The following is a 214,159-nucleotide window of genomic DNA, read 5'->3' on the forward strand; positions in this document are numbered from 1 at the left end:
CACTATACTGTGTGACACTCTGTATCTAAATACTAACTATACTGTACTGTGTGTCACTGTGTGTCTAAATACTAACTATACTGTACTATGTGATACTGTGTATCTAAATACTAACTATACTGTACTGTGTGACACTGTGTATCTAAATACTAACCATACTGTGTGACACTCTGTATCTAAATACTAACTATACTGTACTGTGTGACACTGTGTGTCTAAATACTAACTATACTGTGTGACACTGTGTATCTAAATACTAACTATACTGTGTGTCACTCTGTATCTAAATACTAACTATACTGTACTGTGTGACACTGTGTATCTAAATACTAACCATACTGTGTGACACTCTGTATCTAAATACTAACTATACTGTACTGTGTGACACTGTGTATCTAAATACTAACCATACTGTGTGACACTCTGTATCTAAATACTAACTATACTGTACTGTGTGACACTGTGTGTCTAAATACTCACTATACTGTACTATGTGATACTGTGTATCTAAATACTAACTATACTGTACTGTGTGACACTGTGTGTCTAAATACTAACTATACTGTGTGACACTGTGTATCTAAATACTAACTATACTGTGTGTCACTCTGTATCTAAATACTAACTATACTGTACTGTGTGACACTGTGTATCTAAATACTAACTATACTGTACTGTGTGACACTGTGTATCTAAATACTAACTATACTGTGTGACACTCTGTATCTAATTACTAACTATACTGTACTGTGTGACACTGTGTATCTAAATACTAACTATACTGTACTGTGTGACACTGTGTGTCTAAATACTCACTATACTGTACTATGTGATACTGTGTATCTAAATACTAACTATACTGTACTGTGTGACACTGTGTATCTAAATACTATCCATACTGTACTGTGTGATACTGTGTATCTAAATACTAACTATACTGTACTGTGTGACACTGTGTATCTAAATACTAACTATACTGTGTGACACTGTGTATCTAAATACTAACTATACTGTACTGTGTGACACTGTGTATCTAAATACTAACTATACTGTGTGACACTGTGTATCTAAATACTAACTATACTGTACTGTGTGACACTGTGTATCTAAATACTAACTATACTGTACTGTGTGATACTGTGTATCTAAATACTAACTATACTGTGTGACACTGTGTATCTAAATACTAACTATACTGTACTGTGTGACACTGTGTATCTAAATACTAACTATACTGTGTGATACTGTGTATCTAAATACTAACTATACTGTGTGATACTGTGTATCTAAATACTAACTATACTGTACTGTGTGACACTGTGTATCTAAATACTAACTATACTGTGTGACACTGTGTATCTAAATACTAACTATACTGTGTGACACTGTGTATCTAAATACTAACTATACTGTACTGTGTGTCACTCTGTATCTAAATACTAACTATACTGTGTGATACTGTGTATCTAAATACTAACTATACTGTGTGACACTGTGTATCTAAATACTAACTATACTGTACTGTGTGACACTGTGTATCTAAATACTAACTATAACGTGTGACAATGTGTATCTAAATACTAACTATACTGTACTGTGTGACACTGTATCTAAATACTAACTATACTGTACTGTGTGATACTGTGTATCTAAATACTAACTATACTGTACTGTGTGACACTGTGTATCTAATTACTAACTATACTGTACTGTGTGACACTGTGTATCTAAATACTAACTATACTGTGTGACACTGTGTATCTAAATACTAACTATACTGTGTGACACTCTGTATCTAAATACTAACTATACTGTGTGGCACTGTGTATCTAAATACTAACTATACTGTACTGTGTGACACTGTGTATCTAATTACTAACTATACTGTACTGTGTGACACTGTGTATCTAAATACTAACTATACTGTGTGACACTCTGTATCTAAATACTAACTATACTGTGTGGCACTGTGTATCTAAATACTAACTATACTGTACTGTGTGACACTGTGTATCTAATTACTAACTATATTGTACTGTGTGATACTGTGTATCTAAATACTAACTATACTGTGTGACACTGTGTATCTAAATACTAAATACTAGAGTTTTGGATAAACTTTTTATTTGATCTGTCAGCGAGAATTCCCATAGACTTTATTGATAAAGTCTCTAGATAATAGTTAGAAAATTGATTTAAAATATTGAATGGAGGCCTTAGTGTCACACAGTAGAGAGGGTTTTGTATTTACACCACACGTTAATGTATCACAATGCTTTTTAAGGTTTGTACATTGCCAGCATATTATTCTGTGTTTTTTCCAGCTCTATATTGGGGATATAAAATAAAATAATGTCGATAGAGTATAAAGTTGAATATAAAGTGTCCTGCTCATATTGTAATCTGAGCTTAATATCCAATATTAATTAGTGTCCACATCACATTTTCTCATTATTCTTTCTCTTTCGATCCCGACTAACAGACCCCTAAAATCCAGAGTTTGTCTCTAAACACAACTCAGCAAGCCCCATCCTGAATCTGTTTCCAAAAAGCAGGGATTGTGTTCCTACGTTCATGGAGTCCCTGTGGTTTTTAAAGAGTTAAATGGCAAATCCCCAGTATCTAGATAATACACCCCCCTCCCTTCCTCCTCCCTCCCCACTTCCAGATGTTCAGATCAAATAAGAGGGAGAGAGACTGGGAGAGGGAGAAAGGGGTTTCCTAAAAGGTATTTGTATGGGGGGGGGGGGGGGGGGGGGGGAGAGGGGAGGAGAGGAGTGAGACTTTTGTAACTGATCCCATTCCAGTATAGGAGGAGTCCTGGCTTACAGTGCCTCCCTCTGCTCTCAGTCTAAGTGGAGCTTTAAACCCAGCACTGGGGATCTCCCAGACAGAGTTACTTAGTATAAGGGAGTCTTCCATGCATTGACATCCTGTTATTAGGGATCTGATTGTTTGACGGGTTCATAATCTGATTTATTGACACCGCCTGTCCTGCTCGTGTCACCTCTGCTGGCTTCTCCACCATCACCACTGGATCCGGCGTTGGACGGACACTTACCTGGGAGTCCACTTCGCTTGGCCTCGTAGTATAAACCTGACCGGCGAGAGGGGCTGTTATTTAGAGGGAGGGGGACCAGGATGTCCGAATTATCTGTCAATGACCATCTGGAGGGGATCCTATCAGACTTTGAAGGTACGTGCTTCTTTACGTCATTTAGTGTACATAACACCAAAGATAAATTAAATATGAAAATGCTTATAATAGCACTATTAATGCACAATTTTATATATTTATACTGTGTTTAGAAGAACAAATACATTGAGATTTCTCTCGTTTTCCAGTATGACCTGGAGATGGCAGACAGGTCAATGTTACCCATGTACACACAGATATGATATTATTACACCTTAACTGTAATGGCAGCCGCATGTTGATTTGTATTTATCCTATTAATCACTTTATACCTTTTATTTTAACTTAGTTCCTACAAACCCATTACTATTATCCCCCATGCCTGCCAATTCACATTGCTCTTTTATTATTCTCAATGCCCCCTCCATTAGATTCACCCTTTAAACTAGTTTTATACACTTCCAAAGCTAATCATTCACACACACGCTCTCTATTAAATACACACACACAAACACACACTTTATAACACACTTTCTCACTCACTCTCTGTATAACACAATCTCTCACCCTCTCTGTATAACACACACTCTCACTCTCTTTGTATAACACACTCTCTCACCCTCCCTGTATAACACACACTCTCACTCTCTCTGTATAACACACTCTCTCACCCTCCTTGTATAACACACACTCTCACACCCTCCCTGTATAACACACACTTTCACTCTCTCTGTATAACACTCTCTCACCCTCCTTGTATAACACACACTCTCACGCCCTCTCTGTATAACACACACTCTCACTCTCTCTGTATAGCTCACACTTTTTCCTTTCTCTATAGCACACACTCACACCCTCTCTGTATAACACCCTCTCTTACCCTCTCTGTATAACATTCACTCTCTCTATATAACTCACACTCTTACCCTGTCTCTTTCACTCCCTCTCTGTATAACACACACTCTCACTAATTCTGTATAACACTTAATCTCACTCGCTCTCTGTATAACACACTGTCACGGTGTCACCCCATCTGTGTATAACACACTCTCTCACTCTCTCTCTCTAGCACACACTCTTACCCTGTCTCTATAGCACACACTCACACACACTCTGTATAACAAACACTCTCACTCTCTCTGTATAACACACACTCTCACTCTCTATGTTTAACACACACTCACACCCTCTCTGTATAACACCCACTCACACCCACTCTGTATGTCACACACTCTCATTCTCTCTAAATAACACACGCTCACTCTCTCTATATAACACACACTCTCACTCTCTCTGTATAACTCACACTCTTACCCTGGCTCTGTAGCACACACTCACACCCTCTCTGTATAACACACACTCACACCCAGTCTCTGTAACACAAACTCTCACCCTCTCTGTATAACACACTCACATCCTGTCTCTGTAACACACACTCTTGTGCTCTCTGTATAACACCCTCTCACCCTCTCTGTATAACACACACTCTCATACTCTCTCTATAACACACACTCACACACTCTTTGCATAACACACACTCAGACCCTGTCTCTGTAACACACACTCACACCCTCTCTGTATAACACACTCTCATACTCTCTCTATAGCACACACTCTCAAATGCACTCAAACACTATTTCACACAATGACTGTCGAACACTCAGTCACTCTCTCTTTTTCACAATGACACTCTCTTTCACACACATAGACACTCTCTTTTTTTCACACACTGCACTCTCTCTCATTCTGTCCGTGCCCAGACTTTCCATACTCAGGGCTAGTAGGAATTGCATCTCAAGCCAATATAGATCACCCCTAGCCATAATTAATAATTGCCAGCAATATCTGATAATTCCCAGCCATTCTGATATAGATTGCCATTTCTGATCATTCTCAGCCATTCTGATATGGATAGCCATTTCTGATCATTCTCAGCCATTCTGATATGGATAGCCATTTCTGATAATTCCCAGCCATTCTGATATAGATAGCCATTTCTGATCATTCTCAGCCATTCTGATATGGATAGCCATTTCTGATAATTCCCAGCCATTCTGATATAGATTGCCATTTCTGATCATTCTCAGCCATTCTGATATGGATAGCCATTTCTGATAATTCCCAGCCATTCTGATATAGATAGCCATTTCTGATCATTCTCAGCCATTCTGATATGGATAGCCATTTCTGATAATCCCCAGCCATTCTGATATGGATAGCCATTTCTGATAATTCCCAGCCATTCTGATATGGATAGCCATTTCTGATAATTCCCAGCCATTCTGACATGGATAGCCATTTCTGACAATTCCCAGCCATTTCTGATATTGAAAGCCATTTCTGATAATTCCCAGCCATTCTGATATGGATAGCCATTTCTGATAATTCCCAGCCATTCTGATATGGATAGCCATTTCTGATAATTCCCAGCCATTTCTGATATGGATAGCCATTTCTGATAATTCCCAGCCATTCTGATATGGATAGCCATTTCTGATAATTCCCAGCCATTCTGATATGGATAGCCATTTCTGATAATTCCCAGCCATTTCTGATATGGATAGCCATTTCTGATAATTCCCAGCCATTCTGATATAGATAGCCATTTCTGATCATTCTCAGCCATTCTGATATGGATAGCCATTTCTGATAATTCCCAGCCATTCTGATATAGATTGCCATTTCTGATCATTCTCAGCCATTCTGATATGGATAGCCATTTCTGATAATTCCCAGCCATTCTGATATAGATAGCCATTTCTGATCATTCTCAGCCATTCTGATATGGATAGCCATTTCTGATAATCCCCAGCCATTCTGATATGGATAGCCATTTCTGATAATTCCCAGCCATTCTGATATGGATAGCCATTTCTGATAATTCCCAGCCATTCTGACATGGATAGCCATTTCTGACAATTCCCAGCCATTTCTGATATTGAAAGCCATTTCTGATAATTCCCAGCCATTCTGATATGGATAGCCATTTCTGATAATTCCCAGCCATTCTGATATGGATAGCCATTTCTGATAATTCCCAGCCATTTCTGATATGGATAGCCATTTCTGATAATTCCCAGCCATTCTGATATGGATAGCCATTTCTGATAATTCCCAGCCATTCTGATATGGATAGCCATTTCTGATAATTCCCAGCCATTCTGATATGGATAGCCATTTCTGATAATTCCCAGCCATTCTGATATGGATAGCCATTTCTGATAGTTCCCAGCCATTTCCGATAGGGTAATCCCATATTCTCTTGTAATTCATTCAGTGTGGAGCATTGACAATACATATTGCAGACTGTGAGCATGCACTGTATATGGGAGAGATTAACTACAGTGTTACGGACAGTAAAACGGGGAAAAGTTATTAAAGTTGAACAATCGAAATAGAAACCAACCTATCGAATCAGCAGGATCATATCGTACAGCGCTGCGGCATTAGTTGGCGCTATATAAATCCCCAAAATAATGAAAATAATATTAAATCACACTGGTTTCCATGGTGACTGCACCTCCTTTACAATGTTGCTGAGAGTTCAGTTAGCGGCAGTTTTGTAAAACTCACCCCAAAGTTATTTTGTATCCTTTATTCATGTCCCTCTATGCTTTTATTTCCAGATATCCCCCTGATCCTTCTCCTTGATTTTGTCTGCCCACCCCTGCATATTGTCTGCATATTGAATGAGTCACTTGGCATTAAAGGGAATGAACCCTCTGTCTGTCAGTGGGGTGCCCAGCAAACCCCTAGCACTGTACAGACCCAGACTGAATCTCTTTACTTTAAAAATCGTTACTCTGCTCTCTGTGTGATTAGGAAATGACTTGCTTCCATAGATCGCTTGCAATGTTGGAGCTTACTGGACAGTCCCCAGTGTCATTTCGCTGTTTCCTTTAACCCCTTAAGGACCAAACTTCTGGAATAAAAGGGAATCATGACATGTCACACATGGCATGTGTCCTTAAGGAGAGGAGTTAAAGGGATATTTACAAAAGTGACAATTCAAAGGGAATTTAATTTAAGGCCAAAGTAGCCGAACTTAAATCATAGCGGACTTGGAAACGTTTTCCACTTGGACTATTTTGACCTTAAATCGGAAATCCCCTTCAAAATCACTTTGTATTCTCACATTGGTGTAAAACCCTACACAGAGCTTATTTAAAGCGCGGATTGCGAGCCGGTTATCCGCATTCGTAGCTGAATCCACAATAGCCGAGTTGGGAAGATGTCACGCTGGCAGGAAGACTAACCCTTCTTGCCTCTTCCCCTCACTCTGCATCTATTCTTCTAGAAGGACAGTTTGCCGGATGCAGGACACGTGACTGACAAATGGCCCCTGTTTTAAAGACCATTTGTATCCGTCCGGCTCCTGGAAGCTGTGAAGGCCACAGTAATGACATGCTGAGATGTGTTTAGTAAACTAAGGCTCTTAGAGAGTCCATGTCCTCATTACAGGGACAGACTGAATGGGTTCGTGTGTGGATGAATAGCGAACAGCTGGAGAGAGGTTACTGGCTTCTGCCCAATGCTCTGTACAGTATTTATCATGGGGGGGGAGATTTAAAGGGACAGTCCAGCCTGGAGGTGCATTACAGGGGTAGTGCGTTAAAGTAGATATGCCTTATTATTATTAATCAATAATAATAATAACTAAAAATAATCAAAAAAGATACATTTGAAATTAATTTTGCTGTAAATTCATTAAATTCATAAACTTTGCAACTTATGCTGTGAGCTTAGCCGGGAATTAATTCCGCCAATCAAAGGTGTAACTAGAAACCACTGGGCCTCGGTGCAAACATTGCCCTGGGCCCCCTGATTTGTCTCATCCCCACCCAGTCTCTCCATGTGTCTCCTTATCTCCCCCCCCATCCCCTCCATGGATCTCATTCTCCCCCCGCAGCCCCTCCATGTGTCTCAATCTCCACCCGAGCTACTTTATGTGTCTCAATCCCCTCCCAGGCCCTCATTGTGTCTCATTCTCCCCCCAGCCCCTCTATGTCTCATTCTCCCCCCAGCTCCTCTATGTGTCTCATTATCCCCCCAGTCCCTCTGTCTCATTCCCCCCCCTTGAGTCCCTCCATGTGTCTCATTATCCCCCCAGTCCCTCTGTCTCATTCCCCCCCCTTGAGTCCCTCCATGTGTCTCATTCTCCCCCTTGAGTCCCTCCATGTGTCAAGTTTCCCCCTGCCCCCAGCCCCTCCATGTGTCTTATCATATTTATTGCTACATCCAGAAACTGTCCACAATAAGTCATTTACTGAAATGGCATTGTCTTTCCCAGATTTAAGAAAAGAGGGACAGAGGGATTTAGGCCAAAAATAGGGACTGTCCCTCCTAAATAGGGACACCTGGGAGGTATGCAGGTGTAGTGAAGGGTTATTAGCAGTGGGTAGGAGCAGTAAAGAGGAATACAATGGGGTGCAGTTAGGGGCAGTTAGTGCTTACATTTTAAGGTTCCAATTTAAGACCAACTTCATGGTTAATGTGATGTATGAATGTATTCACTAAACTATTTGGAAAAGTTGGAAAATTCTTCTGGATCAGCTATTTTTGGTTGAATTTTACAATTTGTTTTTTAATTTATTACAAGTTTCGTGAATAAGCCCCGATAAGTAATTGTGACGAGCTATTTTATGGCAATGTTGCCAATTTGGGGAGAGAGAAGGTTTTGCAGGTCACTTGTCAAACCGCAGTTTAGTACATACAGTGTACTGTGTGTACAGTATCTCGATATGAAGACGGCTAATGAGCCAAGCCTTCCCCCTGCAGGGACAGAGTGAGTGATCACTCATTTTCCGAGAGGTTAAAGATGAAAGATGCAGGGTGATCTTTGCCATGGGAGCGGTTTATACCCAAGCGTGGGAGACTAACATTTCATCTTTCATCTTAACAGGACAATACATGGTTTGTGTTTACCGAGGGTGACAATAAGAGGCACCAATACCGTACATAGATCAAAAATCTATATCGCTTTGATATCCTGCCTTCCAATTACTTCTGTTTGTCTTTCAATCTAGTGCCAGGGGCTGCCAGTCTAGAAATGCTAGCAGATGGACAGCTATTATTTAAACACAAAAAACTAAAATGACAGATGGGAAGGGCTTTAAGGGACACTGCAAACTGGATTCGATCCATTCTTTTCTTTAATGTTTTTTATTGAGAGTTCATCATTAAATATGTATATCAATAAATAAAAAATAATGATTAAATAAAGAAAATGATGCATTTGAATTTCATGCATTTCTTGCGAAATTCCTGGCTGTGTCGGCTTTACAATACGCTCCCACCAAACCAGGAATTGACTAAGCTGGGCATTGGTTCAGTAGCCAACAATCAGGGCTGTATCGCTGAATCTTGGGATGTTTCCGCTCACTTTGTACTTTTTTTTGCACTGCTGAGCATTTCCCACAACGGAGACAACATTACGGGCACAGCAATGGTTTCTGGGAGTTGTAGTTCAATGATTATATCACAGCGCTACAGAATTTGCTGGTGCTATATAAATAATAAAATAATAATATTCATATTTACCAAATGTGCATGCGCGAGGCTACAGCTCCTATCTCCCTATCTCCAGGATCGAACAGTGCCACATGTGCCCACTACACATTCATGTTAGGATTAAACTGATTCAGCCCCCCCAGAACCGAGATTCTAGGGATGCAGCAGTGACCGCTCTGGGGGCTGTCTGATAGCTGTGTGACTTTTACTAATCACTGCAGTACTAAGACACTTTCAGAGCTGAGCGTGGGGGTGGGGTGCTCTCTGCAGTGTCAATATGGCCTGGGCGTCCTTTTATGTTTATTTAATGAAGTCGTATTTTAGGTAGAAATACAATAGACGCACTGTGTACACATGGGTAGAGGTATGACGGTATACCTCTGCTTTTACACAGCTTGCTACTGAGCATTACTGAGCATTACATACAGGGTTTACTTACTAAATAGTGAATTGCGGGGAATAAAAAAAACAAAAAACACAAAATTCTCATTAAGACCTCAATGTAATATTATTATTTTTTTCGGATATGTTTCTCAAATTATGTAGCATATTAGATAAAGTTGTAAAATGATTTAACATTCTGAAAAAAAATTCAATAAATATATATATATTAATAGTTTCTTATAACTATAATAATATATTTTATATATGATAGATTTTGGATATTTAGGAAAAAAAATTACTTTAAAAGTTTATCCAAAAATCTAAAAACCATTTTAAGAGCTTACCGGTATTTAAAACAATTAAAATGAGGCCAAAAATAGCTAGTTTTACCAAAATTAGGTAATTTGCATTTTTTTATGTCACCAGAATTCAGTTTTTAGAATTAACCCCAAAGTGGCGACTTTGAGACAACTACACGTTGCTGTTCTGTTTATTATACTTCCATCAGTCGTGCAAACGCCTCACTGATATTCTCTACCAACTTGTGTGTACATGGCTTCCCTCTTGCTGCCTCAGGATGGCTTATCGTTGTAGGAGTTATCATTCAAAGGCAGCCTAATTCCAAGTTTTACGAGCCATCATCTATTGCGAGACCGTCAAAATAGCGTATTACATATATTACAATTTGTTAAATGTTTAAAATAATTGAAAAGAATTAAAGGAAAAAAAAATAAAGATTAAAAAAAAAAATAGCGTATTACAGAGATAGGAGCCTGCAGCACTCCAACTGCTGGGGAATGTTACCCATGACTCTCAGCCAGCAGACTGTTCCAGTATGTCAGTCATGTTTTTTTAGAATATGGTGTCGGCCATGTTTACCTATTGTACGCCGCTGCCGAGTATGTTGGCGCTATATCGTTAATTGTAATTGTTTCTCACACTGCATATTGCTTTATTATATAGCTCCCTTTCCTCTTTAACCCGAGAGCTCTTTCAATCTGTAAGTATAACACGTTTTCTAATTAGAAGGCAGGAAGCCAATAGCTGGTGAGTTAGTTAATTAGTTGTGGTTTCGGGAAGCGTTTGATAAAAACAGAAGTCTCGGCAATTAGAGGTTTGGATAATGGTGCATCTCCAACCAACCATTATCATTTCATTCAGTTCCAAGTATAGATGGCAATGTACTACGCGCATGTATGGAGTATTGCTCATTTTCTAATCATATCTAATAGACCATTCCTTTCAATGGAAACAATGTATAAAGTTATGTGGGCGCGGCTTCTGTGAAAAATAGGTGGGGCTTAATAACAAAATAACCTGTGTATGGCGCAAAGTGGGTGGGGTTTTACTAGAAATGGGTGGGATTAACATGCAAGTAGCCTACTTTCATGATAACCCCGCCCACTTCCAGTAAAGCAATCATTAAGACTCATGCCTTCATTTTCCATGCTATGGCCCCCCCCTTAAAATTTACTCGAATCTGGTTATGGAAAATCTTACAATATGTCTGTATTTAAAGGGGTAGCATGGTCCCGCTACAATAACCCTCATTAGCTGTTTGAAAAAACTCTGGATCACAGCTGGGTTTCTCCACACCTGGTCATTTGGACTAGAATTTGGGTTCCTATATCCTTAGTGCCTGTGGAAACACTGAAAAAAGAACGATGAGTATAGTTTTCCATCAGCAAGCTTCCTGTTGACTCCGCTGTTTATAAATTAAAGTCCTTTCTATTACGTTCCGTCCATTTCTGCTTTATATCATGACCATATGCCCAGTCGTTCCCCCAAATCTCCACGCCGGCCACCAGAGATATAATCTCTCAATATGTGGCTCCGTCCCACCTGCTGGGCATTCAGGAAAATTCTCTTTTACAAAATCAGTAACTATACAGAATTCTTCTCTAATAATTATACAGAAATATTCTTCTTACGTATTCACTATACGAAGACTTGTAGTGAATTGAAAACCACACTGCAACGTTTAGGAAAAATATCTGATTTGGAAAAAACTCCAATTCAGCTGTAGTCATACCATGGCCGCTTTGCCGTACTTTATGCAAACGGTTTTCATTTCACCACAATCTGCTGTTTCGTTGATTATCGCCTGTATGTGTACACACCCATTTACATCACTTTGTGTTTGTGTACATATACACATTAATGCACATATTTATGGAATACACACAGATTAAAGTTCCACAAGTTAAGGGGGAAAAAAAATAAAACATTTTGAGTTAAAGGGTTAAATAGATAAAAATCTCAATGAATGTCATTTGACTATAAGGCAGACAGAAAAACTTAAAAGTTAAACCATTGATTTAAAGCCCGATACGGCTAAAGTGGTGTGCTCAGAGACATGTTATATCAACATTCTAGACGTGTGCGAGCATGTGTGTTTGTGTATTGTCAAAATAGCGTCACCTAAATATGTAACAGTTTGTGTTTGTGCTGCCCTCGGTGTAATAATAAGAGACCAGACAATATCTGAACACAGAGTTTTTACGCAACCTTTAATTAGATATCTTTATAAAAGATCAGAAAAAAAGATCAGACGTGGTTTTCAATCCAGTTGCACAGCCTGAATTTTTAATTATTTTACCTGGTTAAGCATCAGATTTTTTGGTGTGTGGGTAATTTTTATATATATATATAGTGGGAGGGCTACTTTAAGAGGCCAATATAAAAAGACATTAAAAAACATTAATAATGTACTTTGGATAAAATTGTAAATTGAAAGAGGGTACTGAAGGCGACAAAATAGCTTTGAATGGTGTGAATATGGACTGGTGACTTATTACTTGTAATTTCTGCATGAGATGAAAATGATATCACCTTTAATTTCTATGTTTTGTTAGGTTTGTGGTAACGCTCTGAAGGCTGTATTTTTTTAAATGTCCCCTCAATGCGTTCTTAATGGGGGTTGTGTGTAAGTGGCGTCTCTGAGCTTCCGCCAGCACAAGATGGCACTTGTCTTGTCTTTAGTGGGGCAGCGATAGGTCTGAATCCATCGTGGATGGAGAAAGCAGCGTTCTATAAACGGCTCGTCTTTTTGTCACGCTTATTTCTCAGCTGGAATGCGGACAGGAAAAACAATCCGTTTTCACAATTTCATGTATATCGCTAATTTATAAACAGGAAATATTGTCACATTACTTTTTAGAAAACCTATAGAATGGAATGCCCCACTCATTTAGTGTTAGCCCGGCTCTATACAATGGAATGCCCCACTCATTTAGCGTTAGCTGGACACTATAGAATGGAATGCCCCACTCATTTAGTGTTAGCTGGACACTATAGAATGGAATGCCCCACTCATTTAGCGTTAGCTGGACACTATAGAATGGAATGCCCCACTCATTTAGCGTTAGCTGGACACTATAGAATGGAATGCCCCACTCATTTAGTGTTAGCGGACACTATAGAATGGAATGCCCCACTCATTTAGTGTTAGCGGACACTATAGAATGGAATGTCCCACTCATTTAGCATTAGATAGTCTATAGAATGGAATGTCCTACTCAATTAGAGTTAACCGGGCTCTATACAATGGAATGTCCTACACATATAGCGTTAGTCGGCCTATAGAATGGAATGTCCCACTCATTTAGTGTTAGCGGACACTATAGAATGGAATGTCCTACACATTTAGCATTAGATAGTCTATAGAATGGAATGTCCTACTCAATTAGGGTTAACCGGGCTCTATACAAGGGAATGTCCTACACATATAGCGTTAGCTGGCCTATAGAATGGAATGTCCTACACATATAGCATTAGCCGGCCTATAGAATGGAATGTCCTACACATATAGCGTTAGTCGGCCTATAGAATGGAATGTCCTACACATATAGCGTTAGTCGGCCTATAGAATGGAATGTCCTACACATATAGCGTTAGTCGGTCTACAGAATGGTATGTCCTACACATATAGCGTTAGTCGGTCTATATAATGGATTGTCCTACTAATTTACAATTAGCCGGGCTCCATAGAATGGAATGTCCTACTCATTTAGCGTTAACTGAGCTCTATAGAATGGAATGTCCTACTCATTTAGCATTAACCTGGCTCTATAGAATGGAATGTCCTACTCATTTAGCGTTAACCTTGCTCTACAGAATGGTATGTCCTACTCATTTAGCGTTAACCTGGCTCTATAGAATGGTATGTCCTATTCATTAAGCGTTAACTGAGCTCTATAGAATGAAATGTATCACTCATTTACCGTTAACCGGGCTCTATAGAATGGAATGTCCTATTCATATAGCGTTAGCTGGCCTTTATACTGTTGTGAACTAGGATGTGACCAGGATTAATGGATTCAGATTGTGGCTGATGGCAAACGTGAAACGTGCATTATGGGTCTTATCACAGAGTTACTTCAATAACCATGCATTATATGGACCTCCAACAAGACAAAGCTGCGCATGCGTCATCAGGCATATGGGTTTTATAAGGGGGGCTGTTACTATTTTGGCTGTTATTCAGCATTACACATGTTTCAGGGCTTATGATGAACATATGGACTCTGTACATGTGATTTTTTTTTTTTTTTTACATGATATTTAGGATTGCTCTAAATCATAGGTAGCAAGATTCTGACAGGAGATGTGTAATATTTCAAAAAGTTCCATGAAGCCGGATTGGTGGGATCCCAGAATTATACAGTCAGAAGGGTTAAACAAAAAAGAAAATGGTGTAGTTTAGCTGAGCCAGTTAGTGGCAATAACATCAGAGGATGTGATTCATTTCTACGGACCATCTGATCTGATGAAGACACATCTGCAAGCCCAAATAGTTTTGTTTACAAGAAGTCTCCACAAGGACCATGTGTTGGGTTAATTGTTCCCAAATCTCACCCCTGGGGACTTCTCATTGTCCACATCCCTTAGTTAAGCTTTGTTCACAACCGATCTTGTCTTAAACCCTACAAAGTAAGTAACCAATTACCAGATAGACAAAACAACCACCAGACTTCTCACCGTAGCGTATAACCGTTAGCCGCAGTCCAGATTAAAGAAACATTGTTAAACACTAGAAAGTATTTTTCTGACAGGGGAGACATAACCACGTCTGAAACTTGATCCAGTGCTTCTCTGTGTGGGATTCTTGACGGGAATTTATTCCTATAGCTTTTTATTATTGTTTTATAACCCAAACTCTCCCCCCAACCCACAAAATAGACGCAGCCTAGCTAGCCTGCATTAAAATGGCCACTAATCCTTCCTAATTGAGTGACATTAGTAGACTTTACACAAATCTGATCCGAGATTAAGATAAAGATTTTAGTGGTTACGAAGACAGAGCGACCAAGATAGGTGTCAGTTACGCTTTGTGCTAACACCTGACCGTGGAATTTTAACGAATAGGCAGGCAAAAGGAAACACGCAAATAGGGATCTAGTGACTAAACAGCAAACTGTAGAAAATTCTATGCAAAATTGAAAATTTCAGGCTCAAATAGCCGAGCTGTAACTATAGCTGAATTGGAACATTTTTCCAAAAGAGCTCTTTGGCCCCAAATTGTGTTTTCGATTGCTGAAATTGCCATATATATGCAGATTAAAAGCTAAATTGTCCTGTGCGCGCATGCTATGGGCGGGCGCCATGGTTACATGTTTAAGGCCACAGATCAGCATAGTGATAAACAGTGAGCAGGGCCGGATTAACATAGGGGCTGATGGAGCTGCAGCTCCAGGCCCAGGCCCATGGAATAGGCCCATTGGTTTAAAAAAAAAAAAAATCTCATACATTTTTTTTTTTTTTTTTTTTTACACACTACTCTTAGGGTTGCCAGGTATTTCTCATGTATTTCTTAGGGTTGCCAGGTATTTCTCAGAAGTATTTCTCAGGTATTTGAGGCTGCCTAGCCGGTGCCGGTATTGCAGTAATACCGGCAATACAAATGTCTGTCTCAGTATAAACATAGTTTATTCTGCAATACCAGCGCCGGCCAGTAGGGGTCGCTGTTTGTGTGGAGAGAGGCAGTGATAAGAAGTTACGGCATCTCCCTCCCTGCCTCTCTCTACTCACTGATCCGCGGGGACCAGTTCTGCACAGAGAGTCCAGACAGCAGCTCCGAGACATGGGGACGCTGAGACATTGGGACACTGGGTAACATGGGGACCCTGAGCATGGACGTCCGCAGGAATTTTTCCCGGGGGGGAGGGGGGACATAATTGTAATGACATCCATGCTTGGCCCCTTTTTGACAGTGTCATGAAAGGGAAGGAGCATAGTCATTTTCACATAAAGCCAGGGTGAATAGCATTTCACAACTATGGTGTCAGGAATATATGTTTGTATTCCTTACACTATAGTGTTCCTTTCATCAAATTACAGGAACATTCTGGTCACCATAACAACTTTATCTAAATGAAAATGATGTGATGCAAGGAGGCCCCTGGTCGCTCTTTCTTTGAAGGGGTTAAACCGCTCTCAAATGGTTTACCCCCAAAGGCTTCCTTCACCTCCAGATCTCCAGGTCGCTCAGTGGTATTCAACTTCTGAAACAGAGTGTCAGGAAGTGCAGATTGACGTCAGGCATGGGTGCTGCAGATTGGCTAGAGTGGTCAGCTGACCCTCTAAGCCAATCGCTAGTTCCCGATTCATAAAAATGTTTTACGTTTTTATGAATGGGGAGCTACTGATTGGCTTAGAGTGCTAGCTGACCCATCTAGCCAATCAGCGGCACCCCTACCCAGCGGCCCTCTGTGTTTCCTGACACTCAGTAAATAAAAGTGAACACATTAACACTGATATTGTTTGTTTTTACCTGGGGAGATGAGAAGATCCAAAGTTTCCCTGCCAGGCCCAGGTACCAATGCCTAATGATGTGGTGTCCAGAATGAAGTGCTCCAATCTCATTTTCTTCTCCTTCATTTGACACAGTCTTCTTTGCCTTCTGAGGCTCCTTCTGCTCCTTTACCTTTCTGCTACTTTCTGCTTATTTTGCGCCCTTCTGCTCTCTTTCTGATCCCTTTCTGCTCCTTGATGGCCCTTCCTGCTTCTTGCATACCCTTCCTGCTTCTTACTGCCCTTCCTGCTTCTTTCTGCCCCTTCCAGCTTCTTGCAGCCCCTTGCTGATCCTTTCTGTTCCTTCTGATTCTTCCTGCCCCTTCCTGCTCCTTGCTGCCCCTTCCTGCTCCTTGCAGACCCTCCCTGCTCCCTCTTCCTACTCCTTGCTGCCTCTTCCTACTCCTTGCTGCCCCTTCCTGCTCCTTGCTGCCCCTTCCTGCTCCTTGCTGCCCCTTCCTGCTCCTTGCTGTCCCTTCCTGCTCCTTGCTGCCCCTTCCTGCTCCTTGCTGCCTCTTCCTACTCCTTGCTGCCTCTTCCTACTCCTTGCTGACCCCTCTTGCTCCTTGCAGACCCTTCCTACTCCTTGCAGACCGTCCCTACCCCTTCCTGCTGCCCCTTCCTATTCCTTGCTGACCCCTCCTGCCTCTTGCAGACCCTTTCTGCTCCTTGCTGACCCCTCCTGCTCCTTGCTGCTCCTTCTACTTTACCCTCCTGCTCCTTGAAAACCTTTCGACCCCTTCCTGCTTCTTGCTGCCCCTTTCTATTCCTTGCTGGCCCCTCCTGCCCCTTGCAGAACCTTTCTGCTTTACCTTCCTCTATGCGGTCTCCCCCACCCCCCATCCCTCACTTACCTGCTCTGTAGACTGCCTCTGTGCTGCTCCCCTGCGGTTTCAGTCATGATAGAGAGGCAGGGATAAGCTGTAGCTTCCTGCCTTTCTCCATTCACAGCGCCACCTACTGGCCAGCGCTGGTATTGCACTGTATTCTCACACTAAAACGAAAAATAGCAGCACAAGCTGAAAAATCCGGGGGGGCCAAGTACCCCCTTTACCCCCCCATTCGGATGCCCATGACCCTGAGACACTAGGGACACAGTGGCCCCATGTCTCCCAGTGGCCCCTAGTCTGTGTCCCCATGTCTCCCAGCCACTGTCCCCAGTGTCTCAGTGTCCCCATGTCTCCCAGTGTCCCCATGTCTCTAAGTGTCCCCTAGTGTCCTAGTGACATCAGGACACATGGAGGCATGAGGACACAGACTCTAAGGGACACTGGGAGACATGGGGATACAAACACTAGGGGACACTGGGCGACATGGGGACACTGAGAGGCATGGAGACACAGGGAGACATGGGGACACTGGGCGACTGAGACATAGGAGACATGGCAGTGTTCCCATGTCTCCCAGCCAGTGTCCCTAGTATCTCAGTATCGCCATGTGTCCCTGGTGTCTCTCTGTGTCTGTAGTGTGCCAGTGTCCCTAGTGTCTCAGTGTTCCCTAGACTCCCAAAGTCCCCTAGTCTCCCAATGTCTCTGTGTCCCCATGTCTCCTAGTGTCTCAGTGTCCCCTAGTATAAAAGAAAAAATCTCAGGCACTCAATGTGATAGATTTAGGCAGGTTTATTGGACACCGCAACGTTTCGACCTGTACCCAGGTCTTTATCAAGTCTCCAATGTACCCTATGTATCAGTGTCCCCTATGTATCAGTGTCTCAGTGCCCATAGTGTCTCTGTGCCCGTAGTGTCTCTGTGCCCGTAGTGTCTCTGTGCCCGTAGTGTCTCTGTGCCCGTAGTGTCTCAGTGTCCCCTAGTATAAAAGAAAAAAATCTCAGGCACTCACTGTGATAGCTTTAAGCAGGTTTATTGAACACCACAACATTTTGACCTGTACCCAGGTTTTTATCAAGTCTCCAGTGTCCCCTATATATCACAGTATCTCAGTGCCCCATGTCTCCCTGTGTCCCCTCGTGTCTGTCACCCAGTGTCCCCAAGAGTCTCAGATTTCCCAGGTCTCCCAGTGTTCCCTAGTATCTGTGTCCCCATGTCTCCCAGTGTCCCAATGTCTCTCAATGTCCCCTAGTGACATGGGGACACTGGGAGACATGAGGACACAAACACTAAGGGACTGGGAGACATAGGGACACAGACATTCCCCCTTTTTGTGTATGTTCGCCCTTTCGGACGTTCTGGTTATGTGATTTGTGTCAGTAGCCCACCCTTTTACCGCATCCATAGACTTCCTGCTTTACTGGACACTGCTGTTAGGGGGTATGGGTTTACTTGAAAGATGAGAGCATGAGATTAGCAAAGGGTATGTGTTTTCTCATAGTTGCATCCTATGAGTTTCCCTACAGCATCATCTCCATCAGATACATGACGCTTAGGAGGTAGGGCTGTTTTAGTGTTTTTGGTCAATAAGATTTTGTAATTAGGCCCATCATAATTATCAGCACCAGGCCCACTGGGCTCTTAATCCGGCCCTGACAGTGAGGACTTCAAGACAAAAATCACATAAATAACTTGTACGTATAGATTTATTTTTCTGCTCGATAAAGAGGCGCCATGTCATATTTGTCATGACAGGTGCACTTCAACTTCCGAAATGTAACTTCTATTGACGTACCCTCCGGGCCTACACATTCCTCAGGTTAAGAGACTGCCTTAGGGTGATCACATTGTCCTTGTATTTTAGGAACGCTCTGAAATTGTTTTATTTTTTTTTCCAGGCTGCAGTTATCATTATGTGGGATGTTTATAATCTCTGCATTCTGTTAGGCAGAGTTTGGTAAGAAACCTTTGGGTACGGTCCGCAGCCATTTTTATGGCTCAGTTTTTAATATGTCACGGTGTCAATCTTACCGGGACGCAGAAAGACATGGGGGGGGGGGGGGGGGTAGAATGGGGATGTAGACATATGAAAGAGGGGAGGAGTAAAGTGAGTTGTAATATTATTATTAATTATAGAGTGCCAAAATTCTCCTTGGAATAGAGAGTTGTGGATGAGATCAGGCGCATGGAGTGAGGAGAGGGGGGACATGATGAGAATTTAAAATTAATTTCACATTTAAGGCCAGAGTAGCTGCTTTACATCATTTTTCTGGTTCGGCTACTTTGACCTTAAATTTTAAATCCACGTTGCATTCTCACTTTCGCGAATAACCGTGATGGTAATAAATATTAATCTATGCATTTGGTAATGAGGAATGCCAAAGGAGTTGTCTTGATGACAGTCCCTCCACCCGCAGCATGTGAATACTGTATTCTGCAGGGCAGCACTTTTCTTGTACTGCCCATCAGTATGAAGAAGTGATGAAACATGGTGCATCTGACAGCTCGGAGTGCAGGTCAGAGACTGGGTGTCCCCTGCAGGCTGCGTGTTGTGTTGGACTGTGGTGGGTGGAACCTGCAGGTAAATAGATGGTGAAACCTGACCAGGAAAAGGAGACACAACACAAAGACTTGCCTGGCTTCTCTCAGAATTACAGACTAACCCCTTCTACGCCGGATTAGGGAGGAGGTGCAACCCATTGCTTTTAAAGGAGTGAAAAGGGTAACTCAGGGTCTTAACTGCATTCTGCGGAGCAGACAGGTGTGTGATTATTTGTGTAAATGGAATATCTGGTCACACTGATTAAACAGCTAGCGTGAATGCAGAGTACGCATTCCATCACATATAGACAAAGGGCCATTCTTGGGGTTTATTTAACCTGTGCAATGGCAGAGGAAGAGCTGGAGATAAATGTATATTGTTAGTAAAAGACTATACCGTGCGAGGATCACCTGTTGATACTGTGCATTAATGCAGTCAAAAGGGTTAAATAAAAAAGAATATTGTGTTGTTTACCACATCGGGGTTCTGGGTAATCAACCAATTAATGTGTAATCCATAGCATGGCGCAAGGTGGGCAGCCATTATACCAGATTCATGTAGGGCCTGTTAACCCTGAGATTCCTCAATACTGACATTTCATCATACTCGATACAGCAGGGGTAAGCAACCTTCGGCACTCCAGGTGTTATGGACTACATCTCCCATGATGCTTTGCCAGCATTGTGGTTGTAAGAGCATTATGGGACATGTAGTCCACAATATCTATTATAGTGCTATAACCTGCTGTACATAATTCGTCACAAAAACCTTAATGGGGATACGTTGACATTATCCATTTTCTGCCCTCGGAGACAAACACAGAGAAGGGTTAAAAGGAATTGTACTTATAAAAATAATATTAACACCATTGTCTGGAGTCGTCTTCCCAGACCTTCGTACAGAAAAAAGGTGAATCTGAATTGAATTTAAAAGAGTCGAGCTGCGACTAAAGACGAGTTGTAAAAACACGCCCATATCAGCGGTTTTTTTTTGTCTAACTTTTTCCAATTTAATTTTCCTTTCACGACAATTCACTGGTTAGCGAGTATGCCCCATTTAGCGTAATTATCTTCCAATCCTGTCATTGAACATAGCGTGTAAAATCAACACACAGCACTTACTGGGATCAGCCATCTCATTCTGCAGCAGGATACTTGAGTGCCATTAGCTTTAATTAGAAGTTAATTACTTCTTTGTTTTGGGTTACATTGTATGTAAATTGGGAGAACAGCATTTTGCTGATTACATCAGTTTGATCTTAGATTTCTACAAGCTGAAGGTGACCTTATAAAACTGGTTAAAAAAAAATCAAGATGGCTTCTGCGCAGGGTGATCAATATTAATTTATTACCACCTAAAACTGTGATAGAGTTACCTCACCAAAACTGGGATAAACAAGGAACTCAGCGTAAAAACAAGAAACAGAGAAAGAAATAGTGTAGTATTTTAATGACATCAAGTTAAAAACATTAGAATGTATACATTCTCAAGTAAAAAGCACAAAGAGTGTGTGTCCCAAAGGCTGTAAACCTCCCACTACCCCCTGTCCCCTTTAAGACCAGGAAATTCATTGTCTGCACCATATAAATGATACTCTACACTGGGAAGCACTTTTCATGCCCTGTCTATGAGCATGACAAAGTAATGGGTCCTGTGAATATATGGTAGAAATTTAATATTTCCATCACCTCTTCGACAGAAATTCTGTATCAAAATTTACTCTTTGAGAACCCTGACATGGCTCTCTTTTACACCAAAACCCATCCTTTAAATAAACAGACTGCATTGTCGCCATCACCCCACAAACGCTGGAGGCAAGTCTAGCACTAGGTTTATAAGCAATTACTTTTATCCCCTGATAGGCATGTGAGGACAATGTGCTAGATTTGGGATACATGGAAGTGGGAGATCTCCCCACGTCAGGGAGTCTGTTCCTCCATAAATAGGGATACTTGGCATATCTGAAGAGGCGTCAACAGCAGAGGCTCATGGGAGCTTCTGGACAGGACTGAACGCCACCCCGCTGGAGGGTCAGGAGAAATGGAAAGTTGTTCCCCCAGGGCAGGATTTGACAAGATTCTGACTGGTGCCCCAGAGTCGACCTACTGACATCCATCCTAACTCTACATCAGGCATGAGGCATGGGAATGCGAGACTGACAGCCGTCCCCTATCTCATTTAACCTGTTCCCTGCCGCAGGGCAGAAGATCGATAGGTTTACGGTCTCTTTTGCCAAGCATAGGGGAATACCATAAATTATCATTCATGTTCAGATAGAAAATTAAAGTTTATAATCAGGTATATTAATTTCTAACTTCAGGGATATCTCCTACTGCAGCCTCAAAACTTTATCACTATACAATATGTCTTCATCATTTATTTAATATTTGTACTTATTTTTTTTATTTATATATTATAAACGTAATCGCTTACAAAATTAATTTTAGATTGTAAGCTTGTTTGGGCAGGGCCCTCTTCACCGACTGTTCTCATATGTCAAACCGTGTTTTGTTAGAAGTATTTGTCTTGGTTTATCTATTATAACGCGCTACAGATTATACTAGTGCTATATAAATCATTGCAATTGTTATTAATAAACGTAAAGAATCTCCATTAGAGCAGTTCGCACGGGCAATAATGACTGATAGAGTTATTCACGAAGGTGAGAATTGCTGGGAAATCTAAGTGATTTTCAAAATTTAGACTAAAATTAATTCTAACTAAATCAATTCTGTCTCTGTTTGACTACATTAGTCTTAAAATGTGAAATTCACTTTGGGTTCACTCCGAATCCTCACTGTTGTAAATGACCTTGCGAGTGATTATAGGGTTTCTCTATAGCTTTTTGCCCTTTGAAAACACATTTTGTGAAGCCTCGCTCCAAAAAATAAGGTTATGACGGCTTGTTTAACTCGGTTATGACATGTCTAAACTTGCGAGTGCTAATTTTTGTTAGCACACCAGAGGAAGCACCTTTGCACTTTACCTCTCTGCGAGTACATTCCTTCCAGAGATCTATTAGAAGAAGGAACTAATCACAGGCTATTTAATGCATGGTTTGTTGAGCAAAGTTATGGAAACACTTACACATATATTCCTGAATTCTACCGACTATAGGAGAATCACACACAGTGTTTTTATTATGACAGATCAGGGCCTAACGAAACATCTGATTCCGGTCGTCACACAAAGGGACAAAATATATTTAAAGTCCTGACACTCGCTGTAAAATTAGGTTTATCACTAAAATGGGAATATTGAAGAGCAGCCGAGTTGGGACAATAACTAACCCGGAGACATGTTTGCATCCTGGCAGTTATGGCCCAAAGCATGCAATTCACAGACAGCGTCCCACAATTCCTACTTTAGTAAATCATAACTCCTAATATTTCAAATAGACAAAGAGGGGCACTTTCATTCTGGGGGCGTGAGGGGGGGGGTGGGGCTGTTCGAGAAAAGTTTAGGCAACTTCATGACTTACAAAAAACAATGTTATTTGCTAATAGCAATGTATGTATCCTAAAATGTAATTTATAACAAGAACAATGTATCTTATTTACACAGACAGATTTCTAAAGACATTTATTGTAGTTTAAAGACACATTACTGGCAGTATTATTGCTGTGGGGCTCTGTTATACACTCAGACACATTACTGGGAGTAGTATTGCTGTGGAGCTCTGTTATACACTCAGACACATTACTGGGAGTATTATTACTGTGGAGCTCTGTTATACACTCAGACACATTACTGGGAGTATTATTACTGTGGAGCTCTGTTATACACTCAGACACATTACTGGGAGTATTATTGCTGTGGAGCTCTGTTATACACTCAGACACATTACTGGGAGTATTATTGCTGTGGAGCTCTGTTATACACTCAGACACATTACTGGGAGTATTATTGCTGTGGAGCTCTGTTATACACTCAGACACATTACTGGGAGTATTATTACTGTGGAGCTCTGTTATACATTCAGACACATTACTGGGAGTATTATTGCTGTGGGGCTCTGTTATACACTCAGACACATTACTGGGAGTATTATTGCTGTGGAGCTCTGTTATACACACAGACACATTACTGGGAGTATTACTGCTGTGGAGCTCTGTTATACACTCAGACACATTACTGGGAGTATTATTGCTGTGGGGCTCTGTTATACACTCAGACACATTACTGGGAGTATTATTGCTGTGAGGCTCTGTTATACACTCAGACACATTACTGGGAGTATTATTGTTGTGGGGCTCTGTTATACACTCAGACACATTACTGGGAGTGTTATTGCTGTGGGGCTCTGTTATACACTCAGACACATTACTGGGAGTATTATTGCTGTGGGGCTCTGTTATACACTCAGACACATTACTGGGAGTATTATTGCTGTGGAGCTCTGTTATACACTCAGACACATTACTGGGAGTATTATTGCTGTGGGGCTCTGTTATACACTCAGACACATTACTGGGAGTATTATTGCTGTGGGGCTCTGTTATACACTCAGACACATTACTGGGAGTATTATTGCTGTGGAGCTCTGTTATACACTCAGACACATTACTGGGAGTATTATTGCTGTGGGGCTCTGTTATACACTCAGACACATTACTGGGAGTATTATTGCTGTGGGGCTCTGTTATACACTCAGACACATTACTGGGAGTATTATTGTTGTGGGGCTCTGTTATACACTCAGACACATTACTGGGAGTATTATTGCTGTGGAGCTCTGTTATACACTCAGACACATTACTGGGAGTATTATTGCTGTGGAGCTCTGTTATACACTCAGACACATTACTGGGAGTATTATTGCTGTGGGGCTCTGTTATACACTCAGACAGATTACTGGGAGTATTATTGCTGTGGGGCTCTGTTATACACTCAGACACATTACTGGGAGTATTATTGCTGTGAGGCTCTGTTATACACTCAGACACATTACTGGGAGTATTATTGTTGTGGGGCTCTGTTATACACTCAGACACATTACTGGGAGTGTTATTGCTGTGGGGCTCTGTTATACACTCAGAAACAGTAACAATGTGGAGCTCCTAGAAATGAGGGACATTAGAATAAAAAGAGAGACAGAGGAATTTGGGCCCAAAATATGGACTATCCCTCCTAAATAGGGACACTTGGGACGTATAGTAAATGAGCCTCTGTATACACAACTTACACCCACACTTAGCAGTTTCTTTGCCAGCTAACTATAAACACCAGTAATCCCTTTGGGCGGGTTCACAAGGGCGTACACTGGTTACCAAGTTTTCTGGAGCTGAAACTGTTAAATCCGTCATTGTGATGGTACGCAGATCAGATGACTGCTTTGTTGTTTTGCTTTTTTTGTGGGAAAATCTGCGTGATTAGATCTGGCGGATCGTGAAGATAAAATACATAATGTCCTGAGGATGGCGGAGGTTTGGGGTATGGAGACCACACACTCTGATCGCTGGCACATGTAATCATTTCTACGTGCAGAGGTCTGAACGCATCTCCCACTGCGCCTACGCGGTTGGTTAAAACAGCTGATTTGGAAGAATTCACAGTGCACAAATGTTGCATCGCTTGGGAAATGAGTATTTAGTTAGCTAAAATCAAGTGAGCCCAAATACACATTCTCTTATGGGCTGCTTTATATAACACTGTGTTTATCAGCTGATATTTCTGGAGGGAAAGCTCTCTTATTTATCGCACATAACGCCCTCCCCCATACACACCTTTACCATCTCTCTTTTATTAACATTGGGGTCTTTTTTATTTTTCTCTCTTTTTATTTGTCTCCTTCACCATATTTTCTTTGCACTTTGTACCTCGCTACGGCGTATGATGGTGCTATTTAAGCAATGTTATTCATATTACTATCCTGTCACTTGGCTCTGTGCTGGTGTGATAGGATTTTGTTGGGACTTTAGCTGATATACAGAAATATCCTAATTTCAACTGCTGGTGGGACCCTTATGGCTGCAATATCTGCCCACTGCTAGGCTTAACTGGAATTCGGATAACATTTGCCCCCTTGTCTCTCTCTGGAGGGCTGTCTCCTCAGCTTGAAAGGAGCTGTCTCTTTCCTGTTTCAGTGTGTCTGGGAAGGCTATAATTGTTTTTGTTTTTTTGTGATAGTGTTGTCTGTAATCTTGCAGCTGTCTGATCTCTCTGGGTCCTCTGGCCACCATATTTTGTAATATCTTTCTCCCGTCTCATCGTCCCTTTCCTTTAAACCTCTGATCTCTCGCCTCTGATCTTAATTCTGCCTCGAATTTGTCTCAGTTTCCCACACATTGGCCTGTAGGCTCCTGGTCTCATTTCTTCCTTTTGCAAAAAAAAAAAAAGTTTCCATTTTACAAATTTGCAAAAGCTCCGACCTGTGTGCATATAGAATGGTAAACATTAAGGTTTGACGTTAAATCCTTGAGAAGGAGCTGGCTACTAAAGCTTATGAAGCTTTTTAAGTCTGTAATTGCCTTCTCTTTTTAAGCCAAGAATGAGCAGTCAGTTGGCACCCAGACCACTCCAATGAGCAGAAGTGGTCTGGGTGCCTGGAGTGTCCCTTTAACTGTCCGTGCCCAGTGCCAGCACCGAGATGGCAGAGACCAGATGTATCACTCTGCTAGGGGCACAAAGTACCGGAAATGGTGAAACTTGGCTAATAAATCAGGACTGTACTGCCAATCCCGGGCATTTGGTAGGTTTATGCATTAAAGGGATGCCATTCCAACGCTTATTGTTCACTTGCTGTCTAGTCTATATTCCCACTCAACAGCCCTGAGGTTGGAGGACATATATGTGAATTCTTCAATGCTCTGCTGATGTATAGGAATGAGTTCATTGAGTGTAAACTAAGGACCCTTAAAGCGCTTTCCCTTAGAGCGTTTTCTCTTTTTATTATTTTACAAAATGTGCAGATTTCCATAACAAATTGGTACTTTTATAAACTAACCTTTTTAGACCACCTGGCTGTCAATCAGATAACCAACTCTGTTACTTCCTGGTTTGGTTAGCTTAGTAAAGCTAAACTCTAGAGGTAGCACTTGCCCAGATCTCCTGCTTTGCAAAGACTTCTCGTTGAGAAGTCTGTGAGGGTACAGACACAGACAGTCTGGGCAGGTTTAGAAGGGGAGGGCTTGCAAATGCTACAGACAAGAGATCTGCAGCTATTGCAAGCCATTTTTAGATATACTCACAGTGATTTTTAAAAGTGTATATTAGCAGTGCAATGTCCCTTTATGTAGCGGTTCACAATGACTTGAAAAAAAGATGACAGCCTCAGGGATTCCACAAAACCACTTAGTTAAGGACACCTAATGAAGTCTCACCTTTACACAGGTGCTCGTTTACCTAAAAATCTAGCCTTCTCCACACCAAGCTGTTTGTCTTGTTTATACGTACCCACAATGACTTGAAAACTGGCTTGTGATGTGGGATAAAAAAAATATTTGGGGAAAAAAATGAATCTCCATTTCAGCATAATTTAAGTTTTTTTTATTTCTCCCAACTCTGTTTTGATTTTCCAACTGGCTATTTCCCTGTTCCCTCTGTTTACTGCATAGATACCTTAGAGTTGAAATCTAAGATCAAATAAAAAGCGTTGGAATAAAATGAGCAGGATGGAAGATTTGTTTAGAACACAATGTTGCTTTAACGATGTGTGATTTCATTCTACATTTTACAAGTCAGTTTTCATCTTGCACAATTCACAGTTTAGTGAACAGACCCCTTAGTGTTACTGTATGACTTACTCTGGACACCTGCTAATATTAGTGGGATGTCGTGGCCAGCCCAGGACATGTGCCTGCTTACCCCCCTTGTAGCCTCTCGAGTTCCCAATCCCCTCTCCATCTGTTTCATTCCCCTTTCCAGTCCTCGTTCTGTCTCATTACATTTTAATTTAACTTCCTCTCTCTTTCTCTCTCATCATCCAATCACTTTGTTTGATCTACGAGAGAGCATTATTAAGCCGCAGACTAAATAAACCGCGCTCATATCGCTGGGCCTTTCGTGTGATGCCATGTTCTGGGTCCGGATACAATTTGTAACACATCAAACCTTGCTTATAACACGGCATCTTTTTCAAACCCTAATGACAAACTACAATGGTATTTTGTGTAATTTGCTAAAATGCCAAGCTGTGTGAAATAAACGGATTATTTGGAGATGAACAGACATATTTAGTAACGTGTAGTAATGCGCTACAATTGCAGTTATCCCCATGGGTTGAAGCGGCATTTATCTACAATGACTGTCTAGTTACTGAACCCATAGGCATACCTCATAACACTGGGTGGTATGGAACCGGGACGGGTAGCTTGGGCAGACAGAGGGTATACCGGTGACATGGCTTGTGTCACAGGAGATAGACCAGCCTTAATGGGAGGTGGGCCTGTCTGAAAAAGGAGCAGGCCCACGCTGGACTGCCAACGGCACACTGACTAGCCCAACTGAGGGTAGTACTGGTAGAGCATGCTGCCCATGAGCTAACAGTTCAGGTTGTGCTGCGCTACCCCAACTTGATCTCTGGTGTCCTCACATTCAGAAGCTCAAATTCAAGACTGTCCCATTGAACCTGGGAGGGCTGTGAGCATTAATTAATATGCTCAGAGAATTATCTTCACAGAATAAATCACCCTTTTGAGCCATGCTTGCCCTGTGGCCCTATATTTCAGATTATGCAGGTCCCGATTTTCACAGCTAGGAGTGAATAACACAGAATGGTGGGGGTTTGAGAGAACATGAAGTCAAAATTCCCAAATTAATTCCCCAAAACAAACATTTTTAGAGTACGGATATTTCACCCAGATTTGTAATTAAAGCCCACATTTTGCAGATTGACTTTCAATTGTACAAATTACGTGGTAATAGTCCGTGGCAAATGGTGAGATTAGTGGGTTCCTTGATGTGTTCGTTTGCCATTATCGTTACGGTCCACTATCCACTAAACTGGGGCTTTTTGGGGACTAAAAAGACAATTGCATCTTTTACGCCAAAAATAGCTCAATTGGAAAAATATTTCAGTTCATCTGGCTTTACAAATGATCTGTTTTGGCCTGAAATTTGCAATGCGCTGGTCTACTTGCCACAAGTCTCAGTTTATTGAATAAACACGTTTCTCATTGTGCATGGCCGATTATTCAAATTGCAAAGGGAAAAGTATTAGAAATCCGCAAAGTGAAAAAAAAAGATGGAATATTGTTTCATTTACACTGCGCTAAGCCCTAATCGTGTGTCTGCCTACAGGCTACGCATTGAGCCGAGTTCACACTGTAAAACCGTTTGATGTTACATCCAGGTTAAACCACGCTTAACAGCACTGCAAGTTTAGGCAAATATATACATAATATACATTCACAAATAACTTCGCCTTCCTTAGTTAACCATTTCGGTCCTGGGGGACAAGGTGACAGGGAAGCTCAGGAAATGAATTTCTAAAATTGATTTTGGAGCCACAAGGAATGGGTGCGTGTGCCTGTAACGATAACTGTCGAGGGCAGACAGTGGGCAGGAGACTACCCATGGATTCATTTTTATTTGTGTCCATTGCAGACACTCTTCCCTCTTCATATATATCCACCATCTGACCCTTCTTCATTTCAAATTTTACTTATTTTTTTTCCCATCCCTTGAGTTCTGACCCTCCATGAGTTCAATCAGTTCAGACTCTGGACAGTAATTAGCCGTGAGCCATAATTAGGAGCCATAACTCAGGTCCTTCGTATTTGATCAGTAACATCCCACTCCTGCTACCAATTCATTTGCACCAAAAACTCATCCATTATGTCAGCGAGCTATTTATGAAGTGTTTAGGAGACAGAGGTTAATGGAGTTACATATTACGAAGGGTCAGTTCACCACCTGCTGACAATCCACGTGCAAAATATAGGGGGAAATGCCTACTTCAAAATATTCACCCCCTCGGCCTACCTGTCTGCGCTACTTCACTTTAAATTGAGCAAACAGCTTGTCAGATCACTAGAACTCACTTAGTTGATAAACCTCTAAATCTGCTTTCTGTTACATCATCTCTCCAGTTATTGATAAACTACAGCTCCCATAATCCTTATCCTCAATGGTTGAGACTAATGGGAGTTGTAGATTGCATATATCTGATTTTTGTAAATTGATTACTGATCCTGTTACAGAGTTAGCCAGTCCATCCCATTTGCTATATGCAGGCAGTCTGCTAGCCCATCGCCATAATACAGTAGCCACACTCTTTTTAGCTGGCCGCCGCCTTTCGTTGCCCCTGCGAATTACTCTTGCTGGGTTTTTTTCACATGCATGCTTTGCCCATAAGGCTAGGTCGAACCCCACGGCCAGGTGACTGGTGAGGTCAAAGGTGACTAATCTGGTCCCAGGCCTAGAGGCCATCATTATTATAATTTTTATAATAACTCTCCTCCGCGGCCCCAAGCAATTCCATGGCTAGATATCATGAATAGAATGTAAAGAATATGACAAGACTTTATTCACGGACGCCTTGACTTTCCAAATTATTTAAATTTGGGGGGGATACATTTTTAAAATGACTCAACATAATTTAAAAAAAAAATCATAGCTTTATAATATTTCGATATTTTTGCTATACTGATATTTTAATAAATATCTATATAAATCTTACCCAGCAATATTAAATCGAGGTCTTAAAGAATTGCGGAGAATGCACAAGAGAAATTAGTTAGGCCAAACTAGCCGACTCGGAAGAATGCTGGAGAATGACTTGGAGAATCTTCCTAAATAGACTATTTTGGCCTAGAGTTTGCTGACTTCACATATGTATATTGCAACTTTTAGGCCATAGTAAAGGACCTGGAAAAATTCACCAATTCAACTGTATTATTGTTCTGCTATTATAGTCTAACATTTCCATATCACATGCCGAGTCTAACAATCTCCAGTCTAACAAATAAACTGTTCTGTGCACAAAGCTTACAATTTAAATAATCTATTTTGTAAAAGATGGGGCACTGTGCTTGATTAACCATTTCAGGAAGGCGTTAATAATTTAACGGCGTAGTTTATAGGCCGTCAGATCATTATGTGAGATGTAATGCCAAGCTTAGCTATCCACAGCATATTAATATGTATCTTTACTCTCCTGAAATGACAGTTCATGGGAGCTGGCTAATTATATAAGGCTGCCCCTTCAGTCAATCATTTAAACCATCAATTCTATTTTCCTGTATCCCCCCAGCAATAGCCCTTTTGCCCTAACCCCCCCACCCTTTCTCCACAGTAACCCCTGACCTCCCCCCCAGTCTTTCCGAGGTGAGAGGGAGAGGTGGGCTTTGGAATTTCAGGGAATTATTTAGCTGTCTTACAGCCGCACCATCTGAGCATGTAGTAACAGGTAGAATGCCTGCCCGCCTCTCCACACAGACCCAAACCCACCCTACACACAGCTCTTTCTCATGGAAATATCTCGCCGTGTGTCGCACCTTTGAGAATCGATGTTGATGTTTTGCATTCCTCTTTTACAGCGAGTATTTATACCGCTTCTATCTTTAAATAAAGAAAACCAATGTATTGTTCTGGGATAAGTTTACATGTGTGAAGTATCACATAAAATGGACAATTGTGGGGCACCATTTTTAGTAATTTAGTTATTATGTACATTTATCAAGGTTTATTATACCAAAGCAGAGCTTTCAAAATGATAGTTTTAAAAATGACCTAGTGGTGCGGGATTCATAACAGCGCATCGTCCTTACAGAGTGCAGTATTAATGGTGTGGGGATAAGACGGTACCCAAAGTTTATACAATGTGCACATTTAGGGAAAAGCCCCCCATTCCATATAATAAGATGGTATGCACTACCGCCTCTGTGGGTTTTTCCAAAGCCTGGAATGAGAGTGTTGGGAATATTAGACGGACTTGTATAAAAACTGGGCATTGCGGAGAATTTACAATTTAAGCCAAAACATAAATGGACAAAATAAATGATTAGGAAATCATCTCTGTTTGTAATTTCATCTTTCTAACGCAATAATATAGCGCTTTTTAAAAAAGTATCAGTGTAGCGTGCGTAGTCGATAAGATTTATCAGAAGCGTAGAGCACCTTAAAGAAGTGAAAATTGATATATGTTTATATATGTATGTTATTCTTTTTAGACACTTGATAAACTAATAGAAGCTTGTTGGTACTCCCACCAGCAGCAAATGGGGTTTAATTAGAATCCTTATGAGTGCTAATTTGTCTATAATCAAGTGGGATCAAATGACTTTCCCTTTATGCTTACAGTTTATCAGGGGACTTCCATGTGGCTAAAATAATAATAATGGTTTTATAAAACTATCATTCCAATTCAACCCAAATGAGACAATTAACAATATTAACACATTTTAGTTAGGAATTCTGTATTACCAAACGCGTATTTCCTTTACCGAATGTCCATGACATATTGAAGTAAAAATAGAGAAAATGCGATTTTAGAATTCATCGACAGTGACATCAATGGAGCCGCATATTTGGACCCTTAACGTGTCATGGTCCCATTTTATTTTTGTCTTTATTCCTGAATGGCGCGTGCAAAGGTAACCAAATGGACTTTGTACATCAACAAAAATGTGTGTGTGATTTTTTTTTTTTATTATTATTATTATTTCTGTGACTTTTATATACCCTGATAGCAACAAAATAGCCTAAAATGAACTCACAAGATTTTACCCAGAGGCTTTTTTTCTGGTGCCAGACTCATTCACATATTATTTTTCCTGTGCATTTTGTTGGCAGTAGGATGATTTTTTTTATACGTATTAAGGAGTAACTTGTGGGTTAGGTATGCTTCAATAATTTTTTTACTCTAATTTTGTATCCCTGTATATGCTTCCCATATACATAGACTGCAGATGTTACATACGAAATCCAATTCTGGTTAAAAATTTTAACTCTCGGGGCATTCAGCATCGACATTCCTTTAATTCCGCTTCTAGAACTTTGCCCCAAAATCCATCTTCATCATCGGCCCTCTAAGACAATCCTTATTCTGTCCAATTGGCAGCCCAATGATACTCTCAGAATCTCGGGCAAGCCCTAAAACCAATCACAAGGAACCCAGCTGACCTTATTCACTAAAGTGCTAAGCTTCACCATGCAGAATTCTGGGGCAAAACATTATAGTTGAGTTCTGCTACTGATATGCTGATAGCAAATACCTGAGTTAGAATTTTTAAGAATATTTTAAAGCAGGCAGATTTTGTCCATCAGTGTTCCGATGGTTATATTGAGACAAAAGCTCTGGAATGAACCTCGAAGAATTAGTGAAAGCCTTCCTTGTGTTCTCACTCTTTTTTCTTAGAGTCCCTTAGAGAGGACTGTATAACTGCAAAGCTGAATTCTCCATATATGATGCTACAAACAATTGATATTTTTCTGCACAAAAATTGAATTTTCATTTACATTGATGGAGAAGTCACCACAATGGAGTGGTTTCCTGGTTATGGCATCGATTATATCGATTTCAAAATATTAAATCATTTTAAAGGTTATCCAAAAATATTGAATCATTTGAAAAGTGTATCCAAAAATATGAAATCAAGGCCTACTGCTGAATGCCAGGGGATTCATTCTTCATTTTGAAGAGGCCCATCTTGGATAAAAACGATGTAAATAAAGTTACATGATACAATTTCACTGGGTGTCTCAAACATTAATGTTCATAGTGGGCTTTTCTTCCATTGATAACCACATTGTATCTCAAAGTGATGGACTATCCATTGATGACCACATTGTATCTCAAAGTGATGGACTATCCATTGATGACCACATTGTATCTCAAAGTGATGGACTATCCATTGATGACCACATTGTATCCCAAAGTGATGGACTATCCATTGATGACCACATTGTATAATGATTGACTATATAAAATATAAAACACTAACATTCTGAAAGGATTGAGGTCTTTGAGGGCTTGTTTAGACTCTCAAGGACAACTTGAGGATCTGTTCACTAAATCGAGGAAGGTGGAGACATTACTAAGGAATTGCACTTTCTATTATACACCTTCGTACTCAGATATTTTGGATAAAAATTAGCTTTCCCAAGTTAATTCTCTGCAATTCTAGGTTTAGGAAATAAACCTCCTTCATATTCCCATAGAGTGTGGGTTAGTAAATAGGTGGGTTAGTTTTACAATTCAATTTTCTATACTTATACCGTAGTAGCTCACTCCAATCTTACAATCTGAATAACCATTGCAAAGCTCTCGATGAAAGCGCTAGGTGAGATCTACATAATGTTGTATTTCCACTGAGATCCGGATATTGGTGTAATGCCAGTGAGATAACATCTCTTCACGGTATATAATCCCATCAGTTGAATTCAGTTAATCAAAGTGTCTGAAATTGCTTACATCCCGATGAATGATCTTTCCCGAGTACAATGGTGTGAAGTGATGTATCTAACATCAGATAAAATCACACATTTAATGAAGACAAATTCTTGATTCGGAGAGATTCTGCTCCGTGGTCTGTGTCAACGTGGCTGCCTTGATTACCCCACCTCGTAGTAACTGCTGAACATCTTGTTTCAGCTTGGGATTGAACTAAGCATACTTCGGTCTGATCCCTTCGAATGGTCCGCATGTGGCCCTTGTTTTTCGGTATTCGGAGAGCGCCAGACAATGCTGCTCAGGAATTTCTCCGGCATTCCTTTACCAGTCCCATCAAATCTCCAAACAAAAGCACTAATGTGCTTAGTATCGAGCAGTGATTTCTCCTGTCGTTTCTAGATATGCCAACATAAATTCCAAAGAATATTAATGTTTTACAGTTAGTATTAACCCTACTGTTGACACAAGTATGCCAGAAGGTGATCCCCACCTTTTTTTAACTGCAACCCCTATGGCGCTTTGCTAGCTTTGAGAGTAATTCTGCGAAAATACTGAAGTAGGAGAGATGATTCATGGAGAACTTCATTTTGACTGTGGCTTACCTACCAACTGTCCTGAATCTGGCAGGACAGTACTGATTTAGGACTCTTGTAATACCATGATAGGATTTTTGACTCTTATCTCGCTTCTGGGGAGACAGTAGAAAAGTATTTAAACATCACAGATTTTAAAACCTATAGGTGAAATATTATATTCCCCCATCCACATCTGTTTATAAGCTTTCAAGAAGGACATGCACTAAATCAATAAAGAAAGAATGAGAACTCGGAGGATGGACAAACGCTTAGAGATACTCAGTAGCTCCCTCTTCGGGAAAACATCCCTGTTCAGGTATCAGAATAGTTTTTGCTCACTTGTGCCATTACAGAGAGAACATATTATTATGTTATTGTGTTTATTATTTATATAGCGTCATCAAATTGCGCAGCGCTTTACAATGGGTGGACGAACAGACATTTAACATATCTGAAGCATACCAGACTGGTCCCACCCGTAAGGGCAGTCCAGATCCGAAATGCCAGCAAGTTCCCTCTGCACAAGAGATACAGCAAACCCAGACGATCGTTTCAGCCTTCTTTTGGGTCTCGTCAGTGAGATGTAGCTGATATCCCTCTAGGAGCACGGGTTTCGCGTCTGGATTACCCTTTTAATTTGGGGTGAGCCAAGTTAACGCATTAAAGCAAAAAAGAAAGAATGAGAACTCAAAAAGCTTAGCGTAAACTCAATAACTTGCCCTTTGGGAAAACATCTTCGCTCAGGTCTCAGCAATGTTTAGATCTACAATTCCCATGATGCTCAGCCAGCCATAAATCAATTATCCTGATTCTCTGTGCCTTTCTGTTTGTGTCCAGTGGTAGTATCCGATGCTATGTGAATTGACGGTGCTATATAAATACCTCTGTCACAGTGTGTCTGTAACTTACATGGGGTGGCTGTATCCCTGCCAAGTGTTGTAGCTACCGCACACTAGCAGGAGTCTGACAGATTTATTACACAGATGCCCAATAAAAATATTTCAGCTTCAGGATGTGTCTGCAGAGCTAAACGATCCCAAATAAGCAGCTCAAATGATACTTTTATATAAATATACCTTTCAGCTAGCCACGGAGGGAGCTGCCCCCATATAACCTCATCGTCCCAGTGCAGCGCGAGATCCTTGGATTCCACTTTTACGATACAGATCTGGCGAGGTCACGTTTGGCCTTCCAGCTGTTCGTATTATTTTGATCATTTTTATTTATAGAGCCCCGACATACTCTGCTGCACGGATACAGTTAGGTGGGCATAGTCGTATAGCCCTACTATAATTATTGAAGGTGCAAGTGTCTGATATTTAAAGTAATGCAGGACAGGAAAGATGGCGGGAAATGCAGAATTAAACACCCACATTCGCGCCAGTCGTATTACGTCTAATTTTCTTTATTCATGCCCCATCCAAAATCAAGATAGCAAAAATTACTGCGCTACTCTGATAGTGAATAAGAATGTGCATAGTAAATACAGATTGTTTGAAGGGTTAATCCAGGCACCATAATCACTTCATATCTGTGAAGTAGTTAAGGTCCCCGGCTTCCCCTGCAAAGGGCAGCAGTGATAAGTTGAGTGTGTTCAATCATTGGTATGAATTGGTATGGCTAATAGCCTCCAAATTTGCCATGCCACAAGCGCTCAGGGACCCCCATCCAATATCAAATTTACAGATATCGGTTTAACACTGAGCAGTGGGGATCCAGGTACCATAACCATACTCTTTGATGGAATCCAGTGGGTCAAAGCCAGTTCTTCACTCCTGGGCGTGAACGTGCAAAGCAGCATATACTGCTGTCATCTAAACCTACATGATTGTGGCCCCGCAGCTAGGTATTGACAGCGCATTAGCCAAAACCGCTATTACATACATGACCCAATAAATCAGATTTGCTTTGTAAAATGCCAAATGTGGCCAAAAAAAGGCCTAAAGGAAAAAAAAAAGTTCAGATTACATGTTTACTGTACAAGACATGGCTTCACAACAGGCGAATTCAAGTAGGCATCTGGCGTTGATTGATTGTGAAGTGAGGATAAGTTTCTCTTGCACTTTACTTGTCCCTAGAGGGAACTTGTCATAGACTGTCTCCGATTCAATGTTTGGCTGTCAGGTAACTGCTTTGCCCTGTAGTGCATCCTTTGAAGACTCCAGCAAAGACGTGTGGTGAGCTGCAGTATGCGTGCGTTGACAACCGACGATATCAAACCATATCCCTCGCTCGCTAACAAGATAAGAAGAAAGAATACAAAATATTTTAAACATTTACAAAAAACGTTAGCTTTTTCCTCATCTCCATGCACTAGAAAAAACACATGTAACTTTCTGACTCCTTGCAGATTTTCAAAAGTAGCTCCTGCACTTACTATTGGTTGGAGATTCCAAGCCAACCAATCAGAAACTGGAAAGAATGCTCACTTAAAAATCCCATGCATCGTCCGCAGGTGGCGGAGGCCACGATTGGTTCTATAATGGAAACGTGTTGAGTTTTCACATGTGGTATTACATTCTAACTCGTGAATTAGAGGGTCTCTTGTGTGCCGAACATGATAGTCATGATCTGCGTCCTTACTGTGAATGTTTACTGGCCAGAATAGAATATAGGTTGCTAACTAATCAGCTATTTCTTACCAAGAAATTGCAATCACGTACGGAATATTGACCTCCTGCGCATGGATTTTGGTTGTCATTATATGATTGCTTGGATCTAGGACCTCAAAATACAATAGCCTCAAATAAATGTGACTCCGATGTCTGTGGGTAACGGCTTTGGACATAGCTTCATTGAATAGTCTGTAAATAGCATAATTCTTAAAGTCTTACTACTTTTTAAAACAATATACTTTTTAATTTAAAAAGAAAATACTAATAGTTCCTCAGCCCCTAGAACCCTGTTAAAAGCTTTAAAATGTGCTGGACACCCCAGAATAAACACTACACATCTAGTGTCTTACCACCATAACTACTTCAAATCAGTGACGTGGTCATGCTGGTCGGAGTGACCCTTTTATTTTACCAGCTGCTGAATGTTGCCACTTTTTGCCTTGGAAAGGGGAATACGATGGAGGATCTGGGATTCGTTAAGAAAAGTCTGATACTCGGAGAAAATGGGGCTGAATCTTAAACCCCTGCACGTTACAGTTATTAAATAATAACACATGCTCTATTCACTGATAATGTAACAATCTGTCTACCTGGCAAGGTTCAGCCATTACATATCCCTTCCCTGATTGGTCCAAGGATTTTCCTGATACAGTCACGCTACCGATGTTAAATAAGTGATAATGTATTGTGACCATACAGCCTGTCCTTTCTCCATGTACAGAAATACACTTAACTTAGATGGGGGTGGAGGGGATTGACCTTTTCTTATAAACAATTAGCTGGAGAAATTCAACCCCCTTCTGAGAAACAAACTGATAGCATCAGTACAGCATGAGGGAACAGATGGTGAGGGGGAATGTAATGAGTCTGAGAGGGGTGAACTCAAAAACACCAAATGGTCAGGCAAACTGTGAGCCTCTAGGCATGTTTTCTATCATCCCACCAAACTCCGAGCCAGGACTAACGGCAAGGAGAGGCCCCTCTGTTCTATGTCTCAGCAATGGGACACAACTAGGACACAATGTAAACCCAGATCGTGTCCTTCGAAGCTTTATTCAAAACAGTTACAGACTGATGTCAGACTAGATATACTGCATTAAACATCCATTACTGCAGCAAGCCCAGGGCTGGATTGTATAATCCGAGACGTGTTTATCGTTGGTAACAAACCAGTACTTTAAAACTTCTGTCATTATTGCGATATTTATGTTTATGTAAAAGCGCTTTTTGCGCTCCCTGAACATGCGCAGGCCTGCATGACTGACTGACACATCCTCTACGGGCAGGTTTTCTTTGCCAAATAATATTGTTTTATAGTATATATCATTTTATCATTCCTATCGCCATCCCTCCGGCCTAGTCCTGTTACAAGAGATTTGACCAAAGCTGTTGTAATTAGGACTCTCGGACACTATGTAACAAAGTGCTCCTTCAGAAGGTGTGTGCATTTCTAGCATTTCATTTGGACAAATGCAGGCAATTGAACGTCCATTTGCGTTTCATTCCCTTCGTTAAAGGACCCGGGACAGACTCACCTTCTTTTCCCATAATGCACACGGAGCTTGTGCACAAAACTTATAAATAGCTTGCTCCACTTCCTTCGCCAAATGACATAATAGTGGTTAAAAGGGTCAAAGTAAACCTGCCATTTCCTATTGACATGTGATTATCCCACATATGGAAGTGGGGGATAGAGGGGGAGTACTGACATATGTCTCAAATCCTCGAGTCTTTGCATTACGGGATAAAAGTCTTCAGACTGATCTGTGTTCATCCTTTTACTGTCCCAGAAACTCACTGTGTGTTCCGTTCATTCAGTATTCTTGTTTGTCACAAGTTTTTTGTCCAAGAAATGGAACATTATTTAAAAAGATATTTGTCTCAGTTACATGAGCAATGCGTAGAGGACCCCCCAGTACTAAACCCTTTTTGATCTCACAATATAATGCTTAGGGCTTTTGCATTTCTATGAATCAATCAAGTGTTCAGTGATATACATAAATTACCTAGGAAAATATTTTATTATCGAGATAAAAGGTACAGCGTGTCTATTAGAATGTTGGGCACATTCTTTCCTTGGCAATCCCAGGGCATCATTTCTGACAAGGTTGGCAGGAATCAATATTCGGAATTTCAAAATATGTCTCTGGCTCAGTTGCCTGGGAAAACACCAGTTTTAGAAAAACCTCACCAAAATGTATTTTGAAAAGAAAAAAAAAAATAGAGACTCACTAGCATATTTGAGCAGCCTACCAACATAGCCAGAATTTCATTACAGGGGTCCATTGGTACAGGGTTGTTAAGTGCCTCTTATTCTTTCCCCTCGATAAGTAAATGTTAGTGAATGCTGAGAGTAGTATACATTCATTGTTTGTGAATGCTGTGATTAGGGCGTAGATGTAGAGTGCAGAGGTTTAATGCAGTATACAGTATACCTCCCAAGTGTCTCTTTCCTATCCTAATGTCCCTCATTTCTAGGAGCTCCATGTTGTTGCTGTGTCTGAATGTATAACCGAGCTCCAATAATACTCCCAGTGATGTGTCTGAGTGTATAACAGAGCTCCACAGTAATAATACTCCCAGTAATGTGTCTGAGTGTATAACAGAGCTCCACAGTAATAATACTCCCAGTAATGTGTCTGAGTGTATAACAGAGCTCCACGGTAATAATACTCCCAGTAATGTGTCTGAGTGTATAACAGAGCTCCACAGTAATAATACTCCCAGTAATGTGTCTGAGTGTATAACAGAGCTCCACAGCAATAATACTCCCAGTAATGTGTCTGAGTGTATAACAAAGCCCCACAGCAATAATACTCCCAGTAATGTGTCTGAGTGTATAACAGAGCTCCACAGTAATAATACTCCCAGTAATATGTCTGAGTATAACCGAGCCCCACAGTAATAATACTCCCAGTAATGTGTCTGAGTGTATAACAGAGCTCCACAGCAATAATACTCCCAGTAATGTGTCTGGGTGTATAACAGATCTCCACAGTAATAATACTCCCAGTAATGTGTCTGAGTGTATAACAGAGCTCCACAGTAATAATACTCCCAGTAATGTGTCTGAGTGTATAACAGAGCTCCACAGCAATAATACTCCCAGTAATGTGTCTGAGTGTATAACAGATCTCCACAGTAATAATACTCCCAGTAATGTGTCTGAGTGTATAACAGAGCTCCACAGTAATAATACTCCCAGTAATGTGTCTGAGTGTATAACAGAGCTCCACAGCAATAATACTCCCAGTAATGTGTCTGAGTGTATAACAGAGCTCCACAGTAATAATACTCCCAGTAATGTGTCTGAGCGTATAACAGAGCTCCACAGCAATAATACTCCCAGTAATGTGTCTGAGTGTATAACAGAGCCCCACAGCAATAACACTCCCAGTAATGTGTCTGAGTGTATAACAGAGCTCCACAGCAATAATACTCCCAGTAATGTGTCTGAGTGTATAACAGAGCTCCACAGCAATAATACTCCCAGTAATGTGTCTGAGTGTATAACAGAACTCCACAGCAATAATACTCCCAGTAATATGTCTGTGTATAACAGAGCTCCACAGCAATAATACTCCCAGTAATGTGTCTGTGTATAACAGAACTCCACAGCAATAATACTCCCAGTAATGTGTCTGAGTGTATAACAGAGCTCCACAGTAATAATACTCCCAGTAATGTGTCTGAGTGTATAACAGAGCTCCACAGCAATAATACTCCCAGTAATGTGTCTGAGTCTATAACAGAGCTCCACAGCAATAATACTCCCAGTAATGTGTCTGAGTGTATAACAGAGCCCCACAGCAATAATACTCCCAGTAATGTGTCTGAGTGTATAACAGAGCTCCATAGCAATAATACTCCCAGTAATGTGACTGAGTGTATAACAGAGCCCCACAGCAATAATACTCCCAGTAATGTGTCTGTGTATAACAGAGCTCCACAGCAATAATACTCCCAGTAATGTGACTGAGTGTATAACAGAGCTCCACAGTAATAATACTCCCAGTAATGTGACTGGGTGTATAACAGAGCCCCACAGCAATAATACTCCCAGTAATGTGTCTGAGTGTATAACAGAGCTCCACATCAATAATACTCCCAGTAATGTGTCTGAGTGTATAACAGAGCTCCACAGTAATAATACTCCCAGTAATGTGTCTGAGTGTATAACAGAGCTCCACAGCAATAATACTCCCAGTAATGTGTCTGAGTGTATAACAGAGCTCCACAGTAATAATACTCCCAGTAATGTGACTGGGTGTATAACAGAGCCCCACAGCAATAATACTCCCAGTAATGTGTCTGTGTGTATAACAGAGCCCCACAGCAATAACACTCCCAGTAATGTGTCTGAGTGTATAACAGAGCTCCACAGCAATAATACTCCCAGTAATGTGTCTGAGTGTATAACAGAGCTCCACAGCAATAATACTCCCAGTAATGTGTCTGAGTGTATAACAGAACTCCACAGCAATAATACTCCCAGTAATATGTCTGTGTATAACAGAGCTCCACAGCAATAATACTCCCAGTAATGTGTCTGTGTATAACAGAACTCCACAGCAATAATACTCCCAGTAATGTGTCTGAGTGTATAACAGAGCTCCACAGTAATAATACTCCCAGTAATGTGTCTGAGTGTATAACAGAGCTCCACAGCAATAATACTCCCAGTAATGTGTCTGAGTCTATAACAGAGCTCCACAGCAATAATACTCCCAGTAATGTGTCTGAGTGTATAACAGAGCCCCACAGCAATAATACTCCCAGTAATGTGTCTGAGTGTATAACAGAGCTCCATAGCAATAATACTCCCAGTAATGTGACTGAGTGTATAACAGAGCCCCACAGCAATAATACTCCCAGTAATGTGTCTGTGTATAACAGAGCTCCACAGCAATAATACTCCCAGTAATGTGACTGAGTGTATAACAGAGCCCCACAGCAATAATACTCCCAGTAATGTGTCTGAGTGTATAACAGAGCTCCACAGTAATAATACTCTCAGTAATGTGTCTGAGTGTATAACAGAGCTCCACGGCAATAATACTCCCAGTAATGTGTCTGAGTGTATAACAGAGCTCCACAGCAATAATACTCCCAGTAATGTGTCTGAGTGTATAACAGAGCTCCACAGTAATAATACTCCCAGTAATGTGTCTTAGTGTATAACAGAGCTCCACAGCAATAATACTCCCAGTAATGTGACTGAGTGTATAACAGAGCTCCACAGCAATAATACTCCCAGTAATGTATCTAAGTGTATAACAGATCTCAACAGCAATAATACTCCCAGTAATGTGTCTGAGTGTATAACAGAACTCCACAGCAATAATACCCCCAGTAATGTGTATTTAAACTGCAATAAATGTGTTTAGAAATCAGTCTGTGTAAATAAGATACATTGTTCTGATTATAAATGATGTTTTAGTTTTATTAATTGCCATTATTGTTATTATTTACAAAGTGCCAATAAATCCCGCAGCATTAATAAGTCAGCCTGACTGTCTCAGAATGCCCCACTCACAGATACCATGATATTCTGATCAGTCCTGACGTCCATGTTAACCAGTGTTAGAATGGTTTGTCTGGCCACACGAGATACAGAGATACTTCATTCACGAAGCTTCTCAATGACAAGTGAATTTCAAATCCTAGGCTACATTAGCGGAAAATGCTTCTCTGGAAAATACTCTCTTCAATTCACCCAGTTACGTCTATAATAAGCAATTCCCTTGAATGGCAGTAGATATTCTACATTTGTCAGAATTTACCATTATTTTTTTTCATATTTTGAGCAGAAGTGACCCATTTTATATTATTCATTTCTCCATTGATACACTGAGAGGTAGCAAAGAAGGGGTTAAGCCCCCATGTAAATTCTTTCATGTACCTAACAAGGGGGAGGGGGCCGACCTGGCAGCCATATGTCCCCATATCCCGAGGGCAGGCATATTTGGGTACAATTGTTCAAATCCTTCCTCTTCTAATCCCTTTGAGTCCGGAGGGCCCTACAAGGAGGTCCAAGGTAATTTTTGTGCCTTGGCTCCTTCTGCCATAGAATAAGATCCCCTACAATATAAATCTCAACATTTCATTTAACCTCTTCATTGCCAGGAATCTGTCAGTGTCTGGTTCCAAGTGCCCTGGGCATGGCATAGAAGAGGGATTGTGAAATATCTTACAGGTTGGTGATTGTCATTGTGATGAGTTCTGTACTTGGCAATCTCAGCAGATTTTCTTTAAAATTAAAAATACAGAAAAACACTCATTATAACTTTGGTTATTTACTGTCGAACAGATATATTAAAGCGAGTTATAATGGAGAGATTTCTAAGTCTGAAGAATGTTGTTTCATCTTACAGCGGAAGATTCCGCTAGCAGATACATATTTATAATAACGATATATTGTATGCAATGATTAATATATCATTTACAGAAAAAAGGAAAACGGTCTTTAACGTGTATAATGTATAACCTCTTATGGCATACACCCCAACAGTCTTTGATCTAGCATAACAGTCCCTACCTGGAATATTTGCCCTGCCGTGCTTCCCACCGCAGGGCACTTCCTGCCAATGTAAGGGAGCTTGCACAGTTCTCTCTGCATTGGGTAGTCCTAGTGGAATGTTGGCAGAGGCGGTTGACCTATACCAGCTGTCATGCTCCCTGGGGGGACCCACCCCCTCTCCAGGCATGCTTGCTGCCACTTGGCACCATTGAGACATTTTACGTCATCACTGGCAATGTTAAAGGGAAACTCTGGGCACCATAACAACTTCATCTCAATTAAGTTGTTATAGTGGCTGCAGTGCTACTTTACAATGTTGCTAATCATTTATCAGGGAAACATCTCACACTTTTTATATAAATTTCAACACATGGTACAGGCCAGAGTTATGACCATCAACCCAATTGACCAGCAGCCTTCCAGCATTCCCCTGGCATCCCACCAGTATCCCCCGAACAGAGCAGGGTTTCAGGGTGTTTTAAGATAAACTCCAGTGGATCAATCAGTGGCTGTGTCCATCTGACAGGTCCACTGGTCAGGCTCTGTTGGGGGTAACTGAGAACAGGCATTGAGTACCCCATTCTTTGGCATGTGTCGATAAAGGATGCCGTGGGTGTCTTCTTCATCTTAGACAAGAATGTAATTATGTTAAGACTTTGGCTCACCCACCCCCTTTCACAATAAAACCTTATTTGGAGATATTTATTGAGGAACAGTGGGGGGTTTATATTGTGCTATAAATATAGGAATCACGCTGGTTTAATTAGCTGACAAATTCCAGGCATGGTACATTTTATTCCTGTTTCACCCTAATTGTTGATATTCTTAATTGAACCCAAAATGTTAAAAGATACACAACACAGAGGACATTTAATTATACTTAGAGTTTAGAAATATTTCTGCCCTCAAAGTTAGCCCACGAACTCAAAACTTACCCCAGCCACATGATCCTAACTCTCAACCCCCACCCAGTGATCCTACACACTCTCACATTTACTGCCCCCCCACCCCCTCCCCAGGTGATCCTACAAATTCTCACATTAATCCCCCTTCAGGGATCCTACAATTTGTCACGTGTAACCCCCCCCCCCCCCACTCTCCCCTCCCCCAGGTGAATCTACAGACTCTCACATTTATCTCCCTCCTCCCCCCAGGTGATCCTACAAATTTTCACATTTACCCCCCAAGGTGATACAATAATCTCTCACATTTCCCCCCCAGATGATCCTACAAGCTCACATTTACCCCCCCCCCCCCCCAGGTGATCCTCTATTTAACCCCCTAAGTTATCCTACATCCCTCATTTCAATTTACTGCCCGGGTGATTGTAGAAGCTCTTACTATAGTAACCCCAAAATTAGCTTACAAAATTTAACTTGCCTCCTGAATAGTTTTGCCAGATCTCAAAATAGCAGAATAGTTACCCATTAGTTACCCATTATGTCTTCTGTTGGTCATATTTAAATTACAGAGATCTATATACTGTCACTTTAACAACACATATTATTAGAAGTTCAATCTTTCCATATAATACAGGTGACTGTTTGTGCAGTTTTGAGATATTAATCCTGTTGCTGATGTGTTTTCTCTTTTCATAGCTCTGAAGAGGTCCTTTGACATAGAGGATGTAGATGATACTCCTGTGTTCTCGCCAACTTCTTCACTCAGCTCTCCTTACAGCCCCAGCCAATCTAATGTCATTCGAGCAAGCAATGGAGAGAGACGAACCTCTTCTGGGTCCCACCAGCCTCTCTACCAGTCCCGCATCAGCATTAGTTCAAGCTGCAGTCCCGCACAAAGTCCTGTCCTCAGAACTCGAATCACCAGTAGTTTATCATTCAACCGTGGGACAATGCAAATGGCCAAAAGCAATGGAAACGCTAACCAAAGTCTTACCCGCGTCTCTTCTTTCCAAACACGACTCAATCCCAGTGGTTTTTCTTCTTCTGGGCATGGCAGTGACAGCGAGAGCCTACACAGTTCCACCTCCAGTTTAGAGTGCCCACCTGCCACTAAACCTTTTCACCAGCTGCGTCCAACACCAACCACAGTAGGCCAACATGGATCTGGAATTACGGTATCCAATACATCCAGCCCTGTACTGAAGAAGTTCTCTTCTCATGGTAGTGCATTCCACTCGGAGATTGAACGCCCAGGGGTCCGTCTGGTTCCTGTAACAACCAATAACCACAGCTCTCTACCATCCTTGGACTTGCATATTGCGGAGGACAATGTTCCAGATCTGGTTCCTTCTCCAGATGCCGGATATCCCCCCTCAGAGGGCTGGAGTTCTCCTACCGACGCATATAAGAGGCCACTTTCCAGAAGCAGCAAGTCTGTTAGCAGGGAACCTTCATTTTCCTCATCATCAGCCTCCTCCTCGCCACCAGCTGATACTCCCATCAATTGTACACCTTCCCCACCCCCCGTTTTTGGGCCTCTACAACCAGCCACACTCCAGAAATTCCCTGTCAGTTTCCAAGGCCCAGTAGGAAAATCTAATGGTCCCAGCTCTGAACAAATTAGTAGACCATTACCAAGGACACAGCTAAGAGTCAACCTCAATGCAACACCTGGCCAAGCCCCTCCAGCCAACAGGGAGAAAGCTGAAGTACCATCCAGGGGTCACTTGCAAGTGGCATCTCTAGGTAGAGCCCCAACTGGTCCAGATTTTGCCTCTCAAATACCATCTTTTACTGGTAACCGTATGAGGTCTCAATCACTCCAACAAGAGTCTCTTCCAGAGCCAAACCTTGACCAACCTGCCAAACAAACAGACACATCATCTTCCACCGATAGGCTTCGATCTATGATGCAGAGGGCCAACTCTTTCAATAAGACAGATAGTTCTTCCTTCCAAAGCCCATTCCTCCGAGAGAGTCTACCAAGTCAGAAGCCACTTGGTCACATAGCTGACTCAGCAAAAAACGGCCAAGAAACCCATGCCTATGGAAAGCCAACCCTCTTAGCTAGGATGCATGGACATGGACCTTCAACACCTGTGTCCTGTAATCAGAACGTCCAACTCAACAAGAAGGTCTTGGATGAATTCAGAAATGGTATTTCTCCGCTTAACCACTCAATACAGAAAGAACCCCAGAATGAAAGGTTAATGGGGATACAAGGAGGTAAATCCAACCAAGAGGCTCTTGTTTCGTCAAGGTGTACGGAAGACCTGGGTGAAGTAAAGGCACACATTACAGATGTCCTTACTGAAGGTAAGAAATTGTATTTGTTTTTTGTTTCTCTAGCAGAGTCTGGCAGGTGTGGACATTTTATGCAGTTTACTAACCAGACAGTAAACTGTTCTGTGAGCAAACTGGACATCCTGGAGATATCTGGGCATAAAAAGCAGAAACAGCAGTCTATTAATCACTTCAGATATTTCCTACAAAATTGATTCCGTACCTCCTGCCTGGTCTACAAGAAACTGTGGATGTGCATTATTTTAACACATATATGGAGCGATTATCATCTTGCAGAGGGGGGTGTAAAACAAAGTTAAGAAGTGATAAAGGGCAAGCTATATTTTATCAGAATAAATGAAATAAATGTGATGCGTTTCCTGTAATTAGCTTCTCAGTTAGAAACATGGAACCTAGAATGACCCAGTAGAGTATATACAGGTTTACAAATAGGTTTAATTCTCTAAATGAGAATTAAGGAGAACTGATAAAGGAATTGCACGTGATATGCCAAAATAGACAAATGTTGAAAAGAAATCTGTTACTTACCTATTACGCGACCTTGGCTACTTTTACCTAAAAAAAAGTTTTCTTATTACAAACATACGTTTTTTGCTTAATAAATAGACCCCATTAGATTTTAAGATAAGGTTCATTCACTAAACAGTCAAATATGGGAGATCAATCTGCTTAATTTGTCCAACAAGTTCCAACATTTAGACCTCAACTTTCTCTTCACTGTTTAGTAGTAGATAAACCAACATGCTTTTTAATTTTGTAAAACATTGTACTGTACTTTCTTATTTTGTCCACGGTAGGTGATCAGCCACAACATTAACACCACTGACAGGCGAAATGAATAACATTGCTTATATCGTTACAATGGTCAAGAGGTGGGATATATTAGGCAGCAAGTGATCAGTCAGTTCTTGAATTTCATTTGTTGGGAGCAGGAAAAATAGACCCAAATAGTGATGGCTAGATGACTGGGTCTGAGCATCTCCAAAATGGCATAACCAAAATTAGTGCCAGGAAGGACTACTGGTAAACCAGCATTTGGTTCATGGGCGTCCAAGGCTTATTGATGCACGTGGGTGTGAAGGCTAGTCCCTTTGGTCTCATTATAGACAAGAACTAATTTATCTCATATTGCTCAAAAACTTAATACTGGCCATGATAGAAATGTGTTAGAAAACAAAGTTCATCACTGTTTGCTGTGTATCGGGCTGGGCAGCTGCAGACCGGTCAAAGTGCCCATGATGACCAAAAGTGCCATCAATGGTGACATGAGCGTCAGAATTCGACCATGGAGCAATGGAAGATGGTTGCCAGGTCTAATCAATCACGTTTTCTTTTAGATCAGGTAGATGGCCAGGTGCATGTGCATTAGGAAAATATGGCAGCAGGATGCACTATGGGAAGAAGGCAGGCTGGGGGAGGCATCGTTATGCTCATGGGAATGTTCTGCTGGGAAACCTTGGGTCCTGACATTTATGTGGATGTTACTTTGACACGTACCACCTACCTAGAGATTGTTGCAGACCATGCACACCCCTTTCAAGGCAATGGTGTTCCCTGATGGCAGTGGCTTCTTTCAGTAGGATAATGCACCCCGACACACTGCAGAAATAGTTCAGGAATGGTTTGAGGAACATTACAACGAGTTCAAGGTGTTGCCTTGGACTCCAAATTCCCCAGATCTCAATCCAATTGAGCTACAGTTGGATGTGTTCGAGCAACAAATCCGATCCATGGACATCCCACCTGGCAACTTGCAGGACTTGAAGGATCATTGTCAGATATCAGGACACATTCAGAGGTCTTGAGGAGTCCATGCCTCAACGCACTAGAGCTGTTTTAACAGTACAAGGGGGACCTACACCATATTAGGCAGGGGTTTTTAATGTAGTGGCTGATCATGTGCTGATGTCTTCTGGTGTAAAGAATCCTATAAAGGTGTACGTTTAGAGATGTGAATATCATTTTATATTTTTAAAAGGACCAATACATATTCTTCAGTGCTGTACAAACAATGCACGTTTCCTGGAATTCTCGGATACCCAGCATTCTATAAACCATTACTGGTCTGTGGCCCCTGGATTTGCCAACTTTGGGAGACCTCTTCTCGTTGGATTTTAGTCAAGGTTGTTTGCCGCTGGGATTTTAAGTATTTATTTTTGGCGTCTTTCGCTAGATTTACTGGAAAGCTCAGATTTCCTTTGCATTTCTGGAGTTCACATAACCTCAAAATGTGTCTCAGATTTACGGTCTGTCACTAGTGACCTCACCTCCCCTTTAATTTTGGGGTTTTATCCCCGATGTAGTTTTTAAATGAAGTCTAAGCGTGTGTTCACAGAGACTTTGCCAGAAATTGGGTGGCCCAGGAGATCAGGGCAGAGGGACCAGTTAGCGTTATTTAAATATTACAGATCAATGTATTCAGAGGAGCAGGGGGCTATAGACTGTTGGTGGGGAGATAATGCCGTCTAAACCTGTCTGTTTAGAAAACAAGAGTTGGACGTTCTCCCAGTATTGGGGAATAAAGTCACAGAAGGAGGGTAAGGTATTTATCAACTCCTCTGTCACCCCCTCCCTCCTTCTATGCTTGGCACAAGAAGGCACCCCCTGCTTCACAGTGTCTTCTAGGGAACAATGGGGAAAACGTTCTGGGAGGAGGGGAACGGGGCTTAGTGCCAAGGTGATTTTAAACTTATTTAGCTGAACTTCTACATTTTCATTTACCTGTAAAACAGATGTGTGCAGACAGGGAGGCAGGGAGACGTGAGGCTTTATGAGACACTAGTGCACAACAGTGAATTCTGGCAGTAAGTAGGCCATTTTCACTGCTCGAGTGTTACAGGAGACAGGCGTCACTGGGGCTTACTCCCAAAATCGGGAATTGTGGAGTATTGCCAAGGAGGTTGGAGATGTAGGCCAAAGAAATCTGAGCAAGAAATAGAGCTGAATAGTTGGACAATATTTGCAGTTAAGTTATTTTGACTTGAAATAGCTCTTTGCCCTCTCTAAGGATAAAAAAAATAAATATTTAACATACGTTGGATTTCTGCACACTTACTTTGGCAATTGCAGTAAGTGTTTAAGTCAGAGTGTTAAATGGTTTGTATTCACTAATCAGCAAACTGTAACAAACTAAAAAAACATGCATAAACCAAAGTGTGTTTACAATGCCAATCGTACACGAGCCTGTAGGATTCATTTATAAAGAGTTACTGTAGGGCACTCTTCTACAAGTGGAGCAGTGGGTATAAACGTTCCATTAGTTTCCACGGTGACTGCCCAAAAATTAGCACTAAGTTTTGCACCAAAGTGGTTCTTTATAAGTAGCCCACTTAGTCCTGTTGTCACACTTCAGCGTCTTATGAAATGCAAAGATTGTAAAATGATCCCAACATAAAATGCTAGAAAATTAATGGTTTAACTCAGGACTTTTTTACAGCCGCCCCTGGGGTAGGAGGTGTTGGGATAATTAATTACCTCTCCAGGACGGTTTACAAATGGGCACCTGTTATAACCAGAGGCTTCTTATCTGTTGTGAGTGATGGGTGTTTAATGGAATTCATTCGGCTTAGCTATTTTAGCTTCAGTTCTGCAATTCAGATCTAAGTTTGCTTCAATTAGCAGATTAATTCCCTATACTGCAGATTTTAGGAAAGCCCACGATACTAAATGGCACAGAAACGATTTTTTTTTTCCGAATACCTAATTTTTTCCTAGTTTTGCCTTAATTCTCAAACATTTAACGTTTTTTTTTGTTTTTTGTTTTTTAAATCTCCTATTTGTGTGATTTCCTGTTCCACAATGATGGGCAGTTTATAAAATAAAGTGCTGCCCCGTAGTATTCATCATTAAGAGACAGCAGGGTTTCTTGTTCATTACTGATTTCCAACTTGCAGCATTTGAATGCTTCATACTACAGGATAGCATCTCCCGTGTGTTGTTCATCAATATGTATCTGATGCATTTGTCACAAATTTAAGTAAAAATTAATTTTATTGATGAAGTATGTCTGTTGCGAAACGCGTAGATCGCGCAGACATTGCCAGATTTGATTAGGCAAGCGCTGGGGAATGCACATTCATATGGAATTAGACCTAGCTCTTTGTTTTTAATTCCCGAGTAAATAAAAGGATTTTTTTATGATCAAATAAAGAATCGTATTTGGCTACATGATAAATGCCATATTTTATTTTGTTTTGCTTACTAAACCCAGAAAGAGGGACTGACTGCCCGTGGTGGTAATCCCCATAAAAAGAGAGGGAATGAAGATGTAACAACATTTGTAATAACTTCTTGCAGCATTGTGTAACGATGGACAGAGAGTCGCAACGTCGGTTGCTGGGCGACACTTTGTACAATGGATTGCAAGAAAGATCGATCGCGGTTTACTGGATAGGAAGTTTGAACTTGACGGACACATGTCTCTTTTCAGCTTATTTAACTATGTAACTATTCATCTCATCCATGCTGCTTGAAAGCACATGAAAAGTGTTGCCTTGCTGTATATAGCAACACATTAAAATCATTTCTGATAAACTATCCCAAACAAAAACTACATTAAATGCCTGCCTTCCTGCAACATATGAATTCCACATACAGCAAGGAGCCACTTTTCATGCCTTGCTCGTCACACGAAGAGATCTGTGTCTCGGAAAACACAATCGGGTTTTATTTGAGGCCCTTCCTCTTTGAAGGGTGTCACACTGCTGTGTGCTTTTAGGCTAAGTGAGCCATGCCTTGTTGTGTAGCAAATAGCATACAGGTCTGATTTTAAGTTTCCTCTCTTTCTGAACGCTAGGGATTTGGGGACTGGTTTATTTAAGTAAAGGCCCCATCAGTCTATGCAGCTGTATAAACAATCTGCGTTGCCTATTGTATGTCACACAGCATACAATCACACGGCGCAGGTATTGTTCTGCCACCACACAAAGCATTCTGGGGAATACCCAACACTCTTTGAACGTTAAAACTAAGCAAACGTCCCCTTTGACCCCTCTCATTCCTGCCATTCCACCTACCCAGCGAGAATAAATAAAATGAATATGATTACGCCAATTAGCAGGTTAAAGGTGATAGGTGCACTTTCCATAGGAAAGACGAAAAGTGAAAGCCAACCCTTACCTGAACGCCAACGCCAGCTGTTTCCAGGTGTATATTCAGCTTTCATTATTCTCAGTACTTCAAAAAGTCTCTGCCAAAGGAACAATAAAGTTAAAATATACAAAACCCTTTTTGCTTTGTAAATGCATTTCCTGATCACTCCACAGCATTGCACGTTTTTCCTAATCACACCTTAAACTGTAGGCGTGGAGTAGTATCCCATGTTGCTGAGTCCCAACAGATTTTCCAAGATATTTTTTCACTTGAAAAGTACAGCCCTGCCCTGCCCCGCACTGTAATCAATTAATATCCTACAAGATGGAAACAATTAATTAATCAAGGAAAAACTGGAACTGAATTGTGTTGGTTATTTCAGATCTCTCATGCAGCATATGAATACTGTATACTATAGGGCAATGCTATTTAGGTGCAGCCCATTGGTGTGTTGGGGTAATGCCTATCCAGAAAAACAAAAATATTGAATAAGAGTGAATGGAAAATATAAATATTTGAGATTTAGGTCAAAGCTTCTGAAATCCAGCATTCCCATGTTTACCATACTGCCTAAAGGTTGGTAACTCTGCAATATTTAGTGAATATTCCCCATCCTCAGGGCTACCAGATGTACCGTGGCTTTCTGGACTCCTATTGCTTTTCTATATTGATGGTCATCACATGAAAAGTGCTGCCTGGCAGTAAATGGCATTCAAATCAACTCATGGATCAGTGATGAAAAATGCAGCATAGGAACACTACCTACTGCAGGGAGGCACTTTTCATGCACTGGCCATCAACACAAAGACATGGAATCGGGTAAACACGGGGGAGCTGACATTTCTATGTATTCTGTGATCACAGTATTACTTGCTGCCGGCCCTAATGACTGTAGGTCCAAATGTATTTGGGGGCCGCAAGATCCTCAGCTACACAGACTGTTGTAGCTCGGGCGATATTTCTGTAATATTATTAAATGGATGGTGCGATCACTCTCATTTATCACACTCCCGTCTTTATCTTCTGTTAAGTGTGTGATAGATGAGGTGAGAAAACCACAAGCGGTAATGTGGAATTTAGGGAGTAGAACCAACAGAAATGTGAGAGAAAAATAGGAGTGGTGGAGTGAAGGTTAGAGGATCCACCATTTATCCACGTATCTACTTTTCTATATCTCTGCTATCATTTACTGCTTTCACCGGAAGGCTATTCCAGGTATCTACTACCCTTTCTATATTATTATTAGTATTTTATTATTTATATAGCACCATCAGATTCCGTAGCGCTGTACAATAGGTGGACTAACAGACATGTAATCACGGTTAGCCTTTACCGCTTCCACTGGAAGGCTATTACAAGTATCTACTACCCTTTCTATATCACTGTTAGCCTTTACTGCTCCCACTGGAAGGCTATTCCAGGTATCTACTACCCTTTCTATATCACTGTTACTGCTCCCACTGGAAGGCTATTCCAGGTATCTACTACCCTTTCTATATCACTGTTAGCCTTTACTGCTTCCACTGGAAGGCTATTCCAAGTATCTACTACCCTTTCTATATCACTGTTAGCCTTTACTGCTTCCACTGGAAGGCTATTCCAAGTATCTACTACCCTTTCTATATCATTGTTAGCCATTACTGCTCCCACTGGAAGGTAATCCAGGTATCTACTACCCTTTGTATATCACTGTTACTGCTCCCACTGGAAGGCTATTCCAGGTATCTACTACCCTTTCTATATCACTGTTAGCCTTTACTGCTCCCACTGGAAGGCTATTCCAGGTATCTACTACCCTTTCTATATCACTGTTACTGCTCCCACTGGAAGGCTATTCCAGGTATCTACTACCCTTTCTATATCACTGTTAGCCTTTACTGCTTCCACTGGAAGGCTATTCCAAGTATCTACTACCCTTTCTATATCATTGTTAGCCATTACTGCTCCCACTGGAAGGCAATCCAGGTATCTACTACCCTTTGTATATCACTGTTACTGCTTCCACTGGAAGGCTATTCCATGTATCTACTACCCTTTCTATATCACTGTTAGCCTGTACTGCTCCCACTGGAAGGCTATTCCAGGTATCTACTACCCTTTCTATATCATTGTTATCCTTTACTGCTTCCACTGGAAGGCTATTCCAAGTATCTACTACCCTTTCTATATCATTGTTAGCCATTACTGCTCCCACTGGAAGGCTATTCCAGGTATCTACTACTCATTATGTCAATTAGGAAAGGAGCTGTTAAGACTAATTTGAGGAATGACGCCTAAGCAGACCGGTCAGACGGGTGACAGACAGCTCAGGAAATAGTCAGACAGGTGAGAAAATGAGACGTCAGATGTGGCTTGTGGAAGCAGTGACAGCAGGTGTGCAGATTGGACAGACAGGCCCTGAGTAATGGACAATGAAATCATTCCAAAACCTGACGACAGGAAAAGTCCAGAAAAAGGTGATGTTTTACTGTAAACGCAACGATTGTGATATAAAGGAAAAACGTAAGGCACCTCTACCCTGGGATACCGCCAAAAAAGATAAAACGCAGGATCAGGTGCTTTCACTGACACCGAAGGACTCTTGATGATTAATTCCACCTTGATCGAGACGGATTTCATTTAAACTGCAGATTAGTAATTTGGATGCAGAATGAAATCACTGGAATTCCCGAAGCATTGCCAGCTGGGAGGGTTAACCTTCGAGCAGCCAAAGGCAGAGCGGTAGCCGACAGCGTGCAAGCGAAACTGGCCGTGAAACTGCAGCTTCTATGAATCCATCCACTGGCTGGCTGAGAGTCATGGTACGTGCAGAGATACCCGACTGGCTACCGGGTTTAATAATTATATTCATAATACGTAACAGTCCCAAACACTCGTACATTAAAATATTTACACTTAACGTTAACCCTTGCAAGCCCAGTACTTATAATAAAGAGAGAATATCCAAATATCCACTTTGTTTTCTATAACTAGTGATTTTAGGTAACACTTAAATACCCATAAAAAGTGGGAGTTTTATTTTAACCCTTATTTGTCCATAACATTGGAATCTTTCCCCAGTAAGCCGCCTAAATCAGGACTGGCCCACTTGATCTGGGACACTTTGGTGGTATGCATCTTTCAGTACAAGCTGCAATTAAATTGTTATTGACGCCATTTATATAGCTCCAACATATTCCGTAGCGCTTTATAATTATAGAAAGGGGATTTAAAGAAGGCCCTGCTCAAATGAGCTTCCAATCGATGAGGATTTCGGGTAAATCGATGTACAACGTTCGGTGTCTTGTAATTCCTCCCAAAATGCTTCTGCACAGACGATGTCGCAAAAGCTGTAAAACATGTGTAATTTGTAAATGGCTCATAAAATATACATTGACTGTTTAATCATGAACACAATGCACATATTCATGAAAAAAACAATAAGATCTTTATAATATGCTAATACTGATCTAGTTAGAACTGGATTTAAGTTTCAAAAGCAACCAGTGATTTTCTAATACAAACAGGGCTATTCACATAACTGAGAATTCAGAGTGAATTTCAAATTTAAGGTCAAAATATTCAAACTGGAAACGTTCTATAAGTCAGCAATGCTTTCCATTTGACTCCTCTGACCTTAAAGGAACACTATAGTCACCTAAATGACTTTAGCTAAATAAAGCAGTTTTAGTGTATAGATCATTCCCCTGCAATTTCACTGCTCAATTCACTGTCATTTAGGAGTTAAATCACTTTGTTTCTGTTTATGCAGCCCTAGCCACACCTCTCCTGGCTATGATTGACAGAGCCTGCATGAAAAAAAAACTGGTTTCACTGTCAATCAGATGTAATTTACCTTAAATAATTGTATCTCAATCTCTAAATTGAACTTTAATCACATACAGGAGGCTCTTGCAGGGTCTAGCAAGCTATTAACATAGCAGGGGATAAGAAAATCTTAATTAAACAGAACTTGCAATAAAGAAAGCCTAAATAGGGCTCTCTTTACAGGAAGTGTTTATGGAAGGCTGTGCATGTCACATGCAGGGAGGTGTGACTAGGGTTCATAAACAAAGGGATGTAACTCCTAAATAGCAGAGAATTGAGCAGTGAGGCTGCAGGGGCATGTTCTATACACCAAAACTGCTTCATTAAACTAAAGTTGTTTTGGTGACTATAGTGTCCCTTTAAATTTGAAATTTACTTTGAATAACCCTCAAAGTACTTTGTAAATTTAGTGAATAACCCTCAAAGTACTTTGTCTCATGGTCAACTACGCGGTTGAGAGATCTTGAGAAAAGCTGGAGCTTCTGCCGTCAGATTTTGTCAATTCCTACAGCCTTCGCTAGCCGCCATCTTCTTGTCCATCGTGAGAGTTGGATCTGGAGGATGTTGGAGTCTCACGGAATCCTCAGAGAAAGATGGTGGCACCGTGAGACAGAGCATTGAGTGAGTATATCTTCCCTAAGCTGCACCCCTGGGTGCCAAAACCAAGCGGAGATAACACCATCCAGAGTCTTGGCAAAATATGTAGAGATCCCTTAAGGGGACAGAGCCGCTTTAATTCAGCCATTTTAACTTAAATTGTACAATTACTTTGTCCATTCACAACAGTTCCCTCTGTTTATGGGACAAAAAATACGGAAGCAACATCCAACATCCAACATCCAACATCCAACTCCAATATTTCTTTACAGTGTTTACCTAAAGTTTAAATTGTTGTAAATTTAAAACCTGTTTCAATTTAGCTAATAAGGCCTACAATTTTACGAACTCCTGACAATTCCCACGTTACTAAGTAACGCTGATTGTGTTTCTGGCTGCGACTGCTTTTCGAGTGAGTTTTTTTTCCGTAGTTTCTGGATACCCGCTATTTGAATAACTGACTCCTGATTTTAAGAATTAACTCTCCATTTCGTCCTTTTTGATTCATGCTAATAAAAAAGTCTGCAGTGAACTTAAGCCTTGGAAACCTAGTGTGTTCAGAGGCTCCAAATAAATGGATCTCGGTCTCTTCCCAAACAGTTTGAAGTCATTCACGTGTCATTAGGACACTCACGAAGCTTTTCGAGCGCCCAATTAGGCTGTTAAAGGTCTGTTAATATATTGGTTTTAAGCGTATCCCTGTTAAAAAAGGATGTACCTTAACAGTAATAGCACCTTATCTAATTCACTCCTACGGTCTAATGTCTGCAGTCTTTTAGGCCGTTTTACAGACGATAGACGCTGGGAGAAGAAAAGAGCTACGGGAGCCACAGAGGGAAACCTATAAAGATCAGTTAATAATCATTAACAGAAAATCCATAAACGCGTGTATACGGCCTGGCCGTCCCCCTTGATGCAATAGTGAGAGCATTATGTCAGCGACCCATAGCTGGACACATACCTGGGAGCCACTGATCCACAGAATTCCCACACGTTATTATTCCAGTCATGTTATTAAAATTTTATCTGGGAAGAACCTATCTTCCCTTGGCTATTTTTTTTTTTTATTATTTATTTTTTAAGGATCTATTGCCTTTCCCTCTGGCAATGAAATGGTTGAAGATAAATTATACTTTCAGTAAAAGAGGAATTTTCCGGGCTGTTATAGTCTGTCCCCCTATCTCATGTCTACCCCCCTCCCCTCCACACCACCCCAAAAATAATTTTACTTTTTTTTTTTTTTTTTTTTTAAGGGTTCTTTATATTTATATTTGCATTTCCGTGTGTGACAGACATTACGGTGAGCCTTTTATGTTAAAAGTGCTTTGTTTAACTTCTTTAACTATTAGACCAACAGTGTAGCGCTAAATATAAAGTAACACAAACGTATAAAAAAATTAAATACTTACATAATTTAAAAAAAAATTTTTTTTGAAGTAATCTATCAATTTTAAAAAGTCGAAAAGCGGATGAAAAGACATTAAGGGGGTTTACACAAAACAAAATGAGACGATTAGCTTGTAACAATGTATACATGAGATAAAATAGAGAAATATTTTATCTAAATATAGTCATCTTCTTATAGAGGTGCTTAAAGCTATGAAATTACTTCTTTGACACTTGAAACGAGGATGTAAATTGGTTCTATCACTTTCTAGCATTTTATTAATATTTATTAAATACTGATACTAATTGCATTTAAATTTCACTGAAAAAAGTTACCATAAGGCAAAGTAGGAGCCATTTTGTCTTATGCTAAATCTGAGGTTGACAAGAGACGGAGCTTCGCCCTAAACTGTTGTCCAATCCCAGCAGCCATCAAAATTGCCGGCTGTGGGATTCAGACATCTATCTATGGTCTCACGGGCTCCTCTGTAGAGCTCAGTGTTACACTTCGTGCATGCGCGAGATTACAGCAATGACTAAGCTACTGGCAAATGAAGCACCTCAGGAGCCTAAGAGGACAGCAGGATGAAGGTGGCGGCGGCCCTGAAGGACAGCCTAAGTAGAACTAACCTCCCTTGCACCCCGCGACCACCGTACCCCCAACGAATCTGTCACTTTCGTTTGTTTTTTTTACAAAGACCCCCAAAAGTGAGAGATCGGCTTTAAATCACAACCATGAGAATTGTATTATTTTGACTGTCTAGAAATTTATTACATTTGTTACGCAAAGAATCTTTCTAAATATTTCCATGTGTTTAACATAAAACGCACTCTATTCTTAGTCGTGGGCTAATTTACAAATCCCTCTGCTGTAGTCCGCTATAAAACCAAGATGGCTGCTCACTGAACCATTTTATTCTGACATATACAAATTCTACCCACATCAAAAAGTCCTGAGGCTGGAGAAATACTACAGTAATGTAATTATACTCTGAATAGTCAGTCTTCTAACGATGCATTTAAAAAATATATATAATTATACATTTTAATGATAGTATTTTCTAAGAACTACATTAGTTTTTTTTTTTTATTTTAAATCGCTTGCCTCAAATTAAATCGTTTGCCTCAGATGACCTTACTTCAGTATAGCAGAACTACAACACAATTTCCAACTCAGCTACTGGTATGACTCTGCTGTTTTTGGGGGGGTCATAGTTTGTCTGTTTAAGCCAGAATTCTGCTATTAAATTAACACTCCAAACACCATAACCACTACAGCTTGCAGTAGTTTTAGAACAGTATGGCTTCTTACCTGGGTCTGCTGGATACCACTCCCTGCCTCCACTACAGGAGCACTGGACGTTCCTGCTTAGGGCTCTCCTAAACTGAGCTCGACATTACAAGGCCAGCCCATTGGCTGATAGTCAGCTTGGCACCATAACCACTGCATAGCACTTGGAGTGTTCCTTAAAGGTTTAGTTCCTCTTAACTCACTGCTTAGTGAATAAGTCCTTTTGAAGAGGATATTAAAATGATTCACTACTTACATACTGTGGGGGGGGGGGGGGGGGAGGGGGGTTATTCAGTGACCAGTGAATAATAGCCGTGTTTGGACAGCTGGCTAGTAAACCTACGTCAAGTAAAAAAATCCCCCAATTGTGCACTAAATTATTAATCATTGTAAACTGTAACTGTGAGGGGTATATTCAATAAACCAGAGATTGAGAGAAACTGACCAGGCCAGAATAGCCAAAACTGGAATAATTCACCCACTCTGTACAACTGCTAAAACAAACCCCATCTCTTATTACCAAATGAATAAACAGTCTGGCTCAGTCTTTGAATGACATGTAGTGCCATACTGCCCCCTAGTGTTTAGAGAGAGGCATCTGTTCAGTCACTGTCACTCTAGATGTTTGGTCCCTTATTGTCCTATAAGACACTCGTAGTGGTCTACGGACTCTGTTTCTAAGATTCGCTGGGCCTAAAAACAGACGTTTTGGGAATCAAGCCAAGACTGAGATAGACAGCTGCGGGAAGAACATCTGGAACTCAGTGAGAGACCCATCTTAGATGAGATGAGACATCTTCTGGAATGCCCCCAATAGGCTCCCTCCCCCCTCCTTACAGTACGGAGTGACGGGACAGACAGAGCTCAGCTGCATATTATGACCTCTCGATTTCGTTTGGTGTCATTCTCCGCATTATATCATTTTCACTCAGAGAAACCGTATTTTTGCTAGTTTTAGAAACCCACATACACAACACAAACCCGCTATCTGATTGCATCCTAACTTACATGATATTTGGAAACACCCTACCTACTTACCTGTACTTACCTAAGTGATGTCATCTGAGACTCTTATTCTACATTCTTTGTACCCCTCTAATTTCTACAATATAATATACCGTTTTATATATGTATCTTTCTTTATCTGTAGTGTATCACCAAAAGGTTTGAGAACACTGGTGTGATCCAAGTTTTATATAATTTTTTTAAGGGACAAATTAGGCACCATAATCACTACAGCTCATGGTAAGGGTTAAGGACTAAAAGATCGCTTTTAAAATATTTTAAAAATTGGGTCTGCTGTGGCTCCGAGAAACATTTAGCATTACCCCAGCCACGGCAGGGGGACAGGCTTTAGGATATAAATGGATATATATACGTCATATGCTAATTTAAGTAGCTAATGACATGCACTCAAAAATTCGATTTGAAATAAAGCAGAAACTGCTACTCATGGCAATGGGTTCCATTATGAAACCCAAATCCACTAAAAGTCTGGAACGTGTAAAACACAATGTAAGAACACTAACCACAGTCTGACAGTGTGCTAGATGTTCTCAGAGTCCATTTGTATGGCATCTAATTAACCAATATCTTGTAACGTTTGTGTCCAAGACAAGCAAGTAATTTGAAGGAACATTGCCATCAAAACCTCAAAATTAAAGACCTTGTTCATTTGAGACACAGATCTGCAAAACCAGTGATTAACTGCCCTAAAATAGAAGGTCGGCTAAGTGCTACAAACTAAATGCTCTATCTTTATCTGTCGGGAGAAGATTACGTAAAGCTAACCTATGCAGAATAATTGCATTGTTTAGGGTGAAATAAGACAAAACTGCTTGGCTAGATTAATGTGCTCAGAACTTGGGCGAATTGAAAGTTGGAAAATATTTGATCTCCGTCTCCAAGTATTTTTTAAATTAAAGGGGAGCTCCTGACGCCTGTAAGTGTATCTCCGTACGGCCGAACACTGGAGTTAAGAAATTGAGACGGGCGAGAGTGCCATGCATACGTCACCTTACATCTTTTAGATTGTCAGCTCTTCATCTACAGTTCCAGTATGTTTTATTAGAATTCAATATTTGTCTTGTTTACCCATTGTACAGTGCTGTGGAATATGTTGGCGCTATGTAAACAATTGTAATTGTACATGTGCGTCAGATTGACAGACAGCCCTGACAACCAACCGCGGCTGTCCATGCGCGCCCAGCTGCGAACGCACTGTGAAATGAGTTGAAGTACCCTGCCGCGGCCTTGTGTAGGGGTCCCAAATTAAAACCGTCACTCTGGATCCAGGAAATGTAGGAGCTGTGATCGTGCCGTGCTTGAACTTCTGTGCCGTCTCGCATTTCTCGAATACTTTGCTGGTATTTATATAATTGCGTGCACATGATGTCAGACTATGTCATTAGATGGGTGAAATGACAACCACTCTCATTTTTCACCAGAACGCTGCCTGTCATTCTTCTTGTTGAAGCAAGTCAACACACACCATGTGATATTTCACATATCCCAAGAGTATGGCTTGCAAGCATCTTGGGAGCAGTATTTTTGAAACAGCTGGGGGTTTCTGATCTAACGTGATTGAAAGCGAATTTTCGTAGTTATTCACTTATAATGAGTCTATGGTAAGGTAACGTCATATTGTGTGCTTGATCTGTTAATTGGCCAGAGCTAAAATTTTCCATTAGGCAGAACATCTGGAAGCTGAATTTGTACACCCCTTTCCCCCCAAAACCCAGTCTTGGCTGCTCTGTTAATCTGTCTGTCAGTTCCAGGTTAAGGTCTGATCATCCTCTAATTAAGGAGTGGGGGGGGGGGGGGGGGCTTGCAGATGTATAGGCAGTAAACGAAAACAGTCTTGGCTACTTCATCTAACGCTCAGCAAAACCCTGAGTCCTGCACTACTAGGATAGGCCTGAGCTCCCAATTATTGTGCTGTTACTGCACTCCCTGTTACTGGCCTGAAAGTACTGCACTCCCAGCGTACCTCCCAAGTGTAGTGTCCTGATTTAGTACTATTTTGACCCAAATCTGTCTGTCCCTCTTTCCTATCCTAATGTCCCTATTTTCTTTGCTGTGTCTGAGTGTATAACAGAGCCCCACAGCAATAATACTCCCAGTAATGTCTCAGTGTATAACAGATCTCCACAGCAATAATACTCCAAGTAATGTGACTGAGTGTATAACAGAGCTCCACAGCAATAATACTCCCAGTAATGGGTCTGAGTGTATAACAGAGCTCCACAGCAATAATACTCCCAGTAATGTGTCTGAATTTATAACATAGCCCCACAGCAATAATACTCCAAGTAATGTGTCTGAGTGTATAACAGAGCTCCACAGTAATAATACTCCCAGTAATGTGTCTGAGTGTATAACAGAGCTCCACAGCAATAATACTCCCAGTAATGTATCTGAGTTTATAACAGAGCTCCACAGCAATAATACTCCCAGTAATGTGTCTGAGTGTATAACAGAGCTCCACAGTAATAATACTCCCAGTAATGTGTCTGAGTGTATAACAGAGCCCCACAGCAATAATACTCCTAGTAATGTGTCTGAGTGTATAACAGAGCTCCACAGCAATAATACTCCCAGTAATGTATCTGAGTGTATAACAGAGCCCCACAGAAATAATACTCCAAGTAATATGTCAGTGTATAACAGAGCTCCACAGCAATAATACTCCCAGTAATATGTCAGTGTATAACAGAGCTCCACAGCAATAATACTCCCAGTAATGTATCTGAGTGTATAACAGAGCTCCACAGCAATAATACTCCCAGTAATATGTCAGTGTATAACAGAGCTCCACAGCAATAATACTCCTAGTAATATGTCAGTGTATAACAGAGCTCCACAACAATAATACTCCCAGTAATGTGCCTGAGTGTATAACAGAGCTCCACAGCAATAATACTCCCAGTAATGTGTCTGGGTGTATAACAGAGCTCCACAGCAATAATACTCCCAGTAATGTGTCTGAGTGTATAACAGAGCTCAACAGTAATAATACTCCCAGTAATGTGTCTGGGTGTATAACAGAGCCCCACAGTAATAATACTCCCAGTAATGTATCTGAGTGTATAACAGAGCTCCACAGCAATAATACTCCCAGTAATGTGTCTGAGTGTATAACAGAGCTCCACAGCAATAATACTCCCAGTAATGTGTCTGAGTGTATAACAGAGCTCAACAGTAATAATACTCACAGTAATGTGTCTGGGTGTATAACAGAGCCCCACAGTAATAATACTCCCAGTAATGTATCTGAGTGTATAACAGAGCTCCACAGCAATACTACTCCCAGTAATGTGTCTGAGTGTATAACAGAGCTCCACAGCAATACTACTCCCAGTAATGTGTCTGAGTGTATAACAGAGCTCCACAGCAATAATACTCCCAGTAATGTGTCTGAGTGTATAACAGAGCTCCACAGCAATACTACTCCCAGTAATGTGTCTGAGTGTATAACAGAGCTCCACAGCAATACTACTCCCAGTAATGTGTCTTTAAACTACAGTAAATGTGTTTAGAAATGACATTGTTTAGAAGACACATTGTTCTTGTTTTAAATTACATTTTAGTTTCATAAATTGTTATTAGTAAGTCACCTAAATTTTCTCAGAACAGCTCCACCTCTGGCAATACCCCCACCCCTAGAATAAAAGCGTCCCTTTTTGTCCATGAAATATTGAAAGGTATGCTGTTAGTACTGACGCCTAGTGACTAACCAGTTAATTCTATTAGAGCTAGTGATACAACCAAACCTTCCACCAAGCTCCCCCAAGTGTCCCCTTTTAGGAAGGACAGTCCCAATATTCCCTTGTCCTTGCCTGGTGTTTCTCTTTTGCAGGTACTCACAACTTTGGTGTGTAAGTTTTTCAATTACAATAATATATATAGCGCCAACATATTCTGCAGCGCTGTAACAAAAGGTAAACAAAACAAACCGTAAATTCGAACAAAACATGATTGACATAAAACAGTAGGTAATGAGGGCCCTGCCCAAACTCCCCTACAATCTGTACGTTTTAAAGAAAAGAAATATCTCTCGGTAACATGAGTCTGATTGGCATACACGCCAGGCTGAGCTGCCAATCTTTGGGCAGATCCAATATCTCTATATGCAAATATTGGAGCATGTATAAAGAACATGCTACACACAACGCGTATACATCAGCCCGACCGTGGCTTGGAGTCAAAGTGTCATTTGTTAATTCTGGACAAAAATTATGGAAATAGGGCTTCAATAAACACAACGTTTGTAGTCTATAAATGGTGGGTGAATTTCTCTCCAACAAATCTCAGCCAGCCCAGACGTTTTGGGAAGCTGCCTGAGATTTGTGGGAGGGTTTGGTGATATGGATTACAAATGTCGCCATCGAGTTCCCAGTATTTAAGAAGCTCTGAGGTGGCAATGCATTTAAAAAAAATAAATAAATAACAGCGACATTGCCGTGCCATTACTGGCACATTTTATATTATAATTACAAGTATTTATACAGCGCCAACATATTCTGCAGCGCTGTACAATATGTGAACAAGATAAAAATTGAAATCTAACAAAACTCGTTTGACATACAGAAACAGTAGGTAAAGAAGACACTGCACCAAAAGAGCTTACAATCTTATTTGACGCTGTTAGGGTTTAACTAGAGTTATAGGGGACACAGGGTTTGGGGGGGTTTGGGGTTAGTGTCAGGGGTGTTTAGCATTCTGTAGGTCTGTTGTTTATATACGGTAGATCAATGCTGGTCAGACTAGGCATCACCTTATTTAACTCTGCGACTGGTGACACAGCCCTGGTGCAGAGCTCTAAGGAAGCTCTGCAAACCATCAAAGGCTGTGCTGCGTTTTTCATGAATGGGGGGAGAGGTCAGAGGTCAAGGAGGGTGTGAGGACCAACTTCCTGGAACAAGAGTATGGGTGTGAGTGGGATAATGAGACAGAACTGGAGAGAAGTAAACAGAGAGAAAGGGAGGAGGGGAACCAGCTCCGGGGCAAGGGAAAATAAAATACTGTAAAATATTAAGAAGGAGTGGTGTTAACCCTTTCTGGGAGATGTAGTTATTTATTAACTCAGAAAATACCAGCGACACCTGCACTGTGAAATGTGGCCCCGAACCTCTTTTTTGTCTCTTTTGGCCCAAGATTTAGAATTTCCTTATCAAATCTTAGTCTTAATTTGGCAAAGTTTCAGTTTATTGCAATTCATAGAATCAGAATATTTAAGGGTTAAATTATGTAACAAATAGAATTCCCTCCCCTTTAAAAAAATCTTAACTTTTAATAAAATGCCACTTTGTATTTGAATAAAAAAAAAAAAACATTCTAAAAAAATATCGATGAAAATATCCAACATTCGAATATAAAAGGGTCGGGAATCTTTTCTAATACAGCTATTCTGGCTAAGATTTAGTAACCTTGTTTTTCATATTCACCACAATTTACAGTTTAATTATTAATCTCCAAAATGGATAACTTTATAAGCAACTGAGGTTAGTTTTAAAGAGACTGCTAAAACATAATTTATAATTACAATCTATTTCAGACTGCGTGTCTTAGTTTGTTTTTGTTCCGTTTATGCTGGTAAAATATTTTATAAGTAAATAAATAAATAAAATAGTCCTTTTATTACGTCTCTTGGTCATAAAAGAGGAATGTAGAAAAAAACAAAACCTTGAGCCAGATTGAATGCAGAATAATTACCCCTAGAAAGCAGTGGCGGTATGGTGCGTCTGGACAAATTAAATATTAGCGCAGCGGCGAGCAGACAGGACCGTACTATTGTTTTGCAGACTCTGTGTTTGCTCAAGCCTGTGGGAAAATGGGATGAAACGTTTCTTAGAGAAGAGAAGCAGTTGTACGTCTCTCACCCGTCCTCTGGAAAACAGACTGAGTGTATATTTTTTTGACAGAGAAATTTAAACATGGCTGTCATCTGGTTTTCTAAAGAATACTGCGTGCCAATACGCACCATCGCTACTTTGAAGAAAAAAAAAATAGTATGCTTTATTTTCAGATACAATCTTATAGACCGCTATGGGTTGACCGGGCTCCAAGTGATTTTAGAACCTCCGTTGTGTATGAGTTAGGACTCTTTCAGGTCAGCATCTTTCCTGTACTGACCAGCAGCATGAAAAATTTGGATTTGAACCACCCCATTAATATAATATTTTTTTTTATTTTTTTTTAAATGTCACCTTTAAAATGTTGGTATAATAATATCTTCCTCTCAAAATTAGCGATATTTTTAATTTTGCAAACAGTTACAAACTAATAGACAACCATAGACACAATAACACACATGCATAGACACAAAAACACAGTTGTGAAGCCACTACCCTGTTTATTTCGTTAAATTGGATTTTTCTCGTTCGGTAGATAAAACTACCGAACACCGACCACCCCCCTGGCACATTTACTACAAAGGAAACCTCAAGTTTAAGTGCTCTCCCTGTGTGGCCACCATTCGTATAGTCGAACGCCACGTGCAGGAGAAAACGGCGGCCATCTTTTTCGCACGAAAGGAGGCAGCAGCACTTGGTTGTCGAGTGTCTGGAACTAAAATCGGACAATCGACTTCACGAACGCCGGTCAAACTTTGCGAACGCCTACTTCCTTTCACCGACCAGCCAGGAGAGCGCTATTCAGTAGTTTTGTTCCCACGAAATAGGGGAACAAACACTACCTATGAGCCAGTTCGTGGATTTGTTTGGTTTTTAGACTTTTCAAAATAGACCAACCGCACAACCTAATCTCATGGAACTATTTCTGGGCAGGAGCCTCGTGTGAGGTCGGTCAAAATGAGACTTCCATGAAACTCTTGAACCCCTGATCCGATCTGGGTGATTTTTTTATATGTTGGTCCCCCAGATCAGGGCTATCAGGGGACATAACTTGTGTGGGGTTTCTAGGGAGTTTGGGGTACTTTCTGAGTTCTGTGAAAATGTGCATCTAACGTGTGTGGGAGCCTGGAGTGCCCCTTTAATGTTTCAAATTTGGCAGACTAGATGGAACAAATGATTTAATGTGGCCTTTATAATACATGTTCTGTACAGCTACGTAAGACAAACACCATACACTGTGCAGTTAATTTTCCAAGGAAACAGGAAGCTAACATGCTGTGTGTTTTACATTTAATACAACTGTTTTCAAACCATACACCCTCTGCAGAACACAGACAACGAGCGCGACTTCCATCATTATTCTTCATTATACATCGATAAAACGTGGTACCCTGCCCTGCATTCTCTTATTACACCTGTAGGTGTCACTATATTTCCAGTTTTCCAGACTTTATTAGCATTGCAATGACAAAGGGACATTATCGTGAAAATAGTAAAATAAAATACTGTAATTGTTATTTTTTATTTTTTTGTAAAGTTAGTAAGAAGTTGTTTTATTATAGGATCCTTTTTAGTGTTGATTTGTACAAAGTTAAAACAATATGTTCTGATGTGGGTTGGTTGGTTTATGCACATATCTAAATACGTAGAGTTAAAAAAAAATGGCATAAAATGGCATTCAATAAGTTATGCAAATATCTATATTGTTATAAAAACATGGTCATGCCATTTCGGGGGTCATTCACTAGAAAAGCTTTTTTCTTCACAATTGTCCAGAGAATTTTAAAGGAAGTTTAGGCCACAATAGTCAACCTTCTACAACTCATCTATAATTCCAGCTCAGAAATATAGACCAAAAATATGCAATTCTTTGAATAAACCCCTATAGATGCATCACTTATATTTAATTGACTGAAAAGGGAGCTGTTTTGAACCAACAACACCATGCATAATTAAAGGGACACTATAGGCACCCAGCCCTCATCAGCTCATTAAAGCGGTCTGGGTGCAGTGCCCCGGGTCCATTAACCTCGCAATTGTAATTATTGCAGTTTTTGATAAACGAGGGAGACTTTGTTTTCCTGGCAATATACACTGAACAAAATTATAAACACAACACTTTTGTTTTTGCCCCCATAAAGTGTTTTTGCCCCCATTTTTCATGAGCTGAAGTCAAAGATTTAAAACTTTTTCTATGTACACAAAAAGCCCTTTTCTCCCAAATATTGTTCACAAATCTCTCTAAATCTGCGCTAGTGAGCACTTCTCTTTAGATCCTCCTTAGAAAGTCTTAGATCTTTGAGTTCAGCTCATGAAAAATGGGGGCAAAAACAAAAGTGTTGCATTTATAATTTTGTTCAGTGCAGTTTCCCTTTAAGGCTAAAGAGCAAAAAAGTTTGTACAATGTTATTTGGTCCTACAGTTGGTACTTAATGGGGTTATACAAATAACTGGAATTTGAGCAGAATTGAGAAATAAACTCTGAACTCGGCTCAAATTGGAAGAATTAATTGTTACTTACTTTTAGCTGCTATTATATGTGTTGTATATATTATAACACGCATTTATAAAGCACCAACATATTCCGCAGCGCTGTACAGTTGGGGAAAAAGACAGTACAATATAGCAAGACCAATACAAAGTGTAAAGTATACCCTACCCGTTGGCTGAGATCCAGCAATTAAAGCTGTTTATACAGAGTGCTTTGCTAGATATCCAGTGAGCTTACAATCTAGAGGTTAAAATAGGGGGTGAAATTTCGACGATATAGCATGCAAGAATTAAAGGATAATATGGCCTTCCAATGTGCAGTTTGTGATTCCCAGTCTAGTGTTCAGATTTTGGGTGGCCAGAGACAACTTTAATCGGGTTATCTGTGTTAATGCTGCCATAATAGTTTGTCTTTTCTTACTTTAAAACTTTGAAAAGGAATGAAATCGGAAATGTTTAATGGTAGTGCTTGCTGTTTAATCTCACTGGGTCCGCTCCCCCTGGGAGCTTAGAGCTATCACCCACTCCAAAGGATGTTTGTCTTAAAATATGTCTTATCTTAATCTCCCGATAACGCTCTCTGAAGTCTTCTCAGATCACTAAGTGAGAGCATTGAATAAGCTGTTATTTTAGGTCATATTGTTTGTGGAGGAATTACAGCCTTTACTGTAAATCCAAATGTTACCCCTTTTATCCGACAGACAAAGTTAGCAGATTAGAGGGAGTAAAACGTGCTTTTCGGAGGTACACCTGGTTTATTCAATAAATGATGAATCGCAGTAAATTGAAGAGTGAATTGCAAGATGTAGGAAAAAATATCCAATTTGGTTCATTTAGCCTGAGCTTAGTAATTCCATTTTAAGGTCCCTTCAATCAGTGTTTAGTAAATAAACCGTTATAGGACATTTAAGAATTGTGGGGATTTGCATGATTTTAGGTCAAATGAGCAAATGATAACAAAACTGTTATCAACGTTGATTATTTTAGCCTTAAATTCACAATTTCCTCTTCAATTAGCCACAATTTCTGTTTTGGGGAATAAAAAGAATTCCTCTTTTTCCTCAGTCCCCGTGTCACCTATCTTACTCGTGCAGTCCCTAATTTTCAGAAAAGAATGTTATTTAAATAGTAGAAAGCACCCACATGTTATAATAAGGGGTTTTGGCAGCTTATCTCGGTCCAGGAAGTCAAGAAAGTTTGGAGTCAAGAAATATTCACTTGTTTTTTGTGGCCAAAGTAGAAATCAATTCGAGTTGAGTCGTTTTATTTGTTTTGCAATAAAAGCAGATATCAGAATGGTTGAACTTGACGGACCCGAGTTAGTTATTTTCAGAGTATATTAATATGTGATTATGTAATTATTCTGACATACCTAATTCATAGTTAATAAAATGGGCCGAAGACTGGAGACCGTTTGCCTGATTTCTCTTAGTCTCAGATACACTATCATGAAATCCATCATACATTGACAGTGCCCAGTTCTCCACGACAGAAATGCAGTTATACAGTCACAGATACATTTCTGCCTTTCCTCCAGAATCCGATATTTTCCCAAACCAAGTCTGTCCTCCCCCGCACTACTTATTTATACAAGAGAAGGCCTCTGTAACGTGTTAGTGCTTTCTGAGTCAATAAATCTTCCTTCAATTCAAGATGTCCCCAGCCGAAGCCAACTGGTTTCGGGGGGGATTTGAAACAATTTGACCATCTAAGGAATCGTTTGCTCTGTCAAATGTCTGCACTAAAGCAATTATGTCATTTCTGGAGATTCTCGAGGTCCCATACTATTTTTAGGAAGATGTGCCATGGTTGTGAGCTTCTGTGATGTTCTATGTCACAACTGGCACACAGCGGTTAGATGCACTGCCTTGTTATTAAGTGTGAAACCTGTGTTTCCCAGTGTTTTTCATGTGCCAATTGTCACCCCGTTATACCCCATTGATCGGTGGAGCTTGGCATATTCACATTGCCCTCCTTTTGTAATTCTTAAAGTCCTTAAACTCGTCTTTATTCCAGCACAGAGGCAGACTCCTTGTGGCTGACGATCCTCCTCCAGTGAAGTCATCAGTCATGATGCCTTTTGTCCAATCAGATGCTGATTTGTCAAATCACATGGTGCATGCCCAGCAATCTAATACTCCTCTTTGACGCACACATACGTCTTTATGGACATCAAACAATTACGGAACTGTTAGTCCGACAGCCTCAAGTAGGCAAGAAAACAACAAAATTTATTCTTTTCTATTATTTTTTTAACTTGAAGATTTATTGAAGATTTCCAATAATTATATTAATAGAAATAAATCAAGAAAAGTACATATTATTACTCGTGTTAACACAATCTGTGTAATATATACAGTCCAGACTCCCGAGAGCTAAACATAGCCAAGGTTTTATTTCACATGTGAGCCCAGTAAAGACTATTTTAAAACCAGCTAAAGCGTTGCAGATGTCACCCCAGTAGCTGTTACCTCGCCCTGAATTCATTAAATATCTGTGAAGTGTTCGACATGGAGGCCGCGCTGGCAAAGCAAAAATTATTTGGAACAGGTAGGATGGAACAATGATCATGGCATTATTCGCTAAAACCAAAATTATACAGAACTGAAATCTGAGTGGCAAAATTTATCCTGAAATAGCCAAGCTGTGCTGAGCTGGAGAATTTTAGCGTTTTGATTTCAGTTTGTTATAAGAAATAACATACATCCCAAGTGTCCCTATTTAGCAGTGACAGTCCCTATTTTGAGCCCAAATCCCTCTGTCCCTCTCTCCCATCCTAATGTCCCCCTTTTCTAAGAGCTTCATGCTGTTAGTGTGTCTTAGTGTATAACAGAGCTCCACGGCAATAACACTCCCAGTAATGTGTCTGAGTATATAACAGAGCCCCACAGCAATAATACTCCCAGTAATGTGTCTGAGTGTGTAACAGAGCTCCACAGTAATAATACTCCCAGTAATGTGTTATAACAGAGTTCCACAGCAATAATACTCCCAGTAATGTGTCTGAGTGTATAACAGAGCTCCACAGCAATAATACTCCCAGTAATGTGTCTGAGTGTATAACAGAGCCCCACAGTGATAATACTCCCAGTAATGTGTCTGAGTGTATAACAGAGCCCCACAGCAATAATACTCCCAGTAATGTGTCTGAGTAATGTGTCTGAGTGTATAACAGAGCTCCACAGCAATAATACTCCCAGTAATGTGTCTGAGTGTATGACAGAGCTCCACAGCAATAATACTCCCAGTAATGTGTCTGAGTGTATAACAGAGCTCCACAGCAATAATACTCTCAGTAATGTGTCTGTGTGTATAACAGAGCTCCACAGCAATAATACTCCCAGTAATGTGTCTGAGTGTATAACAGAGCTCCACAGCAATAATACTCCCAGTAATGTGTCTGAGTGTATAACAGAGCTCCCCTGCAATAATACTCCCAGTAATGTGTCTGAGTGTATAACGGAGCCCCACAGCAATAATACTCCCAGTAATGTGTCTGAGTGTATAACAGAGCTCCACAGCAATAATACTCCCAGTAATGTGTCTGAGTGTATAACAGAGCTCCCCTGCAATAATACTCCCAGTAATGTGTCTGAGTGTATAACGGAGCCCCACAGCAATAATACTCCCAGTAATGTGTCTGAGTGTATGACAGAGCTCCACAGCAATAATACTCCCAGTAATGTGTCTGAGTGTATAACAGAGCTCCACAGCAATAATACTCTCAGTAATGTGTCTGTGTGTATAACAGAGCTCCACAGCAATAATACTCCCAGTAATGTGACTGAGTGTATAACAGAGCTCCACAGCAATAATACTGCCAGTAATGTGTCTGAGTGTATAACAGAGCCCCACAGCAATAATACTCCCAGTAATGTGTCTGAGTGTATGACAGAGCTCCACAGCAATAATACTCCCAGTAATGTGTCTGAGTGTGTAACAGAGCTCCACAGCAATAATACTCCCAGTAATGTGCCTGAGTGTATAACAGAGTTCCACAGTAATAATACTCCCAGTAATGTGTCTGAGTGTATAACAGAGTTCCACAGCAATAATACTCCCAGTAATGTGCCTGAGTGTATAACAGAGTTCCACAGCAATAATACTCCCAGTAATGTGTCTGAGTGTATAACAGAGCTCCACAGCAACAATACTCCCAGTAATGTGTCTGAGTGTATAACAGAGCTCCCCTGCAATAATACTCCCAGTAACGTGTCTTTAAAGTGTTTCTTCATTAGGAATATACGATATGCTGGTATATTTTGCGTCTGGCAGCCAAACAGCCAGCCGCCTCTGCGGGCAGGGGATGAGAGATGGCAATGAGAGACAGCGGGCAGAAAGGTCACAGAAAGGCTAGTGGCAGAGAGATGGCACTGACATGTTGTTTGCAGCCACAGTTGGCACTGGAGGCTTTTTGGACGCACACATGGTGTATTGGCATTAAATAAAAGGTTTATGCATGCGGTGCAGTAATAGCATTCCCTGGCTGGGAAGTCATTCAGAACTCTTTTTACTAAATGCTTGCCTGGTTGGGGAGATCTCCTTTATGTATTAATGATATCCAAGTGTCAAGTGGGCAATTACTCCCCTACTCTCTAAACAATTTTCACATCTAAATGCTAAATTGCATACCACTTTAATTCTTTCTATTCAATTATCTTATGTGTCTATCAACACACCTATATTGTTTGTGTACTTGTCTTTCACTGATGTTAACGGGATGGTTGGTAAAAATGTACTCTCCCCCCTGCCGAGGCCACAAGATGCCAGTCCTTCCCTGTACCACAATGACTACTTCAAAAAGCAGAAGTGGTTATGGTGGTTGGAGTAACTCTTTAAACTACAATCAATGTGTTTAGAAATCAGTCTGTGTAAATAAGAGACATTGTTCTTGCTCTGGGTTAATTTTTTGTATAAATTGTTATTAGTATTTTCTCATAACAGCCCCGCCAATGGCCACACACCCGGCTTACACCCCTAAAATTAAAGTTTCCCTCTTTGTCCATTTGAAATGTTGGGAGATATGGATGCATTTTTATTGATACCTTAAAGAGCAACATATTTGGGAGATGTGATATTACCCATCCTGTCTGGAATTTGTAGGACATTATCCATTGTACATCGCTATGGAATCTGATGGCGCTATATAAATAATATTAATACTAATTATTTTTCCATGGACTGAGCTCTGACTGTATATTTTCAAATTAATCATTTTGTCATAGCACTAGTAATTCAGTTTTCAATTGGCTAACATTTGTTGTTTAGTAAAAGACCCCAAACTTGTTTTCTGTTAAAGCCAATACTGAGAAAAAAGGATATGTTTTGTATTAATACGGGAAATGAGAGGTGAAACAGAAACCATTCTCAGTGAAAGTGAAAGCCACCAGACTTCATGTTTCGAAGAGATTACTATTACTTGGGATGTATTCATAAAACCAGGAGATTATGGGAAATCAGACCAGAAACTGCAACATTTAGGAAAAAAATTGCTGAGCTGAGATGGAGATTTCTCAGGTTTTGCTACTTATACCTAAAATGTTCAATTCAGGGGCGGGGCCGGGCCGCCGAGCTGAGCGGTCGCAGGACAGCTCAGCTCCTGCAAACTGGGTCATACATAGCCTGTAAAATAATCTTTTGGGATGAAACATCGGCAACTTACCGCGACCCTCAACGGAACCGGGCTGCCTGAGCTGAGGAGAGGCTTGCTATTGAAGTTTTAGTCCCTCGGAGGATGGGGCCTGTTGCAACAGACGGGACCTATGTTGGCGGTGAGTGCAGCGGACGGCCGCCGCAGCGCTATCCCGCCCGAAGGAGCCCGACAAACATGAAAAGCCCGCGGACCCGGTCCCGTACCCCCCCCCCACCGGACCGGGGGGGTGATCCCGGTCCAAGCTGAGTCAAGCAAGGCCTCACAGCTCTCTAAGAAACCGCCGACATGCGACCTGAGACCCACTCACAAGATGGCGGGGACCACGCGCGCAGTACAGGCCTACTAGCAGACATCACTAACTCCGGCACACAGGGTAACACCAAGCAGAGGCCCTCATACCCGGTGATACCCCTGGCATCTGACGCACTCCAAGCACCACACCAGTGGATACCGATGCCGAGAGACCCGCTCACTCTTCTTCTGAGCTGGGCGCTCACAGGGAGGGAATCCCCCCCCACAGCCTGCCATACACCCAGGGAGAAGCTTGGGGCCCACGGACCTGATGATGGGCCCAATGGCATTAGGCGCGAGCACCTACACAGGCCTCAGGCCGAAGATAAGCGGCCCTCGGATGCAGAGGAGCCACCACTGGGAACATGATGCCGGAACACCCGCCCACAGCGACAGCCAGAGGAACCGGGGCACAACAATAATCCCAACATGGGCGCGTTCAAACAGATGGTTACTGATTGTACAAATATGTCTACTATACTAGCACTGTTATCCAACCAGTATCCTCCTTGTATTAACATGACTCACTACTGTTATCACTCCTGTATTCCTATGTTACTCATATGACGCTTTAAAACAAAAAATTGGCAATCTTTCTTTGGAGCGCACTACGTGTCTTCCTGTTGTAATTACCTTATGTTACCCCACAATGCCTCCTCTTTCTATTCTGTACCCCATAAAGCATGTGCCATAATAAAAGAAAGATTTACAAAAATAAAATGTTCAATTCTTTTTTATGTCACCAAATTTTGTGATTTTGTGGTCTGGTAAATAAAAGTTTGCTTTTATTTACCTTTAAAAAAAGTCAGATGCATATTAAGAATTAAAGGAACACCCCAATACAAAAATTCCTTTTAAAAAATCAGTTTCGTAGATTGACCCACATTAATAACATGCTTGCATTTAATTATTTATGTTTTCATTAGGGATAGATCTAAAATCACCTTGCGAAAGTTACAGTTCTCTTGTCTGCACCCTTTGCAAGCCCTCCCCTTCTAACCCCACCCACACTGTCTGTGGCTGTCCAATCACAGACTTCCCAATGCAGCTCAATGAGAAGTATTTACAAGGCAGGTGCTCTGAGCAATTGCTGCCTCTCGAGTTCATCTCCACCGAGCTAAACAAACCAGGAACTAACAGCACCAGCTGTCTGATTGACAGCCAGCCGGTGTAAATAAGGTTACTTTTTGTAAAATGAAAAAATGAGGACACACACCCCGCAAGCTAGAGATGCTTTAGGGATCCAGAGTTTCCCTTTAACTACAATATTAAGAAAAAAATTACTGAACTATTTCACAATACCTTTTTACTCAGCCAATAGAAAGATAAGATATTTAGAGTGGGTATTAATTAATTAGCAGTAACCTAATGAAAAGCTCCAACGTGGAGCCAGCATCATACAATACAATGGTATTTATACCAGTATACACCTTTTATTTCAATCCCTTCTACTTAAATGTCTCAAAGAGGATGTCAGGTCACCACAAATCATGGTTTAGTGAATAAGCCCCTCTGTCTCCATAAATGCTGCTTCTGTTCTAAGCTCATATGCCCCCCCACCCCCCACCCCCTTTTTCTTTTTTGCCTCCTGTTAGGATTATGGACTAGGGGGTAGCCATTGTATTGAGAGTTTATACAAAGTGCGGCCTCCAGACTCCTCTCGGTCTTTTGTCTTGCCAGAGAAGGTCCTTCCAGCTTTTGAATACACTCTTTTCTGTGAGGGCAGGAGGACTCTGGGAGTGTCCGATCCTATGTATTCACATGGGCATCATCAGCCGTTCCTAAGCCATATCCCTGGGGAATAAGTTTAAACGGTTGTTTAAGTTTTAAAGAGACACAACCCCTTACGAAAAAGAATAATATGAAAATTTGGGTATTTACAATTTGTCTTTTTAAGTCAAGTTTTAGATTTTATAAATCTAGTCATTATGTCAGTTTTAAAGGTAAAGTATAGAATAAATACATGCCCTTTCTTTTTAATACATTGTATTGTAGGTATTAGGTAATGTAAAATAATGAACAAAATTATTATTATTATTTTTTTTTTTTTAGCTTTTTATGTTTTCTGCTAGACTTGGACACTCGTCTTTGGCCAAACTGCAATTTGGGCCAATCGGGTACTCTGTCTAATTCCTGAACTCCGAGCCCAAATGTACAAGAATTATGAACCAACCAAAACATGCAACGCCCAGCATGTTTGTTTTGGTTTGTGATTTTGGATTCCGCCCATCGCGCCCCAAAAAAAAAAAAAAAAAAAAAAAAAAAAGAATCACACCGCCATTGCGATCGGGAATGAGAGACAGCTCAGATTAGGCGTTAGGTAGCCAGGACCTGAGGGTGTCGTCTGCTGGACTGACAGCTCTGGAGGGCTGTCTCATACTTAGAGCGATTTTCATACGTTTTTTTTTTTGTTCTACGCCACTCTCGTTTTTGAGCTTAACTGTAGGGTACTCTCTCTGCACAGTCAATTTTGCAGCTTTGCAAAGTTGTTATGGTGTTTAAAGCGACCCTTTAATTGACACCGTAGGTTATTTACTAAGCTGGGAATTATGGAGAGCTGGCCACGGAGTTGCACATTTTACACTAAAATAGCCACATTTGAAATGATTCCCTTACAGATCGGCCATTTTGGTTTAAAACTTGCAGTTGGCATGACACTTGTCCACCGTTCTCTGCTCTGTAAATAAACGCCACTGATCTGACATCCCTGCCTTGTAGCATATTTAACACGTTGAACTTGAACCTCAACGTTTTGTCCCTGAGTCTGGCACCAGTTGCTTAAACACATATAAAAAAAAATGCACAAAAATGCGACCAGCAAAAAATGATGTGACAGATGCATGCTGGTAAATATATCGTGCATGGTTAATGTACCACATCTAGGTAATAATATCAGTGGGCATATATTATTATATAAGCAAAATATTAAACAGATTCATTGTTGAATATATTAATACATTGTATATATAATATTTATGATCACGATGCTGTGAAACGAAACGTACAATTGTGATAACACACATCGCATCCCAGTTAACGAATTAGGGGTTTATTTACTAAACAGTGACACGAAAATTATCTGATCAGTGCATTTAGGGGATTATTTACTAAATGGTGACTAAATGGCCACTAAACTAGTGACGAAATAATTTACTGTTTAGTGGATTCCATCATTTGTCTCGTCATCCACCTGCGCAGCCCACGTTCTATTTATATGGCGAGCAGGTAAACGGGAAAAAACAAGGACCTGCGTTTTGTGTTTGTAGCACACCGCTATTTATTTAGCTTTACTGTAACTTATAGACCATTATTCCCCATCTGTGTGATATCATCAGAAATTACCTCCTCATCATCTCTCGAACGCCTTAACAAATCACAAAGAATATTATCTGGGATATTCGGCACACAGCTTTCAGCTTCATTGTCTGTGCCATCCAGTTTCTCAGTTTGATTGTAAGCTCAATGGCCAGGTAGAACGCGAGATTCAGTTTTGTGTGAAAGAAATTTGCTGTTGTTTTTATATATTATTTTTTTTTTTATTTAAAGCTGAACGAATTACCTCAATAATAAAATACAACCAAAATCGAACAGAAATCAATTTACCGAACTATAAAACAAGCTAACTTCCTGGTAATTAAACACACCCAGAACGGCACATTTTACAAGTTTCCCACTGAATATAAGTAAATAATATTCTACGTAAAACCACTTTTTCAAACTGCAGATTGTGTAGATACAGTTCTAGAACAAACTTGGAAAAAAAGCGCCTCACCCTTTTTAACTCACCTGTCACAACACAATATGTTACCGAATGTCACAATGTGTGCTAACAAAACTTTCTGTCAGACCGTTAATTCTCTGGAGAATTCTATGAGATCTTTGGATCTATATCTGTAGAAAGTTAGATCATCTCTTGGGGCAGATTGTGTCATTTTGGAGCTGATGCTTTTTCCTTTGATCTCCGTCGTACGAATGGGTCGTACGAATTCAGCCCCATTTTAGAAAATTGTAGGTTTCTCTCAGAAAGCAAAAGTAATCTCTGTCTATCTCAGACTTGAATTCAACGTGAAGTGTAGTATGAGATGTGGAAGAAGTCAGGATGTCTGTTGTTATGGTTAAGAAGATGTCCTGGCGGTACCCATTGATGAAGGATCTTTATTTGTCTTTAGAGTGGGTCTTCTCTTTTCAAACATCTGATCGGGGGATGATAGGAGCTAAAAAGGGGGGGGGATGGATGCTCTGGGCAGGGGACGCTCTGAAAAGATTACGATTCCCAATTCTGGTCACGTGTTCGTATAACGTAGGGGTCTTTGTTGTCTTATCCCAGTGGGGCGTCTTCTGTAGAGTGAGAGAATGGGAGAGAGAGACCAGCTTGCTAACCGTAAGGTGTAGACACTTTGTGTCTTCATCTAAAAAAACCTCTGGATATTTTCCTGGAAATTTCTGATTATTCGGAGGCCGTAAAGAAAGACAGTCGGGGCTTCTATTAGCAGAAGAGGGGTTCTAAACCCCCCACCGCTTTATCACGATTAAGAAAGAGGTATGTGTTTGAGAGACTGTGGCGAAGGTTTGATAAGGGGTGACTGATCAGTATCTCCTGAGCTGAATGATATCAGAATAAATTATGAAATCTATCTCATCCGTTATGTTAACCTGGCCCACAAATGCTGCCGGATACTTCATGGATTTATCATCCTGCAAAATAACATTTAATAGCCTAATTGCCTCTAAACTCAAATGACTTCACGGAATGCTAGGGAACAATTATCGGCACGGTATACAATTTAACAGTCTGTAACATTCAGCCAAGGAGGATTACAATAATTAATATCCTGGGACACTGGAAAGAGGCAAAGCCGGATAAAATGATACAGCCTTCGATAGCCGGCTAATCATTAAAGAGAATCCGATCAGAATCCGTGAATACATAATGTTCAATGATCAATCTTTGTGTTTGGTGGGGAACCTTTAGGAAAGCATTATGAGATGGTAGAATTGGAGAGATAGCAGTTTGTGTGACTTATTTACCTGCCGGAAGTTCCAGTGGATTTGTTAATTTATTTACAGTGGAGCTATGCTGTTTTACAATAATTATTTCCTTAAGCAAATTGTTCTTAGAAAAAGTGGCACTTCGCTTGTTGTGAACCCCCAATATCCGTTCTGCTTTAATAGCAAAATGTGTCTGATCTTGTTATAGATTAGAATAAGTGTGATGCTTTGTGATGACTTACTAACTGTATGAGACAGCAAGCAACATGCAGGAGGCTATTCAATATGACAGATTAATCATGGTCGACTTCTTGTGAATACACCATCTTTTAAAGGGACCAATCATCTGACACTAAAGGTCAAAGGTTAATGTGCAGCCACTTTCATTGATATCACCAGGGCCCTGCTGGCTGCCAGTTAAAGCTGTGGCTTATTAATTCTATATTCTACTAGCCACTAGTATTCTTTGTATAATTATATTCACATATGATTTAAGTCGTGGTCCAGTATATGGTTCCTCTGTATTCAATATCTGACGGTTGTTATATATATATATTACAGGATATTTATTGTCGGTGTAGCACTAATTAACACAAACTTGCATGATATAGTTGTAGTTATTATTATTATTATTATGAATGAAGCGCCAACATTTGCCGCAGCGCTGTACAATGGATGGACAATACACACAAGTAAATTCAAAAATGTGTTTTATCTACAGGCCAATATGGGTCAAACAAGCTAGACAGTTTAAAGGTATATTTGTTTCCGTAGGATGTAACATATAATGTAGCGTACTTACTGTGCCCAGTGTATGCAGTGCACCCAGTGTATGCAGTATATGTAACATACTCAGGGTTTCGGATGCCCAAACTTTGCACAGTTTTTTCCCCTCTGGTTTTGCATTCCGACAGGTCGTTTATTGATCTCCTGCTTACATTATTAGTGCCAATGAGTTATTAGTTGGCATTTAGTTTTATTCATTTTATGTCTGTTATCTGTCTGTCTTTGTGTCTGTCTGGTATCTGTCTCTGTAGCTATACATCAGTCTTTCTCACTGACTGTCTCTCTAGTGATGACTGCCTCTCTAGCGATGCCTGTGTATCTATCTTTCTAGCGATTAGTCTGTCTAGGTGTCTGTCTGCCGAACAATCAGTCTGTCCAGCTGTCTCTCTAATATTCTGTCTGTCTTGCTGTCTGGCTCTCATCCTATCTAGAAGTCTGTCTCCTTTGCTGTCTGTATATTTACCTGTATGTCTGTCCAGGTATCTGTCTGTTTAGATGCCTGTCTATCAGCAGTCTGTCTAGCTATTTGTCTATATGTCTCTCTGTCTAGCGGTCTGTCTTGCTGTCTGCCTATTTAGGTAGTCTCGCTATCAGTCTGTTACCTGATTGTCTAGCCACCTGTGTTGCTGTCTAACTATTAGTTTTTCTAGCGTTCTGTTTGTCTGTCTATGTTTATTCACTGTCTATATTGTCCATTAAACAAACATTGCAAACAGCACATGATAGTCCCCCCATTGTATGGAATAATGGGGAAAAAAAGGGAAAAAAAGAGAATGTGTGGAGAACATTTACAAAAACAATTCCCAATGGCTAATTCAAGCTTTCTAAATACTTACAGAAGTTTGTATATAATGTATCACATCCTACTATAAAGTGGGCCCAATGGCATCTATAGATGAGAGAACTTAAAGCAACACTGTAATCACTCACTATAACAATTTAATTTCATTTCAGTATGATAGTGCTTGGAGTCCCTTGTCGCTGTCCCTCCTTTCAGTTTTAAACCATTTTCGAGCAGTTTAAAGGGATTCTCCAGTGTCAGGAAAACATTTGTTTTCCTGGCACTGCAGGACCCTCTAGTGCCCCTCTGCCTCCCACCCACCATCCCAAGTTGCTGAAGGGGTTAAAACCCCTTCAGTGATTTACCGGAGTCCAACGCCGATGTCCCTCGCTGCTGGGTCAGGCTCCGCCTCCGCTCCTACGCCTACGCTCTCTTCTTACGGAGACCTAATGCGCACCTAATGTCGCCTAACACTGACATATACACACACACACATATTGACAGACACACGCACACTGAGAGACGCACACACACTGACAGATACACCCGATGGGCCTCCTAAGAGTGCGGGCCCGCGGTGCAGCGTAGCCTGGAATCCCGCTGGACGTACCTTGTGCAGATCTGCTGTAGGTGATAGTGTGATGCAGTGGTTATGGTGCGTAGTGTCACTTTTTAAAGAAAATATAAAATAAAGCAGGTTTCATATCATTTTCCTTCTTGCACCTCACGTCTATATTTATTTTTTTCATCCACCCTCTTCCTGTTCACAGGCAGAAGATGGGGTTTAGTGTTGAGGACAATTGTACTGGCAAGACTACAAAAATGGGGTCTATGGAAGATCGAGCCTTGGTGTATGTTCCCATCACTCGTTCCCAACAGATGGGAAGTGATGGGGTGCAGCAGGCTGAACATTTTTGAATCTCCACCTTTTGCGACATTTTGCTAATAATAGTATGTTACATAAGACAAAGTGCTCCCTAATTTATCTTACGCTGTCTATTAATTGTGTTGGAATTTTATAATGCATTCTACGTGCATTTCTTACAAAAAAACTCAAATGTAAGAGTATAGCTTTAACTTAAAACAAAAAAGAAAACCAACCAAATATTTTTTATAAAGATACCAGTGTACTGGATAATATAAAGTTTCCCTAGTAACAAGATAACATATTTAAAGTAATAACGAACTCTCCCAGAATGCTCTGGGCAAGTCTCCAAATTGTACATTACTTTTTATTAAGCAATGATCTTACTTCTAGTCTTTATTCGGCTGAGATGTTGGACCCAGTGATTAGTGTATTATGTAGGGGCTGTTTGAGAATAAAATGCAGATTATAACATATTAACCCCTGCACGGATTATTCCAAGCACTGTGAACTCTGTGGTCATTTGAAGTGGTCATGGTGCCTGGCGTCCCTATGTGCAGCGTTTTACAATGAAACGTTGCATATACTGAGGGTAACTCCTTTGCTGCCAGAGATGTAACTCCACCTTTAACCCCTTAAGGACCAAACTTCTGGAATAAAAGGGTATCATGACAGATCACACATGTCATGTGTCCTTAAGGGGTTAAAGGGGCACTCCAGGCACTCAGACCACTTCTGCCCATTGGAGTGGTCTGGGTGCCAACTCCCACTATCTTTAACCCTGCAAGTGTAATTATTGCAGTTTTTATAAACTGCAATAATTACCTTGCAGGGTTAACTCCTCCTCTAGTGGCTGTCTACTAGACAGCCACTAGAGGGCACTTCCGGGTTTATAGCACAGATTTTCTGTGCTATAGCGTCGCTGGACGTCCTCACGCCATGTGAGGACCTCCAGCTTCGCTGAAATCCCCATACGAAAGCATTTTCAATGCTTTCCAATGGGGAGGTCTAATGCGCATGTTTTAACCCCTTCAGCATCCTGGGATGGGGGGGAGGGAGAGGGGACCTGCAGTGCCAGGAAAACAGTTTGTTTTCCTGGCACTGGAGAGTCCCTTTAACAGCGCCTTTAGGGTGTCACCAGCCAGCCTGGACTGGTTAATGTAAATTCTGTGCAAATTTCATTGTGCAGAACGTCAGTCACTGGCTGAGATTGGTCAGCTGACAGTCTCAGCGAGTAAATGGCCACTGCTGTGGCTTCCAGAAGTGCATCACCAGACTGCCAGGGAGCCTCGGAAGCCATAGGGACCCAATGCTAACCGGGACAAGTTACTCCTAACACCATAACCACTATAGAGGGCTGTGGGACATTCCAGATATATCCTGATATAAGTGTATTTGCATGTTAATCCTTATAGGGTTAAATTAAACACAAATGTTGTAATCATTCATTTTTCACTTAGGCCCTGCACAGTGTCTGGAGGGGATAAAATGTGTATATGTTTTATATCAAAATAGTGAGATTATTATTATAGCTCACCCTGCACCTGTTATCGATCTGTCCCTTAGCTGACATAATTAGTAGAATTGTGAAACAAGTCTGCTGTTATGCTGTGTGTAGATAGAAATGTACTTTTTTTTTTTTAATGAGTGAATAAAAACATTTAGCATTTTGTGATTTGGAGAATTGCTACAAATGATGCAAAGAATAGAGTTCACGATTAGATACACACCTGGTAGATTACAAGCACATGTTATATTATTGACATTAATGGCTGCCAATGAGACATGAATGATTTTGAAGTAGTTATAGTCTCCGCATTACCATACCTTTCAACAACATGTTGACTGTAATCATTACATGAAGAAGGCTCCATACCTCGCAATAAACCCTCAAGGTTTGGCGATCACAATCCTTCCTGATGCAGAGGAAATTGAACCATCGGACTTCAACATCTAAAAAGACTACAGAAGTCACTGGCCAGACTTTTATAATAATTAACCAATGCCTTGATATATATCAAGCAAAGTTATTTACTGAACTGAACATGATCTGGATTTTAAATATAGGACAAAAGTAGACAAAAAAAAAAAAGGAAGCATAGATGTTTTCTCAACCTTGGATTTTTTTGGCCTTAAATGGACACTCTGGACCCCTACAGTAATTAACCTTGCTGAAATGCTTTTACAAAGAGTAAAGATTTCAATAGAAATTGTCACTTTTATAAAGTTACCCCCCCCCCCCCTATCAATCAGTCAGCCAGTCCCGTTACTTCCTGCTTTGATTATCTCAGTGGAGCAATTACCCAGAGCACCTGCTTTGCTGAGACTTCTCATTGAACTGCATTGGGAAGTCTGTTATAGGACAGCCACAGAAAGTCTGGGCGGGGTTAAAAGGGGACGTTTTGCAAAGGCTGCAGACAACAGATCTGTAGCTTTTGCAAACTGTTTTTAGATATAACCCAAAGTAAAAAAAAAAAAAAAAAATTGCAAAATTAAAAGCATGCAGGGAGTAGATCTACCAAATAGTGATTTTTTTTTTTTTTTTTTTACGTGGCTAGTGGTGTGTTCCTTTAACAGCCCAGTGGACACTGAACGCCATATTGAAAGTGTCATTCTAATGGTGGTGTGCAGACAATAGTAATTCTGGGATATCCAAATCCAAGTTTTTATGTCTTGTGTTTAATATTGATTTGGTAAGTTCCTGCCACCTATATCTTCGACCATTAGTCAGGGCGGATAATGGCGGCAAACGCAAAAGTACATTTAAATTATTAACCGTTATTGAAATATTATGAATTCCTCTTGCATTTAGATGGATCTCTATAAAATCACACGTTTGTGCAGTTTTTTTTCACCTCGTTTTTATTTTTATCCTGCGATCTACATTCGTTATGTGCCAATAAGTCAGGCGATACCTTGTTAGCGGTAGCTGAGAATGTTCGTCACACTCCATCTCGTTAGGCCCTTAACCCTTTACCTGCTGGAGGAGGAAGAGTGAGCAAGATATGGGGGTGATCCACAAAGTCGGGGACTTTGGACAATTGACAGGAGAATAGCAAAATGTTTGGCCAAATATAGCTGAATGTTAAAAAAATAGCCGAGTTTGAGAATTGTCCAATTTAGTTAATTTGGCTTACAATTTGCCATCTCCTACAATTTCTGGATTAGTGAATAAGCCAGTATGTTTCTGGTGCCTTATAATACATGTGATGAGGTTGACATATTAGATGAGTAACGTTATCCCATGGATGTTGGGCTCCCTGCGGGCACAGATGTTTATTTATAGAGCGGACTATATGACTGTATTGGAATAACATGAATTCCAGTTGTGTAGAAAGACTGGTATGGCGTCCTACTGGGGATCAGTATGACAAACTGGGCTGTGATGTGACACATTAGTGATTGAACACCCCCCCCCTTCTCCCGCATTCTCAGTCTGCACACAGATTAGCTCCAGCAAGACCAGCTCATGATTGCATTAGCAGTGAAAGGGTTAAACATTGATAGCCTTAGTCATTCCTACTGTTGAGGACAGCATTTCCCAAGAAGCTCAGCCATCCATTTCAGCGAGTAGATTTGTTTGTCCGACCAGTGTGGTGGTCAATAGCAATGTGGTTCTTCCGTAGTGAATACCGTAGGGCCCAATCTCTTAGGAAAAGCCTAGGTTCAAAAGCCATAGCCGGCAGTCAATCTAACCCTGTACAATGCATTAATAATAATTCAGGGCTTTTCACCTTAGAGGGAACATTGCTTCCACCAAGTCGCATACTCCTGTTTCTCTGAGAGGGTTAATGCTCATGCGAAGACATTTCTTCTTCTTTTTTTTCTGCTGAGGGTTTCATTCCTGTCCTTACACTGCCTTCCTCTTTCTCTCAGTCTCCGATCAAAGCCACGAGGCTCCCAGCGACAAGATGGAAGAGCAGACCCTGACGCCAGCCGAAGAGATGACGAAGGTGGAGACGTGCGAAGATCCAGGCCGGGAGCCTTTCGGTTACGTGGGCATCGATTCGGTGCTGGATCAGATGAGACGCAAAGCAATGAAACACGGCTTTGAGTTTAACATCATGGTGGTAGGTGTGTGTCGCTGCCCTGGAGTTAACAATAGCAATGGGAGCTTAACAAAGGCTCAGGTGCAGCGTGACAGATGGTCTCACAGCGGCTTTTAACCCCTTAAGAACCATTGATATATCATGCCGTCATCACAATCTGCTCCCTACAGACTCTGTGCCAGAACAGAGCGTCCTGTATGTATTCCTATTGGCAGCTCTATACAGGGCAGCTGTCACTGAACGCGTGGGTCTTGCCGTCTTCATATTGAATCTGATTGCCATGATGTCATTATCCTCTCATTGGCTATTAAGGGGTTAAAAGAGTGCCTGATATGAGCAATATATTGATTTATTGACTGGCTTACTTATTCATTTTAATGGAAATAGACCGTGAGATGTATTCATTAGACAGTGAATTCTGGTAAGAAGAAAAGTGAAACTTGCAAGATTAAGATCAAAATAGCTGAACTGATATTATTTATATATATAAACAACTTAACTATGTTTCTAACTTGCCATTTGTTAATCCAATTATTATTTTTAAAGTGTTCATAGCACCTTTACCTGTTTAGGGAATAAAGCCCCCCTCCCCCATTTTTGCCCTCAAAATATACAGTAAATTCCAACATCCAATGCATGCACCTGTTTTGGTCTTATTTATTTTTATAAGTTTATAATGTGTGGACACATGGCCTCCATTATATTATTAAAGCAATGAATCTTAATAATGAAGCCAGTGGGTTATACCCTATACCTGATCCACTCCCAATTAAACTCGCTCTAACACTCTGCTTATACGGTTGTTTCGGATATTTACAAATTTGCACAAGTACATACCTTCCAAGTGTCCCTATTTAGGAGGGACAGTCCCTATTTTGGGTCCAAATCCCCCTGTCTGTTTTCTCTGCCCTAATGTCCCTCTTTTCTAGGAGTTCCATGTTGTTGGTGTGTCTGAGTGTACAACAGAGCTCCACAGCAATAATACTCCCAGTAATGTGTCTGAGTGTATAACAGAGCTCCACAGCAATAATACTCCCAGTAATGTGTCTGAGTGTATAACAGAGCTCCACAGCAATAATACTCCCAGTAATGTGTCTGAGTGTATAACAGAGCCCCACAGCAATAATACTCTCAGTAATGTGTCTGGGTGTATAACAGAGCTCCACAGCAATAATACTCCCAGTAATGTGTCTGACTGTATAACAGAGCTCCACAGCAATAATACTCCCAGTAATGTGTCTGAGTGTATAACAGAGCTCCACAGCAATAATACTCCCAGTAATGTGTCTGAGTGTATCACAGAGCTCCACAGCAATAATACTCCCAGTAATGTGTCTGAGTGTATAACAGAGCTCCACAGCAATAATACTCCCAGTAATGTGTCTGAGTGTATAACAGAGCCCCACAGCAATAATACTCCCAGTAATGTGTCTGGGTGTATAACAGATCTCCCCAACAATAATACTCCCAGTAATGTGTCTGAGTGTATAACAGAGCCCCACAGCAATAATACTCCCAGTAATGTGTCTGGGTGTATAACAGAGCTCCCCAACAATAATACTCCCAGTAATGTGCCTGAGTGTATAACAGAGCTCCACAGCAATAATACTCCCAGTAATGTGTCTGAATGTATAACAGAGCTCCCCAACAATAATACTCCCAGTAATGTGCCTGAGTGTATAACAGAGCTCCACAGCAATAATACTCCCAGTAATGTGTCTGGGTGTATAACAGAGCTCCCCAACAATAATACTCCCAGTAATGTGTCTGAGTGTATAACAGAGCTCCACAGCAATAATACTCCCAATAATGTGTCTGAATGTATAACAGAGCTCCCCAACAATAATACTCCCAGTAATGTGTCTGAGTGTATAACAGAGCCCCACAGCAATAATACTCCCAGTAATGTGTCTGAGTGTATAACAGAGCTCCACAGCAATAATACTCCCAGTAATGTGTCTGAGTGTATAACAGAGCTCCACAGCAATAATACTCCCAGTAATGTGTGTGAGTGTATAACAGAGCCCCACAGCAATAATACTCCCAGTAATGTGGCTGTGTGTATAACAGAGCTCCACAGCAATAATACTCCCAGTAATGTGTCTGAGTGTATAACAGAGCTCCCCAACAATAATACTCCCAGTAATGTGTCTGAGTGTGTAACAGAGCTCCACAGCAATAATACTCCCAGTAATGTGTCTGAGTGTATAACAGAGCTCCACAGTAATAATACTCCCAGTAATGTGTCTGAGTGTATAACAGAGCTCCACAGTAATAATACTCCCAGTAATGTGACTGAGTGTATAACAGAGCCCCACAGCAATAATACTCCCAGTAATGTGTCTGAGTGTATAACAGAGCTCCCCAACAATAATACTCCCAGTAATGTGTCTGAGTGTGTAACAGAGCTCCACAGCCATATAGCCGAATAGTTTTAAATAAAAAATAAATAAATCAAAGAAAGGCTTGGTGGGAATCCCACTGGCACACAGTCTGATAAATCTGTGTCACTTGGGAGGTATGCATCTTGTTTTCCAGCTTGGCTATATTAGCCTTGAGTCTGCGATTCTTTCTTCAGCGGTGAGCAATTCCCAGTTTAGTAAATGAGAACTGATAGAAGGGAACTGCTACAATTGCTCTATTCTAGTCTTACCCTGTAAAAAGAACAGATATTTTCAGTATTTCCCCAATATTTGTTTTAATTAATTAGCTCTTGGTACTTAAAGGGACACTGTAGTCTCCAAAAGAATGAAGTTTAATGAAGCAGTTTTGGTGCATAGATCATTCCCCTGCAGTCTCACTGCTCAATTCACTGCCATTTAGGAGTTAAATCACTTTTGTTTCTGTTTATGCAGCCCTAGCCACGCCTCCCCTGGCTATGACTCACACAGCCAGCATGAAAAAAAAATGCTTTCATTTTCAATCAGATGTAACTTACTTTAACCCCTTAAGGACACATGACATTTGTAACATGTCATGATTCCCTTTTATTACAGAAGTTTGGTCCTTAAGGGGTTTAAAGTGTTTATCTCCTGCTCTGTAAGTTGGACTGTAATTACACACAGGTCGCTTCTGTGGGGTATTGCAAGCTATTAACAGAGCAGGAGATAAGAATTTCTAAATTAACCCCTTAAGGACCAAACTTCTGGAATAAAAGGGAATCATGACATGTCACACATGTCATGTGTCCTTAAGGGGTTAAACAGAATTTGCAATAAAGGTAGTGTAAACATTAGATGACTCTTTACAGGAAGTATTTTAGGAAGACCGTGTAAGTCACGTGCAGGGAGGTGTGACTAGGGTGCATAACTCCAAAACGGCAGATAATTGAGCAGTAAGAATGCTGGGGCATGGTCTATATACCAAAACTGCTTCATTAAGTTAAAGTTGTTTTGGACAATAGAGTGTCAATTTAAATCCTCTTCAGTCCAGGAGAACGCATATTTTTAGATTTGAGACGGGGAATTATTTTCCATAATACTGTTACAGTTTTTAGAATGTGCAAGATGATGGGGTGGGAGGTGCCAAAGTCTTGATTGAGAATGTCCCCAAACTGCAGTTTATTTTTCCTGTTTGTGTTAATTGACGATGTGTAAACATGGACAAGGTCTCTATAAAATATTTATTAAGATAGTGCTTCTAACACCTATCCTTTGACAAACACCAACGGACTGGTTTTTAAATTTCTACATGGAACCAGACTGGTGTAAAAAAATAATAATCTTATCTTGTGTACTTAAATAATCATAAAGAGTATGAAAACATTTTTTTTTACATTTTTTTTTATTATCTGTAGGTCAGAGCGGTTTGGGAAAGTCAACCTTGGTCAATACACTCTTCAAGTCAAAAGTGATCCGTAAAGCGCCTGGATCGGGGATTCCCAAAACATTGGAACTCAATGCGGTCAGCCAAGGTGAGCTAGTCCTTCATTCATTCTGGTCAATTAGTCATGTCCACCGCTGTATGACATGGGTGGGGTGGCGTAACAATTATATATTATTCTTTCAACAGTGATCGAAGAACGAGGCATGGAGATGAGGCTCACAGTGATTGACACACCAGGATTTGGAGATCAGATCAACAACCAGAACTGGTAAAAACACAAAATACCGGCTATTTCATCAGAACCTATTGTTTCTGACACCCAGCATGGATTGCCCCCTACCACCAAAATAAAACACACAACATCATCAATTACTAGAAAGGCCACTGCTTCACATGTATTCAATTTATATATTTAACAACCAGATATGTAATAAACAGTGGTGTAAACTCATTTGTACATATGTCATTTAAACAACTTTAACAGTTCGAAAAATACTACAGTGATGCAAGAAAATCCACCTGTGTAGACGGGTCCAGAAATTAGGATCCGTCACACTGGTGGAGGTACACCTAGTTGGAGACTCCAGAGGCGTCCTGGGGCATAACCCCTATCCAAAGAGAAGAAGGCAAAATACTCAAATAGTTGGGAAAAAATCCGAACTTACAGAGTATGAACTGGAGTATAGGGTAGATAAATAAAAGTTCTTGAATCAATTAAGTAAATAGTTAGATAGCATAGGTATGAAATAGAATAGTCTATATGGTGCAATCAAGCCTAAATGGCTCACCTCTAAAGTATCCTAGTAATTACTAAAACTCTTGAGTAGCGACAGACTAGAGACTTTAATTTTTTCCCAACTATTTGAGTATTTTGCCGAAAAATACTACAGCCTGATCCAACTCATTCAATGATATTTCCAAACCCATTATAAACTCTAAAAAGATGATTATATAGCTCCCAACAGCTATTGTTCCCATTCACTAAGATTTGTGGTTACTGCTACACTAAAAAACAAACAAAAACTGTTAATTTAATTCCATTTGTTCTTTCTTTGGAAGTTTCGAAGTTGCTTTCCAAATACTGCTTAAGAAGGCTTTAATTAGAAAGTTGTGAATACATTATATTTCAAAGGGATTTTAATGTTACTGCTAAGAGACAAAGAGGCTCAGGGGATGTCTATCAGTGCTGTCTGTGTAGCTTTAAGAAGTGACCTGCGAGAGAATATTATGTTTTTAAGTTCGAAACAGCCAGCCATTGTGTTTCGACCACATGAGTTATGGGCAGAGTAGATGAATAGGGACCATTGAATGCAGACCTCAGAATCCTTGTCTCCCTGATTGTCCTAGCTGGGAACCAATCATCAAATACATTCATGAGCAATACGAGAAGTATCTGAGAGAGGAGATCCTGGTCACCCGCAAGCGTCGCATCCCGGACTCTCGTATTCATAGCTGCATCTACTTCATCCCCCCAACAGGGCACTGGTGAGTAATAGTCACATTTGGGAAACTCATTGACAATAATCTTGATGACGATAATATCATATTAATGGCTCCATTAATGCCCCAACACATGGCATCTGGCCAAACATGTTCCATGCCAAATGCTTGCTACACCAGAGACATTGTCTATGGTAACAATGTAACATAACGGCCAAAGGCGACTGTTGGTGGAAAGTCCATTCAACATTATTCGACAGTTCCTTAAAGGCTTTTGACTTTCGTTCCTCTGCACCCAGGCTACGACCTCTGGACCTTGAGTTCATGAAACGGTTGGGCCAGATTGTAAACGTTGTTCCCGTGATCGCAAAGGCTGACACTCTTACCCTGGAAGAGCGAGAAGAATTTAAACAGAGAGTAAGTAGTCCGAGAATGAGAATCTAACAGTTTACGGGAAAACAATGACCTATGATTAAGTGCTCACTGTATGTTAATGTCCCATACCCTCTCTGAATGCCTGCAAGATATCAGGGTATAGTAAACGTTTTATATGTATTTTTATCTCCTGAATTCATATAACAAGTTAACAAATCCATGAAAAAAATACATTGACATTTCAATATTTCATAATTTACATAATTAATGATTGTGCTATTTCCAAACATCGATCTATGCAAAAAGTTGCAATAATATCTTATATTTTCATCCTATCTGTGCAGCCCATATTTCAAGTAACTGTTATACTATTCCATTTTCTATTTTATAATGAGAACTATCTCTTGCTGTTTCTCTGATTAGATAAGGAAGGACCTGCAAGCTCATGGGATCAGTGTGTATCCACAGCTGGAACTGGACGAAGATCCGGGAGAGGCATTACTCAACGACAAAATCCGGGTGAGTGTCTCCCAGCGTTTATATATCCCTGCTGTATGTTATTGGTTATAGTCTATAAAGATATCTCTTATATGGATGATCAATGAAAACATGAAAAAAAATGTAAAATCACTATTTTTTTTTTATTAAGAATAAGCATTTCCTGTATAGTTATTACGTTGATGTATCGGCCTATGTTTATCGACTAAATTTTCATCCAAGTTTGATATAATAGGGATTGTTAAGGAGTGGCTTTGGGGGCTGGAGTTCCAGATGTGGATCTCTTCAGGTGGCAGAATACAAGGGATGTTATGGAAACTGGTTAGGGGAGATTGGGAGAAACACAAAGGGAACGGGAATACGGAAGGATAGAGAGAGACATGGCGTCTCTGGGAAAACAGAGAGAGAGAGAGTTACTTAAATGGGGGTAAGGCAAGTTGAGACAAAATACTGAGGGTTTGGGGAACATGATTGCAGGGGTTAAAGGCTGGTGTTGAGCCTTGGGTACATCTGAGAGAAGTACAGCATGGTATTGATGGTTTGGGCTAAAGCCCTAGGTGGGTTTGGAACTTAGCAACTACCTTGTTTGGAAGACAAACGAGGGTCTTGAAGAGGGTGGAATCAGAAAATTGTCTTTTGTTTAATGATATCGTAACTGTTTAGCCCCTTAAAGGACCTATCTTTTATTGCATGATTAGGAGACATTTTGTTAGTAAATAATCTTATATGAATATAAAACGGCTCATTCTTTATGTCCTGACCATTTTATTAAAATTTTTCAGGAAAAGATTCCGTTTGCCGTGGTGGGAACAGACGAAGAACATCAGATTAACGGGAGGAAGATCTTAGGTCGTAAAACCAAGTGGGGGATCATAGAAGGTGAGGTTACCAGGATTGCGTTTATACTTTGGGGCTTATTCACTCAATATTATTTGTTGGAGTTTTTGTAACCAATTTGCAAAGCAGAGGCCGAAATAACCAAGTTGGCAAAACAATCTACTACTATCGAGTGAAGATTCCTGTCCCCAAATTAAGATTATGGCCTTCCTTTGTCAATAAACTAGCTTTCAGTAAGTTATTTAGTATATAAGCCGCGTTATCTGTGTTTGGAATTCTCTCACGCCTCTACATCCAACCCTCCATCCATTCCAGAGTTAATCTGCGCGTTAGCTATTATCTGCAGAATTTTCCTGCACACATTATTTAGGAATTTGGATTTTTACCATAAGTAAAAGGCTTTTCGCGTGCGCTGCACACATTACGTTTCTGTTTTTTATCATGACACCTGCGGATTAATGTTTAGGAGGATCTTCTGCCATTCCATCTTCCAAACCGCCTCACACACCTTTTTCCCATTTGTTAGCCGGTCCCTGGTCTCGCTGTCTCATTCTTGACTATATTAAGGAGGGGAAGCACGCTGCATCTGTTCTCGATCACCGAGAGCTCTCAGTAGGCAGGTCAGGGCTGGAGCAGGCACTAATGGACGCATCCCAGCTGTGTTCTGACTTGGCTGCTGTGTGCTGGAAAGAGATATCACCTTGTACTGACCGAGACAGGATCCCAGTTATTCGAATTATCCCTCCCTTCCCAATCCAAGTCCAATCCACCTTAAAGGAACACTCCACACTGCAATTTATCCATCAGCCTTTTATTGCATTAAATATACAGATATAGACTGTGATTATAAGTAGGGCCTCCGTTTATTATTTTTCCATACGCTTTTTAAATGAGTTAAGGTTTTTGGATAAACCTAAAATGATTTAATGTTTTGAAGAATGTGTTAATCTTTTGATATGTTTTGTATACTATTTTTTTTATATGCATGATATTTATTTTTGTTGATATTTTAATAACTTTAAAAAAAAAATGATTTTGAAAGTTTTTTCCCAAAAATATAAAATATTTTTAAAAGCTTATGCAAAAATAGAAAAATAAAAAATAAAAAAATTAACACTATAGTGTATATAGTACAAAACTTTATTCCTAATACTACAGTGTCCCTCTGGCCCGTGGCCCTCCTAAAGTTTAAAAAAAACAAAACTTTTACCTGAATCCAGCATTGAGGTCATGGTGAGTGTTGCGCACATTAGGCCCCTATAGAAAAGAACTGAATCAATACTTTCCTACTGAGAATTTCAAGACGCTGGTTGTCATCACGCACAGAAATCGCCAATTTCTAAACGCTCTTTGAGAATGATTTGTTGATGTATTTATTTTTTTTTTTTTACATTTTAATTACTGTTTACATTTAATTTTGGCTGCTCCTTGTATTTTAGAGATCCTTTTATATTTAAATGGTGCAGCGCCTGTTGCTATGACATGGTTATAGATAGCTGTATGACAATATTGTCTCGTTTTTCTTTTTATCTCGTCTCTCAGTTGAGAATACGACACACTGTGAATTTGCTGACCTGAGAGATTTGCTGATCCGGTGAGTTCTTGCTAGAGATTGTTATTGACATGTGCACAGTCGCCTTGTCGGCATATGCACAAAACCCCCCCACCAATACCCATTACAATAAAAGACACTGGCACCAGGGTTTTGACAAAAGTATATCACAGCTTTTATTTATTATTAACATAAATTATAAAGGTCATTGTCAATATCAGGCCCACATTGGCCTGCACAATTACCACAGTAGTTTACAATATAACCCCTTGGCAATGACCCACCCCCACGTAACATAATACCCAAACATATTAACTTAACATTGAAACATGACCATTGCCACTGAAGGGCACCACCAGTGTAGTGGCATACCGAGACACCCCTACACACCCTGGTTCGGAGCTACCTACGAGCTCGAACCTACCAAACCAGTCCAAAGGCCTACCTATTAGCCCGGAACTCCAAACTTTTCACCCATCTCACTGTTTTCTCCCCCCAACTTTACTCTCCATCCCCCGCCGCCGTGACCAAACGGGAAACACCTGAAAGCAAAGGGAGGGTGGGTGGGACAACAACAGGTAAGTGCAACTTAGATTAAAAGTGATCCTTAGATCTAAAATGGCCACTACATATACTCCCCTTATAACTCCACCCCACTCCATATCCTTAGGCCCATCCCTAACCACTGACCCTTAGATGCCTGTCTCCTGGCATGTCAAGGCCCACTCCCCTTAGCTACGCTGCTCCATGGGCTACAAGAGTGACCTTCCTTCACTCGGATTCCTGCAACGCCCTGAGCAGCGCAGTAACAAATAATAGCAGTAGGGGGCACCTGTGAGCCACATCTAAAACTTGTTCTAGGTTTTCCATTTAGGCTTTTGAAATATTTTCTGACTACATTACCCAGAATTCTGTGTCGCTCATTAGCTGACAGGTAATTCTGGTCATTGGAGCTTGACAGGTGTCCAGGTTTTACAGGTTTGACCCCTCCATTCTAGCTATTCCTTCTCCTGACAGACAGAATATCAGCCCAACAGAAATATCTTGAGAAGCTCTAAGCACTACAATAGCTCATTCTATTATTACATCTCTTTGTAGTGATTATAGTATTTAGAGTGGGCTGTAGTGGTTATGGTACTTGGAGTGCCTTTTAATATTTAGCAAGGAGTCATATAACTGTGTTTTGTCATGTGTTTATTTTAATATTACTTCAATCTTGTGAATGGGCCTGGCAGTAAATTTAGTCATATTGATAAAATGCTGTTGTTCCAGCCATAGACCGTATGTAACACAGGTCTGATGAGCAGTGCCAGTCATTATCAGATGGGCACTTTGTCACTCTGCCATGGTATGCTTCTCTAATGAATCCAGTAAGGCCCAGGTACGGGGTACAATATGCTCATGTTTAATAAAGTGTTAGATTAGTAAGAAAGGTGAATCTTACGTAAACATTTTATCTCTTCATAGATCCAACCTGCAGGATCTGAAAGATATAACCCACAATATACACTATGAGACCTACAGGGTCAGCCGACTGAATGAGAAGATTCAATGTAGTCCATCCTACGTGAAAGACCCATCTATCTTGTGAGCCCTCTCCGAAAACCTCAAGAACATCAATGTGCCTCCTCATGGACAATGCCACTCTAGCAACCATGCCAACTCCTTACCAGTGTTGTTCACAGATAAAGCAACATTTTACCACTCTATCAGCCATGCCTGCTCTGTGCCAGGGGGTACCACAGATACAACACCACAGGGCATTTTTTTTTTAGATCAAACCAACTCTGTAATAATGACTTTCAAAGCAAAGACCAACACTATGCTAGGCTTTGTGACAATACTATGCCATCTCGGCCGTTCACAAATTCCACCCAAAGTCCATCAAGAAAAGTCCATCATTGACCTTTCCACCTCCACCGACCACTGAACCCATTGCCGGTCTCTGCTCACAAAACTCACACCACTGGTAACCTACGTCATTGAGAATGCAACTTACTATAAATGTATGTGCCACACAATCATGCAATTACTAGTCCGTGTATTTCATAGACTAATCATGGCACCATCACTTACCCATTCTGCCAAAGAGGCACACCACATTCCTCCCAATCTGCCACACTCAATCTGTCTTAAAATCCTGCCAACTTGTATTAATGCCCACCTGTTCCTCTGTTCTAGTACCCCATCACTACCCATCACTACACATGCCATCAACAGCGTACCCACACTCCGAAGCTCGGCCAATGTGTTTTAAATGACACCACTATTCTAATAAGTCAGTTTTGCATCTTTGATGAACTGTAGTTCTAGAAATTACACAACCTAGGCTGGTTGCCAAGCTATGGTTCAGGCTTGCCATTGCAAATATCAATTAGTAGGCCAAAATATAATTCAGCTATGAATCCATAAGTCATCCAACTATCATCGAAGGTGTAGTCCGTCCATGGAATTGATAAACAGATCTTCAGCAAATCAACAAATGATGGTATGACTGCCATGTTCCACAGGGGCAAGTTCTTCTTATATTGTACTCCAATTTATAGTTTACATTTTTACAAGGCACCACGAATGTACTCAAACCCTTGCTGAGGAAGAAGACGGGACAGTCCAAAAATCTATTAGGTAGTCCTTTATTTCTCCAGGAGTGGCCTTGAGACTAAGGCATCCATCGATATATGATTCTTCTGAAAAAGAAAACAAGAGACTATTTGATGATGGAACAAAAAAAAGAGAGAAATGCATTTATATATAATGTTAAGTCACAGATTTTTTTCAGATATTTTTAACGATGTATTTACTAAGTGGGACACTTTCACTTCTTCTATGTTTTTATGTATAGCGGTATCAGATCCATATTTTATCTGCTTACAAAGATTTGTGTTATTTTGTACGATTGTAACTTTCATTCCAGAGTCTGGGATCTCCATAAATAAATACATTTCAGACCTGACGGGACCGTTTATTGATGAAAGATGATTTGTATATCATTTGGGTCTATTCACGAGCTGTTGGGTTGTGCTGCATTGGGAAACCAACTCATAAAAAGCCAAAGTGACAAAGTTACAAATATCAAAAACACTCATTTGGGGATTAAAAAATACAAATCTATCCTAAATATTGCAAGTCAGGTTTCAGAGGAACAGCGCACAGTACTCAATTTTGTTCAATTTAAAAAAACACTTTATGGTTATCTGACAGTCTGCATTTTCTGGGGGGTCTGGGGTTTTGTTTTGTTTTTTGGTTGTCATGTGGCCAACGCGTTTTTGTTTTAGGGATGTTTGTGAAGAAATCTCACATCGCAGTAATGTAATCATTAACGTTTACACAAGCTGGGCTTCCTCACTATATAGTGCATTACAGTGAATTAAAAACTGGGCTGTGATTATTAGAACTGAATTGTAGAATTTGCCCAAATCCGTGCTTTTTTTTTTTCTTCTCCAAAAATTATGCAAATCAGGGTTTTAATTGTCTTCTATTCACTGTTTAGGGAAAAAACCCAATGGTCTGTATTTCATTCAACAAAAACAGAGACTATGAGAACTTTGAGGACATAAGCTTAGAGGAACTTAGGAGCTCACCCTTCAGTAAATCCCTGTTTAGGTCTCAAAATAGTTTTTGCTCACTTGCGCCATTGCAGAGACAAGCAGTTCCATGGCATATCAGATTAATCCCACCCGTAAGGGCAGTCCAGAACGGAAATGCTGGCAAGTTCTCTATATCCATTCAGCGTTAGACTATTTTCGAGCACTTTAACACTGAATGAGGGTCCCTCACTTCCCGGCCCCTACTGGAAGTGTGGCTGAAGCCAGTGGCGGCCGGAGACGTTTTATGATGGAGTGGTGCCAGAGTCTACCCCCCCTCCCCCCCACATTTTTTTCTTCTCCCTGTACAGTCCATAGATACTCATGCAATACAGAGAGTTGAACATATTACAGGGATGCTCATACAATAAAACAAGCTGTGTACAACATAAATATATCTATAAGATACACAGAGCCGAGCACAATACAGTAAAAAGTGCTATAACCATAGCACAAACCGTAAAAATATACCTATACAATGCACAGAGCTGGCTAGACTAAACCGATACCCATAACACAAACAAAGCTGAGAAAAAATATAGATATAATACCATCCCCTCCAGAAAAAGAATCTTAGTTTGTCTAAACTACTGTAAATAATTTTTTTCCCACATAAAAGCTAATGGGGCACTACCCCACACGTCCTTATAGCCATACCAATTAATACCAGCAATGGGCACTGTGGTAGGCTGAATGTGGTCAGCTGAACCTCTCCTCCAATCGTAGCCATCCATTGCTGCACAGACCAATACTTCCTCATTAGCCCAAGCAGCACAGGGGGGATGGACTGCTGGAGACTCTCATTTAGCATTAAAACATTAAATATGGTTAAAACCTGAATGAAAAACAGTGACAGGGGGCTCCAGACAGTTTAGCCACTTCAATGTGATTCAGCAGCTACAGTTTCCCTTTCAGTCAGATGGCGCTGTATCCAAGCAGCTTAAAGTTTAATTGACTGAATGTTTCAAACATACAACAAAAAGGGCATCTTGTTACAGAGATCTATACAATTAGCGCAGACTTATCACCTGTATAATAAACAATGCAAATGAACATAAACAAATAAACATAAAGCAAAGGAACACAAAAACATAACAAAAAAGATTATAAAAAAACCTAAAGCAAAAATACACAAAGAAACGTAACGAAACCTAAAGCAATAAAACACAAAGAAACGTAACAAAACCTAAAGCAATAGAGTACAGAGAAACGTAACGAAACATAAAGTACAAACATACACGTCACATCATACCCGTCATTCCTCTGGACATGTTACATATTTTGGAGATACATTTTTTTGAATTACGTTTTTTGAAGATAAGTCAACACATTAAAAGTAACATGTCACTTCCCAGGATTTTTTATATTTACTATCACTCTGTGAAAAATAAAATAAGATGTTGAAGTCCACACCCCTGTAATGACCTCACTCCTGGACCTCACTGTTAGAAACTCTGCCCTTTTCACGAGAGGGTAGGAGTTTCAGAAAAAATGGGGAGATTTATCAAACTGTCACTGACCCTTTTCTGTCTAATTCTCATCATTTTTTTTGTGTGCAATGTATTCAATCTGTGGAATTTTTTTTTTTACCTATTTCTTTTTTTGAGCCCTAACTATCATTTTTGAAAATGCGCCATTTCTTTGTTGATTCGATGAGTATATGAATATTTTGTCCACTTTTTCCGACAGAAATTTAGTGATACTTAGATATTATTTAAGCGGCCTGGTGGCTGGTATATGTGATCTGGTTAGCCTAATATGCTGACATCCTGTAGATTGAGGACCTATGTATGAATGTTTCATGGAGACCCGGCCATTTTTATCCCATTCTATTCAAGTTGTGCCTGGTCAGAGTAATGACTGCAACAAACAATGGATGAAGCCTTGAGTGTTGTTGCTCTCTATGGAGTTCAGGTCCATCAGCCATAGAGTTCAGGTCCATTAGCCATAGACCTTACATTCACCTTCAGACTAAACAATACTGACTTTCCAATCAAGAGCCATCAAGGTAGGAGCCAAGGGAAGCTGAGGAGCATCTCTACCGACTACAAAGGAGCTACAATGTCCATGATGCTTTGTCTGCTAGATACCCTCATAAACCTGCTTATTAGTAATAGTGATACATTGTAGGACATGTGAATTCATAATCTTCACATAGTATTCCTGTACAGTACCGGGAACATGTTATGAATTACTATTTTTATTATCTGAACATTGTATTAAATGGTGAATTGTTGTGAGTTGAAATTTAATTTGCAGAAGTACAACAAAATACAGTTAGAACAGCACACACACACCAAAAATATATACGGTTTTTAATTTTACGAAGCTACTGAAAATTGTCTTAGCAAACAAACATGGGGATTCAGTTCTACCATATGGCCATATCGTGTCAAGTCCACCACTACGACACAGTAACCCAATATCGGTGGGTCCGACACTAACTTTAACATGGGAGATATACATGCTAACTTGCAATACTTACAGCTTAAACTGCCTTCACAGACTCCTCAATTTATGCTTCCCTGTGGTCACTTCCATAGTAGATGGGTGGGATGCTCAGCCCAATAGGGTATCAATTCCATCTACACAGAAAAAATGGGAATTGGGGGCCCATCCAGAACACGCATTTCTAGGTAGTAGTGCTGCCGTTCAGAATTTAGGCCAAAATAGCTGATTTGGATAATTTTGTAAACGTTCAGTATAGTAGACAATCGTGATAATAAGTTATTATTATTATTGCCATTTATATAACGCCAACAGATTCCGTAGAGCTTTAAGTTAGTTTGAATAAAGTGCCCTGTCTGTGTCTCATCGGAAACCAATTGAAAAGTCAAATATACGGGGGGCGGGGCCTGACAGCCAAGATGGCCGGACGTGTCTTCTGAGGGCTCCTGTATCAGAGGGCACTAAAATGCACAATCTGCCTGATTTAAAACGATCCACGACACAAGCTACCCAGGTATCGAACCAGTGCCACACGAGGAGCAGAATGGTACCAGTCCGGTACCAATCCGCCACGGGAAAGTCCATACCGGCCACGCGGCCTAAGAGGGGTCTGGAGCATGGAGGAGGCGGCCGATCCCCCGGCCCACAGCCCGCATACAAGCGCGGACAGAGCACAGCCCTGCTACCCCCCCCTTTGGACCGGCGGGGGTTATCCCGGCCCGCTTTGGGGACGACAACCCCTTTGCGAGACCAAGCTACTACTAAACGGGACCCACGAGGCCCAAACAAGATGGCGGCAACCAGGCAGTCTGGGACGAAGCGCTCACTATACCAGCCTCCCGGGAACATAGCAGAGTTCTGCGACAGACTTATTGCTCACCTCTGCACAAAGCTCCACACCCAGGGACAGGCATTCAGGCGGGCGAGGAGGGAAGCAGCGGCATGGATCCGCCCGAAGACAAGAAGAAGTATGAGCTGGAATCCTCCTCGGGCCCCCAGAGGGGCGATTAGGGGTCAACGCCGGCACTTCATACGGCAGGAATCGACGCCAAGCCCCACGGACGCCGGCAATTGCTTCCACACAAGCCAGGGCGAGAGCAGCAGACATAGCCAGCCAGAAGGCCACCCGGAGGCAACAAATCCACTGGGCCAGCAGCAGACTTTCCCAAACAAATGGACCCACACCGTCTGCAACGACGTGCACCACCACCGGTTAAGTGCAGCAAGCGTCCGCACACACACACCAGGCGGGGGAGCCCATCACGAGGACTGGCACCGGGCGCAGGGGAAGAACGGAGACACCATACTGAGACACCTCACTGACTTTCTCCTGAAGCACATACAAGGTGTCGGATGAACATACCGCGGACCTGACTCTGACAACCCTCCCAACGCCAAGAAAGATGACTGCAAGTTAACACTGTTATGTTATTGTTTTCACATTAGCTTAGTTGAGCATTATTGATTTTATACATACTGCATAAATGCTTATTCTAAACCAACGCTGCCCCCTAAATATGCTACTGCTAAATATGCAGGTCTATAATGACCATAAATAATTCTAAAGCACTCAGTTTTTTTTAATCTTATAGAGGTACACTGCTTAAGTATACAGATAAAGTCCTGAATTACAGTCAGACCCGACCAGATGGCAACCACCTCTCCAAGTAATGTGACCTTGGTCACTCAGAAGCGCTATATAATCTGCTGTGACATTGTGCAGCCTGGTATGTAATGGGGTGTTTAGTCCACAGCTGTTGGCCATTGGGTGCTCTCACCTGTTTGTTTGCTCTTATTTTAACTACAGTTTGCTTAGCGAGTTAAAGTAATGTGTATGACAATCTACAAATATAGATACTCATCTTGACGTTTTTATAGTTTAGAAATAAGCGCAGAAAATCTACTGAACTAAGCTGGGAACATATACTACTTAGATCCTTATCGACATGTTTAAACGTGTTTTCCATAAATGATAAAAATGTGCAGGTAACTTTTAATACGTCTTTGTTTAAAAATTTATGTTATAATACGACAATCACTCGCCTGTCACTGCTAAAAACATATGTTATTACGCCATGTTCAACACACTGAATGTCCATCATCTTGACCTTTTTACTTTACTATACACTCTTTCAGTTAAGCTTGTTTATAAAATATAAAATGAGGCCGTTAATCTGCGGAGATATTGCAATTTACCGTGATATGTATAACCTGTATGACCCTTACATGTCTCCCTCTCTTTATTCTGTACCACCATAATCACTTGCCTCAATAAAATAAAGATTGACAAAAAAAAAAAAAAAAAAAATTAAATTGAAAAGTCAAATATACAGAATAGCAAAAAAAAATAACTATATTTATTTCTATTTAACTATATAACACAAGATTAAAAAAAAAACACTGATCAAAAACGTTACGTTATATATTCAGATGAATGTTGAAAAAGAGGTGCAGGTGCAGTTAACCTTTTTAGCCACTAGATGTCACTATCTTCCATAGAATCCATTGTAAAATTCTCCAATGGCTCCTTGAGTAAAATGTAATCAAGCAAATTCCTCATTTGATGAATAAACGTATAGCAGGCATAGGTAAACTTCGGCACTGCAGATGTTTTGGACTACACCTCCCATGATGCTTTGCCAGCATTATGGGTGTAAGAGCATTACGGGGGATATAGTCCACAACATCTGGAGTGCCGAAGGTTGCCTATCCCTGGTAAAGAGTATAGATAAGATTGGGCTTCGGCCAAGAAAGAGGAGCTTGTAGGAATATCCCTGTAATGTTACGTTTCTTCGTAGCTATATTAACATTGTTACTAAGTTAATGTGTTACTCTATTACGGTGTTACTGTGTAATTACCATGTTATTAAGTAACCGGATTGGCCAGCAAGCAGTATAGGGAGCTGCCTACAGGTGTCTGATTCAAAGCTTGCACTTTTCCCTATTAATTAGAAATAGATGCTTATTCATTAAAGGGACACTATAGTCACCTGAACAACTTTAGCTTAATGAAGCCGTTTTGGTGTATCGAACATGCCCCTGCAGCCTCACTGCTCAATCCTCTGCCATTTAGGAGTTAAATCCCTTTGTTTATGAACCCTAGTCACACCTCCCTGCATGACTTGCACAGCCTTCCATAAACACTTCCTGTAAAGAGAGCCCTATTTAGGCTTTCTTTATTGCAAGTTCTGTTTAATTAAGATTTTCTTATCCCCTGCTATGTTAATAGCTTGCTAGACCCTGCAAGAGCCTCCTGTATGTGATTAAAGTTCAATTTAGAGATTGAGATACAATTATTTAAGGTAAATTACATCTGTTTGAAAGTGAAACCAGTTTTTTTTTTCATGCAGGCTCTGTCAATCATAGCCAGGGGAGGTGTGGCTAGGGCTGCATAAACAGAAACAAAGTAATTTAACTCCTAAATGACAGTGAATTGAGCAGTGAAATTGCAGGGGAATGATCTATACACTAAGACTGCTTTATTTAGCTAAAGTAATTTAGGTGACTATAGTGTTCCTTTAATAGGAGAATTCAAAGTGAATGTCAGTATAAAGTCCCGAGTAGTCGAACTGAAAGCGTAGCCGACTTACAGAACGTTTGCAGTTTAACTATTTTGACATTACATTTGAAATTCACATTTACTTCACTGGGAAATCTCTCTTTAGTAAATATCTCTGTGTGTCAGGCTCAGCATTTTTTTTCCAAGTTCCTTTCCGTGTAAGTGGAATTTATTTTGACATATTAAAATTACACAATCGTTACAATGAAGAATCACTACAATGAGTTCCTTTGCTTATACTGTTGAGGTAGGCCTCACAGAGCACACGCTGGGAGATCAAACGGTTTGCTTAAAGGGAAATTATAGGCAGGATGACAATTTCATATCATTGAAGTGGTTAAAGTGCCTGGAGTCCCCTGGCGCAGTCTCTCCATTCAGCAATAAATAATTTTCGAGCAGTTTAACACTGATTGAGGGTCCCTGGCTTCCCATAGCCCGGCCCCACTGGAGGTGAGACTTGACCAGAGATTATACACTTCCTTCTAGCCACTAATTCTACCTGAATGGCACTGTGATAGGCTGAAAGTGGTCAGCTGCCACTCTCAGCCAATCACAGCTGTCCATTGCTGCTCAGGCTAATGCTCCCTCATTATCCCAAGCTGGACAGGGTGGATGTGCTGCTGGGGACTCTCTTACATCATTCAAACGTAAAAAACATTTTAACCGTGTTTAACACCCCTCCTCCTATAGACTGTAAGCTCGTTTGAGCAGGGTCTTCTTCAACCTAACATTCCTGTAAGTTTTCTTGTAATTGTCCTATTTCTAGTTAAATCCCCCTCTCATAATATTGTAAAGCGCTATGGAATCTGTTGGCGCTATATAAATGGCAATAATAATAATAATAATAACAACAGTAATTATCCTTCACCGCTTACCACAGTTACCACAGCCTGTCTGTTGCGACGCGCATTGCTGGGCACATTACATGACCTACTACTTTTTTAAGATCACGCCTAGCAACGTGTAGGATATTCACCAATATGTATTGGGTATAATTTATTGGGGAAAAAAACTCACCTCACCGACAAGCTCCTGACATTGTGGACTCGGGGTATTTTTAAGTGGATTTCATTCATTTAGATACATTTAAAAAAATCTTGTACTTTCTAACTATAACATTTCAGAGATCGTATTTATTTATTTATTTTGCATTGTGTTTTGAGCATGCAAAAAAAAAAAGAATATTGCCCACACTTTTGGGAGGGGCGGGGAGAAATGACTTATTTTGATTAAATCATAAATAATGTTTGAACTTTACAAACCAAACACAGATTAGATGAATACATTGCTCCCCGATGTATAGCTGTTTCCCTGTATTTGCTCTTCTACAAAGCTTCGGGCCTCAGGATATCTGAAAATATCGCAGCATGGAGTACAGGAATTATTAGACAATATATACAGGAAGGCACAACTAAACTACCTGAAATATATTAACACAATCACTCAACAGCCCTCCAATGTTGGAGAAGATTTGTTCTGAGCCAAAAGACCATATCCCTCTGGACATGTTAGGCTCATATTTATAAGGTGTCTGTAGCTCCAAGGTACATGTGGGTCATTAAAGTGACGTAATCAGAGATTGTATTCATTATTCTTAAAGTGAAACCGCCCTGTTACACTTGTTTCAGCTCTGAAAAATCAAAGAATGGAGCCGCCATCTTGAATTTATGTTCCCGAGATGGTTCTGCTCATCTATTCACTTGTGAATTTAGACAGCCTGTAATGAGACAAGCCCAGAAGAACCATTTTAAGAGTGGTACAGCTAGGGTATGGAGGACAAGCTCCCAACCTCTTGACCTCCAAAGGTCTTTAATCTTTATTTGCCACCGAGTGGTCCACAGCATCCCGTAACTGAGCTTCTTCCTCAGTACGAAGACAGAGAAGACACACAGAATATTTTCTGAATATGTTCTTCCTCTTTGAGTAAATGAGAATGACTGGCTGCTAGTCCAGACTTGCAAAAAGACTGGACCCTTTGTTCCGTATCCCTGCAGGACTTCTAGTTCTAGTTTCAATGGTATAATAATATAGAAAGCTTAAAATAGAATAAATCATTTTATAAAGTTTTTTATAGTAAGTAAGGGGCCGCTATACCTACCACCACTGTATGGGTCAACCTAGAAAATCTGTAGGGTTTAACCAAGGTGTGTCTACATCGATAAAGAGATATACCATATTGGAGTTCATTGAACACTGTGTGAAGGTTTTGCAGAGGGAACCACAAAACTGTATATTTTTTTTTACATAGAAAAGAGAAGTTCAATATATACAGACTAAGACATAGTCAGATACATAACATAACCATTTACATTAAAAAAAAAAACATGCAACAATCCATTTTTGGAAAACATTTTTTTCTTTCCACAAGTTTTGAAACAGTCTCACACTTTCTGTTCCCTAAAACGATAACAATTTGTAGCACTTCTGTTTCCTTGGTTTGCATTGGGAGACACTAAAGGAAGTCTAATGAATTTAAGAACTGTCGATACTATGCAGTTTGCATCTAGTTTTTTTACAATAACAAGCAGTCGAGTGATCTCCGGCAGATGGTTGTACGGAGGACAGCAAATTGGACATTCGATCCTCTCAATGAACTCAACGCAGACAGCAAAAAAGACATTTCAAAGTGATGCTGAGGTTCAATAATTAATTTCTTTCCTTCGCTTCATGGCTCGAGGTTGTTCTCACCCTTTGATTTTTCTTAGATTTCATGGCCACACGGAAGCCGTAGCTTACGGAGTGTTGTTTGGGTTATAGACTTGCCAGTATGAGAAAAGGTAATTGTTCTTGAAAGAAACAAGAGAATGGAAGAGCAAAAACCTTAATCTTAAGTGGATTTATTTTATTCTATTTAACAGATCGTATTTAGAGCTTCATATCCAGAGAACTTTACCGTTTATACAAAAAGAACATCGGTAATTATACAGACAGGGGATTCATAGTAAAACACACATACAAACGGAGTAACAAACTCTGCATTTGTTTTCATTTTATCGATTCATTTATAAAATATGTTATCAGGAAGGATACATTGAGATTTCTCTCGTTTTCAAGTATGTCCTGGGTTTGCAAGCTTGTCCTTCTGTAAAATAGAAAAACAAAGTATACGTACAAAAAAAATCTTAGTTTAGGCAAAAAAATAAAAACATTAATTGGAAATATGCTCCAGAACAGCGATCTAGCCTAATCTCTGCAATTCCCGACAATTCACAGTTTAGTAAATTCATGGCAAACTACCACTCGCAAAAACAGACAAATACAATTTAAATCATTTAGCTTCTCGCTATGGCTTTAGATCCGGTTTGTTAGATTGATTTCCTAATGTAATTTATTGGACCTCACTAAATAACATCTGAATAAAGCTAAATTTATATGTATTTAGCTCAGTTAATGCGATATAAAGTTCTAAATTTACGGCAAGCCCTTCGCACTGTTTTGTGTATTCTGGCCAGAAGATGGCACCAGTGAGCTGAAATGTGATCATGGACTTGCAGATAGTCTATCAGGGGTTCTCAACCTTGCCCTCAAGGACCCCTTACCAGTCCAGGGTTTAGGGATTACCTGGGTGTGTCTAAGGTGTTTAGAAAAAGAAAACAAAAAACACCTTGGAGTCTCTGGCTATGCAATAGTAAGGATCTATGGTCAGAGTGATCACAGGCTGTGGTCCTACGCATTGCTCAACCTGTGGGGCTTAAAGAGTAACAAAAAGATGTGGAATTGGGAAATCCAGGCTTTAATATAATTTTAGATAAAATTTGCAGTTTCCTTGACAGATCATTATTTCTACTGATGTACAAACTGTCCATGGAATCTTAATATATATTATGTTTTATTTATTTTTTTTATTCCACAGTTTGAATGAGAATCTGTAGATAAACCCAGAATATAATTGCAAAAGCACGGCCGCAAATCACCATGCCCTTTGTAGGGGGTGTTATTTCACTGCAAAAACAACCAAAATTGGAAAAATTCGACTAAAGTCAGCTATGATTTCAGTTTGGCTACTTTGGCATAAAATGTTAAATCCACTTTGAATTGCTTTGAACTCCTAACAATCCACACCCTGACAATGTCAATACATGAGGATAGAATGAATGGAATGAATTATTACATTGCAGGTTCCGAGGCTGATACACTCTGAGGACTAGCTAACCAGAGGCAATGAACTCATGGGTTCTTATACCGAGTGTAATAGGGCAGGTGCTCCTTGTCCCGTTGTTGGCACCCCCAAAGTAATCTTCAGTTATAAAATAGTGGATCCAGGCACTGAAATTATTCATTTTAAGGCGCAGTTTGTTTTTAAATGGAAACAGCAAGCAAAAAAGTTACTTGACAAAGGCCAATGTAGGCCAAAATGTTGTCCCTTTTTGCTTTATGTTTCCATTTAAAAACTGCACCTTAAAAGGATTACCCACAGGATGAATTCCCTGTGTCTCATTACCCATAGGATGAATTCCCTGTGCCCCATTACCCATAGGATGGGTTCCCTGTGTCTCATTACCCACAGGATGAATTCCCTGTGCCCCATTACCCACAGGATGGGTTCCCTGTGCCACATTACTCATAGGATGGGTTCCCTGTGCTCCATTACCCATAGGGTGGATTCCCTGTGTGCAATTACCCATAGGATGGGTTCCCTGTGTGCAATTACCCATAGGATGGATTCCCTGTACCCCATAACCCATAGGGTGGATTCCCTGTGTGCAATTACCCATAGGATGAATTCCCTGTGTGCAATTACCCATAGGATGAATTCCCTGTGTCTCATTACCCATAGGGTGGATTGCCTTTGCTCCATTACCCACAGGATGAATTCCCTGTGTCCAATTACCCACAGGATGAATTCCCTGTGCCACATTACTCATAGGATGGATTCCCTGAGCCCCATTAACCATAGGATGGGTTCCCTGTGCTCCATTACCCACAGGATGAATTCCCTGTGCCCCATTACCCACAGGATGAATTCCCTGTGTCTCATTACCCATAGGGTGGATTGCCTGTGCCCCATTACCCATAGCATGTATTCCCTGTACCCTACTATCCATTAGGTGGATTCCCTGTACCCCACTACCCATAGGATGGATTCCCTGTACCCCATAACCCATAGGGTGGATTCCCTGTGCCTCATTACCCATAGTATGGATTCCCTGTACCCCATTACCCATAGGATAGATTCCCTGCACCCCATTACCCACAGAATGGATTCCCTGTGCCCCACTACCCATAGCGTGTGTGTGGGGGGGGGGAGAATTATTGCTGGTCTGTGGGTTTGGAGGGTAGATTATAATTATAATTCTTTTTTTAATTACAAAAAAAATAATTTTGATATCCCCCTCCCTGCTTAATTTTGGCGTGGAGGGTGGACAGTACTAATCCTTGGTGGTCTGGTGGGGACGTCCTGGTGGTCCAAATGGTAAGAATGAACTCTAGCAGCCTCAGGAGCTGTTAGAGTTCACTCTCACGAGATTCTGAGCATTGCCGTGGTAACCGCGGCAACGCTCCGAGCTCGCGAGAGGAGAACTCGGCGGAGCAACAAGTTAGAGCTCCCCCAGGTCCTCTCTCCCTCACTCCCCTGCCGGCTGCCAACATTACAATGCTAGCAGGCCGGAGAGGGAGATCTCTGTAGCGGTATAGTTTGGTGAAAGCTTTCGCGGACCGGCAATAAATTCTTGCGGACCAGCGCCGCTCCACGGACCACCGGTTGAAGACCACTGGTCTAGAATGTATTGAGAAATATATATTTTGGATGAGTTATAGGACATGACATGTTTCCAAGGATCTTATTCAATAAACAGTGAATTGAAACCAAATCTTCCTAAATTAAAGGATCACTATAGTGTCAGGAAAACAAAGCGGTTTTCCTGACACTATAGTGCCCTGAGGGTGCCCCCACCCTCAGGGTTTCCCTCCTGTGGCGCTGAAGGGGTTAAAACCCCTTCAGCAGCTTACCTTAATCCAGCGCTGGTCTCTCTCGGCGTTGGTGACCTCTCCTCCCCCGCCGACGACAGCTCCCGAGTGGAGCTGAATGCGCATGCGCAGCAAGTGCCGCGCACGCATTCAAACTGTCTATAGGAAAGCATTTCTCAGTGCTTTCCTATGTACGTTCTGCATGTTGGATGCGAATTTCGCATCCAGCGTCGCAGATGCGCCTCTAGCGGCTGTCCGGAAGAGGTTGGATTAACCCTGCAATATAAACATATCCGTTTCTCTGAAACTGCTATGTTTACAGCAGAAAGGGTTAATCCTAGATGGATCTGGCACTGAGTCATTGAGCTGAAGTGGTCTGGGTGCCTTTAGTGTCCCTTTGAGACCAAAAAGTATAATTAGCTCCGTTAGCTTTAGAATTTTTACAATTTTATTTTCAGCTCACAAAAAATCCCGATTTACTGAAAATACCAAAAGGTCGAATTTATCAAACTATCTTGAGCTATGTCTGCCAATGTTAAAAAGGTATTTAAAAATTAGACGCTTATTTAAGAATAGAGTTGCAATTAATTTCTGTAAAGGTTGCTTTTTTTTTTATTCCATTCAGTGACGGCAATTATCTAACAGTCTGACAGTAAAAATTCACAAATGTTCTTTTTTAATTGCCTTTATAAAAACCATTCAGTGTTTTATACAAAGCTCAGATGTTAAGAGAACACTCTGTTAAAATTGTAGTTATGGTTTTTCTTTGTAACAATTTAGTAGATATAACCCCTAAGAAAACGTGCATGGGGGTAGGATAACGAAAGAATAGCGTGCAAAAGCTGCAGATCTGCTGTCTGCAGCCTTTGTCTTCAGCAAGCTCGCATGCTTTTCGTGTCTGGAATGTGCTCTAAACAGAGTCAGCTCAGTGCCAGTCTTTGAACCAACCACAGGACTGAATAGTGAGATATCCCTGCTTAAACACAGGTGAGATCCCTTTCAGTGATTTTGGTTGATCCGTCTCTGTTTAAGCAGGAATATCTAGAAATCAATTGGCTTTATTTATTAAACAGGGAATCTTTATGGCAAAACAGTCAAAGTAGAAAATATAACCAGCTCAGCTATTTATTCAGCTCAATTACTTTAATATAAAATTCGCCATTTGCTTGTCATTCATAAGTAAATCCGAATTTAGGGTTTTTAGGGTTTATTTACTAAATAGTGAATTTTAGTGAATTAAAATGTCAATTCAAGTTTAATTAGCCGCGACGTAAGAAAATCAGCTAAAATCACATCTTCAGCGACGTTCTCTGAATTAAAATAAGAATAAATTGTGAAACTTCGCTTGTAAGATTAAGGACCGAAACACACAGACTGATAACAAGTCTCTAACTCTGCACGATTTCAAAAATTCGTTATTTTGAGGTTTCTGTTTTGCAAAATTCTGAATTTCAATTGAATGTTTAGTGAATAAATCCCACACGTGGCTCGGGTTTGGTGCTAATTCTTTTTTTAGAAACAACCCCTGGATGTTGGGCTAAGGTAACATCCCCAGGACGTACTTGGAAACCAGAGTAATCTGAACGTGCCTTTCCTGGTTAAATACTTTGTTATTATTATTATTATTTTGTTTCACCTATTGTGACACATCCCAAAGGGCGCAGGGGGGGGGGGGGGGGGGATAAAACCTGTAAGAGAGTAAAGCAATGTGTGCGGGAGATTGTAAAGTACCATTCACACACAAAGAGAGGGAGTGATAAGTGACACACCCACAGAGACAGCGAACAAGGGAGAGGAAGAGAGAGACAGAGAGAGAGAGAGAGGAGGTGGGACTCCCCAAAAGGCAGATAAGGCGTTTGTAAGAAATGAACTAAGAAAGAAAGAACGAAAAAGAAAAAAGAAAGCCACCAGCCGGCCAGAGACTGTTACACCCAGTGACAGCATCACATCCCTCTAAGACAAATACAACCCTGGCTCCCTAGCAGCAGGGACAGAGAGGAGGGGTGGGTGCTGGAATAACCAAGGCAACGGCATAAAGGGAGATAGCGAAAGAAGAAGGAGAAAGAGAGACAGGAGGAGAAGAAGAGAGACGCTTCTACCTGGCTCATGTAAGCGGAGGAGAGCACAGAAGCAGTAGAGTAGTACACAGGTAAGAGATGACGGACCCTCCTTGTGATCACACCCCTGCTAACCACATGCTGCAGCAGGAAGCATGGGCAGAGTTTTAGATTGTAAGCTCTGCAGAACAGGAAATGTCAGTTAAATGTCAGTGGTTATAGTAGGGCTGGGGATGGAGAGACAATCGGGGGTGAAACAGTGTCAGATAGACAATCTGGGAGAGACAGAAAGAGAAATAAAGAGACAGCCAGATACCTGGAGAGAATAACGAGACACACAGAGATATGCAGAAACACAGGCAGAGTCCTGGAGAGAGATAAAGAGACAGACACACACAGTCATATGTAGAGAGAGAAAAGCATATAGACACACAGAAAGAGACATGGTGAGAGATAAAGAGACAGACACACATCCAGAGACACAGAGAGAAATGAAGAAAGAGCGAGAGAGGAATAGACAGACCAATAGAGACATGAAGAGGGAGAAAGACAAAGTCTGGCAGAGACAGACATGCAGACAGTGACTTGAAGAGAGAGTGTGAGACAGGAGACACATAGAAAGAGACATGAATAGAAAAAAGTCTGGTTGAGACAGATGCATAAAGAGAGACATGGAGCAAAGGAGAGACAGAAGCATATACTGACTCATTAAAGAGAGTGGCATACAAGTGAAAAGAAAGATTGAGATAAAAAGGCAGACAGAGACAGAGAGAGTGTCACAGATGTACAGATAGACACATATACTGTGTCAGAGACACAGAGACAGATACACAAAAAGGGAGAGGCATTGACAGACACAGAAAGACACAAAGAAGAGAGGCAGCGACACAGACACATGAAGAAAGGCAGAGACAGACATAAAGAAATAGGAAAAGAGAGTGAGGCAGAGACAGTGAAATACAGAGACAGATACAGAGAGTGACAAAGACACAGAGACAGATAGTGACATAAAGAGAGAAAGAGATAGATACAGATAGTGACACAGAAAGTGGCAGAGACAGATAGTGACAGAGAGACACAGAGATAAATACAAATAGTGACACAGATACAGAGAGTGGGCAGAGACAAATAGTGACAGAAAGAGGCACAGAGATAGATACAGATAGTGAAACAGACACAGAGAGTGGGCAGAGACGAATAGTGACAGAAAGAGACACAGAGATAGAAACAGAAAGTGGCAGAGACAGATAGTGACAGAGAGAGACAGAGATAGATACAGATAGTGTAACAGACACAGAGAGAGAGACACAGAGATAGATACAGATATGGACACAGACACAGAGAGTGGCAGAGACAGATAGCGACATAGAGAGACACAGAGATAGATACAGATAGTGACGCAGACACAGAGAGTGGCAGAGACAAATAGTGACAGAGAGAGACACAGAGATAGATACAGATAGTGATGCAGACACAGAGAGTGGCAGAGACAGATAGTGACAGAGAAAGAGAGAGAGACACAGAGATGGATACAGATAGTGACGCACACACAGAGAGTGGGCAGAGACAGATAGTGACAGAGAGAGAGAGACACAGAGATAGATACAGATAGTGATGCAGACACAGAGAGTGGCAGAGACAGATAGTGACAGAGAAAGAGAGAGAGACACAGAGATAGATACAGATAGTGACGCACACACAGAGAGTGGGCAGAGACAGATAGTGACAGAGAGAGAGAGACAGAGATAGATACAGATAGTGAAACAGACACAGAGAGCGACACACAGAGATAAATACAAATAGTGACACAGACACAGAGAGTGGGCAGAGACAAATAGTGACAGAAAGAGACACAGAGATAGATACAGAAAGTGGCAGAGACAGATAGTGACAGAGAGAGACAGAGATAGATACAGATAGTGAAACAGACACAGAGAGAGAGACACAGAGATAGATACAGATAGGGACAGAGACACAGAGAGTGGCAGAGACAGATAGTGACATAGAGAGACACAGAGATAGATACAGATAGTGCCGCAGACACAGAGAGTGGCAGAGACAAATAGTGACAGAGAGAGACACAGAGATAGATACAGATAGTGATGCAGACACAGAGAGTGACAGAGACAGATAGTGACAGAGAAAGAGAGAGAGACACAGAGATAGATACAGATAGTGACGCACACACAGAGAGTGGGCAGAGACAGATAGTGACAGAGAGAGAGACACACAGAGATAGATACAGATAGTGACGCAGACACAGAGAGTGGCAGAGACAGATAGTGACAGAGAAAGAGAGAGAGACACAGAGATAGATACAGATAGTGACGCACACACAGAGAGTGGGCATAGACAGATAGTGACAGAGAGAGAGAGACAGAGATAGATACAGATAGTGACGCAGACACAGAGAGTGGCAGAGACAGATAGTGACAGCATGAGACACAGAGATAGCTACAGATAGTGACGCAGACACAGAGAGCAGAGACAGAACGTGACAGAGAGAGAGACACAGAGATAGATACAGATAGTTACGCAGACACAGAGAGTGGCATAGAAAGATAGTGACAGCATGGGACACAGAGACAGACAGTGTCTGATAGTAACAAACAGAAACAGAAAAAGTTGCAGAGAGAAACACAGACCAAGGACACGGAAAAAGACTGTGATCGAGACAAAGCTGAACACAGGGACATAGAGAAAGTGACAGAGAAACAGAATTATCTCAACAATAGGAGAAAGCAACAACAAGACAGTGACAGAATAACTGTGACAAAGAAAGAGAGACAGAATGATAATGACAGGGAGAGGAACAGAAGAATGACAACACACATAAAGAGAGAAATTGGGCTGATAATGAAAGATTGGATAAAAGTGAAAACAGAAGAGACAGAAAAAGTAACAGAGACAGTAAAAAAAAGAAATACAGAGAGGGAATGCAGACTGATAGAGACAATCTGACAGTAAAATATTAACAGACAGAGATTACACTGACAGAGAGAGGCAGTGGGAGAGGGAGAGGCAGTAAGAAAGACAGACAAAATAATCACAGACGTAGGTACAGAATGCCAATGACAGTATGAAACAGACAGGGAAACAGAGACAGCAAGAGAGGCGGAGACAGTGTGAAACAGAAGGAGACATCAGAATGATGGAAAGAGTTACAAGAGAAGATAGAGACAGAGACTGTTAGTATTTAAATGTAGTGCGCAGAGCAGATGTCAAACCCAGCCAACTGTCTAATATTCTAACAAGTGCAGGTTATTTAAAGGCACCATTTAATCATATGTAATGAACAATAGACTGCACACAGTATAACATACAGAAACACTTAGCGTACATACAGCCTACATACTCTATACACACAGATATCACCAGACACTATAACTCAGAATGCAGACTATACACACAGATATCACCACACACTATAACACAGAATGCAGACTATACACACAGATATCACCACACACTATAACACAGAATGCAGACTATACACACAGATATCACCAGACACTATAACTCAGAATGCACACTATACACACAGATATCACCACACACTATAACACAGAGTGCACACTATACACACAGATATCACCACACACTAAATCACAGAATGCACACTATACACACAGATATCACCACACACTATAACACAGAGTGCACACTATACACACAGATATCACCACACACTATAACACAGAGTGCACACTATACACACAGATATCACCACACACTATAACTCAGAATGCACACTATACACACAGATATCACCACACACTATAACACAGAGTGCACACTATACACACAGATATCACCACACACTATAACTCAGAATGCACACTATACACACAGATATCACCACACACTATACACAGAATGCACACTATACACACAGATATCACCACACACTATACACAGAATGCACACTATACACACAGATATCACCACACACTATACACAGAATGCACACTATACACACAGATATCACCACACACTATAACACAGAATGCACACTATACACACAGATATCACCACACACTATACACAGAATGCACACTATACACACAGATATCATCACACACTATAACTCAGAATGCACACTATACACACAGATATCACCACACACTATAACACAGAGTGCACACTATACACACAGATATCACCACACACTATAACACAGAATGCACACTATACACACAGATATCACCACACACTATAACACAGAGTGCACACTATGTACACATATATCACCACACACTATAACTCAGAATGCACACTATACACACAGATATCACCACACACTATAAAACAGAGTGCACACTATACACACAGATATCATCACACACTATAACACAGAATGCACACTATACACACAGATATCACCACACACTATAACACAGAGTGCACAATATACACACAGATATCACCACACACTATAACTCAGAATGCACACTATACACACAGATTTAACCACACACTAAAACACAGAATGCACACTATACACACAGATATCACCACACACTATAAACAGAATGCACACTATACACACAGATATAACCACACACTATAACACAGAATGCACTCTATACACACATATATCACCACACACTAAAACACAGAATTCACACTATACACACAGATATAACCACACACTATAACACAGAATGCACTCTATACACACAGATTTAACCACACACTAAAACACAGAATGCACACTATACATACAGATATCACCACACACTATACACAGAATGCACACTATACACACAGATATAACCACACACTATAACACAGAATGCACTCTATACACACATATATCACCACACACTATAACACAGAATGCACACTATACACACAGATATCACCACACACTATAACACAGAATGCACACTATACACACAGATATCATCACACACTATACACAGAATGCACACTATACACACAGATATCACCACACACTATAACACAGAATGCACACTATACACACAGATATCACCACACACTATAACACAGAGTGCACACTATACACACAGATATCACCACACACTATAACACAGAATGCACACTATACACACAGATATCATCACACACTATAACTCAGAATGCACACTATACACACAGATATTACCACACACTATAACACAGAATGCACACTATACACACAGATATCACCACACACTATAACACAGAGTGCACACTATACACACAGATATCACCACACACTATAACACAGAATGCACACTATACACACAGATATCACCACACACTATACACAGAATGCACACTATACACACAGATATCACCACACACTATACACAGAATGCACACTATACACACAGATATCACCACACACTATAACACAGAATGCACACTATACACACAGATATCACCACACACTATACACAGAATGCACACTATACACACAGATATCATCACACACTATAACTCAGAATGCACACTATACACACAGATATCACCACACACTATATCTCAGAATGCACACTATACACACAGATATCACCACACACTATAACACAGAGTGCACACTATACACACAGATATCACCACACACTATAACACAGAATGCACACTATACACACAGATATCACCACACACTATAACACAGAGTGCACACTATGTACACATATATCACCACACACTATAACTCAGAATGCACACTATACACACAGATATCACCACACACTATAACACAGAGTGCACACTATACACACAGATATCATCACACACTATAACACAGAATGCACACTATACACACAGATATCACCACACACTATAACACAGAGTGCACAATATACACACAGATATCACCACACACTATAACTCAGAATGCACACTATACACACAGATTTAACCACACACTAAAACACAGAATGCATACTATACACACAGATATCACCACACACTATAAACAGAATGCACACTATACACACAGATATAACCACACACTATAACACAGAATGCACTCTATACACACATATATCACCACACACTATAACACAGAGTGCACACTATACACACAGATATCACCACACACTATAACACAGAGTGCACACTATACACACAGATATCACCACACACTATAACACAGAATGCACACTATACACACATATATCACCACACAGTATAACACAGAATGCACACTATACACACAGATATCACCAGACACTATACACAGAATGCACACCATAAACACAGATATCACCACACACTATAACACAGAATGCACACTATACACACAGATATCACCACACACTATAACACAGAATGCACACTATACACACAAATATCACCACACACTATAACACAGAGTGCACACTATACACACAGATATAACCACACACTATAACACAGAATGCACTCTATACACACATATATCACCACACACTATAACTCAGAATGCACACTATACACACAGATATCACCACACACTATAACACAGAGTGCACACTATACACACAGATATCACCACACACTATAACACAGAATGCACACTATACACACAGATATCACCACACACTATAACACAGAGTGCACACTATGCACACATATATCACCACACACTATAACTCAGAATGCACACTATACACACAGATATCACCACACACTATAACACAGAGTGCACACTATACACACAGATATCACCACACACTATAACACAGAATGCACACTATACACACAGATATCACCACACACTATAACACAGAGTGCACACTATACACACAGATATCACCACACACTATAACTCAGAATGCACACTATACACACAGATTTCACCAGACACTAAAACACAGAATGCACACTATACACACAGATATCACCACACACTATACACAGAATGCACACTATACACACAGATATCACCACACACTATAACACAGAATGCACACTATACACACAGATATAACCACACACTATAACACAGAATGCACTCTATACACACATATATCACCACACACTATAACACAGAATGCACACTATACACACAGATATCACCACACACTATAACACAGAGTGCACACTATACACACAGATATCACCACACACTATAACACAGAATGCACACTATACACACAGATATCACCACACACTATAACACAGATTGCACATTATACACACAGATATCACCACACACTACACACAGAATGCACACTATAAACACAGATATCACCACACACTATAACACAGAATGCACACTATACACACAGATATAACCACACACTATAACACAGAATGCACACTATACACACAGATATCACCACACACTATAACACATAATACACACTATACACACAGATATCACCACACACTATAACACAGAATGCACACTATACACACAGATATAACCGCACACTATAACACAGAATGCACTCCATACACACATATATCACCACACACTATAACACAGAATGCACACTATACACACAGATATCACCACACACTATAACACAGAATGCACACTATACACACAGATATCACCACACACTATATCACAGAATGCACACCATACACAGAATGCACACTATACACACAGATATCACCACACACTATAACACAGAATGCATACCATACACAGAATGCACACTATACACACAATATCACCACACACTATAACTCAGAATGCACACTATACACACAGATATCACCACACACTATCACACATAATGCACACCATACACAGAATGCACACTATACACACATATATCACCACACACTATAACACAGAATGCATAGTATACACACGGATATCACCACACACTATAACACAGAATGCACACTATACACACAGATATCACCACACACTATAACACAGAGTGCACACTATACACACAGATATCACCACACACTATAACACAGAGTGCACACTATACACACAGATATCACCACACACTATAACTCAGAATGCACACTATACACACAGATATCACCACACACTAAACACAGAATGCACACTATACACACAGATTTCACCACACACTATAACACAGAATGCACACTATACACACAGATATCACCACACACTATAACTCAGAATGCACACTATACACACAGATATCACCACACACTATAACACAGAATGCACACGATACACACAGAAATCACCACACACTATATCACATAATGCACACTCTACACACAGATATCACCACACACCATAACACAGAATGCACACTATACACACATATATCACCACACACTATAACACAGAATGCACACTATACACACAGATATCACCACACACTATAACTCAGAATGCACACTATACACACAGATATCACCACACACTATAACTCAAATGCACACTATACACACAGATATCACCACACACTATAACACAGAATGCACACTATACACACATATATAACCACACACTATAACTCAGAATGCACACTATACACACAGATATCACCACACACTATATCACAGAATGCACACTATACACACAGATATCACCACACACTATACACAGAATGCACACTATACACACAGATATCACCACACACTATAACTCAGAATGCACACTATACACACAGATATCACCACACACTATACACAGAATGCACACTATACACACAGATATCACCACACACTATAACACAGAATGCACACTATACACACAGATATCACCACACACTATAACACAGAGTGCACACTATGCACACATATATCACCACACACTATAACACAGAGTGCACACTATACACACAGATATCACAACACACTATAACTCAGAATGCACACTATACACACAGATTTCACCACACACTAAAACACAGAATGCACACTATACACACAGATATCACCACACACTATACACAGAATGCACACTATACACACAGATATCACCACACACTATAACACAGAATGCACACTATACACACAGATATAACCACACACTATAACACAGAATGCACTCTATACACACATATATCACCACACACTATAACACAGAATGCACACTATACACACAGATATCACCACACACTATAACACAGAGTGCACACTATACACACAGATATCACCACACACTATAACACAGAATGCACACTATACACACATATATCACCACACACTATAACACAGAATGCACACTATACACACAGATATCACCACACACTATACACAGAATGCACACTATAAACACAGATATCACCACACACTATAACACAGAATGCACACTATACACACAGATATAACCACACACTATAACACAGAATGCACACTATACACACAGATATCACCACACACTATAACACAGAATACACACCATACACAGAATGCACACTATACACACAATATCACCACACACTATAACACAGAATGCACACTATACACACAGATATCACCACACACTATCACACATAATGCACACCATACACAGAATGCACACTATACACACATATATCACCACACACTATAACACAGAGTGCACACTATACACACAGATATCACCACACACTATAACACAGAGTGCACACTATACACACAGATATCACCACACACTATAACTCAGAATGCACACTATACACACAGATATCACCACACACTATACACAGAATGCACACTATACACACAGATTTCACCACACACTATAACACAGAATGCACACTATACACACAGATATCACCACACACTATAACTCAGAATGCACACTATACACACAGATATCACCACACACTATAGCACAGAATGCACACTATACACACAGAAATCACCACACACTATATCACATAATGCACACTCTACACACAGATATCACCACACACCATAACACAGAATGCACACTATACACACATATATCACCACACACTATAACACAGAATGCACACTATACACACAGATATCATCACACACTATAACTCAGAATGCACACTATACACACAGATATCACCACACACTATAACTCAGAATGCACACTATACACACAGATATCACCACACACTATAACACAGAATGCACACTATACACACATATATAACCACACACTATAACTCAGAATGCACACTATACACACAGATATCACCACACACTATAACACAGAATGCACACTATACACACAGATATCACCACACACTATAACACAGAATGCACACTATACACACAGATATCACCACACACTATATCACAGAATGCACACTATACACACAGATATCACCACACACTATAACTCAGAATGCACACTATAAACACAGATATCACCACACACTATATCACAGAATGCACACTATACACACAGATATCACCACACACTATACACAGAATGCACACTATACACACAGATATCACCACACACTATAACTCAGAATGCACACTATACACACAGATATCACCACACACTATACACAGAATGCACACTATACACACAGATATCACCACACACTATAACACAGAATGCACACTATACACACAGAAATCATAACACACTATAACACAGAATGCACACTATACACACAGAAATCACAACACACTATAACACAGAATGCACAGTATACACACATATAACACCACACACTATAACACAGAATGCACACTATACACACAGAGATCACCACACACTATAACACAGAATGCACACTATACACACAGATATCACCACACACTATATCACAGAATGCACACTATACGCACAGATATCACCACACACTATAACACAGAAATCACAACACACTATAACACAGATATCACCATACACTATACACAGAATGCACACTATACACACACATATCACCACACACTATACACACAGATACCATTACACACTATAACACACATAAACACTTACACAGAATGCACATATACATACAAAAATTTCCATACACTATAACATAAAGAAACACACAGAATACACATTAAACACAGGTATCACCACACTCTATAACACAATTAAAAACGTACACGGAATGGACACACATTATGCATTCTTATATTACACAAACAAAACACAAACAACTCCCCCACACCACACGAACATAATAATGTTGTATTGTAACAAAACAAATATTGAAATTTTCACACACAGTCTACAAAAAAGTTAGCCTGTAGTGCCACAGGAATATACTTAGATTTCACACAAACCGTGAAGTCAAGGAAGTACTCACACGCAAAAAGGCCCACAACACAAAACAAATCCTTAAATACAAGCAATAAACACACACATTTTGTGTAACAGTACAAACATATTCTGCCACCTTACGGTTTAATCACTGAATAGTGAATTGAGGTGAATGAAAACCAAATTGCAAAATTCAGAGTAAATTATTGAAAATGTGACAATAACATGAAGACGTCAGCAAATCAGCTATTCCTGTCAGACGTTTGCAATTTGTGTTTTAATTCACTACAGTTGGGTATTTAGTGAATAAACTTTGAAGGCAAGCAGACATCAATTGACAAACACACACAGAGTAACATTGCCAGCCTGTATTGATCCCCATAGACGAGTGATTTGTCATTACATAAACAGCAATAAAACACTCACACACACGTACGAGAGCACTTTCAGAGTGTCTAAACCAGGAATTGTCAAGCATTAGTCCAACGTTATGAATTTTAGATTATTATAGCGAAATGGAAAAAAAAATCCAGTTCAGCTATATTACCATCAACGGTAAAAGTGTCTGACCAGTTCCTGACAATTCACACTTTAATGAATAACAGTGTGAATGTGTGTCTCTGTGTATCCACTACTGGTGTGTATTGTGTCTGTGGGTCTGTGTATCCACCTCTGATGTGTATCTGTGTGTGTGTGTTTCTGTATATCCACCACTGGTGTGTATCTGTGTGTGTGTGTGTGTGTGTCTGTGTTCCCACCACTGGTGTGTATATGTGTATATGTGTGTGTCTGTGTATACACCACTGGTGTGTATATGTGTGTGTGTGTCTGTGTATCCATCACTGGTGTGTGTGTCTGTTTCTGTGTATCCACCTCTGGTTTGTGTCTGTGTGTATCCACCACTGGTGTGTATCTGTGTGTGTGTGTCTGTGTATCCACCACTGGTGTATGTCTGTGTGTGTGTGTGTGTCTCTGTGTATCCACCACTGGGGTGTATCTGTGTGTGTGTGTCTGTGTATCCACCACTGATTTGTGTCTGTGTGTGTGTGTGTTTGTGTATCCACCACTGGTTTGTGTCTGTGTGTCTTTATGTATCCGATGCTGGAATTAACCCCAGGACAGGCCAAAGATACGTGTTGCTAAAGCTTGAAGACAAATTCTCCCATGCACCGTATACATCAAATTCCACCACCAGTTGACTTTCCCCATGAGTAACCGAAAATTCGATTAAATGCCATTTCAGTGCACCCCAACCACATTTCCCCATATTCTTCTAGCACCATTTTCCAACCCCACCATAACATCTTCACTACCATGTTGGTAATTATTAGTGGCTGCTTTGGAGATTACAACATCATATTGGCCCTGAATAGCCGACCAGATAAAACATAGGTAAATAGATTTCCCATAATGCTAATGACTGGTCATACAGGATGGGACCTGTAGATTTCAAACACCTGCAGTGCTAGGCGTTGGCATGACTGTCCCTTGGTATCACAGCCATTTTAATAACACTCCCTTGGCATTAATTAATGAGGATTGAACCATTAACACAGCTAACGTTGCCCACTATGGCTGTGTGGATCAAATAGACCTATTCAGTCTTTTTATTTAAATGCCATCGTATTTGGCCATATTGCACTATATCGTGTGAGCATAACGAGGAATAATGGAGGATGGTTGGGCGTTTACAAGAGATCAGAAGGACTAATTTGAAACATTAACCAGTTCAAAATGAAATAAAATAGAGAGAGAGACATAATAAATGCTCATCACAATCAATGAATAACATTTTTATTCTGCATTCCATTTTCGTTATATGTGAAGTAGACTAATGTATTATTGAAGGATGACTCCGAACATCACACCCTCTGCAGTTCAGTTATGATCCTATTAGCTCCCTGGCCCATGTTTAGCAACGGTTCGCCCACTTAGCTGGATTTTCGCTGGGCTCAGAGACTCATAGCTTGCTTGCCGGGTCACTCGCTTTCGTCTTCTGCAGAGCTAAAACATACAGACTTCACGGATCATCACTGAAGTTGTCGTGGTGCTTGGACTAACCCTTTGCTGCGTGGAACTTTTTGCAACATTTTACAATTTGATACATTAAGATTTATTCCATAAATGTGTAATTGTGATGAATTGACAAGGAAATTATACATTTTAGGCCAAAAGGCTAGGTTGAAAAAAATAACTGAATGGGTGAATTTTTCCAATTTGGCTTTTTAGCCTTAGATTTACAATTTTCTTGTCAACATTGGACGGTTCCCCATTTGGTGAATAAACATGAGTGAGCAAAGCACAATGTTAAGGAAACGCAGGCAGTCATTTTCAAAGTATACATTTGACATGGATAAATTATTACTTTTTATCGTGCTAAAATGATATGAATATTTCATAATTTGCAATTATCTCTCTTCTAGCTAAGCGTAATATCAAGTAATTGGAATGAAATGTATTTATCGTAACTTAAGTTTAATTAGCGGCTACCTTAAAATAATGAATTGCTTAAAATAACCTGAATAAACGCTCTTTAATTAACAGAAGGTGCAAAGGCATTAAATAAGTTATAAATTAAATGTCGACGGAAAATGTATTGTTCTCAACCTTTTTCTGAAAATATAGAGAGCGTAAAAAAAGTTTTGAATCCGATATGGCAGAACAGTTGGCAGAGTTTGCAAAACATTCAGGAAGAGGGTTTAATAGTGTTAGACTTGAGGCACTTATAAGGATGATAATTCTATGCTGACATTAAATATCCATTGCTATTGGTGGACATCACTGGATTATGAGAATTTTAGTTTCTTTTACAGAGGTTTGTACAGGGAAGGATTAGATGGACAGCATAGGCCCCGGTACATGTGCAATGAGCAGGTTGGGTTACACTTAGCCTTTATTTTTATTTTATTATGTTTATTATTATTCTTAGCTCATCTGCGTTCCGTAACTGCGTTAATTTTTCAAGTGGCCTTAAATTTGACATTCTCTTGTCAGCTGTGGATGTCTCATTGGCTGAGGGCACCAGTTGAGCTCTTTAAGCCAACGAGCACCACCCTGCATGGCCGTCGGCAGAGTGGCAGATGGCATTTTGTAAAGCGCAGCAGCAGGCTGCAGTGGTTATAGTGTTGGAGTGTTCCTTTAAGGTACTCTCCCGAGGTGGAATAGGTCGGTGTATTTACACTATTGGTGTTAAAGGGAGATGAACTATGGTCCTTTAGTTTTCATTAAAGATTTAAAAAAAAAACACAAACATCAATTTCAATTATCTCAAGAGATTTAACAAGGGAGAAAAGAGGACATTTTTTTAATGAAAGATCTGTGGATATGTGGCACAGCTACCCAGCATAAGTGGTAGACTAAAATATAGTGGAACAATTCACACAAGCTTGCTGTAGGCACAATGGTTTGTCTGTGTTTTCTACCAGGAAACGAAATATAGAATCAAACCTTTGCTTTCTGATAGAAAACTGGCAGGGTGGGGGGTGTCAATTGACTTTTTATCTTTCTGAGTATAACCACAAACAATACATTAACAACAACATGGACAATTCTCACCAATTCTGTCCCTTCCTTGGTAAAAATACATTACTATAGTTGTATCTGTTAATAGTTTTATATTATCTTTTGATTAAAAAAAAACTGCGTGTGTGTTTTTATATCTGCAGACATCTATAAAGAAACATACGTACGCAAAAACACAAACATACGTCAAACAACAGACACACATCTACGAATAACTGCTGATGGAAATATGTCCCACCGCTGCAATGTTTCCATAGTTATTTAAAGATGCAAATACAATAAGAACCGAGAGTGTTAATTTAACATGGCCATCTTCACACTCGATGGCTCATTGAAATGCAACTTCGGGGTACTAGTGAATCCGAGGAAACACTACGTACCATACACATTCAGACATACACATATAAACACTCACAGACACACACATACACACACTCTCTCACACATATGCGTACATACACTTTCTCACACACATGCGTACACACACATACACACACACACTTTCTCACACACATACATGTGCGCACATACAGACATATATACGTCGACAACATAATTGCGAAGTAAAATTTAGAATTTTGTGATTTTGGAAGAAGGAAAATCCGTGTTAATCCTGTAATATATCGACATGATCACCAGATATTTTATAACGGTATGCGTCATTATGAAAGAGAGAGCGGTTAACGAGCAGGACTGATGGAATCACTGATTAAAAGCTGACATCACGTTCTATGCTGCGGAATGCAACGCTTGTCATTACGAACGTAGGCTCTTTAAAATGTGTCATCCCTTAAGACACAAGAAGCCGACAGATAAGGGTTGCTGTGATTAATCTGATTTTGGGTGGTAGCTATCAGAAAAGATCTGATTTCCTGTCTTCAGTAAGAGAAGAACAATTATCTGAACATTTCTAAATCTTGTACTGGGGCCAGTTTATTATCTTGTACTCATGCCAATGTATGAGGTTCTTTAGTAACATTAAAATCTTCACACCCACATGAGAACGCTGTTTTGGCCGATTGGTCCCATACAGCCAAAGCCTGCTGAATACCTGACCTATCCTATAGGTGAGAAAGATTTTGGGGGGAAAAGTATTGTGATCAGGCAGCATAGATTAAATCTCTCTACTTTATGTATGTTACTTAAATTAAAAGACGCACTTGAAATTAAATTGGGACGGACGATCTGTGTTCTTTGATTGTTTATCTGTGTCCCTATCCATTTCAGTTGGTTATAATTAGCGCCGGGTTTCTTGCTTCAAGCAACTAGAGATTTGGTGGACGGAGAGATTATTTTTTTTTCTTAGCTCTTAAAAAACAAGAATTACCATATTAGTTCAAATTAAATTTTAACTGTTCAGTGGCTGTATTGTGTGCAAACTGCGTACACATTGTATGTGTAGGTTTGCGTTTTTCTATGAATATGACCTTACTGTAAGGTGGAACTGTAGGAGTTAATCAGTGAGGGTAGCTTGTTTCTACAGCAGTAACTGTTTTGTGTTCAAACGATACATTCAACTGGATGTATGTTACCTGTTAGGTATGGGAATTTGGCATTGAACCTTAAAGTAATATGTTTTAAAATCGCTGTATTCCAGTTTTATGAGCATAATTCCTTATTGTGACAAGTAAGTCTTTGGGAGTAAGAGGTGGAGCCTGTCTGTGCTGGGTGTACTATGGTGGGAAGTTGTGTGGGAGTAAGAGGCGGAGCCTGTCTGTGCTGGGTGTACTATGGTGGGCAGTTGTTGTGTGGGAGTAAGAGGCGGAGCCTGTCTGTGCTGGGTGTACTATGGTGGGCAGTTGTTGTGTGGGAGTAAGAGGCGGAGCCTGTCTGTGCTGGGTGTACTATGGTGGGCAGTTGTTGTGTGGGAGTAAGAGGCGGAGTCTGTCTGTGCTGGGTGTATTATGGTGGGCAGTTGTTGTGTGGGAGTAAGAGGCGGAGTCTGTCTGTGCTGGGTGTATTATGGTGGGCAGTTGTTGTGTGGGAGTAAGAGGCGGAGTCTGTCTGTGCTGGGTGTACTATGGTGGACAGTTGTTGTGTGGGAGTAGGAGGCGGAGCCTGTCTGTGCTGGGTGTACTATGGTGGGCAGTTGTTGTGTGGGAGTAAGAGGTGGAGTCTGTCTGTGCTGGGTGTACTATAGTGGGCAGTTGTTGTGTGGGAGTAGGAGGCGGAGTCTGTCTGTGCTGGGTGTACTATGGTGGACAGTTGTTGTGTGGGAGTAAGAGGCAGAGTCTGTCTTTGCTGGGTGTACTATGGTGGACAGTTGTTGTGTGGGAGTAAGAGGCAGAGTCTGTCTGTGCTGGGTGTACTATGGTGGACAGTTGTTGTGTGGGAGTAAGAGGCGGAGCCTGTCTGTGCTGGGTGTACTATGGTGGGCAGTTGTTGTGTGGGAGTAAGAGGCGGAGCCTGTCTGTGCTGGGTGTACTATGGTGGGCAGTTGTTGTGTGAGAGTAAGAGGTGGAGCCTGTCTGTGCTGGGTGTACTACGGTGGGCAGTTGTTGTGTGGGAATAAGAGGCGGAGTCTGTCTGTGCTGGGTGTACTATGGTGGGCAGTTGTTGTGTGGGAGTAGGAGGCGGAGCCTGTCTGTGCTGGGTGTACTATGGTGGACAGTTGTTGTGTGGGAGTAAGAGGCAGAGTCTGTCTGTGCTGGGTGTACTATGGTGGACAGTTGTTGTGTGGGAGTAAGAGGCGGAGCCTGTCTGTGCTGGGTGTACTATGGTGGGCAGTTGTTGTGTGGGAGTAAGAGGCAGAGCCTGTCTGTGCTGGGTGTACTATGGTGGACAGTTGTTGTGTGGGAGTAGGAGGCGGAGCCTGTCTGTGCTGGGTGTACTATGGTGGACAGTTGTTGTGTGGGAGTAAGAGGCAGAGTCTGTCTGTGCTGGGTGTACTATGGTGGACAGTTGTTGTGTGGGAGTAAGAGGCAGAGCCTGTCTGTGCTGGGTGTACTATGGTGGGCAGTTGTTGTGTGGGAGTAAGAGGCAGAGCCTGTCTGTGCTGGGTGTACTATGGTGGGCAGTTGGTGAAGGCAGTTGCTCTCAGGTGTGTGACTGTGTGGGTGTAAAGGGCGCAGAAGGATTAAGATTCCCACAGGGCCTGGCAGGTTACCAGTTCCCCTCCCTGTATTCGTCACATAAGGATGGTAAATTCATGACTCCAGGGCCTTAGGCGGCCACCCAAGGTTGTCTTATGGTTAATTCTGCTCTAGAAACAGGCTAGTTTAATGGAATAATATATATATATATACACACATTATAAATACACTGCTGGCTTTTATAAAAGACCTAATAACAAAATAGAGCCCTCATTTTCGATAAACCAATCAGTGTTATTTAATCGATATTATTACCATTATATCTATTTATATATAACAAACATAATCTGCGTGTTAAAAAAACAAAACACAGTATATGCTTGGGTAATGAATAAGGACATAGACAATGCATTATTTAAAGAAAAAATACAATAAAATATGCCAAACTCTATAACAAATAAAAAAAAATTAATCATCGTTGAGTTTTCAGTATTGTCCTGTGCCTGGAATAAGAAGTGTCTGACATTTGATAGCCAATCATATCGATCACATTATTGTCTATAGGAATTGGTCATTCTGGTTCCTGTGGTTCACTCGGATAGCTTGAAAACTTTGCTCCCGATATTAACTTACTGCTCAGGGGAAAATGTAAGGAGGGAAGCCAAACCTTAAACAATGTAGACAATGTCACTTTTTAGCACTATTTTTATCAAAGGAAGAGAAGTTTCTTGTGGACGATCCTTTTACCAGCAGCTCTATCCATGGTTTATTGAATGGAGCTATAGATGCTGATAACCTTTATTCGATGCGATAAGTCACTTTCAAGAAAATAATTCACTTTTACTTGAGTAGTTTAGTGCTTTATTTGATCAGGTTAATAAAACCTAACTTTAATTTGCAGATTAAATGGATGAGTCATTATACGCACACTATAAGTACCATAACTACTGCTAAGAGCTCCACTTTAAAATCTCTCCTTTCTCTCAAAATTATTTCTTGGGACTTGACTAATTTTTGACAAAGGATTAATACTGGAGATGTCTGATCACCATACCTATGAGAGGATTAGTAGTGAGTGCAGTGTTCCTTTAATCCCCATATGTACATAGAATAATTGTTCATTTGGCTTTCTCTCTTCTGAACCTAGAACAAGTACCGTCACCTGTAATCCAACAGTCAGACACCCGTTCTTCGTTACCAGCATGTTGGTGAAGGAATATCGGATTTGCATGCCCCTTACAACGGAGGAGGTAAGAAGGACAATCTGAACAGACGCATTTAATGCGCTACTTAAAGGGAAAGTGGCAAATTATTATTATTTGTAATATATAAAGCAGAAAGATTTCAAACATGGGATTTATTTATCAAACGTGAATTCGCAAAGAAACGACAAGGGAATTGCAAATTTTAGTAAAATACCCTTTTCTGATTAGCTATATTTGCACAAAAATTTTCTTTTTAATTCTCTGCAATTTTCCTTAACAGTATAAACTCTTGTGTGGTTTGTAACAGGACAAATTCGCTGCGTTCTTTTCCACAGTCCTAATAATGTCAAATGATTCAGCTAAGATGGATGCAGTTAGTAGTTTTCAGTATGTGTCTGAATTTAAATACAATACTCCATAACATTTCTCAGCATCGGAACATAATTAAACCAGATCTGTTTCCGCTATTCAAAGTGACGTTTCAGACCAATATTTTAGATTTTCATGATGCCTGTTAGTGTCAAAAATTACATTTCCATTCAAAGTTTATATAATGCCTCCCCATGCAGGTGCATGTTCCCATGGTAACCACTGCAATGTATACATGCTACAGCAACTATAGTGTGTATATATATATATATATATATATATATATATATATATTATGTGTTTTTTTTCTTTCTTTTTAATTTATTCCAATTAGTCCGATAGCTAAATGAAGTTGCCCACGGATCACTGCACAAAATATCCCCATGGCACTGAATTGGTTAAAGGAACACTGTTGCGTTAGGAATATAAACACAAGTTCCTAACGCTACAGTGTCCTACTAACTGTGTGCAATAAAACAATATTTAACTCACCTTTTAACCATCACAGTGGCAATCTCTGTCCTACTAACATTTATCTTGCTGAATCAATCTCAGGCTAGTGTGCATGCGCAGCAAATTGCAACACTTCACTAATCGAATGCTCTGTAACAGGGTCGGACAAGATTGATCAGCAGAGGTGCCTCTATTGGCTGTCTGGAAGATTGCTGCAATTGAAACATTAACATTTCTACAAAACAGCAATGTTTTAAATTTTAGGGCTAAAACGACAGAGGCACTGCTCCCACCCCACAGCCCACTGCACTTCGGGGTAAAATAATTCACAAGCAGCTTACACTCTAAATGGTAGTGAATTAGGGATAACAACACACAGGAAGGATTTAGGAATTGCTATAGACAATAAACTAAGCAACAATGTGCAATGTCAATCAGCAGTTGCTAAAGCCAGCTGTTATCATGCATATATAGGGGCATTCATTCTCGGGGTGAAAAGATAATTTACAGTTCTTATAAATCACTGGTCAGACCACATATTGAATATGCTGTGCAATTTTGGGCAGCTGTTATAAAAGAGGATATTATGACACTAGAAAGAGTGCAGAGACGGGTTACAAAATTATTAAAAGGAATGGAACATTTTAGTTATGAACAGGGCTGGACTGGTCCACTGAGATACCAGGAAATATCCCGGTGGGCCAGTGTACCTTGAGGCTGCAGGCAACTGTGGCCTCTGAAAATACAAACAGAAACTGGAGAGGTGAGAGCAGCCTGAGTAGAGCGCCAGCGGACATTTTACTGCGCTAGTGCAGCACTGCATTTACTAGGTTCCTCTCATTTGGAGCCAAGCAGCCACTAGTGTAATATACTGCCTGGTGCCGAGGCTCAAGTTCTGAGAGACAGAGATAAATGATATTTTAATTGTAAAATATTTCGATCTAAACTCACCTCAGCACCAGTGCTGCCATGTCCCCAGCTTTGTGGGTTTTAAGCTCCTGTAACACTGACATCCCATCCACCCGCAGTCTGTTTTCATTTGCCCTGCTTGGAGACACTTCGCCAAACGCCAAACTAATCAATAATTAGTGGCTCAGTTTGGTTGCTAGGCGCACTCTCCAACATGATAACATATTCAAAGCGAAGAGAGCCCACGTAGGACTTCAAATTAAACAAGGCATTTTTTACAGTCGTGAAACACCATACAGTCACCATTTCAGTTCCATCATCTAAGTTTACTTAATATGTCAAGGACCGAACCATTGACTATATGCTAATTCACATCTGCCTAAAATAAAGCTGCTCTTTTGTTTATCTTGAAGCCCTATAAGTGCTTTCTTTCACGTTAGAGTAAGTTTTCAATTTTAATATTTTCCACCTCTATATATGGCCGGTATAGAATTTTTTTTCCAGGGCTGCTTTTAGTTCCCAGTCCAGCCCTGGTTATGAAGAAAGGATAACTATTTTAAATTTGTTTAGTTTAGAAAAATGGCTCCTCAGAGAGGATATGATAACATATATATTATAAATATATTCGAGGCCAATTCAAACCATTGTCTGTAAATCAATTAATAACAGGGCTATACACAGGACACGAGGTCACGCATTTAGACTGGAAGAAAGGAGATTTAGTCTAAGGCAAAGCAAAGGGTTTTTTTTATAGTAAGAACTATAAGGGAACTTATGTAGAAATCCCTGCTTGAAGAGGTGGTCTTATCAGAGTCTGTACAGATGTTTAAACAGCAATTGGATGAATACTTGTATAAACATCATATTTAGGGATATCGGGATATCATTTTTGATTAGAGGGGTAATAGCTTCTTGATCCAAGGAGAGATCTTACTGAAAGCACTTCAAATTGGGTAATTTGCCTTTTTATTGGATCAACAGCAAAAACAGATGTGAAATGGTTGAACTTGATGGATGCCTGTCCTGTATAACCATGTAACACTTCATTGAGATGATGTGGCCTGGGTGACTTTATTGTCCATTTAATGCACTTTGTGTAAAGGAAAGTGGTGTTAATGGTATTAGATCAAGTAAACGATGCTGCCTTAATTTTGTGCTGTAAAGAACAGGTAGAGGTGATCGGGTGGCATGTTTTGTATCGATTGCTCACAGTGAATTAAGAATTCCTGAGATGGATCTGTGACTGGTATCATGACTGCCTTGACACAAGGCTGAGGCCTAATGGAGCAGGTGTCTATGTACTTTTGATTGGCATGGCTTTTTGGGGAACAGCTAGATTAGGGACAGCGAGTTATAGATTGAAGAGGAATTTGGTACAAGGTAAGTTGCTGTTGGTGTTACCAGAGGAACAGTAATCCGATCTTCAAATGAGTAAGACTTGGGCAATCTGTTTAATTGCAAATTTGGGGCCAAAAAGTTCCAAAAATGTGTTTCAATCTCTGCTTTATTTGCTCATTATCTGCAATTACCATATTAATTCTCCACATTTCCCAGTTTAGTAAATTTACCCGATGAGGTTTCGTTTCTCACATCTCTCCTGATGAGCTTGCAATCCACCAATAATTTTGCATGCAATATTTGTATTTATTGACGGATCCTTAAGATACTATAAATCAGTCTGAAATACCCCTTTCCCCTCCTCGGGTTTTGTGCTGGTCCTTAGGTTGGCAATACCACGGTTCCGCTGGAAACATTTATTGGAGTCACAATAGAACAATCTCTCTTGGCAGCTGCAGAAACTGCTCTGCTATATTTTCACACCCGGCGTATCGCCACATACTGATCACCCAGCTCACAGCTCATCTGTTTGTGAGAGAAAGGGAGATATTTTTAGAAAATCTCGACTTCTGGTTTTAAAGGAGATTGAACTGTTTATACCATTCTGGCTTGTGAAGAAACAGCATTTCGTTTATCATTGTGTGCAGAGCGCAATTAGAGCCTGGAAGTATTGGAACGATCGAGACACATTAGACATACATTATACTGCTACAGTAATAGACGTACATTATACAGGTACAATTTCTTTATTTAGCAGTTGGAAGAAAGAGAGTGCCATTACTAACTCTGATTTACTATACTAGGAGCGGCACTTTTTAATGTCGCTGTGTTGATAAATTGCACGTTGTCTGAGTACATGGATTCTCTATGAACTCTAACCTAAATGTATTTATTAACCGATACTTCCCGCTTTGCTGGATGAAAGGGGTGAAAGGGCCTCTTATGTGATTTGCGTCACTGTTTCCGTCCAAGGGGGCAGTCCCACTCAGAAAGAGGGCAGGTTCGCCCATAGAATTGACAGGTGAGGCTGGTGTGAAGGCATGCCAACCTGCCTGCCAATCAAGTAGGCAGGCCCTCTAAGGGTGAACCATGCAGGAAGCAGTGTATCAGAGCTTTCTACAGGGTCCTAATGCCATGAACATAGAGCAAGCATGTCTTATGATGTGCTCATGCTATGCTTGTGGGGACAATTCCCTGGTATCCCCAAAATCGGGACACAAGAGAGTAAAGTCGAGATGGTAAGATAGCACCTGAAAATCAGGACTTTCTTGCCAAACTCTGGATGGTAGGGAAACCTGTATTAACCCCACATCCCCTAACCCCTACCCAGACCCTTTTAGTACCAGCGTAGGTGACGGTAAAATGACCAGCAGACCATTAATAGATGACCTGGCCATGCTGACACTCACCGCTTCGGGCTTACTGGTGTTATAAGAAAACAAACATGCCACGTTTTGGTATAGGGTGATGGGAGAAAAACAATGATTGCTGCTTCAGAAATCTACATAAACATGGTTAAAAGCACTGAGAAAAAAATGCTATGTCTAAGGATTAGGGGATGATAGGAGTTTAAAAATAATCAGAGTCTAAGGATGAGATAAATCTAAGGATTGGAGCAGTCTGAGTGTAAAGAGTCTAAGGATAAAAAATAATCTAAGAGTGAGAAGTGTCTAGCAATGAGATGAGTCAAAAAAACAACATGAGTACACAGATGAGATGAGTCTAAAGGTGCGATGAGTCTAAGGATAAGGGTCGGGATACAGTAAGTGTGAGCATGCCGTAAGTGTGAGCATGCAATAACTGAGAATGCAGTAAGTGTGAGCATGCAATAAGTCTGAGGATGTAATAAGTGTGAGGATGCAATAAGTGTGAGGATGCAATAAGTGTGTAAATACAGTAAGTGTGAGGATGCAATAAGTGTGAGGATGCAATAAGTGTGAGGATGCAATAAGTGTGAGGATGCAATAAGTGTGAGGATGCAATAAGTGTGAGGATGCAATAAGTGTGAGGATACAATAAGTGTGAGGATGCAATAAGTGTGAGGATGCAATAAGTGTGAGGATGCAATAAGTGTGAGGATGCAATAAGTGTGAGGATGCAATCAGTGTGAGGATGCAATCAGTGTGAGGATGCAATAAGTGTGAGGATGCAATAAGTGTGAGGATACAATAAGTGTGAGGATGTAATAAGTGTGAGGATGCAATCAGTGTGAGGATGCAATCAGTGTGAGCATGCAATAAGTGTGAGGATGTAATAAGTGTGAGGATGCAATAAGTGTGAGCATGCAATAAGTGTGAGGATGCATTAAGTGTGAGGATGCAATAAGTATGAGGATGCAATAAGTGTGAGGATGTAATACGTGTGAGCATGCAATAAGTGTGAGCATGCAATAAGTGTGAGCATGCAATAAGTGTGAGGATACAATAAGTGTGAGGATACAATAAGTGTGAGGATACAATAAGTGTGAGGATGCAATAAGTGTGAGGATGCAATACGTGTGAGGATGCAATAAGTGTGAGGATGTAATCAGTGTGAGGATGCAATCAGTGTGAGGATACAGTAAGTTTGAGGATGCAATAAGTGTGAGGATACAATAAGTGTGAGGATGCAATAAGTGTGAGGATGCAATAAGTGTGAGGATGCAATCAGTGTGTAAATACAGCAAGTATGAGGATGCAATAAGTGTGAGCATGCAATAAGTGTGAGGATGTAATAAGTGTGAGCATGCAATAAGTGTGAGCATGCAATAAGTGTGAGGATGTAATAAGTGTGAGGATGCAATAAGTGTGAGCATGCAATAAGTGTGAGGATGTAATAAGTGTGAGGATGTAATAAGTGTGAGGATACAATAAGTGTGAGGATACAATAAGTGTGAGCATGCAATAAGTGTGAGCATGCAATAAGTGTGAGCATGCAATAAGTGTGAGGATGCAATAAGTGTGAGGATGCAATAAGTGTGAGGATGCAATAAGTATGAGGATGCAATAAGTGTGAGGATGCAATCAGTGTGAGGATGCAATCAGTGTGATGATGCAATAAGTGTGAGGATACAATAAGTGTGAGGATGCAATAAGTGTGAGGATGCAATCAGTGTGTAAATACAGCAAGTATGAGGATGCAATAAGTGTGAGCATGCAATAAGTGTGAGGATGTAATAAGTGTGAGCATGCAATAAGTGTGAGCATGCAATAAGTGTGAGGATGTAATAAGTGTGAGGATGCAATAAGTGTGAGCATGCAATAAGTGTGAGGATGTAATAAGTGTGAGGATGTAATAAGTGTGAGGATGTAATAAGTGTGAGGATACAATAAGTGTGAGGATACAATAAGTGTGAGCATGCAATAAGTGTGAGCATGCAATAAGTGTGAGCATGCAATAAGTGTGAGGATGCAATAAGTGTGAGGATGCAATAAGTGTGAGGATGCAATAAGTATGAGGATGCAATAAGTGTGAGGATGCAATCAGTGTGAGGATGCAATCAGTGTGAGGATGCAATAAGTGTGAGGATGCAATAAGTGTGAGGATGCAATCAGTGTGTAAATACAGTAAGTGTGAGGATGCAATAAGTGTGAGGATGCAATAAGTGTGGGGATCCAATAAATGTGAGGATCCAATAAGTGTGAGGATGCAATAAGTGTGAGGATGCAATACGTGTGAGGATGCAATAAGTGTGAGGATGCAATAAGTGTGAGGATGCAATAAGTGTGAGGATACAGTAAGTGTGAGGATACAGTAAGTGTGAGGATGTAATAAGTGTGAGGATGTAATAAGTGTGAGGATACAATAAGTGTGAGGATACAATAAGTGTGAGGATGCAATAAGTGTGAGGATACAATAAGTGTGAGGATGCAATAAGTGTGAGGATGCAATAAGTGTGAGGATGCAATAAGTGTGAGGATACAATAAGTGTGAGGATGTAATAAGTGTGAGGATGCAATAAGTGTGAGGATACAATAAGTGTGAGGATACAATAAGTGTGAGGATGCAATAAGTGTGAGGATGCAATAAGTGTGAGGATGCAATAAGTGGGAGGATGTAATAAGTGTGAGGATACAATAAGTGTGAGGATACAATAAGTGTGAGGATACAATAAGTGTGAGGATGCAATAAGTGTGAGGATGCAATAAGTGTGAGGATACAATAAGTGTGAGGATGCAATAAGTGTGAGGATGCAATAAGTGTGAGGATGTAATAAGTGTGAGGATACAATAAGTGTGAGGATGTAATAAGTGTGAGGATGCAATAAGTGTGAGGATGCAATAAGTGTGAGGATGCAATAAGTGTGAGGATGCAATAAGTGTGAGGATGCAATAAGTGTGAGGATGCATTAAGTGTGAGGATACAATAAGTGTGAGGATGCATTAAGTGCGAGGATACATTAGTGTGCAAATACAGTAAGTGTGAGGATGCAATAAGTGTGAGGATGTAATAAGTGTGAGGATACAATAAGTGTGAGGATACAATAAGTGTGAGGATGCATTAAGTGTGAGGATACATTAGTGTGCAAATACAGTAAGTGTGAGGATGCAATAAGTGTGAGGATGTAATAAGTGTGAGGATGCAATAACTGTGAGGATGCAATAAGTGTGAGGATGCATTAAGTGTGAGGATACAATAAGTGTGAGGATGCAATAAGTGTGAGGATACAGTGAGTGTGAGGATACAGTAAGTGTGAGGATGTAATAAGTGTGAGGATGTAATACGTGTGAGGATACAATAAGTGTGAGGATACAATAAGTGTGAGGATGCAATAAGTGTGAGGATACAATAAGTGTGAGGATGCAATAAGTGTGAGGATGCAATAAGTGTGAGGATACAATAAGTGTGAGGATGTAATAAGTGTGAGGATGCAATAAGTGTGAGGATACAATAAGTGTGAGGATACAATAAGTGTGAGGATGCAATAAGTGTGAGGATGCAATAAGTGTGAGGATGTAATAAGTGTGAGGATACAATAAGTGTGAGGATACAATAAGTGTGAGGATGCAATAAGTGTGAGGATGTAATAAGTGTGAGGATGCAATAAGTGTGAGGATGCAATAAGTGTGAGGATGCAATAAGTGTGAGGATGCAATAAGTGTGAGGATGCAATAAGTGTGAGGATGCTGTAAGTGTGAGGATGTAATTAGTGTGAGGATGTAATAAGTGTGAGGATGTAATAAGTGTGAGGATGCATTAAGTGTGAGGATACATTAGTGTGCAAATACAGTAAGTGTGAGGATGCAATAAGTGTGAGGATGCAATAAGTGTGAGGATGCTGTAAGTGTGAGGATGTAATTAGTGTGAGGATGTAATAAGTGTGAGGATGCAATAAGTGTGAGGATGCAATAACTGTGAGGATACAATAAGTGTGAGGATGCAATCAGTGTGAGGATGCAATCAGTGTGGGGATGCAATAACTGTGAGGATACAATAACTGTGAGGATGCAATAACTGTGAGGATGCAATAACTGTGAGGATGCAATAACTGTGAGGATGCAATAAGTGTGAGGATGCAATAAGTGTGAGGATGCAATCAGTGTGAGGATGCAATAAGTGTGAGGTAGACTCTTCAGCATATAAACCACCAAATATATTTCACACTAAAGAGCTACGGCCATTCCAGCTCTTCTTAGTAGCAAAAAGTTATATAAATAGAAACAAACTAAAAGTTAACTTTTTATAAGAATTCCCTTTTAGGACGGCTGGTCCCGAAATCTCTCCATGCTGTATGACATTAAGGTATCAGGAAGTCGAGCATATTTATTGAGACATATCTATAAAACGAATGAAATCATATAATTCCGATTTGATTTCAGTGTGATCTGCTGTGTTTACAATCTAGGCCTCACTCCAACTCGGCGAACACTAGGTTAACGCAGTGCGGAGTGTATGCTGTTTTTTTTGTGGTAAATTAGACTTATTGAGTGATGCTAAGGTTGGTGACAAGATGACAGGCTTTCAAGGTTCCCTTAGTAACACTGACAGAGTCACATTGTTTAAGTGGGAGTTGCCATTAGCAGCTAAATTGTGCATCAGGAGGCACGGAGAAGGTGGAGGAATCGGGAGGAAGTATTTTTCCATAAAGCAGAAATATTAAATCAAGGAAATTATTGTATCTTGAAATAAAGCCTCTGTTTGCTGGGTGGCTGGCCACGCATAGATTATTCTTTTAGCAATCCAATCATTTACTTTATATCAACCTGTTTTTTTATTTCTTATACTAAAGGGTTTCTTCAACTGTTTTTCACTGATAGAATACCCTATTGGCGTTATTCTATCACCCTCCCCCTACCCCCACCATAAAAAGACTCAAAGAGCGGTTTTAAAATAAAGGTTTACTTACCTTAATCCAGCGCCAAGCAAAGCCCCCCTATCGCTGCTCAGCGCACCCCCGTCTGACACCATTTGGCCACGTCAAGGTCCAATCAAAGGCTTCATATAGAGAAGGCTTTGATTTGAGGATTTGCCACGTTTAGTGCGCATGAACATGTTCTGAGCCCGCAAAGTGAGGGAGAGGTAGGGAGGGAGGTTTGGAGACCAGGGATTTCTTTTTTTTTTTATGCAAATGAGTTTGCGAGAAGGGAGGGCTCCACTTAGTGTGAGAGGGGAGACGAGAGATAATCTCTTGCAGGCTCTGCCAGTGTGCGGTGCGCGCTGATGACAGACATAATTTATGCACAGAATTGACATTATGCAGCCTGGATCAGAGTCACGCATGCTGGGTTTGCAACTTGTCCCACCACATATTTAAAAATATCTCTGGATATGCAGTGTTTCAAGACTCCTACCACCATGATCACTTCAAACAAGTGGTTGTGGTGGTTGGAGTAACCCTATAAGGAATATAGTCTCATAACTCCTAACATTTGACATGAACAAACAACACTTTGATATTAGCGATGTGGCTGGAGGAATGTTATGTGAATTATTAATAACAATTTGTAGAACTAAAATGTAATTTAGAATACGAACAATGTATCTTATTTACACAGACTGATTTCTAAACACATTTATTGCAGTTTAAAGACACATTACTGCAAGTATTATTGCTGTGGAACTCTGTTATACACTCAGACACATTACTGGGAGTATTATTGCTGTGGGGCTCTGTTATACACTCAGACACATTACTGGGAGTATTATTGCTGTGGAACTCTGTTATACACTCAGGCACATTACTGGGAGTATTATTGCTGTGGAGCTCTGTTATACACTCAGATACATTACTGGGGGTATTATTGCTGTGGAACTCTGTTATACACTCAGACACATTACTGGGAGTATTATTGCTGTGGAGCTCTGTTATACACTCAGACACATTACTGGGAGTATTATTGCTGTGGAACTCTGTTATACACTCAGGCACATTACTGGGAGTATTATTGCTGTGGAGCTCTGTTATACACTCAGATACATTACTGGGAGTATTATTGCTGTGGAGCTCTGTTATACACTCAGATACATTACTGGGGGTATTATTGCTGTGGAACTCTGTTATACACTCAGGCACATTGCTGGGAGTGTTATTGCTGTGGAGCTCTGTTATACACTCAGATACATTACTGGGGGTATTATTGCTGTGGAACTCTGTTATACACTCAGGCACATTACTGGGAGTGTTATTGCTGTGGAGCTCTGTTATATACTCAGACACACCAACAATATGGACCTCCTAGAAAAGAGGGGGCAGACGGGTTTAGGCCCAAAATAGCGACTGCCGCTCGTAAATAGGGACAATTGGAAGATATATAATTTATGCAGAATGCTTTGCTTAAAGGATCACTATAGGGTCAGGAACATAAACATGTATTCCTGATCCTATAGTGTTAACACCACCATCTAGTCCCCTGGGCCCTTCATGCCTCCATAAATATAGTAAAAAATCTTACTGTATTCAAGTCAGAAGCTGTAAATCTGCATGCTGTTAGACTCAGAAAAACAAGCAGTCTGCTGACATGTGGTAGCCTGATCCAATCACAGTGCTTCCCCATAGGATTGGCTGAGACTGACAAAGAGGCAGATCAGGGGCAGAGCCAGCATGATTCAAACACAGCCCTGGCCAATCAGCATCTCCTCATAGAGATGAATTGAATCAATAAATCTCTAGGAGGAAAGTTCAGTGTCTGCATGCAGAGGGAGGAGATACTGAATCACAGGATGCTGTGCACAGTGCTGCCCTGTGCTCTGCTGACAGCAGATCTGAGTGGATGGAGGCATATTATGCCTCCATCAACTCTGAAGTCCATCTGGTTCACTCTGAGTGACTGCAACTGGAGATGTTCCTAGCTTTCAATGTAAACACTGTATTTTCTCACAAAATACAGTGTTTACATGAGAAAGGCTGCAGGGAACTATAGTTCTCACCTGAACAACCTCATTAAGCTGAAGTTGTTCAGGTGACTATAGTGTCCCTTTAAACATTTAGCAGAGGAACAAATGGCTAACGTTGGCACACCAGATGATTTGAAATACATTTCCCATGATTCTCAGCTCACCTTAAAGCTGGTGGCTACATTTGTATTTAGAGTGGTCTTAAGATGGACCCTCACTGGTCTAATGGCTGTCCATCTGTTTAGAACGCACCACTAAGATTAAAGTTAAACACTACAGAAATGTTTACTGTGGTAGAGATAAGTATAAAAACCACTTTAATCCACAGAATTTGTGGGTGGGAGCGATTTTCATGCCCAGGGCACACTCATGTACCCTTGGAATATGTTGATATGCTCGCTCTCTGTGCCAGTGCGCACTGCGCTATGGGAATTAAAGAAATGTACACTGTATGCTGTGGCTGTGCCAGATTAAATACTGGCGTGTAAAGCAATGTAAAATCAAATCTACGAATAAACTAGTATCACTCCTCAGAGGTATGGAGGCAGAGGGTATTCCCCCTCTTGTGCCCAATCTGTCAGCTCGGAGCATTCAGCCTACAATGTGAGTGGAGAGGGGGTGGCATATGAGGTTACGTTTTTGCCCCTCCACTCACAATCCAGGCTAAGACATGTCAGAGAGCATTAAATACCAGTCTTGGTTCTGTTGGCTGGGTTACAGTATGGGGCAATGAAAAGTGGAAAAAGGGGTGCTGCATGCAACCCCCTCCTCAGGGGCATATTAGCCGCGAGGCAAACAAGGCATTTGCCTTGGGCGGCATTTTCCAGGGGACGGCAAAAAAAGCCTTGCGGCTAACAGACATGCTGGGCTGCTTCTGGGCGGTCGGGCGGCGCTGCTGGGCGGGCGGCTGGCGAGGGAGCACTCCCCCTGAGCTGTCTGCTCAGCTCCCTCGCGCGCCACAGAGTGAGGCTGGGAGCCGGAATATGACGTCATATTCCGGCTCCGCCTCCCAGCCTCACTGTGCGGCGCGCGAGGGAGCTGAGCAGACAGCTCAGGGGGAGTGCTCCCTCGCCGCCCGCCCAGCAGCGCCGCCCGACCGCCCAGCAGCCACTGGACCACCAGGGAGAAAGATGACCCCCCCCCCAGCATTCCCAAAGGTAAGGAGGCTGGGGGGGGATAAAGTAAAAAAAAAAAAAAGAAAAGTGTTAATGTGAGTGAGTGTGTGTGTGTCTGTTAGTGAGTGTGTGTGTGTGTCTGTTAGTGAGTGTGTGTGTGTGTCTGTTAGTGAGTGTGTGTGTGTGTGTGTCTGTTAGTGAGTGTGTGTCTGTTAGTGAGTGTGTGTCTTAGTGAGTGTGTGTCTTAGTGAGTGTGTGTCTTAGTGAGTGTGTGTCTTAGTGAGTGTGTCTGTCTTAGTGAGTGTGTCTTAGTGTGTCTGTCTTAGTGAGTGTGTCTGTCTTAGTGTGTGTGTCTTAGTGTGTGTGTCTTAGTGTGTGTGTCTTAGTGTGTATGTGTGTGTGTGTGTGTCTTAGTGTGTGTGTGTGTCTTAGTGTGTGTGTCTGTTAGTGTGTGTGGGGGTGTGTGGGTGTCTGTGAGTGTGGGTGTCTGTGAGTGTGGGTGTCTGTGAGTGTGGGTGTTTGTGAGTGTGTTTGCCTGTGAGTGTGTGTGTGTGCTAGTTTGTGTCTGTTAGTTTGTGTCTGTTAGTGTGTCTGTTAGTGTGTCTGTTAGTGTGTGTTTCTGTTAGCGAGTGTGTGTGTTTCTGTTAGCGAGTGTGTGTGTTTCTGTTAGCGAGTGTGTGTGTTTCTGTTAGCGAGTGTGTGTGTTTCTGTTAGTTAGTGTATGCGTATGTGTCAGTGAATGTGTGTGTGTGTGTATTTAGAATGCGGGACGGGGTAAAGGTTGGGTGGGGGTGGCGCGCGGGGGAGGAGCGGGCGCCTGAGTTTTGTGCTGCCTAGGGCAGCACAAAACCAGGATACACCACTGCCCCTCCTGGCTTTCACCTGAGGCAGCACGCTCCCCAGCAGTATACTAATGCCAATGTCTCAGGTGCCTAATGCAGACAATGGTGAACACGCATGGCTAGTAGCACAGAGAGGAGCCTTGGGCTATATATTATTACTCGACTGCACTCATCTTATTAAACTTAGAAGGATGAGACGTGTAGCTAACCCTGCCTCGAGTTCACTCTGCATAAGATATTAGACAGACCGCTGCTGTAGCAATGTTCTGTTGATCCTGCCTGGAATGCAACTTTCAGCACAGAGGTTAGAACAGATACTATACAGACTGCTGCTGGAGTGCCTATCATTTAGCTATGTTGTGAGCTGTTGAACTCCTACATCTAGGCTAAATAAGCCAACGTACAAAAGTAGTTTAGTCGGAGAAATGTCTTGTGTCATTACAACGTGGTGCACTATTTAGTGGATCTCCCCTTCCTCACCCAAAGAGCTGTCACTGAATTTGCACTGAGATCTTATCACTCCCTGATAAACAGTGTCACATTTATACCTTTACCCTCTCTCAGCTCAGCAAACATTTACCCACAGCTGTCTCCAAGGTGCAGAGTCACAGCCTTCACCAATTTATTACACCGTTAAAATCATACAATCTGTCCGTCCCACAAAGGCAGAGGGGTGTTCGCTTCACTGATGCGCCAACATAGAGTATGGCAGGGACTCATTCACTAAACAGCGAATTGTAAGCGGAGTAAACTTATCAGAGCTAATTATTATTTAAAATAGAATAGAAAAGACTAACAGAAAATATTCTAGCCTGATTAACCTATTGTTATAGTCAGACTGCTTCATCTCAGCTAAGTGGACTGGGTGCAGTGTGCTAGTCGGCTTAAGCCAGCAATGGAAATCATTGGCGTTTTCGAGAAACAGCCATGTTTACATTGCAGGGTTAACTCCTCCCAGGGCTCGAGTCCTGCAGGAACGCATGGGAACGGCGTTCCTGCACTTTTTCCAAAGCAGGAACGCCGTTCCCAGTCCTGCAGGACCTGCCCTGCTAACTGCACACAGGGGCCATCACACGCGGCGTTCTTCTCCAGCTCTCTCAGCTTCAACTCTCGCGAGACCCGCAGCTGTAAGAGCGTTGCCACGGGTTACCATGGCAACGCTCCGCACAGGCGAGTCTCGCAAGAGTTGAAGCTGAGAGAGCTGGAGAAGAACGCCGCGTGTGATGGCCCCTGTGTGCAGCGGCTGCTACCCTCCACCGGACCACCAGGCGATCTCCCCCCTCCCTGACAAGGTAAGAAGCACGGAGGGGGGAATAAAGTAAAAAAAAACATAAACACATAAAAGTTAAAAAACAAATGCATCCCCCCCATCATCCAGCACACACACACATAATCCAGCACACACACACACATAATCCAGTACACACACACACACAATCCAGTACACACACACACACACACATAATCCAGTACACACACACACACACACACAATCCAGTACACACACACACACAATCCAGTACACACACACACACACACACATAATCCAGTACACACACACACACATAATCCAGCACACACACACACATAATCCAGCACACACACACACATAATCCAGTACACACACACATAATCCAGTACACACACACACACATAATCCAGTACACACACACATATAATCCAGTACACACACATATAATCCAGTACACACACACACACATAATCCAGTACACACACACACACACACACATAATCCAGTACACACACACATAATCCAGTACACACACACACACACATAATCCAGTACACACACACACACACACACATAATCCAGTACACACACACACATAATCCAGTACACACACACACACACATAATCCAGTACACACACACATAATCCAGCACACACACACATAATCCAGCACACACACATAATCCAGCACACACACACATAATCCAGCACACACACACATAATCCAGCACACACACACACATAATCCAGCACACACACACACATAATCCAGTACACACACACACATAATCCAGTACACACACGCATAATCCAGTACACACACACACATAATCCAGTACACACACACACACATAATCCAGTACACACACACATCATCCAGCACACACACACACATCATCCAGCGCACACACACACACACAATCATCCAGCACCCACACACACACACACACACATAATCCAGCACACACACACACTGCATTCATTATTCACAATCTGCACTTACTACAAACACACTACATTCATTATACACACTCTGCACTCATTACAAACACACTAAATTCACTGTACACACTGCACTCACTACACACACTACATTCACTATACACACTCTGCATTCATTATACACACTCTGCATTCACTACACACAAACTACATACACTGCATTCATTATACACACTGCATTCATTATACACACTCTGCACTCACTACAAACACACTACATTCACTATACACACTCTGCATTCATTATATAGACTCTGCATTCATTATACACACTCTGCTCTCACCACAAACACACTACATTTATTATACACAATCCGCACTCACTACAAACACACTGCATTCATTATACACACTCTACACTTACTACAAACACACTACATTCATTATACACACTCTACACTTACTACAAACACACTACATTCATTATACACACACTGCACTCACAGCAAACACACTACATTCATTATACACACTCTGCACTCACTACAAACACACTACATTCATTATACACACTGCACTCACTACAAACACACTACATTCATTATCCATACTCTGCATTCACTACAAACACACTACATTCATTATACACACCCTGCACTGCACTATATGCATAGGAGTGTAATTTTTTTTTTAAGGGGGGGGGGGGGGAGGCGGAATCTTGGGTGAGTTCCCACACTTTTTTCCCCAGGACTTGACCCCTGACTCCTCCTCTAGTGGCTGTCATACCGAGAGGCCGCTAGAGGCACTTGCAAGGCACAACAGAGTAAAAGTCTGTTTGACTGCACGCGTGGCAGCGCCCGGGGAGGAGAGGTGAGCAGCGCCGGTTTGGGCTGACCTAAGTTACACAACATGCTATCTCAAATCCTATAATCAGGAAGAGAATTCCACAAGGTCAAATTGTCCCTACATATTAAACAAAAGTTTTAAAAAAATATATTGATTTAGAAAAATGTAAACTTAACAAAACCTGTCAGTTCTGCCTCAATCTGGCTAGTTAGAAGGTTATCACCTGTTGCCGGCATGTTAAACTGTTAGTGTGAATGCTTTTAGCAACACTGCCGATGTGCGCAGGAATAGGACGCATGTCCAGGGTGATAATGGGATAATGTCTCATATTCCAAAATGAACAATATCTTTATTTAAGTATTTTATCCCCGTGGGGATAAAAAGCACTTTGCAACTCAGAAATGCCAAAACGATATTTGAAGCTATGAAGGACGTAGTGTGCGGATTAGAAAGAGGAAAGGCTAAAAGCATAGCACTGCTATTTATCACAAATAATTCTCGCGGTTAACCCTTCATAGAACGCAATTCTGGCTATTTATTGATCAGTCCATTATTCTAGAAAGAGTTAAACACGGCATTCTCATTGTTAAATGGGCACGTAGCCCATTATAACCCTGTGTGACAAACTGTTCATTCTGAGGCAAAAAACTAATTGGATAGCTTATAGTGTTTCCCTAAATTGTGCTAATCGAATCGCTTGTATACATATAATTCTTAATTTATCTGAGATTTATTTATTACTGTCATTGCCCATGATTTTAATATTAAGGTAACTTATCCCTGTATTGAGAAAATACAGGTGTGAAAAAATGAATTTAATGTAGAAATTCACTCCTCATTATCCTCCAATTTAGCTCCCTGTCAATCATTGGTTTACGCTCTGTCCTTTGTATCTCGTAGTCAGCATAGAGAAAGTACAGAAAGAATGAGATATAAAACACCAGGGGAAATATTCACAGAATGTTATAGGATTTTGTGTGCTTTTTTTTTTGTTATTCTTAGTTTTTGTTTTGTTGCAATTTATTAAATCATTTAGGCTTTTCTATCTGTTTTCTTTCAAGCCTTAACCTTTTAAATTTTCATTCATGTCATATTTTTGGAATCACAACTAATTTATCAATCTTTCCAGTACTTTTTCTACCAGAAACATGTTCTGTTAAACTTCTCTTTTATCAGCCACTTTTTAGCTGTCTTTTCTGTGAAAAAAAACTAAGTGGAATTTAGGTAGGGAAACAAAAAAAACACGTTTTAAAACAATTTCATATATACAAACATGTTAGAAACCAAGGATAAAGGACACTTTTCATATCACTTCAATAACTTTGTAATATTTACTTTTATATCATGTTTGTGAGTTCTGAAAAAAATTATTAAATGTAGAAAAGTGCACTGGTGAGTTTACTTCCATCTTGGCTCCCTGTCATTCTGTCCTCCGCCTTAAGCAGTCATCATAGAGAGAGCACATGGACAAATCTTCAGTTTCCCCTCCTCATTTGCATTGTGTGCCCTATGTGTGCCAGGACTAAACTGGATTGTGATGTAATTTGTGCTTTTCATGCGTGACCTTGTTTGTTGAAGTCTGTGTTTCCCAGAGAGAGAAAAAAAAGAAGTTATTTTTTTCAGATTAGTTTTATGTTTTTGTGACAATTTAAGAGTCAGCTGTAGTTTGCAGATCAGGATTAACCATGGTCCCCGTGGGATCTGAATTTTTCTCTGTTAGTTTAATATTGTAAAGCGCTACGGAATCTGTTGGCGCTATATAAATTGCAATAATAATAATAATAATATATTTCCAGATTACATACCAGGTCTGATAGCCCCCATGCATGGCTGTCAGATACACTGTGTTTTCAAGAACGCACATAATTTCTTCAAATTGATCATCAGTGCATGAAAACTGCTGCCCTGGAGTATGTAGAATTGAAATTATGCAGGATTCCTTATTGATTAAACACTTAAATTCCCTCTTGCAGCATACGAATTCTACATACTGTATAATGTATATATATATCCCGCAATGCATGCTGGGTCTGGCAAGCTTACATGGAACTATGCTGTCTGTGTGTCTGAGACTGTAGGCTGCACATCATGAAAGCAGCACTGCTTAGTAAACACAGCCCAGTCCTCGGGAAAATAACTTTATAGGTTATTAGTGATAATTATCTCAATTAAATAAGCAAAGGCCTTCTGCCATCAGATTGCTTCCTGGATATGGCAACTAATAGCCACAGTCACGACACATTGCAGGCTACATCATGGCAGAGGAAAAGGGTAATCTGCCAGTCTGCGAGCTGCCGCATGCCTACTGTTTATCTGGACAAATTGATTTTTAAGTGGCACCAGCTGTTGGAGTAAGCAATGGATCGAGAGCTGCAGAGACACACAAAGTGGGAGCACTGGGAGTGGAACGTACACGGAACTTCAGATTCCAGATCTGGGAAAGAAAAGATCGAAAATTCAACTATCAGGGGAGGAAAAAGGCCTCGGGAACTGAAAATAGCCAAACTAAGCAGGCTGGAAAAATAGCGGTGTTGGGGAAAGTTTTCTAATTTTGCAGTTTTTACTTAAAATGTTACATTTACCGGATAATTCCTGATAAATTTCATTTTAGGAAAGAGCCACAAATGTGTACCCCCACGAGGGAGTACCACATCATCTTATAGTGTGATTTCTGAGTGTGAGATCACAGGATCCGGGGCTGTGGGCAGATTAGGTTTTTATAGGAGATAGGAGTGCAGAGAGATTATGGCAGCTGGAGAGATCGATAGATTACGGGATCTTGGAGTGCAGAGAGATTATGGGAGCTGGAGAGATCGAGAGATTACGGATCTTGGAGTTCAGAGAGATTATGAAAACTGGAGAGATCGAGAGATTAGGGGATTTTGGAGTTCAGAGAGATTACGGATCTTGAAGTTCAGAGAGATTATGGGAGCTGGAGAGATTGAGAGATTACGGGATCTTGGAGTTCAGAGAGATTATAAAAGATGGAGAGATCGAGAGATTAAGGGATTTTGGAGTTCAGAGAGATTACGAAATCTTGGAGTTCAGAGAGATTATGGGATCTGGAGAGATCGAGAGATTACGGATCTTGGAGTTTAGAGAGATTACAGGATTTTGGATTTCAGAGAGATTACGGATCTTGGAATTCAGAGATATTATGAAAACAGGAGAGATCGAGAGATTACGGATCTTGGAGTTCAGAGAGATTATGAAAACTGGAGAGATCGAGAGATTAGGGGATTTTGGAGTTCAGAGAGATTACGGATCTTGAAGTTCAGAGAGATTATGGGAGCTGGAGAGATCGAGAGATTACGGATCTTGGAGTTCAGAGAGATTATGGGATCTTGGAGTTCAGAGAGATTACGGATCTTGGAGTTCAGAGAGATTATGGGAGCTGGAGAGATCGAGAGATTAAGGGATCTTGAAGTTCAGAGAGATTATGGGAGTTTTGAGTGCAGAGAGATTATGGGAGCTGGAAAGATCAAGCGATTACTGGAGCCTGGAGTGCACAGAGATTATGAAGAACGGGGAAGATTGAGAGATTATGGGATCTTGGAGTTCAGACAGATTATGGGAGCAGGGAAGATTGAGAGATCATGGTAGCTAGGAGGGCTCAGAGATAGTGGGAGCTGAGAAGATCAAGAGATTATGGGAGCTAAGAGTGCTCATAGATTATGCAAGCTTGGAATATTGAGAGATTACATGAACTGAGTGCAGAGAGATTATGGGAACTGAGAAGATTGAGAGATCACTGGAGATAGGAGTGCAGAGAGATTATGGGAGCTGAGAAATTCAAGAGATTATGGGAGCTAACAGTGCTCATAGATTATGCGAGCTGGGAATATTGAGAGATTACATGAACTAAGAGTGCACAGAGATTATGGGAGCTGAGAAGATTGAGAGATCACTGGAGCTAGGAGTGCATAGAGATTATGGGAGCTGGGAAGACCGCAAGATCACTGGAACTAGGAGTGCACAGAGATTATGGGAGCTGGGAAGATCGAGAGATCACTTGAGCTAGGAGTGCACAGAGATTATGGGAGCTGGGAAGATTGAGAGATCACTTGAGCTAGGAGTGCACAGAGATTATGGGAGCTGGGAAGATCAAGAGATCACTTGAGCTAGGAGTGCACAGAGATTATGGGAGCTGGGAAGATTGAGAGATCACTGGAGCTAGGAGTGCATAGAGATTATGGGAGCTGGGAAGATCGAGAGATCACTTGAGCTAGGAGTGCACAGAGATTATGGGAGCTGGGAAGATTGAGAGATCACTGGAGCTAGGAGTGTATAGAGATTATGGGAGCTGGGAAGATCGAGAGATCACTTGAGCTAGGAGTGCACAGAGATTATGGGAGCTGGGAAGATTGAGAGATCACTGGAGCTAGGAGTGTATAGAGATTATGGGAGCTGGAAAGATCGAGAGATCACTGGAGCTAGGAGTGCACAGAGATTATGGGAGCTGGGAAGATCGAGAGATCACTGGAGCTAGGAGTGCACAGAGATTATGGGAGCTGGGAAGATTGAGAGATTACTGGAGCTAGGAGTGCACAGAGATTATGGGAGCTGGGAAGATCGAGAGATCACTTGAGCTAGGAGTGCACAGAGATTATGGGAGCTGGGAAGATCGAGAGATCACTGGAGCTAGGAGTGTATAGAGATTATGGGAGCTGGGAAGATTGAGAGATCACTGGAGCTAGGAGTGCACAGAGATTATGGGAGCTGGGAAGATTGAGAGATTACTGGAGCTAGGAGTGCACAGAGATTATGGGAGCTGGGAAGATCGAGAGATCACTGGAGCTAGGAGTGCACAGAGATTATGGGAGCTGGGAAGATTGAGAGATTACTGGAGCTAGGAGTGCACAGCAATTATGGGAGCCTAGAGTGTTGATTCTCATAGCTGGTTAAAAAGTCTGAGAACAACATAGGATTTTGCAGAATTTATCTTTGCTTAATACAATCCTCCTACTTTCCATGTACATGCATAAAGTTTCCAGAAGAATGTCAAAATTAATTTAAAATATGGGCTTTTGATGAGGACAAAGTCACAGAAATACAGTTTTTATATTAAAGTAAATAACAGAGAGAAACCGTGAACGTTTGTGAGGTTACCATAGAAACATAGATTTTCATGGCAGATAAAAAAAAATAGCTCATCCCATCTCGTCAGCCCATCTGCTTTAAAAAATATCATGTTCTGTTTGATTGTTTTATTTATACTGGGCGAGGATTTATTTATTTTTTTAATCTTTTGTAGAGGTTTGTGCACCAAACCAGAGATTGTGGAGAATGGCCAAGGGGATTGCGGAGTTTAAACCAAAACAAATTGGAAGAATTCTGCCAACTTAACTATTTCTCCAGTTTGATTATATCAGACTGTAAGTGGTTTAGTGAAAATATATCCTTTTTTTTGGCCACTTGTGCTAAAAAGCTGATGCATGAACCAATATTTTTTCTTTTTTTTTTTTTAAATTATAATTAGTTTTTATGTAAATATAAAGTCTACAATGTGCTCTTACATCCGTGAAGATTGCATCAAATCAGGAATGGCACAATGACAGAGAGGGGGTTATGTATGGAAGAATACCATAAGGGGTTAATGAAGCCAAATTACTTATCTGTGTTTTCCTGGACGTTTAACGTCTCTACGTGCTGATGAGCAGCACATGAAGAGTGTTGCCCTGCGGAATGAGAGGGAGTCACTGCAGCACCTCATTTATGTTTACATTAACTTGTCATTTATTGGCTATTTTTATATCCCTGCTGTAAAGCGCTGCAGAGTATTTTGCAGCAGTAAATATGCCTGTAATCATAATCCATATTGCAGGGGGGTTTATTAATCAGAATATCAAGATGTTCATGTAAATTAAAGGCCATAGCTGGATTACAGAATTCAACCAAACTGTGTCTGTTGTTCAGATGGAGAATTTCTCCAGTCAGCTATTTTAGCCTGAATTTGACACTTAGTTTCTAGTTCATATTATGAACTAAAAACCCAGTTTAAAATTCAGGCCAAAATAGCTGATCATGATGATCATATACTGTGTAGTCAAAGAAAACCTTAAAAGTACTAAAAATGCAGCCCGTCCAATGTAAGGGGTTAAAATATGGTTTATCTTTTACAGACGCAAGAGACAGGAAGACACCGCTGAGCTGACTTCCTGTCTCTGCTGTTGTTATGGAAACCTTTAGCGTCATGGAACCTTCATCCATGTTGGTTTTACAACCACTACCGTACTAGCGACTTCCGCCATGAGTCGCCGCTGAGACCCTTTAACATTTTAACCTTTTCAGAGTCAGCATATCATATGTGATAGCATATAGTATGATGTTTGTAGTTGTCTGGTATCCACAATTCCTGTTTACATGAATAACTCTTCAATTCATTAAACATATCTGAGACTCTCGTATCTGGAAATGCACACAAAAAAAAACACACCCTTTGAGTAAAATAAATATAAGATTGGGATTAAATAACAGTGAAGGTTTCTTAGAGCAGCCATCTTGCTTTTATATGAGACTGCAGCTGGGATAGCCTAAATTGGCCCATTGTGTGATCAGATTGTTACCTGTCATAAAATGCTGTGTGTTTAACAAATAGTTTTTCATTTATAATATTAGCAATGTGATATTCTCATAATCATTACTGCATCAGTCAATATAAGCAGATTTTTAATATATTTTTTCCCAATGTCTCAGGTTTTACTGGAAAAAAAAGTAAAAAGTGATGTCTTGGTCTGCAATGCTTTGCTTGCTTTGGATCTACCAGTTAATGGGTTAAGAGAGGTTACAATTCCTATAGATAAGGGGCAAAACCTCAGTTAACGATGGTGGGTTATTCTTGTACAGTGAGGGATAAAGTATTTGATCCCAGGCTGATTTTGAATGTTTGTCCAGTGACAAAGAAATGACCAGTCTATAATTGTAATGGTAGGTGTATTTTAACAGTGAGAGACAGAATAACAAAACAAAAAAAAAATCCAGAAAAACACATGTTAAAAAAGTTATACATTGATTTGCATGTCAATTCGTGAAATAAGTATTTGATCCCCTATAAATCAGCAAGATTTCTGGCTCCCAGGTGTCTTTTATACAGGTAACGAGCTGAAATTAGGAGCACTCTCTTAAAGAAAACAATTGGTAACACACTATGCCATGAAGGACTGAAATCCTGCAGCGCCCACAAGGTCCCCCTGCTCAAGAAAGCACATGTACAGGCCCGCCTGAAGTTTGCCAATAAACATCTAGATGATTCAGAGGAGAACTGGGGGAAAGTGTTGTGGTCAGAAGACACCAAAATCGAGCTCTTTGGCATCAACTGAACTTGCCGTGTTTGGAGGAGGAGGAATGCTGCCTATGACCCCAAGAACACCACCCCAACTGTCAAATATGGAGGTGGAAACATTATGCTTTGGACGGGGTCATGTACCATCAAATCTTGGGTGAGAACCTCCTTCGTTCAGCCAGGGCATTGAAAATGGGTTGTGGATGGATATTCCACCTTGACAATGATCCAAAACAAAGGAGTGGCTCAAGAAGAAGCACATTAAAGGACCACTATAGGCACCCAGACCACTTCAGCTCAATGAAGTGGTCTGGGTGACAGGTCCCTCTGGTGTTAACTCTACAGCGGAAAACATATCAGTTTCAGAGAAACTGCTATGTTTCACTGAGTGTTAATCCAGCCTCTAGTGGCTGTCTCACTGACAGCCGCTAGAGGCGCTTCCGCCTCTAAAATCACAGTGAGAAGATGCTGGACGTCCATAGGAAAGCATTGAGAAATGCTTTCCTATGGGTGGTTTGAATGCGTGTGCGGCTCTTGCCGCGCATGCGCATTCAACACTGACGTCGGCAGAGGGAGGAGAGTTTTAACCCCTTCAGCCCAGTGGGAGTGGGACCCTGAGGGTTGGGGGTACCTAAAGTCCCTATAGTGCCAGGAAAACTAGTTTGTTTTCCTGGCACTATAGTGGTCCTTTAAGGTCCTGGAGTGGCCTAGCCAGTCTCACAACCTTAATCCCATAGTAAATCTGAGGGAGGGAACTGAAGGTTCGAGTTGCTAAAAGTCAGTCTCGAAACCTTAATGACGCATATCTGCAAACAGGAGTGGGACACAATCCCTCCTGAGATGTGTGCAAACCTGGTGGCAAACTACAAGAAACGTCTGACCTCTGTGATTGCCAAGAAGGGTTTTGCCACCAAGTACTAGGTCGAAGGGGTCAAATACTTATTTCACTCATTAACATGCAAATTAGACATGTGCGATTCGTTTTGTTCCGAATGTATATTCGTATGAATTTCATGCCACTCAGGACATTCGGATGCTTACGAATGTCCGAAGTGATGAAGTCCCAAAGCGCCGGAGTTCCGAAGTAACGAAGTTCGGGAGTTCGGAAGTGCCGAAGCTACGAATTGTCAAAGTGTCAAAGTATTTCTGAAAAGTGGCAAAAAAAGAGAGAGGGAGGGAAAATTACGTGAACGATGACAGGAATCTTGACCAATAGGTCAATGTAATGCTTGCTTGCCCAATCCGGTTTCACTATTCCCTGTCGAATGAAATGAGCAAATTTTTGTGATTGATGTTAGAGGACAGCCAATTATTATTATAATTATAATTATTGACATTTATAAAGCACCAACAGATTCCGTAGGCAATACTTGGCCAATGAAGGCACACAGAGTCATTGAGGTGGGATAGTATATAAATCAGGCTGTCAGGGTGTTGGCTTGCATTCATGTGACCACAGACATGTGCGATTTGTTTTTTTCCAAATGTACATTCGTACGAATTTCATGCCATTCGGACATTCGGATTCTTACGAATGTCCGAAGTGCCGAAGTGCTGAACCGAATGCCATTGGTCCGAATTGCTGAAGCAGACACATTTTGTTACTTACCTGAATTTTTGAACCGAACCAAATATTTTGCCCATTCACATACCTGAAAATCAATTTATAACTTTTTTGACATCTGTTTTTCTGGATTTATTTTTTTTGTTATTTTGCCTCTCACTGTTAAAATACACCTACCAATAAAATTATAGACTGATAATTTCTTTGTCAGTGGGCAAATGTTGAAAATCAGCAAGGGATCAAATACTTTTTTCCCTTACTGTATGGATGTAGTTTTGCTAAAGTGAGTGCGCCATGCAAAAAGGAAAAATTCTGTATTTTAATGAATGCGTCTGCTGAGCTGTGTGGGAAGACAGTCGCTCTCTGAAGTTATCCAAGTATAAAATTCTCCATACATATGTATGTATATTTTTATATATACAGTCACCAGGGTGTGCAGAACTTAATGTGATAATATCTGGCAGATTAAACGAAGGCAGGCTGATGAGATAGTCATGGTGACATGCAGCGCGTACAGGGTGGAAACGCAATGCTAATCTCTGCAACGTCAGAGACATCGACATAACACTTTGTCTGTTTATTTAGTGATGTTTCTAGAAAAAAAGTGAACTTCATAACAGGATTGAATAAACTGGATATATATATATATACCGTTCACTGATTAAAGTTTAGAAATATGCTCTAAAAAAACAACTAAAAAACTTCCCTCATCTTACATTTGAAGGGGATTTCAAGACAGCCAAGGGCATGACTGTGAACATTTTCATAGTTGCCAACATTTGAGACAGGGGCAGGGACACTTTGTGGCAAGTGCACACACAGATGTACACAGACACACACAGATATAGTCAAAGAGCTACACACGAACACTCACATACAGATACACACAAAGACATACCTATATACAGTGATACTGATACACAGATACCCACACTGATAGACTGACACACATATACACACAATAACACACACATATATGTGCAGTGACACACACACAGATACACACAGTGATAGACTGACACACATATACACACAATAACACACATATATATGTGCAATGACACACACACAGATACACACAGTGATAGACTGACACACATATAGGTACAATGACACACACACACAGATACACACAGTAATAGATTGACACACATATACTCACAATAACACACACATATATGTACAGTGACACACACACACACACACACACACACAGATACACAGATACACACACTCAGATACATACAGTGACTGTCAGTAATGTGTCTTAAAAGTACAATAAGTGTGTTTAGAAATCAGTCTGTGTAAATAAGATATATTGCTCTTGTTCTAAGTTACATTTTAGTTATATAAATTGCTATTAGTAAATCAAGTTTTCTTAGGTATTGCTAGAGCCTAGCCATGCCCCTACCAATAGAACCAATGGGATCTTCATCACGACCACTAACATAAAAGGTCTTAAAAACAAAACAGTAAATAGTGTATATCAGCTAAAGAAAAAATGAATAGAAGTAAAAAATAAAAGTTTATTTTTAGCATCTTATTATTATTTATTAAAAAACATAAATTTTGAAAACCTCTAAATGCCTATTTGAGATGCTAAGACTGGCGTCATGGTGCACTCGGAAAATTTCACACCTCTGGGAAAACTATTGGAAGAAAAAGAGAATTGATGGGTGTCAGTGGAAATCATTAGATCCCACCTGCCTGTTACTTATCACCTGAGGCTGGTCGTGTTCCGAGCCTGGCGCAGTGACGAGATCCTGCTTGAAACGAATGCTCAGTGAGGATTCATAGATGATTCATCATGTTTTCCCAGTCGTATGCCTGTCAAGCTGTGTGTATTGAGGCCTGTTCCAGCCACTCCAGCACGAATGAGTTTTACGTGTGCTTTTACTTTACAAAATAATACTCCTGACAGTAATCTCTACTCCCATCATGCTTGCATACTCATAAAACTCTTCTCTCATCTTGTCACATTCTATCATGGTATCTTCGTCACTATGGCCTTTTTAATCCTTTCTGTGATGAACGCCCCTTGGCCTGGACGTTCGCCATGGGCTCTTGGAGGAGTGTGGAAGCTAGCCTCCTGCCCACTGACTATAGGCCATGGAAAAGGCTTACAGACCGACTTAGTTTGTGGGATTTATATGTACTGTTCGGGAACCGAAGCAACTCATGAACTGCGGACCACCTCTGGGCTTGTTAACCCCTGATAACCTCTCTTGACACTTCGATCATTGTGTGTTCTAATTGTGCTGCCGGGTGGCCGCCACTCGTATGCACGAACGTGTGGGAACTGTGTTGGCGGCCGTCTTGTTCACGAGAATGCAGGCAGCGGTATTTGGGCATTGGTCGCGTGGAACTAAAATCGGACACTGAAACTCCCGAACACCGCTGAACTTTAACGAAGAGATACTTTTACCCCCTTCATTAAGTCTAGGCTAATGTTTGGGGATTGGGAGCTATATTCACTACAATAATCACAACTGTGCTTGGGATTTGGGAGATTCTTCATGGATATACTCAGCTGGAGTATTGGGATCCGTTAAACTTTCTAATGTCACATGAAAATCTGATGGATAAAGAAAATACTGTCAAACAAGTGGCATCTGGCACCAATTGTACAGGTTCTGTTTCCCTTTTTCTTACTATGCTAAAACTGGGAAGCAGGAGAGGATAACCCATCAGATTTTCAGAAACCAATCAAGATAAAACCCTGTCACATGTTGCGTTTGGTCTCTCGCTAGTTAGAGTTACAACCCATTATTGCAGTCTTCCTGACTAACCCCTATAGAGAGCTATGAATGTTTCAAATGAGCAGCATTTATAGGTCTCCTGGTCCACAGTTGGACAGCCAGTGAAGATGGCTCTGGATAGCCTTGACAAGAATGTTACCTGGATGTATGTAAGGTCTCCATCCTTTGCCAAGCAGAATCCGTGTATATCTTCAGAATGTGTTACAATTTTATTAAAATTATGTGGCAACATAAAGGCAGTTTTTTCATGAAGTTTCAGCTCAAAATTGAAAGATCAATTGTAAGGGTAGACTGTTGAAGAACTTGCCAGACTCTGACCTAACACTATGTATTGTATACACTAGTAATTAGATACACTGATCTGAACATTAAACCAGCTGACAGGTGAAGTAAATAACCTTAATTATATCATTATGATGGCACCCTTCAAGGGGTGGGATATATTAGGCAGCAAGTGAACAGTCAGTTCTTGAATTTCATGTGTTGGGAGCAGGGAAAATGGGCAAGGGAAAAGATCTGAGTGACTCCGACAAGGGGCAAATAGTGATGGCAAGACTACTGGGTCAGAGAATATCCAAAACGCCAAGTCCTATGGAGTGTTCCCGGTATGCAGTGGTTAGTACCTACCGAATGTGGTGAAATGAAAGACAACCGGTGAACTGGAATCTGGGTTATGGGCGCCCAAGGTTCATTGATGCAGTTGGGGAGCGAAGGCTAGCCTGTCTGGTCCGATTACACAGAAGAGCTAAAGTGGCTAAAATTGCTGAAAAATAATGCTAGCCATGATAGAAAGGTGTCAGAACACACAGGGCATTGCAGTTTGCTTCTAATGGAGCTGTGTAGCGCAGACCAGTCAGAGTGCCAATGATGAACCCTGTCCACCGCTAAAAGCACTTTCAATGGGGACAAGGATCAGAACTGGACCCTGGTGGAATGGAAAAAAGGTTGCATGGTCTGCTAAATCACTTTTTTTTTTTTAGATCATGTGGATGGTTTGGTGCATCATTTACCTGGGAAAAGATGACCGCAGGATGCACTATGGGAAGGAGGCAGGCCGGCAGAGGCAGTGTTATCCTCTAGGCAATGTCCTGCTGGGAAACGTTGAGTTTTGGCATTCATGTGGATGTTGCTTTGACACGTACCACCTGCCTAGAGATTGTTGCAGACCACATACACACCTTCATAGCAATGGTGTTCCCTGATGGCAGGGGCCTTTATCAGCAGGATAATGCACCCTGACACACTGCAAAGATTGTTCAGGAATGGTTTGACAAACCATTCCTGACAAAGAGTTCAAGGTGTTGCCTTGGCCTCTAAATTCCACAGATCTCAATCCAATTAAGCATCTGTGGGATGTGCTGGAACAACAAATCTGATCCATGGAGGCCCCATCTTGCAACTTAGAATCTGCTACTAATGTCAGATACCACAGGATACATTCAGTGGTCTTATGGAGTCCATGCGTCAACGCATCAGAGGTGTTTTGGCAGCACGAGGGGGATCTACACGATATTAGGCAGATGGTTTTAATGTTGTGGCTGATCAGTGTATATGCTATGTATTGCTTCGTTTGCATGCTGTGTTGTGTTACCCTGTATTATGTAACTTCAGACATATATGTGAATAGTGGCTTGAAGCACAGGAAGTCAGTGTGCGGTCACTGAACGGTGTCAGGAAGTCCCCAGTCAGTAAAATGGTAGAATGTGCATCCTGCTGCACATTCAGCTGCCTAAAATGATAATTAAACTGGTTTAACCCCTTAAGGACACATGACATGTGTGACATGTCATGATTCCCTTTTATTCCAGAAGGTTGGTCCTTATGGGGTTAAAGAACAAAACAAACACAAATCCAATAGAGAGAGCAGTGATGTTCCCCCATAATGCAATTCACTACTAATAGAAAATCAAACGCACATTTGCAAGTGGTGGTCTTTGCTGCAGATTGCATTGCCTTTCGTCCAAGTAATTTTGTGCAGATCTTCTGGGCCATGGGCTGGGTCCAAATCAGAAACCCCATCATTCGTCCTTTGCGAAATCCTGAATCCTGATTCAGAGAGAACTACCCCACATTGGTAGCAGGATATCATACTTGATATCTTCTTTCCGAGTCTCTAGGTGAGTTCTTCTCAACGTCAAGCCTATCAATGTCAAGGGATTTGTAGTTATCTCTAAGAAAGACAGTTGTTCCTTACAAGGACATTGGCTGCCTCGTCTCAGAAACCATTAAACTATTAACACGACTTGATTTTTGACGTTCAAACTCTGGGGATTCTTCTGGAAGTTAGTGCGTATTTAATTCACACAGGGGAAGATATTGTGACGCCATGATAAGGTCCGCGTGGATTAAAAGACAATTAAAACTTAAAAGGCTGTTTTTCCCTCAGTCAGTAGAATGACTCTTTTCTTGCAGTTCCCGGATGTGGAACCAGACGCAACCTTTAACTCCACTTTTATAGAAAGCTAAAATATCCTCGCTCCAGCCCGAGATATCTCAGTTTAGTTTGCCAGATTCCCCACGTTTTCTTAGACACATGCTGTGACTGTCTTTGAATGGGCAGAGCATGAAAAGTTCTGCCACACTGTATGTAGCATTACCCTGCTAGAGGAGGAAAACTAATTAAGGAATTTTTCTTTAGCAACTCAAGTGGATTAATACATTGATTTACTACATGCGACATTTAAATTCTTGATAATGCAGGGCAGCACTTTTCTTGTATTGTCCATCAGTGTGAAGTGATATTTAGTTTTAACTGCAGGTGGAAGAAAATGATATGTTGAACATTGCACCTTCTAACAGCAAGTTCCTGAAGTCGGTGTCCTTGAGTCTTTTTTTTGTTGTTCTCTTTTTTACTTTTAACCCCTTAAGGACACATGACATGTATGAAATGTCATGATTCCCTTTTATTCCAGAAGTTTGGTCCTTAAGGGGTTAAAGGGCTTCTCCCAGCACCACAACCAGAACAGCTTATTGTAGTGCAGGGAGTCAGTGAGAGTCACCTCCAAGCAGTTTGACAAAATCAGGGGGTCTCCCTGACACCCACCCACTCTTTCACTTCCTCAAAGCATTGGTAAGCGTAAGCAGGATTTGGCCGTGACGTGTAAACTATAGATACATTGAAACATTCCATTTGCTATAAATTATCAACATTTTCTATTTTGCATACGCTGATATAAAATGTCATTTATTTTGTTATAATATTCTTAATATTTCATGCTGTAACGTGTCAGATGGCTATATTGAATAACAAGTGGGCAGGCTCTCCAACACAGCTAATAGATCATGTTCTCGTTATATTGGTCTCGATTTTGTAAGTCAGATATCAGTTTACTGTTTAGTGAATAGGCCCCCAATGTGTGATGGAACTGGCAAACTTTAATAATGTAATCTTTCTACCTGTCTGTCTGTCTGTCTGTCTATCTGGTCCGTCTGTCTTAATTCTCGTTATGAAATTAAATTAAATACCGTTACGACATTTGGATTGTCAGGTTTTTTTTAAGCAGTTCTTCTGATTTGGAGCTCACAAAAAAAAAAAAAACTAGGGCAGCCCGTCTCTAACCAATGAGTAGGCATAACAGAAAAAAACCGATTCGCAAGAAATTGTGGTCAAACGTCTGTATAGGAAAATCTAACTACATGAGGCTGGGATGTACATCTGTCTGTTTGTTAAACTCACAGGTGTGCACATTTTAAACCTTAACATTAAACCATTATTAAAGCTGAACTGTCTCAATCCGGCCAAACGCGTTTACTGAACACAGGATCTGTCATCAGCTGGGACCTTGCTGAGTTCAATGTAAGCTTTGTAAGAGGTGAATTACTATTGGTTACATTTCAATGTATAGAAAACAAGACGTTTAATTTTAAGTGCAGGGATCAATATTATTTATAGAGAGCTGCAGGTATGTTTCTGAACTGAAGATTTGCAGAGTTCATTGTTTAGTCTGTGGGTTTCAATTTTAAATGGACACTATAGGCACCCAGACCACTCATTCTATGCATGAGGACTTCCAGCTTCACTGAAATCCCCATAGGAAAGCAATGATTAATGCTTTCCTATGGGGAAATCCTAATGCGAGCGCGGCCAGTGTAACGCATGCATGTGCCTTAGGTCTCCCTCGTCACCTGATGTCGGCAGGAGAGGAGCGTGGGCAGAGCCTGACCCACTGCCGAGGGACATCCCTAGCTCCAAACCCATTGCAACACACTGTACAATAACCACTTCAATAAGCTGTACAATAACCACTACAACGCGCTGTACAATAACCACTTCAACACGCTGTACAATAACCACTTCAACACGCTGTACAATAACCACTTCAACAAGCTGTACAATAACCACTTCAATACGCTGTACAATAACCACTGTAACACGCTGTACAATAACCACTTCAATACGCTGTACAATAACCACTTCAACACGCTGTACAATAACCACTGCAACACGCTGTACAATAACCACTTCAACACGCTGTACAATAACCACTTCAACAAGCTGTACAATAACCACTTCAACACGCTGTACAATAACCACTGTAACACGCTGTACAATAACCACTTCAATACGCTGTACAATAACCACTGTAACACGCTGTACAATAACCACTTCAATACGCTGTACAATAACCACTGTAACACGCTGTACAATAACCACTTCAATACGCTGTACAATAACCACTTCAACGCGCTGTACAATAACCACTTCAACACACTGTACAATAACCACTTCAATACGCTGTACAATAACCACTGTAACACGCTGTACAATAACCACTTCAATACGCTGTACAATAACCACTACAACACACTGTACAATAACCACTTCAACACGCTGTACAATAACCACTTCAACACGCTGTACAATAACCACTGTAACACGCTGTACAATAACCACTTCAATACGCTGTACAATAACCACTGTAACACGCTGTACAATAACCACTTCAATACGCTGTACAATAACCACTGTAACACGCTGTACAATAACCACTTCAATACGCTGTACAATAACCACTTCAACGCGCTGTACAATAACCACTTCAACACACTGTACAATAACCACTTCAATACGCTGTACAATAACCACTGTAACACGCTGTACAATAACCACTTCAATACGCTGTACAATAACCACTACAACACACTGTACAATAACCACTTCAACACGCTGTACAATAACCACTTCAACACGCTGTACAATAACCACTTCAACAAGCTGTACAATAACCACTTCAATACGCTGTACAATAACCACTGTAACACGCTGTACAATAACCACTTCAATACGCTGTACAATAACCACTTCAACACGCTGTACAATAACCACTGCAACACGCTGTACAATAACCACTTCAACAAGCTGTACAATAACCACTTCAATACGCTGTACAATAACCACTGTAACACGCTGTACAATAACCACTTCAATACGCTGTACAATAACCACTTCAACACGCTGTACAATAACCACTGCAACACGCTGTACAATAACCACTTCAACACGCTGTACAATAACCACTTCAATACGCTGTACAATAACCACTGTAACACGCTGTACAATAACCACTTCAATACGCTGTACAATAACCACTTCAACACGCTGTACAATAACCACTGCAACACGCTATACAATAACCACTTCAACACGCTGTACAATAACCACTTCAACAAGCTGTACAATAACCACTACAACACGCTGTACAATAACCACTACAACACGCTGTACAATAACCACTTCAACGCGCTGTACAATAACCACTGTAACAAGCTGTACAATAACCACTTCAACACGCTGTACAATAACCACTGCAACACGCTGTACAATAACCACTTCAATACGCTGTACAATAACCACTTCAACGCGCTGTACAATAACCACTTCAACACGCTGTACAATAACCACTACAACACGCTGTACAATAACCACTGCAACACGCTGTACAATAACCACTGCAACACGCTGTACAATAACCACTACAACACACTGTACAATAACCACTACAACACGTTGTACAATAACCACTTCAACACGCTGTACAATAACCACTTCAATACGCTGTACAATAACCACTTCAACACGCTGTACAATAACCACTTCAACACGCTGTACAATAACCACTGCAACACGCTGTACAATAACCACTACAACACGCTGTACAATAACCACTTCAACACGCTGTACAATAACCACTTCAACACGCTGTACAATAACCACTGCAACACGCTGTACAATAACCACTACAACACGTTGTACAATAACCACTTCAACATGCTGTACAATAACCACTGCAACACGCTGTACAATAACCACTTCAACACACTGTACAATAACCACTGCAACACGCTGTACAATAACCACTGCAACACGCTGTACAATAACCACTTCAACACGCTGTACAATAACCACTTCAACACGCTGTACAATAACCACTGCAACACGCTGTACAATAACCACTTCAACACGCTGTACAATAACCACTTCAACACGCTGTACAATAACCACTACAACACGCTGTACAATAACCACTTCAACACGCTGTACAATAACCACTTCAACACGCTGTACAATAACCACTTCAACACGCTGTACAATAACCACTGCAACACGCTGTACAATAACCACTTCAACACGCTGTACAATAACCACTGCAACACGCTGTACAATAACCACTTCAACACGCTGTACAATAACCACTACAACACGCTGTACAATAACCACTTCAACGCGCTGTACAATAACCACTACAACACACTGTACAATAACCACTTCAACACGCTGTACAATAACCACTTCAACACGCTGTACAATAACCACTGTAACAAGCTGTACAATAACCACTTCAACACGCTGTACAATAACCACTTCAACACGCTGTACAATAACCACTGCAACAGGCTGTACAATAACCACTTCAACGCGCTGTACAATAACCACTGCAACACGCTGTACAATAACCACTTCAACTCGCTGTACAATAACCACTTCAACACGCTGTACAATAACCACTTCAACGCGCTGTACAATAACCACTGCAACACGCTGTACAATAACCACTGTAACAAGCTGTACAATAACCACTTCAACACGCTGTACAATAACCACTTCAACACGCTGTACAATAACCACTTCAACACGCTGTACAATAACCACTGTAACAAGCTGTACAATAACCACTTCAACACGCTGTACAATAACCACTGCAACAGGCTGTACAATAACCACTTCAACTCGCTGTACAATAACCACTTCAACACGCTGTACAATAACCACTTCAACGCGCTGTACAATAACCACTTCAACGCGCTGTACAATAACCACTGCAACACGCTGTACAAGAACCACTTCAACTCGCTGTACAATAACCACTTCAACACGCTGTACAATAACCACTTCAACGCGCTGTACAATAACCACTGCAACACGCTGTACAATAACCACTGTAACAAGCTGTACAATAACCACTTCAACACGCTGTACAATAACCACTTCAACACGCTGTACAATAACCACTTCAACACGCTGTACAATAACCACTGCAACACGCTGTACAATAACCACTGTAACAAGCTGTACAATAACCACTTCAACACGCTGTACAATAACCACTGCAACAGGCTGTACAATAACCACTTCAACTCGCTGTACAATAACCACTTCAACACGCTGTACAATAACCACTTCAACGCGCTGTACAATAACCACTTCAACGCGCTGTACAATAACCACTGCAACAGGCTGTACAATAACCACTGTAACAAGCTGTACAATAACCACTTCAACGCGCTGTACAATAACCACTTCAACACGCTGTACAATAACCACTGTAACAAGCTGTACAATAACCACTGCAACAGGCTGTACAATAACCACTGTAACAAGCTGTACAATAACCACTTCAACACGCTGTACAATAACCACTTCAACACGCTGTACAATAACCACTTCAACGCGCTGTACAATAACCACTGCAACAGGCTGTACAATAACCACTTCAACACGCTGTACAATAACCACTTCAACACGCTGTACAATAACCACTTCAACACGCTGTACAATAACCACTGCAACAGGCTGTACAATAACCACTGTAACAAGCTGTACAATAACCATTTCAACACGCTGTACAATAACCACTTCAATAAGCTGTACAATAACCACTGTAATGAGATGTCCCTTTGATACTTAAAATCCTCTATGATACTGCATCCTCTATTTTAAGGTATTCATTTCAGGTAATAAAAATATTACAACCTTTACAAAATATGCACAATTCCTGCCAAGCATACCATCTTAGCACCCAATAAATCATAATCTAATATCACTCTGGTTTAACCCTTGCACTGCTGGCAAGGATTAGATATTAAATTAGGGTTAACCTTTCGTATGTCACACACAGCACAGCTGACATGGGAATGTAGAGTGCCATGATGTATTGCCCATATTTAGAGGAATTATTGCCACCCGTTATGAAATAGCGTGGAGTGTGTGATGGGCACCAGACTGGTTGGAGGCATGGGTAAATAAATCCATTAATTGTACCACGACACACAAGACCCTGTGCTGTATTTTGGGCATTGGATCCTTAGTCTGTAAGGAGGTTCTTATGTGGTTACTTAAACCAGGATAACTGTGTAATGAGCTGGGCAGACACTGCGAGACGAGATGTCAACATAGAGACAGCAGGAAGAATAGACAGACATGGAGAGACAGTAAGAGAGACAGAGAGAGCGAGACAGACAGTATGAGAGAATAAGGAAAGGAGAGGGAGAGAAAGAAGGAGTGAGAGATACAAAGAAAAAAAAGAGAGAGTCAGGAAGTGTGAGGAAGCGAGACCGATGAGAGAGAAAAGAGAGATGAAGAGATATACCTGGGGAGACAGTGAGATAGAGAGAGAGATACAGAGAGTAAGAGAGAATAAGGAAAGGAGATAGAGAGTGAGAGAATGAAAGCTTCAAAGAGACAGAGAGGTAAAAAGAGAGAGTGAGGAAGCGAGACAGATGAAGAGACACAGAAGGAAAGAAAGACAAAAGGTGGAGAGATCAGCAATGTTTAATTGGTTTCCATGGCGATTGCTCCACTTTTAGAACTTTGCACCACTTTTCAGATCCCCGCCCTTTGATAAATCTCCCCATCGAGGGCTGAAGGAGGAGCTTTGTGTTCTGGAAACAGAATCTGTTTATTAAATGTAGTTTGAAAAGCTTTATTCATTATTCTGACAGTGCTTTGCATTCCTTGACACTATTGGGATATTTTGAACATATTCTGCCTCTCCTACGTCGCTAGATTAAAAGTGTGCAAGTAAACACTAGAAAATACTCTTTAAATTAATAAAACGTGTAAACATAAAAAATAGATTGTGATGGTTACAGCATGACGGAGAAGTCACAACGTAATAAATAGTGGGAAAAGGAGCAAAATTTATCTTTCCCCCCAGAAAAGAATTCCAAATATAACACAGATTATTCAGAGCTACAGAGAGTAAGAGACAGAGAGTGAGCTACAGAGAGACAGAAAGTGAGAGACAGAGAGACAGAGAGTGAGCTACAGAGAGACAGAGAGTGAGAGACAGAGAGACAGAGAGTGAGAGACAGAGAGTGAGAGACAGAGAGTGAGAGGGAGAGAGTGAGCTACGGAGAGACAGAGAGTGAGCTACGGAGAGACAGAGTGTGAGCTTCGGAGAGACAGAGAGTGAGTTACAGAGAGACAGAGAGTGTGAGGAAGAGAGTGAGCTACGGAGAGACAGAGAGTGAGAGACAGAGAGGGAGAGCGTGAGCAACGGAGAGACAGAGAGTGAGCAACATAGAGACAGAGAGTGAGCTACGGAGAGACAGAGAGTGAGATAGAGAGTGAGTTACAGAGAGACAGAGAGTGAGAGACAGAGAGTGAGCTACAGAGAGACAGAGTGTGAGCTACGGAGAGACAGAGAGTGAGAGAGAGAGTGAGTTACAGAGAGACAGAGAGTGAGAGAAAGAGAGTGAGCTACAGAGAGACAGAGTGTGAGCTACGGAGAGACAGAGAGTGAGATAGAGAGTGAGTTACAGAGAGACAGAGAGTGAGAAACAGAGAGGGAGAGAGTGAGCTACGGAGAGACAGAGAGTGAGCAACATAGAGACAGAGTAAGCTACGGAGAGACAGAGAGTGAGATAGAGAGTGAGTTACAGAGAGACAGAGAGTGAGAGAAAGAGAGTGAGCTACAGAGAGACAGAGTGTGAGGAAGGGATAGAGAAGTAGAGAGACATAGTAAGGGAAGAGAAAGGGATAGAAAGAGAGTTAGTGAGTGAAGAGGTAGACAGAGAGAGTGAGGAAACAAGAGACCCCATGATAGAGAGTGAGGAAGGAGAGTTAACGAGACAGTAAAAGCAAGAAGTTAGAGTTCCATAGAGTGCGATAAAGAGACAGCATGAGCTCCCTCCCTACCACTGAGAGTGACAGTGAACTGACTGAGTGGGGCTGACTGAGAGTGGGGGTTAGAGGGAGCAGGGCATGGCGTTTTGGGAATGATGGTGTCACTATGGTAACAGGAGGTGATGGATGCTCACCGTTCTGTCACTACAAACGATCTGAGTGCTAATTGTGTGAGCCGCAGGTAACGATACAGCCTCCTGCTCGTCCCTAATTACTCCGGAGGAGGGGATGGTCGTTAGTAAAGGGTGACCAGGTCACCATTAACGCAGGCATGACATCATTCGGTGACGCCGGGCTAAGAAGTATTAACCCTTCCTGCAGGCTATGGCTGCTTATTGAAGGGTTAATGCACCGTAGAGACGCATTGAGCCTGTGTTACTGAGCCCTCCAAACAGTCACACAAGGGTTAATACTGGGAACGTAAAGCCAGCATAAATATGATAGAAAACTAAACCCTGCCAATAACATTTAAGATGGGTCTTTTACTAATTTGGAAGTTAAAGAAGATAATTTAACCTTAAACGGGTGCATTGTAGTGGTTATGGTGCTATGAACCTTAGGGTGCTGTCTCCCTGTTTCCCGTGAAGCATTCTTGTTGCGGTTTGACGAATACACACCTATCTCCATCCAAAAGCAGGGACCCCCCTTGCTGTCGCTACGATAATGATCCAATGCCAGCCATTGACGGCGGTGACTGGCTGAGAGTGCTGAGACTCAGCCAAGACTTTGGATTGGAAGATCCCGTGCATTATTTAACAAGACATACATGCTATTTGTAGAAACCCAACGACCTCCATCAAACCAAATTTCAACATTTTAAAATTCCTATTGTTAGCCACGCTATTATAATGATGGGTTATTAGAGTGTGGAGCGTGGGGCATTGCAGTGTACCCCATAGTGTACTCACACACTCGTACGTTTTGGGGGTACAGCTGTGCTTGTGAAAGCAAGGTTGACGTTTGAAATGCACAGTTATAATGTAACATATTAAAGGAATAGCAGTGAAGGATATTTTTCCAGTCTAAATGTTTATTCTGGTGGGAAGGGCCCTCAAGCCTTTCTCTATCGGTTGGTCTCAGCCTATAAAATAACTCCTGGAGGCTGGATAAATAAATAAAGGCTAATAATCATTTTAGATCATTTATTGATTACCTTGTTTTTCCTCTGTACATGTAGTGAAAACACAGACAGTATGGCTTTCTGGGAAATTGTTCCCTGCCTGGATCCGATATTCACAAATCTAATATTTTTTTTTTGTTGGCCACTGACGCAGTCTCTCTTAAAAAAATAAATAAAAAAAATACTGGACTCCTGTCTGTTTTGCAGTTATATCTCCTACCAGCTGTCCACATTAGGGCCATTTCCTGCAGCGCCACACAGATTATGTGACTGATTTAAAGGAATATTTTCAATATTTGGGTTTTTAAGGGATGCATTACGTATCTGCCCAGTCTGTTATTAGAGTGTGCCATGTTAAATCTAATGCACTATTAGTAAATATGAAGACTTGTCAATACCAATATTAATGGTAAATAATAGGGCATTGTACAAATCTAGAACAAGACTTTGGAGATTTTGGAAATGCAAATCCCTTCAGAAAACCATTTTATGTGATATGTGACATTAACCCATTCACGGCTTAGTGCTTTTTCATCGAATAAATTAAACAAGTGTAGTATACGGGCTGCATAGCTTGTATATAGACACCGGACAAAATAACAACTTTGTGTATAGATTACTATTTAAGAATACTTAAAATATCAGTTTTTAAAATGTATATGATTTTATACTATGAGTGTGCATGAACTACTATTCAGGGATACTAAAACTTTACAATTATGTGAATTTACAATTTAACTTATATTTTAATTAATTAATCCGTTACAGAGATATAGACCCTGGGGAGACAGCGCAGCTAAGCGGACAAGGGCACGTGTATGAGTGTGGGGATAGATGCGTGTGATTGGTTGTGTATTAATGTGTGGGTGGGATTATGGGGTGTGTGAGTTTGGTGGGGGTGGTCTTACCTCAGTGCCACTTGTGATTCGGACCAGCAAACAGCTTCCTGTCCTCCTGCTCCTGTTTGTCCTGGGCCTGTAGTCTATCTGCTTGAGGGATGGATGTTGAGGCTATCCTGGCATCGCTCAGAGCTGCTGCTGCGCTGCATGGTGACGGCAACTCCGCGAGCCAGGTATGGCTGACGGCGTGTTTCTCCACCCCCCCCCCCTGCTGTCAGGCTCCTTCAGGGGCCTCCCCTGCTGCCCCTGGGGGCCGCACTAGCACCTGCAACTCAGGCCACAGGAGCTCGGGGAGCCAAGGAGTAGGAGCCGGGCCCGAGGCATTGCGAGGCCCGCGTGTCTGGGGCTCCAGACATGCGGCCTGCTACTGCTGTGGAGGAAGTGCACCTCCCTGGCAGCGTGTGACCACCCAGCTGCCTTCAAGATCACCCCGCGGCAGGCGGGACAGCAGGGTGGTGAGTAGGCCCTGCAGGGCCACGTGGGGTACCATGGTACCGGCGTTGAGGGGTGGGGGGAGGACCTCATACGGGTCGGGAGCCTCCTCTGCCAGTGAGGAAAGCTGCCGTGGGTCTCTTTCCCCTGTTTCCCCTTCTGTCTCTCCCCCCCCCCCCGTTCCCTGGTCTTTCACTTGTGTCCCCCCTTTTGCCTTCCAGGAGGGTCCCACCTGCCTCTGGGAGGGCCCTTTGGTTCCCCTCCTTCTTCTTCCGGTCCCTCTGCTCCCTCCCCCCACCCTTCCGCTGGGTCCTCTTTTCTCCCTTCTTCCTTTCCCTCAGCTGCTATTCCCCCTGTTTCCTCTGGGTCCCCTCTGCCCTCTGCTTGTCACTTACCTCTGCTGCCTCCTGTGAGTATGGGCTCACCTCGTCTCCGTTGCTCTTCTCACAGGACTCTTGGCGCCTGAAACACCTTTGAGGAACCCAGTGGACACTGGAATTCATGGCAATCTACCTCTACCTCCTGTGCTTGCTGTACCGCAGGTTGGAGCACCCTCATCTTTTAGTCATTTGGGTCCCACGTTGGGGGGGTTCATCTTCAGTCTTCTGGGTTTTTTAGATCAGTGGGAGCAAGAGGTGGCAGTTAGCGGGGATTCCTCTATGGATACTCAACTCAGGTCGGTTTGGTCCCCAACCCAGCAACCCCCCAATGTGCAGTCCTCGATGCCCCCTGGGTCTTTGTCAGTACTTGGTAGTGGTCCATTGCCTTCGGCGCCCTTAGGTCCCCCTTTGGAGTCTGCTGGGTTATCCCCCTCCGTGATTTCTTCGGGCTTTGCAGGGCTCAGCTTCCTGCCCAAGTTGCAGGGATGGGAAGATGCTACCAAGGCATTCATGGTTAGCCAGGCCCTAAAGGGCTTGCGGCTGGGTGTGTCCTCTCAGGACTCAAGGCGTCCTTTCTCAGGCGCTCTCTTGGCTAGTTTGTGTGAGTTGTTACCCAAGGTTTGCCATTCTGTCTTTGAGGCCCGTCTATTTCGGCTGGCATTTTCCCTGGCATTCTTCGGGTTCATGCGGATCGGAGGGCTGGTGTGCCCTAGTCGTTGGCGTGTGGGGGGGGTTGCTTTTTGGTGATGTTACATGCACAGCGGACCATGTTTCTTTCAGGATTCGCAGATCAAAGACTAATGTCTTTGGGAAGGGCAAGTGGGTCCGCTTAGGTGCGGTGCCGAGTTTCGCATTTGTCCCGTTTTTTTTCCTTTGGTGAGTATTGTTCCTACCGTCCGGCTTTTCTGCCCCGCCCTCCCCCCTTTTAGTTCACGAGGACGGCAGTTTTCTCGCCCACTTCCAATTCATTAGGGTGTTCCACTTGGGGCTCAAATTCCTGGGAATTGATAGCAGGGAGTTCAGGGGGCATTCATTCCGTAAAGGGGCTGCTACGGAGGCCTTTAGGCTTGGTATGCTGGCACAAGTGGTTCTGAGTCCTTATATGTCCTATGTTCTCCCTGCCAGTCTCCGAAGTTGATTTCTCTCTGCAGGTCCGGTTCCCCCAGAATATGGATCATGGGACACTCCTATGTCTATTGGGCCAGGAGGCGTGCATCAGTCCGGCCTGGAGGCTAATGGTTGGGTCTTACGCCTTATGAAGAGGAAGTTCAGTGGTTTGGCACCAGAAGCATGAGGTGGGTGCGGCTCCTCCTCGACTTGGTTCAGCTGTCCCGTCTCCTGGGGGTCCCGAGTGTCCTTGTCATTCATCTGTGGCGGAATGACCTGGGTTCAGTGCCCATATGGGATTTAGTGTCTGCCATTCAGAGGGACATGGCACACTTCCTAGTTTTGTTCCTGGATGTACACCTGGTTTTGTCCGAGGGTATCGCCCGTAATTTCTGGCAGCGCGCTAGTAATCAGAGTGCCATGGAGCGCATCGGAAACTGTACAGGAGGGTTTCTAGGTTTGTTTTGAGTGTTCGGGGAATTCCAGTTCGCCATAGGGAATGCTCGAGCAGGATGCTGCCAATCTATTTCGGGGGAACGGGGTGCACTTGACGGAAGTCGGGCTCAACCTTTTTAATCTTGCCCTGCAGGAAACGGTGGAACAGGCCTTGAGTGGTTTTTGGCCGGGGGTATGTCCTTACCAATTAAGTTTGAGGCCGTTAGGTTAATATGTGGAATGAGGTGGTCCAGTTTCAAGCCTCAACCTCCCCTGCTCTAAAGGGTTAACCTTAGGTTACCTGTTTGGACGTGCCCAACGAGCGAGGATAAGGTCGGCTGGTGGTAAGCATTGGAATGAAAAGGAATTTATACCGAGGGGGGAGGTGAGAAGAAGTGGTACATAGACTCATGGTCAATATATTGGCAAGGACGGTTGGGTTATACTGTATGACACTATATGTTAACTTATTTGTTAAGTTATGGTTATTGATGTTTGACGTTTGGTTTATATCAAGTAAAGAATAATATTAAAATAAATTATGGATGTGTTATACAGTATGTATCATAGGTTATAATAAACGCTGTGGCCTGTTTCATCATTATTTGGGTGGTAATTGGGATAGTTCTATGTTAGTATGCTGCATCACGATTCCCCACTACGTACATACATGAGGAGCAGGTAGATTATAGATTATATAGTACCAATTATCCTGCCATATTTTACTGCAGCCTGCAAATAATCCCTGAAATGCACTCAGTAGCCTATATCCATGCCTTTTTTGGGTAACTTCCTAAGAGACCTGAAGTTTGACCTACATTTGCTGCTGTACTGTCTGTGAGAGAGGAGGCAGTGACACCATTTACACAGCCTCTGCAGAGATGCAGAGGGATGGAGAGGATCTCGTGTGGTTCAAAACAAAGTTAGAATGTGGATACAAAAATTGGGGTCAAATAGTTTGAGCACAGACGTTGAGCAATAAAACTGAAATTTGAGCGACAAATTTACAATATTTCTTAGTCTGAGCGTGCACAATATATAGATACAATTATTGGGTGATTAAAACTGGTCTGAGTCATAAAAAGAACACCGCAATGTAAAAGGATACACTCAACCTTTCTTAAGTGACCAGAAATCTCGCGTATACAGGGATCAAGGTTATATCATGTATTTATGGTCCTATTTGTATACCTTTCAAACAGGAAACCTTGAACACGAATGGTTTGTGTTTTACTTACACAAAGCTTGAAGAAGTTCCAATAAGTGTAATTCTATTTTTACATTACAAACAATAGCAGCCAATGAAAATGCTGATATATAAACCAGGGTCCGTGACCGGGAAAAACACAGCTGGGAACAGAATAATGGCTGCCCCCTGTCTGCTGCAAAATGCAGACCTTTCAGTGCAAAACATTCAAAAACAGGCAATTTCCTAGCTGTTAAAATCTATAAATTCATATACTAATTATATATTAAGTATTTTCTTTTGTTACATTTCATTTTTCAGAATTTTCAGTTATGCACAATTTAGACCAAAATAGCTTACCCCAGCTGCAGACATTCTCCAACTTGGCAATTTAACAAACTCTGCAATTTCATCAAATGTATACATTGCGTTGTTTAATGGAAAAGTACTAAATCTAAGTGTATTTCTTGACTGTACTAACGAGGGACATTTCTAGGCTATAATTCAGAGTTAGAAAATTGGGGATTTCTTTCCAGGGCTGACATCATTGCTCACATTTCAGAAAAGTCAGTTTTCACAATACATCAGCTTGTATCGCTCTTCATCGAGATACTGAACTTTTTCAAAAAAAAAATATATATATATAATAAATAATGAAAACTTGATAAATCTATGACTTTTTTTTCCATGTGATACTCCATCTCTTTTAAATGTACACAAGATTTAGCGATTGGCAATTGGCATTACAATCCAGTGCGGTCCTGGCACAGCGTGGCACAGAGTGCTTGGAGGAGGAACAGTACAGACATTGTTTCTGTTTTCTGTTTCTAAGAAGGAGGCCCCCAATTCCAGGATACAGATACATTCGGCAGTGCGTACTTGTACATTTCATATTATTTGTTAAATATTGAGGATAAGTAAATCATTTGGAAAATCCCATGACATGACTGTTCACTTTAAGCCAATTAATTTATCCTTTATGTTTAGCATAATAACATTATCTTGTTATAGCCAATCACACTTTAAATGGTGTATTTTTATTTTCTCTGTCACATGTGTCAATATGGGGTTTAATAATCATTTATCGGTGAATTGAGGAGATACAAGGGAAGGAAACACAAAAGTAGAAAATTCCCAAACTCCGTTAATATTCCAGTCTAGATTATATGACCTTAATTTTCCATTGGAGTCCCTCTCAGTTCTCCGCAATTGTTCGCTTAGTTTAGCCTTTGTGTGTCTGGCTATTGTATTTGGTACATAATGATTCTTTGCTCACATTTTATATTAAAGGGACAATCTAAGCACCGTATTTATATTATATCATTACATCTTATACACCAATAAATATTTCCTATAACAGAGAGACAATGAATTGGGGCCAAAATTCGAGTCTGTTTTTACATTGGGTAATTACATTATGAATATTTGATTGCAGTTTGACCCAGATCTATCACTCGGACTGCGTGATGTCCAAGTGGAAGCCCTAGCACACGGTCACACTTTGCAGTTTCTCTGCATTGTTACTTTGTAGTATTTTCTATTTTTAGAACTCGTCCTTTTAGTTCGGTCATGTTCTGTGATCACATGGGCTATGCGCATACTTGTACAGCTGACGAATCGCGTCCGATAGATCTGGAAATATTACCAGCAGAGTTGTGCCTGTTTCTGATTTCTAGGTCACACAATGTTTCAAGGATGATTGCAGACAATTCATTCACTCCAATCTCTTTCCATTTCGCTCCTGATATTATCTCCCTTCTTTTCTCTTTCACCTTCTGTTCTTATTGTCCTCAGATCCATTCTTTAGACCGTCCCTAGACTGCTCCTCTTTCATTCTCTCTCTCCGCCTATTCTGTCTTTAAAAAAAAAAAAAAAAAATATTTACGGTAAATGTTTTCTAGATTATTGTAATACGGGGCTAGCCTCGTGAAAAGTAAATCAATACATAGCAAAAAAATAAAGTATACAAAACCAAATGAAAGGAATATGTTGCATATTACGTTGTTGGAATAAATGTTGCTGCATTACTGTGGGGAATTTACTGATAAGGGTATCAGACAATTTAGGCACGAATAATTAAACTAGAAAAATTCCACAACTTTGCTACTTTTCCACCACAACCACTTTTCCTACAATTTGCAATTTCCTTGTCTAATGTTCACAATGTCCAGTTTATAAACTTGTTATATTTGCCGGACGCATTGTTAAATTATCAGCATGACCCCCATGTCTCTCTGTCTTACTAACAGTACAAGATTGGACAGCTGTACACAATCAGCAGACACAGCCACCAGGAGAGCGACCGAGGGGAGGGGGTAGAAGTGATTGAGAATCGAGCGCATCATGACCCCGCCCATGGCTCTGGGCAGTACACAGAGAAACGGGTTCACCTTTCCAGGTAATACTACAGTCTGCTCACTGCGTGAAAATATACTACACAGAGCAACGTCTTTAGGATGACGCCATATCGAACACGTAAACGCAGCCAATCTATAGTTCACGAAAAACAGATTTATTTATTGCATCCATCCTTTTTTCACGATATCATCAGACGTACGACTGAGTTGCCCATTGTAGCAAGCCACTCTGCCATGTCAGATGAATCCCAAATATATTAAGCCTTTAAGGGGCTTAGAAAATCCATTTTTTTACCATGACTTGCGTGGCATGTCCTTGGTAATTAAGGGGTTAATAACCCTATATTTTTTTTTTCTTCCGATGTCTAAGTGTAGCTGCAGTAGTTATATAAAAACGTGAAATATGTAAAAACAGCAAATTCATCACGGCAGAGGATTGTGGGATGCGTTTATTTATTCATTTGTTTGTTTATTTATTTATGTTTATGACCTTTAGATTGTTGTTTATTCCTAAATCTGTGCAGAATTTAAATTTCCAAAAAAGTAAAAAAAAAAAAAAAAAAAAGGGTCAGCTGAGAAGAATGTAGTTGACAAACATGTGCGGTTTGAAAGTTAGCCCTTGTAAGCTGTGTACACGAGAGCCCCCCAGTGAGCATGGATGCCTAGATTAATATCCAGGTATGGATATCACAGGCAGAGAGGGGGAGGCGTGGGCAGGAGGGGGGGGAGATGACAGCATTGGGAACTATATTTAGCTCTTTGCATCTTACACGACTCCACTCTCTTTCTATTATTAGAAACAGTAAGTAGGTCCCTGCTGACAATCAGTCCAGCACATCAACCTCCAACAAACCCCCCCCCCCCCCCTCGCCCTCCGCTTCTCTGCTCAGCCGGCCAAGCCTGGAGTCACCTGATCTCAGAGTCTGCTAGGGACTTCCATCACAGAATGGGCTGGGGGGGATTATCAATCAAATAACAATCACTAGATACCGTGCTCTGACCTCACATACAAATACCGCTTTACGTGTGCGTTTCTATGGATATATTTATATACATTCATCATCATGGTAATTATTATTACTTGTATATATAGCACCAGCCATTTACAGATACAGTGATTTATATTTATATCGTGCACATAAATACACACACACACACAAACACACCCCCAGCCACCCTTAAATGTAAATCACTGCTTCGTACCCTTGTCCTTATTATTTTACGCACACAGTATTATTCAAAGATCTGTGTACAAACAAGGTTGGGAATAAGATTTATCTTTCATTAAATATATATCTGCGCTGTTTTCTGGGCTCCGTGATTTTAGTGTTTTAGATTATGGGAGGAATGGGAGTTACGGCTCAAAGCATCTTTAACTCGTATAACTAAGGTGCACCTAATTCTCCTCTTTTAACCTGGGGTTCCCGCATGGGGTCCCCCACACCGTAATGGTGCTAAGCATTCAGAAAGTCTCTATACTGACACTTGGTTTATAGAAAGCAATATATTCGTGTTGATTTAACGTGAATGCTATCAGATGGATTTAAAGTCATGTAAAATGGTAGACGGCTTTATTGTAAGTAACGGAGTTAATAAACCCATCCTGAGCGTGTCTTGGTTTCAGCCTGCGGGACTCATTCCTGTACTAAGAGACTGGAAGCATTAAAGGATCACTAAAAGCACCAGACCGTATACCCCAATGAAGTGGCCTGAGTGCAGTGGTCCTGTAATTTTAACCCTGCATTGTAAACATTTACATTTCAGGGTTAAAGACCCCTTTAGTGGCTGGCCTGACAAGTCAAACTTCGTTCTCACAGCAAACTTTCATTTCATTCGAGGGCCGCAGCGCTGGACATACATGCGCTTTTCGTTCCCAGCTCTACTTTATGAGGAGCACTAGTCTGAACGTTAAGAAGCATCATCAGAATGTTGTGGGGGGGAGGGAGGGGGAATCAAAAAGCTACGGGGACTCGACCTCGACGCTGGAAAAACGTTGAGCAAAATACTTTATTCACATTTTTATTTAGATTCAGAGGTTGAAGCTAAATGAAGAGGAGAACACTATAGAGCTATAGGTTTGCATTTCTAATGCTATAGTGTTCCTTTAACGGATAGATTCTCCAATTAGAGGGGAGTTCTCTGAAAATCACACCACTACGTAAAATAGTGAAAATTACTTAGAATTTTATTAACCTTTTTTTTTCATTAAAAAAATTATATCACAATCCTGTTTAGTCCTGGCACAGTCAAGGCACACAATGCAAATGAGGAGGAAAAATAGAAACATTGTTTCATTTCTCGTCTTCTCTGTATGCTTTCTCTATGCTGACTGCCAGGCGCAAAGGGCGGAGCTAATAACAAGATTTTAAGCAAAATTGTAGCCAAGATGGAGGCATCCAGTTGCAGGAGAAAGAGATGTGGCTTTCTGTGCTCTGACTGCTGGATTTCCTAGACCCTGTTACAATTTATTTGTTACATTATTTAATTTATAGGATCAGTCTATCGATACACTGTGATCATAAATATACAAAATATTAAAGATTGTATTAGTAACATCCGTTTGTATTGTTTCTTAAAGCATGACATGTTCTGTAGTCCTTGGCAGACCCATTATCCTTAATGTATATAAACCATTCAGGTCCCATGATGTGCCTTGTTCTGGTGAATACTGATAATGGCTGGCCTGCACCTTCATTTCCACATGTTTAGAATATCACTGTGCTTATATCACTAATGTATTCGAGTTTGTGTAGTCACAAGTGCAAGGAGAATAACATGAAATGGTTAATCTGAGCACAGAGCTTGCACTCTAATCCGTACTGTATGTGTCTTTTGCAGCAAGTTACCCAGCTGGGCCCGAGCCGTGGTCCCTCGAATCTTCTACGTGTGTGAAAAAGCCTGGAATTATTATCCCTTCACAGTGACAGGTACACTATATAAGTTATCATGTTACACTATATAGTCAAGCTTATTACCCTATATAGTCAATTTACTGCTTGAGCCCCATACAGTGACTGTGGACTGTGCTATTTTATATCATTTACCTCGCTCGCTACCCATATATAGTTATCGTTACCCTACTGTGCCAGCCCTGTATAGTCAGTGATTGTCTGCTACCATGTATCATTTACCGCGATACCCCTGTAAGGTTAAAATTACCCAGCAGTTTAACACACAACGACAAAAATCCCAAACCGTTACTAGTTATCCCTTCACAGGAGCAGAAACCCTGTACTGTGTGTTACCCGTTTCTGTAATGAGAGGTCTATAGCTTACAGGGATTCCCCTAAACAGTGACACTACAAACATCATTTCTCCCTCAACGTATAAAATATTAACGTTTTTCATTATTTTCTCATTTTCTCTTAATCCCATCATCTTTACTCCATTATCTAATCTACCTACCTGTGTGACCACTTACCTGACGGTGCTGGCCGGTGGCTTTTGCTGCAGAATACACAGTGAGTTGATTACTGACTATTTATAAAGTATTGAAAGTGCTGCCCAGCAGTGTGCAGAATTAAAGGGACACTCCAGGCACCCAGACCACTTCTGCCCATTGGAGTGGTCTGGGTCCCAACTCCCACTACCCTTAACCCTGCAAGTGTAATTATTGCACTTTTCGTAAACTGCAATAATTACCTTGCAGGGTTAAGCCCTCCTCTAGTAGCTGACTATCAGACAGCCACTAGAGGGACTTTCGGCTTCTTAAAACACGAAAAGTGTTTTAAACGACGCTGGAAGTCCTCACGCTATGCATGAAGAGCTCCAGCGGTATCATACTTGCACGCGGCCATTGCCGCGCATGCGCATTAAGTGACTAACGTCGGCGGGTGATGAGTGTGGCCGGAGCCTGACCCAGCGCTGAGGGACATTGGCGCAGAATTCAAGTCATGGAAGGGGTTTTAACCCCTTCAGCCAAATGGGATTGGGGTGGGAGGGAGGGGGGCACTGCAGTATTCTGCAGTGCCAGGAAAACTTATTTGTTTTCCTGGCACTGGAGAGTCCCATTAATATATGATTTCAGCCAATTCATCGCTATCAGAGTCCCAAAAGAACTTCAGTGATTAGTTAATTGACTTCACATGAATCCCCTATATTGGCAGGCAGTACTTCCATCCCATGTACGACAGAATGAAGAATTTGTGAACACAGACTTATCCAGTGACAGTTGTAGTTTCCCTGTTCACATTTATAGGTTCTTCACTAAAGGGAGAACTGCAGGGAATTCGAAGTGAATTCAGAGTGAATTTCAAATTCAAGACCAAAATAGTCAAACGGAAAACAGAATTGGCCAAATCGCCTATTTTGGCCTCAACTGTGACATTTGTCGAATAACCGTGTTAGTATATCACAGTTTAGACTGGCAGTCGTGCAAGCTAGTCACACGCCCAATGAGCCACTCATAGCCCTGATTCTAGGGTGTCATTTCATTCATATAACACTGAGACCAAGACACATGTGTCTGTCTTAAAAGTACACAGCTAGGACACGCGTGTTCATGTGGTTGGACTAGAAACGGACTAGCAATGGTTCCTGGACCAGCGGGACTGGACCTGATCCAGCTGAGATTACCCCTCAAAAATAAATGCAAAAAAAAAAGAGCACCCAAAGACTCATTCCACCATAACCACTACATAACCTGCCTAATCATACAATACGACATTTACAGTGATCATTTAGTTTAATAAACAGGGGTTTGTGTTTAACTAAAAACCGAGCTATAACTTTTCGATTAAAAAAAAAAATATGTGGAAATTTCGCCAAATTTGTTGTATTTCTCCGGTCATTCAATCAATATTTACCGTAAGTGGTTATACCAACCACTACAGCCCGCTGGCTGAAGGTGGAGATACACCTCTGGCAGTCACAGAGTTAAACTCGGTAAGTGCAACGTTTCAAATGGAAACACAGCAAATACAGATTCTAGGCACCATGACCACCGAGATAATTTTGAGACATTTTCTCCAGTACTGTTGGCTGTGAGTTGCAGTAGTTGAATATTTGCAGCACTGTGCAAGGGATGCGAAACATGATTTTATTTTTTCCCTTTTTCCCTCACAGTGTTCATTCCTTCCCAAATTTTCCATTCACATCGAGACCAGATATTCAGATGACTGCGGGGACAATGACAGCGTAAGTGGATTTAAAATATAATATCAAGTTATACCCACCCGTCCCATTGCTTGGCTACATTTGTTGTATCACATAGGATGATTGGTCAGTGCAGACAGTACTTCAATATGGCTGGCGTGTGGCCAACAGTGGAGCCAAATATTGGGTAATAACCTTATTGTTAAATTACTCACTAACCTATGATTTTAAGTGAACCTTAAAAGATTAATGAAACCAAAAATAATTCTAGACTTACCTAGACCTTTGGTGTTTATACACTAAAATATGTTTTTAGATTGGAAATATTAGGTCAAATTGATCAAGCAAGAAATCTCTCAGAATTGGCTATATTTTACAGTTTGTCTGTTTTAGCCCAAAATTTGCCATTTCCTATGATTTTCATTTAACCGAGTCCCTATAACTGACAGTGTCGATAAGTCCCTTTTCTGTTAAATTTCCCAAGAATAATTTTCCGCTTTTTGGGTTGAAACTGTGTTATTTGCAGTAGTAAATCAGTGCTTTACTAAATAATTTACACTATTATTGTTATCCCCAGATATTTAGAGGGGATCCGTGCGAGACACACGAGGTGTCACATCTGGATATTGCGTTTGATGAGATCCCGGAGAGATATTATAAGAGTACGGAGGTGAGTGGCGACTAACTGTGGAACCAGGTGCTATCCAGCAATATCCAGTGGTTGTCATATGATTATTTCCAAAGTATATTCATCCACAAAGCGCAGTTTCGTTATAGGTGCCACTAGTGCAGCCCAAATTTATTCAAAGAGCATTCAAAGTACAGACGTGTTGGGACCCCTTAGTGAGGGCATTTATCATTAAGGGACAGGGGCCCCGAAATGTCTACTTTGAACGCTCTTTGAAAACATTTGGGCTGCGTTAGTGGGCCCCTATAACTAAACTGCGCCAGTTGACTACACTGACAGCAACGATTAGCAAATGACAGCTGGCTGATGAAAACTGGTGATCTGCCACTCCTAAAGTTAAACCTGGGATGTTTAATGGCACATTGAGGAGTATAACAAAGACTTTGTTCTTTTTTGATTTGTCCGTCCCAGGATCTGCGGAATTTTGTCTCCAGTAAAACAGGACGTGGCCCACTGCAGGAAGGGTGGAGGTCCAACACACGGCCTGTAATGTGTTCCTATAAACTGGTCAATGTCAAGTTCGAGGTGTGGGGTCTTCAAACGCGAGTAGAGCAGTTTGTACACAAAGTGAGTGCAATGCGGGAAGTGCTGTGTTTAGTAGTGTTTTTGTGAAGTTAATGGTGGGCACACCTGCTGGAGACCAACAGGGGAAATGGGCGTGGAGGTGGAGAGAATGACAAGCAGGAATGACTTAACTCAACTTATACCCATAAACGTTTACCTGGAGAATTTTTATTATGTGTTAAACAGCCAAAAAATAAGTATTGTGATCAATAATATAAAGACAGGCAGCCTTCGGTTTCAAACCTGTTTCAGCATTCATAAGGTCTCCCCAAGCATTAAATGTTTTTATATCAGATTATTTGCATGCTGCCTGCCTGATATTGACGGTCCTTCTCTGACGTGATGGTGTCATTCAGTCCACTCTCATACTTAGCTGTGATTGGTGTAGCTAACATCACCCAATCACAACTTGCAATAAGTAACCGATCCCTTAGGAGTTTTTGCAATTGGGCTATTAGTCTATCCTTATACATTTATTAAATTATTTCAATTACAGATGTACTTTCTCAGCCCATCAATTGATGTTGTCCACTTTCTCTTGTCAGGTTATCCGAGACCTATTGCTGGTTGGGCACCGCCAAGCCTTCGCGTGGGTCGATGAGTGGTATGGTAAGTTTCACTTGTAAATTTTGGCCTTTAAAATACAAACCTCCTCATGATGAGATTAGTCTCAGAGGCAAACAGCAAAGGGACACAGAGGAGGAGCAGCCAAAAGCCAGACCCCTCCGTCTCCCATAATGCATTTTGCCAACCCAAATTTTACAGGAATGAGCTCATGGATTCTGAATTAGGCTTATTAAGGACAGTGTTTTTATTGCCAAGTGTAGATATAGCTTAAACGTTGCGTGCATATTATGTTTACTGTACAATAGCCCTGCCGAGCAGCAGAAACAATGCTCAGGAGCCATGATGTAATTCATATGACTGAAGCATTTTGTACATGTTGAAAATGCTATTGTAATGCAACGTTATGGTTTCTCAACGTGGACATCCCACTTGTGGGTTTGTTGTATAGTTTACGTAATCGGAACTAGATAGAGACACCGTTAGCCCATGTTTCTGTCTAAACGTTAGTTGGCATGGTGTCCCGGCATGCATACATTCAACACAATATGGCTGCTTGAATGGATAATGATTCCATTGGACATCCACTTTCACTGTACGAGTGAGATATAGAATGATGTGTTTCTCCTACTTGCTGGTGGGACTTGGCAGGACTTTAGATGCATCTGAATATACTGCATAAAGGACTGTTCTCTTGTGTCATTGTCACAGGCATGTCAATGGAAGAGGTACGGGAATATGAAAAGGAGACACAAGCAGCCACTAATGAAAAGATTGGTCCTGTGGCACCCACCATTACCATCAGTCCGGATAGTCAGTGCACAGCCATCCGCAGTGCCCCAGCTACCCCAATTACCGGCGACCCACCAGAATTCCTCACTCTCCCCAAAGATAGACCCCGTAAGACCTCAGCTCCCGACACCCTAACCCTTCCAGAACTCAGAGAACGGGTCAACGGGCCCTCAAATCACAGCCCTCCAACAAACACGGACAGCTGAAACTATGGTCCAGTCTACCTGTTGCACTCCCAATGTTGTGAACTGCCAATTCAATACGCACACGGAGTAGCGCCCAAGAAATGAACACTCACCAAACTTTATGGACAATGACAAGGCTTGAGTCCTTGAAATGGGCATTGACGACAGACGCTTGGCCTCTTTTGCATGCATTTTACGGGAGATTCTGGAATTGTCAACGTTGACGTGAAAGGCCTTGTACTTAATGTAGCAGAATTAAAAAAAAAAAAAAAACACATATGATCCATAATTAGCACTTCCCATAAGACTCATCTCATCGAACAGGACCTATACATTGTACTTGTTAAAAGCTAGAAAATATCTAGTCTTGATCTAGGAACAAGAAAATGTAAATATTGCGGGGTAATCAATTCTAATCTGTCATTAAATTGCATTGCATTTCATCCTGTGGCACAAACATAGCATATTCATCATTGGACGAACGTAACTTCAATTGTAGCCACAATCAATCAATTAGAAATCAAACGGAAGATTATTTTTATTGATCACATTTGAATTAAATTGTTCAAGTATTCATTTTACCATAAAGCCAGGCTTATAATAGACTTCTCCTTTGTTAATTATTCCATAAAATTATTTATAAGCCTAATTGTGCATTTTGCATTTCACCAACACTTCCATCACAGCACCTTCTTCAGAGAAGAAATGAATCCCCTAATAAGCCATAAGAATAAATATCTATTTTTTGCCCAGAGAAAGTTGTTGTTGTAATTTATAAATTAACCAAAAAAAACTTTTGTTAGACAATCAGGCCCAGGTTATTTAATTTGCAAAAACAATTTCATTTATTTGAGATATGTAATATTTAATTCCACTGCAAAGAGGGAAATTACATGTAAAATTAACAATAATCAGTATTCAAAAAGGCACCAAAAATGACCTTTTAGTTAACCTAGTTAAAACATTTTTTTTTCCAAATTCCAACATTCAGCGTTCAAACCGGTCTTGTATCCTGATAACAGATACAAAATGAACGTACAATCAGGAGGTTAATGTGATTCACACCAGAGTTAACGTACATTGGACAATTTGACAAAACAGTATCCTTCAATTCAGGTAATAAATATGGTTATTGAGTTGTGCTATTTTTTTTAAAGATATTGTTTTGTGATTTTTTTATAAAATATATTTGTACTATGACATGGAACTCTTAAATACATATTATGTAGAAATAGGCTTGAGGACATATGTGTTTCAGCTGATACAAACAAATCGAATGCCTTTTAATCTGTGCCCGAACAAACCGATCCTTATAACTCCACCGGTGCATTCCAGACATATTGATTAGTGTGGGTAGATTAAAAGGAATTGCATTCGTTGGCACCACCTGAAATGCATTTATGCACAGGTTTATTTAGAAAATATAATTTCAACATGAGGCCACAGCTGCTTTCTAAAGAGGCCCAAACTCAGGCAGGTAATACTAATCAACTCACATTTCCTGTGATTTCAATTTTGGTAATAATACTCCACAAACTGCCAAGATGAGGCTCTTTGCACCATTATAAATCCCTGGGTTTTCAGTACATTTTCCTGGGTTTGCAAATCGGATATTCACAAAATGTAAATCTGGATAAATTCAGTCAGTCGTACGGTTTGCGCAAGTCTGATCTGGGACAACTTGGAGTCGTGAGTCCCATAGAAAGTACAGGATTTGAATAATTATCAAATTCAGTCCAGTCTTTTAGACGTACTATAATGTTACAACAGCAAGCTCAAAGAAGAACGTTAACGCAAGTTACTGTAGTGAGAGTGATACATTTAATGCCCATACAGGAGTGAGGTTCACTTTAAAGAATATATTGGAACTGGAACCAATATTACATATAATATAAAATACAAACAACTGTTTACAATAAAAAGAAATTATAAATTGATATTTCCTGACTTTTGCTAATTAGATTTAAGCTGCCTCTCATACTGGAAAGGAAGATAGCGCATTGCAATGACCTTTGTTGTTGTTTTTACTCATATATCAGATTATTGATAGGGTCAGAGTGCATAGCAAAATGACTGCTGAAATGAAATGATAAAAGGTTGTAGAAAAATAATTCAATTGATTTGATTAAAAATTCCTTTTTAAAGGACAACTCATCACACCTAACGCACTTGTTGAACGGCTTCATGTGTGAAGTCTGTTCTCTCTTTTTTCTTTTGACAATAAGTGCAGATTTCAATGCAAATAGGCAGTTTTATAAATTAACCTTGTTACATCCCCCCTGGCTGTCAATCAGACAACCGATCCTGTTATTTCCTGGTTTGGTTAGCTCAGTGGAGATACACTCAAGAGGCCTAGAGCACCTGCCTTGCAAAGACTTCTCATAAACAGAAAGAAAAGTGATTTAACTCCTAAACAGCAGAAAGTTGAGCCGTGAGACTTCAGTGGCATGATCTATACACCAAACCTGCTTCATTTAGCTAAAGTTTGGTAATTGTAGTGTCCCTTTAACTAACAATAAATCGGTTAAATCGCTCTTAATTACCACATCAATGGCTGGCACCAGATATCTCAGCTAGACCATTTTGAAGAACAGGCACAGTATCGCCAAATCTTCTGCCAACCAGATTGTCTGATATATGCGATATGGGCATTACGCCTCTTTTAATATTGCATTATCTTATTTTGTGCACAGTAAATATTCTCTTTGTAGAATCCATCATACAGCACGTTTGTTGCACCCATCCCTTTTTTTTAATGCATTGATATAAAATAAATAATGGATATTTTTTGCTTATCACTTGGAATGGGGGGATTTTTCTACCAAGAATTTATTGTACTTTTTTGTTCCATTTAAATCAGCACATTAATCAAAGCAGACCTTACCAAAACGATAAGGCTATTGCTAAATAGTTAGTAAAATGGAACGAAAATACCCGGTAATGACTGATTTCAAAGAAAATATTCGCTGCTCTACATACTGACGTGCTAATGCTAATCGAAACCTTACAACCAAATAATGCCAGCCGCTGCCATCTGGTGGACAAAGGAAGTATGGTTTCCAATTAAGAGTATTTAGTGGCATTTGTCAATACTTCTAGTTAGAAAGCAGAAACATTTGACACTATTCTGAAATCGAATCATTAAAATAGATATTAGATAATAGATAATTGGGCTCTGATTAACATGGTGCTGTGAACGATGGACAATGGGACGCAGGGGTTCAGTTTAGATTTATTCGAGGTCCCCCATGTTGGCCTCAGAATCCTGCCATGTGGGACCCTTGAAGGTCAGGTATAGAGCGTTGCTGTTCACAGGCTGTTTGTTAGGGTCGGACTGGACCTGCTCGAGCTTCAAAGATGAGAAAGGGAGAGGACCGCATCCTAAAACATTGGTGTCCAGCTCTGCCAGGATCTGAAGAGAATACTTCAATTCATGTTCACTGCAAAGAGAAAATTGTAACAGGACTTCAGTGACAGCCACCCAGCAGCACTATGTCACAATGACAGCCCCCCTACCAGCACTTTGTCACAATGACAGCCCCCCTACCAGCACTATGTCACAATGACAGCCCCTCTACCAGCACTATGTCACAATGACAGCCCCCCTACCAGCACTTTGTCAAAATGAGAGACCCCCTACCAGTACTGTGTCACAATGACAGCCCCCCTACCAGCACTTTGTCAAAATGAGAGACCCCCTACCAGTACTGTGTCACAATGACAGCCCCCTACCAGCACTATGTCACAATGACAGCCCCTCTACCAGCACTATGTCACAATGACAGCCCCCCTACCAGCACTATGTCACAATGAGAGCCCCCCTACCAGCACTATGTCACAATGAGAGCCACCCAGCAGCACTATGTCACAATGACAGCCCCCCTACCAGCACTTTGTCACAATGACAGCCCCCCTACCAGCACTATGTCACAATGACAGTCCCCCTACCAGTACTGTGTCACAATGACAGCCCCTCTACCAGCACTATGTCACAATGACAGCCCCCCTACCAGCACTATGTCACAATGAGAGCCACTAAGCAGCACTATGTCACAATGACAGCCCCCCTACCAGCACTATGTCACAATGACAGCCCCCCTACCAGCACTTTGTCACAATGACAGCCCCCCTACCAGCACTATGTCACAATGACAGTCCCCCTACCAGTACTGTGTCACAATGAGAGCCACCCAGCAGCACTATGTCACAATGACAGCCCCCCTACCAGCACTATGTCACAATGACAGCCCCCCTACCAGCACTATGTCACAATGAGAGCCACCCAGCAGCACTATGTCACAATGACAGCCCCTCTACCAGCACTATGTCACAATGACAGCCCCCCTACCAGCACTTTGTCACAATGACAGCCCCCCTACCAGCACTATGTCACAATGACAGTCCCCCTACCAGTACTGTGTCACAATGAGAGCCACCCAGCAGCACTATGTCACAATGACAGCCCCCCTACCAGCACTATGTCACAATGACAGCCCCCCTACCAGCACTATGTCACAATGACAGCCCCCCTACCAGCACTATGTCACAATGACAGCCCCCCTACCAGCACTGTGTCACAATGACAGCCCCCCTACCAGCACTGTCACAATGACAGCCCCCCTACCAGCACTATGTCACAATGACAGCCCCCCTACCAGCACTATGTCACAATGAGAGCCACCCAGCAGCACTATGTCACAATGACAGCCCCCCTACCAGCACTATGTCACAATGACAGCCCCTCTACCAGCACTATGTCACAATGACAGCCCCCCTACCAGCACTATGTCACAATGAGAGCCACCCAGCAGCACTATGTCACAATGAGAGCCCCCCTACCAGCACTGTCACAATGACAGCCCCCCTACCAGCACTATGTCACAATGAGAGCCACCCAGCAGCACTATGTCACAATGAGAGCCCCCCTACCAGCACTGTCACAATGACAGCCCCCCTACCAGCACTATGTCACAATGACAGCCCCCTACCAGCACTGTGTCACAATGACAGCCCCCTACCAGTACTGTGTCACAATGAGAGCCCCCCTACCAGCACTGTGTCACAATGATAGCCACCCTACCAGCACTGTGAGTGTCACAATGACAGCCACCCAGCAGCACTATGTCACAATGAGAGCCCCCCTACCAGCACTATGTCACAATGAGAGCCCCCCTACCAGTACTGTGTCACAATGAGAGCCCCCCTACCAGCACTGTGTCACAATGACAGCCCCCCTACCAGCACTATGTCACAATGACAGCCCCCCTACCAGCACTATGTCACAATGACAGCCCCCTACCAGTACTATGTCACAAGGACAGCCCCCTACCAGTACTGTGTCACAATGAGAGCCCCCCTACCAGTACTGTGTCACAATGACAGCCCCCCTACCAGCACTGTGTCACAATGAGAGCCCCCCTACCAGCACTATGTCACAATGACAGCCTCCTACAAGTACTGTGTCACAATGACAGCCCCCTACCAGTACTGTGTCACAATGAGAGCCCCCCTACCAGTACTGTGTCACAATGACAGCCCCCCTACCAGCACTGTGTCACAATGAGAGCCCCCCTACCAGCACTGTCACAATGACAGCCCCCCTACCAGCACTATGTCACAATGAGAGCCACCCAGCAGCACTATGTCACAATGAGAGCCCCCCTACCAGCACTGTCACAATGACAGCCCCCCTACCAGCACTATGTCACAATGACAGCCCCCTACCAGCACTGTGTCACAATGACAGCCCCCTACCAGTACTGTGTCACAATGAGAGCCCCCCTACCAGCACTGTGTCACAATGAGAGCCCCCCTACCAGCACTGTGTCACAATGACAGCCACCCTACCAGCACTGTGAGTGTCACAATGACAGCCACCCAGCAGCACTATGTCACAATGAGAGCCCCCCTACCAGCACTATGTCACAATGAGAGCCCCCCTACCAGTACTGTGTCACAATGAGAGCCCCCCTACCAGCACTGTGTCACAATGACAGCCCCCCTACCAGCACTATGTCACAATGACAGCCCCCCTACCAGCACTATGTCACAATGACAGCCCCCTACCAGTACTATGTCACAAGGACAGCCCCCTACCAGTACTGTGTCACAATGAGAGCCCCCCTACCAGTACTGTGTCACAATGACAGCCCCCCTACCAGCACTGTGTCACAATGAGAGCCCCCCTACCAGCACTATGTCACAATGACAGCCTCCTACAAGTACTGTGTCACAATGACAGCCCCCTACCAGTACTGTGTCACAATGAGAGCCCCCCTACCAGTACTGTGTCACAATGACAGCCCCCCTACCAGCACTGTGTCACAATGAGAGCCCCCCTACCAGTACTGTGTCACAATGAGAGCCCCCCTACCAGCACTGTGTCACAATGACAGCCCCCCTACCAGCACTGTGAGTGTCACAATGACAGCCACCCAGCAGCACTATGTCACAATGAGAGCCCCCCTACCAGCACTATGTCACAATGAGAGCCCCCCTACCAGTACTGTGTCACAATGAGAGCCCCCCTACCAGCACTGTGTCACAATGACAGCCCCCCTACCAGCACTATGTCACAATGACAGCCCCCCTACCAGCACTATGTCACAATGACAGCCCCCTACCAGTACTATGTCACAATGACAGCCCCCTACCAGTACTGTGTCACAATGAGAGCCCCCCTACCAGTACTGTGTCACAATGACAGCCCCCCTACCAGCACTGTGTCACAATGAGAGCCCCCCTACCAGCACTATGTCACAATGACAGCCTCCTACAAGTACTGTGTCACAATGACAGCCCCCTACCAGTACTGTGTCACAATGAGAGCCCCCCTACCAGTACTGTGTCACAATGACAGCCCCCCTACCAGCACTGTGTCACAATGAGAGCCCCCCTACCAGCACTGTCACAATGACAGCCCCCCTACCAGCACTATGTCACAATGAGAGCCACCCAGCAGCACTATGTCACAATGAGAGCCCCCCTACCAGCACTGTCACAATGACAGCCCCCCTACCAGCACTATGTCACAATGACAGCCCCCTACCAGCACTGTGTCACAATGACAGCCCCCTACCAGTACTGTGTCACAATGAGAGCCCCCCTACCAGCACTGTGTCACAATGAGAGCCCCCCTACCAGCACTGTGTCACAATGACAGCCACCCTACCAGCACTGTGAGTGTCACAATGACAGCCACCCAGCAGCACTATGTCACAATGAGAGCCCCCCTACCAGCACTATGTCACAATGAGAGCCCCCCTACCAGTACTGTGTCACAATGAGAGCCCCCCTACCAGCACTGTGTCACAATGACAGCCCCCCTACCAGCACTATGTCACAATGACAGCCCCCCTACCAGCACTATGTCACAATGACAGCCCCCTACCAGTACTATGTCACAAGGACAGCCCCCTACCAGTACTGTGTCACAATGAGAGCCCCCCTACCAGTACTGTGTCACAATGACAGCCCCCCTACCAGCACTGTGTCACAATGAGAGCCCCCCTACCAGCACTATGTCACAATGACAGCCCCCTACAAGTACTGTGTCACAATGAGAGCCCCCTTACCAGCACTATGTCACAATGACAGCCCCCTACCAGTACTGTGTCACAATGAGAGCCCCCCTACCAGCACTATGTGACAATGAGAGCCCACCTACCAGTACTATGTCACAATGACAGCCCCCTACCAGTACTGTGTCACAATGAGAGATCCCCTATCAGTACTGTGTCACAATGAGAGCCCCCTACCAGTACTGTGCCACGATGAGAGCCCCCCTACCAGTACTGTGTCACAATGAGAGCCCCCCTACCAGCACTGTGTCACAATGACAGCCACCCAACAGCACTGTGTCACAATGACAGCCCCCTACCAGTACTGTGTCACAATGAGAGCCCCCCTACCAGTACTATGTCACAATGACAGCCAACCAACAGCACTGTGTCACAATGACAGCCACCCAGCAGCACTGTGTCACAATGAGATATCCCTCCCTACCAGCACTGTCACAATGAGAGCCCCCTACCAGCACTATGTCACAATGAGAGCCCCCCTACCAGCACTATGTCACAATGAGAGCCCCCCTACCAGCACTGTGTCACAATGACAGCCCCTTACCAGCACTGTGTCACAATGAGAGCCCCTTACCAGCAATGTGTCACAATGAGAACCCCCCCTACCAGCACTGTGTTACAATGAGAGCCCCCCCCCCTACCAGCACTGTGTCACAATGGGTGTCCCCCTACCAGCACTATGTCACAATGACAGCCCCCCTACCAGTACTATGTCACAATAAACCCCCTACCAGCACTGTGTCACAATGAGAGCACCCCTACCAGCACTATGTCACAATGAAAGCCCCCCTACCAGCACTATGTCACAATGACAGCCCCCCTACCACTACTGTATCACAATGGGTGTCCCCCTACCAGCACTATGTCACAATGAGAGACCCCCTACCAGCACTGTGTCACAATGAGAGCCCCCCTCCCAGCACTATATCACAATGAGAGCCCCCCTACCAGCACTATGTCACAATGAGAGCCCCCTATCAGTACAATGTCACAATGAGAGCCCCCCTACCAGCACTATGTCACAATGAGAGCCCCCTATCAGTACAATGTCACAATGAGAGCCCCCCTACCAGCACTGTGTCACAATGACAGCCCCCCTACCAGCACTATGTCACAATGACAGCCCCCTTACCACTACTGTGTCACAATGGGTGTCCCTCTACCAGCACTATGTCACAATGAGAGACCTCTACCAGGACAGTGTCACAATGACAGCCCCCCTACCAGCACTATGTCACAATGAGAGACCTCTACCAGGACAGTGTCACAATGAGTGCCCCCCTATCAGCACTGTGTCATTGTGAATACCCTCTAGCCACACTGTCACTGTAAGTACCCCCTCATTGCACTGTGTCACTGTAAGTACACCCTTGTTGCACTGTCACTGTAAGTACACCCTTGTGTAGCACTGTGTCACTGCTCCTACCAACTGTACTCTGTTAAAGTATCACCTTGTTACGTGGGGCTGTGTCCGTGTCTGGTTCTATATGCCCAATATTATCAGTGATAGGAACTCAGATTATATCATATCATTACCATAATGAGACCCAGAGCAGGGTTAACCATAAGGTGACTATAGGCAGCCGCTCACGAGTTACACAGGGGCTCTGAAACTAGGAATTTGCTTGGCCCCATAACCCAGCTCTATGTGAAGAGGTTGTGGCCCCAAAACGATAACCAGTCGGGCTATGTGGGATCTTAATCCTTCTGATGAGGGCACAGATTTGGGTCAGAACCTGGGGCAATGTGATTAAAATTTCAAATCCTACGCCCCTACACAAGCCTAAAATATGATCTCCAATGTAAAACTGGGGCCACCATGGTAAGCTCACTGGGGGGGAATTTCTACTCGTCATTGGCTAGTGGAAGTATTGAGCCCTGACCTAGAGGATAAATATTACTATAAATTCTATTTGGACTGTGTTATACATTAATTGAACTTGGCACAACCAGCCGCACAACTTGAAGAGAAAGCTATGAACGCAGTGCCCATCGAAATGCCCTCTAACTATTACCGTTACCTGTACAAGGTGAACAGAGATGGGATCTGGTAGTCCCTCAGTAGCAGCAGAGTGGGGAGCCATCCCTCTGTCAGACCCTGGGAGACATGGAATCCTGGAAGAATAAAGGACGGTGAGATGGAAATTGTACACGATTGTGTTCGGCATAAATAGAGACTTACAGACTTATTCACTAAAGTGGGAATGGTCACGGATTTAAAGGGAAATTCAAACTTTATTTGACTAGCTCTTGTGGAAACATAGCCAACTTGGAGAATTTGTTTGATATTTTTTCCAAATCAGTTACTGTGGCCCAAAACTTTGAAAATCACTTTAAATTCTCGAAAACTCCCTGTTGAAGTGAACTCTGTACACACTGCATGCAAAGTACGACCCAGGATGGGTTACATGTCCAGTCGTATGGAGCCGGAGGTGAGAAATTCCAGGGGTGGCGGGGCCCAGTATTTATATATAGTGAGCTGAGTTCACGTAAAGCTCAGGAGGATTACTGGTCGGATAAAGTCATGTCGCACATCGTGGACCTCGTTACAGGAACAGAAAGAAAGGATCAGCACCTGTTTTATATGTATAATATGCCGGCAGTGGCATACGAGCTGGCTCTAACTGCAATTCTCACCAGCCCTTGGATAATGAGACACGCAGTCCATAACCATTGGACAGTGACACAGTTGTCCCAACCAAACCACATAATGTGAGATAAGAGTCGGAATTTAACCTCAGCCACTTTGTTAGGTTCAGCAATAGAACCAATAGGTCCCAGTGTCCCTAAGCCTGTATATCTCGGTGAGATAAAAATAAATCATGGCTTTGATATAATATTGTTACATTAGATTTTCAAATGATTTGTTTTTTGATATCAAAAATATATTTCTTAAAAAATTAAATAATTTTAAAAGTTTATATAAACATATTGGCTACGATTAGGTATTCAGGGACATTTTTTTTCCAACTGTTTATTCTTTACTAGTCTGTGTATTAACAGGGAAGGAGTCTAGTGGGGGAGCAGGATCAGTTTATGGGTGTGGCCTACTGTTCCGAGTAGGAGGGACTTAATATCCTAACATTAAAGGATCACTATAAGGTCAGGAACGCAAACATGTATTCCTGACCCTATAGTGTTAAAACCACCATCTAGCCCCCCTGTGACCCTCATGCCTCCATAAATATAGTACAAATCTTACTGTATTCAAACCTGAAGCTGTAACTCTGCATGCTGTTTGCATAAACAAAAAAACAAGCAGTCTGCTGACATCATCAGAAGTGGTGATCTGAGCCAATCACAATGCTTCCCCATAGGATTGGCTGAGACTGACAAAGAGGCAGATCAGGGGCAGAGCCAGCATGATTCAAACACAGCCCTGGCCAATCAGCATCTCCTCATAGAGATGAATTGAATCAATGTATCTCTATGAGGAAAGTTCAGTGTCTGCATGCAGAGGGAGGAGATACTGAATGTTTGGATGCATTTTAGGCAGCCATGACCCAGGAAGGATCTCTAACAGCTATCTGAGGAGTGGCCAGTGAAGTTATCACTAGGCTGTAATGTAAACACTGCATTTTCTCTGAAAAGACAGTGTTTACAGCAAAAAGCCTGAAGGTAATGATTCTACTCACCATAACAAATTCAATCAGCTATAGTTGTTCTGGTGACTATAGTGTCCCTTTAAAGGACGTATCCTCATGGGTTTTCAAAAAGTTAGAAGACTTTACTGACCCTTTTGTCCCTGTTTCTCTTACATTAATCAGAGCTTGGACTGAAATGAGTCTATATAATATGAGTTAATAAGTTTGAGTGATAATTTCACCACGTAAAACAAGTTTCCTGTTGCTTCTAATGGGGTCCCCTACTCCCATTAGATTTAATCCACTACACAGGACGTTGCAAGACTGTTGGTCCTGGATTTGGTGGTCTAACTCGGGAGTTATCCAGATATTTACCCCAGCCCAGAATTTATTGGCCTCTCTCTCTTCTGTGCCTTCCTTCAGCTGTCTGTTAACCTCAGTATGAGAAATGTTTTCCAGCTGTACTTAGGGCTTGAGCTACTGTTGCTGGTAGGCAGGGGTTGGATAAACAGGCTTCACAAGAGATTCACAGCTAAATGTCTCCACGGCAGTAAATACGCAGGATTTTTTTTAACTCCCTATAAAGCCTGAACTACTGGGAACAAGCTGGGTGGTGGTAATGTTTCACTTTACTCTCCTCTACTGAGAAACCATCTGATCTATTTACTGCCCCAATCTCAGAGTCTAAATATATGGGTCCAGCAGGTGGTTGTTTGGCTTTGCTGAGAGGTGCATTGCTATGTTTCTCTCCTGGTTCAAAATCCCATGACTTAAAGCATTATTCCTGCTTCTAGACACACACGTACTGAAGAAATCTTAAATAGACAAATAGATAAATCGTGTTTGTGGAGCATTGGCCATTATAAATAGGCAAACTAGTTATACACACCTGGATGGAAGCCCACCACAAGATCAGGTCTTGCAGCCTTTTTGGTTTCTATCAGAGTCTCCCAGAAGACATGGTACAGTCCTCTAAATCCACTCAGATATACTCTCCCACGTGGTCCAAATGCCGTCAGTGGGGGTCTCATGACTGGACTGTCTACAATTTCGGGTCCTACCATCACCACTTCCAGGCCCTGATTTCCAGGAAACATCTTGGCAAGTTCATCGTAATCTGTGGTCCTGATGTTCAAGGTCTCGATGTGAGAAGCTCCAACAACGTGTATTGTGATGGGTCCACTATAGGGGTCAACATGGAAGGTATTCATGGCAAAACCAATGCACATTGGTCGAGAGAAAAAGTCACATGTCAAGCGCTTTACGGATTCCCTGAGATCATTATTTTCTGGCCTGGGCTTCCCAGCGTTGGACCACAGCATTGCCATGTAGCGGCCAGACAGTATGTTGTCTAGTTTCTCCTCGTGATCCTCCTGCATGGCAAACCAGTCTTCCCAGCTCTTTATCTCCGAATGCGTTTTTTTCCAAGGTCCAGTCGTAAATGGAATATCTCCTTAAATAGAAAATATGACCAATGAGTCAAGCACAACTGAACTCAAGCGTTAGAAATATACCGTAGATATAATCTTAAACACAAGAACTAGGGACATTAATTGACACTATCGTGATAGCTGCAGCTAGTCATAGTTTTATCTGAGTTCGAAAGTTATGGAAAAATGGCAGGCATTGAATATGCCAATGAAAGTTATGTATAAGAATTCATAACACTAAACAAGTCAAGATATGTAAAATGTTAGACCCTGAGGTTGTATTCAAACTGTCTCCTACCCGCCAACCCGCACATCTATGTATGTTGCATTATTAATACCTTTACATATGTCAATATGAATAATCGGCAAAGACAGCAACACGATGGCACTTACGAGATTCATTTAATTTAAAAAGTAATTATATTTCAGAAAATACAGTTACAATTATCTTGGAACTAGTCTCCAGTGTTCCTGTGTCACCGGAATTATTGTTGCCTGCAGCTGCATACGTCTGTTACAGAGGAATATGATCATCCCACGACGTTCGATTTTGTAGCAGACTACAGCTGAGAAAGCTCACGGCGTATCATAAGCTCAATATTATACAGTTTGTCTTTGGTGTTGGTTGTTTTTAAAGAATTGATATTGGAGTATACATTACTTAATGCCAGAAATGCTTTTCCGATGGTTCGATGGGTCATCAGTACTCTAGGAGTTGTACGACGTGCAACCATGGACAGTCGAATACCAATCTCAATTGTCCACATTGTCTCCAGTTTAGGTCTCTGCCTGCACTTACGTGCCAACAACAGTTCATCATCTGCTGGGGGCTAGATATCGGTTTGCATCTTCCTGTGGCAGTAGGCACTTGACATGCTTCACTGTAAAACCATGGAACTGTTAGTGGTGAATCAATAGCAGCTTCAAAAAATGAACAGGGCAAACTGAAACGTAAGCAAGAGAGGGGGTGATCTATTGCCACTGGCTTGAATATCCCCCTTCTGTACTCCGAGATTCCACACGTGCAGCAGATTCTGAAAACTAAAAATGCTGGTGTTTTGAAGGGAACAGGGAAATTAATTGCGAATACAGATACTCCACTGGCTCTTAATTGTCTTCAAATGATGGTGAAGGTATAAAACCCACACTGTTAGCGACCGGTGACCATTAGGTAAAAAAGCAACCTTGTCTATGGCACAGAAAAGCATTATTGGTATTTTATTCCAATATGGGCACCCTTGGTATATAGTCTTGAAGGTTAATGTTTATGAACTTTATGGATGTTACCTGTAAAGACCAGCCATTCGACTAATCTGTCAATCGCTGCCAACTTTAGTTTCCGGCAGAATTTCTTGTGCGATGCCCAGTTCTCCCGAATACACTCTGAGCTACAGTAATACACGTTCTGACATCTGCAAGACAAAGGGTCACATATCAAAAATAATAGGATATTAGGATGGAAAAGGCCCAAATGAGTGAAAAGGAATAAATAAAAAGCAGAAAATTGTATTGAATACAATTCACAAATAAAAGGATATTGATAAATATTTAAAGGGACACTATAGTCACCAAATCAACTTTAGCCGAATGAACCAGTGTTGGTGTAGAAATCATGCCCCTGCAGTCTCACTGCTCAATTCTCTGTCATTTAGGAGTTAAATCACTTTTGTTTCTGTTTATGCAGCCCTAGCCACACCCCCTCTGACTGTGACTGACACAGCCTGTATGAAAGCATGGTTTCGTTTTCAATCAGATGTAACTCACTTTAAAAGTTTTATCTCCCGCTCTGTAAATTGGACTTTAACTACATACAGGAGGCTCCTGCAGGGTCTATCAAGTTATTAACAGAGCAAGCGATAAAAGATTCTAAAATAAATAGAATTTGCAATAAAGGAAGTATAAACATTAGATGACTCTTTAAAGGAAGTGTTTAGGAAGAATTGTGTAAATCACATGCAGGGGGGTGTTGCTAGGGCAGTATAAACAAAGTGATTTAACTCCTAAACGGCAGATAATGGAGCAGTAAGACTGCAGGGGCATAATCTATACATCAAAACGGCTTCATTAAGTAAAATGATGTATTTATAACTCGTTTTCCTGGCCCTATAGGGTTATTAGGTCCCTCCCTCCCTCATGGCCCCCATCCCACTGGGCTGAAAAGGTTAAAACCCCTTCAGCCACTTGCCTTAATCCAGTGCCGGGCTCCCTCGGCACTGGTGACCTCATCTCCCTGCCGATGTCAACTCTGAATGCGCATGCGCAGCAAGAGCCACGCACACATTCAAATCGCCCATAGGAAAGCATTACTCAATGCTTTCCTATGGACGTCCAGCGTGAGTTCAGTGCGATTTTCGCATTGAGGGTCGCGGAAGCACCTCTAGCTGCTGTCAAGGAGACAGCCAATAGAGGCTGGATTAACCCTCAATGTAAATATAGCAGGTTCTCTGAAACTGCTATGTTTTTGCTTCAGGGTTAAAACTAGAGGGACCTGGCACCCAGACCACTTCATTGAGCTGAAATGGCCTGGGTGCCTATAGTGGTCCTTTAACTATAGGGTCCCTTTAATATATGTGAACGGATGCAAAGCGCAAAAAAACCTTGAGAGCAAAAACCGAATGAAACGCTTCAGGGATAAGACAAGAACAAAATACTGTAAAGGAAAACGGCTTTTTAGATATATACACATTCCCTTTCTTTAGAGAAGTATTCACTAAAATATCAATTGTTGCGATTTAAAACGGAAATTAAAAGTTAATTTTATTTTAGGCTAAAAAGCTGAAATGAAAAAATTCTCCAAACCAGATCTACTGTTTGACTACTTTAGCCTACATTTCGCTATTCGTGTTTTCATTTGTTACAGCTCCGAGTTAATAAGTTAAAACTCTTAGTTAATAACCCTGAATAGCCAATCAGACAAACAGCTTGTAGAGAACATAAGAAATTGAACAAATGTTTTTGGCATGTGCTAAACCAATCACCTGGACGGATTTAGTCGATGTCCGACACATGTTGGCGTTGCCAAGTCCATACAAAGCTGCCGTGTTTCTCTGCACGGATGTATATTACTGAAATTCCCAACACTGCGCCTGCAGACTGATAACTAACAGTGCGACGGTAGAGGGAGAACGGACACTGCGCCCTTTACTAATAGCTTCGTGTTTCTTTACCGTTAGAAAATAATTCTCCATTTTCCTTCAAAGGGATTTGTTCACTAAACACCGAATGGTAGCGAAACAAACCCTCGATCATAAAATCGAAGCTAAAATAGCAAAAACTGTGACTTGAGACAAATCGGAGAATATTTTCAAATCTGCTATTTTCCCTGCATTTTGCAGATCAGCTCAGCTACAATCCGTTGTTTAGTGAATATTTAGCTTTTCCTACTATCCAGCTTTTACATTAAATACATTTAAAAGGACTCTGTTATGGAGAAGATGTCAGTCTCTGGTTTTTACGTTGTCCTCCTAATTTAACCCACATATTGTGCTAGCCAGATAGAGATATCTAACATTTAATGTACTTATTGATGCCTGTCTTTGGTGCCACTCACATAGCGAATTACTGTGTGCTTGTGCCAGTGTCTTGTGAATGTACAAATGTGGGCATCAGGCCATGTGTACATCCAATGCTGTACAGTTTGGGGTGTGCTGAATTTATGGTTAGGAATATGTGGATGCTGCTAATCACATCTACTACACCTGGCTGGCACTACCACCCCTTCCAATATAAAGGGGGGCATGTTACTCTGGTGTGTGTCTGGATGACTGGCTGTCCCTCTAGCCTTCCGTCTGACATGTGCAGGACCCTGGTATGGGCAGCTACACCCTGAATTATGCTAGCGTCCAATAACACTTTAATACTCTGCTTTTACAAAAATGTGTAATGGCACCCGAAGCAGAACACCAGACAACCAACGCAGAGTGGAGGAACAGGGGTCGCACTGAATTGAGGACAGTTTGGAGTTATTAGCACTATTTAAATCCTCTCTGACAGCCATCTCAGTTGCAGTAGTAGTTTTCTATTACGTCTAACTTGTACAATACACATTTGTGGCCAGTTTCACCACTGATTAAACGCACATGTTTTGTGAATCATGGTCCTTCATCTATGCGATTATAATGCCATTACCCTTTATAGAATTGTATATGATTTGTTAGTATTTATGTATTACTAAATTAACATTGCCATGCTGTTATATGTGGAGTTACTGGATAACCAGAGGAAAATGAGGAAAAGAGACAGCCATCCTCTAGTATGGTCATTTATATTGTGATAGCAATCTCGATGACTCCCTAAGGTTATACGGATCGCAGATAAACAAAGTCTTTGGAATGAAGGACAATCTGAGAGCTGGGTGACACAGAATGTGTATATCTGTTAAAGTGCTAACAGGACAAGAGAACGTCTTGAACCATGTGTGAACGCATTCCATCTCATCAGGCACGCTCTCTGACCAAGAAAGACCGACGCGAGCCCCTGACAAGACGTTACCAGTCACTGTATTATTTGCTGATCAGAACGTCTGGTTAAGGGCTCTCTGACCAAGAAAGACCGACGCGAGCCCCTGACAAGACGTTACCAGTCACTGTATTATTTGCTGATCAGAACGTCTGGTTAAGGGCTCTCTGACCAAGAAAGACCGACGCGAGCCCCTGACAAGACGTTACCAGTCACTGTATTATTTGCTGATCAGAACGTCTGATTAAAGCTCAGTGGAGATGGTAACGAACACGGGAGAGGGTGTTTATTGATCTGATTATTGTATTGCGCCAGAAGGAATTCTGTTTGCGTCACACATATATGAAATATTTATTCTCACACTTGATCACATGAGATGCACCCCTTGGACCTCTATAAACTTTAATTTATGTGTTGGAAGCAGATATTATTCTGCAGTTCAAGCTTTAGTGAATACACCACAAAGGTCCCTACAATTACAATGATTTATATAGCGTCAACATATTTCGCATCGCTGTACTATAGGTAAGCAAGGCAAATATTCAATTCTAACAAAACATATACGACATACGACTTACAGAAATGGTACGTAAACACTGGATACAGTTTGTTAATAGTTAATTTAAGGCTGTTGTAAGTCTAATGCAGTGAGAGGCAGTACCGTACACAGCAACGATGCTGCATGCCTTGCAGTGCATTGTGGGAAAGGTAGTCTGCCACACATGCAGTTCCAAGGTATAGGAAGTACAGGCTTATTTATTAACGGTATACCTTTTGCAGCGCCTCATGTTGCGAGGATCGGAGAGGTGAGATGGGAGTTTCTTACACTGAGCACAGAATTTGTAGGTATCTTCCATCTTCTGAAACATCTCCGAGTACGTTCGGATGCCATAATTTGTAGCAAGACTTGTACCAGTAAGTGCAGTCCTGAGGACATTTACAAAGGAAAATGTAAAGAGATAGGGGTATTTAGAACCCAGAAGTTACTTACATTATTCATTTTTATTTTAAATGTATGAATCAGATGTATGATTGATATAACCCTTATAAAAGGCACAGGCAGGGCATTTTATGCAAATGTGTCTGCTTACAGGAATTTCTCATTTGTCTTTGTTTTCCCCCTTTTTAACAAATCCTGCAACCTGGGAACTAGAGCTGAATTGACATTAAAGGGGGATTGGAGATTGGCAAACCCACAAACAAATGAGAAACATACACACTGACACAATTTATTGTAGAGGAGATTAATGAGAAAATCTGCATAAAATGCCTTATATAGCCATATATAATAAATAAAATATTGCATAACAAGTAACAACTGCGCTATGTTGTGATAACAAGACGTTTTTTCACTGGGGCTGAATCAGACAATCCTCCGTGAGAGGACGCTGCTTAATCAAGGTTAACTCCAAGATTGTCAGGCGAGATGTGAACAGTTGTTTTAGGAGAGTGACAGTTAATGAGATTGAAACACCAACATTTTAAGTGGCAAACATTAAAACAATTACAAAAGTGAAAGTTACACCTATGAAATGTCAACGATACTGCTTTAAATCAATTCTACGATAGTCCATGAAGCTATTTACCATGATATAAAATAGCCAATGTAGTGTCCCTTAAAATGACAAACAATTCAGAGAGGAATTAATAAGGACAAACTGGATAGTGCAGACTGTAAAATACGGTATTAAAATGTCATACGAAATCTATATGCTCATCGACATTCAAATGATCTTCATGTGCTCCCAAAGATAGGCCTTTCTTGGATTGCACAACCAAGGGAAACGTGGACTGTAAAGGTAGTAAGTTCTAATCTAGGAGCAATTAGCTGGAACATTCCACTGGTTTCCATGGCAACTGCTCCACTTTCAGATCTATGCACCAGAAATGGTCTTTACACATTTAACTTATAAACAAATGGCTACCCTGAGCTACAGATTACTGTAGAGAACACTCATTGTTAAATGGGCTGGAGGGAAGAGAAGGATAATAGAACTCTATGAGTAAACCTGTACGATGTTGCAGTTGACAAAAGAGAGAGACGTTCCGAGAGAGGCGACAAACAATTGAAAGATCCATGTACCGATATTCTTCGTAGCTCTTCATGTTCAGTCTTTGCAGGATGACGTTGGAGAGGCCAGGGACATTGCAATCCATCGCCATGAACCCCAGAGAGTCCGTGTAGTAACTGTTGGTGGCAGACGGTGAAGCTGTAGATTTCGGTCGGGAGCGGCTACTCTTGGATGACGATTTTTTCTGTGACATCGTGACAAGGTGAGAGTTCCTGAAATATGAGATTTTGGAGACAGATCAACTACAGGTAAAACTGTATAAGAGGAATTTAAAAGAAAAGTTAATAATTTTAATCAATAATAGAAATTGCATTGTGTAAAGTTCTGGAGCAATTACCATGTCAACCGATGGCATTAGTAGTAATATTTGAATCCAGACACCCATTCACCCTCATTACCTCCTTCTAAAGCATTGTTCTGGACAATTCCCACATTACCCAGCAGCACACTTACCCCAGCTCCCCACACCTCCTATAACGCACACTACCTAAACAGTATGCTCATGCAGCTCCCCACACCTCCTATAACCCACACTACCTGAGCAGTATGCTCACGCAGCTCCCCACACCTCCAATAACCCACACTACCTGAGCAGCATGCTCACCCCAGCTCCCCGCACCTCCTATAACCCACACTACCTGAGCAGCACGCTCACCGCAGCTCCCCGCACCTCCTATAAGCCACACTACCTGAGCAGGACGCTCACCGCAGCTCCCCGCACCTCCTATAACCCACACTACCTGAGCAGCACGCTCACCGCAGCTCCCCGCACCTCCTATAACCCACCCTACCTGAGCAACACACTCACTGCAGATCCCCACACTACCTGAGCAGCACGCTCACCGCAGCTCCCCGCACCTCCTATAACCCACACTACCTGAGCAGCACACTCACTGCAGATCCCCACACCTCCTATAACCCACACTACCTGAGCAGCACACTCACTGCAGATCCCCACACCTCCTATAACACACTACCTGAGCAGCACAACCTCTGCAGCTCCCCTCACCTCCTATAGCACACACTACCTGAGCAGCACACTCAGTGCAGCTCCCCGCACCTCCTATATCCCACACTACCTGAGCGCACACTCACTGCAGCTCCCCACACCTCCTATAACACACACTACCTGAGCGCACACTCACTGCAGCTCCCCACACCTCCTATAACACACACTACCTGAGCGCACACTCACTGCAGCTCCCCACACCTCCTATAACCCACACTACCTGAGCGCACACTCACTGCAGCTCCCCACACCTCCTATAACACACACTACCTGAGCAACACACTCGCTGCAGCTCCCCACACCTCCTATAACACACACTACCTGAGCGCATACTCACTGTAACCTGGTTAGGGTTCAGGGAGATGAATCTAGAAAGTTAGAGTATTAGAATTTTTTGCAGAAGAAGGATAGTTCTGGAGAGATGTAACAGGGATGAATTGCACAATATAGTTTGGACTCAGAGAGTAGGATGGGGATGCATTGTAGGATGAAAGAGGGAGTTCATGTAGATACATCAAGAGAATATGTGAGAGGTGTCAGGATGTGAATACGGGAATAGTCTGATAAATAATAATAATAATAATAATAATAATATCTTCCCATTGATACATAGGGCTCTATCTCTTCCCATTGATACATATGGCTCTCTCTCTTCCCATTGATACATATGGCTCTCTCTCTTCCCATTGATACATATGGCTCTCTCTCTTCCCATTGATACATATGGCTCTCTCTCTTCCCATTGATACATATGGCTCTCTCTCTTCCCATTGATACATATGGCTCTCTCTCTTCCCATTGATACATATGGCTATATCTCGTCCCATTGATACATATGGCTATATCTCGTCCCATTGATACATATGGTTATATCTCTTCCCATTGATACATATGGCTCTCTCTCTTCCCATTGATACATATGGCTATATCTCTTCCCATTGATACATATGGCTCTCTCTCTTCCCATTGATACAAATGGCTCGCTCTCTTCCCATTGATACAAATGTCTCTCTCTCTTCCCATTGATACAAATGTCTCTCTCTCTTCCCATTGATACATATGGCTCTCTCTCTTCCCATTGATACATATGGCTCTCTCTCTTCCCATTGATACATATGGCTCTCTCTCTTCCCATTGATACATATGGCTCTCTCTCTTCCCATTGATACATATGGCTCTCTCTCTTCCCATTGATACATATGGCTCTCTCTCTTCCCATTGATACATATGGCTCTCTCTCTTCCCATTGATACATATGGCTCTCTCTCTTCCCATTGATACATATGGCTCTCTCTCTTCCCATTGATACATATGGCTCTCTCTCTTCCCATTGATACATATGGCTCTCTCTCTTCCCATTGATACATTTGGCTCTCTCTCTTCCCATTGATACATTTGGCTCTCTCTCTTCCCATTGATACATATGGCTCTCTCTCTTCCCATTGATACATATGGCTCTCTCTCTTCCCATTGATACAAATGGCTCTCTCTCTTCCCATTGATACATATGGCTCTCTCTCTTCCCATTGATACATATGGCTCTCTCTCTTCCCATTGATACATATGGCTCTCTCTCTTCCCATTGATACATATGGCTCTCTCTCTTCCCATTGATACATATGGCTCTCTCTCTTCCCATTGATACATATGGCTCTATCTCTTCCCATTGATACATATGGCTCTATCTCTTCCCATTGATACATATGGCTCTATCTCTTCCCATTGATACATATGGCTCTATCTCTTCCCATTGATACATATGGCTATATCTCTTCCCATTGATACATATGGTTATATCTCTTCCCATTGATACATATGGCTCTCTCTCTTCCCATTGATAGATATTGAAATCAATCTTTCGAATCCCTATCTCCGGCCATGTCTCCCATCACTCCTTACTAGCTCCTCGCTCCTCGGACACAGGAGAAGTATTTAATTTGGAGAATGTTTTACAGTCTCCACCAAGCAGAGTAATAACAAGCACATCCATCTCCTGCCCCTTTTCATCAGCCACTCAGTGCTATGTCTCTGCCTGTGTCTGGCCTATAATTAGGGGCTGTCTACACCGGCCAGGAATCTCCTCTGTAAGGAAAGTCTGACACTGGAGACTAGTGAATGTCAGGCACAGCTTCCCCAGGACACCCACCCCAGGGCCGGGGAATGTGGGTCACAATAAGTGTCATCGCTAATGATGACATCTGTCAGGATATATATCACTTATCTGAAAATACACAGACCGACCTCTACCTCACTCACTGGCACGTAGTCTCATAAGTCCCAACATACATTAATTTATTAAAATTACCATTCACATTATTAACTTATATAGCAGCAACACCTTCCGCAGCGTTGGGTTAATTAAGTCAATGACATAATAACTAAAGGTTTGACAAACAATCCAGTTATCAAGAGCCTTGTCTGCAAGCTTACAATCTAAAAACACATTTCTCTACGCATGGAAATGTTATATCTCAAACCCAAGCTTCATATACAGACAAAACTCTCAATATACAGCCAATACACAGAGAGCTCATATACAGAGACTTAGCTCTCACTATACAGCTCTATACACAGACACTGGTCTTGGAAAATAGCCAAAACAGTCTTCAAAAACCATCTGTTAAACAAGGTGGGGGCACTAGGCAGTCGGAGCCGGTGGGTGGTCAGCAATAACTGGGAGGGGGTCTTTAATAGTACTGTATGTGCAGTTTGTAAGGGGTCTCTAATTGTATGGCCAGTTATTGATAGCGAGTGTACTCTAATGGGCAACTATTGACAAAGACTGTACTATACTGGGCAGTTATTTAGGGGGGCTGCTATAAAATGGACAGCTGGTGGGGGTCCATTAATATAATGAACAGATGGTGGAGGATCTGTCAGTATAGACAATTGGTGGGGGTCTGTAATAGTGTGGATAGCTAGTGGGTGGTCTGTAATATGAAATATATCCAATGGAGGGGGTCTGTAATATGAAATATATCCAATGGAGGGGGTCTGTAATATGAAATATATCCAGTGGAGGGAGCCTGTAATATTATTGATATCCAATGGAGGGGGTCTGCAATATGAAATATATCCAGTTGAGGGGATCTGTAATATCAGTATCCAGTGGAGGGGGTCTGTAATATTATTTATATCCAATGGAGGGGGTCTGCAATATGAAATATATCCAGTGGAGGGTGTGTGTAATATTATTGATATCCAGTGGAGGGGGTCTGCAATATAAAATATATCCAATGGAGGGGTTCTGTAATATTATTAATATCCAGTGGAGGGGATCTGTAATATTATTGATATCCAGTGGAGGGGGTCTGTAATATTATCAGTATCCAGTGGAGGGGGTCTGTAATATCAGTATCCAGTGGAGGGTGTGTATAATATTATCGATATCCAGTGGAGGGGGTCTGTAATTCAGTATCCAGTGGAGGGGGTCGGTAATATTATCGATATCCAGTGGAGGGGGTCGGTAATATTATCGATACCCAGCGGAGGGGGTCGGTAATATTATCGATATCCAGTGGAGGGGGTCTGTAATATCAGTATCCAGTGTAGGGGTCGGTAATATTATCAATATCCAGTGGAGGAGATCGGTAATATTATCGATATCCAGTGGAGGAGGTCTGTAATATCAGTATCCAGTGGAGGGGGTCGGTAATATTATCGATATCCAGTGGAGGGGTCGGTAATATTAACAATACACAGCTCTAATACAGAGAATAAACTAATGAAATGTTAACCCACTTAATGCACAGCTTACAATACATAGTTCTGATACACTGCTCTAATTGCAAATGTTCTAATAGACAGACATAATAAACCTGTTATATGCATCCACCACAATATTATATATCACTGTGAGTTTTATTGCTGTGGAGCTCTGTGATACACTCACACACTGCACATTGCTGTGAGTTTTATTGATGTGGAGCTCTGTGTTGCACTTGTACACACTGGATATTGCGGTGAAGCTCTGTGATACACACACACTGTATATTGCTGTGAGTTTGGTTGCTGTGGAGCTCTGTGATACACACACACTGTATATTGCTGTGGAGCTCTGTGATACACACTGTATATTGCTGTGAGTTTGGTTGCTGTGGAGCTCTGTGATCTCTTGTAAAGCAGGAAGACTTGGAGCTAGGCAGTGAGATTCCCCATCCACCCAGGCTTGCTCTGGTTAGCTCCCCCTCTGATGTTATACATTAATCTCACTTTATATACAGATCACATCTAATTAACTGGGAAATTCATCTGCCATGGTATTTAACAGATCCACATGGGGACGGGAAGAACATTGTGAGCTGCTATGTATAATTAGATAATAATAATAAATATGTTTAACCCTTTTCTAATCAGACAGGTAAAGCAGTGATCTCACTCGCCCCCAGTTGGATGTCCATTTAGAACCCTAATCACAGGGGTGTCCCCAAAATTCTTCCAGTGCAACGCCAGTATGTGAATAAGCAGTGCCTCTCTATACATCCTCTAAAATCCCAAATGCAGAGACGGCCAATATTCAGGGGGCACCCGCCTTCTATTGCCCTATTCTGCAGGCTCCGTCACTAACCCCCATAAAGCAATCTCTGAAATGATTCAAAAAAGACAAACATATTATAGAGGCTTATTTACTAAACTGAGAAATGTGGAGAATTGGGAAGGAAATCACACATTTTAGAACAAATCAGCCACAACACACACTCTCCAACGTCGGCAAATTATTTTCCAATTTGGCTATTTTGGGCTAAAACGTGCAATTTGATGTAAATTCTCCGCAATCCCCCCAATTAGCGAATAACCCATAATATATATAATATGCTGAGATCTCCTACGATTACGGACATTTTACCTTGATTCCTGAAGTCCTCGGTCCGTTGTTGTGCGGCAGATCTTGGGTCAGGATTTGGAGAGTCAGAGTTCGGAATTTCTCCAAACTCCCCACCCCACATAAGTGGGAAGATACCATATCGGTGAAACTTGCAGCTGCCAAAATGTTTTCACAACCTGTCTGTCTATTAATATCCCACGATGATATTCTGACCAGGTTGGGAAAGCAAGAATTCCTGGGTGAGTCCATTAACCCTTACACTGCCAAGCATCTCAGAGGCAAAAAAAAAAAAAAAATCAGCTTTCATTATGGCAGGAAGTTTATAAAACAGCGGCAGATTTTAATGTCACTACTTTTAATCTAAAATAAAATGTAAAATTCATTAAACAAAAGTAAACGTACACACTGCGCTTTGCTGTAAGTTTTATTGCAGAGGAGCTCTGTGATACATTAATGAACGCTGCACGTTGCTGTGAGTTTTATTGCGGTGAAGCTCTGCGATACATTAATGAACGCTGCACGTTGCTGTGAGTTTTATCGCGGTGGAGCTCTGCGATACATTAATGAACGCTGCACATTGCTGTGAGTTTTATTGCGGTGGAGCTCTGCGATACATTAATGAACGCTGCACGTTGCTGTGAGTTTTATCGCGGTGGAGCTCTGCGATACATTAATGAACGCTGCACATTGCTGTGAGTTTCACTGCTGTGGAGCTCTGCAATACATTAATGAACGCTGCACATTGCTGTGAGTTTCACTGCTGTGGAGCTTTGTGATCTACTCATCCTCCCTCCCGTCGCTGTAGTGGAGGCAGGGAGTGGCAGCCGACAGATACTTGGAAAGAAGTCTAACCGTTCTGCTTACATTGCGGTTATACATTAAAGTGGTTATGGTGCCACTGCACTGCTTTAGCCAGTTTTAGGGGCTATGGTGCATGAAGTGTTCCTTTAAAATGGGGATCCTGTGCTCATTGGAGTAAAGGCACTCCAAGTTATAATTATCTAGCATTTATTAAATACCAGCATATTTAGCGGTATAGTATTATTGAGGAAAAACAAACAAGTTACGGATATATCCCACTATTTTATATCGGGGCATGGATTATAGCAAAATAATGTGTTTATCTCAAGATCCCTTTAACCATCTAGCCCTAGTGACATTATTTATCTAATCACAATGTGATCAAACACAACGCAAACCACATGAAAATGAACTAAGTGTTTTCTGAGGTTGCGGAGCCTATGTGGGCCTCCAGCACTGGGGTTTAACAGTCTTGATATAACCCTTTCAATATCAGACAGGACACAGAGCCAGCCAAAAAGGTACATTCTCCAACTGCTATAGAACTACAGCTACTATTGTGAGATCTCGGACCTCCAATAACGAAGAAAATATACATATTGCGGCTTCAGTTCTAGTTATTAAAGGGTTAAGTGTTTGTTTTTTAGAATTTTGTACGCACTTCTCATTTGCTGAAAAGAACCGCAGTTGATGTGTGTCTTATACGTATTCCTGGCACAGAGCTAAATTAAACATACCGCTTACTGACCCTGTAAATACATTGAGCGCTCTCAGGGAAACCATTTATAGTCGATTTCCGACTAACATTAATCTATTGTGTGGGTGATAAAAGCTTGAGGAAAAAAAAATACAACTATATTTAGGAACAATTGGCGTTCGGCGGCTGGGGGTAGAGAAACCCTGAACACCGCGGAGTCACTCGGCTCTTAAAATATTTTAATAAGGAGCACGTGGATGCATTTGTGTAAAGTCTGTCAAGCTTGTTAAATTAGCACCTTATTAAGGATGGGGAGGGAGGGGGTGATGACTCGTCCTATATTTAGAGATCTGTTTAATTTTTGTTCCGAAGTGGACCGATGAAAAGTAATTACGAAGTATTAATTTAAATGCCAATCAACACGCGCGTCGGCAGAAATCGCCCCAAGTGTAATAATATTTTACAGATATAAGACGACGAACAAATTGGTTCTTGTCATTTCTGCCTGTTCTCTTTTTAGAAACAAATACAACACCTTTTTGTCTGACCGGCGGGGTAAAACGTACATATCTCACTTTGATTTACTCACGCTCGATTATTTTGAACAGTTCAGGAACAAAATGTTATCTCTGATGGGTGTCTGATTGCGCAGCTACAAAGCTAAAATGGATCTGGCAAATCTATCACAAATTCTATAACGCACATAACTGGACGCACATGGTAATCATTTTCGTAAAGCATCAACATGTGCCGCAGGTATGTATGGTGCGTAGACTAACAGCAACAATAAGTGGCGCAGCATCCAGCTCAAAATATTTACTTCTGGCATCTAGGTCCAACACCTGTCACTCATTCGTGACACCGTGATCATGTAAAATCTCATTTCCTCAAGTCTCAATGGATGATAAATATAAATAAATATTATTATATCACCTCTGGGAAAGCTTTTTACTTTCCTTATTCACCTGGTACCGAAGTTCTTGGCTATTCGAGCCTCACAATGTCTCTCCTGACAATGTTGCTCTGCATATTGCAGAACTTTAAGCCAGTTTTGCCCCAGTAATGTGGTTCTGTGATTGTGTTATAGTGCTTGGTAATAGCCCAGTTAGCCAGGATTCAGAGCCAGTCTGTCCTGGGATCAGATAATACATCCAGCTATACAGGTCCTGAATGCCAGCTCTCCTACGGTCAATGCACTTTACCCTCTGTTGTCCCTACATTAGATGGTGTCTTCCTGTCCCCAGTTTGTCACCAATAATGGATGTAGTGATTATTTGATTTGACCCCTGCCTCTAACCTGGTGTAGAATGAGTCCACACGCTCAGCATGTGGCTTTGCTTTCCATGCATTGAGCAGTGCTTCTATTCTGTTAATGGAGGAAACTGACATGCATGCATGGACCTGCTTGCCAAGAGGGAATTACTAGACCCAATATTCAAATGATAGAGATAGAGATATCAGTTCCCCCATGTAATAATATACATTATATACCACATCTCCCATGTGATACTATATTATATACCACCTCTCCCATGTGATACTATATTATATACCACCTCTCCCATGTGATACTATATTATATACCACCTCTCCCATGTGATATTATATATCAGCTCTCCCATGTGATATTATATATCAGCTCTCCCATGTGATATTATATATCAGCTCTCCCTTGTGATGTGATATCAGCTCTCCCATGTGATGTGATATCAGCTCTCCCATGTGATGTGATATCAGCTCTCCCATGTGATGTGATATCAGCTCTCCCATGTGATGTGATATCAGCTCTCCCATGTGATGTGATATCAGCTCTCCCATGTGATAATATATCAGCTCTCCCATGTGATATTATATTATATATCTCCTCTCCCATGTGATATTAGATATCAGCTCTCCCATGTGATATTAGATATCAGCTCTCCCATGTGATATTAGATTAGATATCAGCTCTCCCATGTGATAATATATTATATATCAGCTCTCCCATGTGATAATAGATTATATATCAGCTCTCCCATGTGATAATATATTATATATCAGCTCTCCCATGTGATAATATATCAGCTCTCCCATGTGATATTATATATCAGCTCTCCCATGTGATATTATATATCAGCTCTCCCATGTGATAATAGATTATATATCAGCTCTCCCATGTGATAATAGATTATATATCAGCTCTCCCATGTGATAATAGATTATATATCAGCTCTCCCATGTGATAATA

At 41.3% G+C, this 214,159-nt stretch overlaps 3 protein-coding genes across 5 annotated transcripts; 2 read left to right on the forward strand and 1 right to left on the reverse strand.

The window, feature by feature from the left end:
- Positions 1 to 2,854: 2,854 nt before the first annotated feature.
- Positions 2,855 to 97,857, forward strand: SEPTIN12 (septin 12). Of its 3 annotated transcripts, XM_063430760.1 has the most exons (11): positions 2,855 to 3,196; positions 45,835 to 47,454; positions 86,200 to 86,397; positions 90,169 to 90,285; positions 90,384 to 90,465; positions 91,545 to 91,682; positions 91,937 to 92,054; positions 92,436 to 92,531; positions 93,293 to 93,389; positions 94,890 to 94,941; positions 96,367 to 97,857. In XM_063430760.1, the coding sequence occupies exons 1-11, from the start codon at positions 3,142 to 3,144 to the stop codon at positions 96,488 to 96,490; spliced, it is 2,697 nt and encodes an 898-aa protein (XP_063286830.1). In that variant the 5' UTR covers positions 2,855 to 3,141; the 3' UTR covers positions 96,491 to 97,857. The 3 variants fall into 3 exon arrangements, with proteins under 3 accessions (XP_063286830.1, XP_063286831.1, XP_063286832.1); XM_063430761.1 differs by lacking the exons at positions 2,855 to 3,196; positions 45,835 to 47,454 and adding an exon at positions 71,454 to 71,508; XM_063430762.1 differs by lacking the exons at positions 2,855 to 3,196; positions 45,835 to 47,454 and adding an exon at positions 79,233 to 79,442.
- A 14,372-nt stretch (positions 97,858 to 112,229) lies between these two features.
- LOC134572006 (cytoplasmic phosphatidylinositol transfer protein 1-like) lies at positions 112,230 to 186,255 on the forward strand. The gene is made up of 10 exons (XM_063430763.1): positions 112,230 to 112,546; positions 131,227 to 131,329; positions 177,482 to 177,630; positions 180,428 to 180,516; positions 181,043 to 181,050; positions 182,654 to 182,725; positions 183,261 to 183,353; positions 183,783 to 183,938; positions 184,481 to 184,544; positions 185,211 to 186,255. Exons 2-10 carry the CDS (start codon positions 131,282 to 131,284, stop codon positions 185,495 to 185,497), a joined length of 966 nt encoding a protein of 321 aa, XP_063286833.1. The 5' UTR covers positions 112,230 to 112,546; positions 131,227 to 131,281; the 3' UTR covers positions 185,498 to 186,255.
- Positions 186,256 to 188,012: 1,757 nt separating this feature from the next.
- Positions 188,013 to 210,534, reverse strand: MSS51 (MSS51 mitochondrial translational activator). Its single transcript, XM_063429036.1, has 7 exons — positions 210,456 to 210,534; positions 204,612 to 204,812; positions 203,300 to 203,455; positions 199,358 to 199,482; positions 197,530 to 198,093; positions 195,078 to 195,171; positions 188,013 to 188,916 (listed from the first exon to the last, which is right to left on the reverse strand). Exons 2-7 carry the CDS (start codon positions 204,791 to 204,793, stop codon positions 188,709 to 188,711), a joined length of 1,329 nt encoding a protein of 442 aa, XP_063285106.1. The 5' UTR covers positions 204,794 to 204,812; positions 210,456 to 210,534; the 3' UTR covers positions 188,013 to 188,708.
- Between the last annotated feature and the right edge of the window lie 3,625 nt (positions 210,535 to 214,159).

This window comes from Pelobates fuscus, chromosome 8 (genome assembly GCF_036172605.1).
Source record: "Pelobates fuscus isolate aPelFus1 chromosome 8, aPelFus1.pri, whole genome shotgun sequence".
NCBI classification, from domain to species: domain Eukaryota; kingdom Metazoa; phylum Chordata; class Amphibia; order Anura; family Pelobatidae; genus Pelobates; species Pelobates fuscus.

Coding starts and splice junctions, on each gene's coding strand:
- LOC134572006 (XM_063430763.1), top strand. CDS start 131,282: ATGTTGGTGAAGGAATATCGGATTTGCATGCCCCTTACAACGGAGGAG. Junction 177,631..180,427: donor AAACGGGTTCACCTTTCCAG/GTAATACTACAG, acceptor TGTCTTTTGCAG/CAAGTTACCCAGCTGGGCCC. Junction 182,726..183,260: donor ACTGCGGGGACAATGACAGC/GTAAGTGGATTT, acceptor TGTTATCCCCAG/ATATTTAGAGGGGATCCGTG.
- MSS51 (XM_063429036.1), bottom strand. CDS start 204,793: ATGTCACAGAAAAAATCGTCATCCAAGAGTAGCCGCTCCCGACCGAAA. Junction 203,456..204,611: donor AAGAGCTACGAAGAATATCG/GTACATGGATCT, acceptor AAATGTCCTCAG/GACTGCACTTACTGGTACAA. Junction 188,917..195,077: donor TCTCTGTTCACCTTGTACAG/GTAACGGTAATA, acceptor TTCTCTTTGCAG/TGAACATGAATTGAAGTATT.
- SEPTIN12 (XM_063430760.1), top strand. CDS start 3,142: ATGTCCGAATTATCTGTCAATGACCATCTGGAGGGGATCCTATCAGAC. Junction 90,466..91,544: donor CAGATCAACAACCAGAACTG/GTAAAAACACAA, acceptor TGATTGTCCTAG/CTGGGAACCAATCATCAAAT. Junction 94,942..96,366: donor CTGAGAGATTTGCTGATCCG/GTGAGTTCTTGC, acceptor ATCTCTTCATAG/ATCCAACCTGCAGGATCTGA.